At 51.0% G+C, this 275,159-nt stretch overlaps 14 protein-coding genes and 1 long non-coding RNA gene across 28 annotated transcripts in view; 7 read left to right on the forward strand and 8 right to left on the reverse strand.

The window, feature by feature from the left end:
* Window positions 1-2,615: 2,615 nt before the first annotated feature.
* Window positions 2,616-43,248, reverse strand: CORO1C (coronin 1C). The gene is made up of 11 exons (XM_061374771.1): window positions 43,108-43,248; window positions 26,325-26,524; window positions 16,601-16,723; window positions 9,209-9,338; window positions 7,246-7,427; window positions 6,533-6,652; window positions 5,808-5,912; window positions 4,715-4,860; window positions 4,073-4,130; window positions 3,737-3,982; window positions 2,616-3,114 (listed from the first exon to the last, which is right to left on the reverse strand). Exons 2-11 carry the CDS (start codon window positions 26,517-26,519, stop codon window positions 2,995-2,997), a joined length of 1,425 nt encoding a protein of 474 aa, XP_061230755.1. The 5' UTR covers window positions 26,520-26,524; window positions 43,108-43,248; the 3' UTR covers window positions 2,616-2,994.
* A 14,330-nt stretch (window positions 43,249-57,578) lies between these two features.
* Window positions 57,579-88,933, reverse strand: SSH1 (slingshot protein phosphatase 1). Of its 3 annotated transcripts, XM_061374764.1 has the most exons (15): window positions 88,779-88,933; window positions 84,783-84,823; window positions 71,893-71,996; window positions 70,459-70,523; window positions 69,893-70,014; window positions 67,569-67,637; window positions 67,119-67,184; window positions 65,660-65,854; window positions 65,328-65,421; window positions 64,095-64,223; window positions 63,046-63,092; window positions 62,088-62,234; window positions 61,310-61,510; window positions 59,847-60,477; window positions 57,579-59,386 (listed from the first exon to the last, which is right to left on the reverse strand). In XM_061374764.1, the coding sequence occupies exons 1-15, from the start codon at window positions 88,842-88,844 to the stop codon at window positions 58,109-58,111; spliced, it is 3,255 nt and encodes a 1,084-aa protein (XP_061230748.1). In that variant the 5' UTR covers window positions 88,845-88,933; the 3' UTR covers window positions 57,579-58,108. The 3 variants fall into 3 exon arrangements, with proteins under 3 accessions (XP_061230748.1, XP_061230749.1, XP_061230750.1); XM_061374765.1 differs by lacking the exons at window positions 84,783-84,823; window positions 88,779-88,933 and adding an exon at window positions 74,594-75,220; XM_061374766.1 differs by lacking the exons at window positions 84,783-84,823; window positions 88,779-88,933 and adding an exon at window positions 74,699-75,215.
* A 1,314-nt stretch (window positions 88,934-90,247) lies between these two features.
* On the forward strand, window positions 90,248-96,716 carry DAO (D-amino acid oxidase). The gene is made up of 11 exons (XM_061374773.1): window positions 90,248-90,320; window positions 91,157-91,362; window positions 91,486-91,600; window positions 92,011-92,087; window positions 92,493-92,558; window positions 93,183-93,237; window positions 93,549-93,653; window positions 94,087-94,169; window positions 94,780-94,897; window positions 95,740-95,838; window positions 96,281-96,716. Exons 2-11 carry the CDS (start codon window positions 91,169-91,171, stop codon window positions 96,395-96,397), a joined length of 1,029 nt encoding a protein of 342 aa, XP_061230757.1. The 5' UTR covers window positions 90,248-90,320; window positions 91,157-91,168; the 3' UTR covers window positions 96,398-96,716.
* A 4,443-nt stretch (window positions 96,717-101,159) lies between these two features.
* Window positions 101,160-120,562, reverse strand: SVOP (SV2 related protein). 2 transcript variants are annotated; one of them, XM_061374682.1, is made up of 16 exons: window positions 120,313-120,562; window positions 117,051-117,211; window positions 115,823-115,908; window positions 115,519-115,617; window positions 114,784-114,855; window positions 114,449-114,573; window positions 111,667-111,730; window positions 110,351-110,476; window positions 109,264-109,392; window positions 107,956-108,029; window positions 107,577-107,653; window positions 106,357-106,464; window positions 104,771-104,882; window positions 103,388-103,469; window positions 103,067-103,156; window positions 101,160-102,382 (listed from the first exon to the last, which is right to left on the reverse strand). In XM_061374682.1, the coding sequence occupies exons 1-16, from the start codon at window positions 120,345-120,347 to the stop codon at window positions 102,176-102,178; spliced, it is 1,647 nt and encodes a 548-aa protein (XP_061230666.1). In that variant the 5' UTR covers window positions 120,348-120,562; the 3' UTR covers window positions 101,160-102,175. The 2 variants fall into 2 exon arrangements, with proteins under 2 accessions (XP_061230666.1, XP_061230667.1); XM_061374683.1 differs by lacking the exon at window positions 115,823-115,908.
* Window positions 120,563-123,318: 2,756 nt separating this feature from the next.
* On the forward strand, window positions 123,319-132,317 carry USP30 (ubiquitin specific peptidase 30). Of its 3 annotated transcripts, none has more exons than XM_061374709.1 (13): window positions 123,319-123,481; window positions 123,748-123,857; window positions 124,953-125,135; window positions 126,195-126,298; window positions 126,580-126,678; window positions 127,398-127,440; window positions 127,699-127,793; window positions 128,468-128,527; window positions 129,227-129,313; window positions 129,908-129,988; window positions 130,395-130,614; window positions 131,105-131,213; window positions 131,831-132,317. In XM_061374709.1, exons 1-13 carry the CDS (start codon window positions 123,411-123,413, stop codon window positions 132,093-132,095), a joined length of 1,527 nt encoding a protein of 508 aa, XP_061230693.1. In that variant the 5' UTR covers window positions 123,319-123,410; the 3' UTR covers window positions 132,096-132,317. The 3 variants fall into 3 exon arrangements, with proteins under 3 accessions (XP_061230693.1, XP_061230694.1, XP_061230695.1); XM_061374710.1 differs by having other exon boundaries at window positions 127,401-127,440; XM_061374711.1 differs by lacking the exons at window positions 123,319-123,481; window positions 123,748-123,857 and adding an exon at window positions 124,671-124,844.
* On the reverse strand, window positions 127,139-130,438 carry LOC133223739 (uncharacterized). The gene is made up of 2 exons (XR_009728670.1): window positions 130,303-130,438; window positions 127,139-128,200 (listed from the first exon to the last, which is right to left on the reverse strand). It is a non-coding gene; the product is annotated as an uncharacterized LOC133223739 (long non-coding RNA).
* Window positions 132,318-135,456: 3,139 nt separating the features above from the next.
* ALKBH2 (alkB homolog 2, alpha-ketoglutarate dependent dioxygenase) lies at window positions 135,457-137,223 on the reverse strand. Its single transcript, XM_061374712.1, has 3 exons — window positions 136,932-137,223; window positions 136,287-136,485; window positions 135,457-136,183 (listed from the first exon to the last, which is right to left on the reverse strand). The coding sequence occupies exons 1-3, from the start codon at window positions 137,134-137,136 to the stop codon at window positions 135,874-135,876; spliced, it is 714 nt and encodes a 237-aa protein (XP_061230696.1). The 5' UTR covers window positions 137,137-137,223; the 3' UTR covers window positions 135,457-135,873.
* A 202-nt stretch (window positions 137,224-137,425) lies between these two features.
* Window positions 137,426-141,030, forward strand: UNG (uracil DNA glycosylase). Its single transcript, XM_061374763.1, has 7 exons — window positions 137,426-137,537; window positions 138,101-138,301; window positions 138,382-138,477; window positions 139,226-139,323; window positions 139,928-140,016; window positions 140,231-140,409; window positions 140,888-141,030. The coding sequence occupies exons 1-7, from the start codon at window positions 137,448-137,450 to the stop codon at window positions 141,026-141,028; spliced, it is 894 nt and encodes a 297-aa protein (XP_061230747.1). The 5' UTR covers window positions 137,426-137,447; the 3' UTR covers window positions 141,029-141,030.
* Window positions 141,031-143,172: 2,142 nt separating this feature from the next.
* Window positions 143,173-164,996, forward strand: ACACB (acetyl-CoA carboxylase beta). The gene is made up of 52 exons (XM_061374675.1): window positions 143,173-143,564; window positions 146,127-146,259; window positions 146,346-146,484; window positions 146,725-146,834; window positions 147,010-147,091; window positions 147,504-147,602; window positions 147,897-148,006; window positions 148,245-148,355; window positions 148,509-148,718; window positions 148,838-149,008; window positions 149,130-149,291; window positions 149,451-149,614; window positions 150,007-150,157; window positions 150,237-150,340; window positions 150,932-151,013; window positions 151,503-151,648; window positions 151,726-151,876; window positions 151,998-152,132; window positions 152,572-152,718; window positions 152,821-153,009; window positions 153,434-153,534; window positions 153,618-153,706; window positions 153,785-153,909; window positions 154,269-154,382; window positions 154,459-154,572; window positions 154,950-155,039; window positions 155,144-155,262; window positions 155,458-155,595; window positions 155,981-156,080; window positions 156,174-156,281; window positions 156,424-156,480; window positions 156,858-156,899; window positions 156,977-157,192; window positions 157,281-157,436; window positions 158,073-158,276; window positions 158,747-158,902; window positions 159,273-159,395; window positions 159,558-159,827; window positions 159,982-160,079; window positions 160,241-160,361; window positions 160,579-160,689; window positions 161,073-161,216; window positions 161,300-161,420; window positions 161,579-161,675; window positions 161,865-161,961; window positions 162,176-162,311; window positions 162,563-162,740; window positions 162,908-163,020; window positions 163,414-163,568; window positions 163,744-163,914; window positions 164,183-164,319; window positions 164,432-164,996. Exons 1-52 carry the CDS (start codon window positions 143,173-143,175, stop codon window positions 164,556-164,558), a joined length of 7,116 nt encoding a protein of 2,371 aa, XP_061230659.1. The 3' UTR covers window positions 164,559-164,996.
* A 2,454-nt stretch (window positions 164,997-167,450) lies between these two features.
* On the reverse strand, window positions 167,451-180,189 carry FOXN4 (forkhead box N4). The gene is made up of 9 exons (XM_061374679.1): window positions 179,886-180,189; window positions 171,756-171,919; window positions 170,806-170,921; window positions 170,588-170,707; window positions 170,310-170,437; window positions 170,060-170,156; window positions 169,771-169,978; window positions 168,541-168,924; window positions 167,451-168,034 (listed from the first exon to the last, which is right to left on the reverse strand). Exons 1-9 carry the CDS (start codon window positions 179,966-179,968, stop codon window positions 167,781-167,783), a joined length of 1,554 nt encoding a protein of 517 aa, XP_061230663.1. The 5' UTR covers window positions 179,969-180,189; the 3' UTR covers window positions 167,451-167,780.
* Window positions 180,190-186,372: 6,183 nt separating this feature from the next.
* Window positions 186,373-223,415, forward strand: MYO1H (myosin IH). Of its 6 annotated transcripts, none has more exons than XM_061374778.1 (33): window positions 195,535-195,632; window positions 195,820-195,913; window positions 206,973-207,131; window positions 207,378-207,493; window positions 207,915-208,113; window positions 208,361-208,441; window positions 208,885-209,064; window positions 209,868-209,966; window positions 210,212-210,325; window positions 210,623-210,694; window positions 211,101-211,220; window positions 211,535-211,602; window positions 211,932-212,037; window positions 212,318-212,398; window positions 212,786-212,877; window positions 214,428-214,522; window positions 214,749-214,795; window positions 215,022-215,102; window positions 215,562-215,667; window positions 215,968-216,085; window positions 216,376-216,489; window positions 216,860-216,936; window positions 217,240-217,308; window positions 217,734-217,818; window positions 218,200-218,359; window positions 218,605-218,688; window positions 219,159-219,252; window positions 219,749-219,804; window positions 220,255-220,390; window positions 220,773-220,840; window positions 221,418-221,515; window positions 222,559-222,658; window positions 223,188-223,415. In XM_061374778.1, exons 2-33 carry the CDS (start codon window positions 195,902-195,904, stop codon window positions 223,209-223,211), a joined length of 3,111 nt encoding a protein of 1,036 aa, XP_061230762.1. In that variant the 5' UTR covers window positions 195,535-195,632; window positions 195,820-195,901; the 3' UTR covers window positions 223,212-223,415. The 6 variants fall into 6 exon arrangements, with proteins under 6 accessions (XP_061230764.1, XP_061230762.1, XP_061230766.1 ...); XM_061374781.1 differs by lacking the exons at window positions 195,535-195,632; window positions 195,820-195,913 and adding exons at window positions 199,196-199,405; window positions 200,068-200,239; XM_061374780.1 differs by lacking the exons at window positions 195,535-195,632; window positions 195,820-195,913 and adding an exon at window positions 186,373-186,484.
* A 3,638-nt stretch (window positions 223,416-227,053) lies between these two features.
* KCTD10 (potassium channel tetramerization domain containing 10) lies at window positions 227,054-235,830 on the reverse strand. 3 transcript variants are annotated; one of them, XM_061374714.1, is made up of 7 exons: window positions 235,747-235,830; window positions 234,188-234,401; window positions 229,967-230,136; window positions 229,451-229,537; window positions 229,161-229,213; window positions 228,242-228,437; window positions 227,054-227,275 (listed from the first exon to the last, which is right to left on the reverse strand). In XM_061374714.1, exons 1-7 carry the CDS (start codon window positions 235,747-235,749, stop codon window positions 227,057-227,059), a joined length of 942 nt encoding a protein of 313 aa, XP_061230698.1. In that variant the 5' UTR covers window positions 235,750-235,830; the 3' UTR covers window positions 227,054-227,056. The 3 variants fall into 3 exon arrangements, with proteins under 3 accessions (XP_061230698.1, XP_061230697.1, XP_061230699.1); XM_061374713.1 differs by having other exon boundaries at window positions 229,451-229,540; XM_061374715.1 differs by lacking the exon at window positions 235,747-235,830 and having other exon boundaries at window positions 229,451-229,540; window positions 234,188-234,438.
* Window positions 235,831-236,572: 742 nt separating this feature from the next.
* Window positions 236,573-257,027, forward strand: UBE3B (ubiquitin protein ligase E3B). The gene is made up of 27 exons (XM_061374717.1): window positions 236,573-236,676; window positions 237,204-237,373; window positions 237,459-237,579; window positions 238,850-238,909; window positions 239,147-239,251; window positions 239,353-239,449; window positions 239,951-240,036; window positions 240,722-240,804; window positions 240,923-241,028; window positions 241,526-241,646; window positions 242,271-242,448; window positions 242,826-242,995; window positions 243,480-243,647; window positions 244,418-244,589; window positions 245,168-245,286; window positions 245,913-246,027; window positions 246,408-246,507; window positions 247,025-247,144; window positions 247,462-247,638; window positions 247,731-247,841; window positions 248,265-248,402; window positions 248,801-248,866; window positions 250,875-250,933; window positions 252,527-252,709; window positions 253,331-253,442; window positions 253,613-253,705; window positions 254,173-257,027. The coding sequence occupies exons 2-27, from the start codon at window positions 237,207-237,209 to the stop codon at window positions 254,362-254,364; spliced, it is 3,219 nt and encodes a 1,072-aa protein (XP_061230701.1). The 5' UTR covers window positions 236,573-236,676; window positions 237,204-237,206; the 3' UTR covers window positions 254,365-257,027.
* A 4,232-nt stretch (window positions 257,028-261,259) lies between these two features.
* Window positions 261,260-265,315, reverse strand: MMAB (metabolism of cobalamin associated B). Its single transcript, XM_061374743.1, has 9 exons — window positions 265,218-265,315; window positions 265,087-265,148; window positions 264,911-265,004; window positions 264,414-264,471; window positions 263,535-263,607; window positions 263,189-263,286; window positions 262,798-262,862; window positions 261,983-262,042; window positions 261,260-261,582 (listed from the first exon to the last, which is right to left on the reverse strand). The coding sequence occupies exons 1-9, from the start codon at window positions 265,298-265,300 to the stop codon at window positions 261,495-261,497; spliced, it is 681 nt and encodes a 226-aa protein (XP_061230727.1). The 5' UTR covers window positions 265,301-265,315; the 3' UTR covers window positions 261,260-261,494.
* A 174-nt stretch (window positions 265,316-265,489) lies between these two features.
* Window positions 265,490-275,159, forward strand: part of MVK (mevalonate kinase) — an 11,365-nt gene continuing 1,695 nt past the window's right edge. The window contains exons 1-8 of one of the 2 annotated variants that reach the window (XM_061374745.1): window positions 265,490-265,642; window positions 265,714-265,886; window positions 266,555-266,674; window positions 267,791-267,946; window positions 270,413-270,516; window positions 271,424-271,469; window positions 272,244-272,334; window positions 272,776-272,892. In XM_061374745.1, the coding sequence (XP_061230729.1) occupies window positions 265,565-265,642; window positions 265,714-265,886; window positions 266,555-266,674; window positions 267,791-267,946; window positions 270,413-270,516; window positions 271,424-271,469; window positions 272,244-272,334; window positions 272,776-272,892 (885 nt within the window). In that variant the 5' untranslated portion in view covers window positions 265,490-265,564. Of the gene's footprint in view, window positions 265,643-265,713; window positions 265,887-266,526; window positions 266,675-267,790; window positions 267,947-270,412; window positions 270,517-271,423; window positions 271,470-272,243; window positions 272,335-272,775; window positions 272,893-275,159 lie in introns of both variants that reach the window. The other variant, XM_061374744.1, reaches the window with a different exon arrangement.

Here is a 275,159-nt window from a genome sequence, read left to right on the forward strand (position 1 = left end):
GAGGAAGACCCATGCTGGTCCTTCCAGAGATCACATCACACCAACATCCATGCCATCACGTCCATATTGAGCCAATGTCTCCGGTTCACTCACAGGGAAAGCAGCAGCAGCTCCTGGTGTGACCACAGGGATGGGCCCTGGATCCCTTGGGACACAGATGAGCAGTGGGGCCCCAGAGGCCAGTCCCTGCTCAGCCCCAACCCCACACAGCCGGGTTTCTATGGCTGCGGTTAAGAGCAGCACCATCATGGATACGGTTAAACCTACAGTGTGGTGGGTGCAGGACGCAGGGAGGCAAAGAAACAGCAAAGCAGAGGCAGTTTATAATCAATGACCTTTATCTTTTGAAAATGGAAGCAAAGATTTGGACAGATACTATGGCCGCTCTATAAGAGCGCATCTTTCAGGACTTGGCTGGTTCTCTTCTGGGATATCACGGCTACAAAAAGCTTCAGGCACTGACTCCGGTTGAGCCTGGGTAGGCATCAGGTCCATGGAATAAAACACAAGCTTAGCAACTAAATCCTCTGCCCTCCTCGGACCATCTCCCGCACAGCGGCCTCTTGGGGCACTTCCATCCACAGCTCCACTCATTTCCCTCCAGTTCAAAACCCCAAAGCATCCCCAGGCCTGGAGGGACCGGTACACACGGACACAGAGCTCAGCGTCGGGGGAGCATCACGGTTGGGTTTGGTTTCCAAAGAAAGGATTGAAATCAAACTAAAAACCACACATTAATCTCAGCCATTTACTGCAATACAAAACCAGCACCAAACAGTCAAGTAACCCGGAGCAACTGGATTGGGAATCCAGCATCAGTGGTCATGGATACTCCTTCTCCTGTGCTCAGCACTTACAACACAAAACCCCACGTGGATGAAGCGTCCATGCAAGCAGAACACATCCTCACCTCCTCACATCCCCCTGCAGCTACGTCACTTGGCCATCCCCATGGTGTGGTTTCACCTCATACACACACACACACACACAGACATCCCTCCAGAACACAGAATCTGCAAGCTCTGAACATGCAAACACTGGGGAGAACAGGGAATGTGAAGAGTTCTAGCTATCCTAATGGAAAATGGGAATCAAAGCCATCACTTCAGCCCGGAGGAAGGGACATGTTCCTCCTGCCCAGTGGCAGCCACGGGGGATGCTGCACTGCTGGGGTGGTTCCAAGCACACTCCATGCATGCAGGTCAGGGATGCAGGGAGCTGTTGCAGGGATCAGCCCCCAGGCACTGAGGTTCCTCAGCCAACAGCTCTCAGGCACCCCATACTCCTTGTCCACTTTGGGTTGCCAACACTGCCCCAGCACCGAGGGCATGGCAGCACCCATCCAGCCCAGTGTGGCTTCCAGAGTGCATGGATCCCACTCACACCGCAGGGACCTGTCCCTGCTGTAGGCAGCCCCTTGCAGCCAAAATCCCTCTTAAGCAGAGCTTGAGGCCTCCAAGAAATCCCATGAGGAGCTCATGAGCCCGGTGTGCTCATGGGGTGTCTCCCACAGGGATCCCAAAGGACCATGTGGGAAAGCAGCTCTGCAACCGGGATGAAAACCCCCCTCCCCAGTCCCTGCTGCTCCACTGACCTGGGAGTGAAGCACCTGGACCTAGAGGATGCTCATCTGACCTGGGAGCAAATGGTTTCACAGAACCACAGATGGGCTGGAAGGGACCTTAAAGCTCCTCCAGTCCCAACCCCTGTCATAGACAGGGACCCCTTCCACTGGAGCAGGGTGCTCCAAGCCCCTGTGTCCAACCTGGCCTTGAGCACTGCCAGGGATGGATCTCCAGCACGGTGTGGGGCTGAGGCAGGAATGATGGAGCAGAAGAACAAGATTCATGAACAGAATAACAGATGCATTTTGTTTCTGGAGACCCCTTGTGATAAAGTCACTTGGCTGCTGCTAACGCTGCTTCGGAAGCAGAGCCTCAGTTTCTAACATCAGCACTGAGTCAAGGGGCAGGGAATTGCAAGCTCGTGGCATTGAAAAGCTTCTTAAAGCCAATGAGCGTTGGTGGTGCAGGAACATTTACAGCAACACGGGGCTTGAACAGACAGCACGGAGAACCTGGAGGCCCCCATGGCTCACCTGAAGCTCTGCTCCATGGATGAAGGGAGAAACATCTGCATGAAAGGAACTTCTGCCTCAAGGTAAAAACCTGCCCCTTCTGCACATGGCTGGAGGAATCCCAAACACGGGCATGTTTTAAAGGGCAACGTGATGCTAGTTTATAAGCTGAGTAAAAGAAGAGGTGTTTGGGGGGGAATCACCTCATTCAGACTGACTTTTGATGTAAGCAGTCAGGCAGCGGTGATGGGGACACGGCAGGAGAGGCAGCTCCTGTGGGGTCTCAGCAGCAGCCGTGGCCACACTGCAAAGGAAACCCATCTGATTGTTCAGCATCTAAGGTTTGTACAGAACAGCTTCAGGTTTGTTTGCTGAACAGTAGAAACACCCAGCACACACACACACAACACACACACACAACACACATACACACACAGAGGCCGTGCTGTCCCTGGGAATTGAAAACACAAATACTGCAAAAGTGGCAAATCAGAAAAATAAAAAGCAACTTTTTTCTTTCTTTTTTTTTTTTTTTCCTCTTTTTTTCTTATTTTTTCTTTTTTGGCAACTTTAAAAAATGGTTAAGAACAATGTGGCCTTGGTCCCTACACCTAGAAAAAAGATCTCTGGGCACAACATCGAGAGTCAGGATGGATTTGTCGTCAAGAACATCTGGGAGGGAAGAAAATAAAACCCCGTCAAAGTAGCACTTATTTCTTGTGGCCTTGGTTGACACAGTCACAAAATTCATTAAAACATCAGGAAAAAAAGAAAAAGATCTTTCACTAAAAAGCTTGGCTTGAAATCATCGCTCTCGTTGACGTGAACTGAGGAGAACAGGAAAGCTCGTACTGGAATGCTGCAGGCTGCTGCTTGCTCAACTGGGAACTGGAATGTGCCTGGGCTGGCGCCCCACTTCAGTCCGCGATCTTTGCCATCTGCTGCTCCAGCTTGGAAATGCGCTCGTCCTGGTTGGTGATGGTGTCCTTGATGGATTTCAGCTCTTTCAAAATCTCATCCAATTTGGCTTCGTTTTGCTGGAAGACAACACAAGACAAGACAAGTGTTCTTGTGAGGAGAGCGGCTGGGATGTGCTCTTGCAGAGGGGAGTCCCAAAGCAAGGGGCTTCTCTGAACTGGGTCCTCACAGCTGGGATGCTCAGGGCATGGACCAGCACTTCCAGTGCCAGCAGAGCAACCTCTGAGGACACACTGGGCCCAGACCTGCTCTTTAACAACCTTTAAGGACCCACGTGACTGATGGAGGTCACTTTCACATCTCTGTGTATTACTGTACCTGTGTTACTTATAGAGCCCACCTACAGACTTGCACTTCTGGGCCTGACTGGGCTGAGGTTCACTGCTCCCACTGCCTGTGCTGGGTCTTACACACAAGAATTGATGCACAGCAGCTCTCCCAGGCAGGTGGGTGGCTGGAACAAGAAGCTAAGCCTTCCCTTGTGCCACAGTCCCCAGTCACCTTCCACAGCTACACCCTGCCTGGAGCACCACCACTCCAGCACCACCTCAACTCCAGGTTACCCTCTGGCACCCAAATCCCAGGGTACTTAATGCCTGAGCTTTGTTATGACTGGTTGTGAGAATGCAGCACCCTGGTATTCATGTTTCATGTCCCAGAAAGCTGGTGACCTTTACTCACAGTGTTTGAGGCATCAGCTGCTTTCTTTGGAGCATTTATGAGATCACTTTTCTTGTTTGCGGCAGGCTTGTTGTCCAGTATGTTCTTCTTGACCACCTTTAGATCTCTGTTCTTGCCTGGAATGTACCCATGCTTCAAGGAGATGAGGAGGGGATCGGCATTCTTCCCCTCAAACCACTCTTCTGCTTCCAGAGCTGCCTCTGGACCGGCTGTATCAGGGTACAGGTCATCCTGGAAGAGGTCCGACTGCAAGCCAGAAGAGATGAATTGGTCAAGTGCTTTGGGGCTGGAAGGCACGAGCTGGCTTCAAACACATAAGCGGGAGGCAGTGCTCACCTTTCGAGGAACCGTCATGATGATGGGCTCACATTTCCTCTCGTGAAGCTTGAAGAACCTTTCAAATCAGAAGGGAAGGCGTGACTTAGACGTGAGGACAGCCAATGCTGTGCAAAGGTGGCCTCTGTTGTGCCACTCAGGTGCAACAGTGTAAAGGGAGACAGAGGAGATCAAAACAAGCAACCCCAAGGAGTCACAGTGCTAGGACTTGCAGGGTCCTGCAAGGGTGGGAGAAAACCACCCATGACTGGTACCAGTGACTTCAGAGAGTCACACTCTGGCCAGGAGGGATGTCAGCACCAGTGATTTACAGGTATGCACTGGTCAGCCTTCTGCTCACTGCTTGCAGCCCTGCTTTGGGCCAGTGCCACAAACTCCAACATCCTCAGCCTGGCTACCAGGCACTGCTGCTGCAATATTCACCTATCTCAGACAAGCACAGGCTCTGCTCCCTTCTCAGGGCTTCCTACTCGCATTAATAATCAAAGGAGCATCAAAAGGCTCCAGGGGCAACATCCAGTATGTTCCCTGGCTTACACTATCTGGATGCAGAAGCAGGAATTCCCATTTCTGAATGGCTCACCTTGTGATGGAGTGGCTTGCTAAGATATCAGCCCTCATCCCGACAGGCTCTCTCCTTACCTGGCAATCTCACACTTGTTCACATCAAGGCCCCTCTTTGGCATGAACCCCATGCCCCTCTGCGGCTCTTTGCTGCTGAAGGTGTTGAGGTAGTGAACATAGGGGGATTCATCCGTGATCTCAAAGTAGCGAATGCTGCTGTCACCCTGCAAGAAGCACAAGAGGGATCACTGCAGAGGCCAGAGGGGCCAGTGCTCCCCAGGCCCACAGCCCACTCCCTGCCAGGCCAGGCAGCCACCACTGTCATCCGACAGCCTTTCCTTCCAGCAACAGTAACACAGACCAAGGCAGAGTTTACAGCTCTATTTATCCAGGCTAAACCTTCCATTGCTTACCAGTAGAGTACCACAGAATCCCAGGCTATGGGATTCTGCCATGGGCAGGGACCCCTTCCACTGGAGCAGCTTGCTCCAAGCCCCTGTGTCCAACCTGGCCTTGAGCACTGCCAGGGATGGGGCAGCCACAGCTTCTCTGGGCACCCTGTGCCAGCGCCTCAGCACCCTCACAGGGAAGAGCTTCTGCCTAAGAGCTCAGCTCAGTCTCCCCTCTGGCAGGTTCAAGCCATTCCCCTTGGCCTGTCCCTACAGGCCCTTGTCCCAGGCCCCTCTCCAGGTTTCTTGTAGCCCCTTTTATGCAGTGCAAGACCACTGTAAGGTGTCCCCTGAGCCTTTTATTCTCCAGGCTGCACAAGCCCAAAATATGTCTCCTCTCAGGCTACTCAGAGCAATTCCTATCAGACCGTGCACTGCTGTGTTCTGCCACCCATGGGCATCAGAACTACCATAAAGGCGGGTCCACGCCACCAAGAGGTGTTTTGCTGACAGTGTCTGACTTGTTGCATTAAGAGCAGCTTTACCTAAGTAAATCCATCCCAAAGAAACATCCAGTTATAGACCAGCCCTTCACAGGCTCTCTGATGGTTCTGCACAGTGAGGATCAGACTGATTTCAGAGCAGCCTGATGCTTCTGCAGCCCTGAGCATTGCTGAAGTACCCATCTTTTGGTTCTAGCTTGGGGAACATCTCACAGGCATCAGCATTTAACATGAGTTTCCCTCTAAAGACACCAAGTGATGCCAAAAGCTTCTTTTTACCTTGCCACACAAGTAAATGATGTTGGTATCTGGATCGTAGAACGGCAGCAGGACCCCATTGCTGGTGTCCATCTCATGAAGAGCTATTGGCTCCTCCATGTTTTTCTGGAAACAAAAAATGCCAGATGTTAATGAAGAATGGAAAAGCTGATGTTAATACAGGATCATAGAATCACAGCACCACAGAATGGTAACAGTTCTTGGTAGCTTGTGAACACGCAGCGGTGTCTTCTCCATGCTGAAGGATCTGTGTGTTACACGTGCTGTAAAAGCTCACAAAATCCCAAAGGACATTTTAATCACAAAATGCAATAAAAACAGGCCCCGAGGAAATTCCCAAGGTGAAGGACAAGATGTGACATAGTCATGTCAGCGAGTGCCTTGTGCCAGACAGGATTGCTGCTGCCTTGCTCTGCACATGTAACACACAGAACGAAGCAACCTTCACGCAGCCACTCTGCTCTCACACCTCCTCAGGCACCTCAAACACGCAGCTTCAGCGCTGCTCTTGGTGAGACAGCAACTGGTACACGAGAACTCATTTCCTTTACTGAGTGAACATCCAGCATAACACCTTCTGGCACGGGAAGAAGGAGCAGGCAACGGATGGAAGAGGGAATATGCTCAAGTACATGAACTGTGTATTTAGTGAGTGACTGCAGGCCTGGGCTAGTAACTCAACAGACATTACAACAGCAACAACGGGTAACGGGACAGGAACCTACTGGATTCCAAAGGGCAAGCTGCCGTTCGCTCATGCGGCTGAAGCCAGTTGTGAAGATGTTTCCATCAGCAAGGAAAATGGCTCGCATGGGCCGGGCTCCCTCATGGGTTTTCTCCTTCTCCTGGAAGAGATTGACAGGTTAGCAACATGTTCATTTACAGCAACGAACAGAAAAGCCCATCCAGTGGTGGCTTCTCTCCTAGCTGCATGGATTCCCTGGCAGGACACACTGCTCCTCCACCCAGGATGCCCACTACATGGAGCAACATCCAACAACCTTTGCCTGATGCTGGAGAGAAGAAACCAGTTACTAAGCTACACAAGAAGTGGTCATTCCTGGCTTGTTTCAGCTTTGCCTATCAGACTCCTGCAAGGTGGAAGAGGCAGATTTCTTTGCAAGCTACAACACATACGCAGGCTGCTAAATCACTGCTTTGAGTATGTAACTTTGGAACTGTAATTATACAAAAGGATTAGAAGTGGAATTACACTCCTGCAGGTTTTAAAACTGAGCCCTAAAATCCTTGTTCAAGCACTAATCCCAGTAAACCCCGACAAATCCTTTGACCATCGCTAGCCCTTCCGTAGTTTTGTCCTCACTTTGACTAAACAGGGTGTATAGATACCAAGCAAGGTTCTTTCTCTATATGCTCCTGCTAACTCTCTGCTGGAGTGAAACCCAGCTGCACCTTACCAATTCCCATGCAAACTTACAGCAACAATTTCTTGTTTCCTGGGGTCAATGACTCGAACTTTTTTGTCTTTGGAAGCTGTACAGATGAGGCTGCCGTTGCGATTCCAGCTCACGTTGTAAATCATATCCACATGCATGTCATCCAAGTTTATGAGGGCTTCACCTGTTCCCACATTCCAGATGATGATTGCGTTATCACAACCTAAAACAGAAAGCAACAGCTAAAGGCACAATACTGGTGTATACTGATAAAAAAGCCAGCAGCAGGGAACAAGGAATAAACCTGCTGCAGCTCCAAACCTCAGATGCTCTCTTAAACACACTCCATCCACTTTCATGTGCACCAAACTCCAGGCAGCGCATCCTCACTCAAATATAGGCTCAAAGCAGGGACCAAGAAGCCAGAGCAGGCATCAAACTCCTCCCCTGAAAGGGTCTATCACCTTCTCAGACAAAGGCAGTTTATGCAGGAGAGTTTGGGCACTGCTCCCACAGATGGCCACAACCTCAACCAATGTGCTGCCTGCATGCATTGGGAAGGCAGGAGAGGACCCTGGCAGAGAAGAAGCTGAAGGGGACAGCAGGAGATGCTGGCGGAGCTGAGGGAGGTCTGTGAAAGCCTGCCCTGGCCACTGCTACTGCAGGAGCTGTGTGCAAGAGCTCTCAGGTCTTGGCTCAACTGCAGGACGACAGAGCAAGGGATGCCCAGAGCTAAGAGGCCATGCTCTTACAACTCCATAGGTGAGGATACTGGCTGGCCTTCTCAGGACAGAGAGATTTGTGGTAGAAAGAGTCAAAGTGGCACAGATGTAAAAGAGGCAAGTGACAGCAAAGCCAAGGTCAGCAGCTTCACAAGGACTGCAACCATCAAGCAGGTGGTTTTGTTCAAGAAGATGAAGAAGAAAGCCTAAGACTGAGGTGACAGCAAAATAAAGAGCAGGTCTGGAGGACCAGGTAAGGGAAGGAAAGCTCAATGTGTAGACCGAGCAGTTTCTCCTAATGCTCCAGAGGGGTGCAAACATACAACAGGGAAAAAGGTAACAATCCCCCTGAACTCCCAAAGGGCATGAAAGACATCCAGAACCTGTCTGTTGTCACCAGGAGAACCCTGGAGACTGCAAAGACCAGACAGCCTCCTTTCTCTGTTCCTTGGGAGCAAACACGGACACACACAGCTTGCTGCCTGTGAGTCTGAGCAAGCTACTTAAGAAAAATCACCTCCTTTTGTGTGTTCTCACCCTGAATTTCATTGCATTAACTGCTACAAGGTCTGCAACTCCAAGCATTTCTGGGGAAAGCAGATCAAAACCAAACTGGTGCCTCAAAAAGCATTTCCATCAACAGGAATCACACAGCTCATCTGACAGCCCAGCTGAAAGGACTGGCTTCCTTTATGGAGTGCCAACCTAAAGGTCATGCTATGAAAGCCTTGGATCATGCTAATGGTTAATGACTTCTCCGTTTTACTTCCATAATGATGTGACTGTTTCTCCGTGGTCTTTGCACAGACCATATCCCTCAAGGAGACAATTTGGGAACTGCTGCAAATGAAAGCTTGTGGAAGGAATTCTGGGATACCTTGAAGGGATCAGTGGAAAAGGAGGAACAGTTGGGCCTTTTATAGAAGCACGTGAGAACAGGGGTGAGGAGGGTGCAGATGTGAACATTTATCAGTGGATGAAACTTGCAGATCAAGTGAAGTCTGGAACAATTTTAATACTGTAATTCATGCCTCCAGACAATTTCCTGGTTCTTATCCCTGTGAACTGAAGCTAATATAACTAAAACCAAGATAAGGAGGGGGCTGCAAGCCACGTGTCCCAGTGTTCCTGTTAAGAGTCTTGTGATTCACCATCCCTAAGCAACTTGGAGAGAGGAAAAGGAGGCAAGAAGCTCTTCCCCAAAATACCCAGTGTGCAAGAAAACCCTGAGGGATGACATGAGATGAGATGAGATGCTTGTGGACCCCACCAGACACCATACCTGCGCTGAGCAGCACGTTGCGTGCCGTGGGGTGCCAAGCCACAATGCCGACTCGCTTGGAATGACCTTCTAACACCACCACTGGCTCTGTCAGGGACAGGGTGAGCCCGTTCTCAGGAATCTGCCACACCTGGAAAGGAAAGGAAAACTGGTTAGTCGAGGGCCAACCCTCTGAAGGGAACCCTCATTTGCTTCCCGTGCCCTGCACCAGGCTGCAGCAGGAGTCCAAGCTGGCACTTCTCCGTATTAACAGGAAGGGAGAACTGGGGAGTGAATTGCTCCCAGCCACCAATGAAGCTTCAGCTCATCTGTGTGCAACATCCTTCTTACGCCAGCACATAACCACTGGCTACTTACCTGCAAACATCCCCTATCCCTGTGTCCAGAGATCCATCCATCTCAGATGCCACCTGACAGGGATTCAAACTAATTTGCCTTGCAGCAGCTCAAGCTCCATCTGAACAAGCTGCTGTCCTATCAAATCATGCTTGTCCCTCGGGGGATAACAGTGCAGCCACACTGGTGCCTTCTTATTTACTGGTTTCCTTCTGTCTAGAGCCTCCTTTCAGGTGCCGTTTAACTGGGGAAAAGCACTCTGGTTCTGGCAAAGGTTAAAGCAGCCCAAGTTAGCATTGGAAAAATTACCTCTAACTGTAGCAAACTGCCTATTTGTTTCTTCCCTCCTTGGTTACACAACCCCTGTGTTGCAATCCTCTCCAGGAAAGTGCCATCAGGAGGAGGAACAGACCCCCAAGGATTGCAGGTCACTGGAATTCCAGCCGTGGAGTCAGAGCAGGTTCATGCACTGAGGAAGGCAGCTTCTGCAACTGGTGAGCACCAGGGATGGGAGAGACAAAACCCATCACCCCTTGCCCCAGGGCAGGATCAGCCCGACCAGAACTATTCCTGCAATTCAGCACTGGACAATCATCTTTGAACTGAATTTGACCTGCACGTAGTGCATTAAAGAACTGAACAGAAAACCCACCAGCGAGCAGTTATAGCTACCTATAGGTAGGTGGCAGCATCAGAGCACATTTGCTTCGCCTTCCATTGTTTGCTTTATCTGCAGATAGGGAACAGGGCTGCCAGACCCTGCCCACGATGCCCAGCCAAGCTGTCAGAGCCGGCAGATGTGAGCAGAGTGGGTTTCGGAAGCGAGGCAGACAGACGTGCACGGGGGTGACATGGATCTCTCTGCTAATCCCGGTTCCTCCCTTCTCACAGGAGCGGCTGCTGCTTAAATAAAACCCACCAGGATGCAGAAATTCCCAGCACGTACCAGCTCCCCTCTAAATAACCCTAAACCGATTCCATTTCTCATCAGCGCAGCTCTCAGCACCTGCAGCATCCCAGGAGGAATGACAGCGACAGACACACAATTCCTCTGCAAGGGTACAATTCCCTCTTTCTCCTCCTGCCTGATGAACAGTGCTAGCAAAAAGATGACACAAACCAAGGCTTTTACTCAGCAATCAGGCTTTAACAACTGGGTTGCAGACTGGAGCTGTTCAGCCTGGAGAAGCAGGATGTCATCCTGCTTGCTGGGAATTCAACACCAGCCTTCCCAGTGACTGCAGGCACAGCAGGCTGAGGACTGGGCTGAAACACAACCTGCCTTGGGAGCTGCAACAAATCATTTCACCTGCCTGTTACACGACAAAACTGGGCTGCAAAGCTGTCAGCTCTTACACAGGCAGCTTTCTTCTTGCCAGTCAGGAAATAACAACCTGACAGCAGCAACAGTTTAAAACGTGTCTGCTGACAGAACTTTAATGACAGTCTGCTAAAACTGGTACCCACAGTTGATGCTGTAACTGTATGCAGATCTCTCAGATAAACCACCTCCAAACCTCGGTACTGTAAGCACTGAGGCAATGCTGCAGAGCACGGGTATCGCAGAATCAGAGACTGGTTTGGGTTGGAAGGGAGCGTAAAGCTCCTCCAGCTCCAACCCCTGCCACGGGCAGGGACCCCTTCCACTGGAGCAGCTTGCTCCAAGCCCCTGTGTCCAACCTGGCCTTGAGCACTGCCAGGGATGGGGCAGCCACAGCTTCTCTGGGCACCCTGTGCCAGCGCCTCAGCACCCTCACAGGGAAGAGCTTCTGCCTAAGAGCTCAGCTCAGTCTCCCCTTGGGCAGGTTAAAGCCATTCCCTACAGTCCCTTGTCCAAAGCCCCTCTCCAGGTATTACCTAAACCAGTAAGAAAGCTGGAAAGAGAACATGAGAGCTGGGAGTTGCCTGCAGAAAAGGCAACACAGGAGAGGCAGGCTCCGATCCGAGGTACAGGAGGTGCCCAGCAGAGCATTAGGTGACAAGAGAGCAGGGGTAGAAAATGTTCCATATGAGCACATCTAGTTTCATCCCTCTACCTGGCAGGCAGATGCTGGGGCAGAGCTGACATGGGGATAGGATGCAGGAAAAACACCAAACCCACTTCTTCATTAGGTGAAAAGGCCACAACAGCCGAGACTGACCCACGCAGGCTAATGTTACACTGAGGATTAAGCAAGGGGCCAGACATCTGGTTACTCCAGGGTCTTGAGGAGCTCTTATAAACAGTAAGCCTTGATGAACACAGCTTTCTCTTTCCCCGAGAGAAATGGTGTGATCAAGTGGCCTGCCCCAACTCAGCCTTGCTCCCTTTGTGTGTGTGTGTGTGTGGAGCTTTGAAAACTGAATTTACCCACAAAAAGACCCAGGAGCAGCACTCTTGGACCACATGTGACCTGCACACAAGTCACACAGGGTCAGAGCAGCTTCTACACCTGCAGCTGCAGCCAACCTTCCTCCCAGCCAAGGGGCAGCCGGAGCAAAGGGACCAGAGATCCCCATTTCTGTTTTGCACTGTCACAGCTGGGAATGATGCTGGGATCCTTCTGTGCAAGTGGAGCATCATAGCAAAGCAACTCGTGTGCCAGAAAACTCCAGGGCCAAGTTTAAAGGTGAGCCAGCGAGTGCAGGGGTTGGATAGGAGGCAAATTACCAAAGAAAAGGATGTTTTAAAAGCCCCTGGAGGACAGAGATATTTTTCTTTAAGGGAAAGCTCCTGTAGTTCACAGCAGCTGCAGGCCCGTGTAATCCTCTGCAGATTACACCAACTATTGACCTAATAATCCTGCCTGGTATTGCACAAAAACCCCAAAAGCCAGGAGTGTGAAAGGTCAGGGAAGGCTCCCAAGTGGCCTGGCCCACTCATTCCTGCACAGGGTTGGGGCCTGGCTTCAGCGTGGGATGAAACTGGGTTCAGAGGGCAAACTGAGGAGCGTTCCCTCTGGATGGATGCAGAACCTGGCCTGTAAAGGTGAGAACACAGGATGAGTACACAAAGGAAACCTCGAAACACCGCAAGATGAACGGGACATCAGCAGCAATTGGGTTTTGGGGGTTTGTTTTGTTAAGGTGGTTGGGTCTGTTTGTGATGGAGGAAGTGAAGTCACGCCACGGTGCCGTGCAGAGGCTGGGGCTCAGAGGAAGAGCGGCAGGGAAAGGTCTTGCACAAACAGCATGTGAGGGAGCAAACACAGCCAACTTTTGCTGCACTATTTTGTAGCCTCGAAAGAGAACCAAAACCTGTCCCTTCTGGGGGGTTTAAGCCAGAAACAACATCAATCCCACATTCACATTATCTAAGGAAACAAAGGAGGCTTTGCCCTGGGGTTTCTCTATATCCCTGCTCTTGTACCGCTGCAGGAAAAGGCACTTTGTGCATCCACTTTCTGTAGCTGGAAGAGCTTCGAGCTGATCCTGGTACCACATCTGCCTGGTCAGCATCCCAGGTTAAGAACAAGAGCAAGGGCTCTGGGTTAAGCTTTAAAACAACTTGCTCAACCAAATGAGCTCTCCTCTGGCCAGTACATGCAAACTCTGAGTATCCACCTTGTGATGAAGCCAATTTTCCATATCTGGGAACAGCCCTTTTGATACTATCTAGAAGCATTTATGGAATCAGACATTTTCCAGCTGAATTAAGAAACCTGCAGTACATTACAGGCATTCAGCAGAATATCAAGCATGACTATTTAAGTAATTCCTTATTTGCTGGCACAAGAAAACAAGTCTTCAAAGAGAACACCAGAAGAGGCCATAGAAGGTATCTGCATGCCACAGAGTCTTAAAGGAAGTCTGTCTGAGAGCAATTCGGACAGGGGAGATGGGGATCTCCTCTTATGCAGATGAGAGAAATTCAGCAAGAAACCAGTAAATGGGACAGAGGCTGCTGCTGTTCCCAACATCACATCACTTGTCTGATGAGGGCTCCTGTGTTAGACTGGACATGAAATGGGCCATGTTCTGGTCCGAGAACAAGGCATGAAGAGGAAATACCTGAACACTTGGAGACTGCGAGGATTTCATTATCACTCAAACCACTTCAGGTGAGTTGTATTTGCCAACTCAAAAGGAATCTGTTGGCTTCACATGCCAACTGGCAAGAACAGGAGAGGAGAGGCCAAAGTGTGTCCCAAGGAACACCCAGGATAAAGGAAGAGCATTTGCCCCTCCACGAGCCTACACTCCAGCAGAGAAAGCGGGTGGTGCTTTGAAGAGATCCATTCCACTTGTTCCTCTGCTGGGATCTGACAGTGATGTTCTTACACCCACCAGCATCGTGACTTCCACATAGGTGGTCCTGCAAGGGTAGGCTGTCCTAAGCACTGACCCCACTGTCTTTTTCTTCTCTGCCTCCAAATGATTTATGAACGCATGAGGTGTGACAGCAGAAGTACCACCTGAAACCATCAGACCACAGTGATCAAGGGCCTTTCATTAGGTTCATTTTGATGCAGCTGCAAACAGTTAAACCTCTGAAGCTGTCCAAACTACAAAGCTAAGCAGCATCAAAAAAAGATGTCTTGATGTCTTCTTCCCCAGGCCTTTACTCCAACCCCCAGTCTCATGATCTCAGATACCTGTTCAAGGTTTAGCTGCAGCTCAGAGGGTATTTCCACCTTCCACAAATCTGAGGTTTTATCAACATGAAAATGCTTCCAGCTTTTGAAAGGGCCAGGTTAAGCTTCCTTGTGCAACAGATAGTTCAAACTTACAGCTGCAGGGAATCGGCCCTCCTGACCTCAGAGACACTGGTTAGATAGCATCTCAAGGCCAACCTCTCCCTCAGTACATGTCTAGCTGATGCTGCCCAGATCTGTTGTGGCAGAGGGTAAGATCCTAAATCCTCAAGTAACCAAGGCACAGATGGTCTTTAAAAACATAAGGTTTTTTCCTCTCTTTAGAGCAGCTGCCACCTCTGCAGAAAGCCCCATGATCTCCTCTACCACACTGCTTTTTCTCATTTCACACTGGCTGATGAAGAGTTCAGAGCTGACGAACAACCATATATCCTTTAGATCAGTTTATTCAGTGACAAGATGTCCAGGAAGCAGGACTCCAAAACCTTTATTGAAGACTAGCAAAGAAAACAGGATGCTGAATTACCCGTGCCAGGACAGAAAAGCAATTAAGAATGGGAAGGCTCATTAGCTCATCCAGTTTTGCTCCCAAATAGTCCAGGCCAGGGTTGATCTTTGCACACTCTAGCTGTGTACAGCCCAGTTAGCAACTGTCCCAAATGATTTGATTGGGACATTTCCCATCAGAAGTTATGCAATACTTAAGAGGAGATTCAGCTTCAGTGTTCAGACCTCTCTGCTTCCATCGCTACTGTTGGCACTCAGCTTCACTGCATTTTAAACCTCCAGCTAACATGCACCTAAGATCTTCCAAATCCTAAGCTGCACATGCTTGTTCCTTCAAGCACAGTGAGGATTCACTTATTTCACCTTCTCGGCTGCTTCCTCCCTTCCACTCACGACAGTCACACCCCCAGGTACCACACGCTAACACCAGCGTGCAGACTTGCAGTCAGCTACACCACGGGGTCTGCCCACATGCCTGTTGCCTCCAGCGATGGAGGGAAGCTCACCCCCTGCCTCAGTGTGTGCAGATAAGCAGCAGCCATAGAGCAGACAACCCCCCGTGACCCCACGGAGCTTGTCTGAGCAGTTTAGGCTCCGATTCCTGCAGACAGTTTGTGTCTACGTTAGGAGCATTTTGTAACTCAACACTGTTGGTTTTTCTACACAGTTCAATCCCTCTGGAGCCTCACAACATACTTCTCATTGCACTTGGATTAGAGACTTATTTTGCCTGTGAGGTGGCAGCCATGGACCCCAGCTTTGCCTGAGCTCCTGTTGATGCTCATGTTTCAGAAACCATTCCTTCTGGATCCCGGTTTCTGGAGAAGCATTCCTGCATCCCTCAAAGCTTAGTTCTAGCCCAGTAGTGACCATTACAATCATAGAAGCTTGTTGTTTTGTTTCATATTAAATATAGTACATTTTGTTAACATGCTTCAGCTTCCAAGACTAAGAGATCACAGGCAAGAGCTGTCCCAGGATAAGCCTCTTGGGATGAATCCCCTCCCAAACATTCTAACGACGAACAGAAGCAAAGGAATTTATCTGACATGATCTATAATAAGATTCCAATATAACGTTCAGCCTACAGCATTTCTAAATATGGCCAAAGATCACTGAAGTTATTTGGCATTCTTTCATCTCACAAGGATTTTCTTTCACTTCTTCTGCTGTGTTTGCATGCACAGGATTCCACATCCATCCTGGAGCAAGGTCGTCTGTTTTCCAGTGGGCTCTGAGGTACAACAGGGCTCAGGCCCAAGGTTAGCAGGTGCAGGAGTTTCATTTCTTATTTATTAAAAAAGCTCTTTTCATATCTACTTACAACCTACAGATATAGGAAAAACTTAAGAGCATCACCCTTAAATCAAGGGCTGAAGCGATTCTAAAACCCGATGGCCTTGCTCCTCTTCAATCCCCATCACTTCCCAACACACAGCACAGCATCCATTAAGATATTCGATGTAAGGAACCACCTCTGTATTCTGCAAAGCACTACGGATCAAGTCACCTCACCAATGATGGGCATTCTTTTCTTTTTCCTCCTATTCCCAAACATCAGATAAATCCCCAAGGGAAGGAAAATGGAAGAGCAATTGAAGATAAAGCCAGAAAGATACAGAGCAATTCTGTTACACAAATAGCTATCTCAGTGCTAAAGAGATTCATCTCCTAAGTCTGAGGTTGCACCTTCTCAAACAGTAAGTGAGAAGAAAACCTCACTTGTGAGTCCGAACTCTGCTGATACAGGTAATAAAACTCACTCTGCTTTTTTATTCCACCTTTAGCTATGTCCTGCAGCCAAGACAGCATCATTTAAGCCAAGGTAACACATGCACAATGCCCACGACCACTCTCACATCAGCAAGGACTCTGTCTTCAGCAGCAGAACTGATGTCTTCAGAAACACAAGCGTCCTTTGCAGCAGCAGTCTGAGCACAAAGCAAACCCCACAAGACCAATTCAATACTCTTACCATGACAGTGCAGTCCTCGGAGCCGCTGGCGATGACCTGGTCATTATGAGGACACCAGTCGATGTCCAGCACCGGTCCTGTGTGGCCACACACTGTGGGGTAGGACTTGTCAATTCTGCCTGTCTGGAGGGGGGAAACAAGAAAAAGAGCTGTAACACACAGACAGCACAAACCACATCCCAGAGTAGAGGGAGATGCATCCTAATTGTCCATTAATTCTTTCAGTGTTCAGAACTTAATGAAGCTTTAATCCTCTCATGGATCGATAGAGGAAACAATCCATCAATGCTCTTCTGCAGCACCCCAACCAGCTGGAGACTCCTGATGGTGCAAGAAAAGGGTTCAGAGGTTCAGCACAGGAGGGCTTTGCTGCCCACATCTCAGCATTTGCACTGACACCATCCCTTTGTCCATCTCCAGTGTTTTGGGACGTTTTGAGGACACAGTTTTGCAGAGTAAAACCACTGCTTTCAGGAATCAATACTGCTCACAGACTGCCACAGCCCCCCAGCCCTCATCCCTACCTGCCCCTCTATGGCCAGAGGAGCAAGGTGACCAGCATGCTGCCAGCACCAAGCTCATTGCACACATGAGCTTTGCAAGAGCACAAGCCAGTGAGGTGTTCCCATCTGAGCTGAGACAGGTCTAGTGATGCCAACACTGCTGTTGCAGACACCAACTCTTCCAACTGAGTCTTATGTTTTACCAATGGAACCCCTTGATATCCTCAAGCATGTGTCCCCCCCCAAACTGCTGATGCACCTAATACCCCAGCTTCCTCTGGGAATAACAATTGCTCCAGGTAATCATTGCCATTTCTCGTGGTCAAGTTGTATGCACATGAGAAGCAGTTCCAGAACCTGGGTCCTATTCCAGGGGATTCTGTTTCCAGGGAATGCTGTGATGGCCTTTTCATGAGAGATGGGAGAAGAGAGACAGGAGGGAGAGGTCTGGGCTGGGGTCATCTTCTTTCATGCGTAAACATGCAGAAGAAATGGTTGGCATTTCATTTGTGCCATCCCTTGTCAACATTCCCCAACCTTGGAGGTGACATCTCTTAATATATGCCTCCTCCCCATCTCCATGAGGAAGGCTGTTCCTATTCAACATTGTCTTATGTACAAAGGACCAGAATAATGCTGGCTACTGGCTGTTGAAGACCACTGACCTGAAGACCTCTAGCAGCAACAAAACAAAATACAGAGCCAAAGTCACAGCGACCAAACAACTACCATTTCCTAAATGGCCCAATTTAGGTTTCAAGACAAGATTGCCTCAGTGATTTAATGCTTTTGGAATCATCTGAAGTGAGAGTGGTGCAGATGAAAAGCCATGAACCAGACATGCCAAAATTAAAGCCTGTGTAATCCCTCTTGGATGTCATAACGTGAAATGGGATTTGAAAAATTAATACACCCAACTGCCATGTACAGTCCTTCCATCTTCATGGATCGAATGAAGAGAGAACCATGCAGAGCATATGCTAATGGATGCATTTCAGCAATCACATTACAGGCAAATCACATTCACAGCAATCACATTACAGACCAAACACAAATACAGACCTAAACCAAGAGTAAAAACACAACTAATACTACAAGATGCCAGTGACTGCCTACTCCTGGTCTCCGGCAGGGCTCAGCAATCCTCTATGAAGAGCCTATGGTAATTATTTACAGGCAGCACGAGTGCTTGTCAGTTTAGTTTAGAGCTTTTACAGGAATTCATTACTGCAGGGAGGAAAGGAAAAAACCCCATCAATTTGAACAAATTAAAGCCCAAACTTCACCTTTCAGTTTTGATCAGGATGAACCTGAGCAGCACGAGCAGCAGCAGCAGCAGCCAACTGGCTGTGACAGGCAGCTGACCGCAGGGACCAGGCAACCCACCGCCTGCTTTTGATCACCCACAGCTCAGTTTTCCAGCAGCTATCTTGTACTTCCATTAGCTCACTGAACTGCTCCCAGGGCAGCGAGGGAAAGGAGGATGCAGGCTCCGTGTGAGCCCATGGCAACAGGGAGCTCTTGATGCTTGAAAGCAGAAGGTCACGTTGCCTGCAAACACAGCAGCTCTTCAGGGTCTGGCTGAGGAAGACAGCACAAGGGGATGTGTGCAGCACAGAATCACAGAATCCCAGCCTGGTTTCGGTTGGAAGGGGCCTTAAAGCTCCTCCAGCTCCAACCCCTGCCATGGACAGGGACCCCTTCCACTGGAGCAGCTTGCTCCAAGCCCCTGTGTCCAACCTGGCCTTGAACACTGCCAGGGATGGGGCAGCCACAGCTTCTCTGGGCACCCTGTGCCAGCGCCTCAGCACCCTCACAGGGAAGAGCTTCTGCCTAAGAGCTCAGCTCAGTCTCCCCTCTGGCAGGTTAAAGCCATTCCCCTTGGCCTGTCCCTATAAGCCCTTGTCCAAAGCCCCTCTCCAGGTTTCTTGTAGGCCCCCCTTTAGGTACTGGATCAAGCCCTACACTTGGGCATGGCACTACGGCACCAAAGCACCAACTCGGCTGCTCTCCAGGGTGCACAAGTAACAGTGCTGGAACGCTAAGATGAGAATAAATGAGGGATGTAAATGACAGAAGGGCCAGAACGCTGCTGTGCTGCTGGAAGCTGCAGCTTGGCAGGAGTCTAACCGCTTTCAGAGAACTACTGACTTGTGGTCAGAGACAAAACTGTTTCCACAGGGGAGAGGAAACCACTGTGCTTTCCTGAAGACATAACAAAGAGCAAGAGCTCTCCTCAGCAACACTTGCGAACGTGCTTCAGCTGCTCCACTTCAACAAACCAAACCCAAAACCACTTGCATTGGAAAGCATGACCCTTGCACGGGGCTCATGGCTGGCAAAGCACAACAACCCACAGCATCAACCCCCTGGGCCTGGCCCCGCACACACCTTCCCCCCAGCCACCCAGCGGGTGAGAAAGGAGCAGGTTTTCACTCACATGTGTTAAATCACCACCTCCCTAAGTGAGCTCTGCACATACCATCCACGCAGGCTTCATCCTCCCAGCAGTGCTCCCCTCTCCGGAGCAGGGATCCCTATTCCTGGCACTGTGTGGGATTAAGCTGTTCACAGAGGAGCTTTAAAAACGGTATCTGGGGGGCTTTGCCAAAAGGGAAAGACCAGGAAGCCTTTAACTGGATATTATAAAAACATGGCAGCCCATAAAGTTACCAAATGCCACGTTTTTAAACGCAATTCCATTCAAAAGAGACACCTTTGCCACAAGAACACCACCAGATCCGCAGTGCGGCTGCCAAAGAGGTTTGTTTTCATCCTACCTTAATAGTCCCAGGTTTGGGGCTTTATTTATTTATTTTTACAATGTAATCTTTTAATGAGTTCAGGATTTACAATAAATCTCAAGTGCTGATACACAGCTTCAAATTAACTCGGTCCGACTCGAAGAAATTAAATCCTGTTCCTAATCCATTGCGACTGCGGTTGGGCAACACATCACAGAACAGCTCCTGAAGCTCAGAGCTGGATGCTGTAAGAAGGTAGCCAAAAAGGTGACTATGAGGATTAGCAGGAGTATGCTGTGTCTAGAAGCACACAATACTGAGGTCCTCCAGTAGATAACAAGCCAAGTGAATCCATTTAGCACCTTCCTGCATCCCAGATCAGAAGAAAATTACAGATGAGAAGGAAATAACCCGTTATTAAATACAAAAGGGCACTGGGAAACTGCTCCTAAAAGTGGTGGTTTTAATCTGTCTTCGGATGGCTTCTCTGCCACAAAAAGGCAACTGGTTGCAGGAAACAGCTCATGGATTATAGCAAAAATATCCCAGAGCACAGCTGCTTCCCCAACCCCTGGCTGTGCTCATGAAGATCTCCATTTAAAATAGGGAAGTGGCATCGAGTTGCACAAGCAAAAGCAATTCCCTCACACCCCCCCCCTCCGACAGTGCAGAAGTTTGAGGAAGGAAATCAGGGCACAACTGCAAGTTTGAAACACCAAGTGGCTGCTGCCTTGTCTCTGTTGGAGAAAATACCCCTTTAACTTAGCTAAACTGTGTCTTTACAACAAACTCCTATGTCACCAAGTCCAGCTGAGTGGAGTTTAACGTGCTCTGGCCACTGAGCCTCCCTCCACCTCTGGCTGTAGCAGCTGCTCACGCAGGAGCAGTTGGGATGCAGTGATTCTCTCCTGACCACGGCAAACAGACATTAGTCACCAGCAAACCCATCAAAGCATCCAAAACTAATTGGGAAGATTAGGAAAAGTGTTGCTCCCAAAGGCCTACTGTAATGTCATGCAATGAGAGACTCTGAGGCATTCATAACTACACGCCTCTTCCAAATCAGACTGTGCCCTCCAAGAATTCCTCGGCAGTGCTCATGCTCTGGTTTTAGCACCTTGACAGCTGCAGGGCTGTGACATTACAGGCTACAGATGGAAACAAAGCTCCTTGTTCTGGAGTGCTCAGGCCTAACTGGATGCACAAAGCGGGGGGCGAAGAACAACGCGGTGCCAGGAATCCTGCACAAAGCCAACCCTACCCGAGCAGGGAGCTATAAAAACCATGGCACTGTGTGGCTCCAGCAGATCGGGCATCACAAAGCACAGGGTGGAGGGTTCCAGGCACGGGGACAGCCCTGTGGAACAGGCAGAGATGGTGAAGCTCATCGTGCCCTGGTGGGAGAGGAGCTGCAGCAGCTGGGGGCTTGCGGCTGAATGGAGAATTGAGGAGGCAGGAGCTGTTTTCAACTGCAGGATGCTTTATACTGGAGAAGGGTATGTTTGCTACAGAATCCTTCACAGGGTTAGTCATGGCAATCAGCTACTCACATGCTGGCTTTAAAACAGGAAAAAGAACACAACCCTCCAAACCCACCCAAGCTGCTAAGTCCCATCACTCAGAGCTGGGTACACAGCATGGCTCCAGCAGTTCAGCTCCTGTCTGTCCCAGTTTCTAGAGGGAAGCTCTAAACGTGCTTCAGAATTACATTTCAGCCTCAGGTACCTTCTAGCTGAGGAAGCCCTCTGGGCAGAAGATGCAGAGATTCAAAACAGAGACCTGTTGCCCAGGAATTACATTACAACTGATAGAGAGTTCCTCTTTGTTCCACCCCTAAAATATAACTCCAAAAGAAGTTAATTCCCATTAGTGAACCAGGAGCACCACCTTCCCAATTGAAGGAAATTCAAGCAGGGACCTCAGGTTTAGGGCTCCGGGATAAAGTGGTAAAACCCGGCTGCAGCTCAGGGAGTGGTGGAAGACAAGGACCCATCCAGAGAAAGCAGAGCTGCTGAGCAGCAGTGCCCAGAAAGGATCCACAGGGAAAACCAGCCTCATGTCACCCCGACACACCCATCCACAAGATGGAACAGATGATCCAGGACTCCAGCGTCAGCCATGGTGAAACAAACTGGGACCAGTACAAATGCGTATATATGGAGGAGAGAGAAGGAAGTCTGGACAGATCCCAGGAAAGAAGCCACTTCTGTTGAACTCATTTTGTCTCTGGGCTTCCAAGAGGTCAGTTTTAACCTCTGCACACAGACAGGAAGGCAGATGCGGCTCATGCAGTCCTGTCCCCATGTAGCACTCTCTCAAACCTGCTTGCAGACAGAACTATCAAGCACAAGAACCATTTTCATTGTAGGACAAGGCCTTAAAACTGTACAAACCCTTGGCTGACTGTAAACCAGGGGACAGTTTGTGCTGCTTGCTTTCCTAGAGAAATGAGATTTATCAGCCACGCTGCCTGCCCTCTTCCCAAGCACACCAGAACCACTGGAGGGGGAAAGAGAGAAAGGGCATGGAAGGGAATTGGGCACATTCACTTGATGCTGAGTGGATGTAGGGAAAACCTGCAAGAAACTGATGGGCTCCACAGCAGCCAAAGCCAAGATGCCAGTAAGTTATTTTACTTCATCTCCTTCCATCCACACTCCACCTAAAACTGCCGGAAGGACTCAATGAGCCCATCACAGCAGTTCCTCCGCAGTTTGTTTTATGCACAATCCGGTGTTTTCCCACTCCTTCCTGGCGGGATGAGAACGTGGAACAGCTGATTAACAAGTTACATATGCCATGGTTGAACATTAAGGCATGTCCCTTGCAGAACAACATATTCCTTCGAGAAGGTCATTCCTGAGGTGTGCTCTCACCCACACACATGCTAATTGCCTTTCAGGGCACCCATATGATCACAGCCTCAGCAGGAAGAAGGCAGGCACACAAATGGAAGAGCTAATAAAAGGTATATCCAAAGGGACCGAATGAGCTCCTCTGAAGGCTTTTATATAACATCCTTGCAGCTGAAGGCATCTTTATACAGGAACTGAAACAAAACCCTTTTGCAGCAGTTTTTCCTTTGCAGATACAAATTGCAGAGGTTTTCTGAGGAGACAAAACCCTGCATCCAGTTCTGCTGTAATACAGACCCAGAATCATGGGCTAAACCCAGGTATTTCAAGTCACTTTCCCAAGCCCATCAAGAAACCCACAAAGGACTCATTTGGGCTGCAGAGCAGGGATCACACATCAAGGTGGGCGAGCATATCCCCCACAACACCTCTGCTTTGTGGCTGCCCCATCCCTGGCAGTGTTCAAGGCCAGGCTAGATGGGGCTTGGAGCAACCAAGCCCATCCAAGCTCCAATCCCTGCCACGGGCAGGGACCCCTTCCACTGGAGCAGCTTGCTCCAAGCCCCTGTGTCCAACCTGGCCTTGAGCACTGCCAGGGATGGGGCAGCCACAGCTTCTCTGGGCACCCTGTGCCAGCGCCTCAGCACCCTCACAGGGAAGAGCTTCTGCCTAAGAGCTCAGCTCAGTCTCCCCTCTGGCAGGTTCAAACCATTCCCCTTGGCCTGTCCCTACACGCCCCTGTCCAAAGCCCCTCTCCAGGTTTCCTGTGCTCCAGAATAAGCAAAGGCTCCGCTGCTTGCCCCTGGTGTGCACAACTGCTGCTGATTACGATCACCCACACACCATTAACTGATATAAACTACAGCACGTTTCCCTCCAGCAGCCCCACCAACCTGCGGCTACCGCCACTCTCAGCCGCCCGGACGGTGCCCGTGGCCCTGTCCGGAGCCTGGGAAAGCCGTGCTCCCGGCAGAGCCCCTGCACACGTGCACGCACGACACCTGGAAGCTCGCACGCAGCCTCCCCACCGCCACCAAACCCGGCCCAGCTGCACAGGCCCCGGCTGCGGCTCCCGCTCCGCACCGGGGTTGTGCGGGGCCCTTGCGGCGGCGGCCGCCCCGCAGTGCGGGGCCTCCCCTCCCGGCGGCGGCGCGGGCACGCAGGGGTTAACGGGCGCGCACTTGCCGCGCCGCGCCTCCGCCCCCGCCAATCAGCGCGCCGGCGGACGGCGGCCCCGAGCGCTGCCATGACCATATAAGGTAAAAAAGCCGCGGCCGCCGCAGTGCCGCTGCGGAGGGAGCGGGCGCATGCGTGTGAAGGGGGGGAGGGAGAGGCGGAGGCGGGAATGGCGGCGGCGTCCGGTTAACCAGAGACACCGGGAATCAACACATTTAGCCCCAAAATCAACCAGACAGACCCAAAACCAGCCAAACACCCCCAAAATCACCCCCTGAGCCCCTGCCCATGAGCCGGCGGGCGCAGGGACCGAGCTGCCAGGCAGCAAAAAGCCACCGCCGCGAATAAAACACCCGAAAAGCACACCACTGGTGGGGCTTGGGAAGGAAAAACCCGTTTAAAGGGGGTAAGAACTCCCTCTGCAGAGGGTCAGCCACCTCTGAAAGGTCTCGGGGTGGCTGGAATGGAGCGGGCACGGCACAATTAGGTTCTTGAAGGGCTCATTGGCGGCCCAAAGGCCGGGCACTGCAGCAAGTGCAGTTTTATGGCTTCTGCTTTAAAATCATCCCAAACCCGAGGTTTAAAACGGGCCCTTTCTCTGCCAGCTGAGTCCAACAGGAAGGATCTCGCTGTGGGGATTCAATGAATATCTCTGCTGAACCAGGACTCACTGTTAGGGTGGTGAAGGAACGAAAGGATTTCATCAGCCGAGGCTATAAAAGTCAATGAGGAACACAGGAACTGGTTAGAGCGAAGCACTGCAAAAGAACGTGTCCGGATGGGGGTTAGGGAGGGAGCTCCTCCAGCTTGGCACGAAACCTGCTCATATGTGAGCATTAAATAGGTGTACGGGGACGGGAACACTGAGGGCACAACGGCAAATACAGGGGAGGAATAATGAAATCAACAGAAAACCATAGCAAACTAAGGTGGTATTTTGAAATGTGAGGAGAAAAAAGATGTCAAAATGAGCAGGAATTCCTGCTAGGGACTAATAAAACATTGGGAAGAGAAAAAAGAGGGGTGCACATCCTCTGCCATCGCAGTGCAACTGCTTCTGGTGTTGAGTAAAGCATTGATTTCTAATGGAGATCTATCCCATCTTGGCCCAGAGCAGGACGTATGGCCCAAAGATGAGCCCAGAGCAGAGGACTTGCAAGGAAGGGGATGTTCATGAGCAAAACGGAGCTACTTAAGGAGGCTGAAGGGGTTTGGATGGGTTCTCTTAGCACAAGTGAGAACGCGCTGCCTCTGTTCCTGCAGCGTGCTTGCCATGTGGGATGCTATATTCAATTCTGGTCACTATTTCTATATATAAACAGGGCAGATCTGCAGATGGAGCTCTGAAAAAAGGACAGGGCTGATGAGAGACTGAGGACATCTTAAGTGTATAGTTAAGTCACAAAGAAAACGAGGCAGAAAAAGACTTTCATCACAAGAATTTCCTGGTTAAGCATCAGGAAGGGAGATGAGAACATCACTCGTAAGATGCTCTGTATGCAGTATTGGGGGCAATAGGAATTTATCTCAGACACTGCTCTTTCTCATTGTGTAACACTTTTATAACACACAACTGTAAGAGGCTGCCTTGTGCCCATCTTTTCAGCCTCCCCAGTTCTCACAGCTGATGGACAGGAGCCTGACTTCCCTGTGTGTTTTATAAAGCACATCCCTGGGGCTCTACAAATAAATTCAAAGCAGAAGGGAAAGAAGCAGAGTGCGCATACGGGCTCACTGGAAGGTTATTTATTGGAGACGTAGCATTCTGCACAGTAGAAAGCATAAGGGGTGTTTCCCTGCTCAAGATCAGATGAAGCTCCTCTCCTCACTGTATCAGGTACTTGATCTAACTGAAGTGTAATAAAGCCTGGACACAGCCTTGTGATCTGGGAGAACTGCAGTACAGCTCCCATGGTATTTGGCTGTTTTCTTACTGAGATTATTTTTATACTAAGATTATTCTTATACTGTATGGACAAAGAATAACTGAAGGGGCTGACAGCAGTCTAGAGCAGCTCCAAGGCCAGGGCCATGAGGAAATGCCCATCTTGGACGGATGCAAAGGAACAAGCTGGTTCCAATACAGGGCTGCAGGGCATATTTAGGCTCAGGTACATTCCTGAACTAAGTGACAGAGCTCAAAAAGCTGAACCCCTGACAGTGGAAATACCTGGCCACAGCTATCATAAATAAAGAGGCTTCCTTTAGGAGCGTGATTCTACACAGAAACTTCTGCCACGAAGAACTGGCTCAGATTAGTCAAGCAAACTGCTTATTTACTGCGTTTAATGTACAGGAAGCATCAGACTGATTACAGACATTAAACGGATCCTTACCCAGCACTACGGAGCAACATTTGTCACCACACAGCAGAGACTTCACAGCCTTGATGTTATTCATAAACAGGCACCGAAACAACAAAGCTGAGCAAGTGAATAGCACTTACCTTGTGCAAAGGCAGCACGAGGAAGGCTCCGCCGCCGCTAGCATCTACTATTATTGCAACAAATCGGGGGTTTACTGCACAAAAGGAGCTGTCCCAAGTGACACGGGACACGCGGATGTCGTCGTAACACTGGTCGTTTTTCACCGCCTGGCCAAACACGTGCCGGAATTTGCTCTGTCGTACCACTCGCCTCATCGTGTCTGCGGAGAAGAGGAACGGCAAAAGGAGATCAGTTACGTGTGCAGGGGGCCTCCTGCTTGCCCAAGAGGTGACAAGAGGACCCTCTGGTCTGCACCATCACCCCGCTTCAGCAACACACAGAAACACTGCTTCATAGAATCATAGAATGGGTTGGGTGGGAAAGGAGCTTAAGATCATACGGGTCCAAGCTGCTGCCAGGGGCAGGGACACCGCACACCAGACCATGTCACCCAAGGCTCTGTCCAACCTGGCCTTGAACACCACCAGGGATGGGGCATTTACCACTTCTTTGGGCAACCTATTCCAGCATCTCACCACCCTCACAGTAAAGAACTTCTTATATCCATCCCATTACCCCTTTTCCTATCACTACAACCACTATTTCACTTGCTATCCCAGGACCTTGCTTTAGACCTGCAAAGTTCTCAGCCAGTTTTGCCTTTTTCTTTAGTTATTCTTAAATATTCAGGTTGTTTTGTACCAAAACACGACTGAACTGCACTTCCAAGTCATTTTACAGAAAGAATTTGCTGGGGAAGCATCACTTTTCCCATTGTAAACGGATTCCCTTATTGCAGCAAAGGAAGCTCCTAATCCTAAAAGGAGTTTTTACACAAGTCTCCACATATTTTTGGGGCTAAATCTGGTCTCGGATTGGAGCTTGTTTACTTTCAAGTCAGACAGGGTCCAGAACATGTAAATAAAAATGCAAGCTCTCCAAATCCGGTGTTCCTGTGAAGTGGTTCCACATGCTCCCCAGCTCCCAGTTCTTTCTTCTGACTCCAAAATCTCACTAAGAAAATCATAAAATTAGGTTTCCTAGGCAGAAAGGAGTAATGGAAACAAGCTAATGACTCAAATTAACCTCGTGTGGCTGCAGCACTCCTGCTCCTGAGAAAAACCATCCTCATGAAGGAATAAGCTAGAATAGAGGGAAGGGGATGGGTGGAAAATCATGGAATCAACGAGGTTGGAAAAGACCTTTAAAATCATCAAGGCCACCATTAAACCATGTAATCAGTCAAGGGCCTTGTCTACATGGGGTTTCTGAGCACTTGCAGGGACAGTGACTGCAGCCCTGCCCTGGGCAGCCTATTCCAATGCCTGAGCATCCTTTGGGGAAGGAATTGTTCCTCAGCTCCATCTAAACCTCCTCTGGTGCAGTTTGAGGCTGTTTCCTCTTGTCCCATCACTTGTTCCTTGGGAGAAGAGACCCAACCCCACCTCATTACAACCTTCCTGCAGGTAAAACTCCAGCACCTGAACTCTGGAAGAAGACATGGACACAACACCACATGGGAACACCAACCCTGGAAGAAAGCAAGAGTCCTGCCCTCCATGTATGTGACCTATGGACCCCTCACATCTGGGACAGGCTTTTCCCATCATACAAGGTTTCCTCCCTCCATCAGTGCTCGCAGGAGAAAGCAGAGCCTCCATATAGAGTCTTGCTTTTACATATGAGAAAAGTATTTCTGCCCTACTCTCTAGGGAAGGCAAAAGAGAACTTAAAACATAAAAATAAGCAGAGCCACCTCCTATCTCTCCTCCCAGCCGGTCCCCAAGCACACACGGAGGCTGGGAAAAACTTGGATTCATGGAGCTTCTCGCTCCAGACCGATCAGCCTGAAGCTCTCAAGTGAGAGACTGGGAACACGACAGCTCCAGCACAGCTCCCTGTGCACACACAGCCTGTCTGCAGCACGAGTGATAAAAGGTTGTGGGGCTGTCGCTGACTGCAAAGGCTTTGCATGAAAAGCCTTGAGAAAGAGACTTCAGAATGATCCCTGTTCAACAAAATAAACTAACAGCGACAAGGAGCTGCATAAGAGAGGAAAAACACTCATCAGAGCGGGGAAACAAGCAGTCACATAATATGTTTGAAGGGAGAAGAACGTTACAATTAACACAACAGACAGCTATCGAGCCAAACACTCCGGTGTCTGCATAGATAGGGGGAAATAATCCCAGTATTTGTTTCCCACCAGATCACCCTGACCACATCCAGCTGAAGCATTTGGGAATGGGCACTGGCCACCCCCACAAAGGCTCCATCTCCACTTTGGGGATCTGCTATCTGCCAGAGCCATCATAGCCACCAGTGCACAGAGGGTCGCAGCCCAAGCAGTGAGTGAACTGCTGGGGGAAACACCAGCTTCTTAAATACATACAACCACTATGGGGTCGGTTTTGAGATGGGGACAGCTGTCCCCAGGCATGGGGTGAAAGCCACACCACTAGCGATGGCCTTCAGCCACCCATGACGTGGTGACACAGCGTGAAGGGCTCTGCCTTTATTTCCAGCCACTGGGAATAGATGGGTCCTCCCTGCAGTGTTTCTCATGGTACCATTTCTATGCTGGTGTCCTCTTAAATCTCCCAATTCACTCAAAGCTACAGAAGTTCCATGAACACCCCTGTATTACAAACTCACACGGTTTTAAGAAAAAAAACCCCACAAGTGTCATCTTTAAATGCAAAATTTTGTGATTTATGGGGGGTTCAAGACATCCACATTCAAAAGAAGCTGTGTATAAATTATTAATGACTGCTATCACATTATAGATGATGGGAGGCTTTTCCTCTGTGCTTACAGAATTGCATAACGTGCTTTCTGCCAACTACTTCACAAATAAAAGGCCTGCTTCATGCAGGGCACACCCAGTGACACCAAAGTGCAATAGGAAGTCATAAACCAGGAGCTGCTCCCCAGCCCCAGCTCCAGGCAGGAACATGGAATCCAGACACCAATCTCTTCCTATGCCGGTAATGCACAGCTCCCCAGGAGTGTTCCTGTTCAGCCCTCCAGCTGGATGGAGCGTTGGGACAGGCAGTACCAGTGGGATGGTGAAATACCAGGAGCAAACCATTCCACACATGGGACATAGTCAAGCACCTGGCAGTGAAGCACACGCACTTTGGGGGTTATAAATACAAGTGCTCACAAGTGATGTGGGGTTTTGTCTTGTTTCCAGGCAAAGGAAGAGATCAGGATAGCCAAAATGGATGGGAGAAGCTGCTGAAGCAGATGGTGCACCGTGCCTGGAGGTGGAGCGCTGCCAGAACAGGGGCTGGTGGGCTCCCCAGGGATGCATCCCAGCGGGGACGGATGCAGGGATGGAAGACAAGGTAGGGCCATATTCCTGGAGGGAAAGGAACGCATGATCCCAGCCAAGCCCTGCTGATTCCTCACTGAGTCACTCACAAAGAAAAGGTGAAACTCAACTCAAACCCCCCTGCGAGACAAGAAACACACTTTACTATCAAGCTGCCCGGGGCCCAGTTGAGAGACACCATAAAACCACGCAGTTCCACACCCAGTTAATGGATTGTGCAGACTCATTCAGAGACCTGACAGACATTTTCATCCCAAGAGGGCTCCTCCCTGCTATGAGCTGTTTGGGTGCTGCGTGCAGGAAGGGTGCTGCCGCGGCGCCTCTGCATCCACCGCTTCGAGCGAGAGCAGCATCACCCCTTCCACCACCAGCGCTCGCGGTGACACCAGGGCACCCTGAGCACACAGGGATGGTTCTCACAGAGCCTCAACACTGCAGGAAGCTTGCGGCCAGCTCAGCCCTTTCCTCCTGTGGAAAACACCTTGCAGCAAAACCCTGCTCGCTCGGGGTGTGCAGCTCAAACAGGGGAAGGGGAAAAGCCCTGCTTTGTGCACAGTCGGTTTTCATGGCAATGTTCCTATCCCACTGTGCATCAAGCTTAGAATCTGATGGTTTAGGAAGGTAAAGTGAAGGCTTAGACTTGCCACGCTGAGCTAAAACACAGTAAATTGCCCAGTGTCAATGCACCGTGCACCCATGGGTTTTTCGATTTGGCTGCTTTAATGCAGGGAATGCGGATGTTTTAGTTAAAAAGGATTATTTGGATAGTTTGGATAATGGTATCTTTCCTTCATTTGATCAATACCAGAACATCACCCCCAAAAATATGCCTGTCTCAAATACCAGATACCAAGAGATCTGCCACCCCTTCCACTAACAGAAGAGAAACACTCTTTATCCTATGGTGAATTCTACTACTTTATTCCCCTCAGTTTTACCATTTGATGGAAAGGGATTTTTTGTTTGTTTTCTATAAATGACTTTAAAAAATGCAAAGAGTCAGAAGTACCCAAAAATACCCTTATTTGTTCCGAACGGATTTGTTCAAGCACACCTTCGCTGCCCTTTTCCCACCTACGGCTCATCATCCTCAGCAGGAACTCTCTGATGAACACATGGTGAGCAGCCTCCAAGTCCTCATTTCCATAGCAAAGGGAGTGATTCTTGGCGTTGGATCACAGCCATTTTGATCTGGCAGCTCTCCAGAGGGAAGGAAGGGGGGAGATGTGCAGGCTGCAGTTAGAAAAGAGCAGGGGCTGCAGATCTCTGAGCACAGACAGTGAGCAGGTGAAAAACAAAGCAGGGTTAGCTCAGTCCCCAGCACCAAAAGTCATCATCTCCCTACCCCAGCCTCTTGTGAACATGTGAATAGCGTTTAGTATCTCATTTGTTTCTCAGTACCGCAGAGCATCCCCTCCTCCATCATCTGCAAGCAAACCACAGCTCAATTTGGTTGCCACAGGTTCCTATAGCAGGGCCCTTTGCAGGCTCAATGTGGGCAGGAGCTCCCGGGTTGGCCCCTGGTAGGATGATCAGATGAGACCCCAACATCTGAGATGATTCACCATAAGGAAAGACTGATTCAGCCTCTATGACACACAGAGAGTACAACCTGGCTGGCTGAGCGACCCCTGGGAAGTGACTATGGAAATATCTGAGTGGGCAAGAAAGCGCATCCCTGGCTAATAGGGCTGTGCCAGGCATTCACTCTTAGGAAATGGACTTGGAGCTTTAACAAGGAAGTTAATTAGATCATTGTCTGTGCTGCTGAATCTTTGCTAAGGAGCTGGAACCGTCTCCATACACTTGCTAGACAGGAAATATTGTCTCTTTTTTTGGGTAAAGTACAAATTTGGAGGATTTAAACCCTCCCAACTGGGAGCTGAAAGGAGTTTCGATACTGCCAGAGTTACAGCCCTCAGCAAAATCCAAACAGAAGCGCTAGACACCCTGCAAAGACCACTACAATAGAAGTGCTGACAGATCTACGACCACACTGATCTCCTGGATCCCACTCCGGGACACACGGCATCTTACACGTCCTGCTGGGGACGCAGCAAAGAGCCTTCAGAACTCATCATCCTCCCCCCCTGAATGTCAAGTGCCTTCCAGCTGAATCTTACCAACCTTTTCACTTGGTCTCCCACTGCACAGCTCAGCCACTGGCCTTTGTGTCAGCGTTTAAAAGGACCTTAGAAAGGCAGGATGCCATCAGCCACGCTTGCACAGTGATACTTTTCATTCCGTTCCTTTCTGATCTCCCATCATGATGTGTCACAAGAGTTACCATGAGTTTGCCCATTTTCCTGTTTATAAAGGATTTATCTGTCTCAAGAAGCCAACAGATGTATTTCTGTGGCTTCGGAGGGTTTTCAGCCTGCTTATGCAAGAGGAAATGCATCCTGCTAGGGAACACTTACAGGAAAACCCCCCACTAATGGCAAAATCCTGCTCAGCCCATGTGATTGTGATCACTTATGGAAAGGGAGGCATGGGGAATAAAAGGCTGGTTTAAGTCACAGGCAGCCAGAGGCTACTGCTGAGGGGGGTGAAGAGATAGAGATCCACTGGATAGGGAGAACATCCCTTATAAACAGTGGGTACTTGGGACTGGAAAGGCTCTTTTCCAAATGGACTTTATCAATATAAGCTGTTGATGGTGAACCCCCAAACTCGGAGCCTTATCAAGGTTGCATCCACTTCAGTGGCAGCTTTGGAATAAATGTAGTCTCAGATAACTGAACAAATGAGAAGCAGATAAGGAGGGAAAGAAAATAAACCAAGGTACAAAACAGGCAGTGCCACCAGCACCAAGTAGCAATGATGGTTAATACCAGGGGACACCTGCCTCATTTGCTGTGGGTTGGACAGGGTGCTGGGGACACAGCAACATGGACAGCCCAAGGTCCTTCTGAACACCTGGGCTGAGATGCTTGAGCCTCATCTGTAAGAGAAGGGAGTGCTCAGAGATGAAACCTTGAAGAATGTTATAATCCTGAGCCAATAATGAGGCCAGGGATGTTTCAACCTGAGGCCTAAAGGCCCCCATCATGGCAAAACCACCCTCCCTCCCAGCAGGGCTGAGCCACATCTGCAGAGCAGTTGGCCATCATGGAGATAAGCACCACAAGGAATCTAGTAATTCACTCTTCAGAGCACTTTGAACATCATCTGGTAGATAAGGTGCAGCCACATATGGAAGGAGGGATATAAGCATTCAGGTTTTAAACCATAAGGAGACCACCCCCCCATTGCACTTCCTGCTCCATCCCACCACTGCAGGCATCACTGCCTGCCCAGCAGAGCAAGGCCTGAGCTGACAGCCCTACCCCACTGCATGTGAAAAAGGGAACAAGTATCACCCAGGTTATTTCCTAATCACTCACTTGCGGTGTTTCTTAACTTCACAGCACTTGGTTGTGCAACCTCTGTGGGTTCTGTAACCCCTGCGTGTGCACGGCATGTTGTACACCAGCACACACACACACACGTGTGTGCCTGCGGGCAAGGGCTGCCTCCTGCTTAGTCCAGCTGCACACATACTGCACATGAAGACCTTACAGCCTCACCATGCTGCAGTGTGTTAGGAACACCTCAGAAGACTCACTCATCCAGAAGAGAAGCCCGCCAGATCATTTCAAGGACAGCATTTCTGAGCACACCTCTGGCAGAGGAAGGGAAGTGAGACACATCCGTGGGGGGAGCAAGAAGCAAGTGTTTGCTGCCAGCTCCATCAGTGGAGCCACACAGATAGCGAGGACAGTGGAGACCATCCTTCCTTGAATCCAAGGAGCATGAGCTGCAAGGAGCACGCTGACCACCACAGGAGCACATATCCTATGGCGAGTTCAGAGCCATGACTGGCACCAAACCAAGAGCAGTCAAATGCCACCACTGTTAGAGTGGAGAGGCACTGTACCACCAGCAAGGCTTCATCTCCCTCTCCAAGCATTGAGGGAATCAGTGAACTCAGTCTCATGATATTAAGTCTTGCAATATTTGGGCAAGATGGAACAGGGAGGGAAATAAATCACATGGCCACAAGAATTTTTGCTTGTCCCTAAAACTTCACATGAAACCTCTGGCAGCTAAAAGGAACAGCCACAAAGACCCTGATGCAGTCCTCTGCTTTCAAACCTAATGCTATCGCCTCTCTGGTATACCCTTTCAAATCAATTAAGTCTATTGCTGACAGCACTTTTGTTATCAGATGTTCAGAGTTATTTAAACCAAAGGTGAACACTACTTACAGATGGTCACAATTCCAAAACACATCAGACTTGTCCACAGATGATTTTCAGTCTTTGGTTACTTTAGGCTAGGTTGAGCAAGAGCCTGCCATCTGATTTCACTTCATTTGAAAGACAAAAAGCTGGAATATGAACGTAATACTGACATTTCCAGCTGTTCTACCACTGGCAAGATTCTATTCTGGGATGGGAACCTAAACCACAAACTACCAGGGAATTTGATTGTATCTCAACTGGGGAGCCCACTACATTCAAAAATGTAACGCAATCCAAACTTAAACTAAGCTGAAATTGCTGTTCTGGACAAAGTGCAAGGTGTTGGTTCTAACCTGTGAAATACTTGATACGATTGGGTTTTCAGAGCTCTACCCTGAAACAATCTCAATAAGACACTTATAACATAAAAATCTCTAAGTCAGAAGTGCCTACAATGGTTAAATCCTGCAGGCATCAAGAGGCACGTGCTATTTCTTAAGTGTTTACCCTGTGCATGTCTCTCATGCTGTGGCTGACACTCCTTTCACATGCACACAGGGACTCAATGGATATTTTAACTTACAGGTTTTCAGGCATGCAATTCACCTTCTTGGGGATCTTACTATACAAACCCTTGTATCTTTACAGTCTAACATTACATCATTTACCATCATTTACAGTGGCAAAAGGACACTGCAGTTGCAAGTCGTTACCCTGAACAGAGAGTATTGCCTGGCTTCATTTAGTTTGTGTCATCCACTGTAAAGAGAGAGCAATGAATGCACACAAGAGTCATCACACCAAAGAATTCATCATGGTGATGGGTGATGTATTGGGGGATATCTGGATGATGGCTCCAAGAGCCTTCATTCTCTGCTTTCTCCACTGGAATAAACACCAGAGATGCTTCTTCACACACTGAATCCTCATCCACTGCCAAGACACAGAGCAACATGCTTCCAGAGCTGAACAACAGCCCTATGAACTTCAGCCAGAGACATTACACCAGCAGGGTGGAAGATGCTACTTACACCCCTGGGGACTGACTGCATCACCCCCCAGTAAGAGCAGCACATGCCAGAGACAAAAGCAACAGGGCTTCAGACCACACTTTGACCCCGTGAAAGACATGAGAGGGGAGAGCACAACCCCCTGAGCAGAGCTGCAAGTCAGCAGGGCTGTTACCACAGCCAAGCACCAGGATTCCAGGGAGAAGTATGCAGATAAAATGCTTTCTCCATAGAGCTGACCTAGTTCTCTTATCAGTGCAACAGAGCTAACAAGGAAGCATCAATCTGTTCAGAGCTGCTACCCCGATTTGCTGCATTCTTCTGCTCTCTTGAAGGTTATATGCAAGCTTCTTCCAGACCATATTCCTGAGACATCGCAAGGTTTCTTCTAACCTGGTTTTGGGTGAGAGCTGAGTCCCAGCAAAGGATGGTGGCTACAAATGGAGAAAGAGCTCTTCCCCACCAGAGCTTCATTAATTCCTCACCAAATCACCACCAGGTCCAATCTTTCCCAACTAACAAGCTAAGGCACAAACACCTTCCTAACATGACAGTGCCAACAGCAGAAACCAACTGCATTATCTCCTGAAACACGAATCAATCAAATATGCCCAAAGGAAATAAACAGCAAACACAAAGTCCTTCTACATGTGTGACAGAGGAGCTCACTGGTAGGCACTAAACCTGAAACTCAATGCTGTATAGAGGATGTAGTCTGCCCTCTTTGATGATGAACTTAGGCTAGATGTCAAGCAGACAGCAGCACCCAGGAGCTGGGAGCTTAAAGCATGGGAATACCAACAACACATGCAGGATTTAGCATTCTGCACAAGTCTAGAAGGGGTGCAGGAGTGAAGGTAACCTGATTACACGGTATTTTCTAGGGTGAGCACATTTCCTCTTAAAACTCCAGTGGTTTTAAGGTATTACTGGAAATATTTCACAGATTCTCTTTGCTTACAGCTAATGGGATCTTTCCTTACAAAAAGAAATGACAGGAAGATTTACTGAAAGGAGAAATCTTCAAAGGACTTAAACTAGTTTTCATTCCTCCATTACAACATGTGTTATCCACAGGAACAAACTACAAACATTAAGGATGCTTTAAGGAGATAAATAGTCTCAGGTCCCAGTTCTTCAGGAGCACCAAGAGCCACCATGAGGAGACCAAGGCCTGCAGAAAGCCCTCTGCTCCCAACACAAAGTGAGCTGGGACACAGGTTCCTCCCAACTTAGAAATAAAGCAGAAACAACACATCAGCACAACCGAGGCTCACAAATAGGGCAGCCAAGTGTGAGTCAGACTGACCGAGCGAGGATGCAGCATTCTCCAGATGGCCCTGCCTGACCACAAATGCTCCACTGGCCTGCTGGATGGAACACAGCACCCAGACCTGCTGGGAGCCCATTGAGAGGACAGTGCTGCCTTGGGGGATGCCATCAGAGAGGAGGAGGATGGCCAAGTGTAATGGCAGCACCTCTTGGACCACACCTCTGTTGTGGTGTCTCAAGTTTTATTCTAGCCCTGTGATGGACCAGAGACCTGGATAACATCATGGTTAGGCTGGAGTCAGAGCTCAGAGCAGCATGGTCCATCACACTGCAATTCTGAATGGAGATGCGCTACTGCAGAAAAGTAGGAATGGGCTTGGTCAGCACCCCCTGAGAAACACCCTCATCCGAACTGGAGCCCACGTTAGACTTTCACGTCTCAAGCTACTCAGTAACACCCACTCAAAAGGTGACACACTCACATTGAACTGCTTTTGATGTCTCAAAATAAACCCAGTAATGATTAATTCTCAGAGAGAAGACAATATCCTCAACACAGAAGGCTTAGACTGGACAACACAAACATCTGAGATTTTTAATGCTGTACAAATAAACTGCAAAACGCATCTCAGTTCTCCCAGTTGGAAGTGGTGTGTATTTCTCCAGATTTCCATTTGCTGTCCTGCCAGCTCTTCTGGCCAAGTAGCCTATAATTCAAAGAGCACCATTGTCATTCTGTCCTGTTTCTGTAACATACAATTTGAAATCAGGGCTGGGGGAGGGAGGAAGAGACTGGAGGAGGCTAAAACTCAAACCCAGATAGCTCAATCTGCTAACTTGATTTTAAAATCCCTATCCTGTGGTACCAATTACAGCCCCTCAAACATCTGTTTGAGGAAAGGGTTCCAAGTTCAAACACATTTCTTCTGTCCTACAGTGCTTTGTCGCTGATCCGTTTCAGGCTGCTGTCCTACACTGCGGCAGAGGCCATCACATGCTGTGCTAAGAGGGCAGCAACCCAAGTGAGCTGGTGTCACACCATGAATGCAACACGGAGCACCTTTATCACCTCTCTAAACAGGCAAGAACAGACACACTGACTTAGGAAAAGTGTCTTGAGTTCAGCAGCAGCTTTAATAAACACTGCTGCTACACTGCAGAGGAAGATTCCAGATGCAAAAAGGAAAAACATCTTCCTACACCCACAGGCCCCATGTGCCAAGGACAAGGGATGTACCCACTGTCCCCAGCACTGCCACACCAGCTCTCTGCCTACCTGACAGGGAGAATCACCCCTGATAGCACTGCATGAAGGCTGATTCCCTGGGGAAGGCACCTGCAGTTGGCTTCTCTTCAGCTGGGGAACTTGTTTTCACCAAGGGGCATGAAGAATTACAGCCTGTGCTTGGTGACCTTTAAGCTTTACTTACCTGTTGGCTCGACAATCACGTTATTGCACGTGCAACCCACGCTTCCAGCCCTTTGAGAGTCCCTGTGGCATTTACAGCACTTCTGGAGGAGAGCAGCCAAAACAACAGGCAGTATTACACCGAGATAAGCACCAGCTGGTTTTTATGTGATCTTTCATAGTGCTTAAGAATTCCCTTAGCAGACCAGAAGATCAATGTGGCAAGCACCACATATAAAGAACAAAAAGATAACCTTTACCCCTGGAGAAACACCAGGGAGCAAAGTGAAGAGGATAGATAACCCAGTGCATCCAAAGCATGGCAGAACGGGAGGCCACGCCAGGGTAGCCCACATCTAAACAACAAGACCATGAAAAGCTTTAAATTGCTCCAGAAAGCAGGAAAAAGATGCTGGGAGGCACAATGACAATCAGTTTGAAGTGGTTTGTGCTACACTTGACACTGTGCTAAAGCACAGGTACACACACTGCTGAAATATGTCTGGCTACCCATGTTTGCCTAAGCAGGCTCTGGATTTTCTTCCTGCCTTATAAACTGATCTTTGCAGGTCCAAAAATGGAAATAAACCTTAAAATCACTTTAATCTAGCTCCTGTTCTGAACAAGACAGTTTTGTGCCTATTTACTCCAACCTCCAAGATACAGTGTAATTAATGTAAATACTGAGTAAGATAGGAGCAGTTGAAAAACTGAGTGTAAGAATGGCCATTTACCCACACACATCCCACCACGTATGGCTGGTACAAATAGATGAACCACCTGTAAAACAAGTACACCTAGTATGATATACTACAAGTATTCCCAGCCTGTTACGTGCAAGACCCTGAGGAATACACTGAACCTCTCATTTCAGCATGGAAACAAGGGTAGTGATCCGCATCACACAGGAAACTGCAAGAAACAACTGTAACACTGTGAAAAACACCAAATAAATGCCAAGCTTTTACCCCAAGTCATCCGGGTGTTCAAGATTCCAGCATAAGCTAACAAACCGTGAGGTTTCTAAGGATTGAAAGTAAAAGGGGATTAAGAAAAGGCAACTTGAAGAGGTAACACCAGCACCAAGCCCAGTCCCTCGCTGTTGAGCCTCTGCTGATGGCTATCTTCCTTATCAAGTGATCATCTGCCCAACACTGCCAGTTTGCCCAGCTCCCAAGGGATGCAGCTTGAATTTGCTGCTGCCTGCTAATGTCTGATGGTGCTAATTACACCCATTATCAGCTTGTCCAACCGTGCCTGACACATGTCCAGTACCCAAACCTGCAGCACCATAGGATGTCAAGCCCCTGTCAGATCTGCACGGGAACAGGACGCTTCAAAGCGTGATGCTTTAATACAGCAGGTTTATACATTTATGTGAGATAAACAATGGATATGCAAGGACTCCAGGACACAGTCTCTATGGCAACTATATGCAGAACTAAGGGGATGGAGGAGGAAGGGAGGGGAAGCTCCTACATTTCTAAATACCACAACCAGAGTGATTTGAAGTCCATTTTCCAGGGACTGCCTATAGCAGGAACTGCAGGGGAAATGTTCTGCCTAGGTTCACACATGGGTGCAAACAAGGTGTAGTTTTAAGCACACCATCCCCATCCAGTTGTATGAAATCCTGCTCCAGGTATATTTGATAAGGCTGCAGAAATGGTTGCTTTACTATTGAGCTACAAACTGTACCCAGATTACATATATGCTTGTACATACAGAGATTACACACAAAGATGCTCTGGCCAGTCAAGATGTGGATGGAGAGCCCAGGGACACCACAATCCCTCCTGAAGGGCACACTTGGCCTTAGCCACAGCTCAGCCGTGCTACAGCCCAGCGCTACCAGCTCATCTCAGCACACTGACCACATCAGCCTGAATCTTAATGGCTTTAAATCAGGCCCCACCACTGCTTTAATTTCATTTCCAGCCATTTTTCAAATTCAATTATTAAAAGAGAAACCAAGAAAAATCTAATTAAGGATGGCTTGAGAGGCCCAGCTCAATGTCAGAGTCACTATAGCTGATCCAACCTCAACCAGCTTCTCCCACTGAGAGCCAGACCTCAAGAGTTATTATATGCTCATAGCAAAAAGCATATGATATAAAAATCTGTTGTATTCATCAACAAAATTTGATCAAGACAAACCAAATAATGCTGACACAGCACAGTGGTAATGCTGAAGAAATACTATTGTCCTTTCTACAGTGCAGGTGGTTCTACTTTGGTATCTGACTCATTAACAACGAAAGATGAAGAGGAGACACGGCCAAAGAGCCCATGTTTTAGTCTAACCCAAGGAAACCTATTGATGGGCACCACGAGGGCATCAGCAGGCTGGCAGCCTTTGAAAAAACAATGTTTTGTCTCCCATAGGAGGCAGCAGGAGATACCATTGTCATCATTTCTGACAAGTTTGTGACCTAGAGAGCAGGATTTTAAGGCTTTTATGGTATTCCACCACAAAAGCCTCTTCCATTCCTGAGGCACTGTGACTTGTTACCAAGATATCTGCTGTAAAGAGATCACCTCTGGCTTACTATCATGATGAATCACATGAGAGAGGTGTGAAGTAAAATTATTTGCACAACAGTCACCTACTTTATAGCTCCATCATTACATCCACATCCAGCCATTAATTCTGATCAGACTTATGTTCACTAAACAAACCCATACAAGCACATACACAGCTAATGGTTGTAATGCAACTAATGGTGTAGTCCATTAGGAACCTCTCCAGACAGTTTGCTCCTCTGAGGACCATCAGTGCCAGACTCTGTGTTGGAGAGGCCTACAGTGCAAATCCAGACCTGCTGGTGGGGACCCTAAGACCTGTCACTACTACATTGAGAAGCTGAGTAATTCTGGTGTCACGCTGGTATTTTACATGCCTAACGCTATAATCTAAAATATCATCACCTAAAAGCCATGTGCTGAGCAATTATAACCTCAAAATGAAGCAAATAATCCATTTTTAGTGGAGTTACTCACTTGAGGAAGAACAGAACAGAGCAATCTTATTAGCAAACAGAATGAAAGGGCCCAGTAACTGATCCCCAACTATAGCGGTATACTGAACACATGCGGAGTAACCGAGTTTCCAGTCAGATTAACTGCAGAGTGAACCACCAGAACATAAGCAGACCAAAAATATTAGGTAGGGGAGACAGCAGGGAAAGAGCTAGAAGCGCAGACAGGCATTTAATTCTTGTTCATATGCCCTGTAAACGCTGAAACTGGGGCACTTCAAATCCTCGGTGAGTTTGTGTCCCAACACATCCTCAGGGAAAGACTGAGATGATCACAAAAGCCTCAAGTCAGACAAAACCCGATCAAAACAAACAAACCCATGCTTTAAAAGTCAAGTGAAAATGTGCCTGTGTTTGCCTGAAAGGACATTCCTGGCCCTGGGAGTGGTGCACTGATGACCTCACCCAGCTGCAGACTCAGGCCAGGAAGTGTTTTGCTCATGTCTTCAAAATAGGAAGCTGGCATCCGAGCCATAGTCCTCAGCATCAGTAACCAAATTCAGGCTAATAACACCAATTCTCTTGCAATCAAAACGCAACATGGGGCTTTAATGAGCCATTTTATGAAGCCACCAGTAAAGCCCAATATTAAAGTTGAACACGATGCAGGGAGTGGTTACTGAGGGCAGAGCTCTCAGCGGCCTTCACTGCATCACTCCGGAAAGCTGCTGTTTTACCCTTCTGTGCATTCCTCCTCATTGCCATTACACTGAATCCCTTCCTTGCGCTTGGAGTGCGTCCCAGAAGTGACAGATGCAATAAGCACGAAGATTTCACTTGAAAAAAGCCAATGATGTTTGAAAAGGCAGCTCACTAGAAGGCAGAGTCATGCCAACAGAGACACACAAATGCTGATTAAAGCAATCTGTATACAAGTGACCATTGAAAAATTACTGTTATGAAGTGCTCTATTAAAACAAACACGAAGTCAATGCTCCCTGACAGGCACCCCGGTGCGTCGGGTCTTCCTCTGGCTACTGAAAATACTCCAAACATATACACAAACCAAACACGTGTCGACTTTATCGCAACAGTGTTTGATCTTCTACCTTTGTGTACACAGTTTTAGCAAATAGGAGTATTAGCTGCAATAACACATCTCGGGGAGCTCACAGCCATCTGGTTTCTCCCCCTCCTTGAGCAGAAAGGAGGATGCAATGCTTGGCATTCAAATGAAAGTCAAATCTAACCTCTCCTGCCTCGCACACGAGGTACCCGCTGCTTTCTGTAACCATCACACATAGGAACATGCTTCTCACCATGCCAGTTCACACCATTTTCCCACACTCACAGCAGGCACTGAGCTTCCCTCCTGCACATCCTTACCAGAAGCGAGAGTCAGGTAATCAGATACAGCCTGGCCTAAAATTAGACCCGAATCTGTAGCAGCCACAACCTGGAATGTTCAACACATCCCACTTCCATTTTGCCAGCATCCTTTGGTCTTGCCTGGACCACTCCAGACCTGCATGAACAGATACGCTCACACACACACGTATATGGCTCAAACTACAGCCAGCAAAACCCCCACAGCACTAACGCTATCACTTGGACAATAAAACTGCACCCATCAGTTTTACTTTTGTCTCAGCCACTTTCTAGCCCTTTGGGGGCTTTTTTAGACCCGTCTCCTGTGCAGTCACAGCATCACATTGTCTAGTCCCGGGTACTACAGCTGAACGCTGCACATCAGATGCTTCTCCACGCACCATGAGCGAGGAAGCGGCTCATTTCACAGAGCTCAGACAAGCACAAACCTTTACATTCCGGCCTTTGACACATCGCTATTCAAACAACGTGGCTTTCCGCAGAGAAAAACAAAGCCTGGGAACACGTCAGAGAGCCCAGGACTTCACACACATCTTCCGAGCAGACTCGGAGGAGCCACCGGTAACGGTGTGACACGCACCCGGTCAATGCGAGCCTAAAGACAAACCCCAAAGCTAAACCCTCCGGTCATCTTTTGTCCTCTGCAGCGCTACCCACGGTGCCAGCGGGTTCGCGGCGCTCCGGGGCCGCACGCACACGCCGGTGCCATCGAGCCGCTGCTGCGGCGCCATGGAAGGAGCAAGAGGGGGGAAAAAGCCCAGCGAGACCCAAGCGGAACAAAGGCGGGCGCGGGGCTGCGGCGGGCATCAGGTGCCGGCGCGCAGGGGCGGCCCCGCCGCCAGGGAGCCGCGCCCCGGCCATGCCCCGCCGCCGACCCGCGCCCCCCACCCGGATACCGGCCCCGGGGCTCTCCGCTGCCGCGCACGGAGGGGAGCGGGGGGAAGGAGCCCCGGGCGGAGCGCAGAGCCCAACCGCGACGGGGAGCGCGCTCCCTCCCGCAGGCCCGGGCGCTGACAGCGGCCGCCGCCTCAGAAAGGGCTCGGCGGGTGCAGCCGCGCAGGAAGCGCCCGCACTAACACCCGCCCCGCTCGGTTCGGTTCGGCCCGGCCCGGCCTGGAGCCCTCCCAGGGGCACCGCCACCTCCCCGCCCTTCCGCTGCCCTCCCACCGCCGCCGCCGCGCACCGCGATCCCGAGCCGCGTCCCCGCGTCCGCTCCTCAGCCCGGCGGAGCCGCCTCCGCCGCCAGCCGCCGCCGCCCGACTGAGCGCCGCGGGGCGGGGCGGGGCTGACGCAAAGCCCCGCCTCCCGTTGGCCCCGCCTCCCGCCCGGCTCCTGCTTGGCCACGCCTCTCGGCTTCAGGGGCGGGGCCGCTCGGTGAGTGGCAGCTCGTTTGGCCAATGGCGGCGCGGGGCTCTCCCACGCGTGGTTGCGCGCTCTCACTCTCCCCCCCTATTCCCAGTCTCTCGGCGCGGGGGCTTGGAGCCGGTCCCCGTCCTCTCCGCACCCGGCTCCCGGTTCCCGTTATCCGGTTCCCCTCCTGCGCTCAGCCCCTTTCCGGGGGGGCCGCCCTTGCCGCCCCCAGCCTGGCTCAGAGCCTCTTCCCTCCCAGCAGGGATGGTGCAGTCCCGCTGTGCGCACCCGGGTGATCGGGGGGGGTCCGGGCACTAAGGCCAAGGAGCTGGCACCTGCGAGTGCTGAATGAGGCACAGCTCCACCGTGAGCTGAGCACCACAGAGCGCACGGGTCTGGCTCAGAAACCGCCTCGTCCTGTGCCGGTCGGTGCGGCTTGGCTGCGAGGTGGTGACAGGAGGGGAGGGCGAGCCCTTGCTAAACCCACGCCGCAATGGATGTCGTGGTTTAAGGTTTAACCCGCAGGACAGGAGCTTGAAACCAAAGATCCCCCCCATTGCAGCAGCAGCAGCAGCAGCAGCAAAGCCACTGTTGGGGGATGCCGGATAATGTTATAAGGAGGGGGTTTGCCTCTGCTGTTCGATTGAAGAGGGTAACGGTCACTGATGCAGCAAGATGGGTGCCTCTGCAATGGGTGCCTTGAGGCACACAGGGCAGTGTCACAGGGAGATGCCATTTGCAGGGCAATGGCAGTGACAAGGCAATGCCACCCGCAGGGCAATGGCAGTGGCAGGGCAATGGCAATGGCACTCACAGGGCAATGGCATTCGCAGGGCAATGGCAGTGTCAGGGCAATGGCATTGGCAGTGTCAGGGCAGTGGCAGTATCAGGGCAATGGCACTCGCAGGGCAATGGCAGTGGCAGGGCAATGACACGGCAATGGCAATGGCAGTGGCAGGGCAATGGTAATGGCACTCGCAGGGTAATGGCAATGGCAGTGGCAAGGCAGTGGCAGGGCAATGGCAACAGCAGGGCAATGGCAGTGGCAGCGGCAGGGCAATGGCAGTGTCAGGGCAATGCCCCCCGCAGGCTGCGCGTTTCAGTTCCTCACGGAGCGGAGCCGTGCTCGCACAATGTTTACCATACATGGCCAAAACCAAACGCCGCTGCGGCTTCCTCATGCGTTTAGGCAAACGTTGGCGAGCTCGTTTGCATGCGGTTGGGTGCGGGGGGGGGCGTCTGGTTCTTGAGGGCAGCCACACACCCGGACCCCCCCTTACAGTGCTCAGGGCTGGGGGATGCAGGGAGGTTGGGATGCGCTGAGCTGCAAACCCCTCCTCTTCCCCCAGGGCGTGTGAACTGCCCCCTGTTAAGTGAGAGGCAGCTGTTAAACCCTCCCGGAGATACACTTGTCCTGGTCCCACATTCCAGCAGATGGGAACATCAGGTAGGCACCAGTTAAACCAGTATCATCCAGCGCTGCTTAAACTTTGGCACCACTTTAACCCCCGATTCAACAAGCAGGAAAGTCTCTTATGTGCTGAGCGACACCTTGATAAAGGAATATTCTACACCCAAAGATCAGAGCTGCAGTCTGCATCCCTGCCCTGCACCGCCAATGACTGCGACATTAACACCTTCCTTCCACCAGACAGCGACTTGCTCCCCACCTTCCTCCCTCAAACCACCTCTTTAAGGCTAAGGAAGCAGAAAGGCAGCAGGAGAGGGGCTGCCTGGAGCAGGCAGCCTGCAGTGTAGTGGGTTTAGATTGTGATTCAGACTTTCCACGTAGGTACATGGCTTGTTGAAGGTCACACAATGAGTCAGTGATAGAGCTGAGCTGATTGCCAGCCCCACAGCCGTTGATTTAGAGGAGATCCTGTGCGTGTGGCTTCAAACTATGTGACAGGCTATTAATATGAGCATAGAAAATGGTACCTAAAATGTGTGTATGTGTAGCTCCTACCTCAAAACAGCGGGCGGGCATCAAGTGATGTTTTAGCATGGACTGAAAAACAGCAGCGAAAGCAGCAGTATCTGGTGCTAACCAACAGCTTGGAAGAGAAACCAGAGGAGGTTTCTGGCATCCCTCTAAATAGGGTGATGCACACAGACACAAAGTGAAATTTGTCCTCAGAAATCTGATTGAAGCCTAATTCAATGACTGCCACCCGAGCGGCTGGTCCCTGCTTCACATCGTCACTGCAGGGATGATGCTCCTGCAGCACAGCTTGCTCCATACGGCACTGGAAGAGTCACCAAGGATGGGCTCAGAAGGAAATGATACTTTTAGAGTACTCAGTACCGCTTCCTTCAACATACGGATGGAAATGCTCCAAAGATCCCTCAGATCCCGACCTGGACCAATGAGTCATTAAGTCACAACAGCTCATGACCTGGATCAATGAGCCATTTAGATCACAACAGCTCGCCGTGTGAAAAGGCACGAGTTTCAGGCTGCAACCTTCAGCAACAGAAGGAATGGGCACTGTTTTCCACGTGCTCTTTGGCCCCACAGTGAGCACTAATCTTCCTCGCTTGAGCCGAATCAAATCCCACCAAACAGGAGGACTTCAGTGAGAGCCGGTGGGGTCGAGCTTAGCTGCTTGTCAAAATACATCACTAATTCTGGTGAAGGAAAGCACCCTGTTACCGAGCCCTTGCACCAACAAGAACCGCACAGCAAAGTTTGGCCTTCTCTTTGCTCAGCCCCAACACCCCTGATTATGCTGCTTTGCAGAGAACACTGATTCAAGAGCACGTTTCGCTGCTTTCAGCCATCCCACATAGTTTCCCCTCCGCTCCATCAACGCACGACTGCTGCAGAGCATCCATCTCGCAGCCTTTATACGGAAACAGCACCGTGCCTGCAGACTCCACCTCTGAAACTTATGTCAGCAGCTAAATTTAGCTGCCTTGCATCGCTTCCATCGCTGCAATGAAGCGCTCTGGTTTGCTCCTGCGATGATCTTGACATACCTTATGAGTAAAGCATAGGGCCCCAAGCCTTCCTTGCCAGCATGGAGTTATTGGCTAGAAAGGGTAAAGAAGGCTGCAGGCACCTAAGGCACCTCTTCCTACATGGAATGGTGAAGGTTTCCCTGGCCTTTAGCTGAGATGATGCAATTTGGCTTGTGGTCCCTGAGCCATCTTAAACAGACGGCAAAGCCACTCGCTCAGAACGACTTGAGGGATGAATTCACCTCCAACATTTCACTTTGCTTTAAATCCTCATTGCTATATATATTCTGAATGAAGGGAAAAGGCTTACGGAGGGTTTAGAGAGATCAGCAGTTTAAAGGCCTGTTCTTTTGCAGCTTAACTTCTAAGTCATGCCAAATATGCCAGATGTGACAGGTTGTGTTTCGGACATTGGGTTTGCAGACATCAAATTATACAGCTTTTAAAGGACATTTATGCCCACTATATATCTATTTCTTGAAGCCTTTTTACAGCCTGGAGTAGAGAAGGGGAGACCTTAGAGCAGCTCCAGTGCCTAAAGGGGCTACAAGGAACCTGGAGAGGGGCTTTGGGCAAGGGCCTGTAGGGACAGGCCAAGGGAATGGCTTGAACCTGCCAGAGGGGAGACTGAGCTGAGCTCTTAGGCAGAAGCTCTTCCCTGTGAGGGTGCTGAGGCGCTGGCACAGGGTGCCCAGAGAAGCTGTGGCTGCCCCATCCCTGGCAGTGCTCAAGGCCAGGTTGGACACAGGGGCTTGGAGCAAGCTGCTCCAGTGGAAGGGGTCCCTGGATGAGCTTTAAGGTCCCTTCCAACCTAAACCAGGCTGGGATTCTGTGAAGTCAGGTATGCCCATAATGCTTCCTTATGGCTCTCATGATTTAGATGCACAAGGCCAGACCCGGCCGTGCTGAAGAGCTGCTCCCATCGCAATCAGGGATGTGCTCTTACATTTCACTTGACATTGCTCCAATGATGCTTTTTGTTATGCAGAGAAACCTGAACTGATTGCAATGAAAAGAAGCAAACCCAAGCCATTCTCTGTGTGGAATAGCATTGGGGTTACTCTTTCTACCTTGTTTCCTTCATGTCCATTGGGCACCCATGGACCAGCAAGGGCAGCTTTATTAAACTGCTGGCAAGCCTGGGGTTTAAGGGACATTTCAGTGATCAAACGCCAAGACAAAGCTGTACCAACAGCCACCACGTCTCAGCTCCTGACTGTGGTGAATCAGGTCTGTCTCTTAGGCAGGATTGCACGGGCTGCCCTGGGCTGCTCTGTTCCCAGCTCCAGCACAGTGCTCCTATGGAGAGGGAGGGAGAACAAAACCCATTTGCTTTGGCCTCATTCAGCCCTTGGCCAGAAAGGGGAGCTGTAGAATTATGGAATGAAGATAAGGGGAGCAGTATGTTCAATCAGGTATTAAGACAACAGCCAGGAAGGGAGAAGTGTGTGAGGATGCATCAGCATGTGGGAAGGGGGAATGTGAATTAAAGCAGCAGGTTAGGACGCAGCATCCCATGGTTTTATCCCCAGGTGTGCCCATCCTTTCTGCATGGCATAGAACAAATCCCTGTGCTACTTCCAGACCTGGTAAATGGGGATAAGAACAACAGCCCCCACCCCAAAGGGTGATGGGAATGTGCTGCAGTGGGCAAGCACTGAGGATGACACAGTCTGTGCGCTGCTTGGAATGGGTGGAGGATGCTGGGGATTGGTAGATAACAGTAAGTGAACATTAGGTCATGGTGAGTATCAATAATTGATGCCATTGTTATTAATGATTTACAATAGAGCTCATAAAGCACATTTATTACTGCACGCACACACTCCTGTGCGTGTTACATGCAGTAATAGGTGTCACACACATCCCTACCCACCCTGCTCTAGGAAGGGCATGGAAATGCACAGCAAAGGGAAAGGAAATGGATTCCCTCATGTATTTTTCTTCCCCATCATCAGACAGGACCATGAAATATAAACCCATTTCCTTGCGGCGAAGGGGAGGTGGTCCCAATGCGTCATTAAAACGTTGAGACCCCAAGTAAACCCCAAGCAATTCATCGCAACAGATGGGATTTTCTTTGTTGCTGTCTCCACTACACCCAATGATTAAGGAGGAAGAGAGAGACCAGAAAGCAAACACGAGAAGGTAAAGAATGAAGAGAGCAAGCTGAGTTTTATTTCCACCACGAGCATCCTGGATGGACACTTCCTATCGCTCTGCATAGCAGAAACACCCACCCAGGCCCCACACAGCGAGTGGGAGCTTTGAGCAGCGAGCAGCAGCGTGAGGCTTGGCGCTGTGATTCCTGTGGTGCTCCACGTTACACTTAGCCCATTATCCTAGTCTCGTCCTCATTATTCAACCCGTTTTGAATCCTTTTGCCATCTTGTTCTGTTTCTCTCCCTGATCAAGTTGGACCAAAGGTGCTGGAAAAAGCAGAGGTATAAGAAAGGAATCACATAATGGTAAATGACCGCGAGGTGTTAGTGTTCAGTTAGGCAGGATGAGGATTGGGAAGGTGTGGTTAGGAACAGGTTGAAAAGAGCAGGCTATGCCACAGATGAGGAGCTGTTCCTGCTCCTTACAGCAGCATCCTCACAGTTCAGGATTGAAATGGATTGTCTTGACCCTCCCTCCCTGTTTCTGCTGAAGGCCAAGGAGGTGAACATCTGTCAGGAGTGATTTAACTATAACTGGGATTGCCTTAGTGCCTTCTCCTCTTGTCTAAGATCACCTCCTGCATCCACCCACTCCTCCTGGGCAGGATGCTGATGAGGACATCCCTGCCTGATGAGCTGATGAAGCCGCTCCACATCAGCTGCACCACTCGAGGAGGAGCAGAGAGTCTGCCTGCACACAGACACCCTGACAGCACCAGTGCAAGCTTCCCAGCCAGCCCCTGAGTCTGCCCGGTGGCACAGCCTGCCCTGACACCATGCACAGCCCTATCTCCACATCACCAGAATGACAACGCATCTCCAGGTGCTTCCTGGGAGGATGGGGCCTGCTTGGCATTGCTGTGGGTTTTCTGCTACCACACAAACTCTGTGGCAATGTTCATTTTCTGACCTGGTTTTGTACCTGCTGTGAATGAGAGCAATGGAGAGCACCATGGACCGAGCACCGGGGGCGGATGGCACCCAGCACTGAACTGAGCACGCTGTTGAGCCCCAAACCAGCACCGGTTTCCTGTGCCTTAAAACATCTATTTTCCCTTATAAGGGAAACCCCAGTTGCAGACTGTCAATGAGTAGAAGGTGAGCATTCGCCAGCGTGGGGCTGAGCTGTGCCGGCGGGGCCCAACTCCAACCAACCGCTTCCCATCGCTCCCTGTTACTGCATGACCCCGTCTGACCAGGGATGTCAGCAAGTGAAAGGGCTTCCGAGCTGGTGCTGTTCTCCTGGAAGGTTTGCTCAGCTCAGTCACAGTGCAGGGGAAGGAGAACATCAAGGGAATGATGCCTCCTGCTCATGCCAGAGCTGAAAGCAGGTCTATTGGCCCACCCAATGCCTGGAGAGGCAAATAGCGTGACAGTGGGAGAAAGCATCATAAGGGCACTTTGGCACTGCACCTATCGATGGCAGGCAGTGTAGGTGCTATCAATACTGAACTGATAGATCCAGGAGAGGCTTAAAAAGCAAATCTTTCTTGTAACACAGTGCCCCTGCACAAAACACTTCCACCAAGCAGAAGTAAATGTGAATTAACTCCTGATTCTCCTCCAGCCTCATCCCAATCACAGGTTGCTGAACATGCACATCCCACCAGTTACACGAGGCACCTCTGCTCTGAGAACCCTCCAACCACCGCGCACCCCTTGACCGCAGCCCTGCCCCGGGTCCCCATCGAGAGCCGCGCCCTCACCCCTCACCTTTCCTGGCCACGCTGGGCGCCGGTGCCTTCCCCTTGGGCTTCTCGAAGGCCTTCTTGGCATCGGCAACTTTCAGCACGTTCTCATCCTCCTCCTGCTGCCTCCTCCTGCCTGCCCGGGGCTGCTCGGGGCCCCCCGCTGCCCCCTGCCCCTGGGCAGCGCCGCGGGGCTCCAGCAGCGCCTCCGTCATGGCCAGGGCCCTGCTCATGCTGAGGGCCAGGCTGTCCCTGCTGTGCGTGCGGACAGGAGGGGCCGGGGGGGTCTTCCTGGGGCTGTGAGCATCGGGGACCACGGCATCGGCTTCCCCTGCGGGGTGCTCCAGGATCTGGAGGCTGCTCTGCCTCGAGAGCCTCGCGCTGTCGACAGCCGCCGGAGCGCAGTCCAGAGCAGCAGCAGGGAGCATCCCCTCCAGGCCCCTCTCTGCCTGCTTCCAGGCCGGATCATCCTCCCCGTTCTGGAACAGGCCGGGAGCACCGTCAGGATGGAGGGCGAAGCTCAGCGCCTGCCTGAGGCTTTCAGCCGCTTTGCTGCTCTCCCTGGGGACATAGGGAGGAGACGCGGTTGCCTCCTGCTTGCTCTGCAGGATGTAATCCATGAGCAAGGCGTTCCGCTCGAAGCTGTCTGACCTGATGGGGACACTCGGTTTGTGCCCCCCCGAGGGACAGTTCAGGGCCACTTGGTTCACTTGCCTGCTCTCCGCGCTGCTCTCCGAGTCCGAGCGGCTCCTTTCCCTCCTCAGGGCGACTTGGGAAGCGTGCAGCCTGCTTCGGCTCGGGCTCGCCGCGTCCCCATCCCCTGGGTACCCCTCCTGCATCACGGGTCCCCAGCGCTCCATCGCTTCCCATTCCTCCTCCGGTTCTGCTTCTGCCTCCTCCACCAGGCGCCTGTATTCACTCTCCTCCAGCCTGTACACCACCGGCTTCACCGTCCTGCCCGTGTGCCTGCGCCCAACCTCCAGCTCATAAACCTTCGGGGGGGCTTCTCCTTGCTCCCCTGACACGGCCTTATCCAAGCGCAGCTCCCACTGCTCTCTCCCGCTCATCCTGGCTTGCGCCTCGCTCCGGGGGTCGGGAAGGTCCCTGTGCCCCGGGCCCTCCTGCAGGTTGCAGCCCTCACGTGTCCCTGCGGAGGCTTCCCGGGAAGCGGCACGGTCCCTGCCCCTCTCCTGACGTGTGTCATCCCGCAAGCATCCACAGTGCTGCCAGGTGGAGGCTTCCATGGCCGGGGGCTCGGTGCCACAATCCCTGCTCCCAGCGCGCTGGAGCCGTCCAGCCCGGATCCCTTCCCACCTTGGCTCTCAGCACCGCCTTCCTTCTCCCTGCTCCGCTACACTGGGACAGACGGAGGCAGCTTGGAAGCCTCCGTGCCTGGGTCATGGGAAGCGGCGCCTCTCAGCCTCATGCCCAGCAGGGACCGATGCGCGCACCGGAGGGATGGAGCCCATCCTCCGCAGGGGGCTTCCAGAGCTGATGCTGCGCTGCTCCCTATCCAGTCAATCCCACCTTGGAAAGCTCCCTCCAGCTTCTAACCTGCTGCTCCGGGGCACTTCCCAGGCAGGATCTGGCTCTGCATCCGCAGGGACGCTCCTCTCCTCCCCAACCCGCTCCAGCAATGACTCCCCCCGGTCCCGCTCGATCCTCCCCGGCTTCCCTGCGCTCCCGCTGCTTCCCGAGCGGTTCCGTGCCAGGCCTGGGCAGGATCACGTCCGTCAGCTCCTCCGAGCAGAGCTTGGAAACCCGCACCCGTGCCCCTGGCACCGCTCCCTTGCTTGGAAGCAGCCGCAGCCTTGGGCTGCGTCCCAGTGCTTGGGGAGGGACAGAGCCTGCACCGAGCCCGCGGGGATGGGCCGGGACGGGTCCCTGGGGATGTGTCGGGGCTCGGGTCATCGCTGCCGCACACACAGAGGAGACCACCCGGGACAAACCGAGCCCGGGAACAGGCGTCCCTGCCGAGAGTCCCTGCCTGCTCCCACAGTGGTGCTCTGGGTGCTGCTGGGTGCATCCCTCCTCCCGCAGGGGGATGCTGCTGCCAAACGGGCTCCTGTGGGGGGGGGAGCCGAGGGCTCTAATCCGTTTATACACAGCGGGATGCCTGGAATTGCACGGGCCGAGCGGCTCCCAGCCGGCAGCTCTTCCCAGCGCTTTGCCTTTTATGGTGCACGAGGTGCCGAGCCTGAGCCGGGGCAGCATCCCGGGCCGGGATACAGGGCAGCACCTCCATAGGCCCTATGGAGAGGCCGGGGGCTGCTTCACCCCAGTGTCAGCCCAAACAGCCCCCCCTAGGAGCTGCCCATGTTCCAAGCATCCTGCTGACCCTTGGGGCTGGAAAATCCTCATCCGGAGCCCCCAGGGATGCAGCATCACTCGGAACAAGGCCAACACTCACATGGCTGCATGGATTGAACCTGGACCACGGTCTCCCATGATGCCATCGCCTCATCCCTGCTCCAATGGGAAGGAGCAAGGGATGAGCCCGGGAGGGAGGCAGGCCCCTGGCTGGGATGGGGTTCATGGATGCACATTGCAGAGCTGCTCCAGGGCAATGAACACCTTCTGTTACTACTGCAGGGTTTGGCTGCCCCCAGCCCCATGGGGTGAACCTGCCCAGCTCCAGGATCTGACCAAGGATTCCAGGCTCTTCCCATTGAGCCAGCACCGAACCCAGTCTGGGAGTCGTGGGTTGGGGACATCACCTCCTGCCTCCTGCCTTGCCCTTGAGGGGCTCCCAGTGCTGCAGGGAGCTGCGGTTTGGCCCTGCCGAGCTCTGCTTCCCTGGGAGCTGCTTATTTAACACTCGGGACAGCGCGGCAGGGACCGGCAGCTCCTGCGCCCGCTGCATAAAAGGCAATGGCAGCTGCTGCAGGCACCGGCGCCGCATCCCTCACACCAGGCAGGAAGAGACTTTTAGGGAATAGGAGGGCATCGGCTGAGGCTGGCGCAAACCCGGATGCTCCCAGTGCCACTGCAGGCAGTGAAGGGCAGCACCGGCCCTTTGCATCCTTCATAGAACCAGGCTGGGCTGGGTTGAAGGGACCTTAAAGCTCCTCCAGCTCCAACCCCTGCCATGGGCAGGGACCCCTTCCACTGGAGCAGCTTGCTCCAAGCCCCTGTGTCCAACCTGGCCTTGAGCACTGCCAGGGATGGGGCAGCCACAGCTCCTCTGGGGACATCACTTTGTTCACCCAAACCAGTCAAACCCCATCTGTTCCCCCCAGTGACAGCATCACAACCCCTGCGCTCATCCAACCCCACTGTGAAGCCAGGAAACCATCCTGCTCCCATCAGGGACACAGAACGGACTTGGAGGCTCATTGAGGGGATCACCCCTTGCAGCTCCCCTGTGGGGCAGGCAAGGTGAGGGGATGGGGTGGATGTTGCCATCTTTCCATCACTCCATGGCCCAGTGGGAGAACCCCCAATGCCGGCTGCCCCAGCACCAGATGCCCATGGAGGCATCACGCTCCAGCATCTCCCTCCACCACCGAGGCTATAAATAACCCCTCGGAGCATCACCGCAGAGACCTCGTGTTGCTCCCGCTGTTGTGGTGTTGCTATGGCAAAGCCAGGCAACAGGATGTGACACTCGGCCGAGACAAGAGCGGCTCCACCAAGAGCCAGCTTCAACTGTAACAAGGAGAGAGGACGGGAACTCACCGGCAGCCCCCGGCCATGGCGTGGTGCTGGTGATCCTCAGTGTGTGACCTCCTGCAGCTCTGGGGATGCAGACGGGGGGAGATGCTTTGCTGAGCAGAGAGCATCATCCAGAGCATCCCAATGGGAGAAGTGAATGGAAGGAGCTCACAGCAAGGCTACGAGCCCAGAGCGATGCTGGCTCCAGGACTGACTGACCCAAGGGCCTCAGGAGCACGCTGCAGCCGGGGCACTGCTGTCTGCCTGAGCCCGAGCTCTGGTGCGAGGCAGCTCTGGAAGCCCTGACACGAAGCCGAGAGCTCCAGCTCAATGCAGGGTCTCCATCACTGCCCAGGGGAGCATCAGACACCAGCTCCTGCAGCAGGCCCCTGCCCATGCAGCTCCCACACTGCTGCACCAGGGATGCTGTTGGGTGTAAAACCACCAAACCCTGCACACCCCCCCCAGGGCTCCCTCTCCATCCCCTCCAGGCTGTGTTCCCTGCTGCCCATGTGGGTCCCTGTGGGGCTGTGGGTGCAGCCAGAGAGGTGATGGGGACATGGGGCACCATCAGCCACAGGTGGTGCAGGGGGACCCGCAGCTGCACAGCACAGGGGGTGTCCCCTGGCCCCCGCTCTCACACTGTGCAGCCAGCAGCACCTAAACATCATCACCTCATTCACCCCAGTGAGGAGCTGGCAGAGGAGCATCGTGATGGTGGCGAGCACCAGCTCCAGCCCCAGTGCTGGTGCCAAATCCAAGCCAAATCAACCCCAACCACCCCGAACACCAACAGTGCTGGTGGGGTTAATGACTCCTTGAGGCAAGTGTGCCAAGAGCAGGGGCTGCCAAGGGAAACACGGGCACGTTCCCCCCGGAGCAGCTCCGAGCAGGAGCAATCCCCTCAGCATCAGATGCTCCGTTTGCCTTTAAAGGCAAAACGTGGATGCCCAGGAAGGGCCGCTCCCAGCTCGGGTGGATCCCGGACCCGCATCCCGGGGTTTAGCTCTTGGCTTTCCCACTGGGAACATGACCAGAGTGGGGCTGAGGGAATTAACCCCTCGTGTCCCTGTGGCCCTCTCCAAGCCAGCACTGTTCCATGTGCCACAGGGAGGGCTCAGCACGGAGCAGGCAGAAACGGGAGCAGCTTCTCCTCGAGCCCACCATGGGCTCTCCCCTAGGTGGGACTCACATGCTCCAGTTGCACTCCTGCCTCCAGGAACTGTGTATTCCCACTTCATTCCCCCCTTATAAAACCCAGGCATGAGCCCGTGCCGCAGCTCGGGTGCGCTTCCAGTGCTCACCATCCCAGTGAGGGAGCTGCACCGCAAGGACACAGCCGAGAGGGACAAGGGACAAAGGCACCTCCTGACCTGGCCTTCAGGGTGACAGAGAACAGCCGGGACCCCAGCAATGGGATCGGATGGGAAGAGAGGACACGGGAAGAGCGGTGGCTGCTGCTGGGAACACGCGGGGTCCGTTCGATCCTTCCCACCTCCACAAAGGCCGCAGGGCTCGCTCAGAAAGGAGACCGGAACAAAAAGGTTTATTCCTCTTTCCTCACAAGAAGCACAGAAAATGTACATTTTACACCCAAAAGGTAAAAAAAAAAAGTGCATTATGCCTCGTACAGTACAAAAGATGCTGCTCGAATCGATAGAAAACCAGGCTTCAGAAACACCACGAAGTCAAAGGAAGGGCTGTTATCAGAGTACAGCACCGGAACAGCCACAGCGTCACCCATCCCTCCTCCGGGGCTCATGGCAGAACCAGGATCACCTCCTGGAGGATCCCCATTGCTACCACCCAGCCCCAGGCTGGACCAGGTGCCAGCTTGGTGCAGTTGGGCTCCGCTGGCAGGCAGGGATAGGGTTTGGGTGCGCAGCCGGTGCTCCGCGTCGGGGACATCCCCCTGGATCCCCCATCCCGTTCCTGCAGCAATGCAATGCATAGATCAACCGGGAGCACTGGGAGCTGTGGGGGGGCAGCAGGGGCGCACGCAGCCCTTTGGTTGCACCAGGCACAGGGCAGGGGGAAGCGGGGTCGGCTGCTGGAAACACCAAAAGCACCGGAACACAAAGAAGAGCAAGCAGCAGAGTAAGAGCTCAGCACGAACACAGTGTTTGTAAACCAGGGTTAAGGCACTCCATTGGAAAGGAACAGTTACGCCACACAGGAGAGGACGAACACAGCTACCTCCTCATGCAACAACACTACTGAAGCCTGCAAGCGTCAGGGCTTCGGCTACAAACCCATCCCAATGGCACACGGGTGCTTCCCAGCCTCTCAACCGAGCCTCTGTCCCCACAGCATCGCGGTGATGCAGCCCCAAACCAGGGCTGGGGATGGTCCAGGCAGAGCCCAGGGCAGCAGTGGTTTATGCACAGCACCCAGCAGGCACTGGAGGGAACAGGGAGGAAAGATGCACACTGCCGTGCATCAGGTAATGGAATCCTTCCACTGTTATCCCAACCCAGCTCTCCCAGTGGCCAGGCAGCAATGGGAAGCGGCTGTAGTTTAACATAGAGCAGAGAAAAGCAACCCTGCCATCAGTCATGGTACGCTGAGGAGAGGGATGAGGCCATGCTGGGAGCAGGAGGCACAAAGTCCCCCGAGGTGGCTGCTCCGAGCCCTCCAACAGGGCCCCCTTCATCCATGGGAATCCGGGAGGGAACAAGGGCAGGAAGGATGGAACAGACACAGGTTATTGCAGCGGATCTGGACGTGCAGCCATGGAGCACAGGGTTTCCACTCTGAACATGACCCAGCATCTTCTCAGCCCCAGAAGCAGACTCACGCACCCTGTCCAGCAGCTCCTGCCTCAAACCAGCTTCCAAGGGGGGAACGGGGAGGATGCCTCAAGCTAGAAATGCACATCCCATTTCAGCCCCGTTAAGAAGGGACATTCATCCAACTGCAGCCCTGGCAATTCCTCACTCTTAATGCAAAAACACAGGGCACTGAGGACACCAAAAGCACAGAGCTCCCTCCCTTCTGGTTACCAGAGGCTCAGCATGACTGCTGCAGCCTTGTGACTCCCACCTTGAAGAGGGGATGTTGAGAATGGCTTCCGATGGAGATGTGGAGTCGTGGGGAGCTCACTGGGACTTGGTGAGCACCCAGGTTTGGAGCACGACCCCTGCATGCTTCCCAAGCCTTCCCTCCTGACCTGGCCACGTCTGGCACGGAGCAGCTGAGCACCACGAGCACCTCAATGAGGGTTAGGGTTAGGGCTGCTTCCCTCCTTTGTGTGAAGGGAGATCCCACCTGCACCTCCAACATCCCCCTCTCACTGCAGCCTCTCTGACTGCGGAGCCTGAGGAGGAACAACCCCTCCTAACAGCAGGGTTTATGGCTCTGCCTCCCTGCACTGCGGCCACCCAGGCTCCTGCAAACACCCCCGGGCTTCCCAAAGCTGGGACACAGGAACTGTTCTACCAAATCCAACAGGAGAGACACGATCACCTACTGCAAACACGGGGACACCAAGGAGCAGCCCCTCCACAGCGTGTCCCCACAGCCCCACGGAGGGTCCACAACACTGACACAGCATCACACAAAGCTTCACCACGGTCACTCACTGGCCAAGCTCATCGCTAGCACTGGGACATCACAGACACCGTGACAGCAACAACACCCCAACAACACATCCCAGCTCCACGGTGACAGGGACACAGCCTGGGGGTCCCTCCACCACCAACGCGAGGCTGCGACAACCAGGTCACAGAGTCAACACGAACACAGCTCAATGCTCCTTCACTTCACAGCCAGGAAAGGCTCTGTCTCCTCTGGGCCTTTCCAGCTCCCATCAAGGGAATACCTTCAAGCAATGGAAGTGCTGTGGGGAAAGCCTTTAAAGAGGACAAAAAACAAGCCAAGACTCAAAGTCAGCAGGATCAGAGGTAGTGTTCGTGTCGCCGTTGTAAGGAGTTCTCCACAGGTGCCCTGTTTTCACTGGAGACTTGTGTTTGCTCTGTAAGAAGTCATGACTGATTCTTCTGAGTCTCTGACACAGAACATTTCAGCATTTTCTAGATATATAGACAGATAAATAGCACAGTATCCATCTATACACACACAAACCCACATTATTATACTTGGCCAACAGTACCAGGAAGAGCATCCTGCAGGAAAACGGGCAATTCACACACAAGGTCCTCTTCTAAGCCATGCAATACGTTTTATTTTCCCTTGTGCCATTCACCATAACCCATTATGGGCTTTTTTTCTCTCCCCACTTAAGAGTACAAGGGGGGGACGAAGAGGTGGCATCAGATGAACTACTGCAGGTCAGACGACAAACTGCATCTGTGCAATGAATAAATGCCATAAAGCCCTCAAAACCCCCTGCACCCCCCCACGGAAGGCATCAACTTTTGCCCATCCAGAGCGTGTTCTTCAAGTTTCCAACCGCTGGCTTCGCTGCCAGCTTGGGGGTGATGTCTGCACCCCTCAGCGTGGATTGTGGCTCACAGAGCATGGAAGACTCACTGGAAATGGCCTCCTTGGAGTCCGTTACGGTTGACACCTCCATGTCACTGGCTAAGTCCTCAGAGGACAAGTTCAGACACCCCAGCTTGGCGAGGGAGTTGGACCTTTTCAGAGGGGAGGACACAGTCAAGCCCGCCAGCCGCAGCCTGGTCTCTATCTCCTGAGTCCGCTGCTTCACGAGGCCGGGCTTGCCCCGCACGCTGTGGATGCTGTCGCTGCTGGAGCTGCGCGTCAGGTTGGAGCTGCGGGAGGAGGACGGGGTGTAGCAGATGGTCTTGAGGAAGTCCTTGGTGAAGCTGCTCGTGTGCTCCAGCCGGCAGCCCGCAGGCGTGGAGGTTTTCTGGGAGATGCCCTCCAAGATGCGCTTTGCCTCTGCCTTCCCCGCGGCGCTCCCTGCATCCTCGGGTACCAGCGGCGCCGGTCCCAGCAGAGGCACGAGGGTGGGATGCGACATCAAATCCTCGCTCTCCTCCATGATGCCAGAGTCCACCCTGCTCAAGGGGCTCTCTCTGAGCAGGGATGAGGCGTCCGAGGGCAGGCTCTTCAGCCGCTCCAGCTCTTTGGTGTGCTTCCTAACCAGACCTGCCTTCTGCAGCTGGATAAGGGACTCCTGATGCTGCATCAAGTAACTGTTTGCACTTGGCTTCTCCAAGTCTTTACTGAACAAGTACTTCAGATCCTTGGTAGGTTTGCTGTCCTTTCTGGCTAGAGACTCCTCTTTTACCACTTCCACGTTAAGGAGGCTCTTGTCACAGTGTGAGTTTCTCCTGGGCAGAAGAGTTTTGACTGGAGTTTTTGGTGCATCCCTTCCCTTCTCCAATACAGCGCAGTGCTGATCAAGTGATTTGCCAGCCCCAGCCTCCAGAGCACCAGTTCCTGCCGACAGAGGAAGCGGAGCCTCGTTGGTTCTAGTTCTGATTGCCTCCTCCAAGCGTGCCTTGCTGGGCAGGTGCTCTGCCAAGTTGGAGTTGATGTGGGAGAGGAAGGCTGGCTGCGTGCAGATGGTGGCGGTGCTGCGACGCATGGTGCTGGAGTTCAGCCTCTCACACTGCTCCCCGAAGGAATCTGGAGACAACCCAGCTGAGGAATACATGCAGTCAGTGCAGGACTGGTAGGAAGGCTTCACCTTACTGAGGATCCCAAACACGGCATCGTGCTGCAAAAGAGAAAAGAGGTACAGATAAAGGCGCACAGAACCGGACATCAGCCGTCAGAAGAGAGGCGCAGAGCACAGCATATAACTACAGCCAAGCAGACTGCAAACAAAGCCCATTCCCACCTCTCTTAAGGCCCTGCAGCAGACACAAACCCCACTTACTTCCTCAGCAGACAGCATCTCCAATGGAAGAATACCTACCTGTCCAAGTGATGGTCATGCAAGTTGCCCCAAGCGGTTTATAGGGCGCTCGCATGTGTGCGCTCCCTCTCTGCCATCTAACTCCATAGCTTGGGCAAGCAAAGCCATGTTCAGAAGCACTTCGAAAAGGAAGCGGCTCATCATGGAATGAAAGGCTTTATCCGAGTCAAATGAAACTGTGCTACGAGGGTGAGAAGAGCAGTTTCACTTGCAGCAGAGTCAGCCATGCTCATCACCTATATTTCACCTCCATACACACCTCAAAATCCTCTGGGCAGCTCCTTTTGCTGTTGTTGTTATTCAGGTTCTCTCTGTTAAGCCTGCTCTCCTCCTTGTGCATGGACAAGCGCCGCTTCCACTTCTCCATTGGGTTTTCCTCCCTGACAGCGTCCTCCCTGTGGTCCCCAGGGCCCAGCACCATCCTTCCCTTCCGGGGACTGAAATCCAGCTTCTTCTTCACCTCCTTCTCACAGAAGCTGCCCATCTCTGCCGGTGGCTCTGCGGTCTCCAGGGCTCTTGCTGTCTCCAGCATCCTCCCCTGTGACGGTGCAGATGGCTGCTGTCCCAGCAGCGAGGCAGCGCGCTCCGCAAGCGCATCCCGCTCCAGCTCCTCCACAGGGAAGAAGCCCTCTCTGTCACCGGGAATCTTGTTCTCCAGCAGCGTGTCCGAGAGGCGGCGGAAGCAGTAGTTAAAGCCCACGGGCACGTCGGTGCCGGCGCGGTTGTCCAGGTACGCCGACTGCGAAGGCATGTCCAGGTCAGCCAGGCGGTTCTCCAGGTCGATGTCCAAGCTCTCGAGGAGGAAGTCGCTCGACCCCGTGGTGCCGTCTGTGTTGGGGGGCAGGTTGCTCTCTGCCTGCTGCTTCCACAGCTTGTTGTGGCGCTGCTTGCTAGGGAGAGAGGCAAAGACACAAGTGACCATCGTCACGCTGGAGGATGCTCAGCTCCACGCACATCCCTCCCTGTCCACAACCCAGAACTGATGCCCCCTGGGGCCAGCCCAGTCCCACTTGGACAAAGCCATCTTCAGCATCAGGGTTTAGTCCCTCCTGCCTGCCCACTCCATGGTATCTTTAACCTAGCAGATTCACAGCCCTGCACTGCACCCGTAACAAGAAAAGCCCTTCAGGGCACAGGGGCACAGAGCCCTTCATCAGAGCAAACCATCCTGAACCAACATCTCTGCACATCTCACAGCACAGCTCCTGATGAACTGGAGTGACAAACCTTCCTCTTCTTCCCCTAGCAGAGCAGAGGCCAAGTGGAGCATGCAGAAACCCTTGTTAGATACAACAGTGCTCGTGATGACAAACACCTGTGACTGGCATGGTCACCCAGACCTGCAAATGATTTGCTTCCCGCACTGCCCGAGCTCAGTTCTGCCTCATCAACCAAGAACAATGTTTTGCTCAACAGTCCTGGCTGCTGAGGAACACGAACACACTTCCCACATGCAGAGGAACCTGCACTGCATTAAACCAGAGCAGATTGCCCTGGAAGACAGCTAAGGTCCACCCAGGGAGGCCTGGCACAGGAAGGGTTTAGGAAAACACCATTAGCCCAGGCTTCTGCAGCTGCCCTTCTAGAAAGGACCCTTCAGACCACAGCACTGAGGAGTCCGAGCAACAGATCCCATCATTTGTGATACAAAAACATGAGGAAGCTTAAAATTATCCCCTTCACTTCCTGCAAGTCACCTTTCTGTTCCTCCTGGCGCCTTACCTCGCATCTAAAATGCCTTCATACTCCAGCAGCTGTCTCATGAAGCCTGCGTTGGGCCTCGCAATGCTGCGTTTCTGCTTCACGTAGTTATAGGCCTTTTCCAGGGACCAGCCAAACTCCTTCATGGCGTACGCGATGACGGTGGATGCCGAGCGGCTCACACCCATCTTGCAGTGCACCAGGCACTTGGAATGGTTCTTCCTGCAGGAGGGCAAACAGGAGAACACCTCTCACCGTTTGGTTATGGTATCGGCTGTCACACAGTGGAGGGAGAGCACTGTGTCCTCCCAACCACCCCAGCACCGTGGATCAGCAGGTTAGAAACCCTGTGGGGTTAAGGGAGCCACAAGAGGAATCTCTCTCCAGAAGCTAGGGAAGGGCAGCCTTGGTCATGCTGCCAACCTGAGGGATCACCAGGAAGCCTCCTGCCTGCCCAAATCTCTGGATACAGGGATAAGCAGGATCAACCTGCAGTGTAAAAGCCCAGCAGCGTTTGATGGGCTCTCTCACCATCTCTTGCCTGCAGAGACAGTGGGGGCTAGTCCAACGTGGACGTGGGTTGGAGCATTTCCAGAGCTTGGGAAGGGGAAATATCCTTGTTCCTTTCTGATAATAATAATAATAAAAGTATCATCAGCTAGGAGCAGGGTAATGCCAGTTTCCCAGGAAGTTCCAGGAGCACATCCTCCCTGGATTAAAGAAGGATTCAGCCCCATGCTGGATGAAGCACATGGCTCAAGTGAGTCCTCCCACAAGTCACAGTCCCCAGCCCACTCACTTGGCCTTGTTTATGAAGTGGTAGGCCTCGTTCCAGTGAGCCAGGAGGTCCGTGGTCTCCTCGTCGTACACGCGGATGTTGTGATAGGCGAACAACCCAGGGAAGAAGTTATCAATTTCCCTGGTCACATTCAAGATGTAGTCAATGCTGTGGAGAACACAAAGAAAACAGACCTGAAATGCCACGGCTCTCAAAGAGGAGCTGATGCACATTGTGAAGACCTTGAGGCATCACAGAATCCCAGCCTGGTTTATGGTGGAAGGCACCTTAAAGCTCATCCAGCCCCAACCCCTGCCATGGGCAGGGATCCCTAACACTGGAGCAGCTTGCTCCAAGCCCCTGTGTCCAACCTGGCCTTGAGCACTGCCAGGGATGGGGCAGCCACAGCTTCTCTGTGCTATTAAGCAATGTCTTTCAGGTTCTCACCTCATGCTTGGTGTGTGCCTTGGGCAAGCAGCAAGTATTTCTATGCTAAATTCTCCCTCAGCCAAAAAGCATGAAAGTAAATGAAGCCAAGTGGTGGTGTGGTGATGAGAGCGTGGTGACAGAGCCCTGCACTGCCTGTCCAGGCAGGTGAGCTGGAGATTGCTCATCCACAGGAAGCTCTGCTCCATTCAGAGTTTTCCCCTAAGCTTAGTGCTGCATTATTTGCTGTTCTGTAGCCTGCAGGAACTCACACCCGACTCAACATCCTGGATGGATATTTCACACTCAGCTGCTACTTGCTGAGTAGTTTGGTTATTTTCACTGCACACGTTATTGATAGGAATAAGATAGGAGAGATTTCTTCACCAAGGAGCTGATGGTAAGTTACCCATGTTGTTGAGAATAAGCCCAAACTCATCCCTACTGTCTACAAACACCATATGTCATCTCAAGAGGCCTGAGCATAAGTTAAAAGCAAACAGCTGGAGGTTACTTGGAGTCTAAGGCTGGTGCTTGAGAGGTCAGTACTCACCCTGAGCCCTGCAGCTCCTCGAGGTTGGAGGCATTCCACTCGGAGCCCTGCAACAGCCACAAAACACACATTCCAAAGGAGCACAAGAGCATCCCCTTTTTCCTAAGGTTCTGCAATGCCCCAGCCTGGGCCATCTTCCTTAGCTGAAATACTGGGAAGAGCCTCTGGAATATGGCACAAGGCAGGCAGTGCTGCTGCTCAGCACAGAGAGGTCCTGTCTGACAGGCATTACACCCTCCCTTAAGGAGTTAGTTCTAGGCCAGTTTGCGACTGAGCACATCCCGAATCACTGCCCCTGCCCAATCTGGAGTTTTAAAGACAGAGATAAATAGTGCAGGGAAAGCTACGTGTGGCATGACTGGGATCACAGGTACATGAGAAGGGAGGCAAACCCTGAAAGCTCTGGGGGTGGTTACAACTTAGTTCCCCCCACCGCCCATATCTGCAAACCAGGAAGCTAAAAAGGGTTTTAAAAGCAGGTTTTGCTCTCAGACACGAGCATTTCCTCTGCCTCTCTCCAGAAGAGCAACAAAAAAGACCCAAGCATAACGGGCACAAATGTGCTCATCTCCAGCAAGTCTTTGTTCCAGATGGCAGTGCCTGGTTTTGCTTGGAGTACCATCTAGTGGCAAAAGATCAGATGAAACACAGGCAGTCCTCTGCTTCTGCACGAGCTGGGACATCACCTTCAGCCTCACTCTTTACATAGTTCTGGCCATGCTACAGAACCTCATAGGCTTAGTCAAGATGCAGTGACCCTAACCAGAGCCCAAGAGCAAACGGCTGCAGCCCCAGCCAAGCCTTTTGTTTGCTGTAAAGGAAAAATCTCCACTGCTAGAAATAGAAAATGAACATGCACAGAGACAGGATCAACCTGCCAGGAAAACCACTCTGTCAAGGCCCAGAATCAGTAACACAGCCAGAATAAAGGGCTCATGAAGCACGACTCAGCCTTGACACCAAATTCAGCTTCCTCTAAGCCCAACCGCTTGTCAGCTCACTCCCACCGAGCCTCTTGCTATGCCAGAGCTCCAAACCCAGCAGCTTACCAGGTATAAATGATCAAAAATGAGAGATGGTTTGTCCATCTGACCCAGGATAAGCAGCATTTCATTGTCTATGAATTCCTTGAATTCCTTCAAGTTGCAGTTCATGTGTTTCTCCAGCTCATTTCGTATCTGCAGAGCAGAAAACAAAGGATGCCACCTAGAATCACATCTGTTCAATAGAAACATCTGCAAGGAGTGAATAATGGCAACAGCACTGGTGAAGAGAGAGATTTTCAGTGCTCTCCCATTTTAAAACACCAGGGTATGGACATAACAGCCCTCTCCCTGCCCCTCAGCTTCAGGAAGGGGCAAAGCAAAGCAGCACAACTTTGTTTGATCCACCATGGAAAATTCCTGCAGGAAAAATCAGAGCATCTTGACTGCACCAAGCAGGAACACGTACACAGACTGAGGAGTTCTCAGCTTACGCCTACAACTTGTAGCACTGCTGTTACACAAGAGGGTAGCTGAAGCCTTCAGTGCTAAGCTTAGGAAGGAAAGCCCTGCATGTTAACAGCCTGCCTTGGAAAACAAACCCCAAACCCAAAAGAACCATTTCCATTTGCTTTGAATCTGCCTGCACTGCGGCTGGCTGTATGTACACCAGCCTGTGGGATGGACCCAAGCTAGCTTAAGCCTTGACTTGTGATTTTCCACCCGTAAACCCACCAGCAAAATGCTGTCTCTGCAAGCCCCTCTGACACTTGTTCAGGAACAAAAAAGATAAAACCTTAAAATGAAGCCAAGAGAGAAAGTAAGGCTCATACTCTGCTCTGCACTGTCCACGAGCAATTGGAGATCACTCATCCAACACAGCTGCGAGGCCTCAAGCCACCAGCTGCAGCTTTTGGGAGTGCTGCCTTTGCTTGTGTCATCTGAGGGATGCACCAAGGAGTAAGTGTCTATAAAGTCACTGCTTGGACTTGCCCACCACTGCTACAACCCAACTGTCACGGAGGCATCACCTCCAGTGCCACCTGGCTGGCAAAGAACCAGGTACTGTGACCTGGGAGCCACACACTTGTTACTGAGGTTGTGAAAAACGACATGGGATGTGGCATTACCCCAATCCCCCTGCTGGGAAAAAGAGAACAGCAAAGCCAAAGAGCAGAGCCTTTCAGATACACACTGAGAAACCAGTGACACCTTGGCATATGGTGTCTCTTCAGCAGTGCAGCACTCCCTGGAAAAGCAGTCTAGCAGGAAGAATGAGAGAGCAGGAATTATATTTACCTCCTTGGAAGTGACATTTTCCAGGTCTTTGCTCATCATGATGCTCCGGAGTTTGGCTTTAATGAGCCGTTCTGTTCGTTCCCTTTCAGTTGGCCTGGAAAGGCAAAGGAGAGGATGTTGTCTCCAAGCTGGCAGCAAACCCAGGCTGCAACTCAAACAGTGCAGGAGTGGTGGGAAAGACTTGGATGAAAAGTGATTTTTTTATGAGAATAATCGACAAAAAACATGAAGAGTTGGAGAAAAGAAAGGAAAGGAACCACTGGAGGAAGAAGAGAGAAAAGGGAGATTCCTCTCATGAGCAAAGCCAACCTCTAATGAAATTCAGAACTAACTTGTCAACAAACAGTGCTGGCGAGTCAGGGCGGGTGGATTCCAGGTCCTGCATCGCATTCCACTCATTGATGCAGCTCTGGTCTGAGCTGATGCAGCTTTCGTAGTACGTGGCCCACACCAAGGCCACCCCGCCTGGGAAGTAGTTGTATCTCCTTGCCACCTCACAGGCTTTGTGGAGGATCTGTAAAGCAGACCTGCAAGTTTGGAGAGTGAATTTGTGCAGCTGTGAGCAGCAGGGACAGAGGGAGCAGGATGTGAGCGATTATCACAGAGAGAATCAAGACTTTCAGCCACAGTTTGCTACAGTTTGCTTTGTGAAAGCAGCAGATTTTTTGTATCAGAGTTCAAAGAGGGCACAAACTGGCCCTTGGAGACCTTCTCAAGAGCCAGTCCAAGGCACAGGCCAAATCCTGTCCTGATTAACACGCAAGCCCAAGGCACAAGTCGCTCTGGGATTTAATCATTAGTTAACTTGTGAAACCAGACCAAAGGAAAATAAAGAACATGGACAATTTTCAAAGCACCTTCAGCAAGGAGTCAGATGCACATTCACCAGCATTCTTGGCCCCTGACATGCTCCAGGGACAAGGCCCAGATTGGGTCATTTGTTTTTGCACATTCTAGCATTACTTTTTCCTTCCTTCCCTCCTCATACTTTTCTCTTTTTAAGGTTCTTACTCCAAAGATGTCATTGCACTGAACACATCAACCACATCTGAGGCTGCCAACAGGAGGGGCCGAGCTCAAAAGTGACAGGAACAAGAGTTGCATTTGTTTCTGTACCCAATCATCCCTAGCATGACACCCTTCTCTACATCTGCATCTTTTCCCTATCAGATGCAGCAAAGTGACGGATCTCAGGAGGCTCCAAGAGGAGGCAGCCAACTGCCCAGGCCAAGAGAGATGCGTTTGTTCTGCATGGGGATGGGGAGCAGCCTCTTCAAGGAGGAATTTGCTGGCAGAGCCTGCTGCTGATTCAGCCACCTCTGCTGCAGTGGTTTGGAATCCCTGCACAAGGGAGGGGTGACAGGAGCTGAAAGGTGAACAGGCGCCCGGGGTGGAAAGTTTCCATGCAGCAGGAGCCCCAGCAACGAGGCAGAACACGGGGAATGGCATCGGATTGGCAATGGGTCCCGAGGCTCCTCCTTCAGCCAGTCAGGAACACACAGAGGGAGAAAAGACTGGGTTTGCAGCCTGATGGCTTCAAGGTGGTTTTGCATATTTAGTGCCATTTCCCTTACACTGAAGAGCCCACAGCTGCTCTGAACAAGCAGAGGATCCTGGGTTCGCATCAGTATTCTTAGTCCTTTACAGCACTGGTACCTGTTGCCACAGGGAAGCAGCATCTCTGATGCAGCTCACTGAATACCAATTACAGACCATGCTAAAATGCAGTTTGGTTTTAATTTACTCACATAAATGAGTCTCTTTCTCAAGAAAGCCAATGAACACACGTACCACATGGCTTGCACCGACACAGGCTTGAAGATGTGCATCCTCCCTGCAGTGCTCACGCTGAAGCCACTAACAGAGAGAGGCAAAACCCAACCGTCAGAAACTGCTCCTCACAAGCTGCACTCCACAAACAACTACTGCAAGGGGCACTTAGGGTCAAAAAGGATCAGGGATGAGAATCTGTATCCTGGATTTTCCAACATCCTCCCAGATAAGAATGGCAAGTGGACACCCTTCCCAGGAATGGGAGTTCAGAGGGTATTCACTGGGTACCACAGGTTACACCGAGCAATTTAAAGACAGCAAGACAGAATCCTCACTGTCTGAATATGAGGACTGCAGCCATGAATCCAGAATTGGAACTTCATCTGCAAGGTGACAGAGAATCTCTCCTTGAGCAGCCCCCAAGTAGGGAAGGACATTCACATTTATCCTGCTAATGTGGTTTCTTACCCATCACCATCAAGATGGATTTTAGTGTCGCTCCAGAGCCGAAGAACCATTCCTATGGTGCAGCTCTTACTGGAAGAGAGGTTGTTACACAGGATGTTAAATATAGGCCACAATGAGGTCATGCCAATACCCTTAATTATTAATACTCTTTAATTTTTAAAATCCTCAAGTCTTGCTCTAGTAATTCCTAGTAATGCCTTAGGCCATCAAACGCACCGCACAAGGAGACAGGCAGCTGAAGGCTGAGGGTTTACTCTGCTACTCGCCTGCTGATTGCTCCACAGAGCTGGAGGAACACCACAGCAGCAAGGATCAGTTTCCAGCTCTTCCACTCCAGAGCCTGCCAGAAAGCTCTGCAGCGTGAGCCCCATCACCTCTCCTGCTCCCACCACCACAAGGCCAGTGCCAGGCAGCTCCCTAGCAGGACACAGGAGCAGATCTCTGGGATCTGGCTGCAGAGGCTCGGCTCAAAACCCAGCCCTGGGAGGTGGCAGAGCAGCTGCCTGCCTGCTCCAGAGGGGACCCCAGGGGCCTTTCAGGGTGTTCGATTTTCACTTCATCACTCGGGCTGGTAGAAAAGATAAAACCAGGTTTTATGACTTTACCTGCCCCAAAAGAACACTTTTCATTTCAATCTGGCAAGAAAACGGAGCTATAATGGGGGCCAGTAACTTCAGATAGTAAATAATTAAGTGACTGAGATATTAAAGGAAATTGGGATGCAGACAGCAAGAGCCAGTTAAAGAACTCAGGTTCTGTTCTGTTCTTTTCCATTTTTAAGCCTTTAGCTCCTTTCTACAGCAGATAAAAGGATCTGATGGACCAGCTGAATGCACATGTGGACAATGTGCACTGTAGAGCTTTGCAAGAGAAAGGGGGTTTTATTACACATATGTAAAAGGAATAAAGCCCACAGAAGTGCCTGACTAGTCCAACTGTCAGCAGTGAGGACACTTACAGCTCAGCAGTGACATTTCAGCCCCAGCACAGAGCCATGGAGTCACTCAATGAAGTCACTGATGCCAACTGACTTCTTTATGCCCAGGACTTGCCCTTAATTAACAAAAGCTTGTGCTTTCAGGGGGACATGGCAGCAAACCTCACACTTAGGATGGATTTGTCACAACTTTTCCATCTTTCCTCTCGTTTCCATAAGCATCAGCAAATTACTGCAAGGCTGGGTCAGCTCTGAAGATGGCAGCAACATTCACTGTGCCATAAGGAAGTGCTACATTAGAGTTCCCTCCCTAGCACTAACAGGAGTAATTTAACCACAGATGCAAGAGGCAGCAACACCAATGACAATAACTTCATTAGGAAGGCACAACCATGAGTTTCCCTGCAGGTCTCCCTACGGAGCAAAGGCTGCCCCCTTCCACTTACAGCCACTAAGGTTTTCCAGAGGGAAAACAAACCCCACACTGGCTGCACCAGCACAGCATGGCAGCCTGCTAAACCATTGGAGAACAGGAACAACAGGCTGGAAGCTCTGCCAAGCCAGCCCCATGTCTCTGAGCCAAGAGCTTTTCTGCCTTGGTTTACTCACCTACAACTGGAATACTGTGAGAGGGGCTGTGATAACACAATATTTTATTTGCCTTTCAAAGTACTATGTGCTCTTATCAGTTGGACAAAAGCAGCAGTTCATTACTGACACTTTTGTTTGTTGGTTTTGGAGGTAATTCTGCAGTATTGTTTTTTGGCAGCTAAGGTACCCCCCCAAAACCCCCATTGCTTCATAGCATCAACAGACTTGAAGTCTGGGGGACAGAATAAGTTCCAGTTTTTAAATGTGGCTGCAAGAGCATTCTGAAGTGAGCAGCCAGCCAACTACCACAGATGAGGTAGATACCAGCCCTACAGATGGATTACACGTGAACACTGTGCCCACAAGTGCCCAGAGATTCCAGGGAGACTGAAAGCTTTCTGGATCAGAAATCACCCTCCCATCCCCATAACTGGTCAGAAAACTCAACACATCTCCTTTTCTCTTGCTAGAGTTTGCAGGTACACGTAAACCAACTGCTTGGGGACAGTTTGGTGCTGACCGGCATCCCAGAGAGCCCAGCCTGCCTGATATAAGGAGGAAATTCTTTCCTCTTAGGGTGGTGAGGCCCTGGAATGGGTTGCCCATGGAGGCTGTGAATGCTCCATCCCTGGCAGTGCTCAAGGCCAGGTTGGACGAAGCCTTGGGTGCTATGGTTTAGTGTGAGGTGTCCCTGCCCATGGCAGGGGGGGTGGAACTGGATGATCTTAAGGTCCTTTCCAACCCTAACTGTTCCATGATTCTATGATTTCCAAGCCCAGCCTTGCCTCGGACATACCTCTCCTTGCTGGAGAAATCCACACCCAGCAGGATGTTCTCCTCCGTGTCCTGCCGCCCGCTGCTGTACACAACCACCATGTACCGCACGCGGTCTGTCCACACGCTCTCCAACCGGACAGCCTGGGGAAAGGTCAGCAAGCTCTGCAAACAGCTCTTGGATAATCATTACCTCCATTGCTGCCTCGGGTTTTTAAGGTGCAATTGAACCCAAAAGCTTTATTTAGCTGCAGTGCAAAAGACATAGGGAATGACAGTTCCATCTTCTAGCAAATGCTCATTGCCAGCAGCTTCAAGACTGACTTCAGAGTATCCACCAGCACCTCCAAGCTCCTGTCTCTTCTCTGTGTTAGGGTTTAACAGCTGACTGGAACATTAAATCTAACAAAAAAGCCACACTTCAGACAGATCTGTTTCCTGCCCCAATTCATCACCTGGAGGTAAGGACCAGGGCAAAAGGAGCAGACCGGAAAACCTAGGATTTGCCAGTGCTTTTCCTGAACCTCTACAGGTCTGTTTCAAATGCCTCCAGCAGAAAGGAGAGCAGGAAAATGCAGCTTTTCTTACCAGTTTGATCCTGTCCTCACAGCGGAGGAGGTTGATCATCACCTGGAGGTGCTGGGGCAAATCACCTGCAGAGAGCAGAGAACTCATCAGAAAGGGTCTCTTGCTGCACTAAGAATCAGCAGAATCTTGATATTTAAGGAAACTGTGGGGTTTGTAAAGCAAAATATACCATTTAAGAGAGGCCAATGAGCTTTGCTGTTCCAGAGATATTAACAGAAGTGAGCTTCATTGATGGGGACCATCTGTCTCTGTAAGAACTTGACCTTACACTATTTGGAAGGTACCAAATATAGAGACCATCTATGACTGGCACAAACGATGATAGTTTTCCTGTTACAGCATCTCAGAGGAGACAAAGATATGGGCACAGGGGCGGAAGAGACAGGAGGAACAACTGATTAGGAAGTGATGGATCCCTTCTATCTCAAACAAAGTGGTTCTCATGCATCAAGTCCCTTAAGCTCCAGACTGGCGGGTACATTTCTGTTTGATGAAAGCAAGCAAAAGGAACATGGAATCTACAAGAAAACAAACCCAGTTCACATCTAATAACTCAGTAATGCACTCATAACTTTCCATGCAAGATAAAATTCCTTCCGTAGGATGTTTGCTGGGTATATGAAATTGCTGACGATTAAAGAAACCCAAAGCCAAGCTTGGCATTCAAACACCCTCTTTGTGCTTGGAGTGTTTACTAAGCAGCAGGCACACAGTACCACACTGTGCCTTTCCCACATGTCCTGCTCCCCAAAAGCCCTGCTGATCATCTTTCTGCTTCCCCAGTGATCACTTACTCCAAACTGTCCCAGACAGAAGGCTTAAAGCTGCTGGGTAAGTGGAATCCACTTTCCTGACCTGATCTGCTTATCAATCCTTGTGCTCATTCACCACACAACTCCCTACCATTTCTTCCCATCAGTGTGGCACACTGGAGGGGAACTGGGGGAAGAAGGAGAGTCTGTTCTTAAATCACAACCAGTTCTTACAGGCCAGGTAGTAATGAGTTAACTGAAAAGGGGATTTTCCTGAAACCAGGAAAGGGGATATAGGGAGCTAAGAAACCCAGTCTATGAAGAGACCCATATCCTGTTAAAGCATTCCCTGCTCTTACCAGCAACACCAAACAAGACCAGCAACAGGTAGTTTCAAAAGGACAAGTGCTGGCACCAAAGTCCTGACCTTCAGATGACTGGAGGCTGGGAGAACACTTGGAGAGATGTCCCTGTTGTTCTGAACCAGGTCCTAGAACCCTGTGACTCTGCCCCTCCAAGTTCCCTCCCCAGAGGCTGAAGGGGAAGGCAAAGATCAAACCACTGAAGCGCACGGGACATTCCTTCATCTATGGCTGTGGAAACCAGGGATACACGCTCAACACAGACCCCCTGGCTCTGCAGTGAGGCAAGAAGGGGTTCAGGAGGTGACTGAATCCACTACCTGCATGTTTGTGAGGATGCTGGAGGCTTCGCTGGCCCTGGGAGCTGTTTCCTTGTTGCAAGAAGAGGGCTGCACCTTTCACCATGAAAAAGCTCTCGCTCAGGCTGGAAAACAAACAACAGGAGTCAAGTGAAAGGAAACCCCAGCAAAAGGCATGCTCAGGTCTGTGCCTGGGGAAGGAAGGGCTTCCCCTCACTGAGCCGCAGCAGGGTTTTGCCATGAGAAGCTGTTCCCAAAGCCTGATCCTGCCACTTGCACGGCGCGCCTCCAGGATTATTCATGGCTTATTCATGTGTCATCTTCCACCAACATTTTATTACTTGGCCATTGCAGGAGATACTTGCCTGAGCTGTCATGGGCTCGAAATGACTTTATCATTTGGTTATCAAACCCCGCAACTTAAAACCAGTAAAGGGTAAGGCTTTTTACAGGCTTAGACCTGTCAAATGACTGAGCATCAGGTTCCGAGTCGATCAGTCCCTACTCATTCCAGCTCTTGAGATCTCTTTGGAATGCAAACCAAGAACATGCAACCGTAAAGTGCTTGTAGATTTAAAGAGGAAGGGAGGGACAATGAAACCTGCCCATCACCAGAGAAAAGAAACTGCATTGAAACCCCAAGGGGAAAACAACCACCACAAGAGCAAAGACTCTGCTTTGCTCTGGCTGGATACAACCATCCTAAAAGACAACGGGTAAGGCAGGAGGCTGCAGTATGTGCAGATGCAATGGTATGTCCATGGAGTGAAACGACACAGCCCCCAGAAGGTAACTGAAGAGAAGGCCGAACCAAACCAGCAGTTACAGGCAGCACCAGCACAAGCCTAATTACAACCATCAGGCACTTGGGAGCATTTTAGTCTTGGCCTAAAAGTCAGCCTTTCCCCCAAGGCTGAACATCAGTGTCTACTGAGCTACCTTTTAGCTGCCACAGCAACTGCTTACACTGCGCTTCCTACACCGCTCCACCACCACCAGGGACATTCCTCGCTACAAAGCCCAATTTTCTGCCGCCCCACACTTCCAAACATAGCTCCTCATTAATTACTGTCTGATTCCGCTCCATATAAATGCTCCATTATGTGGCTGTGCTCCACAGGAGTTACTTACGCTACAGAAAACGATCCCACAGGAGTTACTATTCCCAGCACTCATCTGCTCCATACTTTATCCGGGGTCTCTGCCTTCGGGCAGAGCGAGCACTGATGCTCCATTCCACTGCAGGAGACAGGAATTCCGTGTCTCTTCAGCATCTGCTGTAAGCTCAGCTCTTCCCTTCTCTGAGCATAGCCAAGGTTTCAAGGCAAAGCTCCCCCACTTTCCAACTGAATCCTCAAGGAGCAAAATTCCCACTAAAGCCAGATCCAGTTTAAATCTGAGATTTCAGTTGGTTCTGAAAAGTGATCTCAAGTTTTCACCCGAGTCCCAGGCTCCACAAGTCGCACATGGGGTCAATCGAATGCCAGAGGGACAACTGCACTCAAAGCCAGCTTTTCCCCATGTACGCTCCCACAGTATTCCAGCACTCACCACCTGGCAAGCTGTGCCTGAACAGGAGCTGCTCCTGATCCCAAACCCCGGCTCAGCTCGCCTCTGCCTGCCACACACGCTAACAGCCAGAACTCCTGCAAAGGGGAATTCTCCTCACTCCCATAGCAAGCCAGGAGTTTCCTTCACCCCCCAGATCTCTCAGGAAAGCATTAAAGAAGGCCAGAAGCAGCACAAGGGCAGTGACACCAACAGCACGGCTGGGGTGTTCAGCCACCAGCTTCACGCACGCTCATAGCGAAGGGAGCGATAACGCACAAGGAGATGATTCACAGTATTCCTGGCCCAAGGATTTGGGGAAATGCTTCTCTCAGAAAGTGGAAAAACATCCCAAGGGATATTCTTTTATCCCTACTAAAGCACTGACCGGGATTTCTACAGCAGGAAAACCCTTAGAAGAGGCAGAGCTCCCTCCCAAAGGCATCAGCGACTCCTGCTCTGAGGGTCTGTCTCGCCTCATGTTCTCCACTCGCAGTCAGGGAATCTTCCATAATAAACCAGAAGATTCCCAGTCGCAGGTGAATGAGTCAGCCGTGCTGCAGGGCAGATGGGACTGCAGGGAAAGGACAAGCCACACTGCAAAGTGCTTGTCCCGGTGCACTCCATCGGCATGGAGCTGAACCGGAAAGCAAAGCCCAAGGAAGACTTCTCTTTGCATGCTGGCTTCCTAGCCTTTACAAAGCTCAGCTCCCCATGAGCCAGCCTGCCTCCACCTCCCCAGTCTCCACATAAGCTCCCATTCCTACATGACCAGCACCGTGCCGAACAGAGGGAACGCACCCAAGCACCTCTTTGCCAAAGCTCCTATCTTCCATCACAGGGAAGCAGCAGCATTACCCCACAGCAAGCCTTATCTCCACTCTGGGAACGCTCCTCACTCTCAGTCACTTCACACAACTGCTCTAAGAGACAGCTAAATGAAATCAAAGTGAGAAACACGCACGGCACAATATTCCAACCCAGTTTAAGCCCCCTTTTAAACCCTGCACTCCCAACAAACAACCAAAACTCCAGCCTCTTTAAAAAGATCTCCTAAAGAACAGCAAAATCCTCCCACTAGAGAACATCCCAACTTTTGACCCCCAGCAGCAGTGATAAATGCCCCAGTAAGCAGCATTTGTTAGCAGCAGAAAAACGAGTGGCTAATACATACTAATTCGGACTTGTTCTCTTTGAACAGCAGAAGCATTGTGCTGGCCCAAGAGTCAGACAGAAGTCAGTAAAGTTGAGAAGATTCATAACTCGCTGTAAAACTCACATCCTTTTGCTTCTAAAGCCCAAAAAGCAAAGAAAAGAAGGGAAAGAAAAGGTCGACCGTATATTCAGCGTGGAGCAGAGCAATCGCGTCTGTTGATGCTACCCAGGAACTGGATGACTTTTACAGAACACTGTGTCTTCCACTGATATCCTGGCTTGAAAAAGCACTTGTCCTAACATCTCCTGATGAAAGAGGGCCATTCAGGAGGGGGGGAAACCAGCTGAGGCTCGTCTAATCGCTTCCCTCCTCCAGACTTTGTTTGTTTGTTTGCTTCCCAAGGCAGCACAGCGCCTATCAGTGCAGCAGCCCCTGCCCGCAGGAAGCCCCTATTCCCCTGGACAGAACTAGATAAGCATCATGTAGACTAATGCCTCTTCATTCCTGTACAGCTAAAGCACTGCATGGCAGCTCTGGAACACAGACATGATAAAGACTTGTTGCTTACAGACCCTGACTAGCTCTTTCTCCAGGCATAAACCAGAATGGCACGTTCACCTTTCACCGGCACCACAAGCCTGGCCAGGGGCAGAAGCAGCTCTCTGTTCCATCCCTACCCAGCCTCACTGGCACAGGATCCACGGCCACCCATCCCCTGGATGCCAGTCCAGTGATCCTGACCAGCACAGCTGCTTTACAGGAATCACTTCAGGCTCTTGAATAAATGCAGAGCCCACAGGTTTTGTCACAGCCCCAAGGCCAGGTTGGACACAGGGGCTTGGAGCAAGCTGCTCCAGTGGAAGGTGTCCCTGCCACGGCTGGGGTTGGATCTGGATGAGCTTTAAGGTCCCTTCCCACCCATATGGACGGCAAGGAGAAGGTGCTTAATGGCCACAGCCCCAGTGTGAGCAGGCTCCTGTGTCTCTTGCTTCACCATCCCTTGCTCCATCCGCTGGCTCCGTGCTGCTCAACTTGAAAAGGAAATATTTCTTCCCCTTTGGGAAAGCTCCAGAAGAGCGTGGCTGCAACACACATCAATTACATGTCGAGTTGCTCAAGCACACAATAGGCAGTGCCTTGTCAGTGTTACAAAACGCTGCCCCCCGGGTCCACAAATGCCAGTAAGGATTCTGTTGAATATACTTGATTTTGGAACAGAGCTGCTTGTGTTAGGGGATGGAACAGAGCGAGCTGGACCAGTTGACACTCACAGTGCTCCCTAAGCTTTGCCTTGCCCTTGGGGCTCAGGTTGTGGTGTGCTCCTCAGAGACCTTGAATCCCTCAGGTCCTTGAGTTCACTGTTTTAATGGGAATCTCATGTAAGACATAATCCTGTTGCAGGATACAAGAGAACACTCTATTAATACATCTTACACAACTCACCTCAAACTAAATATCCATACACAGAAGTTAGTAGGGAGAAAACCATTTTCCCTGGAAGACACAACCAAGCCTGAGGTTGATTCAGCAGCCCCTTGCCAGTCTAAGGATTAAAAACTAGTGTCTAGCTAAAAGAGGCAGAACACTGGAACATCAGTCTGTGCCTGGCTGGGTATCCCAGCACAGCCCCAGCATCCCTCCATGCATGGATGCCCAAGGAGCCTGGGTTATCCCCACACCTCCAGTGACCCCCAGGGTTTCTGGAGCCATAATGAACTTGTTATCTCTGTGTTTGCTGCTGATCACAGCCAAGCAGCCTGTTTAGTGCAAGTGCTGCTCAGATCTGCTCGCTCCCAGCTCATGTTTTAGCGCTGAGCTCATGCAGTGAACAAGCGCATCCGCTCCGCCTGGCTCTGCTTTGTGTTCTCCTCGGGGACCCTCACTCCAGCCAGTGCATGTCGAGGGCAGGGAGCTCTGGGAGCAGAGAGGGGAGCTCCCCTTGACGTGCCAAAGGGTGGATCCTGAGACAGGGCACACTGGAACAGCAACAGAACTAAGCTGGACAGGAGCACATCAAACAGAAAGGAAGATGCGGGCAGGGCAGCAGCAGGAAGACAAGGAGCAGCTGCTCCCTGCTTCCCAAGCCATGCTGACAATTAAAGCACACTGGCTGCTTGCTTTGGCTTGATAGGAGGAACATCAGATAACACTTCCTGACCAAGAGAGAGGCCTTCAGAAGGGGCCTGAGCAACACAAAACAGCGCCAGGGAACAAAATGAACTTCAAAGCAAGTGGTTGACATGCTACTGTTCAACCTGAGAAACAGCCACGGGACCTGCAGCAGCAGCAAGGCCTTTCTCATGCTGTTTAAAATAGCACTTTGGCTGTTTCCAAGTGGCCTTTGCTCTGTGTCACGCACCGGTCAAGCAGAGTCCAGGGCCATAGAGACACCAAATGAAACATAAAGGAATCACCTTCACAAATACAGCTGCAGGTACCACCACAACCATCCCAGCTTAACGTGGAGTGGGGCTATGCAGCAGGAGCAGGGAAGGACCAGTTTCATACCATACCTGCCCATAGCAGGGGGATTGGAACTAGATAACCTTAAGGTCCTTTCCAACCCTAACTGTTCTATGATTCTGTGTATCATGGAGTGATTTGTGTTGGAAAGGACCTTAAAGCTCACCCAGCTCCGACCCCTGCCACGGGCAGGGACCCCTTCCACTGGAGCAGCTTGCTCCGAGCCCCTGTGTCCAACCTGGCCTTGAGCACTGCCAGGGATGGGGCAGCCACAGCTTCCCCGGGCACCCTGTCCAACACTTGAAATGTGGTTTTAAACCAAAGCCCTATTGCACGCATGCACAGACTGTGGGATGTGCTGATAACCCGACCTGAGATCAGAACTGCAGGTGCCCAACAAGGAGGCTAGGCAGCATCCCATGCTCACGGGGCATCTTGTAATGCCTCCCCACAGGGGCAAACATCTCCCCATCCATTTCCAAGGCAGTCAGGCATGCAGCAAGACCCAGGGCAGGCTTTGGTCTCCTGTTCTTAGCAGTGCAGCAACAAAAGGGGAGTCTGAGCATGTACTGTTCAGCGGCAAGGCGTGGGCCACATCCACAGCGTAGGAATCCTAAGAGGGGCTGGAGACACTGCTGGCCATTCACAGCACAGATACAAACCCTTCTCCAGCACAAAGGGGAGAAAGAGAAAGCTGAAATCAATCATGAAGCCCACAGAAGCTGATTTCCCAATGGAGATGGACTGGTGGTGATGTGCCTCCAGTACTGGGTGAACAACACATTGGGCTTGAGCAGGATCACCCAGCTCCACATGGAGCCCAACCAGGGCAGCACACAGCTCCGAGGGCAGAGCATGGATAAACCAGCCAAGTGAAAGGGCAGGGAGAGGGAAGCAGACAAATTATCAGGATTGGTGCCCGTTCCAGCACAAATCAGTTAGCGAAGAGCTCCCAAACAGCCAAGAAAATTCTAGGAATCCCTAGGCCTGGGATGGTGAAGAGCCAAATAAAATACAGAGATTGTTTCACAGGGAAAAAGGAATCCTTTTTGCTCATCCCGTTGATCGCAGAGTTCAAAAAGGCACGGGGCTGATCACGGCATCATCCAGCTACGTGATGGGCTTGGAATGAACGGCTGGAACCACAGAGAGCGTTCCCGAGATTCCCAGGGATGGCATTTTGGTGACAGCCACTGTCTCAAGAGGCCGAGGCCCGATCCTCTCCAAACCTCAACCTGCCCATTGAGCTGCTATAAAGAAGCTTTTCTCTTGTGCTTAGGAGAGGAGAAATAACTCTACAGAGTCTCCTGGCACCCGTGTCCCCAGCACCATGGTGGGCTGAAGGAAGCCGGCTATTCCCAGAACACTGCCTCCCTTCTTCCCCCCCTCTAAGACACCCTGTGTTCTCCTACACGTCCCGTTTTGGGATGCTGCTGTTGCCACGTTATTGCCATAGCTGTTCTGTGACCGCAGGTAGGGAGAGGACAGACCACAAGCCCAGGAGTGCCAGGGAGGTGTCAGGAGCTCCCATCTCCTCCCCAGCCGAGCTGTCAGCACATGGGCCGATCCTCCTGCATTCCTCCTGTCAACTCATTGTTATAATCCATTAAACCATCTCATTAAGTCACCCCACTTCCCCCCCTCAGTGGTGTCTCTAAGAGAAACAAGTGGAAACTCTCCCCTGGCGCCACTGGAGAAGAAAAGGAAGGTGAATGATAGCTTCAGGGATGGAGAAAGCAGCTTCCAAGCAGCACAAACGAAGGTCAGCCAGGACACAGGCAACGGCATGGGAAGCACAACTGAGAACCCTACAGGCAGCGGGGGCACGGCAACCCAAGAAACAGCTCTGCTGCTGGGTTTCAGAATGACTCCAAAAAAGGCAGCACAGACCAGGCAGCACTTGACACGTTGGTAATGTGGAAAAAGAAAGTCAAATCCAGACGGATCATGCGGGGTAAAAGCAGAGTGAGAACAGTTCCAGCTCAACCCAGACACCACCTCTAGTGTTCAGCTAGACCATAGCGTGCTTTGGCCCCGCAAGGGGCTCCAGCCAGCACAAAGGTACACACCCCAGCAACTAGGAGACCACCAGCCAGGGGAAAAGAATCATAACATCATAGAATCATAGAGCCAGAATCGTTGGTAAAAGCCCCAGGATTACCCTTCTCTACCTCCTTCACTCCAAACCCATCTTTTACAGGTAGATCAGTATTCCAGAGAATATCTGTAGCCCAAAACGCTTTGCAGGGCTGGAAGGAGATGCCCACACGCAGGCAGGCTGTGAGCAGGCCCACAGGCAGCGGGCCCTGCAGGAATGGGAGTGCTGGACATGACCGTTTGGATGGCAGACAGAGCAAACAGGCAACCTGGCAGCCTTCTGGATCAGCTGAAAGGGACCTTTTGCCCCTTTCCTGCATTCCTGGATGCTTTGGCCTCTGCTGCTCAGCCCCAGAGGTTTTCTGCCCAGCAGCACACCACGGACCCTCCAGCAGCCACCCTCACTGGTGGTTCCTGCAGCAAGGGTTGCATCAAGAAGCATTGGTGAGCTAGAGTAGGTCTGGTGAGTCCCTCTGCACAAGGTCTCTGTGCTGGTGAGCATCAGGCACAGACTCTGGGTCCTACAAGTGTTAGGTCAGTGCTAGGGAGAGTTTGGTGCAATGGGCACTACCTTGACATACCAACAGCAGGAACCAGCTGAGGTGGGTATGGACACACATCACATCAGCTGCTCAGATGGTTCCGTGTGTGTTCCTGCTCCTGTCCCAGGAAGGACGCAGGGAAACCTACCTCTCCTGTGGGAAAAGAGAAACCTTTGCACTGGCTGCAAGGGGACGAGGTGCGTGCACACAAACCGCTCTGGCAGTGATGTTAACCACTGCCAGGTCACACCCTGGGGATGGACAGCCATACCTTACGTCATGGAAAGCTGATGCAGACCTGCCTGGGCTGTACAAGCTCAACATCACTGACTCCAGCCTGGACTAAAGCCCTCAGAGAGGAAAGGCAAGTTCTGCATAGAAGAGTCCTTCCCATCTGAGATAAACCTGAACAACTAAGGGACACCTAAGGACACAGGTCTGCATCCACCTGAGGATGGACTTATTTTCAGCCTATTTTGCTTTCTGGTTCATTTCTGTGTAGCAGTGATGTGATTCTGCATCAGGGCTTCAAACGCTGCAGAGTGACAGGTAAATGTGTGGGAGATAAACCACAACCCAACATTCTCTTCATGCAAAGCAAAGCCATGCCCATGAAGGTGCTCTGTGCATTTCACATCTGAAGGGCACTTGTCAGCAGAGCACAGCTCTGATGTGCCTGCGAAATCCCTGACTCACAGATCTTGGCAATGGATTATCACAGATTCAGGTATTTCAAATCAAGAGGCATTTGGAACCAAAATATTTTTCTGACCCAGCTCTAACACCTAAATAAACAGTAACCACATTGGCCTTTTACAGGAACAGAACTCAGAGCCAAGCCAGTACCTTTGATAACGGGGCCAGTTGGTTTGTTTCAAGCCAAACTGCTGAGGCTTCACGGAAAAAAAGCTAAGAGAATAAAAGAAAAGGGTATTTATATCGAGTTCCAAAGCGGGGCTGAGCACTGGCAGACCTCCTGCTGTTACTCTCCCAGCATCCAAGTAAACTCCTCGTGTTGCTCAACTTCAAGTCAGCAACAGTTTCCTGGAAAGGCCAGAGCTCAAATAAGTGTCAACCAAGCGCAGGCTCCTCGGCTCCGTGGTCTTTGAACACCCCACAACCCACCACTAATGTAAAGGTCTAATTATATCTCCATCAGCTTCCACAGCCACACCTTCGGGCCAGAAAGGGTCACGAGCCTGGGACTCTGCCTCCCCATTGTACGGAGCACGCTAAGGCAGGATGCTGCAGCCCTGCCAGGATGTGATTCAGCGTCCTGTTTTGCACAGTTAATAAAATCAGCAGCTTCTGCCCCAAGAGCTCCCACCAAGTAACTGGGGGACAATAAATACTGCAGTGAGTAGGACATGTCATGTGTGTAATGAGCTGCTGTCCCCACAAACGCATCCTCAAGGCTGCTGCCTGATGGACCCTCAGCCCCTGCACAGTCCCAGTACTGTCAACCTGGCCAAAGCTGCAGATACAAGCCATTCACTCGGGACTTCCTCCAGCAAAACACGCTTACAAATCCCTAAAAGAGTTAAAGATCAGGATGCTAATAAGTAATTTTGGGTACATTGAAATAGAATATAAGTAAATAACATCCCCAGCTGTGGTGGGCACTCTGTGCAGCAAGAACAGCCTGAACAGTGCAGTTGCATTTGCCCTTCAAGTTTCCATGCTGAAGAGGCCAGCGAGGAGTTTGCTTTATTACAGTGATTTTAACCAAACAGCCTCCTCATAACGAGTCCTCTGGAGTATATCATAGAATTGTTCAGGTTGGAAAAGACCATCAAGCCCATCGAGTCCAACTGTTAGCCCAGCACTGCCAAGTTCACCACTAAACCATGTCCCCATGTGCCACATACACGTCTTTTAAACCCCTCCCCTGGGCAGCCTGTTCCAATGCTTGACCACCCTCTAAGTGAGGAAATTTGTCCTAATAGTCTAAATCCAATGATGCTCTGTAAGGAGTTTGCTGTAATTACTTCTCCTCTTGATCACTGAGCTGCAAAGGCAGTTTACAGCAACCTGAGGGCTCCACCTAATTCCAGCAGCAAACACAAAACCGAGTCAAACCAATGCCCAGTGTAATTCCATTACCTTCAAAAGAGAAAATCACTTCACTTCACTAAACTACAGCAAAAAAAGCATTAGCTAAAGGGACTGTAGAGCTGGTTATCAAACCAGTGTGGTGCAGAACGTTCCTTCCTGACCAGGTCATCATGCAGAACACAAAGGCGAGTAAATGAGGTGGAAAGCAAGGGGGACGTGCTGCCTTCTACCCATCCCAAACAGCCGTAGGTTCCTCAGACCTCCAAAGCCAGATGCCTCTTACAGATGAAAGGTTTTATTGCTGAATAAACCCAAACAGACCTAATGCATTACTCTCAGTGTTTCAGAAGATGAGCTAATAGACATCTGCCAAGCTGCAGATGGGAGGAGGTTCAGGAGCATTAAGTAACATGGCAAGGTACACAGGATGGCATCAGCAAAGACAGGAAGAGCCCCAGTCTCTTTATCACTGCTCAGCAGGACACTGGATGCTCCAGGCAGTGCTCTCAATGCAGGGTCTCTACATGGAGAGGCATCAGCACAGCCTATGCCACTAAAGCACTCTGCAAATATACACAAGCCCAATCCTGGAAACCTTTACCTCCACTGCTGCTCTTGCCAGCTCCTAAAACTGGGTTTAGTGGTGCCAAACAGGAACAGTTCTTTCCATATCGATCTGCAGGCTTGATCACAGGCTGGAGACAACTGGCTCCTGCAGCAGCTCAACCTCCATCTCCCTGCAGAAGTGCCCAAAACCACCCCCCCAGCCCTGTTTCTGACCACATGCAGAGTGCAACTGGAAAGCCAATGCTGGTAAAGGTCATGGAATGACCGGCTAAACAAACTCACTTGTGTTTGTAATTAAAGCCAGTGATTATCTTCCTGCATTTGCCAGTTCACAACAGCCAACACTCACAACACCACTGGCTTCGTAAAACATCTCCTTTGACTTGGTGCTAGAGAGCCAGCCGATGGTGAGCAACGGAAGGCAACCGGGTTGCACCAAGGAGCAGGGTAAGAAAAATCCCATTGATCCCAGTGGACCCCAATCTTGTAAAACTTAAGGGTTTGGGGAAGCAAAATAGACTCCTGGCTGCCTGCTGGAAACAGCGTGGATGTTACCTGACCAAGGCTCCTGCAGCATTTTGGGGAAGTGGGAGAAAAGGAAGATTTTAAAGCACATTAATGTCTAACAAAATGCATAAAGCAACAATATCCGTGACAGAAAGCTGAACCCTGAACATGTCCCCTCGGCCTGTACTAGGGTAGAGGCTGTTTCAGGGAGAAAACAAGAGAGAAAAGCATTTTGAAGTGACAGAAACCATAAGAAAAGCCTCCTGCTCTTAGACCAGAGAGCATCAAGATGTTATAAAACCATGATACAGACCTATTCCTCCAATAAAGTAATCTAACCAGATCCAACTGCACAGCCTCCACTGAAGATCCTGGAATTTTTAGGGATGAATGAAAATAATCTGTTCAGCAAGCAGATGAGCAAGTGTATCATCAGTGTGTCATAGTATGTTCATGCTGTATTGATGAAACACAGTTTGAGCTGGCAGCAAAGGGGTCTTGCTTCCAAGAACCCTTCATTTACTGACCATGAGGATCATTGAGGTCTGCACATTGAAGTGAGGCACTGGGCTGCTGACCCCAGCACTCAGGGCATATGTGACAAAGCAGCTGCCACCTGATTCTGCCGCAAGGCTACACCAGGATTTAAAGATCCACAAACCTACACAGCCTGTTCCTGCCTTTTTTAACACCGGAGACCCGGGCTCAGCTGTTGGAGAAGCAGCACAACGAAGTTGAACAATTCTGCCACCCCATGGGCACTGGGTAAAGTCTCAGCCCATTGATCCCAGGGAATCCAGCAGGAGGGGGACAGGATCTACCCACCTCCCTGTCAGAGGAGCTTCAGTGCTCAGCCATGCTGTGTGCACACCAAGGCCACACATTCTCTTCAGTCCTTGGCAGTGTTTCCCCTGAGTACAGCAAAGGATCTGCACAAAAGCCATCCTATTCTTGAGGTCTATCTGATGATTTAATTACCTGATTCTTATCCTGAAAATCTTAGACAGAAGAGCAGCCTCAAGAGACTGAAGGCCAGAGGAAGCTCTTGGGCTCTCAGTATACAGTCATTGCTGCAGCATTTTTCAACAGCCAGAAGAAAGCATCAGCCTTTAAGCCCAGTCTAACTACATCTACCCCTATGATTGCTCTGGTCAGTGACGGATGCTGGTGCCTGGCTTGCAAAAAGACCAAAAGTAGCCGCAAACCCAGTGACCTCCCAGTGCTTTAGCTGTGTATTGTCATTGAGTTCATTTCTAATGCTTGTGCCTGAAACCAGGATAACTGAAGTAGGAAGCAGTAACAAGGAGAAGAGACCAGGCCTGCTGAACCACTGTTGTTTTCACACTTTATCTCTCAAATTGGGGTGCACAGGTTATAGGGTAAGAGCTGTCTGCAGCAGCTGGCTTTCGAGTCAACAATCCATGTAATCTCTCAGAGCCCCATTAGACCAGAGACCCAAACCAGCCTCACTGTTACTACCTCTGATCTCTGTGCAATGCCTGCAAGAGGAGCTTCCCCTTCTCCAGCTGCGACCTGATTCTTTTCCAGCCCCTTGCATGAAGTGGCTCTACACAATCCTGGTATCAAAGGAGTCAGATTCCCGATGGTTAATAGCCAGGAAGCAGCAGAGCCCTCCCCTTCCCGACCCACAGCCGCAATCTCAGAGAGCAGCAGCACAGACAGAGATGCTGATAACAGTGAAGTGCTTTGGCCAGAGATGAGGAGCAATTTTCCAGTTTGTTCTTCCCAGGAAAGAAAAATCCCAAACCCTCTTTTATGCTTTCAGTTCATTAAACACTCATCTCAAAACTAAACTGATCAGGGAGACCTCACCCCAGTGTTCAGCTCCCTGCAGACCACGCAACCCCCTCCAGGCAAGCTCCAGGCTGGAATCCTGGCCAGGATCAGGACTGGGATACACAGCAGGCAATTAACAACAGTGGAAATGATGGTTAGAGCCAAGCAGCTCTGCTTACCTCACGTTTAATTTACGTTCCTCATCACTGCCAACCTCCAGCTGAGGGGAGAAAAGGATAAAGAGAAAGTTACACACTGGTTGTTTCCATACAATTTGTTCACCATCCCCACGCTTCTTAAAGCCATCCCTCAGTGATGGGCTTTGGGTGGTTGTTTTCCATGGAGGGGTTTCTTTCCAGTGCCAGGGATAAAGGAGCCTCCCTGGCCATAGGTGCCGTCAGCACCCAGCGCCGGGTGACAAAGGGGCTCACGGGGATGTTAAAGCTATTAGATCCTAATCCTGCAAGCTGGTCCTAGGGCACAGGTCGGTCTGAAGAGCGCCAGCCTCGGCGTCACCACGAGCACACACGTGAGGGCAGAACGTGGCAGGACCAGCAGAGAAACGCTGCTACCCAGGAGCTGGGCACAGACTGATGCTGCAGTTCAGGGTGCGCAGCCACAGCACAAGTGCCCTCCAGAGGATGCAGCCAAAACTGCCTGGCTGGGATTGTCACAACCTCCGGTACCCGAACCCCAACCTGGCACCGATGTGCAGCTCCTCAGGGACCCCTCTGCCACCTCCAAGCTGCCCGGATGCTGGCAGAAGCCGCATCCCGAAGCAGGGTGATGGTTACCCGGTCACCAACAAGCCCTATGTCTGCTGCCTTGATGATAAACACATTGCTTTGATGGCAGACACGGATCAAAACAGCCACTTTTTCACTGGGCACTGGTGGAAAGTCCCCTTAGGAGCAAATCTGGCTGCTGAACTGCCTCACTGGCCCTCACACTTTATTTATTCTCCTTAAACTGAAGTGTGCCAGCTGCATTAAGCCTCCTCTCAGAACCAATTTCACACAGCTGTGCTTTCCAGCCACCCCCTTCAACTTCTCTATTAGTTTCTGGACAAAATTCCTTATGAAAGGAAAACAGAGCTGGAGCTAATTGCATCCAGAGCCGACTGAAAAACAAAGGCTCAAAATACTCCTCCTCCTTTGGTCCTGTGTGAGTAGACAGAGGAGGAAGGGCCACGAGCATCCCTTCAGAGGGCAGAGTTGCACCAGGGACATGGTTCAGACCCAAGAAGTAAAGCAGGGACCTAACAGATCACCCTGCAATAGGAAAACCCTCAAAGCTGCAACACAGCAGAGCTGGAGGGATGGAAGCCTTCAAGAGATGATGCTCCATCAGCACTCGGGAAACACTTTGGTATTTACTACACCACCACTCAAACCCCACATCAAACAAGGGTCACCATAAAGGTGACTTGTTTGCAGGTGGGTTTGCAGAAGTGAAACATAAGCAAACAGTTTCACACAAAGCAAGCGTGCAGTTCTGTGTTTGTAGGAACTCAGGTTGTTCCCCACTCCGAGGTGCAGGAGCTGCTCAGTTTACAATCTGCAAGAACCAAGGGAAGCCAGGAAACAAACCCCAGATGCAACAGCAGGGGCCGGATATTGGAATTATGGCTGTTTGGAGGGAAGGAGATAGAGCAAACCCATCCAGAACGTCTGCAGCTGATGGCGAGCACATACCAAGGCTATTTTTAGTCTGTTTACACTGTGCAGCAGCAGCGCAGGGCCCTGTGAGCACCCCGAGCCCCACTGCCCCCCAACAGCCCAGGGATGCTCCAGCAGGATTCTGGCCTCTGTAAGGTCAGCCCCTGTTTGTTTGGCTCTGTCACGGAGCAACAAGGGGAGGAAAAGCTGGTTTTAAACAAATGTGATGGGAAGTCTTGATCATTGTCAGCTGAGGCTCAGCAGCAGAGCCAGCCCCTGGAGCTGCTGCAGGCTCATCCTCTGCAGAAGCCAACTTGAGCTCAGGCTCAGCTCTCCCTGTATCTCCTATCCCAAAGCTGCAGTAAAACCAACCAAGGCAGAACCCTGCTGCTCGCTGCCATGCTGAGTGTGCCCACCTTGCATCCTGCTGAGCTCTTGCGTTTCATGGCGCATCACACAAGTGATGTTGTGGACCCACACCACAGCACAGGCAGTGCAGGATGTCAGGATAACAGACCTGGCAGGAGCAGGAGGTGATGCAGAAGGGAGGTGGCAGCAGAGCTAATGAGTGTGTGCAAGGGTGTAAGAACTCCTCTCTGCTCCTCAGAGTTTACACCCCGTTAACACAGGCAGCAGCATCCATCTTATAAATTCCTTCAGGCTCAGGAGCTGAGGCTGCAGGAGCGTTCTCCCAGTTAGCAAGGACACATGGTCAGCACTTCCCACCTAAAGTATCCGCTAGTCACTATTCACACAGGCTAAAAGGCACAAAGAGCCCTCATTCTCCTTGCAAGGAGCACCATAAAGGAGCAGGGCTGGCACTTGGTGGTGGGGTCACAAATTAACTTTGCAAAGCTACCACAGTGAATTGGGGAAAGGATGGTTTATAGCTGTGTGCTATTCCATGCAAGAAGGGACCACCCCAACTGAATGGGAGGTGATGCTTCTCTGGGAGCCACCCAAATACACCTGAGCAAGTCCAGGGCAGCGTTTTCACGAGGGAAAGGGAAAAGCAGCACAGAGAGTACCAATAGGATGTGCAGCCCAAGGCAGATGCATGTGACAAAGCAAGAGGCACTTCTCCTGCCTGCACCAGTTAAACCCAGTCTAATTCCACTGCCTGGAACAGGGTTACATTTACACCTGCGGTGATCAGGTGGCCACTGGGGCTCATTTAAGCCTCTAAACCAGACTCCAACAAAATTCCTTCTGAAAAACCCTTGGGAAAGGCCAAGTTTCCAGCACAGCGTGGTCCAAGCGCCGGGTCCCTGCAGCCTCAGAGCCCAAACCACAGGACACGGATCTACAGCTGGGAATGGAAGGGGTGAGTCATGTCTCCCAAGGGAATCCCATGGGAGAACCTGCAGCCTCAGACAGCGTCTCCCTCCTGCTCCCCCCCGCAGAGCAGCTAATCGGGGGAGTCACAGGGACCTGACAGGTGACAAATAGGATTGTTTACCTGGCGGGAGGGGACAGAGCCAAGCCAAGGGCGGCAGCATCAAGGGAGAGGGGCGGGATGCAGGGGAAGGATATGCAGGAAAACACAGGGCTTGTCTTGGAGGGTCACGGATGAGACGGATCAGGAGGAGAACAGGGATGCACGGGAATGAAGGAAAACAGCCACGGGGTGCAGCTGTGTCTGGATGGCACCTGGGAGCTGTGGTGAGGGAACACACACCCCCAAAGCCGGGCAGAGGCAGGAGATGGTGATCCTGGGGTACAACAGTGAAGGAGTGCACAGCAGAGCTGGGCCATCCCAGTGCCTACCCCATCAGTCAGGGCAGGGATGTGTGGAGCACAGCACCATGGGGACAGTGGGTTATGCAGCACATACAGGGCCCCAGAGCAGCAGAGCTGGGAGGGAAGGAGAGAGCAGCAGCGTGGGGGAGCAAGGGAACACAACACAGATAGGGGGTGTATGGGGTGGGGACTGGAGCTGCTCCAGCACCAAGGGGAAGGGCTCCCCATGGGTCAGAAGCTGTGGGAAGGCGGTGCCGCTGCAGCACAGGGACAAGGGGAAAGCGGAGCATCCCCGGGCTGGGGGCAGTGGCTGTGCGGGGTCAGGGAGGGGGAATGCCGGCAGCCGAGGGGCCAGCAAGCAGCGCTGCTCCATGGAGGCCGGCCCAGGGCGCTGCCGGGGATTCACAGGGCAGGGGAGAGCGAAGCGGCTGCCCCGGGCTTCAGCAGCTCAGCCTGGGGCTGGAGCGGGGCACGGCCACGGGGAACAGGGACGTACAGGGGCCAGGAGGGGCCGGCAACGTGGGGGGGGGCAGAGCGGGGAGAAGGCCCCAGGAGGCAGCGGAGGGCTGCGGGCTGAGGCGGCACCGGGGGCTGTGAGGGGCTGGAGCCGGAGGGCTGTGGGGAGCGGGGGCCGTGAGGGGCTGGAGCCGGGGGCTGGGATATGGGGGGCCCGGAGCCGTGAAGCGCTGCGCGGGGCCCAGCCGAGGCGCTGAGGGGCCGCGTCCCGCCCCGCTCCCCGTCCCCAGGCCCAGCTCGGCCCGGCCCGGCCCGGCTCACCTCGCTGGTGCTGGCCGAGGAGGCGGCGCTGGGGGTCGGCGAGCGCTGCAGCGTGACCAGAGCCATGGCGGCGGCGGCAGGGCCCGGTTACAGCGGCTGCTGCGGGGCTCCGGCCGCTTCCACCGCCCCGGCGGCTGCGCAGCCCGGCCGGCCACGGCCCAGCGGAGGGGCGGGCCCGGGGCGGGGCCGCGCTTACTCCGGGGCGGGCTGGGGCCTCCCCGTAGGGACCCGGGTTCGAGCCCCGGCGCTGGAGGGACGCGGCTCCCGTTACCCCAATGAGCGTCGGTGGGGTCTGAGCTTCCCCGTAAAGCACCCGAAGGGCTTCGGGGTGCAGCAACCGGGGGGTCCCTTAAACCGGAGCGAGGGGTCAGCGGTGCCAAACGCAAGAGGCAGACCAGCAATGGGTTAACCGGTGTAGGAGGCTTTGCTGGGTGGGTGGGAAGCCTGCGGTCATTCAGGCTGTTGGGGGACTGCCTCTCTCCCTGCATCCCACGGGATGCACCTCTCGCACAGGGGGGTTGTCCTGGCAGCATCACAGGGGATGCCATGGATAAGCCATCTCCTTCGTGGCATCCAGAGTGGGATCCCAGGCTGTGGGTTTGCTGCCATCCTTTGGAGCCAGCCTCACACCGGAGCCCCTGGCACAGCGATGCTCCAGGAGCGAGATGCTACCAAAAGCATTGAAGGTATCTGGTGTGTGAAGCACAGGTGTCTGCAGAGGGGCCGTCCCTGCTGCTCCCTTGGGGCACAGCATCCCTCTGCTCACGGTGTGTGCCTGCCCTCGCCTCTCTGCCTTCTGCAGGAGCAAATCCCCATCCCTCGCAATGGGTTGTTCTGCACGGGTGAAAGCCTGGGCCCAGGACTCCTGAGACGTGGCTGCAACCCGGCTGTGCAGGAGATGAGCTCCTGTTTCTGTCCTCCTTACCGCCTCTGCTATAAAAGCTTTAGGCACGGTAAAACCCCCAATTGCAGCAGCTCTGCCCAAGCACCACGGGTACCTCCAGGGCTGCCTCCGCTGCTCATGGTACCCACACCAGCAGCAACCTGGCTTTTCAGCCCAGAACCCAACGCTGTGGGCTCTGTGAAGGGAAAGGCAGCTCAGAGATGAGAAACGAAGCCCTGTGACCCCTTAAAGGGGAAGCTGGGCAGCTCCTGGGGTCTATCGGCAGGGAGGCGATGCCGTTTCTGTCTTACAACGCAAAACCCAAGTGCGAGGCATCCCGTTTTCCCAGCTGCAGCAGGAACACGGTGCCTGGGGTGTCCCCATCCAGCAGGACAGGCAGCGGTCTCCATGGTGACAATGCCAACACCACCGTGACCCCGTTTTCCCTTCAGAGCAGTGGCTCCAGGCCCTGTTGCCAGCAGCACGTGGGGGAACTCCACCTCCCGGTCCGGAGCTGGGACTTTGGCCCTGTTGCTATCCCGCTGCCCTCGGCACTTGGACCTTGCGCTGCGGGGCTGCAAACAGGCTCCTGGAGAAGGCGGCTCTGTCCGAGCCTCCAAACCCCGCAGTTCCTGCCCCAGGGACCCCACACGCCGCAGGTAAGCTGCTGGGAACCCGGGTTCCCAGTTAGGGACCAGGGTGATGGAGAACGCCTCAGCTGGTGCTGCAGCACCGTGGCTGCAGGTAGTGGAGGCAGCCCCGGTTCCTGCTGGCCATGGGCTCTAGAACCAGAGCAGATGGGAAGCCATATGGGTTTCCTGCTGCCTTTGGTGCTGTTACATCCTGATGACTCATCCCTTCATCCCAGCAAATGCCAGTCCCGCTGCGGGCTGCCTTCCACAGCAGAGATGCTGCCTGCGCTTCACCTTGCCCACCTAAAATGATAGGCTGGAATTTAGTCTGGCGTGCTGCTGGCATCCCTCCTATAGCCACCCGCTGGCAGGGATGTGATCCATCCTATCCCTTCCTGAACTCGGTCCTTGGCCGCTCTCTGTTTCCAGGCTGCAAGGTGGGAAGCTCCATTGAGAGGGAACAGTCAGGGGGTGCAGACCCTCTTTGCACCCCCATTTACAAAGAGCCGGGGCTGGGAAGGGTTTGGGGTGGTGGCACAGCCACAGCATGTGAGGGCAGGGATGCGAGGAGCTCTCCTTGCACTTAATGCACTTGGTGTTGCTCCCTGGAAAACACGCACTGGTTTCCATGTCTTTTATCTGTGCCGACCTCCTTTGTGTCCAACCCATGCTGGAGCTGAGAACTGGGAACTCCTTGGAGCAGGCTGTGTCGCTGGGAACGGAGAGCTCACAGCACCCTATAGGAGATGGAGCCGGTGCTTGGGTGCACAGGAGCGGCCCAGTCCCATCCCTCCAGCAGGGTCAGGTCCTGCAGGCGCTGTTGCATCCCCGGTGCTGCCCTTCAACCGCTGCCCTTCCCGCAGGGAGCCGGCGCCATGCGCGTGGCCGTCATCGGCGCGGGGGTGATGGGGCTCTCCACCGCGCTCTGCATCCACGAGCGCTTCCACAGCCTCCTGCCCTCCCTGCACCTGGAGGTCCACGCCGACCGCTGCACGCCCCACACCACCAGCGACGGGGCGGCCGGCCTGTGGCAGCCCTACCTGAGCGACCGCAGCGACTTGCAGGAGGCGTAAGTGAGGAAGAGGAGGAGGAGGAGGCAGGCGCCGTGTCCCATGGGTGCTCGAGGGGTTGAGCCGCCCGGGCATAGCTCCATGGTGCTGGCAGAGCCCCCACTCTGCTGTTTCCATCGCAGGGTCTGGAATAAGGAGACGTTCGATCACCTCCTGGGGCTCCTGGGCTCCCCAGCAGCGACGGAAATGGGACTTTTCCTGATTTCTGGCTATAACCTGTTCAGGCAGCCGGTGCCGGTAAGGAGCAAGTCACAGGAGGGTTGGGAATGGCTCCAGGGTTGTGCTTCTTCCCAGAGGATGCTCTGAACTCTTCCAAGTGCCAGAATCCCAGCCTGGTTAGGTTGGAAGGGGCCTTAAAGCTCACTCAGCTCCAACCACGGGCAGGGACCCCTTCCACTGGAGCAGCTTGCTCCAAGCCCCCGTGTCCAACCTGGCCTTGAGCACTGCCAGGGATGGGGCAGCCACAGCTTCTCTGGGCACCCTGTGCCAGCGCCTCAGCACCCTCACAGGGAAGAGCTTCTGCCTAAGAGCTCAGCTCAGTCTCCCCTCGGGCAGGTTCAAGCCCTCAAACCCCCGGCTGCCTGTGGGTGAATCCCCACTGAATCCCAGTGATCCAGGTTCATGAACAGCCTTTTTCCCTCCCGCAGGACCCGTCTTGGAAGAACATTGTCCTTGGGTTCAGGAACCTGACACCCAAGGAGCTTGAGCTCTTCCCTGGTTACAGGTAGTTGGTGTGTTCTCCTCATAGGCACTGATGGGCATTCCCCAAGGCAGGACAGGAATGGATGCATGGTCCCGGACCCTCCATGTCCCTGGGGAGGGAGGATGGGAAAGGGCAGGCACAGGAGAGGCCTTTCTTCGTTATAGCTTCCCTTGGAATAAGTAGGAAACACTGAAACCAGCCTAAAAAGCACAGCTCAGCATGGAGCCCATTCCAGCCCCTCACCAGACACAGTCAAACTGGGGGGAACAAAACCAGAAGGTGTTTTATGCTGTAAGCAAAGGGGAAAAGCCACACACTTGTGCAAAGGGCAACTGGGGTCCCAGAGCTGCAGTGGGTGCTGGGAGCACTGGGGGGGGATGCTCACGTAAAGATGCTGTAGGTCCTTACGGCTTCCTCTGGTTTCAGCTATGGCTGGTTCAACACGGCGCTGGTGCTGGAGTGCAGGAGGTACCTGCCCTGGCTCACCAACAGGTCAGTGCCGAGTCACCGTGGTCCTAGGGCAGAGGGGAGGCACCCTGGAACCAGGGAAAAGAAGCTGGAATTCCTGCTCATTGCTCCTCAGTGTCATAGAGCCCTGGAGCCTTGCAATAACAAATGTGAAGGTTATCCCAGAATCCTTGCTTTGGGTTGAAGGGACCTTAAAGCTCCTCCAGCCCCAACCCCTGCCATGGGCAGGGACCCCTTCCACTGGAGCAGCTTGCTCCAAGCCCCTGTGTCCAACCTGGCCTTGAGCACTGCCAGGGATGGGGCAGCCATAGCTTCTCTGGGCAACAGTTATGGGACACTTAGAGCTGCACCTGGGTGCTTTTAGCTATGGGAGTATTTAGGGCTTGGTTTGGTCTTGTCACTGCTAACATGGAGCAGGGCCCCATCTGCAGCAGACCTGGGCACCATCAGCAGGACAGACCACAGTCAGTAGCTCTGGGCCATTAGGGACATGAACTCGTGGCTGGAGATCATGAGGAACCACCAAAAAGGCCACGGATGTTCACTGCAATGAGCAACAAACCATAGCTGGGTATCAGTTACAGGCACTGATTTGAATGGTACATTGGCTTTTAATCTGTCAGTAACAAACGGTCTTGTTCTTCCCAGGTTAACAGAGAGGGGAGTGAAGTTTTTCCACCAGAAGGTTGAGTCTTTCCAGGAGGTGAGTGGTGATGGTGAGCCAGGGAAGCGGGCCGATTCGGGAAACAAGTAACACCGGGGAGGATCAAGGCTCCTGTGCATCAAGTGATGGCTGAGAGAGGATGGGGCAGCACTAGCATCGACACTGTGGCGCCCCTTAAACTGCACCCAGTCTCCTGCCTGCACCCATGGGGTCTGAGCAGCAGCCATGCCCTGCATCCAGCCCTTATGGTTGACCCACAACCACACAACTGGAGCCAGTGCTTGGGCTTGGCGGTGCCACAGGAGCCTCGTGCCGCATGGGTACCACCCCAGCACCTCTGTCTCTTGCAGCTGTTTGCCCAGGGTGTGGATGTTGTCATCAACTGCACCGGGGTGCGTGCAGGGGAGCTGCAGCCTGACCCAGAGCTCCAGCCCGGCCGGGGACAGGTCATAAAGGTGAAGGGGAGCTGGGCCTGGGTCCCCTCTGGGATCTGGGGCACCTGGGGCTGGAGCCACGCTGGGGTCAGGTCCTGAACCCCGGCAAACCCTGGTCACGTAGAACCCTCGTGTGTGTGTGGAGGCCAGAGCAGAACACGCGGCTCCTGTTCCTGGTTCAGGTCTGGGGATGCCCTCAGCCCCTGGGGGGAGGCCAGAGGTGCAGTGCTAATGATAAAACCACATTAAATCCTTGGGAGAAGAGGGTGATTATCTGGGAAAACAGATCCAGGTAGGAAGCTCCCCTCTCCCTGGCAGGGAAGCCAGCGCCACGGTGTACATGGAGCTGGAGCAGAAGGGATGCCAGCACGTGTGTCCCTGTGCACTGAGCTACCTCCTGAGCCAGGCACCCTCTTATCTAGCTCTTCCTGACCCTCTCCCCTTCATCTCCCAGGTCCTGGCTCCATGGGTGAAGCACTTCATCATCACTCACGACATGGAATCTGGGATCTACAACTCACCGTACATCATCCCGGGGTAGGTGATGGGCAAGGAGCCATTCTGCAGATAGGAGCTTCTGATGCTCACAGCCTCCAGGAAAAGCATTCCAAACAGTTCCTGATCATAGTCCCAGCTACATACAGATTCCTGTCCCTGTGCTGACTGCAGCTTGAGCTGCCATCACTGAGCATTGGGCTGGATCCCAAAGGAAGCAGCTGAGTCCAGGAGCCAGGGGCTCTGCTCCTGCACACACACGTTCATCCCCTTTGTCCTTGTGCTTCCCAGGGCACAAGCAAGGCTTTAGAAGGGTCCAGCAGGTACAGCCCCCCCAGCCTTAACCCACCTCTTGTCCTCTGTCAATCCACAGTCTGGAGCAGCAGAAACCCATTCCGAAGCCATCCCGTTCCTCCCAGCTCTCCCCCAGCCAGGCAGGAGCAGTCCTGTTTGATAGAAGATGAAATCAGCTCTCGGGGTTGGCCCAGGCCAGAGCATTTCAATGCTGCCAGCATTTAATAACTGCCTCTGTGTGCTTGGGGCGAGTTCCTCCATCAGGAACAGGGTGCAGGCTCCCGGTGCAGCAGGATCCACAGCCACAGAGCGCTGGATGGGGCACTCACCACTGTTACCTCCTTGGCTTTCCATGCAGGAGCGAGTTCACGGTCCTGGGAGGGATCTACCAGCACGGCAACTGGAACGAAGCAAACAGCACCCAGGACCACAAAACCATCTGGGAGGGCTGCTGCCGGCTGCTGCCTGCTCTGCAGGTGGGTGAATGCACCACACACCCTGTATTCCTGCTGGATCTGGGGCTGGCGTTACCGCTGAGGCAAGATCTGTGGGAAAAAGGAATTCCTGGTGAAGAGCTGCGGTTGTGCCGTGGATTAGCTGGGAAGGAAGCGCAAGGCTTTGGCACAGTGATGTGATCTGATACCGCTCTGCCCGGTCACCCCTTGCAGCATAGAACCCTGGAATGGTTTGGGTTGAAGGGACCTTGAAGCTCCTCCAGCCCCAACCCCTGCCACAGGCAGGGACCCCTTCCACTGGAGCAGCTTGCCCCAAGCCCCTGTGTCCAACCTGGCCTTGAATAGTTATAGAATCATAGAACAGTTAGGGTTGGAAAAGACCTTAAGATCATCCAGTTCCAACCCCCTGCCATGGGCAGGGACACCTCGCTCTAAACCATGGCACCCAAGGCTCTGTCCAACCTGGCCTTGAACACTGCCAGGGATGGAGCATTCACAACCTCCCTGGGCAACCCATTCCAGTGCCTCACTGCCCTCACAGTAAAGAATTCCCTCCTTATATCCAGTCTAAACTTCCCCTGTTTAAGTTTTAACCCATCACCCCTTGTCCTGTCACTACAGTCCCTAATGAAGAGTCCCTCCCCAGCATCCCTATAGGCCCCCTTCAGATACTGGAAGGCTGCTATGAGGTCTCCACGCAGCCTTCTCAATTCAGCTCATCCAGCATCCTTGGAGCTGGTGCAGCAGCAGGGATGTGGGAGCCCCTGTCCCCCCCCTCCTTTCACAGATCCCTCAGCGTTGGGATGTTTGGCTGCTGTAATTCAGGGAAATGCTCACGGGTGCTGCTGTGCTTTTGCTGTCAGGAAGCAAAGATCGTGGGGGAATGGAGCGGCCTGAGACCAGCGCGGCCCCGGGTGCGCCTGGAGCGGGAGATCATCCGCCACGGGCAGTTCCAGGCACAGGTACCCGGGATGCCCAGTGCCGTTATCACTGCATTGAGAGTGCATCAGTCACTGGGAGCTTGACTGTGCAGCACCAGCACCCAGTTAACGCTGCTGGGCTTCAGCCCCACGGTCATCACTCCTCACTCCATCCCCCCTCTGATATCAGGTGAACCTTTGAGCCAGTTTCAGCCCAGTGTCATAGAATCCCACACTGGGATTCTATGGGTTGGAAGGGACCTTAAAGCTCATCCAGTTCCAACCCCTGCCACAGGTAGGGACACCTTCCACTAGAGCAGCTTGCTCCAAGCTCTGGCCAACCTGGTGCATCCAGCGTTTTCCTGCCTCTCCAGCAGCTTTGGAGGGAAGGGTGGAGCAGAGGGTCACTGTGTGTGCACTGGGAGGTTGAAGGGTCAATCTAAAGACAGCTTTCCCAGCACTGATCCCTCCTCTTCTCCCCCAGGTGATACACAACTACGGCCACGGTGGGTTCGGGATCACCATCCACTGGGGCTGTGCCATGGCAGCAGCCAGGCTCTTTGGCAGCATCCTCCAGGAGAGGAAGCTGGCTGGCTTGTGAGTTACCCAGGATGATGGTGGCAGGAGTAGCTTAGGAATCACAGCAGAAAGATGGGAATAACACAGTGCTACACCAGTCTTTTCAACCCTCCTGCCAGCATCAGGTCAGGTTCATCCAGTCTCATTTCTGGGAGCTGCCAGTTCTGGTGCTGTCATTTGCCACATGGCCACGCTCCCTCCACCCCAGCCAAGCACAACCTACCCAGAGGCAGTGCTTTAACCCATGGCCTGATGGCCTGTTCCGCAGTGCACTTGTGTCCTGGGATCAGTCTGCAGAGGACAGGCAGGGTTGGGCTGGAATCCTGACCCTCCTGTGGTTCACCTGCACGAGGGGATGGGATCTGAAACTGAGCCGGTGCCTGCTCCAACACCCGGTGTGTAATTGGGTTTGCAAGCTTCCCCCAGGAGGCAAAAGCTCCTTAGTAGGAAGAAGCCCTGCAGCTCGCAGGGAAGTACCAACAGCTCCTCAAGCACGTGCTGCACTTACAGCGCTTTCCTTATGCTCGAGCCAGGACAGAGAGCCCACGCTGCAGCACCTGGTTAGTGTTGCTGGCAGCAGACAGCAGCAGTTGCCTAAAATGGGCTTCCCAAATGATGTTTTTAGCAACAAAAGCAACACGTCCCAGCCCTGTGTGCTTGCCAGGCTCTATATATAGCAGGAGCACACCCAAAATAGCTGTTCTCAGCCCTAAAACTCCCATGGGCTCTTCAGCATCTCATTTCCTCCCACCGTGGGACACGGAGCAGCACTGGAGCTGCCTTGGTGCTTCCAAAGGGATGGGGAATGCTCCAGGAGGGTCTGACCCTAGAACAGGAACAGAACTGGTTCCCAAGTGATTTTCAGTGCAGGTTGATTGTGCTTGTTTCAAAGGCCGCAGTTTCATAGGTGTGCACAATAAAGGTAATGTTCAAATACCTCATGTGTGAAGCTGTCTCTTCTCAATGATGCCATGCATAGGGCTGGAAATGCTAATTCCATGGAAACGCCCCTGCAGATCTTCATTCCATGTCTCCACATGCATTTTCCCTGAAGATTCCATCCTGCAGGAGGAAGAGACATGGCTCTAGATTGCAAATAGACAAATGGGGCTGGAAGAGCACCATGGAGCATGGGGTGTTGGTGCTTAATGGTATCCAGCCTGTTAAGAACCCACAGTCCCAGACAGAAATGTGTGGGACTTGCTGGTGTAGCTCACCCCATTGCTCTGTCCTGAGGGCAGAGCAATGGGAAAGGTCTTACACTGGTGGGATGTGGTAAGAGTGAAGAGCCATGAGACCGAGGTTCAGCTCCATGGCACAGCAGAGGTGAAGGAGGCAGCGGGATGCGGGCACTCCACTGGGCTCCTCAGCAGCACAAACCATCTCCAGCATCAGCAGATTCTGTGCACTCCCAACAGCGCTCACCTGGGACATGGAACAAAGCTGGAATCACATCAAGTACCAGTGAAGTTACCCTCAGTGAGCAAAGAGCAGCTCCAGCATTCGGGAAAACAGAGCAAGCCTTAGAAGTGCCCGAAGGGGGCAAAAGCTTCCCAGAAATCACCAGAGAACGAACCCTCTCCCTCAGCACTGCTCCAGGACACAAACCCTTCCACACTTACCAACAATTCCCATTCCCAGGAATAGGAGGCTGCATCCCAGAGGCGTGTCAGGGCTGCACAAGGAAGATGAACACACGGGGCGAGGAGAAGGTGCTGCAGTAGCATGCGGGGTACATGCAGCTCCTTCATCACTGGCTCAGCAGCAGCCTCGTGTTTGCAATAGACATCAGTGTAAGAGGATGATTTAAAGGGCAGAGGAACACAGTGGGGGGGATGTGCTTGGCTGGGGTTTATAGGAACGAGATAGGGGAAAGAGCTGCTTCCATGAAAGGGTAAATAACCTTTACCCCATGAAAGGGTAAATAACCTGCCCTGAGGTCCCGGTACACTTGGAGCCGCCTCCTCCCAACACACCTCTGTGCTCACACGCTGCCACGTTAAAGGCATCACCAGAACATCCCCATAGGCAAGCAGCCAAACGGACTGGTTCTTACTGTCCAAACTGTCTGGAAGGCAGAAAGCAACTAAAGGCCTGTAAGTAAGCAAGGGAACGTTCAGGTGTAGGTATCTGGGAGCTTACTTGTGGTTCCTATGACTTTATGTCCAAACATGCAGAGAAGGAGTTGGAGCCGCAGAGCGCTGAGCCCTCACACAACAAGATGGGTCTCAGCATCAAGGCAAGGAAGTGGTGAAGTTGCTGACCCTGCACAGACCAGCCCAAAGCCTCTTTACTGAAAAAGCTATTTATTTGTTCAACAGAAAATAGCCAGTGTGGAATTAAAGTCTCCAGGGTGGTGTAACCTGGGAACAGAAGGAGTATTTTACATCGAGCTTCAGATACACAAAGTTCTTCAACACTGAAACGTATCCAGCTTAGAAACTGTACATTCAGACCAGGGAAACATTCCGTGTTCTTGAGGAATGACACATCCTGCCATCAAAGCACACGGGGAGATTCTTGTCCCCAACACCAGCTTTGGATGTGAACGTAGCAGACACTCAGCAAACCTCTGACCCCCCCGTTCTGTTTGCTCTCAATTGGAATTCACAAGGATCTCCCTTTGTTGTTTTGAATGAACAAGCTATAGTAATTCATCAGTGAAAAATACTCAAGAGTGTGTAAAATGATCTTTGGAAGCTTCTTATGTACATCAATGGTGTTGCCATATTAACAAAATATGACCCGTGGTTATTTATAGGCTATTGTGTACAATCCCAAATGCTCGCGAGTTTTCCAGTGGACAGTCCAAACCATCCTCCCATTATCAATAACATGCAGGGACCTGCAGAACCTGAATTCCAGCGCTGTTTGATGAGCTGTGGCAGGCTCCTGATCACCCTGCTCAGCTCATCCAGAGCCCACGAGCATCCATGGGAGACTGTCCCAGGCCTCAGTGAGCTTTGGATCCTGCTTTAGGCATCACCATCTCTCACCCAAAGCCCCAGTGTATGAAGATGTTGCAGCAGGACCAGTCTTGGCACTTATTAAATACATTTTCGATGCAGAATTTGTACAAAGTGAAAAGCAGAAATGCCTACAATTATTTTTAACACTGTAAATGTCACAGGTTAAAACTGAACCACTCAACAGCACCAAAGGCTTCTCATCGCCTATAAATCTTTACCTGGGAAATGTTTAATCTGAAGCATACACACATGCAAATGTATGGGCTGTATCTGCTTCACCTGAACCTCTCTGAGTGCACGCTCTGAAGGCCACTGCAATGCAGTCCTGTCAACTGTTGAATATTGTCCCCAAAACCCCAAATGATGTGTGAAGGTAAACAGTGGAAAAGCAGAACGTTAACTAAAGGTAACAACTGCTGGGCTGAGCTGGAAACTGAGCACACAGATAGAGACAGCAGGGACAGAGAGAACCAGCACAGAGACCAGGCTGTGTGTTTCCATCAGCCACATCTAAAGCAGGATCCCCTGGGAGCTGAACCGCACTTCCCTGGTGCTGAGGAAAGGGCAGCTTGGTGCTCAGACCAACTGCATCTGGAGTCTGCCGCTGCAGGAAATGAATGGGCAGACACCACGGTGCCTCATCAAGCTTCAGCCCTTCTTGGCACTGGGTACCCCACACAGAACACCAACAGTCTCTTTGGCCTCTCTGAGGTTCCTCAGTTTCTTGGAGGAATCATCCGCTTCTCACGTCCCTGCAGTGCTGTAACAAACACCCTAATGCATCCTGGAGCATCCTACCGCAGCGCCGTAAAACCCCGAGGGAAAGCTGAACCCCAACTGTGCCCATTGGTATTGCACCCAAACATGGACCCAGTCACCCATTCCTGCCCCCCACAAAAGGAGCCTGGTTCCCTAAATATTCCACTTAGCAAAACCTGGTGCACGCTGTGTTTACACGAGACAACTGAGCGCTATAGAAGTGCATTGTGTCCCATAGCCTAGGGATTCACATTTAGTCCATCTCACTCACATTTGGTTGTGTATTCTGGAGCCTGGAATCCTGGAAACAAACTGAGACAGGGTTGAGACAGGTCACAGCTTCCTCACACACAGCCACAGAGATCTGACCTCCTGCACGGTGAGAGGCTTCTGACAAACAAGGCAAGCGCCTCCCCACCTGAACGCTGTTATATTCTCTGATCATCAGCCTTGAGGAGCTACACCTGATGAAGTTCCTCATCTAAGCTAGACTGCAGCTTAGAATCATAGGATGGTTAGGGTTGGAAAGGAACTTAAGATCATCCAGTTCCAACCCCCCTGCCACGGGCAGGGACACCTCACCCAAAACCATCTCACCCAAAACCATCTCACCCAAAACCATCTCACCCAAGGCTCCATTCAGCCTGGTCTTGAACACTGCCAGGGATGGAGCATTCACAACCTCCCTGGGCAACCCATTCCAGTGCCTCACCACCCTCACAGGAAAGAATTTCCTCCTTATATCCAATCTAATCTTCCCTTGTTTAAGTTTTAACCCATTTCCCCTTGTCCTGTCACTACAGTCCCTAATGAAGAGTTCATCCCCAGCATCCCTATAGCCCCTTTCAGATACTGGAAGGCTGCTCTGAGGTCTCCACGCAGCCTTCTCTTCTCCAGGCTGAACAGCCCCAACTCTCAGTCTATCTCCATACAGGAGGTGCTCCAGTCCCCTGATCATCCTCGTGGCCTCCTCTGGACTTGTTCCAACAGTTCCATGTCCTTTTTATGTTGAGGACACCAGAACTGCACACAATGCTCCAAGTATTGTTGCTTGGCTCATCTTATGGTCTTGATTCACTTCAACACCAGCTTGACGTCAAGGTTGATCCACAATCAGCAGCTACCAAGAAGTCCTGCCCAGCTGCCCCAAGGCCAGCTTCTGCTGGGAGACACCTGAAAGCAGCTCCCTCCAACTGCTGTTAGGCTGAGGTGGTTTGTCACAGGTTTGGGCTACACCACTGCGAGAACACACTGAGGCGAATGGAGCAGAGACATACCTGGACCCATGCAGAAGACCCCAGCGGGCACCTCCACACACAGAGAGACACCAGGGCAGCTGAAGCAGTCTTCACCAAGCAGCACACAGAGCACTCAATGTTTCTGGTAGAGAAGTCAAACTCTGCTCCAAGCTAGGGGGATTCACATCCCTTCTGTAAGGTTCTGTCTCCATGACAAACACCGCTCCTCACTGACTCCATCCGCCTGCCTCAGATGGGGGAAACATCCAGGAAACAGGTTCCAAGCAATCCGTGCTTCATTCCCAAGGAACTAGGATGCATTGGTTGGTGCACCGTCGTCACGTGGTGGTTGGCAATGGCTAGAAAGTGCAAGGCAGGCATCTAACTCATAAAACCTACTCTGTATTGTATGGAATGCACCGTGTGCTATGGCAGGGACACAATAAATATTAACCTTTTGGTTTTTAGGCATCAAGAGTGCATGATTTTAATTACAGTTTATACTGAGTTGCATTCAGTTGGCTATTTGCTTGACACGGGACATGTAAGCTGAAGAGCTGACCATGCAAGCACAACAGACTTAAGAAACCCCCTTCCTGCTAAACTTCAAATGATATCTGGATCAAACGCCTCTCCATAGTGAAGTAAAGTCTTTATGAGCGTGAGCAAAGGGCAGCAGAGACACAACTGCCTTGGGCTGAACCCCAAGGTTCCTGCAGTTTGACACACGACATTGGCAGTGACAGGATGGTCAGCTTCCTAGGCTTCAGGGTTGGGTTTGTGTGAAAGAACTTGCTCAGATCATTCATTCCTCCAGCAGGTTTCCGTGTCCCATCATTCCTGTGATCCAGAGTTAGACCTGGTGACCCCTGGCGATTGAGATCCTCTCCCAACCATCTCCTGTCCCCATTCCCTCTGGCTGGACTCCTGTAAGCCACGGCCTTTGGTTTCAATGGGCAAGAAGCAGGAAGCCACAGCGGCCAACAGGCAGCATCCACTGTAAACCACCAGTGTTAAATAGACTGAAGATTCCAACATCACCTGCAGGAAGAAGGCAGAAGATAGAAACCAGCTCCCCATGGCCCTGTCACAGAAACAGACACTGAGGTGGCAGCAGAGGTTTTAATTACAGCATTGGCAGCGTGTTTAACACGCACTGCTGCAGTCTTCCTTTCCTCAGTGGTTACACACAGCTATTAAACACCGACAAACCAGTGCCATGAGGTGCTGCTGCCCTTACACATTAGGCAGGATTTAAGCAAATCCCAGGATCTTAAGCAAATCCTGGCCCTTTGCAGAGCCACTGGTTCTGACACCGTCCCATCCCTGTGGAGCTGGGCTCCCCCAAACCCCTCTCTAGCTCCTTCCACATCCCCTGAAGGTTTGTACCCTCCAGGACCTCAGCCCGGGATGCCAAGAGGGAGGTGGCATTGCACCACACACAGGAACTCCCTGCCTCTCATGATCCCATGGCCAGGTGCTGGCCTCCAAGGTGTCCTTCCATCCATCCTGCAGCCTGCTGCTTGCTTATTCAGCCCCCAGCATACAGAGCAATGGTGGAAGAGGCAAACCCAGGGATGAGCCTGAACTCTCCTCAAGGATCAGGCAACAACAGCCCTGCTTTAACACATCACGCACAGCTCGCCTTTGGTTTGGCCCCTGCAGCAGCACAGCAGCTTCTCCCTCACCTTCCTCTGCCTTGGCACCTGGGAGAAGGGTTTTTACCTGTGCAATGAAGGGGGTTATGAGGGCTCCCACTCGGGCCATTCCACTGCATGTTCCCAGCCCCAGCGCGCGCGTGGCTGTTGGATAAACCTGTGAACAAAGCAAGGTCCATTAACACCACTGGGGAGTTCTCTTCCCTCCAGCCTCCTAAATCGATGGAACTCAGTAAGTGGAACTACAGCGGGTTCTGTTAGACAAGGACCATGAGATCACCAGCTCATATCGGGGGCAAGGTCCATTGTGAAGAGGGCAGGCAAAACGACTTTCCCACCATGGCCTCACTCCCCTGAAGCATCCTCATTCCAAACCCAACCTCCTTACCTCCGGGGTGTAAACATAAGCAGCCTGAAATCCTCCTGAAATAAAAGCTCTTGCAATGAAGAGCAGCACAGTAAGAACGTTCCTGTGAGAACAAAAAGGAGAGCAGTGTTTGGGGTGGTTTGGGACAATCTGTTTAACTTGGAGGCCAGTGCAATAAAACCCCTCAATTGCTTCGAACGACTTCGTTTGGGTTTTAATGAACCCTTCATGTTTGTTTCTGGACCTTCGATACAACAATGATGCCAAACAATCTGCATTCCCACAATCACATCAGTTCACCAAGTGCATCCGCTCTTCCTAACAGCTGTGGCCTATTGAAATAAGCAGCACATGCCTAAATGTAGCTAAATGAGACAACCACATTCCGTGTTACGAATGGTGCTAACAAAAAGATGGCACACAGGAAAAGGCAATGGGAGTGCAGCTTGAAAGCTGTTTAAAAGACATGAACCTGCAGACTGCCTGGCTGTGTGTGACTTTGTGAGGCTTCTTATGCCAGGGTTCCTGTCCACTGCTCTGAATCACAGAGCTCTCCTCTGGCTGTCAGGTCATTTCCTTGTCCATCAGTGCCGAGGTACACACACTGTCACATGCATGTGGCATCAAGGCCAGATGCAGTCAGAGCAGCTGAATGGGATCAGAGACTGGGCTTGGTTGTGAAGCACAGCCCTGGCAATGACTATCCAGGCAGCCTGGGGAAGCATAGGTAGTGAATGGCAGAGAGCAGTGCATAAACCAGCTCCTGAGGCTCATGATATCAGATCTGATTTAAAGTTGTCCAATGGTTACCTCCTACTCAGAAACAAGCTCTCATTTTGCCCTTTGAATTGCTCTGTCTGAAAGATTACAGAGAAGGATTTCTCCTCTCCTGCTTCTTTTAGTTTCCTTCCAAACTGGTGTAGAAAATCTAACACCATAGAATCATAGAATCATAGGATGGTTAGGGTTGGAAAGGATCTTAAGATCATCAGTTCCAACCCCCTGCCATGGGCAGGAACACCTCACACTAAACCGTCTCACCCAAGGCTCCATCCAGCCTGGTCTTGAACCCTGGCAGGGATGGAGCATTCACAGCCTCCCTGGGCAACCCATTCCAGTGCCTCACCACCCTCACAGGAAAGAATTTCCTCCTTATATCCAATCTAAACTTCCCCTGTTTAAGTTCTAACCCGTTACCCCTTGTCCTGTCACTACAGTCCCTAACGAAGAGTCCCTCCCCAGCATCCCTATAGGCCCCCTTCACATACTGGAATGCCATCCTTAATGCTACCTCGAGTTCAGCACGACCTCATGGCTTTGCAAACCACCACTTCCAGTTCCGCCATAACCAAGAGAGAACACAGATGGACCGGAGAGGCCCATTGCTCATCGTGTTTTCCTTACCTTCCAACGCAGAGAAACAGCAGCAGGCTGCAAAGCGAGAAGACAACAAAGGACAGGGCCATGGTTTTCTTGCGGCCTATCCGATCAATGATCCATAGTGTCACTAACACACCTGCGGAAGGACACAAGGTTGGGAAGGGAGCAGAGCTGGGAATGGAGACAGCTTTTCACACAGGCTGGCTACTTCAGGTTGGAAACGTTGTTCTCTCTTTCTTTAAAGCACTCTGCCGGCAGAGGCATCAGGCAAAGCTTTGCCAATGGATTGCTCCAGCTATTGGGACCACATGCAAACAGAAGCTCTGTGAGTCTTGTTCCATGTTCACATCCCCGCTGGTCCCCGCATCCACACACTCAGGGGCTACAGGCTGATATAAGAGCAAGCAATCAACTCTGACATGTGTTAACCACTGCCTATTGCAGTGGCTACCAAAATGAGTGCCAAATGAGTTACCAAAATGAGTTACCAAATGCCTGCCTTCTGTCTCATTGGAATATCTTTGGTTCAGCTTCTGAGCATCATTCCCTACTAAATCTTCCTACTGCCAGGTTTAAGGGCTCTTTACAACTTAGTATTTTCTCCCCTGTGTTACTTACATGCTGCCATCAAATTATTTCTCACCTGCTCCTTGATAAAGGAAACACCAAGCTCTCTAAGTCTCACACTGGTCAGTAGTCTCCCTTATGCAACTTTTTCAGATCCCTTTAAAAGCTGATGTGCAGCAAGCATGGGGATAATTCAAGCAGCAGAGTTTCCAGTGTCATCTCCAGAGGTATCCCTGGTAATGTTTCTGTTATCTTAGTATGTATCAGGAGCAAATCAGCCCTGTCAGCTATAGCATCAGTCCAAGAGTACATACCCTCTTTCTGCCCACTGTCCATTGACATCCTTCACTGAACAACTGCTGTGCAGGACAGTCCTCCTATGTTAAGTAGCAATTGTGCATATTCATCATAGACTTACAACTCTTCACCAGTTAAATGGCTTCTCTTTGAGCTGAAACTATAACCTAGAACACTGAAAATCACCTGGCCATTGCCTCACAGTATTATTTCAGACAGATTAATACTGGGAGATCACGCTCTACATCTGAAGAGCCTGTGGGTACTTATTGTCTGTCAGATTGTCCATTGACATTCACTGGAATCGACTGAAGATCATGACTGAGATGGGCACGGAGCTTTGGGAGCAGGTTCTCCATCGATTCACTCTGCCCACTATCCCTTTAACATAGCTCTGGAAAGTCACTTATGGACAGAAGTTCAAGTGATTCTGCCCCTTTGATTTAATTGTTACTCTTCCTCTGAATGCCTGATCTCTTGTTTGGATGGGATCCATAGTCAGATGGGCCATTATGGATTCACAAAGCAATTACTAGTGATTTTATCTGTAGGGATCACACAGGCAGTGACAGGAGCTACAGCTACTGCCTTATGAAGTACTCCAACCAAGGAGCTGCAGTGCTGCAGGAGATATAACACTGGCATTAGGCCAGAGAGAAGAGCCCATTTCCCTGCTTGTTCCAGAGCCCATTCCAATCACACGGAGCCACTGGCATGAAGAACCAGTGCTTCCTATTGCCACTCACCAGGGAATTCGGACAGGGTTGTCCAGAGCAGGTCAGTGTAGTCCTCCTCTGTCAGGTACTCACAGGTCAGGCTGCACTTGGCCTTAACTTCTTTCCTTTTACTGGATACTGTGGGAGGAAAAAGGAACAAAACAAGCACTTTGTGTACTTTAAGTAACCTCTTCTCTGCTTCCCTTCCTTGGCTTCTGCTTTGTCTTTATCGCTCTTGCTGCTGACAAGGGATGTACATAGAAGGGATGTACTACATAGAAGGGATGTATTGACAAGACCCTCCTGCACAGCATGGGTGTTCTACTGAAGGATACAGCTGGACCTGAACAGTTTCTAATGGCACTTGTGGCAGGATGTGACACCTGTGCAGCCAGCACTATCACAGTGAAAGCTCACCCTTCCTCACCAGCTCTACAGGCTCAGTTTGGTTTCACTCCAGAGCTCATGACAATGGACAGAATTAACATCAATAATTCAGTTTATCCCTGCACAAACTGGGATGTTAACACCTCAGCTGTACTTCGAGAGGACTCAATAATACTGTGTCTCTGTAAAACCAAGTATCTTTGATGAATGCATACTCCTTTGTGGAGGCTGACCAGAGCCAGACCTCTCCAACAGGCAATACACCAGTGTACAAGCTTGGGATCGTGTCTTTTCCCAATACTATCCCTTCTCTTCCTGTAAGTTTCCAGCTATCAGACAGCCTTCACTTATTACAGGTGTTGTGAACACAATCCCACCTCCCCTGGGGGCTCTGACTCTTCCAGCCTCTTCCTAACGCAGCCAAAGCACTTTTAGTCTCTTGACTACAAAAACCTGCCACAGAAGGGCAATGCTTCCCCACCATCATCTTTCTTCCCATCTTGAGGACCTGGGAGAGCCACAGCAGTTCTCTCCGAGCCAACGAGGCCTCTCAGATCTGGAACCTTACCTTCATTCCAACCCCTCTTTCTCAAGAACAAAGATACTTTGCTAACAGGGCTCCCTTGAACATTCTCTTCCTGCCTTACACTTTGGGCTCACAGACAGTGCAGGACCCCTCTGCAGTGTGCAGGGGATGAGGAATAGGCCCCATCAGAAACGTTTAAAATGAGTAACCCCTTAAGCAGATCCTTTAAATTCCAGCTGGGAGCCACAGTCCTTTCCACACAGCAGAAAGGGATCTCCTAAAAGACATTCCATCACTGAACTGGGTATGTTTAAGAGAAAGATGGAGCAGTACTCACTGCTGCAGACGTCTCCTGCTTGGAAGAACTCTGTAGTTAATAAAACTAACCCATAATATGAAAAAGCATTGGAAAACCTGCAAGGAAGAAAACAAGAGAGGAAGTCTTAGCTGGCCAAGCCTATAGGAAACACCATGAATCACAACTGAACCCACTGTGTGAGGACTCCCACTTAAGTGCTACCTCAAAGCTATTTCCTCTTAGCATTTAGAAAACGATGCGGCAATTAGATTGGGAATGCTACTGATGGGTGGGTTTATAAATCACAAATCAATACAGGTTGGGGTTTTTTGCTGTATTTTAGTGATGTTGTAAAATACCTCCATTAAAAACCCATTTAGAATTGTGCTGGCACTGGGCCGTTTATATTTCTTCTTACCATATAAACCAGAGTAACAACGTGGTCCATCTAAAATGGGGTGTAAAAAGGTCCCTCATTTTCCCTCGGTCTTCCTGTTGAAAAGAAGCAGAAGTCAGAGGGTCAGGATATTCACTGGTCCTGGACTGGAGGATGCAGAGTGGCAAGGGATAACACAACACACAGTCCTACACACTACATCTCAGGATGAGTGTAGCCATAGGGTGAGCCACACTGGAGCTGGGATCCAAGTAAAGAATTCCTCTGCCAAGGGGAAGTCTCTAGGAGCAGAACAATACCAGCACCAGTTCATGCCCACCACCATACCCACACACTGCTCCTCCCCAAGGAGCCTGTCGGAACAAGGTGGGGCTGCAAAGAGCAGGACTTGGCCAATGCACAGGTTGATGGGATTCATGGGGCCCAGGGCCAGCTCCTGTAAATCAGAGCAGCCCCTCAGGGCTTCTGATCCAGGGGAAGGCAGTGAGGAGCCAGCAGCAGCCCTCCTGCGAGCAGCTCCCTTTCGAACTGAGTGGAGGGCTCAGCACATGGACTTGTGCTTAAGGAAAAGCACTTTCCCACCCCACCCTGAAAACGAAACCATCCCAAGCTTGGCCCCTGGTCCTGCTGAGCCCATCGGCATGACCATCACTGAGCCAAGCCTCTGTGAAACACCCAAGAGCTCAAACCCTCCCTGATCCAGCCCTTAGAAAGGCAGACCTCCACGTCTGCCTAGCTTTACAGTTCTGCCCTCATTCGTATCTACAGGTTTTCCTCTGCTGCCCTTCCTCATGGGCCAACTTTGTAACTTTCTTTTCTTATAGAAGTCTCTGTTCTGTGAAGCTGCTCTGTGTGGTGATGGGGTGCCGAAAAGTTGGCCATGTAAAGCTGAGAGGAAAAAGACCCCAGTGAATTCCCACAATAACATACAGCTTGCAAGCAACAGCCTGAATCACTCTATGCATTAGGATGCAGTAGGAGCTTGCAGCTCTCTCACTGCAGAACATCAGGATCAGGTTAAAAATGAGCCCAAGAATCGAATTCCAGCTTGTCTCAGGAGTTCAGATCTCTTTGGCAGCCTCAAGGTTTGAGTTTCCTTAAATCATCAGGGCTCAGAGTGAGGTTAAAGAACTTCAATACCCACTTTAAAAGTCCTTTTCCCTTTCAGGATTTTCATGTAATTAAACCTGAGAAACCAACTCTTCCTCCCTGTGGCAAAGGCACAGACAAACCCCTGTTCTGACAGTACAATTAAACTTCACATTGTTTATCTGCTTGTAAGAACACACATGAATGTAACTGTCCCACTGTTACCGTGCCTGTACGTACCTGCCTGGAAATAATTAGTTTTCCCAAAGGCATCGGGGCTCCGTTTTCCGTTGCTATCCGCTTTAAAGTGGCAATTGCTTTCTCTTGATTTCCAGATAACACATCATACCGGGCACTTTCTGGCAGCCACTAAGAGAGCAAAGCAGATCAGATGCTCAAGGGTGGCAAGAACACAGCAATAAACACACTGGGGGGCTCCTTTGTGGGCTCCCAGTGGGAAAGCTCAGTGACTCCAGCACTAACTGCATTACAGAACTAACCTTCAAGAATGCAGAGCCATCTCCTCAGCAGGCTTTAAGACCCTGCAAAACCCCCCTTTCACCATGAAACCAGAGCTCCAGGCTGACATCTTTCCCTTCTGTTACCTTAGGCTTATTCTCAAGAACCATTAGGCATTTTTGCAGGCTCTTTACATTATACCTCCTCGGTAGGAAAGGCAAAGCATCCCGGACAAGATGCTCTGGGCATTCCCAAACTCCTTTTTGAGCTCCTTTTAACAACAAGCACCTGTATAACTGGAGATACGTCTGAAAACCAATGTCAGTGACTGAGGAACAAGCAGAGCTGCTGAACAGCCTGACAAGGACACGCATCTCTGAGGCAAATGCATTACCTCACAGTGCACTGATGCTGACCTTTAACTCATATACACCTTGCGTTAGGATCTGACCTGCCCTGTGTAGATTTTACCCCTGACTTGGGTGGGGGTTTTTAAGTGGCCAATAAGCATAAAAGTGATGATTTTGACACAAAGCAAGGAAATAGCAACAGCTTTTAATGAGATGTTGATCCCACTGAGCATAGCTAAAACAAAGTCACTAAACTGAAGAGGTTTCCAGGCCTGATTTGGTTTCACACAACCCCAGCCCACCATTGTCCTCCAGCAAGGACAGCCACACAGACACAGCTCTCTTTGGAAGGTTTTCAGCAGTGCCCTGTTGAAATAACAGCATTTTTGCCACTATTTCAGCTGTTTCAAAGAAGACACCAACAGAGAGCTTAAAACTGCCCTGATTTCCTTCAGTCAGCTTGCAGGATCAGGTAGAGAAGTGATGGAACATGGATTTGGCTTTGACAGAATACCTACAAAACACAGGACAGCGAAGAGCAGAAGAGGGAGGGCAGAAAGGACGAGAAGCCAGCGCCAGCCAAGCGTGGGCATCACCACCACTGCTAGGAGGACTTCAAACACAGTTCCAATGGCCCAAAAGACCTGCCAAAGGGAAGAGAAACAGTCACAAATGAGAAGGGCTCTTCAGGCCTCCTGCTTTGTAGCATTCCATGACAAGACAGAGGAATGCCAGAGACGTTCCAAACACAGGCTCCTGTATGGAAACAGAGTCTGTTTTCAGGGGATTTGGTTAAATGCTGCAGGAGCTGAAATGGTCATTTCTGAAAGCCCAGCATCCCCTTTCTCTAGACACTCGTGTTGAGCTGTCGGTAGCTCCTCATAAGCAAGGGGCTCTTCACATGTTGTTTCTACAGCAAAATTCCTATTAATTTATATGTTTTTGAGTATTATTCCCAGCAACCACCATGAGATTTATGGTATTAGTTTTCCTTACCAAAACCAAGCTACCAAAGCCACAGAGTTTGGCCTGGAGATGAAAGAAGGAATCGATACCTTCATAGCAAATAATGGAGCTGGCATCCTCTTGCATATCCTGCCCATGCTGGTTTATTCCCCTTTAGATTATGAACCCACTTAGCTTATCGTTTAACCCTCAGAATATACTTCTAACCCAAGGCTGCTCAATGGTAGCCAAACTGTGGCAGAACAGAAGCAACACAGAAAGGAGCACTTCAGCTACTGAATTCTACTTACGAAGTGTTAATCAACCCAACGGAGGCCTTGCCAGCAGGTGTCTGAGAGACTGGGTTTGCATTGAGAAGCTGGTTGAATCTGGAGAGGTTTTCCACAAGGATGCTCCATAGCAGCACTGTTCTGCCCCTTCCACCATTCACTACAGGGTTGGGAATTTTGCCTTTAAGTATTTATAGGGCAAAATCCTGCTCTCTGTGACTTTGATGCATTTGGATTGAATATGGGGAGCTGAATTTAGCCCTGAATTTACTGAACAGTCAGTTCTCCCTTCTTCATTACTGAGTTCAGATTAATTTCCCCACGAAATTAGGTGACACCCAAATATCCCCCTGTGCAAACAGCATTAACTTACCCAGCACTGGGTGCAAGTCAAGGTACAAAGAGTGGAATGTTACATGAATGCTTTATGCTGCTTTGGACCTGAGCTACCACTCGTGCACGGTGCAACCTCAGCTCCACACTCACTTGGACAAGCAAGATCTGACTGCAGCTGTGAGTGATGTTTCTGGTCAGTAGGATTGAATGGATGTAACCAACAGCAGAATTTGTCCCTCTGGGGACAGAGCCACACTGCTCACCTCTATTAGCAAAATGCATTTTGCTCTGGCTTTCATTGGAAGGAATTCAGCATATAAGGTTACCCTGCAAAGAGTGAACATTGAGAGAAATGTCATGTCAGCACAGAGAGCAATGGCACGATAGCACAGAGAGCAATGGCACGATAGCACAGAGAGAAATGGCACGATAGCACAGAGAGCAATGGCATGATAGCACAGGCAGAGAGGTTCAAACATGCTCTTTGCCTCTTAATGAAATTGCCAAGCCCATAGTGGTACCAGAAACCCCTTTAGTTCATCACTGCGCTGGAGGGCAGAATGCCCTCTGTCTGTGTGATTTTGTAACCCTGTAGCTGTTAGCTAAACGCAGCAGCTCTTGCTGCATGTTTTCACAACCCTGCTGTGCCCTGGGACAGGCATTAAAACTGTTCCATGCGATCCATCAGCATCCAACACAAACTCTCTCTGTTGTTTCTTCAGGGCTCCACAACTGATGTGGTCTTTCACATCAGTCTGTGCTGCCAGATTTCCGTTCTCTGTTCAAGACGTTCCAGGTCTGCTCCTGTTACTGGTACAAAATCACTTGCATTCGTTTCTTGTGGGGCTTCACAAAGGAATCCTCTCGCTCCGCAGAGCCTTTGTTTCATGACTGTGCCAAAGAGGAATGGCTCAGCTTCTCTGGGAGTGTTTCCTGAGGATGAACACAAGGACCTCAACATACAAAGGACATGGAACTGTTGGAACACGCCCAGAGGAGGCCACGAGGATGATCAGGGGACTGGAGCATCTCCCATATGAAGATAGGCTGAGAAAGTTGGGGCTGTTCAGCCTGGAGAAGAGAAGGCTGCGTGGAGACCTCATAGCAGCCTTCCAGTATGTGAAGGGGGCCTATAGGGATGCTGGGGATGGACTCTTCATTAGGGACTGTAGTGACAGGACAAGGGGTAATGGGTTAAAACTTAAACAGGGGAAGTTTAGATTGGATATAAAGAGGAAATTCTTTCCTGTGAGGGTGGTGAGGCACTGGAATGGGTTGCCCAGGGAGGTTGTGAATGCTCCATCCCTGGCAGTGTTCAAGGCCAGGCTGGACAGAGCCTTGGGTGAGATAGTTTAGAGTGAGGTGTCCCTGCCCATGACAGGGGTGTTGGAACTGGATGATCTTAAGGTCCTTTCCAACCCAAATCATTCTATGATTCTATGACCAGCAGCTAGCCAAGGCTCTCTTGCCTTCTTCAAAGGGAAGACTTGGTCACTCTTTGCTCCTACTCTTTGCATCCCATTGACTCATCCTGTTCCTGCTCCTGAGCTCCTCGGGCTTTCTTTGATGCATGTGACAAAAATTCCTGCTAACTCCACAAATGGGGGATTGATCTCTGAGCAGCTCCCTAGAATTCAGTTTGTTAAAGCTGCACACAGCATTATATTAAATCAGTGCTGAGAGAAGGAACTAAAATCACATGATGAAACTAGAGCAGTCCCTGTATACTGCAGCAGGAAACAGGAGCTGATTAATGCTGTACAGACCTGTTTTCTTAAGAGAATACTCCATATTGGTATCAGAGGTAGAATAAGAAGCCGATGGAATCCACTCTTCTTTGTCTCTCATTAAGTCCTGCAGTCTTTGTGTGTTACTTGCCCCTCGGTAAAGCAGCATAGGCTGGGCTGAGGCTGCTCACCAGGGGCTCTGTGAACACCACTAATAGGTGTTTGCAGTACAAGGTGTTACTGCTTTGTCTTTGCTCTTCTCCTGCCTCATTCCAGTTGTGCTCAGTGGGAGCTGCATGGCAGAACCTGCCTCGCTGGTGGTCAACAGGCAGCATGCAAAGGGCTTCCCTGTTGTACAAACACATTCCACCCTGTGCAGCTGCTAAAGGTGGGCAGGAGAGCAGTCAGGAAAAGGAATAGTGCTGTGATGTTCCATCTCAGCTCTGAATCTTTGCTGTGGGAAGGGCAATAGAAAAGGCAGGATATTGACTTGTCTTGTGAAGAAGTCTATGAGCCATCAATCAAGGCTAGACTCTGACTATCCTGAAATAGCACCTCCATGGGGCAAAATATCCATTATTAATGAGGATAAAAGACTCCACGGAGAGAAAGTGGCTGTACTCTTCCCTTTACATTTATAATTAAAAGCTTAGAACAGAGCTATTTATTTCAGGTGGAAAACTTAGAGATCCCCCTCTTCAGTGAATGGACTGGCACAGTAACAGAGGAACACCCTGATGCTACCTTTACATTAGGTATCTCCGGTGCTCCAGGGTCAGGCTCTGTGGGTTTGGAATTCCAACTCAGGATCAGACGTGGAAGTTCAGGCTCTGACTGAACAATAACCCGCAGTTTTACAACCCAGAGTAAGGGCTCAGCTCTGCCCTATGGAGCTTAGGGCACAATCTGTGCTGCAACAAGAGCGTGTTGTCCCTTACGGACTCTGCCTGTATGATGTAGCAATGCAGTTTGCAGGCACAGATACAAAATGCTGTTTGGGTGTTTTACACACATCAAGCTGGGCTCTTTGGGCCTCTCATTTTCACCACGAGGGAATGAGAGAAGCTTAAAAGGACTTAAGGCATATAACATAACACAGTTAAGAACCCTGCTTGCTCACACATAAGTCTGTAAATCTGATTCACCTCTGTGATGTATTAGATTAGGCTCAAAGCCCTCTCAGAGTTTAATATATTAGTTCCAAAATAGAATCAAGCGGGTTTGGGACAAGTGAACAGACACATGGCTGCAATTTCACATTAAGCACCTATAAAAACACATAGAAAAGAGAAAGTCTGGACTGTGAATATTTACTTACGACTGAGGCACTCCTCCAATCCCAAAGCCCACCAGGCCCCGCAGCACCAGGATCCAGCTGTACACCGGGGCGAAACCGCTGAGGATCCCATAGTACAGTGTCCATAAGACGCTGATCTTCAGGCCCTGTATTTAACAAACAAGCAGGAGGAGATGAGTTTCTGCTGCAACACAAAGTAACAAAGCGCAAAGCAGAGCCTCAAATTCCCTTTATTTAATGGGAGGTTTATTCTGCTCTGTTTGATGCACGCAGACTATGACATTTGTCACCATCGTGCACTGAAATACCCACACCAGAAACATCAGAACGTATTGGAGTAGGAGCTGAAGCCTTACTGTTTTCCTCCCATACTGGTCTGAGATGTTTCCCCAGAGGGTGGAGCTGGACATCATTCCCACAAACACCACCTATGCAACAGAGAAAAAACCTTCCCCTTAACCACAAGGCAAGTGCAAATATCCATGCGACAGCAAAGAGAATCCATGATCTGAACGGGTTTAAACCTACTGAACAGTAGCTATTTACACAACACAAATGGCACCAATAGCTAAAGGGGCATATGCTGCGAGAAGGGTCCCCAGACTAGTTGTCTCATCCCTAAGGGCATTGCATGTTTCCAACATCACAACATCCTACTTGGAGATGGTATCATAAAAGCTCTGCTTGCAAAGATCACTGGATGATCCCCCTCAAACAGCGGTTGCTTGTGCTCTCTCACAGCTCCCGGTGTGTCTATGTACAAGGAAGATTAAGTGTGGTGAGAGAGAAAGGTTTTCAAGAAACATGGGAAACTTTACCAATCTTTATTCAATGAATCAAATTATTTGACTTTTCGGATGAGTCTGAGTCAATCACACGAAACTTTGAACCTAAAACTTGCAGAATTTCCTCAGTTCTGAGTTTCATTTCTTCAACCTCTGACTTTCAACAGGGACTCCTATATTCTTCCAAACCAAAGGCAATCCGAAAGGCCATGAACAGATTTAACCCGGGATACAAAGCATTATGTCTGCATAACAATGAGTGCAAAAACCTCACAGAATACAGGAGCTGTCAGTGATTTTTCCTACCGATGTGAGCAATGCAACCTGCCAGCTCGGTAATCGCCACTCACAATGAAGCTGAGGAGCTAGGATACTTAAAATCATCATTTCCATAGCATCTGCCATCTAGAGAGGTGACAAAGAAACAAGAATTAGATTGACACAGCAGCCAATAACAAACCTTCTTGAGATTAACCCTGCTTCTGCCCTGTGCCATTCCCACCCCGCAGGTGAAACAGGATAGGCTCAGTGGATGTGCACAGCATAGAGAGGCAACACTGAGGTTGTCTAACTGACAATCATGCCATTGACTTTGATAACAATTACTTGCCCATGCTAATCCAGTAATAACAGAGAGCTTCCACTGGAACTTTCCAAAGCCAATGGCTTCCACCGCATCTTCCACCAAGAAAGTATCTAGAAAGAAAACAATTCCAGTGCAGAAGTGTATTCCTCTCCTTGTGGAGCCATCCCTTGAGACAGGATTTGCTCTGAATGCAATCACTGGGCACTCTACTGAGATCTAAAATATATAACAGAGAGCTTCTTAGCTTTATACAGTTCCTAGTCAAGGAAAGCTCTATGTTCTTCAGGAACTATGACACATACATGCATATGGTATGTACAGTTTGACATTCAGGTTGTCTAAACCAATCTAAGTCTCAACGCTGTAACCCCTCCAGCAGTTTAACAAGTACGTTTGACACAGCAAAGCCCAGAGCTGGGCATCCTCACAAAGCCATAGAGAAGACCACAAACCAACTCAAACAAGATCTAACTGCTAAAACCAAGCAGAGATGTCACAAGAAGCCCAGTCTGTGACTTGAGCCCAGGCATCTCACATGAGGGCACTGAAGCTCTGCACCACTGTAGCATCACTTGCACTTCTTGTGGGCAATGTGCCAGCTGAGAGTCTACAGAGAAGTGCAGAGTTGATGCCCTGAGTCTTCTGAGAAAATCACTGAGCTCATTCCAGCTTATTCTGGCTTCCTTTTGCATCAATATGGTCATAAACGAGTCCCTGGGAAAAGTCATCCTACAGAATGGTAGTATTCCTAAGGGGAAACCAACACTTCTCTTCTGAGTCGGTGGTGCCTTCAGGGCAGCCAGCGCTGCTCTGCCAGGTGCAGGGAGAGGCTGGAATGTGCATTCATTCTGTCCCTCTTGTCCTCCAGGCAAGGAGGAGGCAGGAGCACTGCAGAGGCTCCATGCTCAGCCTTGAAGGTGAGCCATGAGCAAACCTGGCAGTGTTTAAGGAGCTCTGAGCAGTTCCAAAGGAACCTAAGTCAAACCTCCTGTACGAAAGAGGCGGTGACAATGGACACACAACTCCTTTAAAGGGCCTATTACTGCTAATATAAACCAAAACCACGCGAAGCATCCCTCAGAGATCAAGGTAACTAAATCATGGTTTTCAAGTGTAACATAATTTGCCTGTGTTATTGCTACCTGCTTCTATCTGGAGATCTTTAACATCTCTAAACCCAGTGGATTACCCTGGTTACAACATGACTGCAATGAAGAGGCCAAACCTCACAGGAGAACAGAAACTTACTCACCATCAGTCGGGTTGGCAAATTCCTTTGGCACTGCAGCTCCATCCTCCAGCTCGATCGGCTCTAGCTGCGTCCGAACACCCTCAATGTGGATTTCATGTTCTCCCGAAATGACATCCTCATCCGACCTCGAACTCTCCCCAGTGCGGCGGAACTTGACCACCCTAAGAGCACACAAACAAGGATTCATGCTGCAGTGGGGCTTTTCCAGGTCAGGCTGCGTTTGTGATCACAGAACCATGGGATGGTTTGGGTTGAAGGGACCTTAAAGCTCACCCAGCTCCAACCCCTGCCATGGGCAAGGACCCCTTCCACTGGAGCAGCTTGCTCCAAGCCCCTGTGTCCAACCTGGCCTTGAGCACTTCCAGGGATGGGGCAGCCACAGCTTCTCTGGGCACCCTGTGCCAGCGCCTCAGCACTCTCACAGGGAAGAGCTTCTGCCTAAGAGCTCATCTCAGTCTCCCCTCTGGCAGGTTCAAGCCATTGCCCTTACACATCAGTGTAACTCTCACCTCGGAAACTGACAGTGCCTTGGACTTCAGTGAAAGAGTTCTTTGGAAATAGATAAAGTGAGTCCTGATAGTGCCTCTTCTGACTTCCAACACCCGAGCATTTAGTTCTATGGCAGAGTAGCAGAGAGCCTCTTGAACTCCAGCTTAATCCTTTGGTTTAAGGGTCAGCAAAACCAAACTATCAGCATCCTTGCCAAGTGCAGCTGCAGCAATGGAATGACATTGGTAAGGGTGAGCTGAAAGACTTTTCCTGCTTGGCAAGATCTCAACTCTTACTTTCTCTTAGAAGTGCTGGTGACACAACTAATGTTCGATATAAGAGCAAAGTGATGGGCAATCTGTTCCTGTAAATGGACCTTGGTCCAGTGGTGGACAAGAGGATGGAGGAATGAATACCTCGGTCACGCTCAGTTACAAAGAGAAGCCTTGGCCACCACCAGCCATTCAGCCCAGCTTAGGATCACACTCTGGTACAAAAACAGTGATACAAACCAGCACCCTCAGGTCCTGCCACATATACATAGGATTTCCATGACCCCCTCCCATCGGGGGAGTTGCACATACTCACTAATGATATTCTGGCAGTAATCTGGATGGAGACAGCAGCCAGTTGACCATTTGGTGAGGTTCTCACCTTTAGAACAAGCTGCTTTGCTGGCTTTGAGACAACCGGGGTGATTCTTTCAGCTAAACAGGGCATTCCAAGACCTGCATGGGGCAACTACTCCTTGTGCTACTTAGCAATGCTCTATCTGCAGCAGGAACTGGAAGCTTTTCTCTGGCCTCTACATCTTGGCAGACAAACAAGAGAGCCACAGACTGTGTTTTCTCAGGTAACGTTTGAAGGTCTCAGACAGGAGAACACAGAACAAAACCTCAAGCCTCTTTGAAATGAACAAGAAAGCATCACTGACTGCAGTGAAGCTAGGGCTTATCTCAGGTTCTGACTGAGGTGTGCAGGCATCCTCCACTCAAGAGATAAACAAGGAGGCTCCTCTGGGTTCAGGTTCTTATTTGGTTCCATTGAGAAACTCAAGTTTCAATTCTCTTGGGTTTTTAACCCCAGCTCTTGTGGTTTGGAGTTTCTTTTGCTGACCCTATAGGACAAACACAAGAATCATCACTCTCACCCTAAAACTGAAGATACAATCCTCATACGACCTACAAAATACACCCTCTCAGCAAACACGCACTGAAACGTGGCTGCCCACAGATGACCTTTCTATTACAAAGAGCAGTGAATATCTAAGTCCCATTCAACTCTTATTTGCAAGAGCTTCACAAGCCCCTGGTTTAACTACACAGGACACAAACTTTTCTAGATGTGTTTTTAACAGGATGACTATTGCTGTAACCCAGCAGCTGGGTGCAAAGCTCACTGAAGATATGAACACCTTTCCCCTGGATTTAGGAGGTCTGAAGCGCTGTCACTCCATGGGATATGCCTGGAAATCATTCATACAACCGACACTGGCAGCTGTTGTAAGCCACAGGCGAAATAAAGGTGCCAGTAAGATCCTTCTGGATTCTAAAGCACCCGATCACAATCACCCTGTATTCTGTGTTCGAAGTGGACTTTTGGAGCTGACCATGCTGGAGATGGTGGCTCCAGACACTACACAAGCTGTAAGTACTCCAAAAGCAATGCGAGCACAGAGCTCTCTGGCCACATTCCCCATCACAGCAAACACATGTTCAGCACTTAGGAACTTTATGAGACACATCGACACAAAGGAAGAAAGCAGCACCCAGCGGCATTCACTGCTCCATCCCTGCAGGATTCCTGGCAGCTGAGATGTCAGAGAGAGCTGCATCTGTTTGCAGGGTCCCGCAGCACCGAGCACATCTCATCACACCCACAGCTTTCTGTGGGTTATTAGGGAAATAAGAATGGGGGAAAATGGCCTCGGGAAATCCTGGTTTGTTCCTTCCACTGCTGAGCTGACAGCACCCAAACCAAGGATCTGCAATCAACCGGAGCGCCTGTCCTTTTCCCCAACTTACTGGGAATGTTATGGGACACTTGGCTCCGTCACTGACATGAGCTCATTAATATTTCAAATCGACTTTGAGCATTAATTCCCTGCCTTGCAGTGAAGGATTTATGGATAGGAATATGCTTTAAAGCACCTGATAATGGAGCATTAGGAGAACCGATTTTAAAGGCAGCATTTCGCGTTCCTGAAGAGGAAAGGAAATGCTGGTGTGAAGAAGCTTTTATCACCCTTCTGCACAGATCCCAACCACATCCCAACAGCAGAGAGCTCTCGGGAATACCAGCGTCTTCCTGGTGCAGCAATGCTGGCTTCTCCGAGACATGCAGCGGGCAAATAGCGGTGGTACTCACCCCAAACACACCTCTGCAAAAGGGCTCCGAGCTGCCATCAGTGCATGGCGTGAAGGAGGGAGCCGGGAAGATGCCTTCCCCAGCGCAGCGTTATTTACGGATGCAATCCACCTTGCAAATGCAATGGGGATGCTTCCTCCCAAATAAAACCCTTTGGGACTCCCACGGTTTTATCCCACCCTTTCCCATGTCTATCACCACCAAGTTGGTGCAAAAAATGCAGCTCGAGTGGGTTTATATAACGAAGGGATCACCGTGTGCCCCCGGGATGCTGAACCCGGGCAGCTGCTCAAGGAAAATGGCCTGCTTCCCGGGGCCTAAGGCGCTGCCTCGGGATAACGCTCGGGAAAACCGCCGGGATTCCCAATCCCCCCGCGCCGCCCGCTCCCCTGCGGCCGCTACTCACGGCAGCTGTCTGAGCTGGAATAAATCATCCTCCATTGCCGGGCTGCGTCTGCGGGCGCTGCTCTCATCGCTCCCGCATGGCGGGGCTGGCTGGGGCTGCGGGAGGCGGCTGGACAGCTCCGGCGGCGGCACCGCACCGCGGGGCGCGGGAGTGGCTCCGCTCGGCTCAACCCAGCTCGGCTCCGCTTGGCTCAGCCTGGAGCGGTTCGGCTCCACCCGGCTCGGTTCGGCTCAGTCCGGCTACGTTCGGCGCAGCCTGACGCCGTCCGGCTCGGCTCCGTCTGGCTCTGCCCGGCTCGGTTCGGCGCCGCCCGGCTCGGTGCGGCTCAGCCTGGCCCCGTCCAGCTCAGCCTGGCTCAGCCCAGCCCGGCCCGGCTCGGCCCAGCCCGGCCCGGCCCGGCTCGGCTCGGCTCGGCACGGCTCGGCACGGCTCGGCACGGCTCGGCTCGGCACGGCTCGGCTCGGCACGGCTCGGCTCGGCTCGGCCCGGCTCGGCACGGCTCGGCCCGGCTCGGCCCGGCCGGCTCGGCTTGGACCGGCCCGGCAGCCAGCCTTGTCCCGTCAGACAGCCGACCGCTGTCCCGGTCCCGGTCCCTGCCCCGCTGGCTGCCAGCCGGGCTCCCCGCTCAGCGCCGGTCCTCGCCCCCTGGGGGCTCAGCGTGTGCCGGCCGCGCATCGGCGGGAGGGAGCCCGGGAGCGTCAGAGCCCGGGAGGAACGGAAGGGGCAGGGGAAAGCCGAGCCGAGTGGGATGCACCCGCTCCCGGGGGGGCAGCGAGGGCTCTGCCGGGGACACTGCAGGACACCGGGAAGGGCCTCCCAGCAAATCCCGTTATCACAGAACACAGGGATGGATCCTGCAGGTGATTTGCAAGAGGCCATAGAGCGCCCAGTGCCTAAAGGGGCTACAGGAAACCTGGAGAGGGGCTTTGGACAAATCCAGATCAGGGAACAAGGGATGATGCAAGAGGCTTGGCCTGAGCTCAGACACACCAAACAGGCTTCAGCTGATGAATGGGGGCTGTTCAGCTGTCACACAGATACCGTTTGTGACACTCAACATTGAATACTCTCACAGGTTTTAGGACATACGAGCTTGCAGCAGACCCAGCTGTGGTTTCAGCTTCCTTAAATCGCTGAGGACAACTGTTTAATGCACTGTTTGTGCCTAGGGGCGGATCTGGATGTCTACACGTAGACACTGGCTCCGTCTGAGGTACCCATGTATCCCCTGTGGACCACACAGGACTGTGTGGGTACCTCCGGCACGAGGGCTGTTTCACTGAATAATAACCCCTAAAAGTGTGATAAACCCCAATTTTAATTGCATGAAATGCATACATACATTGCAATAGATTCTCAAAACCATTTCAAACCCAGGCTCTTTCAGAGAATAAGCTTTGAGACCGTGTCCAGGATGTGTTTGCTGCCTCCCTCTGCTCTCTGTCACCCCTCTTGCCATTGAGACACAGATCTCCATAAACAATCTCTTTGGTTCCGCACCCTTTCACTTCTCTTTGAATTGGGTGGTGAGGCCTTTGGGCTGAAGGACCCCCTTGCGCCAGTGATTTGTTGCCATAAGGGAGCTGAGGGGTTCCTTTGCAATGAAAGTCAGCCTGGCCCTGAAGCAACTAAAAAGCAACAGGCCTTGGTAGATAAAACTGCTCTGCCACCACCTTCCTGATTGTTGAGACTTAGGTTTCCTGTTAAAATGCGGGTTACAGAAACCGTAGCTCAATGCTTGACATGATCCAAGAGGTGTGCCCTGATTCACAGGCTGAGATCCTGCTGATGAAGTCAGCGCAATGGGAGGAGCTTCTGCGCAGAAGGCTCTGGAGGGGAGCAGAGCTCAGGTCTCACCAAGCAGCCTGCCCCAGCTCCAGGGGGAGATTTATGCCCAGAACATGAGCTCACAGAGGCTCTGGGCTGTTTCTCCCCAAAACCTGCAAGAAAATGGCATTTTTCAAGCAGAGTTTTAGCTTTTGCATTCGTTGCCCAAGCCGCAGCTCTTGGTGTGGAACACAGCAGCTGTGTGACTTCTTTCCTAACCGAGGTCCAGTGAGTTGGGGGTGTGAGGCTGGGTCCTCTGAGCGCACTGGTTCCTTTCTCCTGTGTAGTTAACGTGCAGCTGTGAGGATGGTACACTGCACACAGACACTGAAGCCGTCGGGATGACTTCATGGCCTCATGCCCTCCCCTTTGCTGCTGCCCTGTGCCTCTTCATCCCTGTGCTGTCTGGTCTCTTGCTCTCCAGACTGCTCCCCTCTTGCCACCACCCTCTGGCACAGGCGGAGCAGTGTCAGGACTCATCCAGGACACACAGATGCTCTCTATATATATATATATACATACATACAGTGTGTACCAGACACTGCGCTATCCAAGGTCTACATTGGCACTAACCTGTGTGAGGAGCCCCCAGAGGCCATCAGCAGCTGCCATCTCGAGGTGCGCTCAAAACCTGCATGTGCCAGCCCTGCCTGAAGCGCTCCCGGTGCTCCTCTCCCGGCACCGCCGTGGAGTGCTTCTTGCTCTAAACAACGGCAGAGTGCATCGGTTAAAAACAAACTGACAGCAGGAGGTGGAGAGCAAGTGGAGCTGGGGCCTCAACCATAGAACCCCAGCCTGGTTTGGGCTGGAAGGGACCTTAAAGCTCATCCAGGGACCCCTTCCACTGGAGCAGCTTGCTCCAAGCCCCTGTGTCCAACCTGGCCTTGAGCACTGCCAGGGATGGGGCAGCCACAGCTTCTCTGGGCACCCTGTGCCAGCGCCTCAGCACCCTCACAGGGAAGAGCTTCTGCCTAAGAGCTCAGCTCAGTCTCCCCTCGGGCAGGTTCAAGCCATTCCCCTTGGCCTGTCCCTACATGTCCCCACGCACCACGTTAACCCCCGGCAGTGCCGCGGGTGCCGGTGAGCGCGGCTTGCTCCGGTACCGGCTCATAGCGCAGGCCCGCGTGTTCCTTAGCGACCAGCGCCCGCCGCCACCCGTTGCTAGGGGCGGTGCGCGCTCTAACCGCCCCCCCTCGCGCCACTTCCGGCGTTCCGTTCCCCGTTGCGCTCCGCCGCCCGCCCGCCCGCGGAGCCCTGGTTCCGGCGGGGCGATGCTGCTCGGCGGTGTGGCGGAGGCGGGCGGCGCCGTGCGGCGGCTGCTGCGGGCCGGGGCCGCGGCCAGGTCAGCGGAGACCGACCGGGCGGGGGGATCGGGCCGGGGCGGGCGGGCGGGAGCCGCGGTAGCGGCGGCCCGGGCGGTGCAGCAGAACCAGCGGCCGGGGCTGGCCCTTCCCTTCCTCAGGGCCAGGCACCAAGCACTGAGAACGGTGCCGGGGGTTGGACGTTAGAGCACGGGGGAGCGGTGTGAGCCTCCGGGGCCCCTCGGCCCGTGTGCGTGCAGGCGCAGGTACCGACCGCCGGTGGTGTTGGTTTGTGTTCCCGTTACAGGCACAAAGCGATGAAGAACTGGGGCGTTATCGGGGGGGTGGCCGTGGCGCTGGCCGCGGGGATGTACGTGCTGTGGGGGCCCATCACCGAGAGGAAGAGGCGCAGGAGAGGTAGGAGGGCAGGGGCCGAGCCCCAGCTCCTCGGCGTGCATGGGTCTGGAGAACGTCCCCGGGTCACGGCGTTACCTCCTGGAGGTGATTTTATCGCGGCAGCATAGACTGCGGTCACTGCCCTGTTTAGAAGTGCAGCCAGTTCAAAACATAGATACTGAGCATAGGAGTCTTGTTGCTTATACACTGTATTAACTGTACCAACTGGCGTTCTTCATAGGGTCACAGACTGGTTTGTGTTGGAAGGGATCTTAAAGCTCATCCAGCTCCAACCCCTGCCACGGGCAGGGACCCCTTCCACTGGAGCAGCTTGCTCCAAGCCCCGGTGTCCAACCTGGCCTTGAGCACTGCCAGGGATGGGGCAGCCAGAGCTTCTCTGGGCACCCTGTGCCAGCGCCTCAGCACCCTCACAGGGAAGAGCTTCTGCCTAAGAGCTCAGCTCAATCTCCTGGCCTTCAGCCTAAGGCCATGTCCTATCCCTGCTCTTATGTTTTCCTGCCTTGTGACAAGCTGCAGATAACACACTGCATTTGGTGTTTTGGAATGCAGCACAGCCGTGTCCTTACAGAACATGAGCACAAGAGAAGCGAAGGTCTCGTGCTGAGCAGTAGCACAGACATATTTCTTATCAGTCCCTGGCAGCCCAGGAGATTAGATCCCGAACTGCTGATCTGGACCAGAGAGAAAGCTGCACCAAACCGGGCCAAGGCTGCACTGGGGCAGCACTGATCCTGTAAACTTGCACAACAGGGGCCTCCTACAGATATTTTGTAAGCCAGAAAGCTATAGTTCTGTGGGAACTTGCTGAGCCTGAGTGTTGCTGATAGAAATCTATTCCTACCAGGAAAAACAGGGTATTTTTCCAGGAAAATGTAAAGATACGACACTGGTGTCAAGGAGCCCACCATGGATATAAACACATTGGTGTGGTGTCATAAACACCAGGGTCTTCTGGTTTCCTTGGGTACAAGTACTAAATAAATGGAGGTAATTTCATTTTAATGTAATTTTAATGCCTAACACAACACTTGCTGCTGAAAGACAGCTACTTTGGCCTAGACTTTGTAGTGTTAACTCCCTCACTTCTGTTTGTAGGGCTTGTACCTGGCCTTCTGAATTTGGGGAACACATGTTTCATGAACTCTTTGCTGCAAGGCTTATCTTCCTGCCCGTCTTTCATCAAGTGGCTGGAGGAGTTCACAGCACAGTACAAGACGGAGCAGAGCCAGTTCACTGAGCACCAATACCTGTCAGTCACACTGCTGCGTCTCCTAAGAGGTACTGCAGTGTTTGCCATGATGTGGTAAACTAAGAAGGAAATATTAAGCATAATTGTTATCGTTCCTCACCTCCTTTCCTAAGGAAAGGCAGCTCCTGTGGCCTTGTATTCTGGTTTTAATTTGATTTTAGTTTAAATACTGAATTCAGTGGAGAAGCAGCCACCCCAGCATCATGCACAGGAGAAGCTGTTGGGCAGTGGGTTGAATAAATCAAGGTAGAGGGCAACAGGGGTGCTTAAAATGTGGGTATGGAACCCAGTGCCACAGGCTTTAATGTATTTGGTCTTCAGAGGACTAAGGGTTAAACCAGTATGAATATGGACTCAGCATAATTAAATAGGAAAATATTATCACAGTCAGACAGGCACTCAGAATTCTCTATTACAAATGCATTATAAAATAATTAAAGCATTTCTTCCCAAGCTTGCTATTTTACCAAAAATATGGACTATTAGATTAGATGCTTTGTATGACCTTGGATAAAAATGCTAAAGCCTCCAGGCCCCATTTGGTAGCCTGTGTGAGACTTGTCCCTGTGCTGAATTCATGGATCAGCTACCTCCTATTTAAGCACACAAAATGTATAAGGAATCTGCTGGCTCACCCTGGCTTTCCTCACAGGGTTTTGTTTTAAACTTCATTGGAAGCATTCCTGTCTTGGGATGTTGTTCATACTAAAATGGTGTACATTTATCTGATGGAAGGATGATGGGGCATGTAAAGATTTCTGTGCCATGTAGAGTACCATTTTTCACCTAATCCGCCAGTACAAATTTGTCTTTCTGGGCAGTGTTTCTGTTATTAATATTTATATTATAGTTGAGAAACTGTTCACTTTGCATAGGTGTTAGCTGAGGAGAATATATGAGGTCAGTCAGCCTGAGTCAGATGGGAACGGTAATTAAGCATGTTAGTTTTAATGGTGATTGCCTGCCATAAAATAACTGGCGTGTCATCAATTATATGATGCACAAGTAACACACGGTCTAAATGGATGGTTTGTGTTGTAACTGTTCTTTGTGGCTCCTGCTGACGTTTTCACATGCACTGTCTCCAGCTTTATCCTGTCAAGAGGCAACAGAAGATGATGTCCTGGATGCAAGCTGCCTCTTAGAAGTTCTAAGAATGTACAGGTGGCAGATCTCATCATTCGAAGAGCAGGTGAGTACACAACTCACATTAGACTGCCTGATGCCCACCTCAGTGCTCAGATCGGGACTAAAGGAGCTGTGGTACTAACAGCCCCGAGTGTCACATCTGCACCTTTGTCGTGGTGAAGTTTGCAGATGCACAAATAATCGCTATTAATACACGAGGTGGGCTCTAAGCAGTAAGTTTTCCTTTAATTTCCTACTCTAGTAGTTGTTTGTCAGTACTCCTTGGGGTATGTTTTGGTATCTTTTGGTTTTCCTTCCTCTAAGCCTTATGCCTCTATTTAATAGGATGCTCATGAACTGTTTCATGTCCTTACCTCTTCACTAGAAGACGAACGGGATCGTCAGCCCCGTGTGACACATTTGTTCGATGTGCACTCGCTGGAGGTGATGTCTTCTGTCAGGAGTCTCATAGGCTGCCTACATTCCTAAGTGTGTCAAGGATAAAGTGTCTGTTTAGACATGGAAGATGTTTCATTATGTTTAAAAAGCTGTTCTTTAGTGCTCTGATAGAAATGAATCAACAAGGCAGGGAATCTAAAGCATGAAAAAAATGATTTCCATAAGGGAGTTCACACTGAATTTACAGTGATCCCAGTTTCACAAGGGCTTTTGCAGCCCTAAATGCCATTCAGTATAGGGACTGAAATACAGCCATGGAACGGCAGTCCATCTAAGCACTCTTATCTGTAAGAGTTGACCCATGAAAGAGGTTTGAAAACTGCAAAATGGACACTTATGGAATAGTCCATTTGGAGGTGAAATTTACCTCAACCTCCAGGTTAGTGGCAAACTTCACGTAGATGGGAAGTTGCTATCACTTTTTGGCTAAAATAGATACAATAGGGTTATAAAAATGGCTTTATTTTATACTCCAAGACTGAGGATTCTGTAGCCTAAGTATTCACTTCACTAGAATTGTTCTTTTTGTCAATTACAAGTTTGCTGTGTACCTGGTTTTCTGGCCTTCATCAAATACATAGAGACACTAAGCCCACACAATTGTTCTAATGGCAGAAAAGTGTATTAGGGATGAAATAAGAACATATTTAATGCTCAGTGCTTTCTAAGGTAGGGTTAATGAAATCTTTTATCTTCCTCTGTAGCAGCCAGAAATAACCCAAAAGCAAATAAGCTGCAGAACAAGAGGTATGCCTTTTTCCATTCTGACATGAATATTCATAGTGTAGTCACTGTGTTTATTAAGGGGTTAATATTGATTGAGCTTTGTCTGTATGGACTGAAATACATCTCTTCAGCTGTTAAAAACCCATTAATTGTGTGTCAGTGAGACAGAACATGTTTTAGAGCAGTTACTTTTGTTACAGTGGACCAAAAATGTAGACTTGTAGTGATGAACACAAGATGCATTGAAAATAAAAGGACAATTTCCACTTTGTGTTTCAGGATCTCTTCCTCTCGTGTCAAATCACTGGAAGTCTCCACATCCTTTTCATGGAAGGCTCACCAGCAACATGGTTTGCAAACACTGTGAACGCCAGGTATGAGAATGTGCGTCTGGTAATAGGTGTGTGTGAAAAAGGATGGTTGTGAAACCACCATCCCTTGTTGCTGACATAGTTGGTTTAAGCACTAAAGACCTGCAGGACTGATAGCTCAGACTGTTACTTTTTAGGTACTTCTAATGGCGTTGGTGGTGAACAAGAATGTATCCCTAAATATACTGAAGACCATTGCGTGATCCATTCTGTGGGTCTAAGAGCTGTCTTACACAGAATAATAGCTGAATATTTAGTGTTCAATCCCACAGCTACCACATACTGAAAATCCACTCACGTGGGTAGTGCTTTAGGACTAGCTAGTCATTCCACATGCAGTGTTGAGATGGCACATGCAAAGCCAGATTCAGTTGCAGTCCAGTTCTCCAGAGGAAGGAGGTGAAGGTAATCTGGGTAAAGAAAAAGATACAGAAAGTAAATCTCATTTGGAGGAGTTTGTACTCCTACTTCTCAAAGCCTTACAAACACGGGGCAGAAGAGAGGCGAAGTTGCACCTTTGGTACTTGGAACATGGAGGGTTTCACCTCATTCTACTGACCATCATGGACAGCAGGGAGCATGTGTTCATCTTGTGTGAGGCTGGGGTGTTTTGGGGTTGTTTTATGTGGATTATCCTAAATTTCATCTCACTGGGTGTGTGAAATGTTTCCGTGCAGAGCCCTGTGAGGTACGATACCTTTGACAGTCTCTCACTGAGCATTCCAGCAGCTGTGTGGGTACGTATCTCTCCCTGACCCCAAGCCAGTCTGCTTATTGCCTTGTTGTCACAGCGTTAGCTTCATTAGTCCCTTTTTTAAGATGCTCCAGCCTAAGGTAAATGAGAAGCCACAATTTGTTTACTTGCCTTTTCAGAAATGATCGTGTTTTGCTAATACAGAACCTGATCACTAACATGCTGTTGTACCAGTGAGTACAACAAGCATGACTTTGTTGACTCCAGGAGTTTTCTGCCTCTCCTGGTAGGGTATTTGCTTCTTTCTGTGCAATGTGAACAGACCAGATCACATCCTGAGGGCTGTTTCTGGCAGTCGACCTTCAGATGCTTTGTCTCTGTGGTGATAGCACACAAGTTACCCAACACAGGCTCTTGGATTGAGTGATTGCAACTGGAATTGTTTCTGTTTCTTTATGGCTGTCTGAAACACAGTGAATGGCAAAACACTGCAGATCTGGGGGGCCTCAGCCATTGTTCTTATCCACAGGCTGGAATGTTTTTGGTGTTTAATCCAGGCCAAAGAATGATCCCCATAGTTACATTATCAGTGTTCTACACTCAAAGCCATTTAGTCAGTTTTCTCAAGAAGCACGCAATCCTGTAGTTTCTATGGAAGAAACAAGGAAAAATCCTTTCACAAAAGTAAGTTTCATGCACCCTAAACCTACTCCATGTAACTGTGGTTTTCATTTGTACTAAGGGCCGTCCCATGACGCTGGACCACTGCCTCCACCATTTCATCTCCTCTGAATCTGTGAAGGATGTGGTGTGTGACAACTGCACTAAAGTATGTCCTTTTCATTTAAGTAACCCTCTAGCTCAGTTGGAAGCTGCTGACAGAGTTGAAGTTTCAGTGTCCTACTCTTTTCTTCATGACTGTAGGAAAGCTGCTCGCCTGCCTGGGATTTCTTCTATTTAAGATGGAGTTCTTAGCTCACAGACTACTTTAAAGCTTTATTTATTACTAATATTACAAACATGACAAGTATTTGATTCTGTAATTACCAGGTATTATTTAGATAATATTTGGGGTAATTTTTTGGTCTGGTATTTTAAGCAGTTGCCTGTAGTTTGATGACAGCACAGAGCCAGAGTGGCTCGTTGGAAAGCCAACGGCAATGGCATGTGATTACACACAGACCTGGGCACTGGGCTTGTTCTGTAAATGCTCCTTTTGGCTTGATTTTGGCTTACAGTTCTGATCCATTAGGACAGATCAACTGTTCTTAAAGTTCCTAGAAAACTGCAGGTGTTATTAATGCACCAAGCATAGTTCTAGATAGAGAATTACTTTTGTCTGCAGTGTGCAGACCTGCACTATTATGTGTAATCGAGCACAGCGGGTAATCAAATGGCTTTATTCTTTTTCTTTTGATTTCAGATTCAGGCAGAAGGGATTCTGAATGGACAGAGCATAGAAAACCAGAGAACAACATTTGTTAAGCAATTAAAGTTAGGAAAGGTGAGGCAAGTTAACCCTCCAAATCTATTTTAAATCCCACTACACAGCAATTTCATCTCTTTGCCTGATGTTTTCATCCTCAGTGCCATCAATAGTAATATGTACTTATTGATAGAGGTAAGCCCTGGCATGACTTTGAATGTCAGACATTTGTAACTCCCTGGCCTTTCTCCCTGGTACTCTCTCTATGCAAAGCCATTACTTACTGAGTATTAGCCATGTCTTACAATTCACCCCAACAAACTGGAGTGAACATTTCTAGTAGCACATAAAGGAACAATTCAGTGATGCACTTCCTTATCCACTAGACTCACCAGGTCCTTTAGTATGCTTTTAACTTGCACCGCAGTTTCTTTTCATTGAAAATGGGATTTTGACTCTCCTTTTCTCTGGAATATTGCTGAAGCTCCCTCAGTGTTTGTGTATCCATCTGCAAAGACTGAGCTGGTCAAACCAAGGCACTCCTCTGAAGCGTCACGAACACGTGCAGTTCAATGAGTTCCTCATCATGGACATCTACAAATACCACGTTCCTGTTCACAAGTCCAGCCAGACTGAGCTGAATCAGAAGAAGTCTGACGAGACAGCACCTGGAACAAAGGATGGGATAGCAGTGAAACCTGCAGGTACTGTGAAATAAACCAGATCAGGTATTTCTGCATTTCAGTGATAAACCATTCTAATCTGCAGAATGAATGCGAAAGCAGTATCTTTATTTAGATCTATGCAAAGAGGACAGACAGAAATCCCTTTTCCAGCAAGCATCAGGATCCCCTGCTCCAAGTTTACAGTTCTCTTTTGATAATTTAATTTGATCCTTTTAAATATTAAACCTTACAAACAAAAATTCCCAGACAGCACAGAACAGGATTTATAACCAAAGGATGAAGGGATGTTGAACAGGGAAGTCCTAGGGACTTGTTAGTGATGTCTTCTAAGGCTTCAAGACAAGCATAAGGTGCTGGGAATGGCATCTTCCAAGGGATTGTGGTATGTCATAAATTAAAGTCAATAAATCACCTTTGTATTCTGTGGTGTGTTGCAGGAACAGAAGCACCTGCAGTTATTAGCAATACTAATAGTAGCATTTGAGTTATTGGCTCCTTTCTCTTGCAGGTGCAGAACAACCATCAGGCACTAAACCACATTTTGTGAATGGTGCCTGCCCCTCTTCCTTTTTAATGTCCTCGGGAGCTTTCCCACTTGCTGCATTCCCAGAATGCAGGTAAGTTAGGGTTGTATCTTGTCATGTACCTTCTCTCCCTTCCAGTTATAGCTTCCTTTATTCTCTTTTCATTCGGAGGCTGCACAGTCACCGAATTTCACATTACCCCAGCTTCTGTGTGGAAATACTTGCTTTTCTCTTGGCTGATTTTTGGTGGTTCTCTTTGGCTCCATTTCTCCATGGAAGTAGAATTTGCTGCAAGCAGAACTCAAAATCTCCTTTCTCTGCTTGCAGTAAATCACAATTATCTGCTGCAATTTTACCTTTTTGGTTAAAAGCAGAGTTTTCTGTAATAGCTTTTCTCTCCAGTAACAGTGCTTTAAGAACGGAGCAGTGGCACTTTGGTAGGTTCGATGGAACATGCTGTTGCAAATGATGCTGTACAGAACACAGTAACCCTCTATATCATATACTCTTAAAATAAATGGTTTTCTTGGGAATAGAATAAGGCAGCAGTGCAGTGGGTACTTGCTGTACAGAAAAGTAATTGCAAGGCAGCGTGTCTCTTACAGCATTGATTTGCTGTACAAAGAAACTGCAGCTGAAGACAAAGCAACTGGGGCTGCTTCTGGTCCAGGTGTGATGCTGACCTTTTCCCGTTTCTGTGTGTCCTTCAGCTCCCCCGTGTACCTTTACCGCCTGATGGCAGTGGTGGTTCACCACGGCGACATGCACTCGGGACACTTTGTGACCTACCGTCGCTCCCCGCCTTCCCCCCGCAGCCCCTTCGCTGTCAGCAGCCAGTGGCTGTGGATCTCAGACGACACCGTCCGCAAAGCCAGCCTGCAGGAGGTCCTCTCCTGCAGTGCCTACCTGCTGTTCTATGAGCGTGTTCACTCCAGGGTACAGCACCAGAGCTTGGCATCAAAGGCTGAAGAGTGATGAAGAGAGCAGAATTAGGACAAAACCTGACAGAATCCCTCTAATGAGGTCTACCTGGCACCTCCTGTTTGTTATGCAAATAACCCACCACAGGCCCTTTAACCTTCCCCTCCTCTATGGCAAAGGCTGGCTCCTGTTGGGAGTTGTGTCTGTACCAAAGTTGGTCTGCTGATGTTGTGCAGCCCGGAGCAGAGCTGTATTAAAGGAGTATTTATTCTGTTAGGTAGTGATTTTGCCAACATCACAGCTCTGAAACAGACATTGCAAACAGACTTCCCAGGGCTGTGTTCCATACTCTGCCATACATGTACGTTTTCACAGGGAGATGCTTACTCCTACACATTTCACTGCAGATATTTCTGAACAGGGTGGCCCCAGGAGCTTCTGCTATCAAAGGCAATGATTTAAGAAACAAAGTGCCTTGAGCCTATGTGAAGAGCTACATCACCATTGTCTGAGTCCACTGCGTGTGTTGTGTTCTGATAAATGTCTCGAGATGACGGGATGAACTGTTAATGGAACCAGATCTCGATATCCCAGCTGACTGGTAAAGTAAGGCATCTCTACATAACATGCATGATCCAAAACCCAACTTCCTGTTCACACCATCTTCCTGATATTTCAGTTCTTCAGACATCACAGAAGTACATCTGCTGATGCAAAGTGCAGTTTCCTTTTTCCAGGAGAAAATAGAGGGGTTTTTAATCTATTTTAGCTGAGCCCCTGATTTGTTCTGTCTCTGGAACATGGCTGAACTCAAGAGACAGGAGCGTTTGCTGGTGACCAGTATTATCATTTCCTTGTCACTCTGAAACTGTTCAATACAGTTGCTTGTAGTATTGACTACAACTTTTAATGCTGTGATTTCAAGGCTACTGTAATTCGTGTTCTAGACTTGCCCTTCCTATTTTAATGCTGAAAACTGCCATTTCTCATAGACCATTCAGATCTGTGCTGTCTGCCTTGCTGTTGAGCTTGTGCTGGCTGTGACTGTGAGCTGAGAGCCCCCTTGGGAAGTTAGAGATTACATGACTGAATTGGGACTGGGGGCATTCACTTGCCTGGAGAAGTCATACAGCAGCCTGCAAAGCCTGGTGGTGCTGCACGAGACACAGGTTGCTGCAGGAATAGAAGGGAATTGCGCTCTGCTGCTCTGTATTGTGTGAGGTGTAAGAGAAAAGCAAACCCCAAACTAAGCACAGAGGGAGAAGTAGCAAACCCGATCCTTTTGACTGCTTTTAAATGACCAGGGATGAAGTATGTAGGCTCCTTTTAGCTCTTTTCCATCCTTGTGAGCTTGGAGGAGAAAAAGCATCATTCATCAGACAAGCTTTCACAATGTAAAACAGCAACTAAGTTTTCCAGTGCTAACAACTGTCCTCATAGTTTTCTAAGGCAACTTTGTACCTCATGTATTCACACTGCTGCCCAAAGCTCACACACATCCAGAGCTCCTCCAAGAAACCAGCCAAAATAGGAGTGGCCATGGATGTGTATGCAAAACTATCTACAAAACTCATCATTCCAGAGTATGGATCACAATTCCTGCTCCAAGTAATGCTCACAGTACATAAAATAGTCTATAAATCCACTGATGTACTAGTTCCTAAGGAGTCTCCCTCTCTGTGCTAGGCTGTAGCATGGTTTTAACCTTTCTATTTTAAGTTATGAAAAAGCAACAAGCAAAACACTAGAATAAATAAAAAACACTAGAAGGATGCAAAATGCCAAACAGGGCCACTGACCTAAGAGCTAATGGACTTGTGGAAGGTGAAAGCCCTCCCTCCATTCCGGGCAGCTCTGGTGTGCATCTCTATGAAGTCATGGAAGACATCAAGCAAAGCACCCAGTTCCAGCAGGTATCCCATTTGTACCTCACAGCTTCAGAACATTTCCACTGCCAGCAGTGTGTATTCTCTGTTCTCAATGGTCTGTTTAGGGTTTTTAAGTGAATTTTGGAGAGGTTTGTCTGGACAGGGTGCTTGGGCAATGCTGGAGGTGGGTCAGAACATGTGCACACAATGGACTAAGTTGTCAGCTTGTACCAGAGACATAAAGCCACGTGTTGCTGCCAGCTTCTATGTTCAATGTATTTTGTGTAGAGCTGCTTTCCGACAGGGGCCTGCTTGATGAGAATGATAAATAACTGATAAATAACTGCTCCACTGCACCCAGCTGCAGATTTACTCCAAAAGCTGCCTCAAGGGCTGTAAAGATGAGGGTTCAATAGCCAGCATTGTTCTAGCTTTCCCTAGTAGGAAGGAGTAGATGATCTTGGCTAAGCCCTTGGTGTGACGAAGGGAGCATCAGCACCTTGGTCCTGAGCTGTGCTGGACACTCCCAGCTCCTGTGAGCATCAAAGACCTGTGCAGATGTTTGCCACCCAACCCTCACCTTCAGAAGCCACTGGGTTCTGTTGCAGGAACTTAAGGCTCATCAAATAGTGATACTTGTTACTCACAAGCTTCCATGGTGGAGAAGGCACTAATGAAATATAAAAGACCATCTGAGAAAAGCTTCGAGACGACATCCCTATGTTTGGATTATTCTGTGCATTATTTCAGATGTGTGATATCAGTCAGACACTGCACTGCTGTCTGAAGTTGTGTTTTCACTTCAGGGTATTTTTGTAACTGTACAGTAGCAATAAAAGAACAAACTTATTTAAAAACGTAGCTGGTCACATGTGGTAATGTCTTGAAATGAAGACCAAGCTCTAAGCCAAACTGTGTTTGGTACGCATGACAGAAGCAGCACTTTTAAGTTGTCTGGATAAGCAACATTCATGCAGCTTTTTACCTACACATAGCATTTCCTGTGGCAGAGAGTAGGAAGCACCCACTCCAAATGGTCTAACAGACGTTAATTCCACAGTCCTAACCCAGCACTGAAGGACAGAGCCCATCACTAATTCAGGTGCTTGTGGCCTGGTTACACTGGGGTCAGGTCATGTTCTCACTCAGTACTCACCATCACAAGACCTGTTGTTGGTGACTTTGGAAGGTCCTTCATCTCCTCAGGATTCACCAGGAGCATGGAAGGTGATGGCTTCCAGGCAGTCAGAATGGATCCCTAGGGATAATCATTTAGAAAACCACTCTCAGAAGGCACAGCCTTTCCCAGATGTAAATGGTCCAACCCAGCCTCTCCCCAGAAAGTCATCTTATGCTGCCTGGTTTCTATACAAAGGACCCTGTCCCTGCACGGCTTTCTCCTTCCCACTGACCATAAGAACCCCGACTCACACCTCTGAGTATCTGCAGACACAGTGATTAAAACATGCAGCCAGCCCCACTACACTCACTGCATCCGTATCTTAGCACTCTTCCTCTTTGTGGCAGTCTGTTGTATTTTATTCTTAAAAAAATAAGCAAACTATAGCTTATTGACAGAGCAGACAAGAAAGTGTCACCTGTTGAACAGCATCAGCTTCCAATGATCACATCTTGTACTTTACAGTAATTAGAAACTGTTTCAGAGGCTACAAACTGGGTAGATGCAGACCAGTTGAGAACCAACTTCCTCCTGAGCAAAACAAGGGTCTTGCTCATTAAAAACATGTATCAGCAGAGCTACAGCAGCACTTCACAAAGTATTCCTGGCATTTAAGATCAGTAGTTGTAGTCTTTATTAGCAAGTTACTGAGAATGCTGTCTCCTCTCTTGGTTTAATTTGTACCTTGGATCATCAAAGACAGTGAATGAGAAACTGAGTTACTTTGGGAAATAAAACTTCTATTTTCAGAGTTAAAAGACCTGGAGCTTGATTGCTGAATATTTCATTTCTTGGCTATAGCCATCACTTTCCTAAATGTGAGGTTGACTCTTGGGGCAAGCACTCTCTTGCGGGGGGGCAGACTGTGGTACCAATACACATTGGTGGGGTACTTCATCATCAGCAGGCTCCCATGGGCCAGCTGCAGCTTGATGGGTTTGATGTGTCGCGTTGCGTTCTTCCCTCGGGAAGCACAGTGCCTGAAGACAAAGTCCCTGCAAGCTCCAAAGGACACGGATGCGATGGGACTGCGGGGAACCAGTTCTCTCTCATCATCTCGATGCTCACCTATGTGGTCCTCACCATCTTTGTACCTGTCAAACAGACGCCAAACAGCTCCTCAGTGATGTGTCAAGGGCTGCACAAGCAGCTTTCCATTTGCACAAGCTGCTGGATGCAATCAGAAACCAGACATACCTGTTGATAAGCACGAAATTGAAAGTGTGTCCTGTGTCCGAGGTGATGCGCTCTCTGATACGGTTCAGAACTGGGATCCACGGCTTAGGGGAGAAGGTAACGCCTGAGTATGTGTACGTTAACCCAGGGTCTCCATAGGTTACCTGCTTCCTTGGAATCTCATGCCATTTGCCGAACACTTGCACTTTGGTCATTTCACCTGGTCAAAGGAGAAACGAGAAGGATCAAACCCAAGTCCGTGTCACCTCTGCACAGCTCAACATTCTCTTGATCTGGAGCTTCCGTGACTCCAGTGGGACGGCTGTGACAAACTTCAGGTGTTTATTAAAGCACTGGGCTCTGGCACTGCCTCACCATCCCACTTGAATGGGATTAGCACTCCCATCCCATTCTGCTGCTGAATTAACATGACGGGGGCATCTCAGATGTACCAACACACTCCTACCACTGCCCCAGGATTACCCCAGCTGCCTTAAAACAGGAATTAAAACACTTGACAGCTTAACCGTGTCGGATGGGACCTGGGCTTGCTCTCAGCTTCTCAGGGACACCCTGCACACACCAGGCGCCTGCAGAGGCCCCTCCACGCCTCGGCCCTGCTGCCCCGGCCACGGGAAACACCTCACGGGGCGGCGGAGCCGTTACCTTCGAAGTACTCCACCTGCTCCTCCAGCTGGTGCAGGATCTCGTCAGCCTCGGCCTTGCCGAACAGCAGCCGGTAGTCGCAGCTCAGGCCCTCGGCCCGGATCTCTTGCCAGCGGGGCTGCACCGGGGCGGGCTCCTCTTGCCGGGGCCTCTTCCTGCTGCTCCCTGCCTCCCCGGGGGGGCGTTTAACCATGAACCTGTCCATCGGGATCGGGATCGGGATCGGGATCGGGATCGGGATCGGGATCGGGACCGGGATCGGGATCGGGATCGGGATCGGGATCGGGATCGGGACCGGGACCGGGACCGGGACCGGGACCGGCACAGCGGGACGGCGGCAGCCTGAGGGAGCGGGAGAGGCGGGGCGAGCGCGCATGCGTCAGGGAGTGCTCCACTCCCCTCCCTCCCGCGAGACTCCGCCTACAGCGCGCACGCGCGCGGTTTTGGCGCCAAATCTGCATCCCCCTCACTCGCCATCCCGCGCACGGCCGTAGCCACCGCTCCATCCCCGCCACCATGATCGGGCAGCAGACGCTGCACTCCTTCTTCAGCGCCGCGCCGGAGAGGAAGCGCAGCCGCTCCGAGGAGCCGGGCGGTGACGCTGAGGTAGCGGGCTGGGGGAGCCGGCGGAGCTGGAGCCGCGACTGGTGGCGGCTGTGGAGGGGGGAGAGGGGCTGGAGGTGAAAGGGGGTCTCGGGGTGTTGTTGGCAGTTGGGGTGCGCGGCGCTGGCGCATTTTGGGGTGCTGGGGTGAGAGGAGCGCGCCCTGCGCCGCCGCTTCCAAAAACCCCGCGCTCTCAGCACGCTTGAATGAGCTGCTAATCAAGGCCGCGCTCCGCCGCCGCCCAATGGATGCTGAGATCCGCCGTGTCGTCACGGTTACTAGGTAGAAATCCTCTCCGCCGGTTGTGGCGAGCCAATCGGGAGGAGCGGGCGCTTTGCCGTTTACCAATAGGGAGAGAGAGAATTCGTGCTCCCGCTTGTGGGCGGGCCCCGCTCGGAGCTGTGGCCAATGGGGAGCGGCTCGACGCTGTTTTGCCGCGAAATACCCGCGTGCGGAGGGTGGTGCTTGATGGGGCCATGGTAGTAGCAGGTTTCCTGCCGCGGCTGTGGCTGGGCCGCGGTGCCCCCGGGCCGGTCTGCATCCGTCTCTTCCCTCGCTGCTCCCAGGTCAGCGCCGCGAAGAAGGCGAAGGCGGCGGGAGATGGGTCGGGGCAGGCCTATCTGCTGAGCCCGGAGCAGCTGGAGCGGATCCGCAAGAACAAGGAGGCGGCGCGGCAGCGGCTGGCGGAGCGGAACGTGCCGCCGGGCTTCGGGGAGAGCTGGCGCCGGCAGCTGGCGGCGGAGTTCTCCAAGCCCTACTTCGTGGAGGTGAGTCCGTGAATGGGGATGGCCCCAGGCCTGGCGGCCGCCGCTCCCCACAACCCCGGAATCACTTCCTTTCCCCGCAGCTGATGAATTTCGTGGCGGAGGAGAGGAAGCGTTACACGGTGTATCCGCCCCCCGAGCAAGTCTTCACCTGGACGCAGATGTGCGACATTAGGGATGTGAGTAGAACCGCGGGGTGTGTGTGAGGCGGCTCTGCTGCTGCTCCGTTTAGAACGATGAAAAAGCTAGGGCTGGGGTTGCTGGGGTGGTTGCTTGATGCTTAGTCTGTTAAGCTTCAGTCCCATGTGATGTAGGTGCTGCTGTTTCTCTCACGTAACTCATAAATCGCAGTGTCTCTTTCATCCTTGATAGTGACATTTTATTGTTTTGTTACCCTTATTCATCATAGAATTTCCTTTATAACTTTAGTTGGACTTTTGCCCTTATTTCCAGTGTTACCAGCTTAATTTTTGTTGCTTTTGCATCTTTTCTGTTTTTAAGTGGTCTGTAATGAGCTGTAATTAAAAAATACAACCCAGTGTTTAAGGCAATCCCAGCTGTGTCGAAATATCATAGCAGAAGTGCCATAAAACTGAAATGTTAAAAACTACTTGGAAACTACCTTAATAAAGGGGTTTGCTATGGCTCATGGAAATGTTGGGTTTCCCCACTCAAAATTATCCTCTTATGGCAAGAAAGCTGTGGGGCTGCTAATACTTAGTGTTAGGTGGGGATTGTGATCTTTAATGTGCTTACAGTGAGAGGTGCGTGGTTTAAACTTCAGTTCTTGGGTGGTTTAGGGTGGGTTTTGGTGGTCTGTATGTTTGGTTTAGGATAGAGTTTGTTTAAAAAGTCTTCTGCTTTTTCTTTACCTCTTTTGGGAATTATACTGACAATAATTGAGTGCTAACAAAGGTGTGGTTTCAGGTGAAGGTTGTCATTCTGGGACAGGATCCATACCATGGCCCTAATCAAGCTCATGGGCTCTGTTTCAGTGTGCAGAAGCCTGTTCCACCTCCCCCCAGGTATGACAATGCCTGCTCTCCAAACCCCCTTTTACAAGCAATTTACAGCTCTCTTACTCACAGCTGTGAGCCCCATGATTGCTGTGAACTGAGTTGCGATGCTTCAAGCTGAGTTGTGCTTTGCTTATTAAAAGCCATCACTGCAGAAGCGTGGATAATTCTGGGTACTTTGTGGTTCTGAAGAGTGTGCTTGGGTGTAAATTTGCATTTTCAGTTGTGCTGAGACTTCCTTATTTAGCCTCCAGCCAGATACTCAAAGGGCCTTGCTGCTCTGCTTCTATAAATGGCTTTATTATCATAGAATCCTAGAAGGTTGGAAGGGACCTTAAAGCTCACCCAGCTCCAACCCCTGCCACGGGCAGGGACCCCTTCCACTGGAGCAGCTTGCTCCAAGCCCCTGTGTCCAACCTGGCCTTGAGCACTGCCAGGGATGGGGTAGCCACAGCTTCTCTGGGCACCCTGTGCCAGCGCCTCAGCACCCTCACAGGGAGGATCCTTTTAAATCCAATTGAAATCACTGCTGTTCTTGCCAAGGGTAAGAGCAATGAGTGGTGCTTTGTTTGCTCTTATATTTAGATATTAAAAAGGTGGTTTTTGCTTGCAGCTTAGAAAACATTTACAAGGAGTTATCTACAGATATTGAGGACTTCACTCATCCTGGTCACGGTGATCTGACTGGCTGGGCCAAGCAAGGTGAGTTAACAGATGCTCTAGTAATGAACCTGCTGTAGGTCATAAAAAGGCCTTGTAATAAACCAGCCCATGCTTGGAAACAGCAAAAGACAAAATCAGTTCTGAGCACATCCTTGGTGGATGCCATAGAATGAAAATGGAACTTACCATTGCTCTGGGAAGCAGGAAGAAGCGAAGCCCTGCTCTGTTGTTCCATGCTTTGTGTGTTTGCTAGGGGTGCTGCTGCTCAACGCTGTCCTCACGGTGCGGGCTCACCAGGCCACGTCCCACAAGGAGAGAGGCTGGGAGCAGTTCACGGATGTCGTGGTGTCCTGGCTCAACAAGAACTTGCACGGGGTGGTCTTCATGCTGTGGGGAGCCTATGCCCAGAAGAAAGGCATCTCCATTGACAGGGTACAGCTTCTCCTCCTCTCCTGCGTCTGTTTTCCTCAGTTGGGTGGACACTAGAGGGCACTTCCCTTATAGAATTGGGGTTTTCTCCCTGCTCTGCTGTCAGATTTAGTTCCCTGTCTGTTCAAGCTTGGCCTTTGCCGGAATTAAGCAACAGAAGTGGAGCAAGTGTAACCTTGTGTTGTCAGAAAGGCCTCCACTTGAGGGCAGAACTATTGCCTTTTCTAGGAATAGGATAAAACTTGCTGTTATTACAACAGTTGAACAATGGCCAGGGTATTACTGCTGCTTCATGTAGTCCATCCCCCTCTGCTCAGTGGGACAGAAGTCTCGCTCCTCATGGCCAGCCCTTTGGGTGCTCAGGCTAGTGGCTGAGGGGGTGCAGTGGGGCCATCCCTCTTGGTCAGAGGTGAAGCAGCCAGCCTTGTCCCGGGAGCTGAGAACAGGAATCTAATGAGAGGTTTCCTCTGGTGCTCCCCAGAAACGCCACCACGTCCTGCAGACGGTGCATCCCTCGCCCCTCTCTGTCAACAGAGGCTTCTTCGGCTGTCGGCATTTCTCCAAGACCAATGAGCTGCTCAAGAAAGCCGGGAAGAAGCCCATTGACTGGAGAGCACTGTGAGCTGTGCTGGGGTCTGATGCCTCGAGGCAGCTCCTGCTCTGGGGTTGCCTTGTTCCTGAAGAGCTTCTGCTGACCTGGGAATGAATCTTTGGATGTTGAGCAAAGAAGAAAGGACCAAACTGTCAGAAATGTTGTACTTTTAAAGGGTTCTTCTATTCTGAAGAGCGTATCGGTGTGTTGGATGGGTGACTTGCTGCCTAGTGTGAAGCAAAGAGTTGTATATTTGTGTTCCTTGGTGCGATGGGAATGTAGTTCCAGGCTCTTGGAAGGGATGTCAGTTCTCCCAGGTGACAGTGCTCAGCTGTTGTAAATACCTTCTTGTGCTTCCTCCCACTGCAAATGCAGGTTTCCTCTTTGGGGAACAGGGAGCTGACGCCATGGACAAAAGGCAGATGCTTTTGGGTTTAGCTTTTTGCTGTTGCAAGATTTAGCAGGAATACAGCCCCTTGGGACTGTAGAGACTGCACCCTGTCAGAAGGGTTGCTTGCTGTATCCGTGCTCTCGAGATTGGAGGGTAAATACCCCCAGCAGGCAGGAGGAGACCGTGACCAAGGCTCTGGTGGTGCCCTGAGCTTTCTGTTGGCATTTAGAGAGGAGCCCCTATGCTCTCCCATTGTGTTAGCACTGGTCTGAAGGGTGGGTTGTGAGGACTGAGCTCTGGTACCTGCTGGAGGCACCAGGCTTGTTCCAGGTGATGGATGCAGGAGATCTTGCAACAGAGGGAGCTTTGGGCTTTGCCTGCATAGGAGCAGACTCCAGCCACTGTTGGACCTAAAATGGGGGGCTTCAGGGTGAAGGCAAGGCTGGCATTAGCCCTTTGGGGCTTCCAGTCCATCTTTGTCTCCTTGCTTCCTTTAACTGAAGTGCCTTGTTTGGGAATTACATCACTTATAGAATACTCCTATAAGGCTTTTCCTTGGCATTTCCTTTGACAGGCAGCACTAGTGCAAGGGAAGTCTACTTTTTTGGGGGGAGATGTTTGTACTTCTTGTTTGTTTGGGTTTTTCCCAGTTTGATGGGTTTTTTTCCCCAGTTTGGGATTTTTAAATAAAAACTACTCAGTTTATGTTATGGTGTGATCAAAGTGGCAGGAAAATGGCAAAGAGAGGGTGCCTGAGGTGAGGCTCTGGCTCAGTGATGGGTGCTGGTTTGGGGGTATCCCTGGCTCAGTGATGGGTGCTGGTTTGGGGGTGTCCCTGGCTCAGTGATGGGTGCTGGTTTGGGGGTGCCCCTGGCTCAGTGAGGGGTGCTGGTTTAGGGATGTCCCTGGCTCAGTGAGGGGTGCTGGTTTAGGGATGTCCCTAGCTCAGTGATGGGTGTGGCTTTAGGGGTGTCCCTGTCTCAGTGATGGGTGCTGGTTTGGGGGTGTCCCTGGCTCAGTGATGGGTGCTGCTTTGGGAGGGAATCCCCGCTCCCCCCTATGCAGGCAAGCCCCCCCTCAGCAGGCTCTTGTCCTTCCCCTCATCCCCATGAGCAGGCACAAGGCCAGGGCACCTTTGTCCCCCAAGGCTCGGGTGTCCCTGCCGCCCATGCCTGCCCCCCCTCCTGCAGCCCGAGCTCTCCCAGCACGCTCGCACACAAACATCTCCGCTTGACGTTACCGTCACGTGTGGGGACAGCACCGGCAGCTGGGCCACGGCCCCCCCCCCTGCAGCCTGGCCCCCGTGGGCTCCGGGCCTGCCATGGGCGCCCTGCCTGGCTGAGGGCAGTGGGACGAGGAGCCGGCGCTGCCCACGTTCAGCGCGCCCACACCGAGCTCAGCGCCCATGGTGAGCATGGGGCCTTTCCCTATGGAAGGGGTCAGGGTTGAGGGGAGCATTGGGCTGTGGTGGTTCTGGCTTTAATGGCTTATGGAGACTGGGGGGGGGGGGGGTCAGTTGAAGGGTCCCCCCTCTGTATGGAGCCGGGTTGGGGTCAGCGGGGCGGCCTCACTGCCCTCCTTAGGGTGCTGTGGGGAGCTGGGGGCCATTCCACCCCCTTCATGCTGTGTGAAGGCAGAGCAGTGCCAAGCCCCCCCCCCATGGCTCCCTCGTCCAGGGAGTAAAAATAGCTCCGGCGGGGCCTGGGCAGCGCTGCGGGGAGCAATGGCGGCCGGGGGGGGCTCTGCGGGCGCCATGACGGGGGGTCCTCCGCAGTGCAGGTGAATGCTGCTGGCGGCCCTGCTCCTGCTGCTGTGCGCACGCCTCATCTTGACCAGGATGTCCAGCGCTCGTCCCGAGGAGGAGGAGGAGGAGGAGGAGAGGCCGGAGCAGCCCCCGGCGGCTCCCACCAGCGCCAAGCCTCCGGCCGGGCCGAGCCCCCCGGCCCCCAACGCGGTGGGGGGGGGGCAGCAGGAGCACATCGCCGTGTACAACCCCGCGGCACTGCGCCGGCCCGCCATGGCCAAGTTCGTTCTGGGCTCCTTCGAGGACAGCAGCTCCGATGACGAGCTGCGGGCCGCGGCCGTCCGCCTGGGCAGGAGGCACAGCAGCCTGGCCGGGGCCGGGGGCACCGAGCCCGCCGCCATCGCTACCCTCCTGGAGGCGGAGGGCATGAGGTACGGCGCCATGTTGGGGTGGGCAGATGCGTTGTGGGTGCGTGTGTCAGGGCCCCTGTTGCTGACCTGGAGGTGCGTGGTTGGGCTCCGGAGCCCCACACTGATGCTCTTACCCTGCTCCTATTGATGCTGCACGAAGAACCATGACGAGGCTGATGGCAGCATCGCATGATGAGCAGGCACGGCCCAGCGCTTTGTGTGACAGCAGCACCACGTGCATGAGTGTGGCAAGGCTTGGGGCAAAGGCTGCTCCGTTAGAGTGGGGTTTGGGTGTCAAAGAACACACTAGAAAGTGCTTTCGGTGTGCATGGTGCTCCTTCAAGTGCTGCTTCCCCAGCACTGTGGCTGAAGCGCTGAATGACTCCTGCTTTCACACACCTTCCCCTCGTTTCACTGCTTCCCCTTGCCTCTGTGCCGTACCCAGTGCTGGGAGAGGCTGTGGTGCTTCACCGCCTGCGGCACCGGTTGGCACAGGATGGGTGTCCATCAGCGAGCAGGGGTTTTCTTGCATGGCAAGGCAGGATTGGGGTTGGGTGCGGCATGTGGAAGGGCAGCAGTGGGCACTGCTGGGGTTTCCATGCGTTCACCATCCTTCAGGTGCCAGGTTTGTGCATGAGCATTGCTGGGACGTGCCATGGGGTGTATGTACACCTGTGAGCTGAGCCTTTTGCACCTGCGTGTGTGCACTTCTGCATGGCAGTGTTATCCTGCATCCTCAGGGATGAATCCCACAAGGTCCCGGTCCTGCTGCCAGCTTCGCTTTGCTTGTGCTCCAAGGGAGGATGCTAACACATTGTGCATGGGGAAGCACAGCATCCCATGAGGAGTGGGGTACATGGGGTGCTCCTCTGCCGCTCCTGCCCTTACAAGCATTGCAGGTGAATGACTCAAGGCAGAAAGGTAGCTCTTGGGTGCTCTTGTGATGAGCTGATGAAAAGAGGGTGAGGTTTGCTCTGGGGGTGGCTTCCCACACAAGCAGAGCTCCCAGCCATTGCAAGTACTGGAAACAACGCACTGCTGCTCTGCTCGCAGTGAAAAGGTTGGAACTTGATGATCTTAAGGTCCTTTCCAACCCTAACTATTCTATGATTCTATGTGTGCTCCAAAACATGACAGCGTCTACGTGCCTAGCTGAGGTTTTGGGGGGTTCCATCAGAGCGCTGCTGTTGGGGTATCTCTGCTGTGATAAACCCTTCCCTGCTCAATGCAGCGTTCCAGCTACTTGGAAAATCCCCTGGGTGCAGAGACGGGGACGTTTCCCAACATCCCAGAGGTTCCAATGCATTTCCCCTTAAGACCAAGCTGCACAAAGCGCTGCTCGTGTGACCACCTCTCGGTCAGGGGAGCCCTGGCCCTGCTGCCTTTGCTTCTTCCCAGCTCAGCCATGGGCTGGCAACCAACAGCCCCAAACCGGGCTGGGCGAGGAAGGGGGGGGGATGTGGAGCTGTTAATTAAAATAGAAAGCTGTTCCAAACACAGCGGGGCCGAGGGAAGCACATGCCCGGCTGCTGGGGAGGCTGCCAGCCCGGACCCTCCTGCCCCCGCCGTGCCAGGAGGTGGGAGGTGCGAGGGCTGCCTTATAGCGCTGCAGCCCTGCCGAGGGGATGCACCGTGGGCTGCGGGACAAGGGACAGCCCTGGAGGGCATGGGAATGCCCTCAGTGGGAAAACATGGCTGGGGTGAGTGTGGGAAGGAGGTTGGGGGTTATGGAGCTGGGTGGCGTCTGGTCCAGCAGGGAGCTGTGGCTGCGGGCTGTGGGAGAGCACATTCCAGAGGCAGCTGCGGGGAGCTGTGCATTGGGCTCTTCCCAAGGGGTCCTGCTCCCCCTTTGGTGACCTTAACGCAGCTCATAGGGACACCTCCGGCTGCACGCCTTGGAGACCTGCTGCTCGCCCCATGGGGTTTGGAGGCAGCGAACCTGGTTTGCCTTGCGTGGATGTTCCGTGTCATCCCACGTACCTGTTGTGTTTCCTGCTGCTCACCCCACTGGGCTCTCCGGATGTCCTCTGGGGACGTGGGGGACAGATACAGCCCTGCAGTGGGGTTTGGTGTGCATAGGGAGCTGGGGAGCAGGGTTGCAGCAGAGCTTGGCTGCTGTAAAGGGGTGTTTGTGCATGCAGCACCCTGGCAGTGGGAGGGAGGGTCTGTGCTCTGTCCCCGGGCAGTCTCCCTGCTCCGGTGTGTTTCCAGCAGCAGATGGGTGATGTTTTAATTGCAAGACACACTCTGCCCACCCCAGGTTTCTTGCCCTGTATAACTCGGCCAGCACCAGTTTCCCTCTGAGGCGCTGTAGTGGGTGGTAAATGTCCTTGGAGGTGCACAACAGGGAGCTGGTGGTGAGGAAGGCGAATCCCGGTGTTCCCGCATGTGTCAGCAGGGTGAAGGGTTTTATGGGGTTCCTCGGGAGCAGCGGAGGGGCACAGTCTGGTCTCCAGTGCCTGCTGCTGCCCCGCTCTCTGCAGATCCCAGCCCTGGGAAAGCCAGCACCAGCACACACTGTACCCAGTGAGGGTTTCCTCCTGTGGCTGTGGGCTCGCTGACGTCCCTCCTGTCCCACTGCAGGCCTAGCATGTCCGGCTCGCACCTGGCAAAGAAAGGCTGTGAGCACAAGAAGATGGATCTGCAGCGGGACTTCACCGTCGCCTCGCAGGCAGAGTTCGTCACCCGCTTCGGTGGCAGCCGTGTCATTGAGAAGGTCTTTCCCTGCACACCTTTGCCTGGGGCACTGAGCAGCGAGGAGAGGTTTCAGCCTCACACCTCACGTCCTTGTCCCCCCTCCAGGTCCTCATCGCCAACAACGGCATCGCCGCTGTGAAGTGCATGCGCTCCATCCGCCGGTGGGCCTACGAGATGTTCCGGAATGAGCGTGCCATTCGGTTCGTGGTCATGGTCACCCCCGAGGACCTCAAGGCTAATGCAGGTAATGCCTAAAAGCGAGCTCCCTGCCATGCTGCTGAGCTGGGGCAGCTCTTGCATCCCCCTGCACTGCTGCCTGGGATGTGGGGGCCTCCTGTGCAGCTGGATTGAGGAGTGAGTAATTCCTGCACCCTCTCCAGCCTCTGTGGGGTGGAGGATCTGGGGAGCGGGTCCAAGGGGCAGCATGTGAGTGGGGGGATGCTTGAAGGACTGTCTCCAACTATTGCCATGTGCCGCCTTGCAGAGTACATCAAAATGGCAGATCACTACGTGCCTGTCCCCGGGGGCACCAACAACAACAACTATGCCAACGTGGAGCTGATCGTGGACATTTCCAAACGGATCCCAGTCCAGGTAAGAGCAGCTCCTGGGCCTCCCACCTCTTTGCTGAAGGAAGCTATGAGGGCAGAAGGGGCACCTGGAAACAGGGTGATGTTCCTCTGTGTGGAGGAGCTAGGCATGGTGCTGGGGACAATGGGAAGATGCCAGGCAAGAGGTAACAGCTCAACTGCTCCTTGTCTTGTGCCAGGCAGTGTGGGCTGGCTGGGGTCATGCCTCGGAGAACCCCAAGCTGCCAGAGCTGCTGCAGAAAAACGGGATAGCTTTCCTAGGTAAGGTCTCACTGCCTCTCCTGTGCCAAGGGAGCAGTGGGCATTGGGCTGGTGTGTGCACGCATGATCACTCCCTGCTTCATGTGTCTGCCATGGCAATCCCCAGCCCAGTTTCCTGGAGCTGTCCCAGGAATCCCACTGTTTCCTGGGTTTTCCCTGTAATCCTCATGCTGATACAGCATTCACAGAGGGATGTTGGGTGGGAGCAGACCTCATGGGCTTCCCAGCCAGGGGACAGCCTAGAGAAGGGTCAAGCTCCAGCAGTTCTGGGGGTTTCCCCACACCCCCACTCTTTGCAGGAGGGCTGATGGTGCTCGTTAGAGGGGAGCAGCTTTCTGCAGCATCCACTCGATGGGGCCAGGCTCGCTGGTGGGGCTGGCCCAGCTTTCACCCCTTCCCCCCCTGTTTGAAGGTCCGCCCAGCGAAGCCATGTGGGCACTGGGGGATAAAGTCGCTTCCACCATCGTGGCTCAGACGCTCCGGATCCCCACGCTGCCTTGGAGCGGGAGTGGTAAGTGCCTCCCCCTTCCCAGCCCCCCCATCTCTCTCCTCCCGGCCTCTCCTGCTCCCCCAAAGCGAGCACTGGGGCTGGGGTCCCTGGCCTGGCAGAGTAGCTGCAGATATTGGGGACCCCCCTGCAGCCAAGCAGTTTCTGTCTTGGGAAAAGGATTTTTTGGAAGTGGGGTGCATGGAAACAAGGGAAATGGCATGTGCCAGCACATGGTCCCTGGCTGCAGGGCACAGCCAGCATGCCCCCACAGCCATGCCACCCTCGCAGTAACCATAGCCCTGACTGTGCCCGCAGGTCTGCTGGCCCAGCAGTCAGAGGAGGGCCAGAAGCATCAGCAGATGATCAGCATCCCCCTCGAGACCTATGACCAGGCCTGCATAAAGGACGTGGAGGAAGGCGTGGAGGTAAAGCTCGTGGGAAGCTGTTTGCCTCTTATCCACTACTATTCCTCCTTGCAGCCTGCATGCCCTGGCCCTCTTGGCCTCCAAGCACACATGACAGTGATGCAAGGCTGTTTCAGCAGCAGTTTGTCCCTCTGCATGGATGTGACTCAGGGCAATCCTGCTTGGGGGGCTGCATGGGGCAGGGTGGACTGTTGGGATCCAAAACACTTCAGTCACCCCCATACTGGACCTGCCTTAGGTGGCCAAGAGGATCGGCTACCCACTGATGATCAAGGCAGCAGAAGGCGGTGGGGGCAAAGGCATCCGGAAAGTGGAAGCAGTGGAAGAATTTGGCACCTGCTTCCGACAGGTAAGAGATGCCCAGACCACCCATTCCCATGCCCACCCCATGCTGGGGCATGCAGCAGGGTCCTGCTCCCAGCCCGGGCTCACCCAAGACCTGTCTCCATCCTGGGATGAATTTTGGGCAGTGATGTCAGAGCATGACCCTCTCCCAACGCAGGTGCAGGCGGAGGCCCCCGGCTCCCCCATCTTCCTGATGAAGCTGGCACAGCACGCACGGCACCTGGAGGTGCAGGTGCTGGCTGATGAGTACGGCCACGCCATCTCCCTCTTCGGCCGAGACTGCTCCATCCAGCGCCGGCACCAGAAGATCATTGAGGAAGCGCCCGTCAGCATCGCAGCACCCTCCGTCATCGAGGTGATGGAGCAGGTGGGTCTTAGGGCAGCGGAGAGCATCAGGCCCTGCTTGTCCCTGCAAGGACACGGCTGCTTGCTCAGGACAGCCCCATTCTGGTGCAGGGGGCACAGGGTCATTGCCCTCTCCCGCAGTGTGCGGTCAGCCTGGCGCAGCGGGTGGGTTACGTGAGCGCCGGCACCGTCGAGTACCTCTACAGTGAAGATGGGAGCTTCCACTTCCTCGAGCTGAACCCGCGCCTGCAGGTGGAGCATCCTTGCACCGAGATGATTGCGGATGTGAACCTCCCTGCTGCCCAGCTGCAGGTACCTGAGCGCACCCCGCTCACGCCGGGGACTTTAGGTGAAGCAGTCTTGTAATCCAGGGAGGAGTGCCTGGCAGAGGGAAGTCTTGTTCTGACAGCTCAGGCCCTTGTTTCTTGTCCAGATCGCAATGGGCATCCCCTTGCACAGGATAAAGGACATCCGGGTGCTGTATGGGGAGAGCCCCTGGGGCGATACATCCATCACCTTCCGCAGCCCCACCAACACCCCCGTGCCCAGGGGCCACGTCATTGCTGCCCGGATCACCAGTGAGAACCCTGAGGAGGTGAGCCAGGGGATGGGCTCTTGTGCACCGGGTGGGGGGACCCTGCTTCTTGTGGGGTGACCTGGGCATGGATTTCCCCAGCGGGACAATGTTCATGGGCACTAAACCCATGGGACTGGGGATAAATGGCATGGGGGTTTCTGCTCTGTCTTCACCCAGGGTTTCAAGCCCAGCTCGGGGACAGTGCAGGAGCTGAACTTCCGCAGCAGTAAGAACGTCTGGGGATACTTCAGCGTGGCAGCAGCAGGGGGGCTGCATGAATTCGCTGATTCCCAGTTTGGGCACTGCTTCTCATGGGGAGAGAACCGGGAAGAGGCCATCTCGTGAGTGTGCCGGGGCAGGGTGGAGATGGGGTGTCCTTGGGAAGATTCGTGATCAGTGCGTGAGCCAGGACAAGGGGCTTTTATCTGAGAGGCCCAGAACGGTGCCACTGCGCTGAGCTCTGTTTGTGCTGCAGAGCCTCTGTCCAAAACCACAGTTTTCAGGCTATGGTGGTGCTGTGGCCCCAGCACATCAACCTGCTCCTTAAAGACACGTTTTGGTGATCTAAGTATGTGCTTAGTGAGCAGCAGTGTTCAGTCAGTAACTGGGTGACCATGTAATGAGTGTGTCTGGGGTATTTAAGTGTTTCAAGTCCCTGTGGTTCCCTGCTTTCCTCAGCTGAAAGCCAAGCACCACCCCATCAGTCATTAATGGAGGGGTTTGCTCCCTACAGGAACATGGTGGTCGCCCTGAAGGAGCTGTCTATCCGTGGGGATTTCCGGACCACGGTGGAGTATCTGATTAAACTGCTGGAGACGGAGAGCTTCCAGAGCAATGCAATAGACACGGGCTGGCTGGACCATCTCATCGCTGAGAAAGTGCAGGTAGGGGAGAATGGCCCCTGGGGGCTGCCACTTCCCTTCTGGTGGGAGACCCAAGCACTGTTCTCCTTCCTCCTCCCAGGCAGAGAAGCCGGACACGATGCTGGGTGTCGTCTGTGGTGCCCTGAACGTTGCTGATGCTGCCTTCAGGACGTGCATGACCGACTTCCTACACACGTTAGAGAGGTACAGAGCGGGGGCTGTCTGGTGGGGACTTAGCTGTAACATGAGCACAGTGGGCACGGTGAATGCATGTCTAAAGGGTGGCTTGTGCAAGCCTGGAGGCCCAGGAGCTGCTCTCCCTGAGCCATCTTTCCCAGTTCTGCTGCTAAAGCTCTGCATATCTGGAGGCAACGGTCAGGAAATGGGTATCTGCTGTGACTTAGAGCTCCAGCCTCTCTGCTATTGCTTTATCTGGAAAGGGGGGGATGTTTCCCATGGTTGGGAAAACAGCTTTCAAGGGAAAGCAGCTTGGCTGAACACTGCCTGCCTTTTTTTCCCTCTCTTGAATGTCAAGGTTATTCCCCCAGCCCTGGAGGACAGCCGGGGCTCTCCCCCATGCCCTTATCTCAGCGTTGTGCCACTTTCTGGCCTGCCTCCAGCTGCATTTTTGTGAGGTGCTCATGTGGGTCCTGTAAAGCAGATGCTTGTTCCCTGCGGTCACCTTGGCACCCTCCGGCATGGCCCGAGGCCAGCAGTGATGCTGACACCTCGCACACTTGGCTCGGTGCGGGGCAGGCGGCACTTGTGGTGCCTGACCCGTCTCTTGTGTTCCAGGGGGCAGGTCCTGCCAGCAGCCTCCCTGCTGAACATGGTTGACGTGGAGCTCATCTATGAGGGTGTGAAGTACGTTCTCCAGGTGAGGATGGGGCTGTGCTCCCCTCAAAGCAGCCCCAGCACTTTGGGACAGGGATGTGGGCTCCTGTCCTGAAGGAGAAAGATGTAATCAATGTGAGGTTGTCCTTTAAAAATATGCAACGTAAAAAATGAAGTTAATAACCTCATTTTAAATAGATGTTTTCATGAGTTTAGTAAAGGACTGTCTCTTCTTGCTTATAAACCCTATTAGTTGAACTTTAGGTGAAAGAACCCTATTTAAAAGGAAAGCAGCTGGGGAGCCATGAGTTAAACCAGCTCCAGGCTGTGATTTGAAGCAGTTCTTTGGTGCAGCCTGAGGTTGTTGCCGCCTGCCCTGGTGGCACAGCCCCATCCCGTGGCAGCAGGCTGCTCCTGCGCAGCCCCTTGTAGCAAGCATGGGGAGATGCTCCTTACCCTCTGCCATTTCCAGATGCCCTTTGCACGTGTCTTGGGGGCTGCACTGCATGTTCTCCCTCGCCATTGCCTGCAGGTTGCCCGTCAGTCCCTGACGACGTACGTCATCATCATGAACCGCACCTCCATAGAGATCGACGTGCACCGGCTCAATGACGGCGGGCTGCTGCTCTCCTATGATGGCAACAGCTACACCACCTACATGAAGGAGGAGATCGACAGGTACCTCCCCACTGGGCCCCCAGCAGCCTCCATCCCTGACCAGGAGCTGGGGGGTGAGACCTTCCCCTCTCCTTCAGATACCGGCTCACCATCGGCAACAAGACGTGTGACTTCGAGAAGGAGAAGGACCCAACGGTGCTGCGCTCGCCCTCGGCAGGGAAGCTGCTGCAGTACACCGTGGATGACGGTGGCCATGTGGATGAGGGGAACGTGTTTGCAGAGATTGAAGTGAGCTCTGTCCCTGCAGTGCTGGTGGACAGCAAAGATGATATGCTGCCACGATGCTTGAGGAGCTCTGAAGCAGGTGGGTGCTGCTCACCCGGTGACCACGTCACCCATCCTCACCCAGGTGATGAAGATCATCATGACGCTGACCGTGGAGGAGTCCGGGCGGGTGCACTACATCAAGCGGCCGGGTGCTCTGTTGGAGGCGGGCTGTGTCATAGCCCGGCTCGAGCTGGATGATCCCACCAAAGTGAAGCCTGTGAGTCTGCCTGGGGTCAGCTGTGCTGCTGTCCCCTCCAAGTGGACATTCAGTGGCTGGGGCATCAGCAGCGTTGTGTCCCCATGCTGGCACAAAGTGCCACTTGTTGCATCCTCCAGCTGGTTGCACTGGGGCTCAAGTGGCTGCTCTGCATGCAGTGGTGTTGCTCTGCATAAGTATCACATGTGTCCTTACTTAGTGTACAGAAGCTCATACACAGGTTTTAGTGCTCTGTCTACATTTCCAGTTTTTCTGCATTGTTTTCATGAAGGGGAGCAGGCAGAGACATGAAGCTGCATGTTTTGTGCTTCTCTTTTATCTAACCAAAAGCAGACACTGGAGGGGTTGTGCTGGTTTCTCTGGAGCAGCTGCAGCTCTTGGGGGGCTCTGTCCCATGTCAGCAAGGACATTGCCCATCCCACCTCTCTGCTCTCTACAGGCTCAGCCGTTCACGGGGGGGCTCCCACCTCAGCAGACCCTCCCCATCACTGGGGAGAAGCAGCACCACGTTCTCCGCAACGTGCTGGAGAATCTCACCAATGTCATGAACGGGTACTGTCTCCCAGAGCCCTACTTCAGTGCCAAGGTGGGTATGGGGCAGAGGTGGTTGGTGTCCTGCCCCGCTGCCTCCTCTTTGCCGTGATGGCAAGGCGGGTGTGTGGGCATCAGCAGCTTCTGCTCCTCGCAGGTGAAGGAATGGGTGGCCCAGCTGATGAAGACCCTGCGGGACCCATCCCTGCCCCTCTTGGAGCTGCAGGAGATCATGACAAGCATTTCAGGCAGGATCCCGCTGTCCGTGGAGAAGTCGATCCGGAAGGTGATGGCGCAGTACGCCAGCAACATCACCTCCGTGCTCTGCCGCTTTCCCAGCCAGCAGGTGAGAGCCACGGGGCTGCACCCCTGGCATAGCCTTTGCTTCCTTTTTATTGTGAGTTTCTGCCAGATATTGTCCTGCCAAAAGATGTTATAAACCACAGAACCCCAGCCTGGTTTGGGTTGGAAGGGAACTTAACGCTCATCCAGCTCCAACCCCTGCCGTGGGCAGGGACCCCTTCCACTGGAGCAGCTTGCTCCAAGCCCCTGTGTCCAACCTGGCCTTGAGCACTGCCAGGGATGGGGCAGCCACAGCTTCTCTGGGCACCCTGTGCCAGCGCCTCAGCACCCTCACAGGGAAGAGCTTCTGCCTAAGAGCTCAGCTCAGTCTTCCCTCTGGCAGGTTAAAGCCATGCCTCTTGTCCTGTCACTACATCCATTGTCAAAAGTCCCCTGAGCTGTACTCACCCTGTGCCCTCTCCCTGCAGATCGCCAGTGTTCTGGACACCCATGCGGCCACACTGCAGAGGAAGGCTGAACGGGAGGTCTTCTTCATGAACACACAGAGCTTGGTGCAGCTGGTGCAGAGGTGAGTCCCGTCCTGTCTGTGACCCCCCTGGTGTCCCCAGCACTGCCACCACCTCGCAGCACACTGGGCTCTCTGCTCCCCAGGTACCGCAGTGGCATCCCGGGCTACATGAAGGCAGTGGTGCTGGACCTGCTAAGACGCTACCTGCAAGTGGAGACACAGTTCCAGCATGGTGAGGGGCTGAGGGGGGTCTGGGGGGGGGGGGTGTCTCTGGGGGTCTGCAGGGCTCACAGTGTGCTCTGTCCCACAGCTCACTATGACAAGTGTGTCATCAGCCTGCGGGAGCAGTGCAAACCTGACATGACCCCGGTGCTGGAGAGCATCTTCTCTCATGCCCAGGTGGCAAAGAAGAACCTGCTGGTGACCATGTTAATTGTGAGTACAGCCCCTGCCCAAAGGCACCAGAGGGAAAGGCTGGTGGTGGGGAAAAGGCTGTGAGCCAAGTCAAGCCTCTGTATCACTGCAGATGGGACATGGCTCTCACAGCCTTGGGCTTTCCCCTTGAAAGTGTATGGACACCTGGAAAGCTGCTTTCCTGCTCCTCTGTTTAATGCCCAGGGTATAGGGATTGCATTCGTGTCTGCCTTGTTAGTGTTGGACTTTATCTCCCCACTTGGGTCAAAGAGCAGCACTGGTCCATTTTAGCTCCTTAGATCTTGTCCCCAAGGTGCTGGGGAGGAAGCCATCCTGCAGTGAGGGGCCTGAGCCAAGCCATGGTGCTGTGTGCATTGCAGGACCAGCTCTGTGGCCGTGACCCCACGCTGACAGATGAGCTGACGGCCATCCTCAACGAGCTGACGCAGCTCAGCAAGACCGAGCACTCCAAAGTGGCCCTGAGAGCCCGGCAGGTCAGTGAGCACCTTGTCCTCCTGTCCCCATCCCTGTCCCCATGCCCTGTGCTCGCAGCAACCTCTCCCCTTGCAGGTGCTCATTGCCTCTCACCTGCCTTCCTACGAGCTGCGGCACAACCAGGTGGAATCCATCTTCCTCTCCTCGATCGACATGTACAGACACGAGTTCTCCCCTGAAAACCTGAAGGTTGGGAATTGTGCTTTTTTTTCCCCCACAGTTGGAATTTAGGTGGCTTTATGAGGCTGCAAGGCATTTAGCCTTAGAAATAGCCCCAAAAGCAATCAAAGCCTTGCTGCAGTGTCGGTGCCTGTGTGGAGGAGAGGAGAGGGTGCAATCCATTGCTACCAGACCCCATCCCCTGCTCTTCTCCCTGGTTGGTGGGGGACCGATGTGTGGATGTATGTCTGTGTCTGGCAGTGTCCCCATGATGGACTGGGTGTCCCATGGCCAGTCCTGCACAGCCCCATATTGAGGGACCCCTCTGGAGCATGTCTCTGCCATCCTGCGATGGAGCTAGGGGCTCCCATTTCATCCTTGCCTGAAATCTTCCTTTCTTCCCCCAGAAACTGATCCTCTCGGAAACCACCATCTTCGATGTCCTTCCCATCTTCTTCTACCACACCAACCAGGCGGTGCGCATGGCAGCACTGGAGGTGAGGGCTGGGAGGGGGCACAGAGGTATGGAAGCTCTGGGGGGGACATGGATGTGTGTGCTGGGAGCAGGGGCACACTGGTAGCTCCCGCTGTCCCCCTCCAGGTCTATGTGCGACGCGGGTACCTCGCCTATGAGCTGAACAGCCTGCAGCACCGGCAGCTCTCGGATGGCAGCTGCCTGGTGGAGTTCCAGTTCATGCTGCCCTCCTCCCACCCAAACATGTATGGGCCTTTGGATCAGCTCCTCCATGCAAAGCATGGGGACCCTCCGAGGGAACTGCTGCACCCTCCCTTTACCAGTAGAGCAGGATGAGCCCTCTGTGGGTCAGGGTCCTCTATGGAACCTGTGTGGTCCCTTTTGGACCAAGGAGCGGTGCCTCCACCCGTGGCTGATGGCTGCCTTGTTCCCCCATGCAGGATGTCTGTCCCCATCAGCATATCCAACCCTGACCTGGCCCGGCACAGCACTGAGCTCTTCATGGACAGTGGCTTCTCTCCCCTGAGCCAGCGGTTGGGAGCTATGGTGGCCTTTGACAGATTTGAGGACTTCACCAGGTGCGGTGCAGGGTCATGCCTTGCTGGTCAGACACGTGTCTTTTGGGTGCTGATGCAGTCATTGGGGAGCACAAGGGGGTGGAAGAGCCAAAGCTGGCAGCAGCTCCTGTTCCTCCTGCAGCCAGAGGTCGGGGCTGGGTACTTCCAGTACAACAGGCACCATGGTGGGGACATGACGTGTCTTTTGAGGACACATGGAGCCTGAGGAAAGCTGCCTGGCACACATTAAGCATGTCTCCACATGAACACAGCACCACTCAGCTGTGTTTCATGAGCTGTGGCTTTGTCATGGGCTGGTGATCCTGGCTTGTTCCTAGTGCTGTTCCCTCAGGCAGGAGTGGGTATGACACGCTGACTTGATACCCAATCCCTGCCATTTGGGCAGGAACTTCGATGAAGTGATGTCCTGTTTTGCCAACCCACCTTCAGAGAATGCGTTCTTCAACGAGCCTCGAGCCACCATCTACGAGGAGGAGGAGGCCAAGGTGGGCACGATGCTGTTTCTGATCCCTCTCAGGTGGTGCTGGGATGGCACTGCTGCTGGTTGCGGTTGACCAGGGGGTTGGTTTTGTTCCCAGAACATCCATGAGGAACCAATCCATATCCTCAACGTCGCGCTCCGCTGGGCCGACCATGCAGAAGATGAGAAGCTGGTGCCCATCTTCAGGGCCTTTGCCCAGTCCAAGGTCTGTCACTGGGGCTGGACCCCATTTTTACAGACCCTGCAAAACCCTGCACCCCACGGCAGCCACTTGGGTTTTGTTTGCTCCCTCAGTGGAGATGTTTCTAAGCTCTTTGTGACTGGTGGAATCTGCTGTTTCCATGTAGAAAAAGTTCCTCATTGACTGTGGTCTCCGGAGAATCACGTTTCTCATTGCCCAGCAGGTGAGTGCAGACTGAGCTGCAGGCAGGCAGAGTGGCTTTAGACAAACTGGGCTTCTGCCTGCCTGAAGTGCCTCAGGACATCTATGAGTAACTTGCTGCCTGAGTGATGGATGTACCTCCTGAGCACCAGGAGCTGGCAGTTCATTAATGAGTGATTTATCTCCTGTATTATCCTTTATGCTAGTAATGTGCAGCTCCTGGGTGGCCGCTCCACAGCTTTAAGGTGCCTTTAAAAGGCTTGGATTACTCCGGTTCTTTTCCCTCTGGTACAGGAGGAAGCCTGCAAAGCCTTTTCTCTTTGATGAATCCACTGTAAATCAGAAAAACCCTCTGTGTGCCAGAAGTATTGACGGTGTTCTCTCTCCCCTTTGCTCTAGAGAGAATTCCCCAAGTTCTTCACGTTCAGAGCCAGGGATGAGGTAGGAGCTGTGGTTGGAGCAGAACCCCCCCGGTGATGGTGACCAGCCCCTCACTCACCCCCTCTGTGCTGCCCTAGTTTGCAGAGGACCGCATCTACCGGCACCTGGAGCCAGCACTGGCCTTCCAGCTGGAGCTGAGCCGCATGCGCAACTTCGACCTGACGGCCATCCCCTGCGCCAACCACAAGATGCATCTGTACCTGGGGGCTGCCAGGGTGCAGGCAGGCACCGAGGCCACCGACTACCGCTTCTTCATCCGCGCCATCGTGCGCCACTCGGACTTCATCACCAAGGCAAGGCCACGCTGAGCCCCCCCACTGCGGGCAGAGGTGGGGTGCAAGGGGTGCTCCGGCCACCTCTGAGCCACCCGGTGCACTGCAGGAGGCTTCCTTCGAGTACCTGCAGAACGAGGGCGAGCGGCTGCTCCTGGAGGCGATGGATGAGCTGGAGGTGGCCTTCAGCAACACCGTTGTTCGCACTGATTGCAACCACATCTTCCTCAACTTCGTCCCCACGGTCATCATGGACCCCTCCAAGGTGGGTTTCTTGGTGTTTTGCTTCCTGCTTGTCAGTGTGTTGCTGATGAGTGTGATGGAGACTGTCATCCTCAGGCTTGGTACCATTGCACAGACATGCAGCCATGCCCCACACTGGCTGTCAGTCCTTGATCCCATCCAGTCAGTGCCCATCAGATCCTAGATGAGAGATAGATTTGGCAACCCCAAAGGCTCCTGCAGCTGAATTTCAGTGTCAGACCTTTGCTGTGGGCTGTTTGCTGCAGAGGGGCTGAGATTTCACACTTCACAATGAACAGGGATTTTTGTAGAGGCTTGAACAAGCAGATGGTTTGCTGGAGAGCACGAGGGTGAGCAGCAGACTCTTCCCGCAGGGAGTGTATGGTCTGAAGGAGTTGGGGCTGTGTCCATTCAGGAGGATCTGGGACACCATTTTTCCATTTCCCCAGTGGAGAGGCTGGATGGCAGCACCAGACCACAGGGATAGGGGAAAGGGGCTTTCCCAAAGCAAATCCAAAATGACTTTGTAGGTGGATATGCAACGGGGCTGCCTTGGCATTGAGCACTCTAGGACAGTGTTGTCGCTGGGGCCTTTGACCCACCTGTGTGCCATTCCCACCTGTGTGCCATCCCCACCTGTGTGCCATCCCATGCCCAGATCGAGGAGTCGGTGCGGTCCGTGGTGATGCGCTATGGCAGCCGCCTCTGGAAGCTACGGGTGCTGCAGGCCGAGGTGAAAATCAACATCCGCCTGACTCCCACTGCCAAGGCCATCCCCATCCGCCTCTTCCTGACCAATGAGTCCGGCTACTACCTGGACATCAGCCTCTACAAGGAAGTGAAGGACCCCACCACTGGCAGTGTGAGTGACCACAGGTGCCAGCAGCCCAACCACGACTGCTTTGAGCAGCTGTTGGCGCAGAGAAGCTTTGGGGTGGTTGCTGCAATGCACCTGCAATGCTGGTGTATCCCAGAGCCCCTGGGACCATGCAGTGGCATTCCCGGTGCTGACCTGGTTTCCCTGCCCTTTGTGCTGCATTCATTTGCTCCAAAATGGTGCTGAGCTCCATCCATTCGGACTCCTTGGGGTATTGCTGGTGTGTAGTTGGGCAGTTTTTGGTCTGGGAGGACAGCGTTAGGGTGTTACTGGTGCTTGCAGCACACTCTGTGCCCTTAATAGCAGAGGGCGAGGGTGAAAATCATGTTACTTGGTCAAGTAGAGCCACAGGCATGAGCATCTTGGCCAGGCAAAGCTCAGCACACCTTAGTGTTGCAGAGGGGCCTGGCCTGCATGCCAAGGGCTGGTGGCCAACGCTCTGCCCTTCTCTGCAGATCATGTTTCAGTCGTACGGGGACAAGCAAGGGCAGCAGCACGGGATGCTCATCAACACTGCCTACGTCACCAAGGACCTGCTCCAGGCCAAGCGGTTCCAGGCGCAGTCCTTGGGCACCACCTATGTGTATGACTTCCCAGAGATGCTCAGGCAGGTCAGTGTGGCTGGGAGAGGGGCTCCAAAGCATTGTATTTGCTGTTCATTCCCACCCTGCCCGGATATTCCCGTCTGCGGGGAAGAATCCCCTCCCCTGAGCTGGTAGATGACAAAAAGAAGAGCCCGAGCCTCAGCACTTTTGGTTCTATGAAGCTTTTCTAAACCAATTCCTAGCTCTTGGAAGCTTAACATCTTGAAGGATGTTAACCAGAAAGCCCCACATAAGGAGCTCTGCAGCAGGGTGGAGGCTCTTAACACAGGGTTTTGCCCCCAGCCTGCTGCAGGAGTGTGTGTCTGTGCTCAGTGATAGCCTCAGGGCTGCCCCAGCCCTCTGCTTTCAGCTCATCCTGTGTGCTGTGTCTCAGCAGGCTCTCTTCAAGCTGTGGGGCTCCTCACAGCCGTACCGCAAGGACATCCTGACCTATACCGAGCTGGTGCTGGACTCGCAGGGGCAGCTTGTGCAGATGAACAGGGCTCCTGGAGGGAATCAGGTAGGGAGGGGTGATTGAGGAAAGCGGCGGTGGTGAGCTGTGCTGCAGGAGGTGGGAAAGGCTGGTGTTTGAAGCCTGGGAGATGCTCCTCAAGCATTGTCTCTGTTTAGTAGATCCCTGTTCTCCGGAGGAGCCCTGTGACCTTGTGCTCTTTTGGGACAGGTTGGGATGGTGGCTTTCAAAATGAAGCTGAAGACCCCCGAGTATCCGAAGGGCCGGGACATTGTGCTCATCTGCAACGACATCACACACAGGATCGGCTCCTTCGGGCCCGAGGAGGACCTGCTCTTCCTGCGGGCCTCGGAGCTGGCGCGGGCCGAGGGCATCCCCCGCATCTACATCGCTGCCAACAGCGGCGCCCGCATTGGCTTCGCTGATGAGATCAAGCACATGTTCCAGGTGGCCTGGGTGGACCCTGAGGACCCCTACAAGGTGTGTGAGCACCTCCCCTGCTGCCACCACAGAGAGCAGGGGGCTTCTCTGGTCATTCCCTGCTCACATCTGAACTGGGACAGAAAACTGGGATCGATGAGCGTCTCAATTGTGAAGCCCTCCATGCACAACTCATCCTCCTCTTCGTTTTCAGGGGTTCAAGTACCTGTACCTGACCCCCCAGGACTACACGAGGGTCAGCACCATGAACTCAGTGCACTGTGAGCATGTGGAGGAAGGGGGCGAGTCCAGGTGAGCCCTCATCCCATAGGGCATCCCAACCATGCCCTAAACCCCTGCCAGGATGCAGCTCCCACATCCTGACTCAGCATCCTGCCAGGCACATCATGGAAGCGAGCGCTTCCCTTCTTTCCTCTGTCCTACCTACACCACTGTGGCTGTTTTCCCCATAGGTATGTCCTCGTGGACATCATTGGGAAGGAAAATGGATTTGGGGTGGAAAACCTGAGAGCTGCTGGTACCATTGCTGGGGAGTCTTCTCGTGCTTACGATGAAATAGTGACCATCAGCATGGTACGGCCACGGCCCCCTGCCCGTCTCCACTCCTCCCCTATCTCCTACTTGTTTCTAAGGTCACCCTGAGGGGAATAATAGGATGCAACAAGTGACCTGGCACAACCTGACTGCGCAGACCCCTGCAGAGCATCATTCTCCCGGTGCTCCCAGGCTGTGCTGCATCCCTTTCTCCATGTGAGACAGGAGCCTCCCATGTCCTTGTGTGTGTACCCAGGTGTCCTGTCGTGCCATCGGGATCGGTGCGTACCTGGTGAGGCTGGGCCAGCGCGTCATTCAAGTGGAGAACTCCCACATCATCCTCACTGGTGTCACTGCTCTCAATAAGGTACCGTGCTCTGGCCACGTGTCATCCCCTGGCACTGTCCCTCGAGACACTGCATTCATGGGCTCCTTCCCTGTCCCACGGGTCCCTGCATGTCACCTCATAGGACCTGCCGGGAGGAGCTGCCACAGGCTCTGGCCCCAGGGGCAGGACCCACCTCTGGGCAGAATGACACTGGTTTGAGCTGATTTCAAACCTGCTTGGCTAAACCAATGCACTTATCCAAAGCAGGATCCATTTGCTTTAGGATCAGCCTGGTACACAGAGGTGGAAATTCAGCCTCAACCCAGAGGGAATGTGCCTGTGCAGGTGTTTGGCTTACAGCAAGGAGGGGGCAGCTCCTGTGTGAGCAGCGACTGATCTGTGTCTGTGCTAATCCTGACTAGGTGCTGGGCCGTGAAGTTTACACCTCCAACAACCAGCTGGGAGGGGTGCAGATCATGCACAACAACGGCGTTTCCCACGTCACCGTCCCGGATGACTTTGAGGGGGTCTATACCATCCTGCAGTGGCTCTCGTACATGCCCAAGGTAGGAGGGTGCCGCAGGATGGTGCCGTGGGGTGTCACCCCATAGCTGGCTGCTGACCTGCCCTCTGGGGCTCTCCCTTGCAGGACAACCGGAGCCCAGTGCCCATCATTGCCATAACTGACCCTGTTGAAAGAGAAATCGACTTTATCCCTTCCAAAGTCCCTTATGATCCCAGGTGGATGCTGGCAGGGAGACCCCATCCAAGTAAGCGAGAGCAAGCCGAGACCTCTGCAGCAGTGCTCCCAAACCTACCTTTGTGGGTGCCAACCACAGCTCCTGGTAGAGGAGGTGCTTTTTGTGGTGCACAAGGAGCCCTTCAGTGCTCACCCTTGTGCCACTCCACCTTTTCCTGTGCTCTGCAGCAGTCAAGGGGACCTGGCAGAGTGGCTTCTTCGACCAGGGCAGCTTCATGGAGATCATGAGGCCGTGGGCTCAAACAGTTGTGGTTGGCAGAGCAAGGTACTGGTGGGAGCAGGGGCAGGGAGCCTGCGCGTGTGGCTGTGCTCTTATGCGCTGGCTGTGGCATTGCTTTTGGGATGATGGAGTGGGAACACCTCTTTGGTGGGGCTGGGGTGCAGCATGGAGGGGAACTGGGGTGCAGCACGGAGGGGAACTGGCCTCTGCTGAGAGCACCCTGCCCTGCTGCAGGCTGGGAGGCCTCCCTGTGGGTGTCATCGCTGTTGAGACCCGCACCGTGGAGGTGACCATACCTGCGGACCCGGCCAACCTGGACTCGGAGGCAAAGGTGTGTGGGGAGACCTCAGTGTGTCTGAATGGCAGCCGGGAGGGGGCTGGAGCTTACTGTGCTCCTTTGGCTGCTCCTTAAACACAGGTGGAATGAAGGCTGCTAGCCCAGTTTGTTGTCTTCCAGCTCTCACACCATGTGTTGCTGACCCCCCAGTGCCGCACGCTGGGGAGCACTGGTGCCAGTCTCAGTGCTGCTGCTCTGTCTCTTCCAGATAGTCCAGCAGGCTGGGCAGGTCTGGTTCCCAGACTCTGCTTTTAAAACAGCCCAGGCTATTCGGGACTTCAACCGGGAGCATCTCCCGCTCATGATCTTTGCCAACTGGAGAGGCTTCTCCAGCGGCATGAAAGGTACCTGAGCTTGGGGTGCCCACATCCCTGTCCTGTGGCCACTCCTGCACCCCATGGGGTCTTGGGATGACCCAGCCCACCAGTGCCATGCCTACACCACAATAGGATGTGGGTTTGAGCTGGGGGTGCAATGAGACATTGACAGGACCCAGGGCTGGTTTTGGGGTGCTGCTTTGGTCTCTTCAATGGAGAAGGTGGCTTTGGGAACCCATGGCCATCAGAGCACCCAGCTGAATGCCTTTGGCTTTCAGATATGTACGACCAAATGCTGAAGTTCGGTGCCTTTATTGTCGATAGCCTGCGGGACTTCAAGCAGCCCATCCTGGTCTACATCCCACCGCATGCAGAGCTGCGGGGGGGCTCCTGGGTGGTCATCGACTCCACCATCAACCCCCTGTACGTGGAGCTCTATGCGGACAAGGAGAGCAGGTCAGCATCCAGAACACAGCTGCATCCTCTGCAGTCTGGGTGTGGGGAAGTGAGAGCTGATGCACAGGGACTGCAGAGTCATGATCCTGCTGATTGCTGCCTGCACCTCTTGTCCCAGGGTTTATTCTCCCCTGCAGTCCCTGATCTTTAGCACATTTTCCTTCCAGGGCAGGCATTTTGGAGCCTGGAGGAACAGTGGAGATTAAGTTTAGGAAGAAAGATTTGGTGAAGACCATGAGGAGGATCGACACAGTCTATGCCAAGCTGGCTGAGCAGCTGGGTAAGGGAAGGGTGCTTCAGTTTGCAGGCACTGGTAACAGGAAGATAAAACACGAGGCCCAAACACCATCTGGAAAGCCTTTAGTGTTCCTCTGTGAAAATTCCTTATGGCTTTTCTGATGGTGGAGCCTGCCAAGAGGATGTGGTGGTGCTTTAGAGCACCTGTATGTGGTGCTGGACTTCCCTCCCATGCTTTGAGATGAAGAATGGCAATGGCCATGCTGTCAGTGCCTAATGAGGTGAACACAGTCACTGCAGAGCAGGGGTGTAGGTGTTCCAAAGCAAAGGGATGTGATGCTGGGGGGGTGGCTGATGTGGGAGCGCAGCCCCAGGGCGCGCTGTGGGTCCTGTCACAGGGATGGAGGGGGTTTGCTCAGCACAGCACCTCCTGCAGGGACCCCCGAGCTGTCCGAGGCGCAGCGCAAGGAGCTGGAGCAGCAGCTCAAGGCCCGGGAGGAGCTCCTGCTGCCCATGTACTACCAGGTGGCCCTGCACTTCGCTGACCTGCACGACACCCCGGGCCGCATGCAGGAGAAAGGCGTCATCACGGTGAGCCCGGGCACCACGGGATGGGGCTGGGGACAGCAAGGGTTGCTGTGGTGGCAATGAAGTCCCTTCCTAGGGGTCTGGGCTTCAGTGTTCCTGCCCTGAGCTGTGAGGGAGCCCAGCAGCTCCTCTCCTTCCTGCAAAGACAAAGCCAGGCTCTGCCCGCTTGTTCCTTCAGGACATCCTGGAGTGGAAGAGCGCCCGCTCCTTCCTCTACTGGCGCCTGCGCCGGCTGCTGCTGGAGGAGGTGGTGAAGGCCGAGGTGCTGAAGGCAAACAGTGAGCTGAGCCACATCCACATCCAGTCCATGCTGCGGCGCTGGTTCATGGAGACGGAAGGAGCTGAGAAGGTACCCCCAGCGCCAGCCTCCTGGGGCATCCCTGGGGCTGCCACCTTCTTCCCTGTCGCTCAGGCACTGTCCTGGGATGGGAATTGCTGCGTTCCACCCTGTGCCAGGGTGGGTGTTTACATGCCAGGCAGCGGGGATCGTGCTGTGCTGCATGTGCAGGCCTGAGAAGCAAAACCCCCTTGCCTGGTTTTGTGATGGGGCATCCCAGCAGAAAGGGGATGGGGCTCAGGCTGTGCAGGCAGCAGGACCACGGTGCTGCTCTCCCCAGGGCTACCTCTGGGACAACAACCAGGTGGTGGTGGAGTGGCTGGAGAAGCACATGCAAGAGGATGAAAGCTCGCAGTCAGCCATCCGGGAGAACATCAAGTACCTGAAGCGGGACTACGTGCTCAAGCGCATCCGGAGGTGAGCGGCCGCGGGAGCTGGGATGGGGCGGTGATGCCCCCTCACTGGGGACACCGTGTGGTGGAGATGAAGCAGTTCTGACTTCAGCCTCCCTCTCCCGTGTGCCTTGCAGCTTGGTCCAAACCAACCCCGAGGTGACCATGGACTGCATCATCCAGGTAGCTCAGCACCTCAGCCCTGCACAGAAGGCGCAGGCTGTCCATCTCCTGTCAGCGGTGGATAATAACAGCCCCTCCTGAGCCGGTGGCCAGCGCTGTGCTGGGCAACTGCCATGGGGCAGCAGGGACACTGTGACACGTGGCTGCCCAGAGGCCAGACCTCACCTCCTCACCCGGTTCCTCAGCCCTGAACTGAAGCTTTGGGCTCCTGTGCCTAAACAGAGGATGGCAGTGTTTGTATTTAAGCCCTGAAGCTGGTCTTGCTGTCCATCCAAGTCCACTCTGGTGCTGGGGTGTTCGTCAGAGGGGCAGCTTGGCAGAAGCTAAACTCATCCTGAGCCAGGCCTGGAGTCTGGACCTGGTGCAGAAGTTGCTTTTAAAGCTAAAGTCTTTTACAGTGTTTTAGTTGCAAGCTCTGGTCTTGGTCTTTAAAGCAAGCACCGGTGTCAGACACACCTCAGGAGACTGGATGGAGCTGGAAGGACAAACTGCATGGCCCAGGCACCACAGGGAAGTGGGATGAAGAGGAGGAGGAGGAGGTCTCCATTGAGCAGGCACTGGCACAAGGGAATGTAACGCCTGCTTAAGCAGCACTCTCAAAGTGCTCTTTTCTGATAAACTTGAGGACTGTGAGGAGCAGCTTGTCCCATCCTGCCCTTTTCTGTGGAGCCATCAGTGGATGGGACTGAATGGGACATCAGTGAGCTGTGCAGCAGAAACAGCAATGGATCCACCACGGTTTGACTGACCTAGCTGTTCCTCTCGCCTGTCTCGTGTCCTTTCTGCCTCCTGCTGCAGCTCCTTGGGGTGTTTTCAGCTCCTGCAGGGGATGCAGAGGAGGGAGGACACAGCCCCGGGTACTCCTGCCCCAGTGACCCGGGTCCTTTGCTGAAGCACAGTACCTGGGGTGAGCTCTGTCTGCCTGGACCTGTACCTTGCACCTGAAGTGGCCTTTGAGCTCGGCTCGTGGAGGGGAGACCTGCAATGTGCTTTGCAGGGCCTCCGTGTCACTTCACCAGCACAGGGGTGGTTTTGCCCTGCAGGGTGGTGATGGGAGGTGGGCAGCCTGGTTCCAGTGCAGTTCTGGCCATGCCTGTGGGGGGGGTTTCCCTGTCCTACGGCTGGAGGGGAGGAAAGGGCTTTGTGTTTTGGAAGGTGTTGCTGCACTTTGCTGGGAAGGGGGTGTGGTGGTGGCTGTATGGAGCCAGGCACAGGCAATAAAGGGAGCCCAGCTCTCGGGCAGCTCTGCTGACCTCCTCCTGCTGTCGTTGTCTAAACGGGGTGGATCTGAGCAGGGGTCGGTGCCTCTGTCACTGTGCAGCCCCCTCCCTGCAGCACTGACACTGCTGTGGTGCAGAAGCAGCCCTGAGCATCCCCCTTGTGTGCGCTTCCCCCTGCTCCAGAGCTCTTCCATGCACTGAGCTGGGTTTTCAGGAGCAGGCTGGCAGGAAGAGCTCATATCCCACATACCTGTTGTCCTGGGTTTAGCAGTAGCAGTCATTTTATCTCTTTCTCTTCCTCTCCTGTGGGGTTTGGCTTGGGAATGGGGGGGGGGAGGCAATGAAGCCTGGGGCAAGCTGCTCTTCCAAAGGGGAGCTCTCCCCTCCTTTTGCAGATGGGCACTATGACCCCTCTGGGAGTGGATGAGATGCTTTGCTCTCAGTGGGGGCACATGAACACCCTGCTCTTAGACTGAGGAGAAGCACCCGCTCCTCATCCCTACCTGACATGGAAGTTGGATTTCCAATAGCAGGTGCCTTGGAATGGCTGCTAACGGGGAGCTGCAGTGGGGCAGCGCCTCGCCTGCCCCCCGGCATGGTGCCAACACCCACAGCCCCGGGCTGAGTGCTAGGAAAGGTTTATTTAACACGTGAAGAAGCAGCGATGCCGCCGCTCACAGCAAAGGATTGCTTGTGACAGTCAATGGGGATGGAGCATCCTTTGTAAGAGGTGCCCGGGGGCAGATGCTTGGAGGGAAGGTTCAGGCACAGGCGTTTTCCAGCCCCTGATCATCACAGTGGGGTTTCCAAGCCCCAGTGCGTGGCTCCAGCATCCTGCATCGTGTGATGAGGAGCCTGCGAGCACATGGATGCGACCCCAGGAGTGTCTATGGATGCACAGGAACAGATGGAGCATGAGATGTGAGCGTTGCCCCACGGTCACCGAGGTGTGAGTAGACTAAATGGTGAATTCCAACATCCATTAACTTTGTAGATTCTCAGGTGTCTCCTCATCCTTTGCCAGGGCTGTTCCCAGGTATAAACCAGGGTTTGACAGTGTGAAAGCCTGCATTAGCCTCAGCTGTACTGGGTTAATCAGGAGAGAGCATTGTGAACAGTTACAATATTTGGTCTCTGAGTTATTCTTTATAACACTTGAGTTTCACAGTGTCCAAAGTGCTTCTTTCAATGTAGTGTAACAACAGTGGCTGAACTCGTTGCATTTGGAGCGTGAATAACTTAGTGGGTGTAAAGCAGGGCACTGCAGCATTTGACAAACCTCCCTTCCTTTCTTTCCATAGCAATAAATATAAATAACTTTACAAAGAGGAGCACTGCCTAGCACGGAACAGACAGGAGCACGATGCACAGGTCTAACCACATCTAACCCCCTAAACCCCCTAAACACAGGCATCATTCCTAAAACCTCCTACTTTAACAGTTCAGTAGTTCCACTCCCTTCACAGGTAAGGGCTCTGCTTTTAATCCTACATAGAACAGTTCTCTGCTATGGGTTGGAGTATTTTTCCTCCTTTTTTCCTACCTCATAACAATAAATTAACAATAGGTACGTCCAGAAAGTGTTAGTGGTGCAAGTGGCTGCAGAACCTGGGTGGTCCTTGTTCAAAGGCAACAATTATTTGGTAACTTTAGGAAAAGAGATGCAATGGTGCAGGATCAACCCTTTTTGGGCTCCAGCTTGGTGCTGCCCTGCCCATTGGGTTGTTGGCTTCTGTGTAAGTGGTGCCCAAACAGCATCCACGTGCAAGTCCAGAGCCCAGCACCAGTTAGGTGTCTGTACCTTAACTGGGCTGGTTTTAATCTTTGTTACTTTCTAGTCTGAGGCCTTCCACATCCTTTGGGAGAGCTCCCTGGTCCTGCATCACCAGGGTCCATTCCCCTTCTTCAGCCTTCCATGGGTGGAAGCGGTTCCAGTAGTGACAGTTTGGTTCATTCTGGCATCCTGTGCTGTGTCCCAGGAGACAGCATCTGCAGGAGGAGCTCTCTTACTGCTTTCAGGTTGGATTGTAATGGCTGGGAGCAACCGGCCCCTGTGTTGGAGGTCCCTGGCACGGTGCAAAGCTCAGAGCAGAGCGATGGGTTTGTTGCCCTGGGGGTTCATGTACGGAGCTGCCGCTGCCACGTTGTCCAGCGCGGTGTAGGTGGTGTAAAGGCCGGTGACCTGCACGTCGGAGAAGGAGCGATCGCTGCCGCTGGAGGCAGGCGTGAGGCCGGGGGGGCCCAGGTCACAGTCTGAGAGGTGCAGCGGGGAGGTGCTGAAGGCAGCCAGGGTGTCGAGGCTGAAGCTGTCGTCTTTCATCTCCTCCCATATGTTACCTGGGAAGCAGGAAAGCCTGGTCACAGCAACGCATCCAACCCACCCGTGCACCCCGGCGAGGGGTCGGTCTGTAACACAAGGGCTTTGCCAGCTGCTTAGGACTGGTGCTGCTTGTGGGTGCTGCCAGTTGTAGTGCAAAGGCAGCAGCAACTGTGCTGGTTTCCCCCCAAAATCCTCTGCTTCCAGGAGTGCAGGGCTCTCTGGGCAGCATCTACCTACCCTGTGCTGACCAGAAACCCAGGGGCCAGGCCAAGCTGGGGAAGTTCTTTTACAGAAGGGGAAAAGCAGAGCTCTGGATGTCCCTGCTCACCTCTACTGCAGTGCCAGCCCTTGAATCATGAAGGTAGGCTGCTGTCCTATCCAGCACAGGGCAGAAATGCACTGTGGGCCAGGTAAGTCGCACTGCAGCAGCCAGCACCCAAAGTTTTCAGCTCAGTTACACCCCTGGTTATATATTCAGGACATAAATCATGTCCTTCCCCACCCCAGCTTCCTCCTCCTGTACCTTGCAATGCAAAATCCATGATGCTTGGGTCAAGAGCATCCACCTCCGTGCTCATGTCTGCTGTCACGTTCAGGAAGTCCGGCGGCGCGCGTCCCATGGGGTGGTGTGGGAGAGGACTGTGGCTCCCATCAGGCAGGCTGTGGAGAGGAGGGCTCTGTGCGGGTGCTGGTGAGTCCGGGGCGATGCGAGGCTGGGGCTGGAGCTGGTGGTGCAGGGGCATGGACTGCAGCGAGAGCGTCATCAGCGGCTGCGGCTGCCCCTGCGCCAGGGACATGCGGCCCTGGGCTGCTGCCATGCGGCTCAGGGCAGAGACCTGGGGCTCGGGCTGCTTGCTGGGCCGCCGGCAGCTCTCGGGTCTGTCGGTGATCAGCTTGTCCAGCTCCTCTGCACGAGCAGTGCCCATTCCCAAGGGACAGAAGAGACAGTTTAACCCCTTTGCCCCAGCAGGGACCAGCCAAAGCATTTCACAAGCGAGCGCGACCCCATGCTCTTGCCATAGAACTGAATGGGCAGCATCTGTCACGTGTGAGAGACGTGGCACAGGTACAGGCTTTGGCTGTGCAGGGAGCGCCTAAACTGAGCTAAAGAAGTGATCACAAGAGACTTAGACCCCACAACCAAGCCACCACCACTGACAGCTGACCTATAGAGGAAGAACTGAGCATCCTCAGCAGGGCTCCTGCTCAGAGGGATGCTCTGAATTCTGTTTGTATCTCAAATGAGATTTGTATGAGAGACTCCTGCCAATTCCAATGGCACTTTTGGTTTTAAGCAAAGCAGAAAGTGATTTATCCTTGATTAAAGGCAGGTTTTGCAGCAAAAACCTCCAGCTGATTTTGCCAATATTGAGCTCCCGAAAGCTGCATGCGTCTTTGTAAATAAGAATGGGAAAGTCTTGGCGAAAGCTGAGTTTTGCAGAGGAGCAGGCAAAAACTGTGTTAAAAAGGGACATTATAACTACTGACACTGGAGGCAGCCTAACTCCTCAGGTGGTGCTGGGTCCATTAGCACAGAGGCGGGGGAAGCTAGGGACCAGTTCAGTTACCTTCTCCTGCTGCTGGGTCTCACCTCAGCCCAGCAGCAATGAGTTCATTCAGCACAGAGCATGGGGACGTTTCAGCTGAGCAGAGGAGGAGGCTGCTGCGGGGCAGAATCACCCATCCCTGCCGAGCAGCCCTTTGTCCCCTCTTGCCTCTCGTACCCACAGCCAAACCCCACCATGAGCCCTACCTGGGTTAGCCATGCTCCTGTGAATAGCAGCCAGGTCCTTCCGCTTCCACTTCTGCATCTCCTCCTCCATCTTGTCGATCTTGGCTGGGTTGAGCGCCCACAGGCACCCTTTGCGGGAGGTGCCGCTCAGTTTGTTCTCCACCTTCTCAAAGCACTTGTTCAGGGACAGGTTGTGGCGCACGGAGTTCTTCCAGCCATCGGGGGCTGTCTGAAAGGGGCAGGAGGATGTCGGTGAAGTGAGCCAGGACCCAAGTACCGGTGAGGACCTGCCCTTTGGGTGCGTGCATACCTTGAAGTAGGGGAAGTGCTCCTTCATGAAGCTGTAGATCTCGCTCACTGGCAGGCTGCCTGTTTTGCTGTTCTTCAGTGCCATGGCGATCAAACAGCTGCAGGACAGAGAAATGCAGGGAAGAACACAGTGCATGCACTTAGGCATCCTGCTGCCTTCTGCTCTAGCTCCCTCAGCCCCATCTCTTCAGGCACAAACAGCTGACCATGGGGTTACTGCTCCCAAGTGCTCAAGAGAGCTCTCTACTCACCTGTATGAATAGATGGGCTTGGGGTAATGCTTTGGGTGCAGCTCTTGGGCAGAGTGAGAAGCCAGGCGCGGCTGAGGGTAGTGGGGCTGAGTCCCATAGGATGTGTTGTAGATTGCCACTGGGTTACACTAGGTGCAGAAGGAAAAGATGGAAAATGATGGATGCAAACTGTCCATGGGTAGGTAGCTTTAGGGATGTTGTGTTAGTTTTGTTTTAAGGGTTCTAGATGTGATCTTAGGAGATAGCTCAAGACGCAGACACCAAGCAAATCACAGTACCTGTTGTGTGCTCTGTGCTAGGGCAAACACTTGCTGTGAATGAGGAGGAGGAGGAGGGAAGAGCTGTTGTTGTGTTTGTAAACCAGGAGAGGGCTGCCCACCTACAGCATACTGGCTCATCTGCTGAGATAAAGGCACCAGCTCTGTCAGTCTCAGAGTTACCAACATCTTTGCTGAGAGGAGTGGTGCAACAATAACCCATCAAGGGCTGCTCTTACATTCGTGCCGTGTGTTGAAATAGAACTGAGGCCCAGGATTCCCTGTGGAAGGCTGGCCTGGACGTGGACCATTGCTCCAGGTGCTCCTGTTGAGTGCAGGTTGTTTGCCACAGGACCTGTTTTGGAGAAAGCCAAGGCAATGAATGCCTGCATGGAAGTGCACTTCAGAAAAGAGAGCTGCCATTTACCAGTAACTGCCTTTCAATTGGGCCCAGCTCAGCTCTGGAGTGGCTAATCACAGCTCGCTGGCTTTCCATCCCCAAAGAACCCAGTGTTTCACAAATGGCCAACGCGCCATCAGCTGCTCCTAAGGCTTGTTATGCAGGGAATGGGAGATGAATCTGTGTAAGAGTCCGCAGTGCTGCTGTGCACACAGGAGCTTACAAAACAGAAAGCCCCATGTACCCAGCACTATCTGTACCCCAGAAGGGTTTCTGCTCTCAAGAAGGGGATACACTGAGCTCTCTCAGCTGAATGCCTCAGGGAACAAGAGTGTTTGTCTAAAGGATGCTCACAAGGTAAGGCAGGCAGTCAGTGCTGTAAGTGTGTGAAGCAAACAGATACGGGGTCAGTAAGTTACTCTAGATTTTAGCAGGGTTGAAACAAATGAGAAAGCCTGATTAGCTAATCTCAAGCTGTGTAAAACCTCTGAAGGGTGAGTGCTGGTGCCCAAGCTCACACAACAAGGCACCAGCAGTTACACTGGGCAGAAATACCAGTTGGATCCTAAGGTCTCTGTTGTCACCACCAGGGCTCACTGCCTCTTGGGATGAAGAAAGAAGATTAGGGATGCTCTTACCAGGCAGCAACAGGCTCTAGGCCTTTTGACAGGAAGCAAACTGTAATGCACTTAACAGGAACCCACTAACAGGAAAGCTGGCGTGGAGGGGAGGAGGAGGTGGAAGCTGTGTCTGTTCAAAGAGCAGTCATTCAACACCCCGGCAGTTTACCTGTCTGTTGCAGCATCGCGTTCTGGGCACCGAGGCTAAAATCCATCCTCCCACCGGCCATCTGCTGTAACCGAGGGACATCAACAGATGTCAGCCACGACAAGGACTGCAAGTCGCTGGGGAGCTCGTCCTCACTCAGCTGGGAGGGCTCGGGAGCCAGGAGCCTGCAGGACAGCAGCAGAGGTGAGCAGGAGCTGTGCTGCTGCATCGCTGCCCTGCTTGGAGCGGGGATGCCCGGGGTACCAGAGCTCACATTTCCAGGTGCTGCAGAAGCCATTCCCAGCTCTGAGGTTACTGGTACTTAACAAGGAGCCACGAAGTGTGTGGAACAGTTATTAGGGAGGTTTTGGCATACCAAAGGCTCCAAATGCTAAAGCCAGTGACTGAATGCACACTCACACCCACCCTGATGTTAGCAGCGTGACGATGAGAGGCTGCTTTTGGGTTAAAGGCCTGGGTTTGACCCATTCACCATGCTCTGTCTCATGCTCCTGCTAGAGTGCATGGCATGGAACTGAAACATGGAGATATGTTTGGAACACTCAGCGATTCCTGTACGGCCAAAGCTCCCATTACAGAACTATTGTAAATGAAAGGCTAAACTACTACTTATGTTAAACAGCATCACAGAAGTCATAGGTACCTTAGAACATGTCAGGGAGTTATCATTAGATACCCAGGGTCCAGAAAAACACCTGACTAACACAGAGAAGAGCATGATACAGTGGGTTGTAGTTGGTTTTGCTTTCAAAACAGGGGCTGTCAAGAGCCCTCCCACAGATGTGTGTTACTAAGGGGTGCTCGTTGCCAAATGATGGTGCAGGAGCCTTAAATAAATCTGGTCTCTTGCTGAAGCATCCTTTATGTTTGAGACTGCCCTAAATCAGCTCAAAAGAGCAGGGCAGAGCTCCAGTGCCTGGCTGCCCAGCGGCTTTCAGCCCCTCTATTCACGACCTCCAGAAACATGTACCCAAGCTCCCTGAGCCATTATCTGGGAGCTCTGGAAAGCAGAGGGTGATTTATGTGTTTGTTAAAAGAGTCTGAAAAGATGAAAAGGGGAGGGGGGGAAGGCTCAAAACACATAACCAGGAGCCAAAACCTCGAATCCTGGCCAGAAACCATCTCCAAAGCTCTCTCCCAGCCTCCCCTGGTCCCTTTCTCCTACTGTAGTTACAGCACAATAATTAGCATTGCCATGGTTACCACTCTTCAGTTATTTGGTGAGGCCTGGGACTCACATACAGAAGAAGCCCATCAGGTGACGGCATTCCCGGCACGGAGATTGGCTGGATTGGAAGTAAACAGGAGCAGTAAATGATTTGAACACTGGGCAGGCTCATGTGGTTTGCAACAGTTGGGCCCATTCATGGGGAGCCGATAACCCATTGTGCCGGCAGCAACCGCTGCCCGCCGGCACGTGGCCCCCATTGTTTTGGGGATTCTTGGTTAATTGTTTCTCCCCCCCCTCCCCTTTTCTTCTCCGGCTCTTTCCAACCCTCCCATTAATGTGGCTGAATGGCAGGCGACACACAGCACACATCCCGTGCCATCTGGCACCCCGGCCCCTGCCAGTGCTCCCAGGCACCGCAGCCCCTGCGGCAAACAGCGGGGTCAGATGGGCGGTGAGGGTCAGCACACGCCTCCTGTCAGGCAGTGAATCCACCACATGCCCTCCGCATGGGATGAGCGCATCCATCCCGCACTGTCGGGCCCCGTGCTCTGCAGCCTCCCTGGGTTGAGATCATTGGGAAGTGGCGGCTTTGCACTCGTCCTGGTGCTCTTCCCACAGGTGGGAATGAGTGGTGATGCTCCGGGCACAGCTGGATGCCATTGGAAGCTGCAGCTGCACCTCCCCTACTTGCCAGTGAGCATCACGCAGCGTATCCCGCTCGGCATCCCTGTGATGCCATCCTGCACTGCCAATCCAAACAGGGACAAGGAAGGTGACTGGGCTTTTAGGTGCTATTAAGTTATTAGAAGCACAGAATCCCAGCCTGGTTTGGGTGGGAGGGACCTTACAGCTCATCCAGTTCCATTCCCTTTCCACGGGCAGGGACACCTTCCACTGGAGCAGCTTGCTCCAAGCCCGTGTCCAACCTGGCCTTGAGCACTGCCAGGGATGAGGCAGCCACAACTCCCTTGGCTTTAAACAAATGCCAAGATGCAATAATCTAACACCAGGACAAACGTATGAGCCTTCTCTTCTTCCAAGACAAAGACATTTCCTTCCCTTCCCCACCCTAGCACATCTGAATTTGTGTTTACAGCATTTTTAAAACCACGTCTGGCTGCTCACTCACTTCTTTTTCTTTTGAAGGGATTTGTTAGTTGTCAGAATAACTGTTTTCAGGAATAACGGAGAAAAAAAAGAGTGTATTGAATCAGAATGAAATATTTCATGTTTAAGGATTATTCTTCAGGTTGTTTTCAAAACCAGTGTTTAAATTTCATGTCTTAAGGTGAAACTGCTTAAAGTATGCACAGAGGTTTTACATGCCCAGGTATGTTCTGCATCATAAACCCAGCTTCTCTCCTAGTGCACAGCCTCAACGTGTGCCCTGCTTTTAGTGAAGGAATGCTAACCTAGCTGCCTTGGGACAGAGCTATGCACAGGAATACTCGACACTTGCATCTCATAGGGTTCAATGTCCCTGCCCTCTGCCAGGACAGCTGCAGGTGGATCAGTAGAATAGGATCACAGAATGACAGTACATAGTACATGCTGTGATACCCCATGCACTCAGAGTGTGCCCCCCTCCACAGCCCTTTCCGTCTCACGTTTGAGGGCAAACTTCAGGAGTCAGAGCTCCTGCCTTTGGATGGGTGTTCACAGCCCCTGGCACAATGGAGCACTGGAGTCAAAGCAGCTCTTTCCTTTCAGAGCATGTAAATGAGACAAATAGCGATAGGCCCTAAGGAATGCACGCACCAAACCCCTCCCCAGCTGCACATTCCCCAGGGCTGCCCGGTGCATGGGCTGAGCCAGGAAGCCCTGGGCAGACAAGGTGGCAGTGACCCTAATGGCGCTGCAAGCCTGGTGTCCTGTATAAAGGTGTGATGAAATGATGCAGCTTGGGTTTTACCCCGCTCCTTTTAAACCCCTGCAGGAAACCACGCTTGTTTCTGTGTGCTTCTGGCCTAGAAAGGCACCTGCAGAGGAAGAATCCACGTGATGCTGAGGGTTTGAGCCCCAGTTCTCCTCTTCGCATCAGAGGATGTACCCCTGAGCTATGGCAGGTATGATACAGGTATGATACTCAGTGGCAGCACGAGCCTTTGCTCTCTGCTCTAGCACACGCTATCCAAAATATCCATCCAATCCATTCCTGCCATTACCCTGTGGGACTCTGCAACTAACTTCAGGGCTGAATTCAGATCTGTATTCATAGAGGCAGCTTTACCATCTTTTCTTACATTGAGCTGTGCTGAGAGCTGGATCTAAGGCTCATCACCACTGTGAATGCGAGCCATCCACTTCTACATCAGCAGCCACCTTGGTATGGCATATTTGACACTGGAGACTATAGGGACTGTTTCTTCAACAGCATCATAGGTTGACTATATTTGTCTATTACCATTGCAGCACTGACTCCTGAGCTTTTGCCTGTGCTTAATACAACTGGTCAACAAGCAGGAGCAGGTTAGGAGTGACACCTGAACAGGAAGAGTCCCAAGAAAACCTCTTCTTGAAGTGGTGATGAGCACCTGGTTTCTTTTGCCTGGGGTTACGCAATGTCCTCAGATCACGCACAGTGATTTCTCATCTGTAAAACACCACAAGGGAAACGTGTGTTTTGTGACTCCAGCTGTCTCCATGGGGAGAAGCATTCCCTGTTTTACTGAAGGAGTCAACCTCACCATCCCCTTCTGCTCTGCCTCTTCTCTCCATGCACTTCTCTTCCCATCTTCCTCCTGTGCAGGTGCTTTTACCCACTCTAGGGTCTGCCTCCTGCCTCTCTCCTCACTGCGTGTGCACCAGCTCCTCTCCTGCTCCAGCCAGCAGCTCACCCTGCTTTTGGTCTCTTTGCCTCTTGAAGGCACACCACCCATCCAGCCCCGAGCCAGCACACCTTTCTCTTCCCTTTCTTTAGGTTCTTTGAGTGATTTCTGGCCTGCCTGGTTTTGGCTTTGGCAAATGCAGCTGGGATGTGACTGCAAGCTGGTTTGCTATAAAACCCCCCAAATAAACCAATGAAAACATAAACCTGGGGCTGACATCAACGTGAGCTTCTCCTCAATGTGTTGAAGCATAAAGCACTGCAGGAATGTTTTCTGTTAAAGGAGCATTATCTACCTGGAAAGCTGATCTTTCCTTCAGCTGCTGTCTGTTAACACTGAGCTGATTCACCTGCCTGTGATTGCTGTAGTTCTTTACCCCAGTGTAAAGGGAATATAAACCACGCTACCATTTAGGTTGCACTGTTGTAAGAAGCCATCTCAAGTGCATTACTGGCTGCTGTGGTCATGCAGCAATTCTGCTTTCTGCACCAGTGAGATTAAGATGGGTAAGATAAGAGCAGTGCTACAGGAGTGCTGAGGAGTTCCTTTTCTGTGTCCATGCTTTGAATGGGAGGTCAAGCCCTGCTCATGAGGTAAGATGTGAAATGGTGAGCCTGGAAAGCAAGACATTGCCTGGGTACAGACCTGTCCTCCCCATCTCTGCCTGCAAGTGCAGGACAGTTTGAGGAGCAAGAGCCACAATGTTTTATTAACAGTGCCCAGCACATTGCAGGAGCTGCACAGGGAACAGTTGAGTTAATCCACTTAAATCAATCCACAGTGGCCTGAGTTTGGCTGGTTCCTAGGAGGTTTCTCATGTGTATTTAAAGGATGAAGCAGCTACTGTGGTGGAACTCCTTGGACACACGGAGCCGTGGTCCTGGTCCCTGTCAGACACACACAGTGTCAAGGGAATGGACCCTGGTATGTTCCTTGGGAGCAGTTATGGTTTTGTCAGTTATGCATTTGGAGCCTTTTGGCTGCAGGGATGTCCTTCAGGCAAACTCCCAGCCCCACTGGGGACAGAACCACTTAGGAGAGCTAAAGTGTACCATGTGCCATGAAGATAAAGACTTTTTGCCTTTTTCACCACCATAATGCAGTCACATCCCTAATATATGAACTACAGCAGTTGCAATGTCTGTATCTTGCTTCTTAGTGTGTAATTTTATGCTTTTTTGCTATCATAATTATTACAATGAAAAATTAATCAGATTATCTAATGAGCTAATGAACACAGACTGGTTTTTGAAGAACCAAAAGGGACTATTAAAATGGGGTAAAGGAGGAGGTAATTTACTGCTATGTTAAATAGTTAATGACTGAGTAACACCTTCTGATCACAAAAGATAGCCATTTAAAAGTTAATTCCTGTTTAATAAGCATGGAAAGTGTGTTGCAAGGCCTTCAAAACACTACGTAAACCTTCTGTCAACTGGAAATACATAGTAATATAAAAAGCATAGAGATGGGGCTCTTACGCAAACTACTGAGCTGCAAAACATGAAGTTGATTTACCTTGATTTAGGGTTAGCCTTACACCTGAAGTAATGTTATTTCTTTAGATAGAATTCTGCATTTTAGTTACTTCTTTCAAACTATAGATGCCACACTGTTACCTGAAGTGATGATCTGCTTCCTTAAATTTAGATTTCCATGTATGCCAAATAATCAATAGCAAATTGCTGCCTCCCTTCTAACAGCCTGTTTTTCATGCCGTGATTCATTATACAATATGCAGTAAGCCACACGTAACTGTACCTAGCTTGGGAATGGGATGGCCCCTAAGATAAATAAGTACATTAAATCAGATTAGACTGTGAAGGGATAGAGTGCAGATCTGAATGAAAACTATTGCTTGAAGATTACAGTGTGTTACAGTTCTCTACTTTTATTCCCTAAAATGCAAAATGAAATCATTGGAAATATTTGTCACTACAACAATCATGAAAATACTGAAGGTTGGAGTATTTACACTGGAATATGAAGTATTACTTGGCACTAGTAGCCAGGCATTGGCAGCGCCATAAGCCCATAGATATCAGAGGAGATATGATGGCTCTTAATCATTCCTGGACATCAGGATGTTCTGTATCCCACAGCTAGAAGAGATCTCAGTCTAAAATCATTTTACTGCAGTACAAATAGGCCCTGGACTTTTCGTAGCAGGCTGATCTTCACTGCTACCTTATGTGATACATCAAATGTATTACAGATGCTTTGGACCCACAGTGTTCAAAGAGCCGATAAAATCAGGGATTTTTTCTTTTCCTCATAGGTTTAAAAAACAAATACAATCACTAAACCCCCCTGCTTTCAAACTGTACCCATGCAAACCTCTTCGTATTTGCCCGTTTGATCCCCTGCTTACATGGCAATGCTTTCCCTCCCTCTTCAGAGCTTCCTCCTGCACTCCTGCAGGAAAGCCTGGTCTCCTCCAAGTCCAACTGTCCCATTGAAAGATTCCGAGTGAGACAGAAGAGTATTCTGAGCACAGCCCCAGCCTCCCACTCACTAATTGGAGGCCATTCCCCATTTTGTGGAGCCTTGATGCTCCCCCATGGAGCACTCGGGATTGTGGGTTCCAGTCTTGGACTGTGGTGACAGCAGGAGAGTAAACAGAGCTGATAGAATTTGACAGGTCTATTCTTTCCTTAAAATCATTCAGTCTAAAAGATTTTCTTTTACATAATCCAAAGTGTTTTCTCATGAAGCAGGACAAATGCTGCTCTGCATTTATGGTGCACTTCAGATTTTATGCGTCTTTATCAGAATTCGCCACTATTAAATGAGGTCAAAACATTCATTTTAAAGCTGCGTTAAAGAAATTGCAAGTGGAGGGGGGGGGGAAAGCTGTAGAGAACTGGGACCTTTCAGTGCAAAATGGTCAGCAGAGGATTGAAAGTCGGTTTTAAAAGCAGCTGACTTCTGAGGAAAAGAAGAAACTTGGAATCCTGTTTTGGCAGCAAGCTAAATCCTGACTTTCCTCCCCAAAAAGAGAGGGGGTTTTTTCTGCAGCTATGAGTTAAAGAATAGTTCTGTCCATTAAAAGGGTCTTTGTTAAGGTGGGACGTTCTTCAGGGCACTGAGGCTCCAGACCTGTATTTAAGTACCCAGAGCCTCTCCCCTACAGCCCCATCATTAAATACTGCATCATTTCTTTACAAATATTGACACAGCCAACAGCAACGCCTGGAGCAAGCAGGGCTTCAGCAAAACAGGGCTCCGCAACCCGTGTGCCACAGCGGCTGCACACAGTAGAACAGATCACTTGTTGAGCTGCGAGAGGCTGCGGGGCAGGGTTTGCATCTTGAACACAGGGAGGCTGATAGAAGAATACCTGCAGCGGAGCACTGCTACCCATGGGAATGGGTGAGACCCCCCCCATGCTGGGGGGGGAGGTGATAATCTCTCATTCCTCACATTAAAGCAAGAAAATACAGTTGTTATTTCACTATGGGAGCTGGGCTGTGTTCTGCTCTTCTGTATTCCTTAGAACTTTCATCATGGGAAGAGTTGTAACGCAGGTTAACCCAGTGCACTGTAATTCATGCACAACCACCCAGTGACTCCCAGCAACGCTTCCAAATGGTATCAGACACATAGGTACAGGTCAGTTATCAAAGGCTGCTGACAAACACAGCTCTGCTCCCACCCATCTTACAAGACACATCAGTGCTTTGGAGCACTACAGGAGTGCTTGTTTTAACAGAAAGCTCTTCTGGTGTCTATTACACTTGATTTGGTGACTGCTTCATAGCAATGCACAATGGGATCTGAAAGGGAACGCCTCAGTAATTGTTAGTTAACAAGAATATCCCTCTCTGGCAACACTTGTACAGCTGAGAGAGTTTGCTGGGAGGTCAACCCAAGGCGCTGAAGGTGCATTTATCCAACATAGCTTGCATCAGAACATTTCAAACAGGAGTGCTTCTATACAAGTAATGCATCGTAACAGATCAGCAGCTTAAAAACGCAATTCAGAGGGGAGAAATAATGCAGTTAACTTTAAAAAGAAGAGGGGAAAGTTGATTTCTATGTGCTAAGGAAGTTTCTAGGAAATAATGGGGGAAAAGCATCAGTTCTTAGCGCCAGCACAGGGCGTATTGCTGAGATCGGTAAAAGCCTCACCTGTACTCCTGTGGAGGGTGGTGGGTTTGCCCTGAATTCCTAAGGATTCCTGACATTATGGACGGGATATCGCTCTCTATCATCTCCTTGGCACAGACAGGCAAACCGCAGGAAGCTGTTCGGGCAGCAGTAGCTATCCAGCACTTCAGCAGCGGCGGGAGACCACGAATCCCAGCTGGAAGCCCGGGCTGTAGGGAAGGAAAGCCCAACTTCCATCACCTTGTGCTGCAGGTGCACTGGGTTTATTTGGACCAGGCAATGCAGTGGAATGTTTTAGGGAAGGAGGAAGTATCCAAAGCTCCAGATGGGAACCTTGCCCCGATGGAGGGAGCAAAGGGGCTGTCGGTACCGGAGCAGCGGAGTCAGCTGGGACACACGCACCCGGTCTGGTGGCTCCTCTTAAACACCCCGAAAGCACTTGGGATGCGCAAGCCTCGGGGCTGTGCCGCGGTCCAGGCCAGCCCGGGGACAGGGGAGCCCGGGAACCGAACCCGCCACCTCCGGATCTGCCCCTGGCCGCTCCCGAGCCCTCCGCGGCGCCGGCCCCGGCGCATCCCCGCGCCCCGACCTGCCCGCGCCTTGCACCAACCTGCGGGCCGGGGCCCGGGGCCCGGCCGGAGCTCCGAGCGGCGGGGCTGGCGTCCCTCTGAGGGCACGGGGAGCTGCGAGGGGCCGGCGGCGGCGCGGAGCCGCGATGAGTCCCGGCGGGGCCGGGCTCCAGCCCGGGTTTAAATTTCCCTCTCAGGAGCTGTCCAGCCTGGAGCATGCGCGGCCGGGGCCGCCCGCGGGGTCAGGCCCGGGGCAGGGCCGGGGGAAGCGCTGCGTTCGCCCCCGGTCCCGCCCCGCCAGCGCCCGGGGGACCGGGCTGTGGGGAGGGCGAGCGGGGAGCGCGGGGGGCTTGAGGGGAAAATAACGCCCAAAATAGGGACAAGAGCTCCCAACAGCCCAACTTCGGGCAACTTTCCTGCGAGGGGGAGGGGACCCGCCCCGCGTTCAAACGGTTGGAGCGCGGGGGGAGCGCACGCGTGAGGGGGAGCGGGGCCGCGCCGGGGCCCGGAGCCTCAGGGGGACCCCGCGCCCGGTGCCCGCTGCCCCGCGGGGACGGCTGAGGAGGCAGCGCCCGGGCCCGCCTCTCCCCGCCCGCGTTCCCCGCCGCTGAGCCCGCCGCGGCCCGGGGCCGGCTCCTCCGCGGGAAGGTGCCCGGGAGCAGCCGCCTCCTTCAGGCGGGCCCGGCGGCGGGCAGCGCCCGGGGGTGAGGAGAGGGGCAGAACATGGCGGGCCGGGGGGAGCCGAGCGGTGAGGAGGAGACGGGTCCCGGGCCCAGAGAGCGGGCACGGCTCGGCCCGGAGCCGGGGAGCGGAGAGAGGCCTGCGGGGCGGGCAGAGGCAGGCGGGACCCAGGGTGGTGGGGATCGGGGTGCAAGGTGGCAGGGAGGGTGGATGTGGGCACCGCTAGGTAAGTGCGTACATGAAGTAAGTGTTCACTCTGACCTTCATACTTCTGCTTCCTCCTTCACCAGAAGCTTCTTAAGCATGATGCGCCCATCAGATAGCAAAGTCTGACAGCAAAGGGGTGCGTTACAGGCAGCGTTACCCCGAGTGCCCGAAGGAGAGGGGTGAAATGGCTCAATGGAGGTCAGACCGGTGTCAGCAAGGGTCAGCCACAGGCTCTGCTGCCCTGGGCTCACCTGGGTTTTAAGAGCAGGTTTTCCTCCCTGTATGCCCATCATCAGAACAGGCACCAACCTTATTTGTCATCAAAGGTGGCCTCTGTAGAGGAGCACTTTGAAATCGGTGATGGAAGCAGCTTATATGGACTCTGCACAGCAAGGCATAAGTACAGAAATCACAGAACTCCAGCCTGGTTTGGGTTGAAGGGACCTTAAAGCTCCTCCAGCTCCAACCCCTGCCACGAGCAGGGACCCCTTCCATTGGAGCAGCTTGCTCCAAGCCCCTGTGTCCAACCTGGCCTTGAGCACTGCCAGGGATGGGGCAGCCACAGCTTCTCTGGGCACCCTGTGCCAGCGCCTCAGCACCCTCACAGGGAAGAGCTTCTGCCTAAGAGCTCAGCTCAGTCTCCCCTCTGGCAGGTTCAAGCCATTCCCCTTGGTCTGTCCCTACAGGCCCTTGTCCAAAGCCCCTCTCCAGGTTTCTTGTAGCCCTTTTAGGTATTGGAAGGTTCCTCTAAAATCTCCCTGGAGCCTTCTCAAATGGAATCTAAATATTTCAAGAAAGTTTCAGAATGAAAACCCAGAAGACTCACGAGGAATCGATGTCCTTGAGCTTGACCGTTTACCATGCAATATGGAGGGAATGGAACAGGAAGACTGGGGAGATCTTTTCTTCCACTCTTAATGAGAATCTGTTCACTTTGATGAGCATCAAATGTTTCTCTGTTAATTACTGTCAATAGAAAGAGTGATCAATACTCTCAGCATCAAGGCTGAGCACATCTGGAGAGCCAAAAGCAGAACAAAAGAAGAAGCCATAGCAGTGCTCGTGCCTAAGCACAGTTTGCCCAGTTGCAAGTGTTCCCTTAGTTACAGCAGTAGGTTTTGCTGGGTTTTTTAATTTACTCCAGGTTCACCTTACACTCGTTACAGACTTACCTTGAAACTTCAAAAATGCCACTTTTTAAAGTACATTCCTGGAGCTTAACATTTGCAGGGGGGGGCAAGGCTTTGAGACCTGCATGGAATCTGCTCAAGCCATTGTGTTGGACTTTCTGCTTGGCTGGTTTCCTTGTTGCAGCCCATTCAGGGCATAGATTCCCTGCTCTCAGTCAGGTGATTTGCATACCTCCTGCCTGGAGGGGCCAGATTATAACAGGTAAAGAGTCCAAGGGTAGTTTATACCCATCCTGCTCACTGGGGGAGCTTAGACTGAAATGTGAAGGGATAAAGAGCTTAGCCTCTGGGGACACTTAGAAGAGTGCATAGCGAGTTGCAACAAGGGAAGTTCTAGTTCATTATTAGGAGGAAAGTTTTCCCAATGAGGGTAGTCCACTGCTGCAGCGGGGCGCAGAGGGGTGGTGGGTCTCTGCCCTTGGAAACACTTAGAATTTGGCTGCCCTCCACCTGCTTTGGGCAGAGGTTTGGGGCAGGGACCTCTTGAAGTCCCTTCCAACCTAAATTCATCCATAACTCCATAACAGGGACGTGCAGTATTCCTTGGGAAACATGCACATGGGTATCTGCAGGCTGGGTTTGGTGATTTGAGCAGAGCAAGTGGTGGAGTCTGGCAGTTACCAGCTAAAACACAGAATTCCCAAGCAGTTTTGAACAGTTTCCTCACTAAGCATTGCCCTTAGAAGTCACTGTGCGTGGTTTTGCTGTTACTTCCATATATTCTGGGGGAATTCTTTGACTGTTCTGGGTTGTGCGGGAAGCTGGAATCCAGGTAAGCTGCAAATCAAATATTTGACATCCAGAGATTGACTGTAGCCAATTCTTGTTTTAGGTGTTTTCTCACCAGTTAACATTACACTGGAGACATTATGCTGTCCAAGAGAGTAGCAGGAACAGGGATATCAGTATGTATTGTTTCTTGCATGCATTAGCTAAGTTTCTTAAATTAAAATGTAACTTTATTACTATTTATTATTTTAAATATTAATTTATAGGCTTGTCTAAGTGAAGGAATAGGACAAGTTCATGTGACACAGCTGAGGTTATTTTTATAGTGAATGTTAGCAGAGAAATGTGTATTAGGTATTTGTATGCATCCAATTTCTGTCTAATTTATTTTGGTGGCCTGTAAAATCACACGTAGCTTTTTAGAGAACATAATGTTCAGCAATTAAATTCTTCCTTTCTTTGGAGTGACTAATTGTTAGCAAATAAATAATTCAATAAAACAACAGAGGCAAAAGAGGGATTTGCTTTATGAAGGCATTGGCTTTCTTGCGTGTGAATCTCCTAAATGATCTCCAGTTTCTATAGGCTATCATTTAAACTGCAGTAGCTTCCTTTGGGTGATGAACTGATTTCATTTCGCTGCCAGCTGAGGTCATCATAAAACAAGTTTGGTTTCTTTTCCACATTCTCAAGTGTGCTTTAGGAGACAAGGAGAAAAAAGCAAGGGAGACTTGAACCCTCAAAAGCAGAAACCTGTGAGAGCTCTGTGAAGACCTCAGTACTGCATCTATTTAGGGTGTAAAATCAGATTCTTCCCCCACCTCAGACCAGTTTGGTCTGGGACTTGTTTCTATGCAGAACCCAGCATGGCTGGAAAGCAGCTTTGTGTTTACTCATCATCTGTTCTGTTAAAGGACACGAGTGTGTCCTGACCCTGGGTTTTATTCCTCACTTTGTAGTTTTCATCCTTCTTCTGCTGAGTATCTAGAATGTGTGGAGGAAATGATGATGTGAATTAAGATCAGTGCCCTCTCTTTAGTGAAACAGAGGTTCTAAATGCAGGTAGCACTTCTTAAAAGGAATAATCTCCCTGCACTCTTCAATCCAGCTTTGTTTTATGTGACAGAGTGGATTCTTTAGCTCTTATTTACTCAGTGCCTTTACAATTCATCCCTCTGTTCGCCTCAGTACGAGAGTGAAATATTCTATGTACATTTTAAACTGCAACTTCCTCATACAATTTCTCAGTCCCTGAACGAGATGGGAAGTTGCACCTCATCCCCTACAGTGCCCAGATTGTCTGTTTCTGTTTATATTCTTCCCCTCAGAACCAAAAGGCAGCTGTTTTAATTACCCAAAGGTTCTTTTCCTGAGACATTTTGTGTTTGTATCTGAATGAAGCTCCTATGCAAGTGGATTCTGTACACCCCATTTTAACAGAGGGAACTTCACAGCTCCCTCCTCTCATCACAATGCAAAAGCTTTGACCGTTTCTTTTTCATTTTAGAATACTGTATCGTAACAAATTACCCTTAAAAATCATTTGGTGTGAAATTGCAGATTAATCCCATGGGGATGGGGGTTTAGTGCTCCACTGGCCACTTGGGAGCATACAGATGGTGAATCTGAGGTTTACAAAAGGCACAATCACTGATTACATGCATGGATGTAACGGACAAAAAGGCTTTCCTCATGCTAAGGTACGGAAGAGACACTGGAGGTCCTAGTGCCTGGCTTGGGCAGGAAAAGCTACACTTTAAAATGCCTTTACTGCTGAAAAGTTTCATATTATGTATCCCAAACAAAGGCAAACCTTGTTTTCACTCCCTTTACGATCCCACTTTTACTTTCTGAAGCAATTACTGCTTTTCTTAGCCTTTTTTTTTTTTTCTGTTATTGTTTTATTGCATCTTTAGGCAACAAACAAATGGTGATTTCTTTAGAAAGGGTTTGGCATTTCTTAACTATCTGTTCTTGTTACTAGAACTAAGACCTGCTGTTCTCATTTCAGGAGGGAGGAAGTTATCTTTGCTTGGTGTGAAGTGCTGGTAGTCTGGCATGGAAGAAATTCATCTTCCTTCTCATGGATATGATATTGCTGCACTGGATGGCCGTGAAGTTAAAACTGCCACTGACCTACTCACTGATTTTAATGTGAAACTGTTCATACGTAGGAACTGCAGTGTTACAGAATAACTGTGAAGTTCTGAAAGCAACGAGTTGGGGGTGTTTGTTCACCTCAACTGTTCCCACTATACTTGTAGGTGTCTGAGAATTTCTCTAAAATACTAAACAGAACTATGCATTTGATATGTAATTTCCTCTGTGGCTGAAACCATCTCTCTACTGTACATTTGCGGAGTGCCTGGAAAAATGGGCCTGGAGCTTCTGTTACAGAGATAATACAGACGTTGTTAGATGTGCTCTAAGATCTGGCAGAACCACAAAACCCAAAGGACGCTCAAAGCCTGACAGTCTGTTTATAATCAAGCCACTTAAACCCAAGCCTTGCTCAGTTTTATCTTTGTGAGTGGACTGCAAGAATATTTTGCCTTAATACATGTCTGTTTGGGGGCAAAACATACATTATAGATAGTGTAATTTTGCAGTGCTGTGGTTATTATACAAAGTATCACGAAGTAAGTGTGTGACAAGAGAATTCTGGTTGGTTGGCATGTTTTCCACCACTTCAGATGTCTAACATAATTGCTCTTATCACAGGCTGTAGCAGATTTTAACCCTCAAAATTTCATTAAGGAGCGGTTTTAGTGTATTTTCATTTAGCCTCCAGGAAAATAGCTACTTCCAGAAGTACCATGTCTAATACAGGAGTGTAGAAAAAGGAAAAGTGGGACTGAAGCTAAAATTGCTTCCTTGAACCGTTCAGTTGTCTGTAGATCCAGACGCGTGTATGTGCCATGTGTGACAATTACCATCAGGATGTGCAAAAGGTAATTATTCCCTTCTTAAAACCTGTAGATGTAAAAGGTTGGAATAAAAACTTATTGTCACCCTGAATTTTTCATGCTAAATTTACACAGTGAAGTTAGAACAAATCCTTGACCTATGTAAGCATAGTAGTAATTCTTTTATTTTGGGGATAAAATATGTACTTTTGGATTTCTCATTTTTACAGATATAGAAGGAAATCCATCTGCTGGTCACTGATGGAGATGATTTCCAATCGAGTTTGTCAACAGAAAGCAACTACTTCAGCAGAGCGTGCTGCAGACACAATTGTCAGGTTTGATCTCTTTATTGCTCTTTTGTAGACTGGGGTTTATTTACAGCTGAAGGACACTGCAGAGAATCGTGTGTAGGTCTCACTGTAGTAATGAGCTTTCCCTAAAGTAATGTTCCTGATTGTTTCCAGCAGATCTCCTTGGGTTGTGTTGTGTGGATAACATCAGTGAACGCTTTTGTCCATACCTGTGCTCACAGAAAGCTTTTCCTTTTTATGGATTTAAAAATAGGAAAGGAAAAAGGAAAACTTTACAGGCACCTACTTTCAGCTTTGGGTAAAATACACAACTTCTTATTATAGAAGCGATGTCGACTGCATGAGTACGTTGGGAAATTCATCTCTGGGGGGCTATTTGTTGCCTTAGTTGAAGGCACAGGTGGATATTCAGCCCTTAAAAGACTAAACCATTTGGTTCACACAGTGATGGACATGTGGAGCATAACTGATGGGTCCACCTTGCTTCCCAGCAAGGCTGCTGTAGTGTCCAGCCTTGACAGAGTGGAATGAAGTTTGCCCAGTATGTTACACCCTGAGCTGCACAGAGACAGACACCATCTGAAGATCACAATCTGGCCACATGTAAACTGCTGTTTCTTACATAGAAACACAGTGACAAGACAACAGCTAGAGAAAGGGCCATAGTGTAGTTTGGGGTTTTAAATGGTGCAGAACTCAAATCTCCTTGATCACATCAGGCTTATCAGCCAGGACTAGAAACACTTGAGTATTCTTCAAGGTTTCTGGAGAAAAACATTAATAACAAATACACCATTTTTCTTGGTTTCTATTTTGGCAACATCTTCAGCACATACACTGACACTTTTTATCTTCAATAAAAAAATCACACCCACAGGATGTCAGGGCAATGCTCTAAATGTGTAAAGCCCCAAGACACTATGATAAAGGACTTTCACAAGCTGTGACAGGATGATTGATTTCCATTTTCCTCCTAGCTTCTGTAAATCTTAGGTGAATATGTAACTTGGTTTATGCATGTGTTGTAGCTCCTAAAAGCAAATCTGCTTGCCTGCCAGTTGTTCAAGAACACTGAGTGTTTCCTGGGATTCCTGGTATTTGCATAACTATAATTTTACAGGTGGAAGCATCCTGCAGAAACTAAGACTGGGATAATTCCTTTCAAGTCAGTGAGACTATCTGTATTAGTGAAGATAAGCATGTGCATGCTTTTCTAAGGATCTAAGACTGAAAAGTTAAGATCTCTTCTCTAAATAAGACCATCATCAAGTTAAGATAATGAAGTAGTCAGCAATATGTACAGCTGCTCTACCAGGTATCCTGCTACCTCAGCATCTCTGCTCTAAAGAATAGCGCAGTTTAGATGAGGGGTGTTTCCTGTTTCCATGGCACACAAGTCCAATTAAACCCTTTCTGCACCTTCCCTGAGCAGAATTCTTCATTTCAGTAATTGGGGACACCCCAGTACAGACACGCTGTTTCATCAGATTTTAGCCTATGAGTCTTAAAACTAACATTTTCAAAAGCATTTCATGGTTTGAAAGAATGGTCAATTAACCTTCAGTTTCCTGTGGGGAACCCTGCAAAGAACTGTCAACAGTTCAGTTTAGAGAGATTTGTCCAGTGACCTACAAGGCCACTAAGTTCACGAATGCATGTAACAGTGTCATCATAGATTTGTTTCCTGGGTTACTGTCACAAGAGAATAAACCACTTGTTTGGCAGTTTCTGCTACAGTACGTAGGTGACTGACTGAATGGGGAGTGCTCCAGTACAGCCTGCTCAAAACCAGAGCCACTCAACAGGAAAAGGAAAATCTCTGCTGTCTTCCAGATAAATTATGTGTCTCTTTCTCTTCCTTCCATAATGTTCTGTTCCTTTTTCCTGAGATGGGGACCGGGGGAATTCATTGACTGCCTGCTGAGTTTCTTTGTATTTTGAACTGTCTTCAAGTGGCAATGTAAGATAAACGTCTGGTTATTCTGTTGGTGACAGTCTTCATCTCTAAGTGACAGCAACATCTCAGCTTTATTCCAAATTGAGGGCATTCAGTGGAGCAATAGGAATTGATTCAGGGGATGCACCTGCTGAAGTCAAGTCAGGCATCCCCATTGTGATCCCTTGAAGAACCTGCATGCCATGAGCTGGTACTTCAAACTAGAGGAAATGCAGGCATTTTTATATTAGTTTTTTTTTTAAACTAAGGATTGTGATTGAAATCTATGCAAAGTTCTTCTGTGCATGCAAGGACAGTCATGGCTCAGGCTCCAAAGATCTTCCTGCCTAGGCTGATCCTCATCTGAGTATAGCCATGGAGTCATAAACAGATGTATGGGTCAAGTCAAGCAGGTTATCCCCTAGAGCCAGGGGTGACTGCCTCCCAGTGCTTTCAACCAGGAGAGGACACTGGAGGAAGGGGGAAACACTGGTCCTTTGTATTACCAGTAACCTGATGTTGTACTTTAGCAATGACACATTTGTGCTGTTCTAATGTGGCCACAGTCTTCTGTTTAGGTTCTTAGCATACAAGGAGGGAAGGATGAAGAAAACTAACAGGTCAGACTATAAATGTGCACATTCTTTCCAAGTCACACTGGGGAGAAGCTGAAATGCTCAACTTTGTTCTGCCTTTCCTCAGGAGTCACAGAGTACAGACTTAGAATGCAAAACATGACTGTAGGTGATAAGGGGGAGGGGGCAGAGGATAAAGTGTTGTTGGCAGCACGTTGCAGGAGCATCGTTAGACATTGAGAAAGATATCATTTAGATTAAAAAGGTATCTTCAGAGGGAAACAAAAGGCGAGCCCAGGCACGGCGTGTCAGCAGCGCCCAACGTGAGCTGCAGTCACTGCTGCTGACAATGGATGCACAGGAAATGCCTGGGAGAGGTTCCCAGTCTCAGGGATGCTCACACACACTGACTGTCATTCCAGAGAATAAACAGTCAACAGAGCTCCACATCTCCCTCTCAGCTCAAGATGAATTACTCATCTAAAATGACAGCGACTGTCTAGTGCCTGAGCGTTGTCAGGCGCCGTGTCACCCATTCATGTTCTTCAAGGACAAATGGTTTCATTTCTCTTGGGCACGTTTCTCAATTTGCCTTGAAAGTGCTTAGCAAAAGATGACAGATCTTCTCCTATTTTTATTGCTGAGGCTGAATAGGAGCTAACCTGCTCATCATATGTAATGTCTATCAAGACAGAGAGGGTTCTTAATGCATTCAAATTACTTTTCCTGGGTTTGTTTTCCAACCACTCTATGATATTTTTTTTTTTATAATGCTTGTGTAAAATGAAAGCTCAGCAATTTTTGGAGCATTACCCGAGGAAAATACTGACCCTGCTAAACTCCTGAAAACTGGCACTGGGATATGATGCTGGGCACTTATTTCTCTAGTTTTCCTTTTGCCAAATAGATTTAACCTTTATGCATTCTATATCTTGCTGGTTTAGAATGGGCAGTTTAATGGTCAGATGAATCGCAATATATGGGTACATAACAGCAAAAAGGAATCTTTTGGAGTTATTCATGTGCTTTTGGATTTGATTTACTTCCTACTTCCTTATTTAATAACTAGGTTCCTTAAGACTCCTTAAGCTTGAATGACCCATGTTTTGTTGGCAGGTCTATTCCAATGACCCCTGCCAAGACCCCTGCCCCAGTGCGTCTATCAGACAAAAATGAATCTATTCCAGGAGCTATCAGTTCCCATTATCTCTAATTGAGGCTGACAGTTGGAGACAGGCCTCATTATTTTTAATTGGGCCCTATAGTTCTAGAGTTAAATTAAACACAATTTAATGCAGATAGCTCATATACATTGGCATGACAGAGTCAAAGTTTCCTGAAACAACAGGTTTTGGTTCCAGGCTTTGCTTTTAAAATAGTTTTACTGCTTTGAGCTGTGCACTGTTTAAAAGGCGCCTGTTGCTGGTGACATGTACATTCATTAGAGTGTGACCTGATCATGCACCTGTGGAACCTTGCCCCTGCATACACTTCTATACTGAAAATCAGCATGTAGGCATAAGGTGGTGATGAACAGCTTGGACTGCCTGGGGTAGATTCATATGCAATTGTTAAGATAGCTTTAAACAGATTTGCAGTCACTGGTCATGCAAATGGAAGAAACTCCTGAAAGTTTCCCCAAAATACCTGAGTGGAAGCTTTATTCGGAACTTAAAAATGAAGATACCTCTGATTACCTCAACAGGGCTTTGTAACAGAGCATCCAGCCTTTCTTCTGTCATGAAGCAGGCACTCTTGTCATCCTCAGGTGGTGCTTTCCCGTGGAGACACCACTGAATAAAGAAGGAATTGAAGCATCCTGTTACACAGGTGCATGTTGCTCTATTATAAATGATCATGCACTGAATTGTCATGGGGAAGGACAGACCAATCCATGCCAGCGAAGGAGCCCATCTCACCACCCTTACTTATAGACTTCAGCCATACAAAAGCTTGTAAAACCATTCCTTGTCCTCATAGTGAGGCAGCAGTAGGCTGCAAGACTAATCTTACCGAATCTTTTGCTTTGCCAGAGGCACTGAAGGAGGAAATACATCAGTGATACTCCTCTTTGGATTAAAATTCATGGAACCAAGTTTCCCACTTACAGAAGGCTCTGATTAATTACTGGACTTTCAGATGCAAGTTTCCCTTTACAGGTAAGGTTAACAGATACCTTCTTCCACAGGACATTTCCTTTAATACATCTGCATGTGCTGCAGCTCCCTCTGCAGCTTTGCTTAAGGTCAGATAAACTACAGCACTTCTCTAATGAGCTGTGACACACAGAATCAGACTGGGCAGGTTTTCACCTATATGTGTGTAGGAATCTAAGACAAGTGTCCCTCTGGAATGGCAGGAACTCTGAGAGCTCCAACAGCTTGTATTCAGTCATTATATATTATTGTGTGTTTGATTAACAGATACTTATCATGGAAATTATGTCATCAAGCCTATAGGCTAGCATTGTCCTGGGGAAAAAGAACAAGGATTCCCCGCTGTTTAGGTAGTTACTGTCCCTTCCTGACTGCTTTCCATGATCTGCATGGGATCCTTTCCAGACCAAAAGTCAGTTGTGCCTTACTTCTCCTAGCAGGTTTCTTCTGAAGCATGTTACACCTGCAGCACTGAGTCTCACCACAGAGGGTGAGAGGGATGGAGGTCATCAGGGAGAGAAGCCAGTGCAAGTGGGAGAAAAGGAAGAGTCAGAGCAAAAGCTTGCAGGACATGAGTCAGTGACAGTGTTCAGGCTGTAGGGCAGAATTTCCCCTGTTCTGGAGAGAAAATGGGGGTAGGAATGAATGATATCATTTCCCTCCCAAATATTTTTAATGGAAGTAAAAAGAGTTACCAGAAATAGTGGGTTTTGTCAGTGCAACCGGTCCCTTGAAGGTATATCTCATAGCAGCTCTGCAATTCCAGTTTTCCTGCCCACATTCCATGTGCACATGCTACTTTAGACATAGCTAAATGCATGAGCTGCTCAGCTCCTCTACTCATTAGGTATTTTTGTTAGCTTTAGCTTGGCCAGCAGAAAACCCCTCTTTTCCTAGCGCTACAGGAGGTCCCTGCTGTGACAGGCTAAAATACCAAAAGATACAAGGGGTCTGTCATATGCTGTTGTCCTTTTGATTGAACTTGGAGAGAAAAGGCTTTTGTATAGCTTGTGGCCAGTTAGCCAGCACACTCCTAATATTATAGGCACAGATTTAGTGACCTGCATGAGAAGTGAGATTGAAATAGATTTATTACAGCTTTCCATGCCCCTAGAAACCATGGATCAGCACTTGGGATTTTTAAGGGCTCTCTGGTACGTTAGCATTTGGGCACTGCAGAGCAATGCACGTTTGAATATTCACAGCAACTGTGCAAAGGGGGGAAGTCTTCTTAGCTGTGTTTTACACATGTGGAACTGAAGCTTTAAGGGTGTATTTACGTGATACAGTACAATGCTATGGAAAGGATGAGGTGAGGTAAACTTTAGTGGCTTGGATCCTGGAAAGCAGGCTGTTTTCTAGGCATTTTAGACACACACTTGCCTTGTAAGGCGTTATCCTGTGTGCAATAAGCATTTAGGGGGTAAATTCACACCAGAGGCTTGTGGCCAAGCAGAGAGCTGCATGCAGGGGTCACAAATCCTGACGGACCCTATCAGTCCTATTTTTGTGCAGCCATAGGCTCCCATGGTGGGTAAATTACACATTCATTTATTAAATCCTAATAAATGGATTTGTCATTCCCAGTTATTATCCAAACATAACTGAAAATCAAATCTTCTGGTCTGTTTAAGCCACCTGATTTTGTTTCTGTCATCACTCACAAGGCTGTGTCCTGTGTGCTGAGCCCCTCTGCTCATGCACAGCCACTGCTCCTGGGCTGACATGCATGGAGCCAGCAGAGAGCTTCCAGGGGTGACAGACACCTTCTCTGGACCATAATGACCCCTTTCAGCTACAGGGCTGAAATGCTTTACATGTCACCCCTCTGTTGTTAGCAGAGGAACAAAGCTGACAAAAATATCACTTCCATATTTGTTGTACTAATTAACTTCTGGTTGTCCCAGCACTCCAGTTAAGTCCCAGCACTGCTTGCTGGGTCTGTTCCTGAATGCTTTCCAGCGCAGAGTGAAATCCTGAGTTACATCCCTGTTCTAAGAAATTCCTCCTAATTTCAAATACAAACAGAAGGATGTGTTCATTTTAAAAGAAGTGAGAAGAGCAAGGGTCTATTGTACTGCATGGCATGATGACAAAGTTATAGACAACATTTTGTCAGACATGATGTTTTCTCTTCTTTGTTTTATTTCTTAAAATGCCAAATCCATGAGAAGACCACAAGACCCAGGCCCTGGGAAGGTGGCTTTCCCTGTTCCAAATACCATCCCAAGTGATGCCTGTGAGAACTCAAATGTAAAACAAGTCCCATGGCACAGGTAGGAACCCGGGGCAGTGAGTGAATCGTTCAGTAGGATGTGTTACATCTACATGATTTTAGGTTTGTCTTGTGAAGAAGAACTTTTTGAGGGGCTACATTCATGATTCCATGGCTTGTGCAATTTACTGTGTAAGATACATGGATTGTCGTGGCCATCCTGGATTGATAGTAAAGAGTTGGAAGGAAAAAAGGCTTGTGTTTGTAACAGTCTCTTCTCAGCAGGTTTTAAAGCATGCTGGCTATCAGGGGGACTGCCCTAGCTCTGTCAAGTAGTCGTGTATTGGTGGCACATCTGCTCAGTGTGCTGATATGCAACGTGAAAATGATGTATTCCAATCTTACAAGGACACAGTCTTTGCAGCTTGAAAGATTTGCTCGTGGGTGCCTGCACTACCACGTAAGCACAGTGTGGTTTGGAGAGACTCACAGGGAGCAGGTTGCGGTTGCGCTGTGTTTCACCAGGATCAAATTATCTCCTGTTCCCTCTGGGGTTTTTTTGTCTGCTTTGTTTGTTTCCTCTCAACTGGCTCGAGAAAGAATGTGGGTTATAAACAAAAGATGTGGAGGATTTAATTTAGCTAGTCAAAAAATACTCTTTTCAAATGTTAAAACTGGGGCTGAAAGAGGGCTCTGAGCTGCTGGGTTGAAAGGAGAGGAGTTTTTTCTCAGTGCTGTTCAGCCATCACCGGCCCCAGCACTGATGGGAGAGACTCAGGTCCTAAGCTGATGGATCTGCCCCATGCTACCTTCTGACACAGCACCACTATTGTACCTTGCCTGCTAGCCTGCTTTCTTCTTTAAATAATATATACAGGACAGGCCTGTATAATTCACCAGCCAGCTTGCAGTGATGTGGAGAACAGATTAAAAAGGAAAATGAAAGTATTTGGGGATTTTAGCAGAGCAGTAGGGCAGACCTATTTATCACTCGGGATGTTTGGAATGAATGAGTACATGGGTGAATAATTGATAACTATTTTAACACCAGCAAGAATTCAATTAAATATGAACAAGAGGAGGCTGGGCACACGGTAAAGTATTTCTCTTTCCCTTTTGACTGCAAACAATCCTTTCAGATCTGGTCACTGAAGACAGCTGGCAATGAAATGGGTGTGTGAGAGAGGAGGAAACCAGATATTATGTTACTTAAAAGTCATTCATCATGTCACAGGAAGGCAGGAATCTGAACTCCTGAAATAAATAATCGTTAAAGGTGATCTCTCTGCACAGAGGTACTGCGGCATGAAGCTGCTTCCAGCCACTAAACTATTCCCTCTGTAATTAGCCCAGGTACCCGAGTGCTGTGCTTGCAGTATGTCCAGGGAAGAACAGGACACACTACAATGATTTCCTGGGTGAGAGACCTCCGTGAATTGTCTGTATGCAATGCAGTATTCCCATCTCCATTTCACCCACTTGGGCACTGGAGTAAAGCAGGATTCTGGGTTCAGTTTTCAAGCCTGAGTTGCAAAGACTATTTGGAGAGCCCCATCAGTATCTGCCCATCAGAGAACCTTGACTCCAAGCACAACATTAATTGTCATTTTGCATTTGGCAGCAAAGAATATGATTTCCTTCTGTCTTTTAATTCCATGCTTGTTTTTAACTACCCTGCATTCCCCACTGAGAGTGGATGGCATAGAGAGATCTGTTGGATACTTTATCTGGTGGTGACTTCAGGGTTGTAACTGCCTGAAAGGGTAACAGTGCTTTTGTTGGTGGTCAAGGTAACAGCACCATAGCCCATCAAACAGCCCAGGCCAGGTTACTGAAAACATACCTCCCTGTCTGTGTAAAAAAACAGGGATTTTGAGATGAGGATGGGTACAAAAGCTCCTGTCAGCAAAATAAGCAATTGTGAGGGATCAGTGTAACATTTAGTTCTGAGGGTTGGACTGGGTGTGAGCCCACTTTGGTTTTCCATCTCTTGTAACACTCAGTGACACAGTCAGCTCCACTCTGATTGCTTGTCATACATCAACTAATGGGTTTCCTCAGCATTTCTGCCCTGAAGTCAGCAATACACATTCATATACTCTTCATCTATGTATTATTCTCTTCATCTATGTATCATTCATATACTCTTCATCTATTTATTATTCAGGTGCCTGAGATCTAAAGTGAGTGGCTTTGCAGCATTCCCTATGAGGTAAGTGTGCACAGGAGCTACAGAAGGCAGTCTGTGGGACTGTTAGCCTGACCCTTTGCTGCTGCTCAGTTTTGTCATGTGAGCACTCCTCGCTCTTCATTGTGCATAGCTTTGCATTCAGCTTTGCTGTGCTTCATGTATAAATATGCACATGTCCTTTAGATGCACCACACAATACATAATGGGGAATGAATTGGTAGATAAATCTTGCTAGATACATCTTGAAAGACTTTAATAAATGTTTTCTCTGTCTTTATTTAAGCAGCTCTGGATATCACTTGGAGCTCGAGGTCTATTTTTCATCAGGTAATGTGTGTGGGACTGAGCGTGAGGACGGTGCAGCGCGGATGCAAGCAGAGGTAGGAGTGCCTATCCTCAGATCTGGTTACAACACGTCAGGACCCTGGAGAAAAAAAGGGAGAATACAATATGTGAATGTGAGAGTTGAGTATTCATTCATTACAACACTCTTCAGGTTCTGTTTTCTTTAGGGTAAGGCTGTATCCTTGTCAGAAGGGACAGCACATTGCACAGTGAGGTGGAGGGATCACAGATGTTGCAGCAGTGCAGGAGAGTTGGTAAAATTTAGTCTGAATTGGAATCACATTAAAGATTCATGTGTAGTCTTAGCATCTGTTCCTCCTTTGTAGGATATCTGCACTTTAAATTTTTAAGCATGTCTTAGCCTCAGCCTGGGAAGAGAGATACTATAACCTAGAGAATATACATTATTAACCTTGAAGCATCCAGCTCGTGTCAGCTCCTACAGCCTCTGACATTCCAGTTTGTGCACTAGCAGGTGCACACCCACCTCTCGGTCTGAGACACTGGCACAGCCTGGATGGGCCTCACTCCAGGGCCAGTTTTAGTGCATCAGATGGATGCACTCACCTATTTCAGTAGTTTGTAATTAACACATAATGCTTATACCAACACATCAAAGATCGCCGGTGCTTGCAACGTAATCTCAAGGAAGATAGAGTTTCTAGTTCTTATCTTGGAAAAGTGGCCACTAAGTGTATGCAGGTGCCACAGGACCAAGTCCCCAACTCCCACAGTGAATTATTAATGGTGCTTTATTTGGATGAGGACATAGCCTCCTTGCCTGCTGCACAGTGTTACCAAGGACCTTAAACAAGTTCAAAGCACCTTTTGAATGGTTTAGCTGGAATAATTGTTAAGAGCTGACTCTAACAACATTCAAGATGGATACCCAGGTAACTTTCATTATTAGTGGCTGTGGTGATAGATGCATTAGCAGCTAGCAGGAGATGTAGCTCCATAGGATATTTGTTAACTGCATTAGTAGATATTTAAGTAGTGCATTTCCATAAGCTAGATGATGCTATAATGACTTTGAATAATATTTTTCTAAAGCACACAACTGATAGAATTGAGTCACAAATATCAAGAACTTCGTGGTGCAGAAGTGTGTGTTATATTTAGCTTGGATGAGGGGCCTTCAGCGGGAAGAATGACTTTTATCCTCGATACCTGTGTACCATAAATGTTCACTTGCCATCTCTGCTGGCTAATTTCATTTCACAGACTTCAACAAAGAAGCTTCTTGGAAGCTGTGGCTGGGGTGACATCTCTCTTGCATGCTAATGCAGTCCTGACAAAGGAGATGACAGATGGAACTCCTGGATCAAAGCAGCTTTTCTCCAGTGAGATATTAAAACTCACAGGTTTCTAACAGCTCTTGCCATTAGGGTACAGGTTCCCTGGTCTCTGCTGATGACTTTCTCTTCCCATAGCAAAACTTCCAGAGAAAACTCTTAGAGACCTCTGTAGCAGTACTGCGTCACTAACAGAATCTGATCTCTTAAATAGTCCAGTTTAGTCTTTCTAAGTGCTTAGGAAGTTTTGAAGCTGGCCTGTGTGGACAGTGATCACAGTATTGGTGTGGTACTCTGCCATCAGCAGTCTCCATCAAATCTCATTGTGAAAGCTGGTGACAGTTTCTGTAGGACTGACATCCAGGTAATCTTGACATCTGAAAGGTCTTTTCCAACCTAGCTGATTCTGTGATTCTTGGTCCAGAGCTGACTCACAAGCAAATGAATGACGTGGTGAAGATCTTGTGATCTACTTGGTTATAGATAACTTGGTTAATCCTCCAGTTATTTCTTGAGCACCAGTGGGTTGAGCCCACTGAAGAAAAGAGCTTCCTTTGCACCTCCTTTTCTCCTCTTCCCCACTGAAGTGTCTGTGTTTGGGGGGACAATAGAGTTCACACACGATGCATTTTGTGAAGGTCAGTTGTGGCGTCCTCAGAGAACCACGGTTGAAAAGCAGCACAGAGAGCTGCTCCATCAAGCCATCGGGCTGGAGAGAGCTTGGCACGGGAAGAGAGGGAGGCCTGTGCAGGCTGGGGGGGGGGCTTGAAGCAAGGAGGGAGAGGAGCTGGAGCCAAGGTGGTCAGCTGTGAGCAACAGCACAGAGCAAAGGGAGCAGCAGTGGACACAGACCAGAGCTCTGCAGCTGGCACCGTGAAGACCAAATGACAGAGCTTGATGCTAAAGCCAAAGAGAAGTAAGAGAATTGTCCTCCAATAGAAGGTGATAGAGTCAGAAAGTAACGTCTGAGCTGCATGTACTGAGCCAGAGAGAGAAATACAGTGACCAAAGGCAAGGGAGGATTCAGATCTTAATTAGCTGTAATTAATTCCTTCCAAATCTTATGTCTGGCAATAGCATGGAGTGAAAGGAGGTAAGAGTGGGTTTGCTTCAGTGTGTCAGTAGCAGAGAGGGGGATAGAGGGATCTCTTTTGGTGATGAAAGGAGGTAAGAGTGGGTTTGCTTCAATGTGTCAGTAGCAGAGAGGGGGATAGAGGGATCTCCTTTGGTGAGTTGAAGTGCTGGCTGCTGAACAGGCAGGTGATGTGGGTGTCTGGCTGTGCAGTGATCCTCTTACAACAATTTAAGTTTTGTTTATTGCAACACTGATGGGTTTATTAGTCTGCATTGTGATTGTCCTTGTTGCTAACCAATAGTGCATGGTCTGGCTGAAAACAGACAACGGAGCCCCTCACTCATAGATCCAAGCCTCAGTATTGATATGAAAGAATCCATGGGATGTGGTAGGTACTGTGCCAGTGAAGCTTAAAACTGATACAGGAATGAGGGATTTCCTTTAAACAATAATTGAAGAATGCTTGAAAATACTTCTTTTTTTTTTTTCAGGGGAGGAATTCTTTTATCCAATTAAAACAATAATTAATTCTTCTCTTCCCCTTTTCATGTGTGTTTGTTTGACAGACCCAGACTCTAAAAGCTGTCAGTAGCTGGGGGCTTTTGCAACTTTGCTGTGGAAGTTTTCCTCCCCACTGTTACATGAGGAAACAGATATTTGACATAAATTACAGTTAGCAAACAAAAATAAAACCCAGACTTCTTTGCTCTTGTCATATAACCCCACGCTGCTGCTTTGCCCCTCCTTGATGTTGAACCTGCTCCTTCTTTATTCATCCTCCCAAGAAAAAACAGCTGGGACCTGCGTTTCTCCTTCCTAAAACCCCAAAGCAGCATTGCCTGCTCATTTTGTTAAGGATGAAGTCTAAGAAGTGATTAATGTTTTGTTGCTCCTTTAAAACATACTTCTGCACTTACCCATTTTACTTATTTTAACAGGTTTTCCCTGTTTCAGATGATTAAGTTTCCCTGCTTCAGCTGTGCTGTAGCCTTTTAGCAGTAAGGACAAATAGCTGAGTCATCTCTGCCTCCAGCCAGCTCTGCCTGGTGATGGATCATACACTGAGGGTGTAGTTTTGTGTTTCAGGGATTTATTTTTTTCTCTCCTGCTTGGCTTGCCTCAGGCTGCCTTTTTGTAACAATATGGAAGGAGTGGGGGTAAGTTCAGAGCTCTTTGTAAAGTTTTCTGCTAATGTGTGCTTAAAAATGAGGCTTTCTGGCTAAATGAGGAGGGATAACTTGTTAAACTCGTGTCTGACCTGCTTATGTGGGCAGCAGTGGCTTCCTTCCCTCTCAAAGGAAGAGGGGTAGAACAGTTTCCAGGGTGGTTTGGGGAGGATGGTATAACCAAGGAGGAAGGAAGGAAAGAGCTGAGTTTCACCTGCTTGGAGAAGAGAGGGGGTTTTATCTTATCAGTGGAGAAGGGGCTTGCAGCATGCACACCAGAGAGCCTGGTGGTTGTATGTGACTGCTTGGGGAGCCTTGATCTTTACTTAAAACCAAAACTAGATTAACTGCCTTTGACTGTGATGGCTGGGTCCTGCTGCATATAGAGTGCTGGAGGTCCCCAGAACACCTTTTGTGCTTGCTATGGAGCCAAAAAAACTTGGATGCTCAAAGAGGGATCACTGTGCTGCTCCTTTTCCCCCCTCTCTGTCCCCATTGCTGTATCTATTCAACACAGAGTGCTCACCTCTTCCCTTGCTTGGTTTTGGAGCCACAGGCAGTGATAAGTTCCTCATAGGTACCATGACCAGACCCTTCCTACCTGAAGGACTTAAGTGTCCTGTTGCTAATGTCTTCATGTTTGTCTTTGTTAGCAAAGCGCTTTGTGTGCAAGGGGGTCCAGGAAAACTAAACCAAGGAAGGTCTGATAAAGATATTTTCTGGAGCAGTTTGAAGGAGGTTTGCTATTTATTCCCAAGAACGTTCCTGCTGTACTGTGGCTGCCAGCTCTGCTAAAACCTTACACTGCCAGTGAATTTACACCAGGTAACATAATGAGCCTGTGCTTGCAGCTTCCTCTGGTGCAGCCTCTGAGCTCCTGTGTGCAAAACTGCAGCCTTGGCATCGGCTGCTGCTTCAAGCCTGACAAACCAGGCCCAGAGCAAGTGCATGTTCTAAATCAGCGTGAACATTGGGGTGACCTTTGCTGGAACTCATGTGAATTAGATCTCGTGCTGCAGCCTCTGCAAGTTACTGCTTTGAAGTTGTTATCAAAGCAGATCCTGATGTTTTTGGAGGGGGTGGCGGGCTCTTGTGCAAGGATAAAGACTGGCTTTTCTATGGGAATGTGAATTGTAACCTTCTTCTGGACAGCAGTTTGTTGTCCTGCACATCCCTTATCTCGTCCTGCTTCTGGTTGTGATGCTGACTTGTCACCTCCCTTGAGAGGAGTAATTGCACAGACCAGCTTCTCCTTGCTTTCTGGTACAGGGGTTTGCAGTGCCATGCTTCCGTGGGAGATGTGATACCAATACTTACTTCATCTGGGGCCTTCTTGCTGTGCTCAGAAGTGTGTATTTGGGTCTGGTTTTCCTCTAGTTCTCTCTTCTGACTCTCTCAAAGACTTGTATTCACCATGGTGGCATTTACACTTGTGTTTCTGGTAAACCAGTGCTGCACTGGGGGTCATGAGGTTTTCCTGTTTTGGAATTACAGCATAAGAATGAAGATTTGTGGTTGTGAAAATAACAATACGTGAACATACTGTTGTTTAATGCTGCTCTCTCTGTAACATCTGCACTGACAGATACTCAAGGACTGTCCTTCCTGTTCCTGGATGCTCAATACATCTGCTCTCCCTTACTTCCAGAAGCTTTAACTCTGAATGTTAACTTGCCGGCTGGGAATCCTGTGCTCTGTTAGCTGAGGGATACACTATGGAGCTTATCAGCAATTTATGCTTTTGAATAAGACACCCTGTTCTGCAGTTAATACAGATTCAGGATTCATGAAGGAGTTGCCTCTGCTCCAGCAGCAGTGGTAAACCTAAGCATGTCAGAAGAAAACTCTGGTGTTTATATCTAAAAAGCAATGAAAGAGAAAGCAAGAGTCAGGTGTCTGTGTTTGGCCTGACAGGGTTTGTATCTGGGTTTTAGGGTGTCTTAAATCTCCCATGTGAGGTTTGATTGTTGTTGCTTTCCTCCACTCGGCTGTGGGGGGTGTGGGGCCATAAGCAGCATGCTCGGTGCATGAGGGGTGATGAAGCAAATGGAGCTTTCCTAGCAGTTGTGTCAAGTAAAAGGTGATAAAGAAGTATTTTATGCTTTGGGTCAGGTGCCTGAATGCATCGGTGCCTGTTTCCAGTGCCGTAACCTGGGGGCACTGGTGTGAACTGGGAATTTTGGGGTGAGAAGGGCCATTTTCTCCTAACCCGCTCCAGAAGCACAAGCGTGCAGGCGCTAACCCCAACTCTGAGCCGCTCATATTAACCTGACAGGCAATTGTTTTATTAGAGCTGACGTGCTGAATAGGACTCTCTTTAATGCTACCCTTTACCTGTCTCACTGTGTTAAAGTGGGGCCAGGATAAGGGGATAGGGGGGCAGAGGAGCGAGTGGTGGCAGGTGGAACCGCGCATCCGCACCGGTTCCGTGCCCCGACCGGCGCGGCGCAGCCCGGGTAGACCCCGCGTAACAAGAAAGAGTTGCTAAGAACAAATCTCTATTGTTCCCCGTCATCTTTAAATGAGTGTCAGGGTAGGCAGGGGGGCTTTGACCGTTAACCGCACAATTTAGCCTGCCCGTTGTGTCCGGCAGCCCCCCCCCTCCTCGGAGTTTCTCGGATGAGAAAAGGCGGCCTCAGCCCCTTATAAATGGGCCAACTCTTCTCCTTTGTGTGCAGACTGCCCAGTGTGAAATCTGCAGTGACGTTAAATGTTTTCTAATGAATAATTACTGAAAGGAAATGGAGGAATATATGTGTAATGGATTGTAGCGCATTAAAATGTTTTCTTTTGGGCACAAAAATGTTGTCCTTCACCAGCGCCGCGATTGTTTCAGGAAGCCTTTTGTGGGGGTTTGATTCTCAATGGATTATCTGTGAGCGCTCGCATTTCAAATAGAAATCAAAAGGGTCCTTTGGCAAACTAATGTTTTTCAAAATGGCAGCCATGAAGCCCATTTCGTATTTAAAGTTTGGGCTTTAAAGAAATGTTTGAACTCGGGAGATTTTCTCACTTTTTTTCCTTTCTTTTGATTTATGAAAGTGAAGTGGTTCACCTCGACCTCTCCTCTATTGAGAAAGACAGACAGTCACCCTTTAACAAGTCTATAGCAGACTATGCCCTGGAGACAGACAAGAGGCCTTAAGAACTGTTGGCATTTCCCTAGGCTGTTGATTAACCTTAAAACCCTCTTATTCTGTATTCTTTTGAAAAGAAATTAGGTTACAATGTGTACATTTTTCCGCAGTATAATTGTATTTATGAATTCTCTTGCCTTGGACAGTGTGTGCAAGATGGTCCAGGTTCCTCATTACAGACCCAAGATGTCCCTTTTCCACGGTGCTGCTGCTGCATTTCCAAGCATGGTCAATGTACAGCGTTTTAGCTTCATTATAAATGTGAAGGAGGTTCCTGGAGATACAGGGGCCAGTCTCACTGGGGTATCTCAAAATCATCTCGGCTTCTTCTTGGCTTTGCTGCAATGGGATACCATAACTTGGTCAGTTGGGGAGATCTGGTCTGGTTTAATCCATTTTATGTGCAGTTATTGTTCATCTGAAAATTACCCTGAACACATTAACTCTTATGAGCCAAGGTTTCCACTGTAAAGTATTTCCCTGTTGCTCTGAGCTCACTGATTCTTTGGTTCCTATTGCCAACCAATACCTCTTTGGGGTGGATTCTTTCTGGGGACGGAGGGATGGGGTCCTGCCTTCTCCTGGAGCAGACATCATGCAGGCAGCTGCCTGTCCCCCCTTCCAGCATCACTCTGGCATGCTGTAATCTTGACCTTGAGGTCAGTGCAGAGTTGAAGGGATGTGATTGCTGGGACCTGTCCGTGCTCTCCCGCCGACCTGGCCGAGCAGGCTCTTGTAGAACATCTTCCTTTATCGCTCTTTATGGTCAAGCACTGTCACTGCCCTTTTGGCCAGCTTCTTTTGAGAGCCTTGAGTGGAGGAAGGTGGAGCAGAGCTCGAGGGCTTCCCTTCCTGCAGTCCTTACAGTGCTGCAATCCTGGTTTGAGGACTCTTAATGAGCAAATTCCTGTTGCGCACTGGGGAGCAGGACTGGGTCAGGAGCTGCCTCTTGCACTAAAGGAGTATTTCCAAAACAGAGCTCTGATGTTTCCAAAGGAATCTGTGTTAGCAGCATTGCTCCAAGCCCATCTGTCCTGAGCAAGCCTCAGCCTCCCCTATCTGTTATAAACTGGATGGCTCCAGAGATGTCTGCTCGCTGCGCTCCCTTCCTGTGGCAGGAGTCTTATTTGCTTGTGTTTCAGGGATGTAGCAACAGAAGAACAGGCAAAAAAAGGTCATAAAAGTTTGGTATCACACTGGGTGTCCTGGGGTACCAGCTGGAGACAGATGAACAAGTTGCCTGGACTGTGCTTTAGGATCACTGTGTCCAGTGCTACATAAAGCTCTGAGTTTTGGAGGAGTTGGGAATGGGAAGCTTTTGTACAAGAGATCGTAACGTGAGTGTGCTCTTGTTGGTAAAAGTTATCTTTCTGTTATCAAAACATGATTCTTTCGGGAAACAGATGGTTCTAAATGGATGCCCCATCCCTGGCAGTGTTCAAGGCCAGGTTGGACACAGGGGCTTGGAGCAAGCTGCTCCAATGGTAGGGGTCCCTGCCTGTGGCAGGGGTTGGAGTTGGATGAGCTTTAAAGTCACTTCCGACCCAAACCACGCTGTGATGCTATGATTCTAAATAACATGTTAGGTTTTCTTTCCACTTCTGTCTGGAGATATATATTACAGAGAGGTTTTTATTGTACGTTTTGGATGTTCTTCTTTATGAGTATTTATTAGCTGAGGATAAGTCAGAAATGCCTTCACCTGATTCAGCTCCCCAGATCTTGCCCTTTGCCTGTCTTCTTCAATGACTGGGTTGTTGTCTTTGACAGTTGGGCAGAGGGGAAAGAATTGGCAGCATGTAGCAGTCGTTGGCAGTCAGAGTCCAACCCGAGAAGTCCTTTTCGGGGATGCAAACTGTCCGTTTCACATTAAAGGGATAATCCATGGAAATTCCAAGCTGCAGATGTAAAATGAGTTTTGCAGTGACCTCTAGTGGGGAGCCAAGCCGGGAGCTGCGGGCAGGGGGTGAGGAGCCTCCCCAGGGTGATGTATTTTGTAGCTGGATTTGCTCAAGTTACCCATTGGGAAGGCTGGATCCCATCACTTCATCTTCAGGCTCAGTCTTTGGTCTTCTGGCGAGACCTTAACGTCTCATCATGCGGTGCTGTCGGCATAAAGCTCATCGCAGCTCGAGTGCTGACAGCATGTTGGATAATTCATTGAGCGAGGAGGATGTTGGCATCTCTGCCCAAGGAGGGAGCAGCAGACAGCCCGACACATGATCCGAGGTGTCAGCGGGCCAGAGCTTCAGCCCCGTTGGCTGGGAGAGGCGTGGGTCGGAGGAGGCGATGACAGAAGGTGACATGCTGTGGCTGGGCAAAGCAGGAGGCACGGGTGAGCTGGAAACCCTTCTGCTTTTGTAGGGTGGTGGTAAGGAAATGCAGCATCTCTGCAGGTTGGGGTGGCTGGGGTGCGGGGTGGAAGAGTTGCTGCTGTTATGGTGGCCCCATTCAGGCTGGAGTCGGGTGCTTGCAGGGCACTTTGCTGTGGATCTGGGTGCTTGAAAGATACACTGATGTGAGTGTGTGCAGCCAAGGCTCTCACCCTCTGTGTTTGCGTGCATGGCAAGGTTTGGTTTGGGTTTTTCTGGTGCCTCCAGACTAGCACTGGCATCAAACTGATGCTCCTCTTTCCCTGTACATTAATCTCTTCTCTTCAATGGTATTAAACCAAAGAAACAGTAATTAACTTCAGAGCCTGCTGGAAAATGAAGCTCTGAGCCTCTGATGAAGATAAGCAATAATTTAGGAGAATTGCTTCTAAGTTGTTTTTTAACTGTTCCTTGCCAGGTCTCATTTGATGCAAACTGGTACAAATGTTACCAAAGAACCTGGCCTGTTGGTTCTGACCCTTTTCCAGAGCTGCACATCTCATGATTCATGTTGTGATCTGACATAGTTCCTTGTAGTTTCAGTGCTGACAGACAAATCCCTATGGGAAAAGAAGCTCGTTGTAATGAGGGAGTTTCTCCTACTGCTTGCATTTCAATAGGCAGGAGAGAAATCTCCTGACTCCTCAGTGGTGAGGGAAGGAAAATAATCCTTTAACAAGAGCAGCACCTTGCTTGGGTAATGTGCACTGGTGAGTCCAGGGGTATCTCTTACTGATGGTGGTACCAGGTGAGCGCAAAACTAGTAAAGCTCCAGAAACAGGAAGGGAACAGGGTGGGAAATGCAGTGTTAGAACATCTCCTGACCTCAGCAACAGCAAAATACTGTCAAAATCTGAGCACAAAGTACTGGGATTTTTGATGGGAACAGTGTCTCTTCCCAATTAACATACAAGTGAGAGAACTGGGTTAAGGAAACCTGATCAGGTAGATGGCCACTGTGCTTTCAGGCTTATGCTTTCACTCTTCCTGCTTGCAGAGAAGGTAAAAGTCTCTTGTCCAGCTTGTCCTGGGTGCTTTCTCAGAAGGACATATCCATCTCAAGTTGTTTCTACCCTTTCTATCTGGTAAAACAACAAACTCTAGCCTCGGGCAGCCACTGGGCTATGACCGGCTGTGCTATGGGTTGAGTTCTGTGCTGCCTTAGGTCACACTCAATTAGAAGTTCTTGGTTTTCATTGTGAATATTAAGGACAAGCTGTACTAAAAATGACACCAACATTAAAATTCCTGTTTAAGAGCTGACCTTCTAAACTTCCCCCATAAAGAATATTGTGTGTTGGGGCCTTTGCTGTTCTTTGTAGTGGAACCCTGCTTCTAAATCCACCAAGCCTTAGTGTCCGCAGCACTGTCAGCTTCCACCAGTGCTAGGCAGGCGCATCCCAAAAGCCTACCTCTGAAGCTGGGGTTGGTGTTAAGGTAGGAACCTCCCTCTGAACTGTGTAATCCTGGTGTTTTTAAAAAACAAATAATCCCTGACAAAAACCCACTTAAGAAACACTTATTGTAATATTATTATATTAATATATTATTATTAATACCCTAATATTACAATATACTTATCACAATAAGTATACATACTTATTGTATAAAGAAGCTTCATGCTAGCAAATAGACAAACAGAATATATCAGCTTGATTTAATTACATAGAAGCATGCTATTTATCCTTGCAGCCTGGGAAACAAGAGCTTCATGCTTGGCAGTATCTTCAGTATAAAGTCAACTTCCATGATACAGACTCGCAAGTGGAGCATGTGAAAGAATTGTGTTTTGTCACTGCCGTCCTTTCTGCAGCCTTCAGGCTTTGGGGAAAGGCTGGGAAAGGTGGAACTCTATCCAAATGGCTGTTTCATTACTCTGAGTGGCTTTGTGACATGCCCAGGTCTCTCGCTGGTGTGTGGAGACATCTGCTGCCCGGCCCTGAAAGTTAACTTTCATCTGCTTGCAGCAGTCTTGTGTGGAGTAGTACTGCAGGATCAATCCTTTTTCCCCAAAATGACCTAATTCTCATCATCCCTGCTTTGTTGTAGAAAGAAGAAGTGGAAGATAACACTGATGCAGACATGGAAGGGGCTCTGATAGCCCGGGACAGAGTCGGGGTGCAGGACTTTGTGCTTCTGGACTCGCACACCAGTGAGGCAGCTTTCATGAACAACCTTCGCAAGCGTTATCAGGAGAACCTCATCTATGTAAGTGCTGTTGTGTGGGTTCATGTAGCCTGTGGCAGGTGAAGTGGCTCTAGGTGTGGCCTTGCTAGTCTGAGAAGTCCTGAGTACTTCACAGTCAAACTAAGGAGGCTTTGGAGCAGTGTCCATTTTCTCAACAGCCCTGAGGTTATACATTGGCTTAAAGCATTTGTTTGACTCCTCTTTTGGGAGCCATCATTCCAGTGATGGAATAGGTTTCCCACCCGTATGTATTTTTTCTCCCTGCAGACATACATTGGTACTCTCCTGGTGTCTGTCAACCCTTACAAAGAGCTGGATATCTACACAGTGACACAGATGCAGCTTTATCGAGGGGTGAACTTTTTTGAACTGCCACCACATCTGTAAGTAGATCCCTTAGGATTTCAGTCTGTATGAATGAATTGGGTTTTCTGTGTAACACTTGTGTATGAGCATCAAAGATGCATATCCACACTGACTTAGGGGCAGACTAGACCTCCTCATTATATGGGATCTGCCTCTACCAGAGGAAGTTGAGATCTTCCCTTTACTGGAATTCACCAGGAATACGTGCAGCACTGTATAAGTCCTACAGCAACAGAAGGAAAGGAGCAAGCCCTATCTGTCTCTCAAATACAGACTGGGTTTTGCTACGAGACCTTGAATCAGGCTCACATCTTAAGCTCTGCTTTCCCATCATGCCCAATACTGATAATGTACTGCTGAAAAACCTTTGACACTGTCTCCTGTTGCCATTTCTAATGGCTGCTTCTCCCCTGAATGCTGCTTGTGATCCTCGTTCAGATATGCCATAGCTGACAATGCCTACCGGGTGATGTGCAACGAGTACAACAACCATTTCATCCTCATCTCCGGGGAGAGTGGAGCTGGGAAGACAGAAGCATCCAAGAAGATCTTGCAGTATTATGCAGTTACCTGTCCAACTACGGAGCAGCTGCAGATCGTCCGTGATCGTCTGCTACTTTCCAACCCTGTTCTTGAGGTAAAACTAGATAAAGGTACGAAATGCAGAAGAACTGGTGTTGTAAGAAAGAATAACAGTAACTTGTTTAGCTGAATTCCACATTAAAGCCAGGGCAATACATTAGTTTGTATTTCTTTAATCCTACTAAAGTCAGTAGCAGGAATCGGCTGATGCAGCAGAACTTTGTTGTTGGAACTTTGCCTTGTCACGGGGGTCAGGCTCTCAGAGAAATGAGAAGTGACTTGATGTATCTGTTCATCCCCAGGCTTTTGGAAACGCAAAAACTCTGCGTAATGACAACTCGAGTAGATTTGGGAAATACATGGATATCCAATTTGATTTTAAGGTGAGAACAAACTTAATGGAGCAGCTATTAAAACAAGCTGGATCAGTGAATTTCTTGGATGCTCACCAGGCAGCACAGGATTTATTAAGACTTAAGCTGCAGATTTCTGACCCTATTTTTACAGGCCTTGCATTTTTCAAGTAAGGTGACTACTTGTACATCCTGAAAGCTTCCTACATTACTGGCAATGCTGCCAGTGCTCTGTGGAAAGCTAATGCAGGTTGTTGTAAAGCACAAGCTGCACTGGAAGGATGGCAAACTCTTAAGAAACAGCTTGTGCTGCTCTTGTATGCTAACTCTTAAACAAAGGATGGCGGGTAAGAAACGTGCTGTTCCTGATGCTGTGCCTTGTTCCTGGGTGTAAAGAAACAGCCGGCACAATGATGTTATAATTGGTGTAATTTATATCTGCTGGTGCTGATGTGGCTGCCTTGTCCTGCCAGGGGGCTCCAGTGGGAGGACATATCCTCAGTTACTTAATTGAGAAATCCAGAGTTGTCCACCAAAACCATGGAGAAAGGAATTTCCATATCTTCTACCAGTTACTAGAGGGTGGAGACAAGGATCTTCTTTGCTGGCTTGGGCTGGAGCGCAACCCCCAGAAGTACGCATATCTCATCCAGGTCAGTGAGCGCTTGGCACCCTCTGTGCATCTTACATCTAGAATTATAAGGGTTTCAAATGCAGCTTTTCCCACGTGCTAAGTGTGCTGCTGAGCTGCTACCATTAGCAAAAACCCTGGTGAATTCCCTGTGTTCTGTGTGTACAGAATGGCTTACTACTGCCATCTGTACTGCTGCTGTGAGAATGTCCTTTAAAACTGGTGTCACCAAACCCTTTAATGATCCTAGCTCCCCCTAGTCTGGTCACGATGCTTCTTGATTAATTGGGAAGAGTTGTCTGAACTGCTAGCAGTAAAGTACCATCTGCAACTTACATATTGTGCAAAGGCATCTCTTCTAAGGTTCCTATGTCAGAACCTGGTGTAAAATGAGCCTTTCAGGATTTATGGACCTCGTATTATAGAGATCCATTAGTATGGTTATGCAGAATACAGCTTGCTTTGTAGTAGTGCTCTTAGTTTCCTTTCCTCCTTACTAGTGAAGAATACTTGGGCAGAAGATAGTGTTGCCATAAAAATGGAAGGTGTTTGTGAGCTCAGGCTCTTCATAAGACTTTATGGTAATCACCATCCAGGCCCAATGCTTCGAGTTAACGGAAGTTTTAAGTATAAGCTGAAAGATCTGATCCAATGAGCCCCTTTCAGGATTAGCAGGAGTGAACTAAACTTGCTAGCTAATTGCAGAATGCATCTGTACAGGCTGAGGAAACTGGGAAGGGAAGCAGTGTGCCCAGTAGTATGCTGCTGATAATACAATTGCTTTGCCAATGAATTGTACTACTTCATCTTTCTTTTACTCTATAGGGTCGATGTGCCAAAGTGTTTTCTATTAATGACAAGAATGACTGGAAAATAGTCCGCAAAGCTTTTTCCATCATTGATTTCACTGAGAAAGATATAGAGGTATGTGTGCTAAAGGGGACTGAGCCTGCCAAAGGGAATTTAAGTGAGGAGTGCACTTAAGAGTGATGGAAGCAGCTTTCCTTGGAGGAGGCGTTAAGGACAGAATAGGACATTGTTTTGGAGGGGTTTAGGGAGTGAGTGGGTGGAGAGCCAATATTCTTTATGAGCATGTGTAGGAAAGATATTAGTACCGTCCCATGGAGCTGTGGGAATCTGTTTTCTAATGGTGTATCTCTCGTTATTAGCATCTCTTTGGAATTGTTGCCAGTGTCCTGCACCTTGGGAACATTCAGTTTGAAGAAGACAGCAATGGACATGCCATCATTCGCGATGGCACGCAGATCAAATGGATTTCAAAGGTCAGTATTACAAGTGCTGTGAAGAAAGCCTTAACCTTGCTGTGTTTTCCTCTTAAGGAGAAAAACATCTGTTCCCAAAAGCAGAATTGATGTATAAATACCCAGCTCTTGTTATAAGCTGTCTGGAATTGTAGGGTCCCTTTTCTCCATAGCACATCTCCCTGAAACTTATTGTTGCTCAAAGATATGTCTAACTGGAAATGGACTGCGGGGTTATGCTCTACTGATCACACAATACTGCTTATTTAAAGCCTTCTGCTGGCCATACTCTGAGTGCAGGTATTTCTCTTTCTGCAGCTGCTGGGTGTGCACTTGTCCATTCTGCAGGAAGCTCTCACCAATCGGAAGATCGAAGCCAGATCTGAAGAGGTAGTGAGTGATCCTGGGTGACCCCAGGCAGCTGGGAGCCCAGCTAGTGGTGGTGATGGATGAGGAGCTCTGTTCTTAGCAGTGTTACAGCTAAACTAGATCACTCTGGCTGTCTTTCTTCCACCGTATCACCTTCCTCTTCCAGCTCAAGATGCTAAATTAAATCATTTTCCCATTATTAGAGTTCTGCTGCTGAACAAGATAGTCACTGTGAAAAAGTTGGGCACAGGGACTTGCAGGCAGCTTTATTTGAGCCAAGCAGTTTCCTTTAGTTTAGTCCCTAGAGTGCTTTTAGGGAAACTGGGCTGCATAAACAGAGAAAAGCACTGGTAAAAACTGGTCTTTAATCTTTCTCTGGTCATCTGGGCTGTTCCTCATCTTGTGGCATATCTTTACTTATCTTCAGGTCCTAAGCCCGTTGAACGTGGATCTGGCGTTCTATGCTCGGGATGCAGCGGCAAAGGCGATTTATGGACGAACGTTCACTTGGCTGGTCAACAAAATCAACAGCTCCCTGGCCAACCAGGTTGGTTTCTGATCCAGTGTCCTCCTGGACACCAAGTACCCCTCACACACTGAGCAGAGTTTCTCCAGTGAGGCCCTACAGCCCCCATCACCAAATATAATTGATGTAGGGACAACCCACAGTGCTGAGCTGGACCACTGCTTAGTTGGGTGTGGAAGGTGGTGTGTTTAATAGTTTTAGCAGGTCATTACCTGCTTTAAAGTGGCTACTCCAGTGGCACACAACACCTAAGATTTAGGTGAAAGAAACATGAAATGTGCAGGGAAGAAGCATCAGCTGAAGCAGCAATTACAGAGCAATGGTGTCTTTAACAGGATTCAACTCAGAAAACGGTTATTGGCCTGCTGGATATCTATGGCTTTGAAGTGCTGGATACAAACAGGTAATAGCTGTTCCTGAGGCTTGGGGTAACCTGTTCTGCTGGTGGGGCATGTGCTGGAGTCCCACATGGCTTCTTGAGTCTACTCTTACCCCAGAAAGGCAAGATAGGGGTGGCTGCAAGATCTGGGAGCACCTGGGTTAGCTGACCCCCTGCTGAAAGCTTTAGCTTGGGCTGCTTGCTTTGACTTGAGCCATTACTACAACAGCATGGAAGGATTGTGTGGGTTTAACCTGTATACTAGTGGGTTGTTTGACTTGAAAACAGTAAGTGGTGGGAGAAGTAGAATTGTCCATGAAATAAAAACTAACACTCACTTGGCCTCTCTGAAGCTTTGAGCAGTTCTGCATTAATTACTGTAATGAGAAGCTCCAGCAGCTGTTGATTGAGATGACCTTGAAAGCAGAGCAGGAGGAGTATGAACTGGAAGGAATAGAGGTAACTTCTTATTTTTCCCCTGTTCTGTTTTCCTCTGAATTGCTATTACACTGAATGTCTTTGATCATCAATGAAGAAGGCATCCTGCTTCTTTTAGTTTGCATTGTTCATGTAGGAAGCATAAGATAGTATTTATAAGATAGTGGGTCTAATTCTGTAACCCTTTTGCAGTGTAATTAAACCTCTTTTTAGTGGGATTGGAACCTGGCTCCGAAGAACTTAAGAAATTGCAAAGAGAAGATCTTCCTCTAAACTTGTTCTTCCTTTTTTCCTTTGCCAGTGGGAGCCAATTCCATATTTTAACAACAAGATCATTTGTGACTTGGTTGAGCAGAAGCATAAAGGAATAATCTCCATTCTGGTAAGAACAGAGTTTGTGCTGTTTAAATTAAAACATGTGCCTGTGCCCTACTGTAATGGTCCATAGTCATATTTTTCCTCTAGTTATGTGATGGGTCTGCATTATTCAGGATGTAAACAGATAGGTCTTGCAAACAAAGACCCAGAAGATTAAGGTAGAGGATCTGCTTGCTAGAGCTATGGGGATTAAAGTTGGTATGCTGCTTCCACAGCAAGTCTGATGCTTAAGAAGGGCATTTCCTTAACTAGGAAGCTGCTTGTATAAAATAGAACCCATGTCAAATTGTAACCAAGTGCTTTGGTTTTGCATAACAAGGTTGTACTAAACATGAGTGAGGAGGGAGTAGTCTGTTCAGAGCAGAGTTTGACCAGGTGCCTGCTGTTCCAGGATGAAGAATGCTTACGACCTGGTGAAGCGACTGATTTGAGCTTCTTGGAAAAGCTGGAAGAGAAAGTAGGAGATCATGCCCACTTCGTGACGTATGCATTTACACTCTGTATCCTGCCACACACAAAACTCTTCCAGTTCCTTACCCATTACAGAGTACTGGGGAGGGAACAATTTTTGCTTTGTCCCAAAGAAAATCAAGCAGCCTCTCCACTATATAATGCTGTGCTATGCTGGTAGAGTATGACCTGAGGTGCTGGGGAGGTTGGGGTTCCTGGCTCTCTTACTAGTGTGATGCTGATCTTTGAGCCTGGACTAAAGCTCATCCAGCTCCAGCTCCAACCACGGGCAGGGACACCTTCCACTGGAGCAGCTTGCTCCAAGCTCCTGTGTCCAACCTGGCCTTGAGCACTGCCAGGGATGGGGCAGCCACAGCTTCTCTGGGCACCCTGTGCCAGCGCCTCAGCACCCTCAGAGGGAAGAGCTTCTGCCTAAGTCTCCCCTCTGGCAGGTTCAAGCCATTCTCCTTGGCCTGTCCCTACAGGCCCTTGTCCAAAGCCCCTCTCCAGGTTTCTTGTAGTCCCTTTAGGCACTGGAGCTGCTCTAAGGTCTCCCTGGAGCCTTGTCTTCTCCAGGCTGGACAAGCCCAGCTCTCTCAGCCTATCTCCATAGGAGAGGTGCTCCAGCTCTTGGAGCATCTCCATGGCTTCTTCTGGACTTGCTCCAGCAGTTCTGTGTCCTTCTTACGTTGGGGGCCCAATGGGTGGCACTTTGATTCATACTCAGTCTCCAGTATTTTCAGATTCAGTTTTGGTGGCTGATGAGCACATTGGCATTCCCAGCAGAAGCCTACTGAAAGGCTTTGACAAGCCATCAATTCAGAGCCACACTGCTGAATTGTCACTGTTTTTATATCTATGAAGTTCATCATAGCCAAGTGGTGAATTTGTAGCCAACTTCCTTGTCACCACAATGTGCCTTAATACTGTTCTGCCTGATTAAAAGCTTGAAACAGAGCTAGAGCTTCTTAAACAGGCTCTGTACTTGGCAGGGGAAGGGAACTTTGTACTCATGTTGTGACACCCAGCTCTGCTATTCGTGGCTGCTTACAAAGCTGAAACTTAAACTGTTAAGTTGCTCTTTTTCCTTTGTTCTTCTTTTTTCCCCAGGAGTCCTTGCTTTCCAAACCTTTCCTGCTGTTCTTGGAAATTGTGATTCCTGCTCTTATTTGGGTTCTTGCTTCAGGGCAAAATATCCCAAACAATCCTCCCCTACCAGTTTCACTTGGAGGAAGCTGATGATCTTTTCCTCATGTAGGTGATGAAGAAATATTAAATGCTTGTTATGAGAAGAAATCTTAATACTTCTGGAAAGGGTGATTGTTGCCAAAAGGCAATGGGTAGGTCACAGGTACCCTGAGGAGTTTATGATAGCTGGCTCCCATTGTTTGCTGGTAGCTGGTCAGAATGGGCAGGTAGATGATGACTTGATTCTGTAACCGCATAGTCAGAGCCACATCAATAGGAACAAACATTCCATTTCCAGCTGTCCTACAGCTGCTTTTCATGCAGGTGGCTTTCTACAAGCTGAGTAAGTCTGTTTGCTCCTTTTTCTCTTGGTTTTCTGTGTGTTTTCCCCACAGTCGCAAGCTTGCAGACCAGAAAACACGGAAATCCATTGACTGGGTGGATTTCCGCCTCCTTCACTACGCAGGAGAAGTCACTTATTGTGCTGTTGGTGAGTGTGAGCACAGAGCTTGCCTGGAAGTTACCTGTGCTTTTAAGCCAGTGTGGGAGGTGATAACTTGACGGGAAGATGAATTACAAAATACCTGCCCTCTGAGGGTACTGTTACTTGGAAGTCTTAAATGTGGATGCAGTGGGAATTCTGTGGATATAAATATCCAGATTTTGTGCTGAAGTGTGTGGCCTCCAAACGAATCAAACTGCTTTTTCTTCTTCAGGATTTCTAGAGAAGAATAATGATCTATTGTACAGAAACCTGAAAGAGGTAAGGATGGAAAAGGGATACTGTTAAATCATCATGCTTCAATAAGAAATGTTCTGCAGATGCATTTAATCTCTATAGCAAACAAGAATGTGTATTTCTTCTTAGCACTGTTCTTTAGGCACCTACATGTGTGTCCTTACAGCTGTGCTGCTCCAGCATAGCAACCTCACAGCAGGAATAGCACAGCTGCTAAATAAGGCAGCTTTTAATTTTCCTCCTGTTCCAGGTGCTGTGCAACTCTAAAAATGGCATCCTCAGGGACTGCTTCTTGCTGTCAGAACTCGACAACAGGAGGAGACCAGAGACTGTGAGTTTCATCTTTAATCTTACCTTTAAATAGAAACTCAGCTTCCCAAGTCTTGCTTTAACTGCTGATCCTGTCCTTAGTCCTGAACTCGGTGGATTATTAATTTTGCTGGTGTTATAATCATGGTGGTTGATAGCACTGAGACAGCAGGTAGCAAAGTGACATACCTTAACGCTGTTATTAATGCATCCTTCCAAAATTAGCCCTGTGCCTAGCAGCCAGCAGTAGTTGGGTTCTGAAGTGCTGCCTTGCATGTCCAGCTGCATGGCAGAGGTTCAGATCTTCAGCTAAGCACTCTCTCCAGGTGACTTATACCTGACTGTGCTTCAGAAGCTCTGTGGTCCTAATGCATGCGCCAGCCTTTTGCTTATTTTTAAGATGAGATCAGGGAATGAGTTAATTGCAGTTACTGCAGCCGTGAGCTCCAAAGCCAAGGAAGTTCTTCTGTTGTCATCTTAGGTTGCAACCCAGTTCAAAACCAGTCTGATGAGTCTTATAGAAATCCTGATGTCCAAGGAGCCTTCCTATGTCCGATGCATTAAACCAAATGACAACAAGGAGCCTGGTAAGGCAATGAGCTGGAGACACAGTCGAGATGAAGGAAGTGAGGGATATTTTAACTCATAGCTAGGCACAGAGTGTATATGTATACACACTCTGTCTGTGGTGTGTACATATTCCTTATTTACGTCAATACATGGATGAAGCCTTGGGTGAGATGGTTTAGTGTGAGGTGTCCCTGCCCATGGCAGGGGGTTGGAACTGGATGATCTTAAGGTCCTTTCCAACCCAAACCATCCTATGATTCTAAGTGATGGAGCTTCCACACTCGGTATTTCCCACTGAATGCATGTTCTTGCTGCAGGGAGGTTTGATGATTTCCTGATCCGTCACCAGGTGAAGTACCTGGGCCTGATGGAGCACTTGCGGGTGAGACGTGCTGGCTTCGCCTACCGGCGCAAGTATGAGCTCTTCCTGCAAAGGTGAGTGGAACTGCTCTGCCCTCTGGCCAGGTAAACCTGTCCTCCCGCAAGGGCTTCAGAGCAAGGCTTGTTGAAATGTCAAGTCCCAGCAGTAGGAGATGTGGCGGTGTCAGCAGACACTGTTCTGCTTCAGAAATAACCTTAGTATGTGTCTCCTGCCTGTATCCAGTTTGTCCTGCTTTGCCATCCTCTGCTTTGAATAAAGCACTAGGAATTTGGGGGAGAAAAGGTTCAGGAAGGGGTTCCTCAAGCATCAAGTTACTTGTGTTGATCTCTTGCTGATCTTCCAGGTATAAATCTCTCTGTCCAGCTACATGGCCACACTGGCATGGGCCAGCAGTTGAGGGTGTGGAGAGGCTCATCAAGCATCTTGGTTACAAGCCTGAAGAATACAAATTAGGAAGGTAAATCCTTTCTCTGGCTGTGACCTCTGCTGCTCAGCTGTGTGGTGCTTCCTAGATTTGATCCTCTTTAACATCATCTTCAACCTATGGCTTGAGAATACAAGTTGTGTAGAGGCAGAAGGCTCCACACTGGGTCTTCCAGGGCATCTGGGGCCTTGTGCAGTAACTGGGGTTTTGCTTCCTATCCTCTCCCTGCCACCCTTTGCCAAGCCCTTGGCACCCTTTTAGGATGTGCCAGCCAGACAAGTGAAGAGGTTGCAGAAGATGTAACTCATTAGCACTGTGGTGGGTTGGAGGACTCTGAGCCTGGTTAGGGCAGCTGAAACCGTGGCTCCCTGGGAATAAGCTGTTCATGATCTCTCTTTTTCAGAACCAAAATCTTCATTCGTTTCCCAAAGACTCTGTTTGCTACTGAAGATGCATTTGAAATCAGAAAGCACCTGTTACGTACGTTCCCCACTCCCTTTATCTGTGTATAACTTAAGCTTGAAATGCAGAAATGCCATGGAGCTGCCTCAGGGCACATTTACCTGCACAGTCTATTTTTGGTCCTGTTGGTGCTTTGACACCTCTGTTCCTCAGGGACTGTGCAGACCCTCCTCTGCCTTGGCAGCAATCAGTGTCTGATTGCTGGGAGCACAGCTTCTGAATCCTAGAATGGTTTGGGTTGGAAGGGACCTTAAAGATCACTTGGTTCCATCCCCTACCATGAGCAACATCTCTGCTTTATTTTCCTCCTCTTTTTGCCAGTTTCAAGGCTACAGGCCAAATACAAAGGCTGCCTTGGGAAAAGGGCGTACCTGAAGAAGAGAGAAGCAGGTATGGGCTCTGGAATTGAGGATTCTCTTCTGGGGCTATGCTTGTAGCTTTGGGAGGTCAGGAATCCACGTTATGCAGCTTCCCCTCAGGGCTGTGGATGTCTGGGGTGAGAGGCAGGGGATGCCCATGTGAAGAGCATTCACAGAGGTCCCTTTAGCTCTGAGTAGCTCAAAGGGCAGTTTTCTGAGATGGGCTATTTGCTGTGTATGGGGGACAGCGGGAGGCTGGCACCACCTCAATGTAGAGTTCTATGGTGCAGGGGATACTAGGTCAGACAGAGTGGAGAAGAAGTTGTTCTTACTGTAAAGATCAGCTGATGGGAAGAGCTGCAAAAGAGCCAGCTGTAACTTCTGCTGTGTGAACTTAAAGGGTTGTATAGCACCAGAGCTCTGATACTAACACAAGGACCTGATGAATTCTTGCAGCTATCAAGCTGGAGGCGTGTTGGCGAGGAGTGCTGGCACGGAAAGAGGCCAAAAGGAGGACGTGGGGAGTTCAGATAATCAGGAAGTAACTATCACTGCATGGTGGTTGTGGGGTGGGTGGTGGGTCACAGCGTGGTGATGGTCTCTGGACAATGAATCTGGAATACCTGCAGGGCAGTGAGTCAAAACCATCTCCTTCACCCCCATTTCTAAGCTACCATTGCAGTGAGGACGGTTGCCACATGGGGTTGGTCAGAAATGCCTGTCACTTCTCCATCAATTCTGACTTCCATAGATTTGTTTGGAATGCTATAAAGCTGAAGGTTTCTGTTGCTGTAACACAGGTGGCAGTGTACCTGAGGCAGCCTCAATGATCTGTGCCTGTTTTGTGCCTTCTGTGGCTTGGCTTTCACTTCTGTTGCTTTCTGGAAGTAACCTGTAAGCTCTGGCTCTGAATTCTCCGTAGGTTCATAAATGGCTTCATCAATCGGAAGAAGCCCCTTTGCCCAGAGAACATTGAATTTGTGAGGCTTGCGCAGTACAAGTACTTGATGAAGCTCAGAGACCACCTCCCAAAAAATGTCTTGGACAAGAGCTGGCTCCAGCCTCCATCCATCCTGGAAGAGGTGAGGATTGCTGCAGCCTTTGGGAGAGGTGAAGGTGGCTTTTAGTAACTTTAGAAATGACTCAGCTGCTTGGTGGGCATCAGCCCTGCTCTGACACCAGTGCTCCTTGTTAGGTGGCTCTCTGGGCTGGGGGAGCTCAAATGGAGTTGTAATGATGTTAAAACCAGCTTGCACTGAGTGTCTGTCAGCACTGCAGCAGGAGCTGCTGGCACAACCTCGCTGCTGTTCTCTTTTCCTTAATGTAGACATCTGAGATGCTACAGAAAATCTGCATTAGGAACCTAGTGAGGAAATACTGCCGAGGTGTTACTGCTGAGAGGAAAGTGCAGGTAAGTAATATGTGGAATGTGAATGTGGGAGTTAAAAATGTAAGGATGGAATGTGAATGTGTGAGTTAAAACGGGCTGTGCAGGTGGGACATCTGCGCCCTGAGCTGTCTGAAAGGCAGGCTGCACACGGCTGCTGCTCTCACTGAGCAAGTACTCCTGAGCCTGGTGTTGGTTTCAGTGGCCCTGGCAATGCACAGTGTGGTTCTACAGACCCGTGGGTCTTATCTTATGGCATGAAAACTGCACCTCATGTAATAAGAAAGATCCATAAATAAGAAAAATCTGTAGGGCTCCTTAGTCCCTGCTACCCCTTTATGTGGTGTAAAATGGGAACGACCTAAAGGTGTGGGAAGAAAGGCAGATCAAGTCGGGCGGATGGTGCATGAGGGACAATGGTGTCTGTGGCACAATTGCTGATGCTCCTGATGGAGAAACTCCCTGAGGATAGAGGCTGCTCTTTCTCCCAACAGTTAGAGCAGAAGGTGGTGGCAAGCGCTGTTTTCCGAGGGAAGAAGGAGGGCTATGTGCAGAGCATCAACCAGCCGTTCGCAGACACCCGCCTGAGTGAGTGCCCCCCAGCGCCCTGAAGAGCCCAGCTCCTTGCTCAGGAACGTTCCTGACAGAAGAGACTTGGCTTCCAAGAGAAATTCCCATCTGGCAAAGACAGCACCCCCGGCTGCCTTTGGGCCTGACCATTTGAGTTCCCTTCCTCGGTGGCTGTCCTGGGTTCGGTGGTGTGGGTGCAATGCTGGGTCCTTGGAAGCTCCCAGAGCACTGGGTAGAAGGGACAGATATTCTGGGTGGTTCTTGGCATGAGCCCTCCTGTGCCAAGGCCTGAACTGAAACCAGGCCATAGCCCCCCACGTGAATGCCTTGTCAGGCAGGAAGAATCCCAGACATGGGTTTGGGAGTAGCTGGAACCCCCAGTTCAGTAGAGGGGAGGGTACCGAGGGGACAAGGAGAATGGGATGAAGATCATAAGTGCAGCTCTCTGGAATTGTGCTGGTGGGAATGGTGGCTGTCACCTGCACTCAGTTTATCTTTCTGGTTTGCTCCTCAGAAGAGAGTGACATAAACCCCAAAGTGCTGCAGCTCATCCAAGGTGAGAAGATCAAGGTAAGGGAAGGGGAGCTGGAGCACAGCAGCCCTTGAACCAGCTTCCCTGGAGCTGGCTGGTCACACAGTGTTGGGTGCTCTATAGTGCCTGAGGCTGCCTTGCAGCCATGCAATAGCAGCTGTTAAACTGGAGGCAGGTCTCAAAATGCACCTGGACACAAATTACCTAAGATTCCTTTTAATAAATGCTTAAAAAGCATCACAAACCCTATAGGGGTTGCAGCAGTGCAGGTGTGTGCTGCACTTCCCATAGTCACAGCATAGAGGGCACAGGGAAACAGTCTTTCTCAAAGCATTATTCTGCCATCTGAATGTCCAAGTGGAAAGAAAGCAGACTGCTGTCAGCAGAGGTTCTGGTGCTCCAGGGTGCAGAGCTGCTCCTTGCTGGCCTGCCTCCAGCACAGCACCCTGTGGTACTGAGTGATGCTGATACCCACTCGTTCTTTCCAGTATGTGACCCCCGTGATAAAATACGACAGGAACGGGTTCAAAGCACGGGACCGGCTCCTTGTTCTGACCCAGTCCTCAGCCTATGTGGTGGAAATGGCCAAGATCAAGCAGAAGATAGACTATGCCACTCTGAAAGGTAAGGGTGGAAGTCCCTGGGGGTCTGCCCTTGCTGCATGTGGGGCTTCTGAAACTCCATTTGGGTGTCAGCATGCAGGTCCTTGGAGTATAAGTTAGGACAAAGAGGACACAGTTTTAAACCCTTAAAGGCAGGAGGAGGTTGCTTTCTGCTGGCATTGAGGGAGGAAAAGGAAAACCCAACCCACACATCACCCCCTTTTCTAGGTATTTTTTCATCCTGCCACTGTCTGAACTGCAATCCAGGCTGGAATATGTGCATTCTGCCTCCTGCATTCCCAAAACGAAGGCTGGAGTTGATCTCCCTGCAGGAGCAGCACCCTAACACTGGCCTGGAACTGTCTTTGGCAGTTTTTCCTCTAATTTCTGCTTTTCCTTTGAAGGTATTTCCACCAGTAACCTGAGTGATGGGATCATGGTCATTCATGTTCCTGAGGACAACAAACAGAAGGTAGGAAACAGTCAAGTCTTGTAGTTGATGGTTTTAATAGCTTAACATCTAACACCTTAATGCCCCATCCCTGGCAGTGCTCAAGGCCAGGTTGCACACAGGAGCTTGGAACAAGCTGCTCTAGTGGAAGGTGTCCCTGGATGAGCTGCATGGGGTTTAAGGTGCCTTCAACCCAAACCAGGCTGGGATTTTCATCTTCCTATGAAATGCTGGGATTCCACAATTGCTGATGTTTACTATTTCTGTGATCAGCTGGACCTTTACATTCTTGCTGTCTCACCATGAAAGCTTTCCCTTACCTACCTTTTGGAGCCCAAGTTGCTCTAAATCCTGAATAGTCCCTGTAAAAGGATATTTGACAAACCAGACTTGTACGTGGTTGCTGTAATTGCTGTGTAAGCATCAGTGGTTGTAATTGCTGTGTGGTTATCAGTGGTTGTAATTGCTGTGTAGGTATCAGTCTCTTCTGCACAGCAGCCACTGCTCCAGCATTAAAAGGAGTTTCTCTGCACAGCTGCTGGGTGGCTTACGTGCTGGGCAATACCTGATGACTTTGTGCCTCTTTCTCTTGTTCCAGGGAGATGTGATCCTTCAGTGTGAGCACGTCTTTGAGACGGTCACAAAGCTCTGCATGCTGGCCAATAAGCAAAACCTCGTTAAAGTCGCGCAGGGAAGGTAAGGAAGTGTCCTGCAGGGTGGGTTTTAGGGAAGAACCTGCTTCAAACACTCTTAGGGCTGGATATTTAAGTCAAATTTAATATTTTATATTTTATTTTTGTATTTATATTTTATATTTAATTCAAATATATTAAAATATATATTTAAGTCAAACCTATTCACAGCAGACAGTGCCCTGAGCTGATCGTTGTGGGCTGAATCAAACAGGAATGTCTTTAACCTGCCCGAGGGGAGACTGAGCTGAGCTCTTAGGCAGAAGCTCTTCCCTGTGAGGGTGCTGAGGCACTGGCACAGGGTGCCCAGAGAATCTGTGGCTGCCCCATGCTGATGTAGCTTCCTTCCATGCTGGTTGTGGTTGCACCTTACTGGTGCTGCTCTGCTCTAGCAGCTGCCCATGACCCAACTGCCTAAAACATCAACTTGATTATAGGTGCCTGTAGTTTAAAACCCCTTTTTTTCCGGGCTTCTGCCGATGTGACCTGGGTGTGAGGTTGTGCTTTAGTGGTTTTACAGCAGATCCCATTAGCACGGGCTGAGAAAAGCCTGGGCTGAGCCTGGGTCACTCCAGGATAAATGCTCCTCTCCCTGCAAGCTTGAGAAGGCCCTGAAATGTGACGTTGGAGCACAGGCCCCTTCTCAGTCACACCACCAAGCTAATGGCAGGTGGATGCAGCCTGTCTCTCAAACCTCTGTGTGAATTGAGAATGGCACATGAAACCAGGCTTTCCTCTCTGCCCTTTGCATTTCAGTTGTAATTAGATTGTGTGTGTTCAGTGGCTTTCTCCAGGTCAGATCTGCTTATCTTCTAGTGCTTAATTGCTCCAGGAGAATTCAAATGCCTGGCCCAGGCAGGATGCTCTGTTCATCCAACCCTCCTGGCCTGGGTGCTATAATGCAATTGGTTAGGAAATTTACCTAAGCTGGTGGGCTCAGATCTTCTGATCTAAGGAGCTTTGCCAAGGGAACAGAAATAAAGAGGGCTCAGAGTAAAGCCTATTGCAGGGAAAACATCTAATGAGTAATTCTGTCTGTATCTGCAGCCTTCAGTTCCGCTTTGGCTCTGGGAAGGAAGGGACGATGGTGTTCAGTGTGGGGCAGGAGTCTCAGGTCTTCAAAGCCAAAACTGGACAACTGACAGTGGTAAGGCCTCAGCCAAGCCCTGGGAATGGGATTTGGGCTTTTTCCTCTGCTCAACCCCTGTAGAAAGCACAGCTCCGTTCCAGCAAGGGCCCTTTGGGTGAGCTCAGGAGGACTGGATTCATCTTGCAGAGCAGAGGTGCATGATGTAACTACTCAGTTAGTACCTACCTATGTAAGAACACACAATAGAAGGTCATGGCTGCAGTGGGAACTGCACCTTGCACCTTGCTGCTTGCTTTCTCCAGCTAGCATGGGCAGAGGAACAGGGGAAGGTGTGATTCTTTGTGCTTCACTGCTGGGCTCAGTGTGTGTGGTGCTGCTAGCTGACAGCTCCATGGAGGAAGTACACATGGACACGTTAATCCCCTTGGGGTACCCGTTAGCTGTCCTTGCAGCCTGGAGTTAAAGGGGGTAACTTTACATGCCAGCTGCTGAACAGAGACAGCACAGCCTCTTTTCCCACAGCCAGGACACCTCAAGGACATCACACTTGTACCTGATCTGATGACTCCTTCCTTTTCTCATCCAGGTGTCAACCCAGGCAAAGTCTTGATGAGCAACAGTCCCTGTTCCTGGTTGCTGTCCTGGCCAGGGGCAGAAAGGAGCCTGCAGGATGAGACCAGCACTCACACCTGCCCTGGGATCTGTGATGCCACAGGGCTGTTGTGATTTGAGTTTGCTTGCATCTTTTAGGCTCTTTTTTATAGCTTAAAACTATTCAATATAGCTAAATAAATGACATTAACTTGCTCTAACATTCCAGTGAGCAAAGGTGCTCATTACACAATTACAGGGAGGCATTTGAACTGAAAGCTGCAGTTCCCCATGTAAAATGTCCATCTCTAGGCACTGAGTAAGAGGTGAGAGCTCTGCCCAGGCTTCTCTGGCTGTGCTTGAGTCACAGCTCACCAGGAGTGCCTCAAGGAAGTTAACTCTGGTCTGAAACCACCTTTTCTCTGGGGCAGGCTGGTAAAGCCTTTAGCACTGCTGTTCCCTTGAGGTGGCCAAGGGGAGGGGGTGGAAGTGGGAATTCTCTGCACCTCCCGCTTGGAAGCTGTTCCACTGCTATGCTCATAGCACTTACTCTGCTGTCTCGTGTTGGGGCAAACTGGTGCAGTTCCTGCTCCGGCTCTGCCTTGGCTGACACTTTGAGGGCCTTGACTTGCTGCCTTCACATCCTGGGCTCTACAGAGTCCCAGGAGCCAGATCTCTGCTGGGAGGTCAAACTAAACCAGGGGGAGGATGATGTCTGTTTCTTCCAGCTCCATGGACCTCAAGGCCAGCTTCAGACAAGCAATAACGTGACCCATGTGTAAATATGAAATATCTTCTAATTTATTGTTACATTAAAAAAAAAGTACATATTGCAAACATCAACCATAAACTGAGCTGCAGCTGAAGCTTTTCCTGTGCATAAGTATAAAGTAGGAGGGAATGATTGTACAGAACAGAGGAACTCGCTGCTGTTGTCTGACAGACGGAACAACTCCATTAAGACTAAAAGGATCTACCTGCCCTTTGCTCTAAGGTAAGACCCATGCTACAGCTACATGGATACTGGTGGGAATAAACACCCTGATGGGAGATTGAACCCAGGGTTAAAGCTGCTGCTGGACAAAATCACTTCCACAAGTAAGATTTGGGGTACTCTACGCTGCTGTGCTGTCACTGTCGGGGTCTGGTGTGTGGGGCTGGAGCCAGGGCTGTGCTCCCTGTTACTCGTGGCAGCACCAGATGATCCAGGGCTGCTCACAGCCAGGACCTCAGCCCTGCGCCCACCTTCACCTGGAAGCTGTGGAGGCAAAACCATTTACAGTCAAAAGGCTCAAGAGCTGAAAGCATTTGTGCAATGCCATTAACAAAGCCTCTCTCCACAGCCTGAGGACAAGCAGCCAGCAGGTAAAGCAGTTCGAAGGTGACAGAGGACATCTTTGCTACTCAACTACAGCATGTGGAGGGTTAAGGCAGAGTCTGCCCATAAGTGCAGTAACAAACCTGAAACTACTCCAACTGTCCTGGAGTGAGTGAACCCCAGCTCTGTAACTGCTGTACAAGGAGCAAACAGAATCATCCCTTGGTTTCTGCAGAACCTGAACAAGGAAATCCTGAAGCCAGTGAAGAACCTATTTACAGAGAGGTTAATCACAGAGCTGGGACCTGCTTAGCACTGGTATCACCTCCTGGAGCTGAACCTGCTCCCGTGCTGCAGGATGTGACTGGGTTTGGTCTGAGCAGCCAGCATGGGGGTGCTGTGTTGGAAGCAGGCAGCTCAGCACAGCTGAGGATGGGGGTGCACAGCCTGTCCCACAGGAGAGCCAGCTCTGTGGGGTGAGCAAAGGGAGCAGGGTTTGCTGCAGGGCTACAGGGAATGGCTGGGACACAGCAGTCAGACTGAGCAGCTTCAGGGAGCACAGGGTCTGGACCCTTTCAGGCCAGTGGGTCTGTTACAGACCCTCAAACCCATGACCAGCCCAGCACCAGCCAGTGAGGATCAAAGTACAGAGAGCTGGGAAAGCAGAGCAATTCAGGAGACTTCCCTTCCACACCCCCCAGCTTATCACATCGGGAAGGTAAGAAGGGAGAGGCACTGGGTCCTTCACACCACCACTGCACTATGGACTTCTGCAACCACGTGTTAAGTAGAGCCTGCAAAAGAAGCCTGTAACTGTCAGGACAGAGCTGAAGCTGCAGAACTATACATTAACTGCTGAGCTCTTAGGAATTAGTATCTGAAGAAGAAAGGGGAGAGGAGACAGGTACAACAACCCCATCTGCATGTAGCTTAGACAAGTCTTTGGTTACCAGACCGATGACCTCAGCCTAACTTTGAAATCATTTTAGCTTAACTTGATTCAAAACTGTACCACTAAGCAAACACTTAATACTTTATTTTAGCCTCTACAGGCAAGCTAGACTGAGTTTGGGGGGTAACTGCTCCTTGAAACACATTGGAGCAACGCAGCTGGTGATGCTGGCAACACTTTGGTTTTTAACTTGTTAATGTGCCATTAACAGCCCTGAGCCAGGAGCTGGAATCCCTGCAGCAGGAAGATAACAAAACCATGTAACCCCCTCACTGAGGAACAGGGACGTGGAGCTGCTGCTCCATAGCAGATGTCTGGCTATGAACCCCAGCATGAGATATACCACATGAAGGGTCAAAACCCCTCTAGAATAGGCCAAAGTCCTCTGGTGGCTGCCAAGTTACCAGCCTGAAGTTTAAGACTCCCTACATTGGGTTTCCCTCCCTCTCATCAAGCATTAGACCTGGGGCTCTGCGCATTAGCCTCCAGCATCCAGTCCTATTGAGTAGCACACCATCCTCTGCTGTAATTGTTACTTGAGTCCACGACAGGCAACAAGAGATGAGGAGGTAGATAAAACATTCATTCATGATAGAAAAGTACTCTTAGAAAAAGCTGGACCAGAGAGGGCTCCTGCACCCACTTCAGCTCTGCCCTTCCCCACAGCTGCCAGTTCTGAAGAGACTTGGGACATGCTCAGGGTAAGTCAGATAAGGACTCTGGGCCACTCCTCGTCCCCATGGTACTTGTGTTGTCCTTGCTCAGAGCAAGACAACGCTGCTGTATCAGCTACAGCACTGAGCTATACCTCCTGCCTATGCTGGGCTGGCACAGGGGCTCTGAACCCAGCTCCTGCCTTAGCTGCAATAAGGGAAGCTCAGCTCACTGACCTGTGTGAGCTGATGGAAACAAACCCCAGCTGAGAGCCAGGGTCAGGCAGAAGCTCTGGGCATACTGGTGTCAACACCACCCTAAGGATAAGCAATCCCATGCAGTTGTTTGCTCCCGAGCCTCCTTTTGGGGGAATTTTAACATCTTCCACCCTCGAACCATTCAGATAGAGAAGGGATAAACAGCTCAGAGCTGCAGAAGTGCCACTGAACCCTTGCAGGAGCAGCTCCCCAGCACTACAGCAATCAAGTCAGCACATGTCCCATGTCCTCCTGGGAGTCACCCTGAGCCACCAACCCTATTGATACATGGAGAAGGGAGCTCTGCAGCAGCTCAGGTGTGTTCAGATCACCCCAGTTCTCTGCCTGGGAGGAGAGAGGGTCAGGGAGTACCTAGAGGGGAGCTGTGTGGCTGACTCTATGGTTTAAAGTGCAGGAGAGTTACTAAAGCCAAAGGAAGCCAGCCCTCGTCCTCTCTACGGCAAAGAGTGCTGTAAGTTCAGGGCATTTCTCCAGCTGCTCAACAGGTCCTTACCGTATCTATGGGCTGCCCAGTCACCTCCTTGATCCTTGCCCTACAACTACTGCATTTAAATACCCCAACATAACCTAGTTTGTTACAAAACGTAATGTACAGCACGAGGGGAAGCGCTGCTCCCGTGCCGCAGGAGCTGGAGCAGAGGAGGGGCAGCGCTCCCTGGCAGTCACTGGTGCAGATGGGCCCTGTCGTCCGGGCGCTTGATGTGAATCCTCCGCACCCGCTCGATGCGCTCCCGCTCCTCGTCCTCCTCCAGGTGATGGGAGCGCCCTGCAGCCCCCCCCGTGGCCTCCAGCAGGGCATTGTCGGGTCCCCTCCCGTCCTGGGACTCGTAGAGCAGGATGTTCAGCGTCTCCTCGTAGATGCGGGCTTCCGGGAACTCCACCTGCCCACCCCGCAAAGAGAGCATCACTCGCACCCGCTGCAGGCACCAGGCACCTTCAGCTTTAATCCCTGGTACCTTTCTGGTTTTAAAGCCTCTTCACTGCACCCTGGGCACGGGAATCTTTTCCAGTGCAATCGTTTCTGTTCCGTTACTGGCTTCTGAGCCAGCAAACGGGGCTGTTTTCAGAGCAGGCCTGCCCACAGGGAAGGTAAAGCAGCAGCATGGGGAAGTGACATCACTGCTCACCAGGATCTGTCTTTGCACAGGGATGTCAACCAAACCTTGCTAAATGCACAAGTTTGCCTGCAGATAAAGATCTGGACCGAACCTGCGCTATGGGATACCACAGTCACCCTGTGTAAGTGCCACAGGGAAGCAGCGTCCATCCTAATGCACCCCCTGGATCAGCACCACTTTGAATGGCACTGATTATTCTGCAGAGATGCTCAACAAAGAAAGGAGTGTTCAGAGCAGAGCACACAACTAAGATGATTAAGGGAGTGGAGCATCTCCCTTATGAGGAAAGACTGAGGGAGCTGGGTCTCTATAGTTTGGAGGAGATTGAGGGGTGACCTTATTAGTGTATATAAATACATAAAGGGGGAGTGTCACGAGGATGGAGCCACGCTCTTCTCAGTGGCAAACAATGATAGGACAAGGGGCAATGGGTACAAACTGGAACACAAGAGGTTCCACTTAAACCTGAGAAGAAACTTCTTCTCAGTGAGGGTGACGGAACACTGGAACAGGCTGCCCAGGGAGGTTGTGGAGTCTCCTTCTCTGGAGACATTCAAGACCCGCCTGGACACGTTCCTGTGTAACCTTATCTAGGTGTTCCTGCTCCGGCAGGGGGATTGGACTGGATGATCTTCTGAGGTCCCTTCCAATCTCTAACATACTGTGATACACGTCAGGACGCTGCTGCCAGCAGCCCCTTGCCGGAAGCATCCAGGGCTTTGCTCTTACCTTTGTCTGTTTCTTCTCAGTAGCATAGACAATGGAAGTGCAGCAGACTTCGGCGATCTTCCGCCCCTGCCCGTAGAAAGACCAGCAGCAGATCTCATCTCCAATCACGTCCTTTATGAAGAGCACCCTCCCATTAAACCGCAAGGACAGCTTGTCAAAGAGCTCGATGTTCTTCAGCATGTTGTCATCGGAGTTGCTGCGAGGGATGAAGGCAGATGCTGGTCATGTCAAGGGAATGAAGGCAGCACACAGAACACAACGGGGTTCAGGCAGTGAGCAGTTACAGGCTGTAAGCCCAGTTCCCTTCAACTCACCACGCATGTCTCTGCCAAGGCAGTGCTTACAGCTGGTATCCAGCCCTGCAGTGGGTAACTTATTTATCCACTTTAGCACAAGCAGGAAAACCTGCTGCTGAAGAAGCAGGAATACATCAGCAGTACTGGGAATAACATTGCCCAGGACCATTTAATTGGTGTAAAGAATCGTATCACTCAAATAAAGCCAATCCTAAGCTCAAGTTCGGCACCAGCTGGATGGAAACAGCGCTGTATCATGGAACACACAGAATAAGGAAAGGAGACAAGGTCCCAGCCTTGATTTTACCACTTACTGAGAACACTGCAGCAAGAAAGCTTCCTGCATTCAAAGAACGTGCTGCAGCCCATGGGGAATGCAGGCCAGCAGCTGGCCAGGAGCCTCTGCCAGCTGCACTGAAGTAGGAGAGGAACCCTCTGGCACAGAAATAACCTTCCATTGATGACAGCAAGCTCCCTTCTGACTGAAGGTTGAAATTAATAGGGAAAAACCTGAGTGCATGCCAGCTGCAATCTGTCATTGGTTCCGAGTGAAGAGAAAGCAAATGCTTGTCATGGGTTTTAGTATATTAAAACTTCAAACAAGTCCAGCAGAAGCCACTTACCTGGTGTAGGAATATTTGTTGTTGCTTCTGTTATACAGCAGCTTCACTGCTGGCTGTAAAACACAAACCATGGATCAATTACAGGCAGTAGAGGAAGAGCTGGAATGCCAGCCCAGACCCCACAGCAGAGAAGCTGCAATAGGATGTGACACCATCAGGCCCAAGCCCAGTTGTTACTGTTGTTGGTGCACAACTGCCATGCACAGGTAGGCAGTAGGGCTGCAAGCCCTCTGTGACTACATCACTGTTGGCTCTCACCCTCCCAAGCGAGGACGCAGCCTGGCTCGTACCTTGTTGGAAGTGGCTATAAGTTTTTGCTCTTCTTTGGAGGACGTGATGACTGGTACCTTGCAGAATGGTTCATATGCATCTTTGTTCTGCTGAAACAAGAAGTAAAAGCAGCTGAACTTAAACAGACCTTAAGGCATGTTCCTATGAACTGGGAAGGTCCTGTGTGTTCTGTGCTGAAGATGTCAGTGTGCTTGTGCTGATGGCTGATCATTTTGCCATGTAAGACCCTGATGGCAGTGAAGAACAGTGCAAAGGAAGCAGGCTGCTGCTCTCTGAATGCTCTCAGAGGAGGGAACTAAGCAGCTCTTTATCCCTGTGAGTGGGAATGACTCAGGACATCCGCCTGGATGGGAGCAGTCTCCAGCAGATCAACAACGTGAACTATTTCCATTCCATCCCAGCCTCAAAAAGGCACCAGGTGGAGACCAGCAGAGAATCGCGCTCTGCTCAGATGCTGCCTCCTCTTGTGGACCCCTCGCTGCAGCCACAGGAACCCCCTCAGCTCTGTGACCTACCTGCAGGGCTGCTTGGCACTCGTCCACCAGCCCCTGCACCAGGTAGTACTTTGCTTCAGCCAAGAGCTCCTCGATCTCCCTGCGGCTCTCCGGCAGCGGCACAGCCCCGTCCCGCAGGTAGTTCAGGATGGTCCCAAAGTGTTTGCCACAGCGGTCGATGAGGATCCAGCCTGGGGACAGAGGAAGGGCACAGTAAGGAGAAGCAGAGGCAAACATGGCAAAAGGCCTTGACACCTGCACCGAGCAGGTTCCTGCCGAGAGGGAGAAACTCCAGCTCCTTGCTTGAGCTGATGAGCGGAGCAGCAGAGAGCCCAGGGAATACACTGCTCCTCCTGCATTTCCAGTGCAGGGTATGTGGGAGTAAGGTGGGAAGTTCGCTTGTTTCTCATAGCTCTCCAGTTACTGACAATAATTAACTGAAACAGAGGAACAAATACTTCTCATTCTCAAACCAACCTCTGTTCTCCCTCTATCCCAAAGCCCTGACACGTTATTTTCTTGCCTTCTATCTTAGGGCCCTGTGACACACATGAGGCTGTTCCTTACTAAAGTAAAGCCAGCTAGCCTTGACCATCTAAAGCTTCTTGCACCTGAAAACAGCACAAGAACCCCCCTGTGATCCAGTAGATGTGCAAGAAGGTTGGCAAGAGACAGGCCGTGCAGATTGGGCAGCGTCATGGCAAACACTGCATACCCCTAAAGCGCATTGACTTGGTAACACATGGGTTATCAGCACACCATCAACTGCTGCAAGACACGATGCAGCAGCATAAGTGGAATCTGAAGTACGTGCTGACAATGGTGTGAAGGAAAGGAGACAGAGCTGCAACCAAAGTCCTTCTCAGTTCACCGGTGACACAGGAGCTGAGCTTCGCCTCTTGTTCCCCGTCTGCCGCCCGACCAGGCTGGACCCTGAGCAATGGGAGGCGATGCTGAGGCTCCAGTTTCCATAAATGAACAGATGGCCTCTCTTCCAGGCTGCAGCTCAGGAATGCAGCGAGGAAACGCTTGTGGGGAAAGACTCATATTTTGGACAAATAAGGAAAGTAGGTTAAAGCAGCCCCTGTGTGTTCTGCATGAATGGAATCGCTGGTAAAGGCTGAACATTTGGTGCAACTGGAAAGGGAACGTGGCCCTTTGCTGTGGAGAACTGAGGCACTCAACAGCAGTTTACTACAGGCTTTCCATCTCCATCATCGTGCTGCTACATAAAGCACAGCGTGCTTGCAATTGCAGACTAGAAAGCTGGAAGCAGAACTAGAGACAGAAATCAAGTTCTAAGAGACTGATCCAGGCTATACCTGGCCAACCAGAGCAGGAACAGCTCATTTGTCAGTGCAGAGGTATAGAAAGTGAGATTTCCCATTTTAAGGAAAAGAGGGAGCTCCAGACATGCTAATAACCAAGGACATCCCATTCCACAGCTGCAGCGGTGACAGAGTTGACTCGAGTACATCAACGTGCAGGAAGGCAATGGGCAGGGCAGGAGCACAGTTCTGATCCCCAAACATCTCTGTTATCTCCACTGTGATTCCCTTTGTAGGCTGTAAAAGTCTGCTGCAGCTTTCTGTTTATAGATGGTGAAACCACGGAGGAACTGCTCATTTTCATCTGGAGATGAGAGAACACTTCAAGCAGCATTGCAAGATACAAGGGACGGCTCAAGCCCTCCTGTTTTAACCAAACAGCCAAAGCACAAGGACTCACAGGGAAATGACCCCGTGCCACTCAGTCACGGCTGTGCACAGCCCAAGAAGTGGGTTTCAGTTGGAGTCCTTTGAAGCTATTTTAATGGCAGCATTACAGAAGTGTCCTGTGATCCATTCACCGAGGGAGGAACCCCTGAACCTCCTCACAGTAGGAAATACATCTCTTGTTTTACAACGAGTCTCAGGGACAGCATCCTGGAACCTGAGACTCGTTGGAACCAGGCTGTATTTTCTGGCTAAGCTTTGACAGATGAAACAGCATCCTGACACTGAAGCCTCACACTGGAGCCTGCCTGATGCTCAATTCTTACTGGTACCTGGATAAGAACACGCACCTCCATCAGTTGATTAATAGCTAAGCGAGGGGAACAGCCACACTGCAGAAAAGAAACCTGGAAAGAGATGGATGCACCTGGAAAACTTACCCCCTTCTCTCTGCTCCTTACCATAAGATGGTCAAATATGACAATGTGCCACAGCTCATGGGCCATTTCTAAGCTGCAAACACTCGCCCACCACCAGAGAGAACTCAAAGTCTTTCCTGTCTCCCAGTTGCAGTTGTTAAGCTCTGAGATGGTGCTGGGCTCAGGAGAATGCATTTGAACCTCATGACCCGTTCCAGAGGCTGGCTTAACACTTGCCTCCTTCCAGCTTCCCCAGCCTTTTTCCTCAGAACCACTTTGTTTGGGCCAGCCTCTGGGTGTGACCAACAGGGGGTGTTTTGAAGGAGTTCAGATTACAAGGGTTTCCTTTAACAGCTCCGATACCATTGTCCCAGTTCCCAGTGTCACACCAGGCCCGGGGAGATAAAGCAAGATCCGCTGCAATGGGAGTGTCTCAGTTACAACAGACAGGAAGTATCAAATTCCTATTAAAACACAGACTGGCAGAATGGAGCAATCCCACACGGACACTGAGGGATCCAGAGCAAAATCAACCTGGGCTTTGCTGCCTTGAGTCTGAGATTTTAGCACATTAAACTCCAGCTTCCCTCACATCAGCAATGGTTCTGTCAGCTGCTCTCCAGCAAACCAACCTGCGCTTACAGCCTTGGGAATGGGATGGGAAGTACCAGCCCTCCTGTGGTACCTGCCCAGGATGCCCAGAGGAAGGGCTGGGACCAGGCCAGGGTGGGCTTCCACAATTCACTTGGAATTTCCGATCCCCTTCCAAACTGCAGGGCTTGGCAAGTCCCAGATTAGTGCCTGGGGTTGAGCAGCAAGGGGAGAGGTCCCCAGTGATCCACTCATCATTACAGACAAGGTATCCAAGCCCATCAGCACATAGAGAACGCTGTGCTTCCAGTTAAACTGTGACACTCCCTCAACGTGAGAACGCTGATCTGAACCTCTGCTCCCCGCTGCACTCATCACACACACGTTTTAGCTACAGCATTAACTTAAATGTTCTCAAGAATCTCGGATCATCAGAAGATAAAATCAATGTATCTGGTTCGGGCACTGCTTCTTGAGAAGGCTGTTGTTTGACATCCTGCACATTCCTTCTTTCCAGACACATTTAACATGGAGAGACCCATTCGCCAGCTCTCTGATTGTCACTAGTATAATAGCAAGTTTCTGGCTCTGTTACACTGAAGGAAACAATCCGTACTCCCATAAGAAAACCATTTCATTTCCAAAGTATCAGCTTTTAGCTTCTAAACTAGGGTCCCAGTGTTCAGAGCACATTTTATACTTAGATTTGAGGTAAGGAAACGAGATAAGAGAACTGCCTCCTGGGCTTCAGCGTAAATACCCAAGCTCTGACTCACTCACAGTTTCTTAATCTCTATCCCACCATCTTCCATACACTTGAGAGCTTCAGTGTTAGTGTTCTAAAAGCACAGCTCATACTATCTGGGCCTGACAGGAGCCTTGGGACTTGGTACTGTCCTTCTGCTGTCCAGACAACTATTCAACTCATAGAATCCCAGACTGGTTTGGGTTGGAAGGGACCTTATAGCTCATCTGGCTCCAACCCCTGCCATGGGCAGGGACCCCTTCCACTGGAGCAGCTTGCTCCAACCCCTGTGTCCAACCTGGCTCCAAGCCCCTGTGTCCAACCTGGCCTTGAGCACTGCCAGGGATGGGGCAGCCACAGCTTCTCTGGGCACCCTGTGCCAGCGCCTCAGCACCCTCACAGCGAAGAGCTTCTGCCTAAGAGCTCAGCTCAGTCTCCCCTCTGGCAGGTTCAAGTCATTCCCCTTGGCCTGTCCCTACAGGCCCTTGTCCAAAGCCCCTCTCCAGGTCTCTTGTAGCCCCTTTAGGCATTGGAAGACTGTTGTAAAGTCTCCCTTTGGTCTCTGTATGACTCCTCCCAAGTCACACGAGCCTTTTGTTCCCATCTTTTCTCAGCTGTGTAAACTGAGCTTTAGCACTTACAAATCACAGAAATACCTGGGCCTACAACTCCATGTTCCTCTCCATTCTCTAATACTTTTTCCAACCTCTTCTGAGCTCTTTCCACTGCAGAGGAAGGAAACCAGCATGAGGACACGAGGGCAGTCCCTTACCTTCACTGTCGGTGAGGACTTCCATCCGGCCACTGAACATGGCCTTGAGCATGGTGTCCTGCTTGGTCAGGGTCTGCATGGTGGTGTAGTAGAGGGCACCACCAATGTTGAGCTTCACATACTTGGAGCTGGGGCTGGTGCCTTTGAAGGAGGTGGTGCGAGTGGCCGCTGCTGGCACTGCTGAGCTCACCACGCTTTCTCCCGACATCTCTTCCTGCAAGGAAGCAGCGACCGGTTACACGGGCAGCCCCGACACACAACACCCCGCTCATGTCACTGGGGGTTATTTACACAGAGCACTCACAGACGGGCTGGGCATCATCAGCCTCAGCTCCTCTCTGTGAAGTCCTCAAGCATTTTAGACTTGATCTTCATTCTGACAGTGATACAGACCAGCCAAAGACCATAAATGCCCCTGGCCAGTGAGGAACCCTGTGAACACTGAGCAGCATTTCACCCCGCAACAGCCAGTGCTTTCCCACAAAGACTGTGTTCATTTCTTTCACAGCTTCTACAGCTTAAGCTCTTCCTTTGCCAATCATCTGGTAACTGAGCAATTCCCAACACCCAGAGCTTGCGTGGATGATTCCTGTGCGTTAAAACACAGCCTAGCCACAGCCTTCCTGAGGCTTTATCCCCTTAAAGCACACACGGGCTTCCCACTCCCTTCCCTCCTTGGGACACCAAAACCCAATGTCCCACGTCCCCACTGCCTCTGCCCACAGTTCCCAGTCACTCCTGGTTAGGCAGCTAATGAGCTCATGGGCTGTAACAGGAGCACTTTGGCTTAGCCCTACAAATGCTCTGAGAGCCGCTAACCATAAATCCTTAATCAAGCCATTAACTGTTAATGGTTCTGGTGTCAGGGTGCGGGGGTGATGGACACCTGAAGGCAGCCCCAGGTCCTGCCACCTCCGGAGCACGCTGCCTGCCCGCACCGAGTGGTTTTGGCTCTGCTGTCACTAAAAGCAGAACGATCCCATAGCAAACGTGACAGAGCCGCAGCTCCGTGGGCGCCTTGTGCTTCACACGGCGAGGAAGCGGCATGGGCAGAGGTGCCCACAGGGGACCGTTCCCTCTGGAGCCGCCTGCAGTGCCGAGGCACCTCCTCAGCGCCATGCTCCGGCTCCAGCTCTCTCCAGCCATAGGGACTGGTTCCCATCACCCTGACAGGAGCCATGCCCACGGGGGACCCAGCACACCAGGCCACAGCCCAGGCCCCTGGGGCACAGAGCCCCCATCCCTGCCCTCCCCAAGCCCCAGGCGCCATCCTGGGGTGACAATGACATCCATACCAGCCCCCCCATAATGCTGGGGGCCCGATCCCCCCCACAGCAGCGCTGCACCCGCTCTCCAAGCGCCCCAACTTCGGGGGCTGGACCCCTCTCATAACCCAGCAGCGCGCCCCTGGGGACTGAGACCCCCGTACCCCGTCACTCACCGGGGGCCGGGTCCCCAGCTCCTGCCTCCCCCCAACCCGCCCCCCCCCCGCTCCGATCGCAGCCTCCGGGACCCCCTCCCCCCCACGCCCGGTGCCCTCGGCCCCGGTCCCCCCTCACCATGAACAGCGCAGCGCAGCCCCACGGACCGAGCGAGCGGGAGCGCCGGGGCGGGGGAACTTCCGCCCCTCACGCCACTTCCGCCCCCGCCCGGGTGCGCTGCCAAACCCTTCCGATGTCCCCTCAGCCTCCTCCGGGCGGCGCCGCGCTGCGCTCCCTCCTCACGGGCTTGGCCCGGCCCGGCCCGGCCCGGCTCGGCTCGGCTCGGCTCGGCTCGCCCCGCATCAGCGAGACTCAGAGCCGCGGGTTTCCCTGCGTGGAGCTGGAGGGTGAGCGAGGGAGCGAGAGAGCGGAACGAAAGCGGCGGGGCGGGTTGCCGGGCGGACCCGCAGCGCGGATACAGGGGGAGGCTGCCGGGCAACGGGGCGCTGGGCCTCGGCCTGTGGCGGCGGAGCTGCCCCGGCCCTGCCGGTGCCCGCGGCGGGGCGAGGTGAGGCCTGCGGGGCTGCGAGAGGGGCCTTGGGGCTGGGGGGGGGGGTGTCTCTGCTCTGCGGGTGGCTTGGGCAGGGTCTGTGCGTTGGAGCCCGGCTGTGGGTGGCTCATGGGTCCTGTGCCGGCTGTGGGAAGCCCTCGGTGTGGGTGGCTGCTGATCGGGTCTCGCCGGTTCCAGGGCCCTGCCATGCTTTAGGCTTCTGGTATACATCAAATGAGCTTCCTCACCTTAAGCGTGAGGAGCGGCCCGTGCCGGGGACCACAGTGAGCGGTGCTGCGTCTCTGCTGAAGCCTTTCTGGCTTCACGTTCTCTTGAGGGTGTATTTAGTGATGAGTCCGGTCAGGAGGGCTTGGATCTGCAAAGGTAAAGCCTAAACCCCCGAATCACCCACAGGTGATGCCCCTCTCTGGGCAGGAGCTACCCGAGGCCAGCGGGTGAGCACCATGTTTGTGTGTAAATGATTGCCATACAGCTCCTGTGAAGGGGTAAGCCCTCAGGTGAGTTTGTTGTTGAGGATTTATGGTGGGTTGGGTGGCAATAAAGGAACTTCCAAGCATCTCCTGTGCCTTTTCCCTCGTATCCTTGCCTATAGAATTATAGAATATAGTTCTTGCTTATAGAACTGTGCTTGTCTTTTGTCTCTAAAGAGGAAAATGAAAGCAGCTAAGACCAGAAAGAGGAGTTGCAGTGGAAGGAGTGGAGCACAATGACAACACACTGAGCATTTGTTCGATTTCTCTTAAAATCTGCTTCTCTGCATTATGTTGTGGGCTTTGCTGTAGTGCTTCTGATCTCGTTGTCTGTGTGTTGCTGCAGTCCCATTGCCAAGTAACTGTGGCTTTCCAGGCTGTGCACTGCACACATCGCTCTCTGTGCCGCTGGGTTCTCCCCTTCCCCCACTTTGGTGTGGGCTGCCGACCGTTCAGGAGGAACATGAAGGATTCCCCCTGCCTGTGTGTTTTGTGCCCCCTGCTCCTTGTTCCCAGGTGTTTGCTGCAGTGATCCTCTGCTCCCTTGGTCCCAGGTGATGAACATGTTCAGTGCGAGCCAGTCCTCCAAAGCCCAGTTCCTCGACAAAGCGCGCCAGGCCCGGGAGGAGCGGCGGGAGCTGAAGGAGCGTGAACGTGCTGCAGTGCTGCTGCAGGCGCTGGTCAGGAGGTTCCTCTGCCGATGCCGCCTGCAGAGGGAGATAAGGTGTGTGGAATCCTCCCTTGGCTCCTGCCTGGAGAGGTCTGCTGGGTTTTCACCTTCTGATCCTCCTTATTCCCCTCTTTGGTAGGAGAGAAGTGGAGGATTTCTTTGGGACAAATGAATCTGGCTCAAGTAAAAGGAGTGCTCTTTCCATCTTCAGAATTGCTAGGAAACTGCTGTTTATATTTAACCACAAAGAGGACAAAGAGGTAAGGTGACTATGTGCTTTTCTTTTGAGAACACATTTTAACATGGCAACTATGGTTAATTAGTTTCCTAGTGATCATGTAGGTTCCTGTGTTGTGTTTTGGCTTCAGAAACGTGATCTCTGTCTCCTGGTCCTTCTGGGCAAGATCTGAATGAAACACAAGAAGCCTTGAATTTTTCAGGAGCAGTTCCCTGTTCAGGGTGTAGTTTAACGGATGCTGCTCCTGGTGACTGTGCCAACCTCAGTAACTGAGCAGCTTCCTGACTTTGTCAGCTGCATCAGCCCCCCAGGCAGGTGCGCTGTGGCCAGTCACAGATTGCTCTCCTGGCACAGTGCAATGCGTTGGCTGTTTGTATTGCAGCTGCTTTTCTGACCATGCCCTCAACTGTGGTTTCTTAGTGAAGCCCTTTGCCATAGTGTCTATGAAATAATGATGAGGGCAATTATAAGGCAAACAATTGGAAAAGGAAAGGCTGTAGTTAAATTGCAGCTGCAGTGGGTGACGCCTTTAATCTCAGTTCCCTCAAACTCTTCTGTTGATGGGGCAAGTGCTGCAAATGCACTTTTCTGTATGTACAGTGCCAAAAAGAGGTGTGTGTGTTACACAACTCTTTTAATGCCTGGCATCCATCTGCATTTCTTCGTACAGTAATTGGGTGTGTTGCTGGAAAGTTCCTGCTCTGCTTCCTCTTCTTCTTCCCCTTCCACCATCAAGTCAGTCCTTGGTGGGCTGAGGACTAGACCATGCTCATTCCCACTCGTATTTCTGGACTGTGCTCTTGCTTCAGATCACCACAGCAGCCAAATTTGTGGCTCAGAATGGCTTTATAACTTGTGAGCACCTGGCAAATACAGTTGGACTGAAATAATCCTTAAGGAGCTGGCGGTGTGATCGCCGAGTTCTGCTCAGAGCTGTGATGGTCAGGAGTTTGGAACACACTGCTGCACTCATTAGCATTAAGTTGTAGCTGAACCCCAACAGGAAGATGCTTTTCCTGCCATCAGCCCATGCTGTTGGGGTGAAGCAGTTTAACAGGGATGGCTGAGACATTCCTCCTGTTAATGAGCACCATGTTCAAGGAGGGAGCTCCTCTGCTTAGCTGTAAGCGTGACATGCAGATGTGCTCTTGGGGAAGGAGTAGGGAACGTGTTTGGAATATTTGTTAGTTTGATACAGATGTATCTGACTCCCTCTGCTGAGCTCTTCCTTGTGCTTTTCCAGAGTACCCCATCCTGTAGTTAGAACTAATGGCACTTGTTTTTTCCCCCAGAGATTTGAAAAGCTGTGTCGTTGTATTCTTAACAGTATGGATGCTGAGAATGAGCCCAAGGTCAGCAGGATGGGATTTGGTTGGGGGTGGGAGGGTTGTTTGGGTTTTCTAAATTCTGTGTGTGGGGATTTAGTGATTTTCAGTGAATTTTGGGGATAGAAATAACTTGCTCCTGCTGCTGGGTTCAGCAGGACACTGAGGAGGTTGCTTTTTTTTACAAAGCTTCCAAAGTAATGTTTCTGTCAGTCTGTAGCACAAATATTAATGTTGCCCTCATTTGTATTCTGCCTTCCTCAGGTGTGGTATGTGTCCCTGGCGCTCTCCAAGGATCTTACACTCCTATGGATCAAACAGATCAAAGACATTTTGTGGTTTTGCTGTGAATTTCTCAAGCAGCTTAAGGTAAGAAAGATTTTCTCTGTGTTTTGCACCCTGCATGTCACAGGTCTGTAGTTTGGCCCAAAGCTCATTTGATTTGTTAACACCGGTGTTTGTTATTGCAGCCTGACATCCTACAAGACTCCAGACTGGTCAATTTGCACCTCACAATGCTTGTCACCTTCACAGACACTTCCACATGGAAAATCCTTCGGGGAAAAGGTTGGTGCATCCAATTCAGTACTTTCAAGTCACTGATTTGGGACTTGCTATTAAAATCTACCAAATGCTGTTTGTGCACCTTGTCTTCTCCCTATGCTTGCTGCAAAGATTCATAGTGCTTCTTGCACAAAGCACAGAATGAACACCAATGATTCCCTGGGGATTAGACAGGCTGTTTCCCTTAGAACAGCAACAGTTGTTACAACATTTTTATAATGCTTCAAAATCCCACACATGAGGAGTGTTCAAAGGATGCTGGAATGTGCTTAGCACTGGAGGTTTGTAGGAAATGCACTTAGAAAAGGTAGACAGATATTGTGAGGATGTGAGACTCTTGCACCTTAAGACTTGATGTGAAATGTTGCTGAAATGGTGGGTTTGCATATAAGGGACTTTGTGCAAGAAGGACTTATGGGCTGATAAACTGTTTTAGAGTGTGTAAGGAAGTGAAGAGTGGGGCTGTGATGCCAGTTTAGTAACATCAGTGCTTTAACCCGTAAGGTGAAACCCTGAGGCCTGCCATGAACCACATCTGTGCAAACATCATGGGACATCTGAATCAGAAGGGATTTTACTCCGTGCTGCAGGTCAGTCTTGGGCTGATACAGTTCTGTCTTCTCTTCATGCAGAACAAGCCCCAGTCCTGTGCCGTGGTCCTAGTTCTGAGGAAGCTTTTATAATCTCTATGGTGGTGTGTTCTGCTTGTGGAGCACTGGTAATTTGTGTGTGGTCAGTGTTCTTTGAAGCAGTAAAGCAGAGTCTTTGCACTTGAAACAAATGCGCTGTCTCCTTTTTGCCACTGCTGCTGAATCTGACTCCTGCTTAATCACCTCTAATGACACAGGCAGGAAGGAGTCTTGAATATTGTCCCCAACTTTGCTGCTGCCATGTTGCATGGATTTGGGTTATTTACTGTTCTGCTGGGGAAAGGAGCTGATGGCATTTTTATTCATCTTTTAAATGAGAATTATGCTACCAAGCAGCTGTGAGCCCTGCCTGCTCATTTTTAAAGGCCTGGAGACCCTCTGAGTACAGGTCCTAGAGAAATAAGTACTGTAGAGTGTGTCATTCCATTGCATTGTCTCTGTTCTGCTATTGCTAACCTGAAGCTCTTTTAGTTCTGCCAAATGACTTGTAATAACGAGGGGTTTGGGTCGTTTTGGTGGTGTTCTTTTTCTCTGGTCTAAAAATGTCTTTCAGAAGTAATCATAATTTCTTTTTGCTGAGGGGGTTTGTGCGGTTTTTAATTACTTTTATTATTTTAATTTCCAGATTTTGCTGACTAATGGCTTGGCAAGATCCAGACCTTCCCTGTCCAAAGGCTCTTTAACTGCTGTCTTCTCTCTTGCACTGCGGTAAGGCAGCTGGAGCAGCTTGGGATGATGTGCAGCCAAAGCTGTCTTTCTTGTGCTTTTGAAACACTTCTCACTGCTTGGTCAGGTTACTTGCACTGAAGTATTTGTCTCTCTGTAGCCCTGTGGTCGCTGCACAGTTTTCAGACAACCTCCTGAGGTCATTTCTGATCCATATCATGTCTGTGCCTGCTATAATGACTCATCTTGCTACTCTAACACCTGAGGTAAGTGGGTGATGTAATAGCACCCAAACTCTACTGAATGTCACATAGGGTCACTTGTCGTTCCAATTTATCAGCTCTTGGAAGAGAGCACTGGCATTTCCTGTTTGCCAGTTTCAGCTCTCTGCTGTGGAAGCGCTTGATCCCTAAATGCTCCAGGTAACTTCTGTGGTGTTAGAAACCCAAAGTTATTGATGCCAGTGGGTGATGGGCTGAGCTGCCCAAAACCAGATAAATGAATAAAATAAGGCACGTTTTGTGCCACAGGGGTATTCTGTAGACAGTTTCAAATGTCTGTCTACAACAAGAACATAGCCTGTTCACCTGCAGAGTGTTTTGTTTTCTAGACCAGCTTCATGTCAAACACTCCCTTCAGTGCCACAGGCTCATCTTGCTGCTGTCTTTGGAAAGAAAGGACAGTCCAACTTGCTGATGGCAGATGAGGTGTGGTTGTATGTGGTGCTTCTCAGCCTCACTGGCACTTAAATCCTGTCTTCCAGCGTCTGGTGGTGATAGAATCCCATGAGCTTTTCCGCAAGTTCATCCTCTTTTTAAGTCGGGAAGCACAATGCCAAGATGTCTGCGTGTGCTTAGAGGGGAGTCACACTCTGTGTTTGTTAGGTAAGCACCTTAACACTTCGTTTTACTGTGCTTGGAAGACAGTTTTGATTCAGATCTTTCTCCATAGGTGAGAGCTGCCTCCAAATCATCTGGGGGTTTTATCCTTATCTAAAAAGCTTCTAAATAGTAGGAGATGTTTTGGGGATATTGTAAATGTGTTTTAAGGCCCTTAGAAATGGAAGAAGGGGCAGAGACTTGCTCTTGTACACGTCATCATGCCTAAACTGTGTATTATCTCTACTAGCTTTCCACCTGGACCATGAGAAAGTCGTGTAGCGTATCAGACTTGAATCTCACTTCCCTAAGAGACATGCTACTGAACTATTTAGGTTCACATTCCTGTAAAAGTAACTAGAGGAACAGGTGTAACTCTGGAATAACCATGGATTGTAGCTTTATAGTACTTTGTAGAAGGTGTTGGTGGGATGCAGGTGACCATAGCAACATGCCACCTTAGTGGCTGATGTGTGCTGGAAATAGCTTGGCTCCTGCAGCCATTCTTCACAGAAATCCTCTCCTGGACTTGGAAAAGGGTTTGGGTTCATTTTGGCTGTTCTGTCTGTAACCTCTGTCCTGCAGCATCTGTTCCTCTTTTAAATCTTGCTGTGCTGGTCATTCCTCCAGGGAATCTTGTGTTCCTGGGCTCCTTGAATGATAAAGTTCTCGAGGAGGAGACAGCTCACTTTGTGGGTGTGCTCATTCACATGCTCTCCTACTGCCAGAAGTACGTGTCGCAAAAGAAATCCAACCTCACCCACTGGCATCCTGTTCTGGGCTGGTTTTCACAGACTGTGGATTATGGGTGAGTGAGGAGGACCTTCTGGTGATCCATGATGAAGCTTCTCTTTCTATTTTTCTTCTTCTTTTTACGCTGAAATGTGGTTTCTGTTTTGAGATGAACAGTGTGACCCTATTCAGAATAACTTCGCAGATGTTTCAGGTTATAACTGTGAAATTCTGCACAATATAAACTGCTGCATTCATACACAGAGTATGAGATTAGAAAAATCAGTTAGTATACACCCAATATACGACCTGTGTATCAGTCCTTCCTGTAAGGACCAGCTGTAGGGAGGGTGCATGCTCCATTTTGACTCTGAGCTGAATGTATCACAGTATCACTGACTGATGTTTTATTTCAGCCTGCCTTCTAACATGGCTCTCTGACTTGTCTTTCAGATTGAATGAGTCTATGCCTCTGCTGACAAAGCAACTGCAGCATCTCTGGGGAGTCCATATGATCCGCATCCTCTTCTGTGATGTGCTCAGCAAGAAATTGCTGGAGAATCAGGAAATAGCTCAGCTGCCATCACAGCCCATTTCCCCTCAGAACAGCCTTCCTATGAAGAGTGAGTTCTACAGGGCTACCTCTGTGTGTGTGTACATGTGTCTTTCTCTCTCCCAGCCTTGCAGGGCTTTGACTTCTCCAGCTTTGAGTAGTTACTTGCAGCAGCTGCTGCTGCTTAAGTGGGAATCTGATCTCCCTGGTTGTAATTCCTACTTGGAATGCCTCTGTAGCCTGGGGTGTCTCTTTGGTGCTATAAAGAATATGTACTTATTTTAGCAGGTTTTATTCTTTCTCAAGTAGCTGAGCTGCTTTCTGCATAACTTAGAACTTCCCAGGGCAAGGTGGGAGCCCAGCTTCCCAGATGAAAAGCAAGGTGAACCTGCCTCATGTTGCTAGCAGCAATGCAGAGATCTGCCAGAAAAGACCACCAAAACCTGTCTGTGGGGTGGCCCAGTCTGCCAAAATCCATTTTATTGCAGGGCTGCCAAGTGTCTGAGTGTGAGTGGGTTTGAATCGCATTCCTCATGTGCTTCTCTCTCCCCCAGATCTGTTCAAAAGAGCTTTCCAGAAGTCAGCCTCTGTCCGCAACATCCTCAAGCCTGTTGGGGGCAAGCGAGTGGACTCAGCTGAGGTGCAGAAGGTGTGCAGCATCTGTGTGCTGTACCAGACCACGCTCACAACGCTGACACAGATCCGCCTGCAGATCCTCACAGGTCAGGGCCCATCAGTGCTTTTTAAGTGACTTAAAATGGAGAGAAAAATAAAGGTTTTTCTTATTAAATTCTATTGACTTACTGGTAGTTTTATTACTGACAGCAGTTCATTGACTGCTGGGTGGAAGGCTTGTTCCATCCTGGATCATACATCTGATCAATAACATTCATCACTTCTTTATCAAGCATTAACTTTCCAGAATACAAACTGAAGCAAGTTTTCCTGTAATGAAACCTTGGTTACTCCATAGCAAACTTAAGACTGAGTCAGTGTTTTCCAGAAGCCTAGCAATATTAATCTTTCTGGTGGAAACACTGAATTGCTTTCATACATCTTGAGAACAAATTACCTGTCTTAGGAATGGATGGAGGAGGAGATAAGCACTGCTTTGGTGTAGAGTAGAGGGATAAGCACAGAGCCTTGGTTGGTTTGTGGCTGTAGTGGTGACCACAGGTACAACGTCATTCTTTGTGTTCTCATCTGTAAGATGCCTCTAATGGTAATTGGATCACAGGAATTAATCATTTTCTAAAGCTCCAAAATGACAGGAAAGGGTTTCAAATGTGCAAACTAATTGTTAAAAGCTATTTTTTTCTCTTCCCTGGGGATTGAGCATCTTCTGTTAATGGAGGCAGGCTTGGGAGCCAAATGTGATGCTTACGTTGCCAGAATTGTTGCTTTTGCAAAAGGATCTTCAAGCTCCAAGTCACGTTGGTCTCTTTGGGCCTGCATGAACAGGCTTTACTGAATATGCATTATGTTTTTCTAGGCCTCACCTACCTGGATGATCTGTTGCCCAAATTATGGGCCTTTATCTGTGAGCTGGGCCCTCAGGGTGGGTTAAAACTCTTCTTGGAGTGCTTGAATAACGATACAGAGGAATCCAAGAGGCTGCTGGCCATGCTGATGCTCTTCTGTGACTGCTCCCGCCACCTCATCACGTAGGTATCAAGCTGAGGGTGCTGTCTGCATTTGTAACATGAAGCTGTTGTGTTCCTAAAGTTTCAAGTGGAATAGTTAAGGTCTTGCTGCCTTCCCCTAGAGATAACTAGGCACTTCGATGAGTCCAGATAAGCATTGAGGGAGAATGTTACAATACTGCTGCAAGAAAGCTCCCCAGCTTATGAGCTTCTCTTTACAGCTCCTTTGCTGTCTCACTCATATACTTACCCAACAGAAAAGGATTGGAGAAGGGGTGGAAAGTTGTCCTTGCTGCTCAGTAGAAACAGTTTTCTTTGGTTGAATGATACAAATGTTTTCTTAGGGATGAGTGCATAGGTCCTTTTAACTAAGAAATAGTTGCTTTGCTTCTATCCCAGACCTTTCATGGTGTCTTCTATTAGGATCAGATACTGATCAAAATCAGTAAATAAGGGTTAGTTGTTTATGACTTTAGATCTTCATGAGTATCAGTTGTCATAGAAATAAGAGCTGCTGCTGTAGGATAATGGGCCTTTATGAAAATTTCAAAAGGGAATTCAATTTACACTCGTGCATTTGCATTTGTGTGCTCCGGTAGGATTCTGGATGACATAGAGGTCTATGAAGAGCAGATTTCGTTCAAACTGGAAGAGCTTGTTACCATCTCATCTTTCCTGAATTCCTTTGTATTTAAGATGATCTGGGATGGAATTGTAGGTAAGTTCTTGTAGTAATTTCAGGTGATGTTATTGTTAGAACAAGCGATGATAAGTTTGGAATTTGACGCTTCTGCTAATTATTACTTTGCACAAAAACCATACTGCATTGTGTGACATGAGAACATGTCCCAGTGTTTTGATGTCCAGATGCCACTGTCCTGCTTGGCACCAAATGCAGTGCACTTTTTCATTTCCAATAAGAATTTGTGTACCAGACATGATGGGTATGTTGTTTAGTGCCAGAGGCTAAGTTTAGCATCACTGGGCCATGTGTTGGGCAAGAGTAACACAGAGCTTTGCCAAACCAGAGTGGGCTTGCTCAGGTCTCTGTAGATATCTAGTGTTGACCTATTTGCTGGTATAATCTGGGTACAGCTCAGATCTAGTAATTAGATGAGAGAGTCCATTACTGTTGTGATGGCTCAGTTGGGGCTGGCTGAGGTGGCTTTGATGTGGCTTTGATGTGGCTAAGATCAAAGAAGGTGCTGTCTTCTGGGAGGCACAACATCTCCTTCAGAGAAATACACTGATGCTGGGAGTGTGGGGCAATGATGAACATGTTACTCTTGGACACTCCTGTTACCTGGGGTGCCTGGCCATTGCTGCTTTGTTCCTTCTGTTCAGAGAATGCCAGAGGGGAGACCTTGGAGCTGTTTCACTCTGTCCATGGCTGGCTCATGGTGCTGTATGAAAGGGACTGCCGCAGGCGATTTGCTCCTGAGGATCACTGGTTACGCAAGTAAGTGTCCAGCTCAAGGCATGGATCCTGCGCAGCTGTGGGCTTGTTCCACTGCACCAGCAGCCCTGTGGTGGCTGGTTTGGGATCCCTTCCTTGAAATTGGGTGCCTCTTCTTCTGCCCGTGAGATCAGGGTTAGAACACTCCTGCTATTGGGCTTCTCTTCTGTAGAATGAGGATTAGCTGCTGCTCATGGAGGGTGGTGCTTTGAAAAGTGACTCGGCACCTACCAGCTTGAGTGCCTCTTCTTAGATGTGTACACCTGAGCACTTAAGTTGTGTTTGAAGTCATTACAGGTTTCCTCTCTCTCCCACCCCCAGCTGTTTATACCACACCTGGGCATTTCCCAAGGATCTCTGAATCTGTGCCTTTCTTTGTAAAGGGACCTCAAACCCAGTGTGCTCTTCCAGGAGCTGGACAAGGACAAGAAACGAGCTCAGCTGCTCCTGCAGTACATCCCACATGTCATCCCCCACAAGAACGTGAGTGGGGCAGGGGCAGAGGATGGAGGCTAAAAAGCTGGTGGCCTGGGGTGGAAGGGATGTGTGTCTTGAGCATGTTGTGGCATGGAGCTTGTGACTTAAATGCCAGTGGAACAAAATCTTCTGCTTCCCCTCCCCAGTATACTTCCTCTAATCTGTCTTGATCTCTCATTGAGAGAGAGCTGATTTGCGTGGGCAGCTGCATAGACTCCTGCAGCAGTGAATGGTGTGGCTTTGGAGAAGAAAGCAAAGCGCCTGAGCTGAGAGATTTTTATGTGGTGATAGGAAAGGTGCTTTTGTTCTCAGTACTATCAGTACCCTGTCCCTCCCAAAGCAGAGCTTTGAGGATTTCTTGGCCCCACTGGGGAGCAAGGAGGCACGTCCCACTGTTCCTAGAGAGCAAATGGCATCATTGGGCCTTGCTGGGAGCAGGACAACCAGGAGCTAGGTCAGGAGCTGTTGCACTGCAGGGTAAGGAGCCTTGTGGATGAAGACTTACATTTGTTTTCTTCTTAAGAGGGTTCTGCTTTTCCGTAACATGGTGACAAAGGAGAAGGAGAAGCTTGGCCTGGTTGAAACCAGCTCCGCGTCCCCTCATGTCACACACATCACTATCCGCCGCTCACGTATGCTGGAGGTGAGTAACCAGGAACTTGGTCTGGCAGGAATATGGGGTGTGAGTATGTTGTTACCTCCTCCTCTGTGGCTGTTGAGGGACCCGTGCCAGTCTGTCTGCTTTTGGACGAAGTGATGTTACAGGATGATGAGCCTTAGGTCAGATCAGCTACAAACCTGGAGTTGTGACGAGGAAGAATGCTGGTCTGTTTGAGCACAGCATACAATGGCAGATGCAGATTGCTGTGGTTTGGGTGTCTCCTGTTTCTGCTGCATGCTGCGAGGGTGTTTCACGTGTCTCCCTGTGTGACTGTCCTCTGGCTCCTCTGGTCCATGTAGGATGGATACGAACAGCTACGGCAGCTTTCCCAGAATGCCATGAAGGGAGTGATCAGGGTGAAGTTTGTGAATGACCTGGGAGTCGATGAGGCTGGGATTGACCAAGATGGGGTCTTCAAAGAGTTTCTGGAAGAGATCATTAAAAAAGTGTTTGACCCTGCACTCAATCTGTTCAAGGTACGATGCAGGGCTGCAGATGCTGACCACAGTGACCCATTGCAAGCAGGAACAGGCTGGCTCACTGTGCTGTTACCTGTGTTTGTGTGCAGACAACCAGTGGTGATGAGAGGCTGTATCCATCCCCAACGTCCTACATCCACGAGAATTACCTACAGCTCTTTGAGTTCGTGGGGAAGATGCTTGGGAAGGCTGTGTATGAGGTGAGCTGAAGGTGCCATATCAGGGTATTGTCACTGTTGGTACAGCACTGTCCAGATGCAGTTCTGTGATGGTGCCTTTTGCCTTTGAGAGCATCTGTCATATGTCTGGGGAGGAGTTACTGAAGAAGTGAGTTTGAAAAGGGTAAAAGCACTGATGGTGGAGCAGTCTGGCACTTATTCAGGCATGGATTAAAAACCCATTACCCTCTTCATGTAAGGTAGTTCTTTTAAAGGAAACATGGAGTTCCCCTGTTGCCTCCTCTAATGAATGGATTTTATGAGGATCTGGGTTTTTTGGCTGATTTTGTTGTCTTGAATCTTTGCACTTGTCCCACAACACATGAAATGCCTGCAGGCCTCCAGAGATGCTGCACAGACCAGGCACACAGTGGGACCTTACTTGTGCATTCTTGTTGCCTGTAGGGAATAGTTGTGGATGTACCATTTGCTTCCTTCTTCCTGAGTCAGCTCCTTGGGCACCACCACAGTGTCTTCTACAGCTCCGTGGATGAACTTCCCTCCCTGGACTCTGAGTTCTATAAGAATCTCACCTCAATTAAGGTTTGAGCATTACTTTTCCTGTTGTTCAACTCCCTTATCCCTCACTGCTGCTAGAAATACTACATTTGCAAATGCCTTTGGGGTACTGATCATCTTTTAAACACCCTGGAAGGAGCTGGTGATGCTGAAGCAGGTTGGCAGGCGGCTGTCCTGTGTTTTTCCTGGGGCAAACAGGGATGAGAAAGGAGTCTGCAGGTGTAAACCTGGAACTGGCAGTCAGGAAGTCCCAAGTTTTAACCTCACCTCTCGTGCAGTCTCCCCATAACCTCAAGCAACTCATGTATTTGCTATGCTTTGGTGCCTTGTGCCTGCTGGAGATCACCAGAAGAGTAATAGAAGATTCAGAGTTCCTGCTGCTAAACACTGACCTTCAGCCCCTCTCTCTGTTGTTCCTCCAGCGTTACGATGGTGATATCAGTGACCTGGGCTTAACGCTGTCCTATGATGAAGATGTGATGGGTCAGGTAGGTTTTTATTCAATGACTGCTTGGGCCAGCATTCCAGACACAAAGGAGACAAACTACTACAGCTCTTAGTGTCTGCTGAGCTTCCTGAGAACTGGTTCTGAGCATCTAAAAGTCAGGCAGCCTGTCCAAGCTCGTGCTGCCCAGTGCTTTCCGCTCTGCTGCTTGTGTTTCTGAGTATGGTGGATGCTCTGTGTGGCCCATCTGAACAAGAATCCTGAGGGGATTGACTAATAAATGACCCTGTGTTTGATTGTGCTCAGGGCTGAGCTCTGTGCTCCTTTTACTCAAGAAAAGCCTGTGCTGATAAAGGCTGGCTCAGCTTCAGAGGGTCTCAGAACTCAGGCACAGGGTGCTGTGACTTGGTTCAGTATTTAGCTGTGGGCAGAGAAGAGCTATTTCCACAAAAGAGGCTGCCCTCTGGCCCCGAATTTCTCTACTGCCACAGATTTTTTCTTTCTAGTTGAAAAACATTGGTTTGTGCTTTCTGTGCATAACTGCTTTTCCCTGCTTTCAAAGAGAATAATCTCTGTGAGGAGGGAGAAATCCCTTGTCTACAAACGTAGCCCTTTCTGTCAGAGAAACTTGAATGTGTCAGGAGGTCTCTTGGCCTTAAGAAGAAAAGGCTGGTTGTGAGTCCCTTTATGAAGTCTTAAAGGTACCTGGTTGCTTGAGCCCTGGTTCTGTGATGCTATGTGTAAATGGCTGGAAAATATGGATAGGCAAAATAAAAATGCCTTTGCTGTCTGTGTGTGCTGCTGTTGCTGTAGGTTCCGTGGGGAGATGCCAGCTAGTGCTAAGCTTGGGCACTGTTAGCAGTGTAAATCCAGTGGCAGAGAGCTCAGAGACCCCCAAGTCATGGAGTGTTTATCTGGGGCAGCTTGTCCTTGAGAGCTTTGCATGCTGCAGTTGCTTATTCCTAAGCTGGTTAGTTTGGACTTAGCTTCCATCCAATAGCAATAGCAGTGTAAATGCACCTGCAAAGCTGTGAGGTTGAGTGGGAAGACAGGGAAGTTCTGATACAGCCCTGCTTTGCACAAGTGAGAGGTTGCATCCACAGCACAGTGGGCTCAACACCTCGCTGCTGCCTCAGGATTGCTGAGGTTTGAGCTTTGAGGTTTTTCCACCTGAAAAAGAAAGGTAGGAAACAGCATAGGAGAGCACAGCAGTCAAATGCTGAGTGCTGCTGCATGCAGAGCTTCGAAACAAACCAGGGCACTCCTGTTTCCCTTGTGCTTTGGCCATGCTGAGCCAAGTGGGGTAACCCTGTGGTTCCTCAATGAATTTACCTGTGCTGGGCTCCCTTCTGACCTTGAAGTCACCTGTAACTGAAGCACCAAGCCACTGTAATATATGAGTTAATGACTTCCCATCTCTTGGTGTTGGTGCAAAGATGATCCCTGACTCTGCTGCTGTACCAAGCACCAGGAGGGTCCCTGCTGTTGGCCCTGAGCTGTGCTGTTGGCTGAGCACCAGCCCTGGCCTGGCAGGGCAGGGACAAGATGCTTTCCAGCTGTCTCACTTTCTGAGTGCTCTGCTTCATGCCTTGAGTGCCCGGCTTGAGGGACAGTGGACTCCAGGGAGCTCTGTCACTCAGTGGCCCCAGATGAGACCTGTGGGGCAGACAGCTTTGGATTGTACTGTTAGATTGAGCTATGCAAAGGCTCTGAGCTTGTTCAGCCTCTGGATTCTGGGGTTGTGTCAGTGCCCCGGGGCTCTGAATCGATTTGTGTGTGGTTCAGCAGTGATGGATCAGTCTGGAGAGGAAGCTTCTTGAAGAAGGGCTGGCTGCGCTGGTGGGAGAGTTGCAGTTCCCCACTGTTCAATTACTCTGTTAATAGTTCAGTGCAACTGGTTCAAGGCAGAAGCAGAATTATTACTTACATTTTAAATTCTACTGTTTCATTGTGAAAATGAATGTTTTATGGGGAAGGAACAGCTTAGCAGGGCATTGCTTTCCATTGTGGTTCCAGGCAGTAATTAGCAATACAATCATTTCTTCCCTCAGCTTGTTTGCCATGAACTTGTTCCTGGAGGGAAGACCATTCCCGTTACCAATGAAAATAAGTAAGTACAGCAATTAGATTTTTAAGGTCACCACTGCAAAATACTTGATTCTAGTTCCTTGGGCTTGCATTTGGAATGAATTGAGATGGATTGGAGTAGAAGGAGCACATAAATATCTTAATAGAATTTCCTGGTTACAGTTCATCGGCAGAAATTGCATTAAATTTGATTTGCAAAATAAAAATTGACAATTTACTTCTCGAAACAGCACTTCTGAGGTCAAAGGCACAGAGCCTGTGAGATTCTGCAGGATTTAATGATGGTGATAGATACAGACAGATGGATTCAAAGGAATTCAGGCACACGGTCGTGAACATAGAGGGCACAGATGCTCAAAGACACCTTGGAGCAGACAGATCCTCTCGGAATGATAACATGTGGCAGTTGTATAAAGCACCCTTCTTCAGAAGAGGCAGTGGTGAATTCAAATGCAGTCGACAGTCGTACTTTGGGCACAGGAAATCAGAGGAGACACGGAGCCCTGTAGCTATTTTCACAGATAAGCGGCTTTTAGATAGTTATCGTAAATGTCAACTCCGGAGCCTGGAAACCAAACCCACCTTTTTGTTCCCTTCATTTTCTTCTTCTCTGTACCCTTCAGTGATCATAAAAGCAGGATAAAATATCTATTAAGCAGATGTGTGTTTGAACTGGTAATCTGGGGCTTGTTCGCTTTAATGGCAAGTGAAAGCTGGAGCCTACCTGAGGATTTGTCTTTTAGTCGTGCTCTGCAATTTGATGGTCCCAGTCTTCTCCATTCTTGAGCTCTGACCAGGGAGTTTGCATTTGAAAGGCTCTTTGCCTTGTCAGAAGTCAGCTCAGGGAGAAAGTTGAAAGTGTTCTGTGTTGCTCTACTCCCTTACAGCGGAAACTTTGAAGCCTTTGTGCAGATGTGCACACAAATTGGTAGTTGGGAGGGAGCAGAAGTGGTGTAAGTGGAAGCAATCTAGAAATAGGTCTCTCTCTTAACAGTGGAGGGAGGTTACCTCGCTGAAGACCCTGTCAATGTATTTTGGTGGTGTCTGCCTAGGAGCTGATAAGGATCAGCAAGCTCGGTTGTTTTGGTTGTTGGTGAGAAGAGGAAGCCTGATGGTGCCTCCCTCTAATAAACAGCACACCTCTTCCATACTCCTGGAATGAAGGTGGAAATCTCCCAAGTGGTTTTTAGTGTGTTGTTTTCTCCAGCCATAAGTTTCAGTGCAGGTGGCATCAGGGCCCAGGCAGTTGTGTTTTCAAGCCTGGAGGAGTGCCTGTCACTGGCGATCTGGTCCTTTAAAGAAGAGTTGAACACGTGCTCCCCCCATTAGCTTCTCTGGCCAAGGTTAATCAAGTGATTATTGGAGCCAGTTAGTCCCTGGGTTGGGAAGGGGCTCTAAGAAATGTGCAGGCAGTACCAGAGGCAGGGGGAGAGGGCAAAGTCTGGGCAGAACAACAGCTCTTTCTGCTTAAATGAAGAGCAGGGCCTTGGACAAGAAAGTTTAATGCATTTCCAGGCAGTCCCAGTCCCTTTTGGCTGGAGAGGCAGGTCAGCAGCCTTGTTCCTGCACTGTTGAAGTGGGTATCCCTTCACTGCACCTTCCCTGTCACACACAGGATCAGCTACATCCATCTCATGGCTCACTTCCGGATGCACACGCAGATCAAGAGCCAGACAGCAGCGCTCATCAGTGGCTTCAGGTCCATCATTAAGCCTGAGTGGATTCGGATGTTCTCTGCACCTGAGTTGCAGCGGCTCATTTCTGGTGACAACGCTGAGATCGACCTCGAGGACTTAAAGTGAGTGAGCAACTGGGTCTGCTGGTGTGGCTCAATAAACCAAACCAGTTATTAGAGCTCCATGGAGGTTTGCAGGGGACTGACCTGGTCACAACTTTTTGCTCCTTCCAGTGGAAGTCTGGGGAGTGGATAGAAACAAATAGAGCTGAAGAACATGTTTCTTAAAGCTAATTTGGACAAAGTACTAATGAACAGGGGGTTACTAATCCATGAGGGTGGTGAGACACTGGCACAGGGTGCCCAGGAAAGCTGTCACTGCCCCATCCCTGCAGTGCTGAAGGACAGGTTAGAGCAAGCTGGTCTAGTGGAAGATGTCCCTACCTGTGGCAGGGGGTAGGAACTGGGTAAGCTTTAAGGTCCTTTCCAACCCAAACCATTCCATGATCCTATTGAATGGGAAGGGTCCTTTCTTACACTGCTCCCTGAGAGCAGAATTCCTCTCTCCCTTCCCTTTTCTCTGATGAAGTGCCCAGTGTTGGTGAGGGCTCACTCCTGGCAGTGTCTGCCACAGCAGTGAACCCTGATCATGGCAGGTATTGATTCCAGTGCTTATCACCTGGCAGCTGTGACCCTCCTGCTGCAGGGGGGGTCACAAGCCTGTCACAAGCTTTCTCTCCCTAGAAAACACACGGTGTACTATGGGGGCTTCCATGGGAGTCACCGAGTCATCATCTGGCTGTGGGACATCCTGGGCAATGACTTCAGCCCTGAGGAGAGAGCCATGTTTCTCAAGGTAAACACACTCCTTTCAGCCCAACTCGTGATTTGGAGTGGTTGGGCCTGGGCAGTTCTCCAGTGAGCTGTGTGCTTTCTACACTGAGAGGCAGTGTCAAAATGCCATGTATCTGTTACAGGCAGGCTGCTCTTACTGCTGCTGGATTTCACTGCCCATCTCTCTTTCAGTTTGTTACCAGCTGCTCCAGGCCTCCACTGCTGGGCTTTGCCTACCTCAAGCCTCCGTTTTCCATCCGCTGCGTGGAAGTCTCTGATGATCAGGTAGGACCCTGCTTGCTCTTGTCTTACATGTTCTCTGCCAGGCTTCTGCAGGCCTCCTGCCCTGCCCAGCTTCCTCTTCTCTGTCTGAGCAGGAGACTCTTTAAGGCATGAAGATACATATTCTACAGGGCAACGTGAGAACAGTCTTATTCTAACATGACGCATATAGTTGTGCCTACCTCTTCCCAGATACAGCAGCACTTGGGCTCTGTTTGCCTGTCTCTAGGGTTGTGTTTTCTCCTCGAGGCCATCCTGTGCCTCTTACCACAGGGACCCTGCATGTCTAAGGGCAGTTGCAGTTACAAGAGGAGCTCCCTTCTAGGTGTTGCGGGGCACAGGGCTTCGAGATTTGCCTCTCCCTGTTCCTAGCAGACAGATTGTGTGTTAGCACCTCTGTGTGTAGGCACCCTGCTTGGAAGGAGCAGAGCAGAGCAGCACGAGGGTGATGCATTTCTGCCCTGTTCCAGGACACGGGTGACACACTGGGCAGCGTGCTGCGGGGCTTCTTCACCATCCGCAAGAAAGAGCCGGGCGGGCGCCTCCCGACCTCCTCCACGTGCTTCAACCTCCTCAAGCTCCCCAACTACAGCAAGAAGAGCATCCTGCGGGAGAAGCTGCGCTACGCCATCAGCATGAACACTGGCTTCGAGCTGTCCTAGTTGCCATGGCCCTGGACTCCGTGATGGGGACTCTCAGAGCTGCTGACTGCTGCTGGAGGTGGAGACCTTCCTGCACAGAGGCTGGATCAGCTCCACGGGAGCTGGCTGCTCACTTCGAGGGCTGGAGAGATGCAGCTGATAATAGAGGTTTACAGGGAAGAGCTGCTGGGCTAGACAGGGCTGGCTCTTTGTCGGGCACTGCTCCAGGAGGAGGGAGGTGATGGGCCTGACCCAATACACTTCACTTGACACCCACGTAAATCGTCTTTAAAAGCAAACCCTGGGGGAGCAGAAAAGGAACAGTCCAAGTGCCAGTCAGATTAGTGACCGTGATACCCCCCGGCAGCCCGTGCGGCCTGGGCAGCTGCTGCTGTGGGAGTGTTTCTTTTCCCTTTCCCAGGACATGGTCCAGTTTCTTACTGGGTGAAGTCAGCCTGGGGGAGGCTGTACAAAGGCAGAAACGTGACAGAGCCCACAGGGAGAGGAGGCTGCGGCGTTGGATGTGCCACTGTTTTACTCAGGACAGGTACTGCCCGGGGGATTCCTCATGCCCTTGCCCTGTGCAAGGCCCTTATGCGTGTCTCAGAGAGTGAACCACTTGCCCAGCCTCCAGAAGCAGCAGGTTAAACACAAGCAGATGAACCCCACCATTCTCAGGAAGGTTTCAGAGGGCTGTAGGTTAAGACCTGAAGCCGCAGGCGTGGGGTCAGCGTGCTGAGCTGCTGTGCCTCTGCCAGGCTCATGCCAGGGCCTGTGCTTTGGATGCAAGGGGTTGTCTGAGCTTGCTCAAGGAGCAGAAAAGGTTTAACTTGATTTAGTTTCCAGAGGACAGGAGCTGGCATGCAGCTCAGGCAGCCCTCACTCCCCAACGTGGTGCTCCAATGGGGCAGGTCCCCCTGTGCTCCAGGGAAGGGGAATGTGTGGAGCTGCCCAGAGCCCTCTGGAAACCACCACTGGCAAAATTCCTCGTGCTTGGATGGAAGTTTCACTTTGTGTGCAGGCCCTTTTGTTAGGGAGATGTGCTGTTCCAAACAGGACTTGGCCTCTGCGTAACAGCCGCATTTGCTTTGTTGCCAAACTATTTCTCTTGGCTGCTTTGTCTCTTTCTGGCCTTATTTTTAACACTTGGTGTTTGCCAGGAGCAGGCAGCTCTTCCAGGTGGTTCTGAAGGGCAGGGGGGGTGCAGGTGTGTGTGCTGGGAAGGTGCAGACCCTTCCTGCCATTTCTAATGCAGTCCAGAGCCTGATTTGTCAGGTGTCTGCAGCTTCCCAGCCTTGGCCCCTCGTGTTGGGGGAGAGGAGAGATTCCCTTCTCCTGGGCTGCTCTGTCCTTGCTGGTTGCTGGCACAAAGGAAAGCCATGTACATTCTGCTGTTCAGGATAGGATTACAAACCAGTCACCTTCTCCCTTTCGCCTGTTGCTGCTCACTAAGGAAACAAGCTCCCACAGAAGCTGCTGGTATTCCCCTTGGATTTCACATCCCCTCCTTACCTTCCTAAGGTAAGGTGCTGGTAACCCTCACCCTGTGCTCTGGCCCCTCTGTGCTGTGTGGACAGATGGGCTCAAAGCCTCACCACAGCCACTCCTGCATGAGGCTGACATACCCTACCTCGTTGCCTTGGTCCTTCCCACAGGGATTCACAGCCCAGGCCCACTCCATGCAGCATGGGGTTCTGCAGGGAGACGCTTCCTGGGCTCTTTGGCAGAGCCTCTGATCCATGGTTTTGTTTCACATCTCAAACAGACCAGCAAATACTTGGCGCTGTTTAACCAAGAGTATCGAGATGCCCTTTGCTTCATCTTCCTCTTCTGGCTTGCTTCAGCTGCTTTTTGGAGAGGTAACCCTGGTTTTAGAACCAATGCCTGGATGTGCATTTGGAAAGCAAAGCCAGGGTCCTTTTCTATGTCAACTTCATTACTAAACAGGAGTGATTGGAAGTGTTGGTGAGGGCAGGAATCTGTTCAGAGGGCTCGAGATCCTGGACTCCGAGTCCAAAGGAATTAATAGTACATTTGTTTTATTAACTTCACTGTTTTTAACATAGAGCATTTCAGCATGATGCAGTTGCTGACAGTGTGGTTGAGAGGGTTAGGCACTGACTTGTACCAATCTTAGCTTCAAACACCACACCAGATCCCTTCTTTTTTCCCTAGGGAAGTGCAGTGCGCCTCAATAGAGCACGATGAGCATTCACTGAAGTGAGCTGTTGAACACTGAATCTTTGCTCCCTTTTTTCCCTTCATTCCTCACGAGTATAATTCCTAGAAAAGATCTTAATGCAGACTTAGCTAGGAGCCCCTAAACCTGCAGTTACTGCACTATGAGGCACTACATCCAGTTTGTAGCTAGTGTGTAAAACAGGATTGGCTGGTAGGTGCCCTGCTGCCCGTGTGAGCAGCAGCAGCACCATTTCTCTTGTGTAGCTGCTTTCTACAACTGGCTTTGGTATGTTTGTACCCCAAGCAGAAGGCTGGGAGTGGGGACCAGCCCTGCCTGCACCGGTGGCCTTGCACAGGGGCTCCCTGTAGGGCAGGGGTGGATTTGCCACAGGAGATTAATGACTGTTCTTCCTATAGAAGACTTGTTTCTATGGGACCTTGGTTATGTCCCTTGTATCAGAAATGCAGGGAAGAGAAGAATAAACCTGGGATGAGCAAGGTGACTGGATGTCTTCTCTTCCTTGCGCTGGGTGTTCTGCTCCAGCTCAGAGCGTGGGGGGAGCAGAGATTTTAGATGCTGGGACTGGGTTTGGACAGCTGGTGAGCCACCTCTGAACCTTCACACCAAGGAATCCTCCACTCACTGGTGTGGGGAGGGACAACAGAGGTTTAGGGAATGCAGGTTTGTGGGACAAGGCTGCGCTCTGGATTTTAGAGGCTGCCCTAAGGGCCAGCCGTGGAGCTGATACAAGGCTTTGACAAGGGCCTGTAAGGACAGGCCAAGGGGAACGGCTTAAACCTGCCCAAGGGGAGGCTGAGCTGAGCTCTTAGGCAGAAGCTCTTCCCTGTGAGGGTGCTGGGGCGCTGGCACAGGGTGCCCAGAGAAGCTGTGGCTGCCCCATCCCTGGCAGTGCTCAAGGCCAGGTTGGACACAGGGGCTTGGAGCAAGCTGCTCCAGTGGAAGGGGTCCCTGCCCGTGGCAGGGGTTGGAGCTGGAGAAGCTTTAAGGTCCCTTCCAACCCAAACCATTCCATGGTTCTGTGATAACAGTAGCTTTACATTAATGACACAGGCATTGTATTTATCCTCCTGTCTGGCTCTGCAGGCATCCTTGTAGGAGTGAGGAGCTGTGCCTGCTGCTGCTGCAGCTTCCCCCCTGCTCAGGTCTGGTGCATGGCAGCACGGTCCTTCGCTGCCCGCCCTCACCATGCCCGTGGTGCTGTGCTCACTCTGGTTCCATGCCCGTGGTGCTCGGGGCCAGCCCCGTGGGGAGCGGGCGCGCGGTGAGAGCCGGGAATGGGGCTCGCAGTCAGTGTGCAAGCACCATTGTTTTGACACTGAGGCATATGGCACCGCCAGGGAGAGCAAAGGGAAGGCGCAGCAGCTGCTGCCGAGGCCGAGCTGGCAGCAGGCAGCCAGGCCTGCACCGCGCCTGCTCCCGCCTGCGCTGCCAAGGGGAAGCGTGGCCGTGGCCGGGTGCTTGGAGCATGCACGCGCTGGTGCTGAGCCAGGAGGGATGGACTGACCTTGGGGCTGGTGCTGCGATGTCCCAGCCATGGGCTCCCACCACTGCTGCAGTACAGGCAGAGCGTGCTCGGGAGCAGACGGCTCTTCTCCCTGCTCCTCTTGTGTTTTATAGACTGTCTCCATCCCCTGGTTCTCACCACCCACTGGTCTTCCCTGTTGGGCACAACCTCTTGGCCTGTGCTGGTTGGGGTTGGGATGGAGCAGGGTGTGCTGGGCTTTGGTCACCACATCCCTGAGCAGAACAAGATGAGGGATTCCTGCAGCTTGTCTTTGTGTGGGGGACCTGAGTGGGTGATGGCATGGTCAGAGCTACAGTGCCTTGGCACTGCCACTCCTGGGTTAGTGCTCCTTAACTGCCTGTTCAGAGGTGATGTTGTGGCTGTTTCTAAGGTCGAGTTCTTTGATGTTTCCCCTGGGGTGGTTTGAGCCTCTCTATGCACATCCCATGGAGCTGCTGGACCAGGGATGGGGCAAGTTCTGCCAGGCTGCAGCAGGGGCAGAACTGAGGGACTGAGAGCCCTTTCCTTGACGCAAACAGCTCAGTGTGCTGCAGGGATGGTGGCTCTTACCCTGGGGTGCTGGAACTGCCCATCCACCCTTCTCTAACCAAGTTCTTCCCCTGCTGTAGCATGAGCTGTTTGGATGGGGAGTGTTTTCCTTTGACCACTTCCAAGCAAAATGAGAATTCTGGGGGCCTGCAACTGCAGGTGGCAGATGTTGTCCCTTCCGGTCCTCCAGCTTGAGAGGAGGAATGCAGGACTGCTGCGGGCTCCCCATCACCACAGCTGGGTACCCCAAAACTTGTCCTTCAGGTGTGGGGATGGAGAGGGGCCACACACACACACTGAGTCCTCCCTTTGGTGCATGAGCAGAGGAAATGCTGCCTTGGATAAATTTCCGTATGACTTGGCAAAATGTATGTTTGTGTCATTTCTGCAAGAGCAGCAGCCGGCTCTGCTGCTTACACATCGTGGCAGTAATAGAGGTGCTTGAGTTATAGTGAAACTTATTTCATTTTACAGCTCCTACCGCGTTAACAGATGTACAGGCGTCCGATCCAATCATGCAGCAAGAGATTTTGGGGCCAGTTCTTCCAGTTTTGACAGTGTGGAAGCTAGGAGCAGCCATACATTTTACAAACAAGAGTAAACGACCCTTAGCAACATATGTCTGTGCTGGCAGCTCCAACGTAACCATAAATAAGGAACCCTGCTAGGCAGGAATGTATCTGGGCTCTGCCTACAGTCAGTGTTGGACAAAGCATCTGCCTCCCTCCCATTATATTAATGAGGTGCAGGCACTGGAATCCCTATGCCGTACGGCTGGATTTGCTGGGTGGGGACAAAGGACTTGGAAAAGCAAATGCTAATGCAGAGCACGGGAGGTTTATTTGATTTAAAGGCTCTATTTCATTTTAGTGATGCCTCATTCCTGCTTTGCTGTCTCGCCAGTTCTCTTGTGCATTACTGTAGGTGGCTCCAGGGTCATTGGCAGATGGAATCAAGATGTTTTCTTGCTGCTGCCCATAGCACTAGGTCCTGTGGTCATGCAGTTAGAATCATAGACAGGTTTTGGTTGAAAGGGACCCTAAAGCTCACCCAGCTCCAACCCCTGCCATGAGCAGGGACCCTTTCCACTGGAGCAGCTTGCTCCAAGCCCCTGTGTCCAACCTGGCCTTGAGCACTGCCAGGGATGGGGCAGCCACAGCTTCTCTGGGCACCCTGTGCCAGTGCCTCAGTACCCTCACAGGGAAGAGCTTCTGCCTAAGAGCTCATCTAAAACCCTAATATCTAATCTAAAAAGCACCAGGGTCACCCCAGCACCAGCACCACAGCATCTTTGGGTAGAAAGGGAAAGGGGGAAGCTGGGAGCTGAGTGCACCCTGATTTAATCTCTACTTCATGTTAAAGTGCAGTAGCTGAATTAATTTCTCCTTGCAATCAAAACATATACCAGCTTTGGTCCCAGTACAGTAGTGAGGTTTCCTCCCCCCAGCTGGAAAGAGAGATGCTTTAACTCCATCCCGGAGCTGATTTATAAAGCATTCATGAAGAATTTCTATTGCAAAGGATTTTATTCCATTAAACTTGAAAAGCCTCTGGATTCCTGAGGCTCAATTGTGGTCGCCGAGACAGAGCTATCATAAAACTGGATGGCCTGTCTGGAGCAGGCATTGAGGAGCTGTCTGATGTGACCCTGCAGCTGACGGTACAGTCCAAATCAAGAGCATTTGTCATTGGGATGGGGTGGAGGCTAAGGCTTGGGAAATGACTCTGCATTAACAATAGCCATGAAATATCTGTTTAAAAGAGGAGGGTGAGTGATGAGGCAGTGATGTCCATTAGTGCTGGGCATTCTTCACTCTGACCCCATGCTGATTAAAAAGTTAACACAAAAGCCAGGGACCCTTTGGGGAAGCAAAGTTTAAGGTTGTTTCTACTTAAGTAATTGAACAGAGGAACTGCACGATGGATGTGGGAGCTCCCACCACTGAAAGTGGCACCCTGAGCACAGGACAGGAGCTCTCGAGGTGTGGAATCCACCAACAGAGGTGGCACCAAGCCCCTGCTGCTCCTCACAACTCCTTTGTCTGCAAACCTCAGCAGTCCCCAGGGATAGAAGCTCAAATGGAACAAGGACTTTACCCCTTCAGCTGGTACCTGCAGCCAGAGCAGAGGATGTGACCAAACTCAGAGGGGTCTGTGTGTGCTTAAAGGGGTACCCCCACAGAGCTTGACTGCACATCACCTGCAGGGTTTATCCCTTCCTCTAATCCCCCCATCCTGCGTGGGCCCTGCTCCTGGCAGAGGATGCACTGGATTGTCAGCACGGAGATTCTTCAAGTGCATGCACAGAGGCTGCCAGAGCCAGGGAATTCTTAGTGCATTCCTGGAAATCCACACAGCTCAGCTTCAGCCAGGGCTGATGGATTGAAAGCAGCTTAAAGAAGAAAAGCACGCTGGGCTCACGAGTGAAGTATGAGTTAAGGGCCCTCTGGTACAAGTAAATTCACATTTATTACTTCAGAGCTTGTGGACAGAGTCCCTGAATCTCCACGCAGCTGCTGTGCTGCACGAGCATGGTGACTTGCAAAGAGAAGCTGATTGTTTTCTCCTCTTCATTCCTCAGCATCCTGTCAAAGCCCTTCCACAGCACCTGCACTGACGGGGCAAGGGGGACTTGTGTGGAATCAGCTCGAGTTCTGCCTCAACTCCAATGCGGGCAAAGATCAGAGTGTTGTACAAGGGGTATTTGGACAAGGCCCAGTGAATAGGGCATGTTCTGCACCGTATTTAAGAGCAATTCCTAATTATTTAAGCTGGAAGTTCTTGGCAGCTCACATTTCCAATCCAGGCTTGTTCTCCTTCCCTTCCTTGATGAGGGAAAGCACTCTGCTGGATTTAGCTTCCCATAATCAAGGAAATAAACGTTCCAGCTCCCAGTTACAGCTCAGGCTTTACATATATTTTCTCTTCCTTCCCTTCCTTCATTGCAGCGTAACGTGCCAGAACGAAGAGGTAGTCGCTCAGTCTGGAAAGCAAGGGGAAAAGCAGTGAAGCCACTTCTCACATCAGGCGTGATTGTCTCCAGCAACACCCAACTACACTCAAAGCACATCTGGTGACAGGCAAAGCACATCTGGTTACAGCAAAGCACATCTGGTTACAGCATAAGGACTGCAGGTAAAGAGACCACAGAGAAGTGATTTCCAGAACAGCCTTCAGAAAGCTGAGTGCTCCCTCAGCACCACTGCAGCAGCTGCAGACAGACAGGCCTTGCAAGAACACTTTTAACACTTCACTTCCACGATCTTATTCTGTAAGTTAGGCTTCTTGAGAGGTAAAACCCTGCAGTTTTAGCCCAAGACTTAAGGGCACAAGCCCAGGCATGCTTCAGGAATATAGAGTAAAGGCTTGGGGGGGTTTATTACCTGTTTAAGTATTTGGCCACGTTTGGATCTGCTTCCCCTGCTTGTACCAAAGGAACCACGCTAGCAAAGGAGAAGAAACACATTGAATGTATTTAACCTTTTAGCTCTGCCTGCATGAAGGACTGGAGCACCCTCCCAGCCCAGCCTCACCTGGAGTCCCCATTCTAACTCCCCGCAGACTCTGCTTCCCCAGGAGGAACCTCTGGGATAAATGATGCAAGTGCTTTTTGTAACTGCTCTGGAGGGCTGCAGCTCCACTCCTCCAAAGGATGCTCATCAGTGGGCATCGCTGGACAACAGGGAGCAGTTTCCAGGGTCATCATCCTTTTCTGCATGCGAACAGGGGTCCTTTTGTCAAGGCAACAGCCTTGTTCTTGCCTCCTGATTGGTGCACAGCCTTTTCTGACTTGCTTTTGACACTGGCTGTGATGTTGGGAGTTTTCATCTCCAACAAGGAAGGTGTGAGCAGTAACATCTCAAGCCACTAAAAGCTTCCCTGGATCCCACACCTGCCGGTGCCCCAGACTACACTTAGCAAATCAGACATGAGCTTCACAAGTAGATGCATCTCAGCATAAACCTGTCTGTTGTTTCTGAAGTCTTTAGCTCAGATGACCCAGTTCAGGGGAGGGAAAAGACTTGCTTTTTGCTGCTGGCACTCCTGGAATTTGGCTAATCCAAACACACAAAGCTTGCCTCAAGCTCCAGCTGAGCGCAGTACAGCTGATGGCTCTGACTGCACCGATTTGCTTTCATTGCAGCATTCTGATCAGCTTCTATCAGGTTTAGGCTGTTATGCCACAGCCAACACTCACCACCTTTCAGCTCTGCGGCAGACAGCTCGGGAGAAGTGGAGAGCAGCACTGCTTTTACCTCCCGACTGAAACAACAATGCAACAGCACATCAGTGTCTGCAACAGCAGGTACAGCCATCCACCCTACTGTGGAACTGCAGCAACGCTCATCACACCTCACACACATGTCAGACTGGGCCCTGTGTTATGGCCAGGCAACTGGGAGAGATACCTGCATGCAGGATGTGGACATTTAACTCAAACAGGACCTTGTGTCTGCTTTTCTTTTGGTATTTGTCCATGCAAATAACAGTCTCACAACCTCTTTTCTCAAGTCATAAAGGAGATTTGCCCTAACACCACAAACCCTTTCCAGTTGGTAAGAGGCGTAAGCAGTACTACTGGTACCTACTGGCAAGATGAAAGTTCTGAGTGGAGGAAGCTGCTCTGAGTAGCTGTCAATCCACTGCTCCAGCTCCAGAACTGGCTTCTCACTGAAAGATGTTCGTTCTACAGAGGGAAAAGAAGAATCAGCTAAGGGAACTGCAGAAGTGATTCAGACTACAGAGCTCTGCTTTCATGTTTCTTGGATCAGTAAGTCCCAAGAAAGCATCCCAAAATCCTGCTCTAGATCAGGACTTCAGTCACCTAGACATGCAGAACAGCTCCATCTCCCAGGTACCAGCCCAGCCTCCCCAGCACCACCCAGGACTACTGTCATTCAGGAGCTGTTATCCCAGGATAACTGTGGGACTTACTTAAGTGAGCCTCCCTGGCTGAGGAGAGCGGCGTGGCGATGTTGGAGCCCACATCCTGCAGCATGCACTGGACCTGGATATGGCAATCAGGACAAAAACGGGAAGTGCTCTCATGAACCAGCCTTTGATGCTGCGGTACAACTGCAGCAAGCCCCGTGCAGGCTGTGCTGATTAAAGGAGACCCTACCCTTGTTGTTGTTCATCATCCCACAGCCTGCTGGCAGGGGGGATCAGGTAAGTGCTCCCTAATTGCTTTATGAGGAGCCAGATTAGCACATGGAATTGTTTTCACCGGCATATTAAACCACAAAGGCTGAGTGCAGAAAGCAGACTGGGGAGGGTCCACATTAACCCCTTTGCTGGTAGGACACTGAGCCATAACCTCTGGAAGAAAGGCAGTGACAAAGAGCTGCAGACAAGGCTGGCTCCATGTCACGTCTGCTTCCAAGAGGGACATCTCTCCATGGATCAGGATACTGGTGAGGCTTTCTAACATCTCGGTCAGCTCCTTCTGCCTTCTTATATGCAGCAGAGCTGATCAGCAGAACTCATGTGGTTACTTTGCCCTGATTTCAAATCTGAGTGCTCTGACACCAAGACTTGTGTCCTTAGCCATGTCCAGTAACAGGTCTGGATAAACCTAGAGATACTTTTGCTCCAAACTGATCACTCCCAATTTCCTTCTTGGTTAAAGAAATTGATTTCTAATAGAGCAATCAAGGGGCAAAGCCTTAAGAATTCATTTATTTCAGGACTGGATTAATTAAATCCCTGTGTGTAGGTGGAAGCACTGTGTCTAACATTAAAGACTTTTAAGACTGTGTTTCAATAGCACTGATGCAGTGACTGCTCTGGGTGAGGGTTACCATTAATACTCACTTTGTGGAGCTGCTCAACAAATGTGTGGCCCTTTTCACTGCCAAATTCACCAGCAAGCCTGGGTTAAAAAACAGATGGAAAATGGAAAAATAACCACGATTGGGGTAGATGTAAGGCAGAAGCTCTTCCCTGTGAGGGTGCTGAGGCGCTGGCACAGGGTGCCCAGAGAAGCTGTGGCTGCCCCATCCCTGGCAGTGCTCAAGGCCAGGTTGGACACAGGGGCTGGAGGAGCTTTAAGGACTCTTAACCCACCCCAGGCTGTGATTCCATATGAAAACACAGGGCCTGGACACTCTTGGCTCTTTGTCAGCGCATCCCTCCAGAGAGCTTTGGCTCACAGCCTATCCCTTCCCCTGCTGCGGGGCTGGGAGAGCAGCTCTGAACGGAGGGGGATGCCCCAAAGACCCCACCGCAGGGGGACGATGCTGCATGGGCCTTCTGCATGGCTCTGGAGTGCCCTGGAGCCCCGGGGCCGCGGCTCCTGGGGCAGGCGTTACCCGATGGCCGAGCTCAGCTCGTCCGTGGCTCCCAGAGCTTCGAAGATCCGGTCGCCCTTGGGCCGCCTCTCCCCGGTGAAGGTGCTGGAGAAGCCTTTGGGAAAGGCCCGGGGGCGGCGCTCAGAGGCCGGGCGCAGCCCCGCTGCGTGTCCCCTGCCGCCGCCCCCGGGCGCTACCTGCGTCTCCCGTCTTCGTGTAGATCCTGGGGGCCCGCTCGCTGCGGGGGCCGCGGTCGGGGCTGCGGAGAAAGAGGCCGTGAGAGACGGCCCAGGCCCGGCCCCACCGCCCCGCGGCCCCCGGCGCTCACCTGCCCGCCCCGCTCCGCTGCCGCCGCCCCGCCGCCACCCCGCACCGCAGGGCCCGTCCCGCGGCCGCCGCCCGCGGTAACATCCTTCCGGGCCGCCGTAGCCGCCGTCCCTCCCTTCTCCCACGCGTGCTGTCACCCCAGCGCCGCACCACCGCGCGCTGCGCCTTTCCGATTGGCCAGCGCGAAGCCCCGCCCCCGAAACCGCATCGGCTATTGGTTAAGAAGCAAGGAGGGCGGGGCAGAGCGCGGTTCCTATTGGCCAGCGTGGCTGTCAGTTAGCGTGGCTGGTGCGGAGCAGCCGAGGCGGCGGTGCGGGGCTGCCGAGGTGCCGGGTCCCGCAGGGGGAGATGTGGGAGCGGAGCCTGGTGGTGTCGGCGCCGGGGAAGGCGATCCTACACGGGGAGCACGCCGTGGTGCACGGCAAGGTAAGGCCCTGCCGCCGCCGGGGCGCCGGGGCTGCCCTCGCCTCCCCTGACCCGCTTCTCCCCGCCCGCAGGTGGCCTTGGCCGTGGCGCTGGACCTGAGGACCTTCCTCCGCCTGCGACCGTGCGGCGAGCGCGGGCTGTGCGTCCGCCTGCCCGGGGTCAGCGTCGTGAGGAGCTGGGACGCCCCCAGCCTCCAGGCCCTGCGGAGGGGCTTTGCAGGCAAGCGCTGCCCTGGGGGTCGTGTGCGGCTCCGGGGCCTGCCCGGTGCCCTCTGCATGGGACCCGCATCCCTGCAGGGACCCCGTGCTGGGTTGTTTGTCCCCCCTGCACCCTCTGGCCACCCTCAGGAGGGGGTCCCTGCACGCTTCCTGCCTCTTGTGAGCTGCTTCACGCCCTGGTTCCTGTGAGTGGCCCTCGCTGCGGCTGGGTCCTCCCGTGTCAGCTCCCAGGGGCTTGTGCTGCTGCAGCTCAGGCAGACCGAGGTTCACATCCGGATGTGTTAGGGATGCGGAGTCTCTCTGAAGCTGGTCTGAGTTGAGGGCTCCTGGGGAGGGCAGGGTCTGGGGCTGTTCTCTGCTCTCCTGCCTCTGTGCTCCATGGCAGCATCTTGTGCTAGGTGAGAGCCCCTGGCTGCTGGCTGTGCCTTTTGCCTCCCAGGGACCTGGCTTTAACCCCCGCGATCCTGCATTTGCTTAGCAGAAAGCAGAACGAGCTCTAATAAGTCAGAGCACTGGTGGCAACCTCTCAGCACTGACCAAAAGCTCTCTTGGAATGGGCTCAGTCTGTTTCAGCCTGTTGTAGCAGGAGAGGTGCTGTCAATACTGCTGTCAAGTTGAACCATTCCTGGCTTCCTGAGTTTCAATTCTCCCCTCTTGCTTCCATAGCTGGCTTTGATGCATCAAAGTCCCCCAGTGCAGAGCAGCTGGATACACTGAAAGAGTTTGCTGGAATTGCTGCCGGAGCCTCAGCTCCCGAGAGCCTTGCCATTCTTGCCTTCCTTTACATGTACCTGGCTATTTCGGCTAAGCATGGGTAAGGCCGCCTTCCTGCCCCAAATCAGATGTTCACCATTAATTGCCTCCCCAAGATCCTGGGAAGAAACCAGCCCTTTGAGACAGCATCTCACTTCATTTGGGTTCTGAGCACCTCAGGTGATGCTCTTCAGAGCTGAGCTCTATGGAGGATGAGGTGCTCTCATTTAGGCATCAGGCTTTGAGGTGCTTAAGTTGGAGCGATTGATCCCACCCTTCCTGCACAGTCAAGAGAAGCAGACACAGATGTCTCACCCTCCCATGGGCAGCTCAGTTCATCCTGCCTTAGGATGCTGGACACGAGCTGTGAGTTTCATGTCTGAGCTAAGGTTGATCCCTCCCATGGGCTGAATATCCCTAAAAACATGAGCACTTGGGGTCCCTGCAGCTCAGGGCTGGTCCAGTTTCTAAGCCTGACTGACACTATTGCTAGCAGAATGTGATACTGGACAGCTTAAACCGAATCAGAACCTGACCTCAGTGTTCATAGCAAAGAAATGAAAGGTTAAAGACTATGATGGGTAGCTGCATTGTGCTTTGCCTCACAGCCTCTGAGCTGTGGGGTGAGAGCACTGGGGCTGTCATCAGCCTGCTCTGAGACCACCCGTTCCTAGTTCATGTCACTCACCAGCCATGGAAAGCTCCTGGGGTTGATGTTAGGGTCTGTAACACAACCCAGATGGGTTCAGTGGAGAAAAGGGGCACACGGGCACAGATACTCGTGCTTGTTGCTCCAGTGCGATGTAACTGTGCAGTAATTATGCTTTATTTAGAAATACGTTTAAAATCCTGTTTACAGCAATCTTTGAAGGGTCTCTTTATGGTGCTACTCAAGTACTTAGTTACCAAGTGCCCTGCTAGCAGCTTGACAAGCTGTGCTAATCACAGACCCAATTCAGGGAGGCTTTGTTCTAGCACAATGGCTTAGCAAGGCCCCTCAGCTGTGCTAACTGAGCACTCCTGAAGCCCCTGTGTGTGTTGATGCTTATGCTGATGTTGCCACTTTTCAACCAGCTTTCCCTGGGATCAGTCCTAATTGCTGTACTTTGCCTTGTAAATGTTGTCTCAAGATGGGTTTCGGGGTCCTTGTGCTGCATCCTCTGTGCTTGTGTTCCAGAGATGTTCCCAGTGTGGACATACTGGTGTGGTCGGAGCTGCCCACAGGAGCTGGGCTGGGTTCCAGTGCTGCCTATGCCGTCTGCTTGGCCGCGGCCCTGCTGACTGTGTGTGGAGCCATCTCCTGCCCTCTGAAGGAGGGAGAGCCCACGGCCAGGTAACACATCCCATCACCCTGCCTGCTTCGGGTGCACGGCCCCGGGCAGCTCTGCTCTCTGTGCCCCTCTGTGCCCTTTTCCCCCCCACAGATTCTGGCTCTGGCACCTCTCTTGGTCCCTATGGCCAAGTCCTGCGCTGTGGTTGTGGCTGCAGCAGTGGCACCCTGCGCCCGGCTCCTTTCCCTTCCTCCCCTGTTGCTGCTCTGTGTTCCTGGCAGCAGGGACGTGCCCTGCCCCAGGGCTCTGACCTGGGAATAGCGAGTTTATAACTCACGTGTGATAAAAGCAGCTGGGTGCAGAGGCTGTGTAAAACCTGCACCGTTTCCCTCCTCTAGTGCAATGGGCTTAAAAAAACCCAGCTTTATTTTGCCACGCAAATAAAACACACTTTAAATAGTGAATTTGTTTAACCTCTATTTCCTCTCTGTCCCTGAGCATCTCCCAGGCTTTGCTTTGAGCCCTCAAGGAGTCAGAGATCCTTTCTGGTTTCCCTGCGTTTTCACATGAGTGTTTCTCTGCACGTGGTACCTGTCCCACATCATCTCCTGCCCAAGTTTCCCCCTTATCAGTGCCTGGTGAAAGAAGGTTTCTTTCCTCCTGCCCTTGGGTTGCTTTCCCTTGGAGCTGAGCCCTGCTGGACTGGTTTGCTGTGCTCTGTGTGCCTGTTTAAAGATGTGTATCACAGCAGGAGCTCAGCACCTCTATTGTGCGCTCTGCTCCCCCTGCCAGGTGCACCCTTTATGGCTGGCTTCAGTGGACTTTGTGTGGGGCTTAAAGTGCGCAGCAAAGCAGGGGGTGCCTCTGTTCTGCTTCAAACCTGGGTTTGCTCCTGACCCACAGACCCATTCTTGGAGCAGGGCAGTTTGTGCTCAGGCAGCTTTGCCCCAGCCACAGGCGTGGGGGACGAAAGGCCGGTCCCAAGGCGAGCAGCACGGATGCCTTCATTCCCTGCTCCCGCTCCGGAGCTGCAGCTTGAGTGCAGCGTGGTTTTTCCCCTCCCGCTGGCATGCAGAGGGGTAAGTGAGAGATGAGAGTGTCAGACTTCAGAAGGTTTTTTGCTTAACGTGGCAAGAAAAGAACAGCGTGATATAATGACTCCTGTGCGGAGAAGAATCGCAGCCTCTCAGAGAGGATTAAAAACAAGTGGTTTACAGCAAACTGCGCTTCTATTTTGAGTAGCGGCGGCGTGAGCTGCTTTGCTGAATGCTTTGCAGATTAAATATTGGCAAGAGAAATGAAAGGTGCCTGGAGATGGATAAAGACGTTCAGCTGAGGCCCAGGGAAGCGGGGAGTTGGAGGAAACAGCTTCCAGAGAGCAGGTGGCTCTCAGAACTTCAGTGCTGCTCTCATTATTTCATGGAAGACTGATGCTTTTCCATCAGATGCCCCTGCTCCATCATCTGATACCTGTTCCGTGCCCTGTGTTCCAAAAACCTGTTGAGTGCACGTTCTTGCTGCAGCAAACACCAGCTCTGATGTGTGCAGAGCATCGCTGGGGCTGGGATATCTGATAGCACCGTGCATCAGGGCGTTTGAATGGGGACCTGGAGTGTGTGCTGTGTGTCTGCACCGCAGAGCAGTGGTGCAGGGAGGGTCAGAGAGGAGCAGTTGTGTGCCTGTGTGAGCCTGTGTGCATTACAGCAGGGTGCAGGGGGTGCTGAGCTTCCCTTGGGCACCAGGGTTTGAGGCCGGAGTGAGTGGGTTTGAAATAGACTGGTGAGTTGTGAAGGTTCTGTGGGTGCAAGCCCCAAGGGCCCAGAGCAGTGGGGTTGTGAAGGGTGCTGGGCAAGGAATCACTGCACTGGATTGCAGGGAACCTGCAGACAGTAACTGGCAGCTCTGCATTTGCTTTTTGTGGTGCTACAGCCCATTCATTAGTATGTGCAGGCAGGGGCCTGGATCCTTGCTGAGCCTTGACCCAGCACCAAACTCTTTGTGCCACCATTTGAACTCCCAAAGCACTTAACCAGTTGATGGCACTGCTTTTAAGAGGGCAGGAAGAGCTGCTTTTGTGTTGTTAGCATAACACCTTCTGGGTCTGCATTTGGTTCCCTTCTGCTGGCACCCGGTGCAGCTGAAGTGTTAGGAGTTAATCCCGGGAAATCAAAGTCTTTGCTGGAGATGCTGTAGTTAAAACTGCTTTACTTTTTGACCCAGTTTGTGAGGCAGCTGAGCAGCTGGCAATTAGAGGCATGTGTGAAATGCAACTTTTACTACTCTCTTCTCACATCACACCTTCTATGGCTATAAATACACCATCCTGCCTGGCGCTGAGCAGGATCTCAGGCCAGGATGTGTGGAAACACGCAGTGTCAGGGGGGTGGGATGGGTCTGGGCTTGCATTGAGTTAAACCTGATCCTCACTTGAGCCAGGGCTAGGATCTTCTCCCTGAAGTTTCTCCCCATCACTCACTCAGCACAAGCTGGTTTTGGCTGTGTTTTGGAGTCACTTTCTTGCCTTTCAGGTGGACAGAGGAAGAGCTGGCTTTGATTAACCACTGGGCCTTCCAAGGGGAGCGGGTGATCCACGGCAACCCCTCAGGGGTGGATAATGCTGTTGGTACCTGGGGTACGTGTGTGTTTGCTGCTCCCCAGCACTTTATATGGGTGCGGAGGGGTGGTGGAGCACCAGATGCGTTTCCATTCTCTGCTGCAGGGTGTGCATCAGCAATCAGGCTTGGTTGGGGTTGCTGCAGGGACACTGAATGCAGCAGTTGCTTTAGTGTGCTGAGGTACAGCAAAGGGACCAGAAACCCCCAAGTTCAGGGCCCTCTTTTGACCTGAGCAGAGGGAATCCTTCCCTCAGCGAGCTGGGACTGGCTGCAGTAACACCAGGGGTCTGCATCCCCCATGGGCAGGGACCCTGCTGCAAATAACTGATACTTAAACATCCTGGTGTGAACAAAGGGCCCTAATCCTGTCCCAGGGATAATGCAGTCAGACAGCTGTCCGTTATTTCAATTAGCAGAGACTTCCAAGGGGGTTGGAAGTGTCCTTGGAGACTGTTCATAATCTTTCTAATGAGACCTAATTGCAGAGCCTCTGGAAAAGTAGGAGCAAAGTGAGACATTCCTCCTGGACACTGAAATTCCATGCTGAAGGATGGCTGCTGGCGTGAGCGTGCACGTCCAGTCCGGTTTGAAACCTCCATCCTTGGCTCTGCCCCGTGGAAGCTCTGCTTGGGGGTTGTTTGGGGTTTATTTAGTAAGGATTTAAGGCTGGCCAAACTCTGCCTTTTGAAAGTCTTTAATGTGATCGCAGAGCAAAGGGAGAGCCATTGGGTTAACTGTGGCTGGGCAGACCCCCTCATTAAGTGGCCAGGGTTAGGCAGCTCCATACTGCCCGAGAGCATGGTTCATTTAGCTGGTGTTCCTTGCAATTACTGTCATGGGCTCTGGGTGAGGTTCTAAAGATGAAAGCCCTTCTGTCTCTTCCGCCACTGTTATCTCTCAGACAATGCATGTCTTTTACTTTAGGTGGAGCCCTGAGATACCAATCAGGAAAAATCACACCATTAAAGAGGTAATATTAGAGCTTAAAAATAGCACTTGGATACGATGGGTGGAATATGTCAGAGAGGCTTTGGATGGATGTTGGAGGGTAGGAGATAGATGGGTGATCACAAACAGAGTTGTGCTAGGGCTCTGGAGCCAGATTTTGCCCTGGGTGTGGGTAACTTGAGTGTTGGCTTGGTTTGGGGTGGATGGGAACAATGAGGTGTTTGGTCATTATCTGACATGAGATGAACACAGTGCAAAGGATCAATATTAATTTCATGCCATTATGGGCAGCAGGGATGGATCTGCTCCTGGCAGCAAATGACATTGTGGGGAAGGGGAACTTCTTGCTTACCTGGTGGTGGGATGATGGGGAAGGCAAGAGCAAGCTGCAGAGACAAATCCAGATCCTGCCTGTTCCCTCTGCCTCCTGCCAAGGAGGTATAATCTGCCTCCATTAAAATCTTTCACAGTGCATGAAATTGCTCTATTAGCAGTTAATGGCCAGTGCTGGCTAGTCTCTGAGATAGTATTTCAAAGGGAAAATTTTGCTTGAAAATCATGGATTTCAGTAAATACATTACACTCCTATTTATAGTACTGGGACAGTCGTGCCTTGTATCTGAGAGGAGCAAGCCTGAGCTCAGCCAGCACTTAAGCACCTGCTTAACTTCTTTTAGTGGGACTCCACTCAAACAGGCATTTAGAGGCAGAGCAGACTGAGCTGGACGTGTCTGGGCCTTGGGAGCTGATAGGGGCTGTGAAGGGAAGAGGCAAGGAGATGGCTTTGTTGTTGCAGGGTGCCGATGCTGAAGATCTTGCTGACCAACACAAAAGTCCCTCGAAGCACCAAGGTCCTGGTGGCTGGTGTCAAGGAGAAGATCCTGAAGGTGTGGTTGTGTGGGGATGGAGCTGTGTGCTGTGCAGGGTGGGGAGAGAACCTGCATGAGCTTGGATCTCCTCATGTGGGACTGCAGGGCTCGGGGGGGACCCCTTCTTGTGGTCACTACATCACTGTCTGATGCTAGCTAAGGCCAAGATGCACTGGGAATGAGGGTTCAGCTCCCCTCCACCTTTCTCCAGCATTAACAGGGCTTGCCTGTTGCAACAATGAAAGGAATAGTTCTTTTGGCCTGTTTCCCCCCTCTTTCTCCATTTTCTGCAGTTGGGAGCAACCCACCTTTGCCCTGCTCTGTAGTGGGCTCTTCTATGAATGAGTAGCCCTAAATGGGGTGAGGAATTGTCCAGCTCAAAGAGACTGGCTCTGGTTTCATCACTGTGGTATGAGATTAGTGAGCAGTCTCCTCGCATCTTGCCTTCCCCCTTCTCAGTTCCCTGCTATAATGAACCCAGTGCTGGACTCCATCGATGCAATTTCTCAGGAGTGCCAAAGTGTTCTGGAAGCGATGCCTGCAAATCCATCACCAGAGTATTACCCTGTGCTGGAGGTAAGGGGCTTGTTCACCAGTATCTGTAGACATGGTTACTGTTGAGCATCAAAATGGCATTTAAAGAGCATTAGGGCGAAGAAAAAAACTGATAGCAGGAAATGCTCAATTCAGAGTGAAACCGTGCTCTGTGAGCGCTGCTTTGAATGCCCTTCCTGGAGCCGAGGGATGGAAAACGCTGCCCATGTGTCCCCAGAGCTGTGCACAGGCAGGGAGGGAGTGGGTCTGGTGCTTTGTGGAGCTGTATCTCTGGAGGTTTTGTTTCCTATTGCTCAGATATGGAGAGATAGTGCTAAGATACGGAGTGATGCAGGTGGGGATGCTGCCTCCCTGCACCATGGACCAGCCACGCTCCTCCTGGCCGTCGCTGCCTGTGAAGCAGCTGCTTTGTCACTGCCAGTGCTGGGGTGAGGAGCAGAGCCCAGCAGCCGCTGGTTTGCAATGGGCTGGTTATGAGCCAGCTCCCTGTGCTCTGCGCTCATCCTGGCTCCAGAGAATAACAGAGTTGTGCCCAGAGCTGACCTGACATTGATGCATGAGGTGCATACCAAGATCTGTGTTTGTCTTGGCTTTGTTCGGAGCAGGAGAGGCTGCTGCGGCGGGGGGAGACGTGGTTCTGAGTGGAAGAAGCGGGTTTTGCAGTGCTGAGAGCACTGATTCATACAGCCACGAGGTGAGGACGTGTGGCAGTGGCCCAGCTGAGGCAAACCTGGCCTGGCCGTGGGTGCCAAGTGACTTGGATGGTCAAGAGCCATTTGGTACCAGTGATGCAGTTCCTTGTTGGCATCTGGATCCCTCCCCTCGGCTCTCCTGTGAGGACCTCTGCTTGTCCTTGCTCTTGCTGGTCAGTTGTCCCCTCCACAGCCTTGAGCATGGTCCAGAGGCACAGGGGAGGGCTCTGGAGCGGGACAGCAGCATAGGGCTGCTCTGTTAGCAGATGGTGGGTGCTTCAGGCTGCGTTGCACCTCACTGCACGTGGGTGAGCTGCTGCCTGGGACTGCAGTAAGTAAGAGAGAGTCTCACTTAGGATCCAGAGCAAAGTCCTTCTGCTCCCTTTGCACCAAGGGGGTGCTGGGTTTCCGTAGCCATCACTATGGGCTGACCCTAATGAGGGCTAAAGGAGTCTGCAGCAAAACTTCAGACAGCTCTTCTCCACCTTAATTCCATATTGCTCAGGTTGTTGGAGCATTGGGGGCTAGGGAAGGGCTAATTTGAGGTATGCTCTGAGATCCTCACATGAAAGATGCCAAAGCAACCATGTATATGACTCCCTGGAAACAGCCCAGCAGTGAGCAGGTTTCTGCCTTGAGTCTGTTGTTTTGCCTTGTGCTTGAAGAGCCCGCAGAGGCACAGTTGATTATATGCAGCATCTATCTATCTATATTGGGCTGTTTCTGCAACGTGCGCTTGTGGACAGCGTTGTATCTGAGCCATGGAACTAGTCTACTGTGTCATAAGCTGTCGTCTGATTCCTGGCAGGTTTTGGACCCGGAGATGACAGGTGTCTGGGATCATCACAGGCAGAGCTGTGCCCCACTCAGGCATATAAAGAGGGCTCTGGATGGACGTGGGTCCAGCCCGGTGCAGAGCTGGATGGATGCGCTCTGTGTGCCGCTGGCTAATTCAGCTCCCTGCGTTGGAGCAGTGCAGAAATGCTCTGCTGGGGGGAGGAGGATTGTTTCTGTGTTGTCCCCTCCTGTGTGGTGTGGTGCTGGCAGGAGACCCGTGTGGAGCTCAGGGAGGCAGTGTGAGCAGATGCCTGTCACGCTGTAGCCTGGCTCCCACTGCTCCCTGTGCGCAGCTCACTGCAGGCAAGTGCTTGGTGGCATCATTCAGAGGAGGGAGCACAAGGTCCCTGTGAAGAAGCCTCTGGGGCTGGTGCTGGCTCCCTGCTTGTGACACCCTATGGAACAGCATTGGGAACAGCCACCAGTGCCAGGGAAATGATGGAGTCGGTGTCAGACCAGTGTTACTGAGATTGAGCATCCTCCACTGCTGGTGCTGATGGGCTGGAAGGCACTCGCAGTGCTTGGGGGCCTGGTGTCAGGTTTGCTCTGAGTGCAGGCCAAGCCCTTCCCTCTATTCCTTAATTCCTCTGGTACTGGGAGGAGAGAAGCTGGGCAGCTCAGCTTGGAGGGTGGCCTTGCTTGCAGGGTGATTTGTGCTGCTCTTCCCCCGAAGCAAGGACCCTCCCGACCCCACTTGAGCTGGGTGCCACATTCCCAGCGTGGTGCTGGTGGAGGCCCCTTGGCTCTCAGCCCGTGAGG

Source organism: Neopsephotus bourkii, unplaced genomic scaffold (assembly GCF_033783945.1).
Source record: "Neopsephotus bourkii isolate Nb327-2 ecotype Australia unplaced genomic scaffold, CSIRO-AGI_Nbou_v1 NB_1652, whole genome shotgun sequence".
NCBI lineage: Eukaryota > Metazoa > Chordata > Aves > Psittaciformes > Psittacidae > Neopsephotus > Neopsephotus bourkii.

Bases quoted from the DNA above. Each gene is read 5' to 3' on its own strand.
- DAO (XM_061374773.1), top strand. From the start codon at position 91,169: ATGCGCGTGGCCGTCATCGGCGCGGGGGTGATGGGGCTCTCCACCGCG. The intron at 91,363-91,485 runs GTAAGTGAGGAA...TTTCCATCGCAG, and splicing joins CGCAGCGACTTGCAGGAGGC to GGTCTGGAATAAGGAGACGT. The intron at 93,238-93,548 runs GTGAGTGGTGAT...TGTCTCTTGCAG, and splicing joins AGGTTGAGTCTTTCCAGGAG to CTGTTTGCCCAGGGTGTGGA.
- MMAB (XM_061374743.1), bottom strand. From the start codon at position 265,300: ATGTTACCGCGGGCGGCGGCCGCGGGACGGGCCCTGCGGTGCGGGGTG. The intron at 265,149-265,217 runs GTGAGCGCCGGG...CTTTCTCCGCAG, and splicing joins CAGCGGAGCGGGGCGGGCAG to CCCCGACCGCGGCCCCCGCA. The intron at 262,043-262,797 runs GTGAGTGTTGGC...CTCCTTTGCTAG, and splicing joins TGCCGCAGAGCTGAAAGGTG to CGTGGTTCCTTTGGTACAAG.
- CORO1C (XM_061374771.1), bottom strand. From the start codon at position 26,519: ATGAGGCGAGTGGTACGACAGAGCAAATTCCGGCACGTGTTTGGCCAG. The intron at 9,339-16,600 runs GTAAGAGTATTG...TTTCCTTTCCAG, and splicing joins CCGAGGACTGCACTGTCATG to GTGTGGCAGATTCCTGAGAA. The intron at 6,653-7,245 runs GTAAGTTTGCAT...AATCTCTTCCAG, and splicing joins GGAAACAAGAAATTGTTGCT to GAGAAGGAGAAAACCCATGA.
- USP30 (XM_061374709.1), top strand. From the start codon at position 123,411: ATGCTGCTCGGCGGTGTGGCGGAGGCGGGCGGCGCCGTGCGGCGGCTG. The intron at 127,441-127,698 runs GTATGCCTTTTT...TTTGTGTTTCAG, and splicing joins AATAAGCTGCAGAACAAGAG to GATCTCTTCCTCTCGTGTCA. The intron at 129,314-129,907 runs GTATGTCCTTTT...TTTTGATTTCAG, and splicing joins TGTGTGACAACTGCACTAAA to ATTCAGGCAGAAGGGATTCT.
- ALKBH2 (XM_061374712.1), bottom strand. From the start codon at position 137,136: ATGGACAGGTTCATGGTTAAACGCCCCCCCGGGGAGGCAGGGAGCAGC. The intron at 136,486-136,931 runs GTAACGGCTCCG...TCCTTTGACCAG, and splicing joins GCAGGTGGAGTACTTCGAAG to GTGAAATGACCAAAGTGCAA. The intron at 136,184-136,286 runs GTATGTCTGGTT...TCTGTTTGACAG, and splicing joins AATTTCGTGCTTATCAACAG to GTACAAAGATGGTGAGGACC.
- SVOP (XM_061374682.1), bottom strand. From the start codon at position 120,347: ATGGAGGATGATTTATTCCAGCTCAGACAGCTGCC. The intron at 107,654-107,955 runs GTAAGAAGAAAT...TCTTCCTTGCAG, and splicing joins TTGTTACTCTGGTTTATATG to GTTTTCCAATGCTTTTTCAT. The intron at 103,470-104,770 runs GTAAGGAAAACA...TTGTTCTCACAG, and splicing joins CTGTTTCTCTGCGTTGGAAG to GAACGTTCTTACTGTGCTGC.
- FOXN4 (XM_061374679.1), bottom strand. From the start codon at position 179,968: ATGATAGAGAGCGATATCCCGTCCATAATGTCAGGAATCCTTAGGAAT. The intron at 170,438-170,587 runs GTACTGTGATTT...TTCTGCACCTAG, and splicing joins TAGCACAGAGCACACAACAG to TGTAACCCAGTGGCAATCTA. The intron at 168,035-168,540 runs GTACAGGAGGAG...CCTGCTTCCCAG, and splicing joins CATGGATTTTGCATTGCAAG to GTAACATATGGGAGGAGATG.
- UNG (XM_061374763.1), top strand. From the start codon at position 137,448: ATGATCGGGCAGCAGACGCTGCACTCCTTCTTCAGCGCCGCGCCGGAG. The intron at 138,478-139,225 runs GTGAGTAGAACC...GTGTGGTTTCAG, and splicing joins AGATGTGCGACATTAGGGAT to GTGAAGGTTGTCATTCTGGG. The intron at 140,017-140,230 runs GTGAGTTAACAG...TGTGTTTGCTAG, and splicing joins GACTGGCTGGGCCAAGCAAG to GGGTGCTGCTGCTCAACGCT.
- UBE3B (XM_061374717.1), top strand. From the start codon at position 237,207: ATGAACATGTTCAGTGCGAGCCAGTCCTCCAAAGCCCAGTTCCTCGAC. The intron at 246,508-247,024 runs GTGAGTGGGGCA...TTTCTTCTTAAG, and splicing joins ATGTCATCCCCCACAAGAAC to AGGGTTCTGCTTTTCCGTAA. The intron at 253,443-253,612 runs GTAAACACACTC...TCTCTCTTTCAG, and splicing joins AGAGAGCCATGTTTCTCAAG to TTTGTTACCAGCTGCTCCAG.
- MYO1H (XM_061374777.1), top strand. The intron at 212,399-212,785 runs GTAAGAACAGAG...CTGCTGTTCCAG, and splicing joins AAGGAATAATCTCCATTCTG to GATGAAGAATGCTTACGACC. The intron at 218,689-219,158 runs GTAAGTAATATG...TTCTCCCAACAG, and splicing joins CTGCTGAGAGGAAAGTGCAG to TTAGAGCAGAAGGTGGTGGC.
- SSH1 (XM_061374764.1), bottom strand. From the start codon at position 88,844: ATGGCTCTGGTCACGCTGCAGCGCTCGCCGACCCCCAGCGCCGCCTCC. The intron at 62,235-63,045 runs GTGAGTACTGAC...TGTTCTCCACAG, and splicing joins GAGGAGCTGCAGGGCTCAGG to CATTGACTACATCTTGAATG. The intron at 59,387-59,846 runs GTGTGTATGGAG...TCTCTTTTGCAG, and splicing joins GCTGCCCAGAGGATTTTGAG to CACGATGCCGTGTTTGGGAT.
- KCTD10 (XM_061374713.1), bottom strand. The intron at 229,541-229,966 runs GTAGGTCACAGA...TTCTTGTTTCAG, and splicing joins AGTGCCAAGCAGCCCTGCAG to CAGAACAAAGATGCATATGA. The intron at 229,214-229,450 runs GTACGAGCCAGG...TGTGTTTTACAG, and splicing joins TTATAGCCACTTCCAACAAG to CCAGCAGTGAAGCTGCTGTA.
- ACACB (XM_061374675.1), top strand. From the start codon at position 143,173: ATGCTGCTGGCGGCCCTGCTCCTGCTGCTGTGCGCACGCCTCATCTTG. The intron at 150,341-150,931 runs GTACAGAGCGGG...CTTGTGTTCCAG, and splicing joins TTCCTACACACGTTAGAGAG to GGGGCAGGTCCTGCCAGCAG. The intron at 155,596-155,980 runs GTGCGGTGCAGG...CCATTTGGGCAG, and splicing joins AGATTTGAGGACTTCACCAG to GAACTTCGATGAAGTGATGT.